The sequence below is a fragment of the Coturnix japonica genome, chromosome 9 (genome assembly GCF_001577835.2).
Source record: "Coturnix japonica isolate 7356 chromosome 9, Coturnix japonica 2.1, whole genome shotgun sequence".
Classification (NCBI taxonomy): Eukaryota; Metazoa; Chordata; class Aves; order Galliformes; family Phasianidae; genus Coturnix; species Coturnix japonica.
Window position 1 is genome coordinate 4,254,383 of NC_029524.1, and position 288,358 is coordinate 4,542,740.

General features: G+C 41.6%; 4 protein-coding genes and 1 long non-coding RNA gene across 17 annotated transcripts; 1 reads left to right on the plus strand and 4 right to left on the minus strand.

The window, feature by feature from the left end:
- Positions 1-1,918: 1,918 nt before the first annotated feature.
- PER2 (period circadian regulator 2) lies at positions 1,919-41,686 on the minus strand. Of its 9 annotated transcripts, XM_015871192.2 has the most exons (28): positions 41,242-41,340; positions 34,794-34,845; positions 34,185-34,238; positions 31,997-32,158; positions 28,693-28,794; positions 27,043-27,310; positions 26,515-26,583; positions 23,872-23,905; positions 23,289-23,443; positions 22,665-22,786; positions 21,088-21,289; positions 19,545-19,596; positions 18,164-18,306; positions 17,765-17,843; positions 16,249-16,355; positions 15,636-15,789; positions 15,124-15,232; positions 14,625-14,756; positions 13,570-13,663; positions 12,791-12,947; positions 12,591-12,709; positions 11,630-11,803; positions 11,118-11,378; positions 8,824-9,674; positions 6,707-6,893; positions 6,165-6,357; positions 5,442-5,592; positions 1,919-4,380 (listed from the first exon to the last, which is right to left on the minus strand). In XM_015871192.2, exons 8-28 carry the CDS (start codon positions 23,892-23,894, stop codon positions 4,231-4,233), a joined length of 3,615 nt encoding a protein of 1,204 aa, XP_015726678.1. In that variant the 5' UTR covers positions 23,895-23,905; positions 26,515-26,583; positions 27,043-27,310; positions 28,693-28,794; positions 31,997-32,158; positions 34,185-34,238; positions 34,794-34,845; positions 41,242-41,340; the 3' UTR covers positions 1,919-4,230.
- An 11,943-nt stretch (positions 41,687-53,629) lies between these two features.
- On the minus strand, positions 53,630-95,656 carry LOC107317966 (vesicle-associated membrane protein 2-like). The gene is made up of 5 exons (XM_015871228.2): positions 95,422-95,656; positions 68,414-68,528; positions 64,668-64,826; positions 62,697-62,748; positions 53,630-60,677 (listed from the first exon to the last, which is right to left on the minus strand). Coding segments are annotated over exons 1-5 (345 nt in total). The 5' UTR covers positions 95,424-95,656; the 3' UTR covers positions 53,630-60,660.
- LOC107317967 lies at positions 65,192-102,458 on the plus strand. Of its 2 annotated transcripts, XR_001557093.2 has the most exons (6): positions 65,192-65,505; positions 77,146-77,246; positions 97,778-97,872; positions 98,320-98,380; positions 99,610-99,772; positions 101,764-102,458. It is a non-coding gene; the product is annotated as an uncharacterized LOC107317967 (long non-coding RNA). The 2 variants fall into 2 exon arrangements; XR_001557095.2 differs by lacking the exons at positions 65,192-65,505; positions 77,146-77,246 and adding an exon at positions 96,696-96,992.
- A 2,257-nt stretch (positions 102,459-104,715) lies between these two features.
- PIK3CB (phosphatidylinositol-4,5-bisphosphate 3-kinase catalytic subunit beta) lies at positions 104,716-185,187 on the minus strand. Of its 4 annotated transcripts, XM_015871195.2 has the most exons (27): positions 185,042-185,187; positions 181,911-182,071; positions 179,982-180,090; positions 159,414-159,558; positions 145,158-145,277; positions 136,637-136,822; positions 133,211-133,436; positions 131,476-131,699; positions 129,267-129,449; positions 128,837-129,007; positions 127,860-127,937; positions 126,336-126,587; positions 125,741-125,837; positions 124,786-124,916; positions 124,149-124,202; positions 123,141-123,329; positions 121,030-121,151; positions 119,030-119,173; positions 118,055-118,154; positions 115,560-115,738; positions 114,816-114,925; positions 114,428-114,506; positions 109,367-109,534; positions 108,733-108,856; positions 108,002-108,147; positions 106,712-106,844; positions 106,066-106,203 (listed from the first exon to the last, which is right to left on the minus strand). In XM_015871195.2, the coding sequence occupies exons 6-27, from the start codon at positions 136,787-136,789 to the stop codon at positions 106,066-106,068; spliced, it is 3,201 nt and encodes a 1,066-aa protein (XP_015726681.1). In that variant the 5' UTR covers positions 136,790-136,822; positions 145,158-145,277; positions 159,414-159,558; positions 179,982-180,090; positions 181,911-182,071; positions 185,042-185,187. The 4 variants fall into 4 exon arrangements, with proteins under 4 accessions (XP_015726679.1, XP_015726681.1, XP_015726683.1 ...); XM_015871193.2 differs by lacking the exons at positions 179,982-180,090; positions 181,911-182,071; positions 185,042-185,187 and adding an exon at positions 176,860-176,978 and having other exon boundaries at positions 104,716-106,203; XM_015871197.2 differs by lacking the exons at positions 159,414-159,558; positions 179,982-180,090; positions 181,911-182,071; positions 185,042-185,187 and adding an exon at positions 158,938-159,043.
- A 13,998-nt stretch (positions 185,188-199,185) lies between these two features.
- On the minus strand, positions 199,186-201,203 carry FOXL2 (forkhead box L2). The gene has a single exon (XM_015871200.2). The coding sequence runs from the start codon at positions 200,999-201,001 to the stop codon at positions 200,084-200,086; it is 918 nt and encodes a 305-aa protein (XP_015726686.1). The 5' UTR covers positions 201,002-201,203; the 3' UTR covers positions 199,186-200,083.
- Positions 201,204-288,358: the final 87,155 nt, after the last annotated feature.

Below are 288,358 nucleotides of genomic sequence, written 5' to 3' on the forward strand. Positions count from 1 at the left end.
AGAAGTTAGCACCATAAACATCATAAGCCTATGGGCACCAAATTAGGAGACAGAGACAGTTCTGTATCACTTCAAACTAATTCTATCCGTAAGTGAAGTCTGTAAAACCGATTGCAGTTATGTAGTCTGGTCATTCAGCTGTGAAATTGAAGGCTATAAACATTTTACACAGACACCTTCATTTCGCTATTCTGTTAGCTAAAACCTACCAAACGGCCCCTTTCACCACTCCAACACGTTTTCCCTGAAAATCCAAGCCACAATTCCTGGAAATTCTGTTCTTTAAATGTAAGATTTAAGCACCAACCCCTACCAGAAAAGTACATACGTCAGGGAATGCACAAGCATTTTCATCATCAGGTCTCTGAACTGATTTCAGTTAATCTCACTGCTGACAACTGACTACTAGCAGTTTTAATACGTGACCTGTCTACACCCAAAGCTTTAAGAACTTCTATTCAATGCAGTTAGGTAATCATCTTACCATTTATGCACAACTAAAGACAAGGGAAGAAAAATTACTCTATTCTTTACATTATGAGGGAATCTTTCCTTGTTGCCATGTGATTAGGGCATAAGCCTTTTTCTTAAGTAAAGACATACCAGTAAAGCAAACTGACAAGGTTGTTATAAATCTTCCATACCAGCCCTAAAAACACTGCCCTCTTTCACTGCCACTAAGGAAAAAGAGCTGGTGAGCTGCTCACTACCTTGTTCACCAGATCAAACCTTTGTCAAGTTACTTGCTCATAAGGGTTTATGAAATACTGGAATATTTGGAACCTACACTTACAAAATTTACTTTCCTCCTAGGCTGTCAGTTTGTCACTTTGCCAGAAGCACCGCTTTGAGTCAGAGGCTTATCAATACATTAGTTTCTTTCCATCGTCCCTAGGAAGAAAAGCAAATAATAATCAAGGACATTGTTGCTCAACAAGGGGAACAAATGTTCTCCAAATTCATGACAGCGGAATACAATAGGATGCTTTTCAGTACCTCGTTCCTCTTTTCCAAGAAGATATTTTATATCTGTGATCACTATCATTGGGCCAACAGCACTTCATTAGGAACTTTCTAAGCATCTTATCTGAAATTAAAGTTACAAATCTTCCCTTTTACATCAAAGAATGTAATAAGCTCAGGAACACAGGAAGCTGAGCAGAGAAAGAACGGGGGTAGCAGAAGTGCCAGACTTCATCACAGGACACCAGTGACGCCTAGGGGCTACAGAGGTGGGAGAAGCTGCCAGACAAAGCCTGCTCCCTGCAGTGCTAAACAAGCAATTATCTGAGTGCACATTGCCAATGTGGCAAATGCCTAAAGTCACATTTGGCTTGTAGTCTTCTTACTTTCACCACTAGGGGAAAACAAATAAATAAACAAATCATCAGGAGCAGAAATATTTGAAACATACCTAGCAGTTTTTCAGCAACAGTTTGGTTCTCATCACTTTGGTTCAGCCATCTTCAGTCTTACACCATAGAGAAAGATGACTAAACGCCATACAGCTCACATTCATTGGGCTTAACCAAAACTCTCTGCCCATAAGTGATTGGTATAAAGCTACAGAGGACAGTAGTATTTAAAGATGACATTAAACAAAGTAAAAAAGGACAACATGAACTTCTGCTGCTTCCAAACACCACACAGAACTCAGCCACATACTCTCTTGCAGGCATTAGCGTGCACACATTTTCGGAAGAGCTGGTCAGTCTAAAGATTCTGCCTTACTTTTCATCACTAAGCTTTCAAGCTGGACAAACTGGCAGCAATTCAGCATAGTAAGCCACAACCAACTTGTGGCCACTAATACATCGTGCAAGTTCTTGTTTGACGTACCAGCTCAGAACAGAGCTGCAATACGTGTATTTTTTGCTTCTTACGTGGAGTAGAAGGGCTCAAGAAACAGAAAGACAACTAAAAATATATCTGTTTTATTTACCAGTTTTCTAAAAAGCAAAGTCATAAAAATTAGTCACGAGTGGCAAAACCAAAATATATTGCACAGTGTACAGAAACCATTGTTGACATGTTGACAAAGTGTCATCACAAATAAATCATCTTACAACAGCTTGGAAAAATTACAGCTTCAGAATCTTATCTATAAATGGAGGCATGTAGATTTAAAGTTACAGGAAAATATTTAATACCACCCTGTAAATGCAAACACTTTAAGGATGCAAGAATAAGACCGTAATTAAGCACATCCACAAAATGCTCTAAATATACTTTTCTCTTCCTCTCACTAAGTTATGCTTACAAGATGGTCATTGAAAAAAAGAAAGAAAAAAAGAAATGAGAACAAAAAGAAAGGAAAAAGAAAAACACAACAACAAAAAAGCATGCTAAAGTTCACAAAGTGGTTGAGAAGTCCCTGAAAATAATTTGTTTAATAATGATGCGCTCCTTTATATATAAAGCTTTTGTTTTTCCCAAACCCTGGTCCAATTAAAACTATTTGTGTTTACATGTAATAAAAAACAAAAAAGGAATAGGTAATATGCTGGTATAGCTGCACTGTTCCATTTATGATAGAAACATTTAATATATTGGACTGGAATACCAACATTTTAATGTTTCTCATTCGGTTTATATACATCTACTCAAGTTTGATCTTGCAGAAGTGTTAAAGACAGGAATCAGATCACGCTGATGAGCGTTTCACACTATGTTTAAGATACTCACTTCTGAAGTAGTGATTCTACTTGTTCTGTAACTTCACACATTCTAACTGAAGAACCTGTCTCCATTGCAAATTTCCTTATGATGCTGTCCAATTAATTCATTCATTCACACATTTCATCCACTAAGCAAATACCAGTCACTTCAACATGTTTTTGGCGGTGCCAGATCTACCTTCATGTCCTCTTTGGATGCAAAGAGAAACATTTCCATATAATGAAAATAACTTTCAGTGAATAGAAACGTTATCTTAATATTAAAACAAACAAACAAAAAAGAACCAGAAGAAAAAAAAGCTTTCATGAAAAATATTTTAAGACAAACATAGCAAAGTTAATTGAGTTTCTCCACGATTTTGACCCCCCGAGACCTACAAGCTGACATCTAGCAATGCTGCAACTAGATTTCTTCTAACTAATCAATATTGATAGTTACTCTCTTTTGTTCTCTTCCCACATCCAACATGTACAAACAACGCAAGGACAAAGTACACATATTGAAGTTGATACAATCGCTGAGGCATTGAAATTAAATCCTTGACAGGTAAGGACTCCAGCCACACTAAGTGTTAAGTTATGTAATCTGTGAAAGTCAATGGTATTCTCAAAATCTCTTTTTATAAGAAATATCTTCCAATTACGAGAAATGTCTGATCCTCTCTTGCCACATGCAAGTTTGATGTTTGTTTAGCCAAACAGAAAAACGGACGGCCAACATCCTAACAGAACAGACCAAAAATAAAGGTTAAATGACACCACATTTTGTCTCAGTCACTGGAGCACACACAGTCATCCTGTGTGTTTGCAAATTTGTTTAGAAGAGATTTTGTGTGTAAATTCTCAGAAATCATGCTTCGAGATAATACACAGTTCATAGAATTGCAGTGTCCGTTGAAACAAAAGGCTACAGAGTTGTCAGCACTCACCTATGCTTTCTTAAGTATCCACGTAAGTATTTTAACCCAAGATCACCTTACAGAATTAGTTCAGCATTTCTTTTAGGCAAAAGGTTCCTATAGTCAACGCTATAGGAAACAAAGAGGATGGCTCAGACTGGTACAAAAAGGGCAAGTGCGAACTGATTTTCTTGAAGGTTGTTTCTTCTATTATGTTGGACCACTTCAAATATTAAAAGCAATGCTAAAGAGCTTCTAAGCAAGATTCCTAGAACAATTTATAATGCTGAACCGTTACTCAAAGATTTTAAGAGCTATACGTTCACAAGGGGATTTTCAGTACTCACAGTACTCACTGACCCACTCAGTAGGCATCAATGAAAGCTTTTATAGTTTACAAAGAAATACTTGAGGCATATAAGTGCAAAATATGAGTTTTTTTTCTTTAAATAAAAGCTATACCATCTTCAACAATGTCCTTACTGGGAAGAGATTGCCACCATTTAAAAAGAGATTCTTTCACAAATGACTCTTTTAGAGTGAGAAAAACATTTGCTTTATGAACCAGATTCATCTTGCTGGAAACAAGATTAAAACCTTAATGGATCATCACTGTAATTTTGAAGCAGCTTTAAAAGCAACAGGCTCAAAGGCTATGTTTGTTCTTCACTGACTTGACTCAGAGAAACCAGATTGTTCTCCCCACTGTCTTCAATCATTTCATTAAGGTCCATTTCATGGATTTCTTCATCATATGACGTATAAAAATTGCTCTGTATATTGTCCTCACAAAAAATACATTCCTAAAATAAGACAAAACAACATTAAGTCAAAGGAAAAAAAATAATAAAAAAACATTTTCCAAACATCAGTTTATTTGCATGTGATCCCTGATTCCAAAGGAACTTGTAAATCTGTGCCACACTCAGGTTCCATCCTCCAGCTGCTCCTACACAATCAATTTATAACATAGTAAATCAGCACAAGGTACTCGACAACTCTACTATGAACAGCTACATCACAGAATATTTACAATTCTGACTTCTCATAAGCACTATAAGAACATCTTTTCCTACATTTGATTGCTAACACTGGTACATTAATACATTCAGGTCAGCTGCACTGCTTAAGAGACTGAAGTGACTGTAGTTTCACACCTGTTGGATGCCCTCACATCAATGCTGCAGTAACATTAATAACAGAAGGATCTATTCAAATTCTATCGCATTGACTTTTGAAACATCCATGAATAAAGAGAGCCTCTGCATTTGATAGCTTATCTGAAAAGAAGCTACAAATGATGGGGAACTTAGGGAATTGGAAAGCAATCATTTATTCGTAAGTAAAATTCACATATAACCAATAAAACTGCGAGGATTCCTTCCCCCTTCCCCGCCCTTTGTTTCCTGAGCTACTAATCTACTTATACAATCTAGACAAGGAAGGATTCTGCAGGAAAAACTTAATACAGAGAAGGAAGACTGTATTCCCATCCATCACACACTTTCAAGGAAGAAATAGGCCTAAGTTTCTATGCTCAAAACATGTTTTTGCATGAAAATCTCGTATGACATGAATGAAATTGCTAGTTGCATTGATACATAATTTCTAAGAGATTCAACAAAACTAGAAATGACAGACAAGGCCATTCCTCATACTGGATTCACTACCTCAACTTTTCTACTGGAAAGAAGATTACCAGTAAGTTGAATCAAGCCAGAAGCCATGGCAAGCAAGTTTGATTTTAACTATTTCTCAGTATAACTGACCAAGCTTTCTTCCAAACAGGAAAGGAAAACTAACACAGGCAGCTAATAACAAGCACTGTTATACATGCGAAAATAACAAACTGATTTAAACTTACAGAATTAGCAACAGTCTTTGGCAGTCCACCTTGCTGGATCCACGGATGAACTTCAATAAGCTCTCTTTTTTGGTCTTCGGTAAATTTTGGTTGTAGTTTCTGCATTTGCTTTAGTTTCAGCTTATCTTCTTTTAAAACTGTTTCCAAATCTCTAAAATGAAACATATTCAGAAATTGAGCTTCAGTTCTTTCAGGGCTTTACACCTACATAATGTCACACAATCAAATACAAGCTTTTTTCTTTTATTAAAAAAAACAGTTTTTGTTCTGGATTGTTCAGTTTACAGATCTGACACTGGAAAAAAAAAAATGAAGTGTGATTATTTCAGCAGCATTCTACATTTGCAGAAAACTTTAGCACATCTCTGCTGGCTCATTGTCCTTCCAAATCCCACTGAGAACTGCTTGCTTAGTGCTACCACTGAAACAAAGAAGTTCAGTACCCCTCTGCAGATGCTGCAGTGAGATCCAAGTTCTCCTTCAGCAGGACAACCTGAATCAGACACTAGATACACACATATGAGATATGCATCAGCCTCCAGAAAAATACGCCTGACCAAGTCATTCTCCAGAACTTCTGAAGATAGTATGCAAAAGATATAAAGGAAGCAACAGTTCTTGACACTGACCTAAACAAGGTGTCTTCTATTAAGACAGAGATTCAGTTTACCCTGCTCCCCCAATGTGCATGCAGTTTATGAAGGACTGAGGTGCTGGAATTACCTAGAGGGTATCTGGTAAGTCATCATAACTGTATCATCTGTGTTTGCCATCAAAAGCCATATGGGATCCTGAAGAACGTATTTAATGAAGTGCTCACTTTCTTCTATTTCTGCCTTCATTTTTGTTTTATGATGGTTTTCTGAGGAATCGATGCTCCCAAAGTATTTGCTGGTATGACTAGTTTCACTACTGCCTTTAAAAGAGAAATTAAAGCTTCATTAGAAATTGTCAAATACATAGACCAGTCCTGTATTTTTGAAGATAGAAATGGGTAAAAAGAAATGAAAAAACAAAACATCATGACCATTTAATTTCATTTCTAAACAGAAGGTACTCCCACTACAGTAACCATTTAAACATTTTAAAAACCTAATCATTAAAGCTAAAACTCTATTAAACTGCAATAGAATAATTAACTAAAAGGAAATAAATTTGAAACACAAAGGATTATGGTCCTCTCCATTACTCAATTCATGTGAGGTCTGTAGGATATCACAATCCAACGCTTCTAAAATGCTGGGAGTATTCACTGCCTGTATTACCTGTTCTGCTTCCTGACATGTCACAGCCGTTAGATCCAGACCCGAGAGATTCAGCAGCTGCAGATACTCCGCTCCCTGAGGAAGCTGAGCCAGTGCCTGAGCATGCATCTTCTTGAAGTAAAATGTCAAGCAGGACACTGGACATAGAGAGCGCATCGCTATTTTGAGCATCCATTGGAGACTCAGCCTGGTAAGAGGAAGAGGAGGGAAACAAACAACAACAGAAAATTAAGGTCATCTCATCTCCAGTTTCTTACATTTACTATTAATCCACTTGACTTGGTATTCTGTTAAGTTTACACTGCTTGTTATTTGTCAACATGAACAGTTACAAAACTGCTAAACTTCATTAGAAGTTGGCTTGAAGAATTTCAGGAATTAACGTTGATGAAGAAATTAACAGAATACATTGTAATACATGAACAAGCTTCAGATATATCCTCAGTGCTTTCCTGAACAAATGCCTGCTTTGCCTTCATGTTCAAACAAGTGATGATGAAATTACAGAAAGTAATATTTTGCAGGTTTCCGAACAATGGGAAATAGCCTCCTGAGAGAATTCCAAAGGATTTCCCGTCAAAATTGTTGGTATTTTTTGTTATCAAGCTTACTTTAATCCAGTAGCAACATTTCAGAGCACGCAGTAAGTCTCAGACCATCACAGATGCACTTCTTTACCATGCACAAATCTAAGGTGCTTTATTTATGTACATATATACATTAAATATAATGTGTGTATATTATATACACATACACTTGTTCTCAAGATCATGAGACACCAAGCGTGCCACAACAGAATACAGTAAGCTTTTGCATAATGTCAATAAAGTTTGGAAGTTTCACTAGAAAGGCAGATATATTATATTCCTTTCTGCTCCCCCTCTGATCATCCCCCTTAAGAATCAATATCAAGATTATTAGGTAAAATAAATCATCTGGAAACTGAGCAACTAAGTTTGTCAGAGTGAGGAGCAAGCATGTTTGTACGTTTTACCTTCCACCTCCACAGTTTCTAATGTCGGCACATGCCCACGACAAACTATATAACAAAGTCATTTAATCAGCTGTTGGCATCAGCACTAATTGCGCTCTATGACTGATTACTTGGAGCATGTTTGATCTCACATGCCAGTAAGAGCCACACCTTCCAATGTCTGCTTTCCTTTGAACAGCATGGAACTCAAATTGTACTCTGTATACGCTGTCAGTTATAGTGAACAGTTACAGCCCACATAAGAAGAAAAGCAGGAGGTAGGAGGACATTCTAGAAGACTTAGGTTGCATCCCATCAGTGACTCAGCATTCGGAAAGACACTATGCAGAATCCTTATGCAACAGTAATGTAACAGTCTATACCATCATCATAGAAATCCTTAGACACAGCACTCCACCTGAGGTTTGTCAGATTATTAGTTTAATTGATCCAACAAATCTAAATGAGCCAGGAAAAGAAGCTGACATTATCACATAGCTCTGTACGGAGCTTTAGGGCACAGTGCACCAAGAAAAATAAACAGTGTCCGCAGGCAATACCTCATACTTTGTTTGCAAACAAGTAGTCAAAATAAAAAGATAATTTCCTTTATATCAGCTTCTTTCAAGACCTCAGTTACAGGTTGCATCTCCCTCACTCCCTTCTCAGAAATTTACTACCCAAAAAGTTTTTGCTAAACATTAAAAAAAAGTGAACAAATGATTTACAATCTATTTCAGTGCTTCTCAATGAATGCATTAGCACTCACATTAAAAGCTGCATAACAAAACTAATTCGGGATTCATTTTCAAGTTTCCTGGGGTAACTTCAGGAGAACAATAAGGCTGCCTTCAACTTTAAAAGTTAGCATTATTCAAACAATTTGATTCCACATTTATACAGTCTACCAAAACCTGAGTTTACTAACTGCAATAGTGACTCCGTCTCTAGAGACTGCAGACCAGATATTAAAATTTAAGGTCCACAAGAGAGTTTTGAAAATGATAAAGTAGAGACAAGAAAACAGAAGAGGGAAAAAGACCCACTATGGGTATCTCTACATTTTAACACCTTAAATATTCTTAGAGTGCCAAGATTTTAAATGGAAAACACACATACCCAAGAAGAACACAAACATACTTACTGGTAGGGATCCCTTTCCACTACCATCATCAGTTGTCATGATTTTGTTTATGGCTCCTTCCTCATTTAAAGCTCCGTGCAAACCCGCAGGAGCTCCACTTTCCACAGTTTTTGTGTTTTCTTCTAACTGTAGAAGATTCAGAGGAGAACTACACCTTGACTGGAATAAAGGCGGCGAAGCCTGGTCTTGAGGACCCACTGACTGTGGAGTGCAGGAACGGGATGGCTCATTTCGTGTCTCTGTGACAGGAATCTTTTCAATTTCTGCTGGTGGATTATAATGGAATGGTTGCGTTGGAAAAAACGCCTGTTGTGGGAAAGGGCTGGGGGTAGTGAAAGGAGGCTGCGCTGGAAATACTGTCTGTGAAGGGAAAGCAGGATGGGTAGGAAAATTGGCTTGGCTGTGGTAAAGTGTTTGAGGTAAGCTATTGTTCATTTCTGGGTAGACATAGTTGGGGAGCACAAGAGCTACAACAGGCGTCATGAGGGGGGCAGAAAACTGGGACGGTTGCATAGGGCAAGTATTTCCCGAGTCTGGCAGCTGATTAAATCCAGAGACTGAAGTCTCAGGAGCTGGTGGCACAGTCCCTGCTGCTGCTGGAAAAACAGGAAGTGGATATGCAGGCATAACAGTTGGAAAAGACATCGCTGAATAGCTTGCTTGTGAAGTGTCTGATGGTGACCAAGCAGTAGTATTTAAACCCTGAAGAGGAAAGCGATGGGGGAATTTAGTTCCAGAAGTTGTACTGTCTGAAGACTCCTGTGGTTTAATGCGCTTTGATTTCCTGTTTTTCCCACTTTTCTTCCAAGGTTGATCCATCCCAGAAGTTCCATTTCGTTGTCCACGGCCACCTGCAAAAACAGAATCAATGACCAAATAATAAAAAAAACCAAGAACAAAGAAGAAAACACGCACCAGGAAGGAGCCTACTGGCAATGTGATGGATCCCCTACACTCTGGCACTCCTAGAAGTTGCTCAAAACAGTGGTTCTGGACTTTAGTCTGTCCACTCAAATGGAAGGATGGGGAAAGAGATCAGATTCACTTTTACCTCTAGCAAAATAGCTGAGCAGAGTAGGCAAGGTAAACCATGCTGACATGACTTAGGGGAAGAAAAATAAACAATAAAAAAAAGAAGTGGATAGATAAAGGCTCAGTGTGTCACCCAGTCAGTACAATGGTACAAAATAGTGGCTTCCAGAGGAGCTGCTCTAACCACTACAGCAATTACAATGAAAGCAGTAGAAGACACAACTGAAAGCACTTCTGGAGAGTTAGGGCCGTACAGGTCTGTAAATGAAAAGGTAAAGAAATAAAAGCAGCAAAGAAGAGAAAGTACACAAAAGAATTTTCTTTTGGAAGTGGAAAGAGCATTGAAACTTCATAAATTCTGCAAGAAAAGCATGTAACCTTAGTTTAGAAGTGAGCACCAACCAGCTCTTCTTTAGGTGAAGGCTATCAGTTCATCTCATTTACAGACATGAATAAATCCATCCGTCATCTTTCATATTTAAGTACTTAAATATTTCAAAGCTGTCCCAACTTTGAGTTTGCGTAAGGCTTATTTAGTCTGGAAAGTTTATCAAGGATAGAGAACACAGAGCACTTTAGTGTTCCAGAACATGTTTCCTAAACCAAGGACCTGCATATCTCTAAATATATCAAAAATGAAAGATAAAAGAATTGGCAAGAAAATGCTTCTCAGTATCTGAATTTTCTTCCAAACAGAACCAAAATGGAAACAAAGTCAGGTCAGTACCAAGAACATCTGAAACGTCAACTTGAGTTCCTATCCCTAACAAAACAAAACAACTCACTGCTACAGATAGCCTAATTTGCTTCCATCCCCCACTGACATTAACTTAATGGCAACCAAATAATCAGATTGTTTCACCAACAAGATAATAGTGAAATGGTAGTAACTGGCTGTAAATGAAAGAAGCTGGAAAAAAGCACTGAAAGATGGAAAGGCAGAAGGAACAGAAAAGCAAGAGAATACAAGAACATACAGGAGAGAAAACATTCTAAAGTGGTATTTGTGTCTTGAAAGTAGATGCATAACAATAATACTATTATGAACCAGTAACTAGAACATTAGTAGCTATTGAAACATGATTATATTTAAAGTATATTCCACTTAATCTTCAAGGCAAGGCTGTCACCAGAACTCTTCTATGGACTTAAACATAGCATGTGACTGTCACTGTTCACAGTGGCTCCCCAACACTGTTAAAAATGCACGTGTTCTCTCAACAGGATTCACTTCATATACAAAGACAAAACTATTGCCATACCACGTTCACCAGGCCTTCCTTTAGGTTTATCTTGTAAGTAGTAATTGCAGTGGGACTGGAAAATATTGAACCTCTTTATTTCTTTGAACTTATTCAAAAAGCTTTGCTCTTCTTTTTGTGTATGCACTGCAAGGACTTCCTTTGTAAGTCCCAGTTTTTTAAATGACTCCTTTTCCTGATTTACATGCGTAGAGCTGGATGGAGGGGCAGGAAGTTGATTATCTAAGACTTCTGCTCCACTTGGACCATCTTCTATCATTTCTACAAAAACAGAAGGGATAAAAATCGTCAAGAGAAGTGTACATATGCAATTTAAGCTGCTACAAACTTTGGTAACTTCTCTCTAAAAGGTTAATACAATAAATTTTGTCCTTATTTATTCAAATTTTCCCATGAGAACTCTTCAGCTATAAACAAGGCAAATTAACCAAGTAGGTACCAGGTGTTCTCATTTTTGAGGTTATACTTGCTGAAAATCAATATTTTGGCAAGGACATGAGCAGAAATCATACCTAATTCAGGCTGTGGTTTTTTGTCTCCAACATGAACAATGGTACTACTGTAGCTGCACTGACTTGTGAGTGATACAACACTTTCAGGTTTGCCAGGTAAGGCCAAAGAAGTTAAGTGAGCACCAACTACTGGGGGACCACTTGATTTACCAGATGCCTTCAACACAGTAGAGTCTACTCAAAAAACAAAACAAAACAAACAAAAAAACCACAGAAAAATAAAGGAAATTACATATGTAAATAAGCAATATGTTGCTAAGGTGCAGAACAGCAAAGCCTTACTTGTGCTTAGCAAGATAAAAAATGAACATTTCAATTGGTTTCACACATTTTACCAAGAGTGTTTGAGGAACAGAATGACTTCTATGCAAACAAATCCAATCCTCTACTCTCAAATACAGTCAAGACAAGTTTTTCCAGTGAAGGACTTCTTCATCTTTCCTGGGCGTTACTCTTCTTTGATGGTACAACTTTGGAAGCTTCTAGTCTTTACCAGCCTAAGATGAAGTCCCTCCCAGCTCCCATCTTGTTTTATGTAAGTCACTCACATAGCTGGTTATTAGCTGTCAGATGTTAAGTTTTGCTCTAAACATCTACCTATTTAAGATCTTTCATTTGAAAGCTGTACACAATAATCCAGTAGAGGTCATACCAATGCCTTGTAAAACATCCTCAAAACATTCCTGCTTCAGTATAAACACTCAGCAAAACACTCAGTGCAAGACTTGAAGTTAGCCTTCTCCTGACTAGCATATGCTGGTTAGCTGGTCATTCACAGTTATCTGTGCATCAAGAAGCTAGCAAATCCCCCTTCTATAGCCTATCAATTAGAACCACAGACTACAGATGACAGCAGAAACTGCATGCCTAAGCTACACTGGTCATTATTCTGACAAAAAGTAACAGCCAACTGGCTGCTGGCAAAATCAACAAATAAATAAATAAACTAATGTAAAAATACCTCCTAAGGGTTGTATAGCATTAACAGATGCTTTTTGCTCATGAACACCAGAATTCACACTTGACGAAGGTTCACATTTTCTTTTTGCTGTACCAGGCACATTACAACTCTCCAAGTATCTAAAAAAAGGAATTTAACAATATCAGATGTGTAAGTCTGAAGTCTAGAGCTCAAAGGTAATTTACACACTGTTTGCTTACCTGATGACACTATCCAAGCAGCTAATCTGTTGATAAGAATATACAGGTTGTTCTTTCCATGCCAGCTCTTCAGTAGCCACATTTTTAGGAGCAGCTGTAGCTGTTGTATCCTTTCCTACCACATCTTTCACCTGACCACCAGGACCATTTTGTTTTTCTGTGAAGAGATTATTTTGCAATTACAGCATTAATTCTTTGAACTTCCCCTACAAGTTTCAGTAAAACAGCAGAAGTTTCCTTTTGTGCATATTTCTTAACAGAGTAGAAGTTTCCTAACAGTGTAGAGCAAGTAAGAAGTTTGTGTCTTCATGTATAAATGTTGCGTAAATAGCCCTCTGTTCTTAGGGATTCTTTAGGAAAAAGGTTCAGTTTAGTGTATGAAAGTTATAAAATAAGCTTTTACTCATGACTACAAAATTTAAATTGCACCGAGAAGGTTTTCATTTATTGACTTAAAATTTCCTGAAGTTTTGTGAAAACAGGAATAACAACATTCTCCGTCTAACGGGAAAATAGGGTATTTGACTTATGAGCCACAACTAAGGTACTTCAAAGCAACAGCTCTAGGACATCTTCACTGCATGTTACATCATTACCAATTCAGACAGTTGGGTCACATGTTTTCCTGAACACAGCAGAGGGATTAAGGACAATATAAAGAATAACAGCACTTATTTGTTAAAATTGATTAGAATGAAACTGAAAAATCCATTACTTGTGTTACATCATGCAGCACTGCAATAAAGTGGTACTTAGTTAACTCACTAGTAGCACCTTACCTGCAGAAGGCTCTCTCTTATGTTCCAGTTTTCCTTTATTCTCAGTGAAAATATGCTGTCCTTTAGTTTTGACCTTACGGGCATCTTGACTTATCTGGAAGGAGGCCATTAAAAACACTTATGAAATTCTCACATAAGAAATTATGTACAGTTCTTCCTAATTTTCTACATAGCTCAAAAGTAATTTATCTGCAAAACAAAAATTTCAGAAGCTTAGTTTGCTTAAGGCAATAGTGTTTAAGGACTGAAAGGCAGCAAGTGACCATGTTGGCAAGCACAGCAGTTTGCTACGCCTGATCACAAAAGCATAAATCAAGTTCAGAAGGTTTTGCCTGAGTGATGTAAACTAAGGAAAAACTGAGCATTAAGAAACCAATTGCAATTCAGGAAGGCTGAACAGGAATGCCAAAATGACTTCAGATCTTAGAAAATGGTACAGTTCCTTTGACTGCAGCCATGCTCAGTACACTACTGCCCAATTCACATCACCTCTATGGCATAGTTCTGATAAGCAGAAGCACAAACTTAGCTCTGCTGGTTTTGTTTGTTTGTTTAGTTTTTAATGCCATTAGTTTGAAGAAAAATTCTCACTACCAACTGGATACAACAATGCCCTTTAAAGGTAAGTTTTAAGCAAAAAACTTTCACTCTGTATTATACAGTGCATTTTCTGCAGCATAAAAAGGTCACAGGTTATCATTTTTGTATGCAGTTATTACTGCATTTTATTACAGAAAGCAGGAGGTACAGACTTTCCCCTCAGAAGAAACTGCTTTCAGACATCCATTTTTTTTTGCCCAGAAGCAAGCATATAATGGGCATCAGAATGTGCTAAGTGTCTACTTGCAAACCTGCAATTGTGCTTCAGTACCCCTAGACTTCACCTACACTGTAAATATTTATTCCTCCTGACAGAAAGCTTTTTTCCACATTAAACAAATGACAACACTTTCCTTATACTTCTTCCCATCCCAAATTAGAAAGAATTATGCTATAAGTTAAAACTTACTCAGATTTGTATCTCATACTTGAATTTATAAAAATAGAAAACTTACTGTTTTATCCTTTTGTGTGTCATCATTATTATTTCCTGTGCTGTCACTGGAGGATGCCACACTCATTAAGTGCTCATGTGAGCCATTGCTACCTAGGCTTCCATAGCCACTGGATCCACTGTTGTGTACAGGCTGTTAAAAACAACAAAATATACAGTCTCTGCATGCCAGCCTTCAACAAAAACTGAATTGTTACTAATAGTTCCACATGAAGTAAAAGAGGTTTTTTTTGTGCAGTTTTGTGTTTGTTTGTTTAGATTTTTTTAAGTTGTCTGTATGAAGATGCCATAGCTGTACTAAATCCTTAAATACCAACCGGAGCTTTAACACACTTAAGTGAGTCATTCTTGGCAGTTGAACACAAATAGTTTCCAGGACTGTAGCCAGAAATCCCAATACAGTGGAACAGTGGAAGATAGTTAAACAAAACATCACATTAAGATAAACACCCTTTCTTCAGTGGGAATTTAAAATGGTGGCACAAAAGCACATGCTTTACCTGTAGTAATAGCCGATATATTTGCTCTGTGATCTCCTGAACACTGGGGTGAAGGATTCTGTCCTCCGTATAGTTGGGAGCAGCAAAAACATCTTCATTTAAGGGACCCCTGCATAAACCAAACATATTCCATTCCATTACAAGTGCAAGTACTTAAGTTGTAGAGAGACTGCATCCTCAATTTGCCGTCTATATATAGCAAACAGGATCTGATCATTATTCTATTAGATCTAAGGCCACTGAATCTGACTAAATGCACATCCTCACTCACTTTGAGCATAGCTTCTCTTCTAAAGCAACTCTCGACAGTACTAAACTGTTTCATATTTTGTCAAACTTCCTTTATTTAAAGCAACTACTACATCATTAACCCAAATATGAGGAGGAAACAACTCACATTGAGGGGAAATTTTTTCCCTCTCTAAAACCTCTAAGGATTTTGTTGTTTTTTTTTTTTTAAAGAAACACTAAATAAGTTGGAGGGGAAAAAAATATCATGACTATTGACTTACGTCCTAACTTTGTGTCTTCCAATGATAAATGAAACCTTTCGACTCCAAGGATTCACAAAACTGGACCAGCTAGTGTCCATGGTTATATAATCTCCATTCCTAGTGCAAAACCTGATGGGTGAATAGTCAAAAGGCTGTCCTCCATATTGAAGTACTGTTAAGAATGATTCAAAAAACATCAGTTTAATATTTGCACTTCTAATTAACAATTCAGAATTTAAGATGATTGAAGAGACAACTTCACATTGCCATAGTTAGATGCTGCAAGAATGGCTCACTGTTTTCTCATGGACTGTTCATGAAGTGAGGAAGACTATACTATAAAGCATGAAATCTTTTATCATTGCACTCTCCGGACAATTTTCTTTATGTATGAAATATACACATACAAATTTGCTTACAGCAGACATGCTTCACCTCAAAAGTGACCATATGAAAATAGTCAATTTCCTCATTTTGCATTAAGAATCAAGTTGTAGAGTACAGAAATTCTTCAACATCTAATTACTTGAAGGTAAAAACGTAATCTCCAATTTGCTTAGGCCTTTTCAGATGTCACTTTTAACATTCAGGATAAAAAAGGTATTTCTTCCACAGCAAACAGACTACATACTTTTTTTGTGAATTGCTAGCATTAAAGGTCTGTCATTTGGGTGAAGATGCACCAAAACCGGTGTTCCTATTAAGTCCTGAGGTAGGTATCCCAACAGAGGTACAGCTCTGGGGAAAGAAAAACAAAGAAAAACACTTATTTAGATAAATCAAGCGAAACAAACGCTTACTTAACCTTTAAATTTTTTCCATTTAAGTTTTATTTACTCTTTTTCCTCTATTTTTAAGTATAACTTTTGGGAAACAGTAGTGCCAGCTTAGTAGTAACACGCTTTGAACAGGGTTGTTTTATTGGTCTGTTTTGTTTGTTTGTTTTTTATTTTTATTTTGCTTCTAACATTATAAAACAGTGCTCAGACCAAAGTCAAGGAGTCTGCTACAGTAGTTCTGTCTTTTCTGTGCTGCCTAGCTCTACAGGCAGAGTACTTACCCTAATTTTAAAAGAGCATTAATAAAATTTAATCTTATAAAACTCTCATGAAAATAAATAGTACCCCCAGTCTATGGGCTGCTTGCCAAGGCTAAGGATCACACAGGATTACTGTAGCTGAACCAAGCAGGGCAGCTGACTAGGGTACAAGAAAACTTTTTCACATGCAGGTTATGAGTTTAACTCTGCAAGGAAACAAGCTAATTAATTGGAATAAATGACTAAAATTAATGTTCTTGCATTCCTGCACAGTAACTTCTTCTGATGACAAGATGAAATCACTTATTGAATTTATTGAGCTTTCAGGAACGAGGAATCAATCCACATTCTGAGATGCTTTTATGGTAGCCAACTCAGTTCTCACTAAGAAAAGAAAATAGAATGAAACCCCACACTGTCGCAAAGGAAGTCCCATGTAAAACAAGGGAAAGAAAAAGCCAAAGGAAGGGAAAAGAAAGCCTGTGTTTTCAACTTAGGAACAAGCAAATTTGCCCTTACATTCTTATAAGATGCGATATTTTAAAGCACATCCCTTTCCTTAAAAGCTTTAGAATACTGACAACACTTCAGCCTCCTATGCCTTCAACTCTTTTTCAAAGTAGTATCTTCCATTCTTCATAGACTTCCAATTTCTGTCATCCGCACCCTCCAAAAGGTACTAGACAAAACTGTCCAGAAAACTAAAGGAAAGTTTGCTTTATATCTCAGTTCCTGAGCCTCTGTGAACGACTAATTCACATGCATCACATCTGGCTATATTGACAGTTTCACATGAACTATCATCAGCTTCCATGACTGTCAAAAGCAACACAAAAGCATTTTCAACCAGTAGAACCTGAGTAGTTTAATCGTGAACATAGAATTATCATTACATCATTTTGAACGAACAAAAACAACGAAGAAAAACATCAAGCATTCTATAAATAAATTAAATAAATAGAAGGCTCATTCAGGTAGTGCTTGCTGACACAGGAATTTCCCTGTCCTTGTATCCCATTCTTTGAATTTACTTCCCAGGAAAAAAACAGTTCCACTTCAAGGCCACCGTGTGAAGTGCTTTCTTTATTTCTTTACTTAACTAACTTACCTCTCATCTACATCCTGGAACAAACAGGTTGGTGTGTGTGTTGTTGTAAAAATTCTTTTGTCAGGAGGAATTCTGGGTGCTGAAAGAAAAATAAAAGCAGATTAACGAATATATTGTGCATACACACATTACTTAAAACTGTATGTTTCAATCAAATGCTGAGTAAAATCAAAAAGTCTGCTTAAGAGCACATAGGAAAGCAAGTTATCTCACAGCCTCCAAGCAAGGGAACAGAACCAATTATCGTGTACTTTTATGAGATCACTGATGGTATTCAAACACAAATTTCTTGGGCTGAAATTCTCTTGTGCTAAACTGCATAGAAGTTCCTGTAGCAAAATACTAAACGGTTCTAGATTTCACAAAACAAAACAACTGTCTGACCATTGAAATGATTACCTTCATAACCAGAATGCACTTTTTCTGCAAGCAGCACACAACAAAGTTGGTCCTCTGCTACTTCTGGATCTTGTACTTTGATAAGGTAAGGAGTCATCCGAAATGGGTGATAGCAAATCTCATTTTCACGCTCCTTCCCTGCACTAATAATTAAACAGAGATTATTATTTACACAGACTCATCTCACACTGAACAAAATTTTATCTACAGTAATATCCTTAGTTACAAAAGAACCTTATAATAGATCCTGAAGCAGCACCCAAGAATTTTGCTTCCTGAATCTTCAGTAGAACAGAACCTAACTCAAATGACACTCTGTGCATATTGACTGCAATAAAGCATACATTGTCATCTTTACTGCTTAAAATAAGACCCATAGGTGCTTTAAATGGAAACTGCATGGAAATAGGAAAGTCTACTTCTTATGATAGATTTTATTGATCCAATAATCTCAATCTGATATTAATCATCACTTTAACCTTCAGAGAGATTAATATAGTTTTATTTTATGAAGATTTGTAACCCTTCATTTAATAAATACATTATTTTACTTAGTATTTATCCTGATTTTAAAAAGAACAAAGTCTCAGAAGTTTTGCCTATAATAGAAGTTTCTGACTTAAAAAGAAACCAAAAAATAAGAACAAAAACAATACCCAGTGATAAAATAAGTAAGTAAGTATATACACATACATATGTATACACATACATGTTAGTAACAGAGGTTATAGCAGTATGGATTTATAAAGTAAAAGCTGCTGGTATCAGTGTTATTTGGAAGCAAAGGCATCTACAAAAACACCCACTCCAACTATTTGGAGTTTGTTTAAAATATACTAATACCTTAATTATCAGGTATTTATTTAATCCAGAAGTAATTAAGTAATTAGTAGCATTTCTGGAAAATGTGAGACCTGAGAGGCAACAGATAGCAAAAAGAAAACCAAAAGAACTGTAGCATCTATTGACTACAAGAAAGAAAGTTACCCTCATCTATCTTTACTGGGCATTTGAGATAAATATAATTCGCCATTACTCTTACAGAATGAAAGAATCTGTAGCAGGTGCTGAGCACAACAGTTCAACTAACATGAAATGAAGGCTTTCTCCACAGCTGTGAAAGATACCGTATCAGCACTATTTAGGGTACAAAGGTCAATATTCACACTGATTAACTTCTAAGGTGTAACTTCCTGAAACCACTTAGCAGTAGCTTCAGCTTCTGCATAGCTTCAGCAACAGCTAGATGACAAGCATGTGCTTGGCCTTACGTTCACATTATGGAATAATAAGAAACTTTAAACTATGTGATTCTCATAAAGGTCAGATACTTTGTAATGCATGGTTTCATAACACTGAGTCTGTTACAACTTTGTCTTACCTGATGCGACAGAAAAAAGATTTCTCTTCCATGCAATCCTGGGTGGAAGACTCTAGAATTATTAAACATTTTATAAAAAGTTACAAATTACTACAACATTATGATGTTTAATGCAATAACTATAAAACAGATGTAGCCTGTATCCCTCCAAATGTTTTAGGTTCCCAAAAGTCTTTGATTTTATGCTTTTCTGAGACTGGCATGTGAATCACAGCTGCTTGTTTAGTAAACCTTATGGCACAAACATATCTAAACAGTTCTTTGGTCTGAACTGTTCACTTATCAACTTTTTCACTAACTTACAGCATTGACCAAAAAAGTGAGTTTCCATGACCACCCCCAGGCTGGACTTCTTTCCTAGAAAGGACAGTCAGAGCATCAAATACATTTGCCAACCTCCACCTGCCCAGCAAACACAGGCATCTCTCACAGCTTTCCTCCCTTCTCCTTTGAAGTCTCCTTCCCTCCTTTTGAAAAAGTGGCCACAGACTGATTTGCAAGGCACACCCCAGTCTTTCAAAGACCTCACTGTGCAATATTTCCATTAATAAAATAAGATGCGGATGTTGGTACATAAGGTACATAGTTCTATTTAAACAGCATTTCTGATACACGAAACTATACATGAACATTAAAAAAACTACAGAAAGAAAAAAAAAATCAGTAAGTTATGTAGGTGAGGAACATGAACAATCAGGATCAAATGGGTAAAACTGAACCTTTTTTGGGCCACCGGTTGGGCCAGAGACTTCAAAAGGTCCTTTCTGATCTATTTAGTGTACAAATTACTTTGTTCTTAATTGTTTCCTCAAATTTAATACGGTTTGCATTCTGACTTAACTTTGTAGACTTAGTCTACAGGGATTGGAATTTCAAACATTTAGAGCAGAACCTGAAATACAAGTGTTTGCTTAAAATAGTTGGCAGCTATCTTTCAGTTCCTAACAGCTGTCACTGCACAAGTAAAACAACCCTCTTACAAATACTAAGTGACTTAAGAGATCTAACCCTTCAATATTAACATGTCTGACATCATTTTCCTATGGCTAAAAGAACAGATACACAAATTATATTTGCTAAGTGCTTAATGATATTAGCTGCAATACATCTTTCTATATAGTAATTAAGGTGGCCAGTATACAAATCATAACCATTTTAGAAATAAGAAGGCAGAATATTATCTTTGTTTTATCTAAATAAATAAATAAATACAATTAAAAAACCCCAAACCTCTGGTCATTTGATTGCAAGAAAATTGTGGAAGACAAATCCACTTTCAGCATGAATGCCCATTTTAATTCCAATCATCAGTTGGATGAGAGCAGCCCAGGAACCAATGAATAATAGCTATCAGAAGACTTTTAGGTAACAAACAGGCTTTTCTGATATATAAAGGCATGTTATACATGCTGTATTGTTCAGAGAAGTTCTAGTAATGCATGTGTGCTATACCCTCATGAAGTGATAGGAAAGGATAAAAGGATATTTCAAAAAAAGAGCATGACTGAAGAACAGAGAAATATCTGCTCTTGGGACCACTCACCAGCTCTGCTGCAAATATTCCAAGATGGCAGTCTGTATGGGGTGGTAGAAGTATAGAAAACACTGACATCCTGTGGTGCCAATAACTCCACAAATTTGGCATTTTTAAAGTAACTCCTCTTGCAGCGCAGAATAGAAGCAGCTTGATCAGAGATGTAGACAATTTTCCCAGTAATTAAAGAAACAGCAACAGCAAACATATCCTAAGAAGAAAAACCTCAATATTAGGCAGTTTAAAATACATTCTTCGATGTATTTATTGTTTAAACAATAAGATAAAACAAGACACCAAGATAAAAGTATTAAGTTTGAAATAAAAAGGAAATAGAAAAGACAGTTAAACCACATCTATTTATGGAACAGCTTAAAACTACGTGAATTGCTTTCACAATAATATGTGCGTTACAGCCATATTTGACATTTATGAGACACAGCTGCTTTGTGAAGAGTTGTTTATGTTAGTTTGTTCATCCACTACATAATGAAAAAAGTGCTCTAAACCAATTGGTAAAAATAACGAGTAGACAGGTGGGGAAAAAGCCCCAAACATATACAAACTTCACTTGTATTATTTCTTGTTGTATTTGTGCTCAACACAGAAGAGTTCTCTGCGTCATAAACTTTAGTGCCCTATCCACTGTTACCACACACAAGCCTAAGAACTGTCGTCAGAACACTGTATTTATAAACTTGTGCTTTGGATCAATTGATACCTTGTTCAAGTTGCACTCTAGAGTACTCTATTTGTTTCACATTCTGGGCAACTTTGTTATTCATAGGTTCAACAGAAAAATAAGACCTCAAACTAGGGAACATCCTCTACCTACCCATTATTTTATTAATTTTGGGACTACGTAAGATTCAGAAGGAGGCTTTGGGAAAAAGATAGTGGAAAGCACTCTAAGTTTGGGTGTACTTATTGTTGACTTCCCATTTCTAGTGTTCTAGGATTATTATGGGAAAATAAAATAATCATTCTGACCATTTCTAAAAACCTACATTGATCACCATAGCTGCTCTTATCTAAAGGAGAAGACAGTACCACTGGATCACAGAGTAAGCTTGTGCCAGCTGCAGAGACCACAGATACCACAGCAGAGGACTCAGCATCACACAAATTCAAAGAGTTTGGTCACTTTTTAGTCACATAAACACAAATAACAGTTAAAGCATCTCAGATCCTACACAACTGGCAGCTCAAATGATTCACTATGTCTCTATACTAAGCTTTGTAATGAGATATACTCTAAGTGCATCCCTTAAGCATCCTAAGAAAACTAATTATTTTACACATTTCACAGTGCATTACATCACATGGATATTCAGATATATCACACCATTGCCCCTAAACATGAGGCACAATTCATATGACCAAGTGTTGAAGCTATTTATTTCCCTCTTAACTCACAGAGGAAAAAAAAAAAGTTTCTCCTTCACACTCACTGGAAGGCAACAGCCAGCTTCAGATTATTTGGCCTAGTCATCAGCTTCTACCTTATGTAAAGGAGGCATGCTTGAGAATTCCTCCTCCAAAAAACGTTTTACATACACACTGTGTAATTGTCTCAGCATACTCACTGCATTTTTCATGATGTATTCTGAGGTTATAGTCTCAACTTCTTCCACTGTATAAGATGACACATTGAGTCCAGAAGGCTGGGATTCATTAATCATCAACAATTGGTAATATTCCTCATTGGCTACATTAAGAACATTAAACAATTTATATTCAGAAGTAAAAATCACATTAGCATGTAGACAGCCTGGAATAAATTGATTTTTTCTAGCACAAACACAGAATGGGCAGTTGGAAAGTCCAGGTACTCTTCCAAATGAGTTCTTCCACAGTGGAATTTCCTCATCAGTAATCCATGCACTTTTATCCATTTTGGCATATTCATATACACATCGTATTATATTTTGGTTTTGTTTGACAGTTTCAGAAATTTGAAGATAAATCACAACTTTGCAAACAAATTTACAACAAATACCAGTAAAATGCCAAGCATCTGGCAAAGCTGCTTTAACTCCCAAGCAAACCTGTGTTAAAGGTCAATAAATGAGAAGACCATGCAAATTCTTGCTTACTGAGGTTCTGAAACATAATAAGCCTTGCTTTATAGAGACAATCATTTAAATTCCTATTTAAATATTTAATTTTACCCAGATCAGTTTTATTTAAGCAGTATCATACTTGATTACCTTTAACTTGTTTAATGCTTTTAAGGGCATATTTCAATGTTGTTAGGACACTAGATTTGCCTTTAATTCTCTTTTCAGCAGGAAGGTGAGCTTTCAGCTCTTGTAATGTCTTCAACAATTCCTTTTGTGTTTTGGCTTTAGTAGACTGCTCACTGCTGTAAGATTAAAGACAAATAATAAAAAGTTACTTGGATGCTCGGAGTAATGCATCATCCTCACAGAAACTCAATACACTGACAATCATCACACACTCAAATTTGCACACGTTAAACTTTTCTATTACTTAGCATCAACATTCAAAACTTATAGTAATTCTTAAATTAGATACAATGGCCTCAAATGGAAAATTTACCACAACCAGAAATCTTATTGTAAAATATAGACTGCCTGTATGTGAAACAGTCTATCTATATACATATATACACCCAAGCACCAGTGAACTTTTTTTTGCACCAGTCTCCCTTCCCCTTTTTATATGTATATATTTTTTGTGGTATATCCCTTAGTTCCTTTAAAATTCAAACTCTCAGAAATGTTCATGGACTTCAAAGTAGAGAAGCAGGAGGTCCACTCAAGTCTTCACCTCCTGTTCGAGCAGGTTCTCATAGGAAAGGTCCCTGAAAAGGGAATGGCAGTGGGAGAGCATCAAGTTAACAAAACAAATGGAGAAATGCTTGGAACAATGTATTCCAGTTAAGCATGGCAATACATTAAGTAACATAAGGAAGGCTTTGTAAATATGAAGGGTGAAGAATCAGAGGAGGCAGCTGGAGACAGATATTAACATTTCTCAGGAGCATGCTCAAAAGTGTTGTCTCAATGCAGAAGGTCAAGCTACAGCAATAATCAGTGCTAACGCTAGAAAATTGCCTTCCTTTGCAATCCCTGTTATCATTATTTAAGAGTGATGATAAAAATCAAAAAGGAAAAGAAGGGAAGAGAAGGGATGGAGAGGATGACAAAGATGGGTGACAAGTGGGCAGGAAACAGTTTAAAAAAAAATCACCTCATCTTTGTCATTGAAAGAAATTTTAAAAATTAATTAATCGCAACAATTTAGAGGATTTCAGACCTTTTCTTAAGTCTCCCCAAAAATCAGTCTGTTCTTATGAAAAGGAAGGTCTTCTACTACCAAACAACTGCCATGGCTGGCACACTCTATAGAGTTACCCTAAGGATGGCTGTAGAAACAGCTTTATTGGCAACTGCACTACCCTTACTGAAGTATTCAGTAAGTGTCCTCAACTTCCAGGAAACTTTCAAGAGGATTTCAGATTTTCCTTTTTTCCCTGAGAAATTTAAGAAGTTCTTCAGGTAGATCAACTCATCTGACAGGTTTCGGGTATACTTCACCCTCAATGCTTAAAAGGTAAAAAAAAAAAAAAGCTGCTGGCACTAGAATATATGACCATAGTACTCACTGCACCATAACACTATGATAAGCATATAGTACAGTTACTCACTGGCTATTTTATACTGAGAAATAAAGGCAAAGGATAAGAGAATATCGTACGCCCTTGGGAAACTTAATATTCACCTATACACTAAAATCACATGTACAGTATGGCTTGACAGTATTAGATTGATGCAGTCTACCAGGGCCTTTGCAATAGAAGAACAGTCTATGCTAACAGCAAGGAGGAAGAGAAAGGGAGAGAATGTGAAATAACAAAGCATACTGCTGTTTTTGTACTCTCTGGGCCTGCTTCATAGAGGTGGTCAAGAACACTTCTGCCAGAAAAACTTTTCCAAATTAGCCTCTAGCAGTAACAAAAGCAGAAGGCTGACCTCCTCGGGAAATCAGTTATGAAATTCAAAAACGTTTTTCTGAAGAGCTGCAGCATCAGTAGCCAGCCACAGGGAAGGTTTGACTAGCAGAATACAGAATCAGCAAATTCTACAAAAATAAGAACTTTCCATTTGCTTTATGCGCACAGTCCAAAAGGTACATGGTACAAACACTGAATCCAAAGCCCACTAGACTCTGAATCAAAAGCTAAACCTACAGCTTATCAGCCTATTGTAGGCATCTCTTTCAAGGCCATCTCTAGGCATGCTCAGTCAACTGAGGTCATCATTTTCCCATTCCAAAAAGACCAAAGATGATCAGAATATGCTCTGAATGCAACTGTGACTGGCAGTGGGGGAAATACTGTACCATCTGGATTACTGAGCAAAGAGTTACTAATGAAGATTGCTGCTTTTGTTTAAAGAACAAGAAAATTGAGTCAACAGGAAAGGAAAATTAAGAAATGCTTTTGGTTCACTCTGTTCTTGATGTTGAGCTAAAAAGTGAACTCCAGAACACGATTTCCACACAAAGATAAAGCAAGGAACATGATTTCCTTGTGTCCACAAGTCAGGCACTATGTTCAGCACACACCAAATGATGCAAAGGAATATTTTTCATTTTCGTCTTCAGGATCTGTAGCAGGCAGAAAACTTTCAGGTAGGTAGATACGTATGGGGATCTTAACATCAGTATGCTAAAGCTGCCCAGCTTCATCTGCCAAAGATCAGGTTTTGGTCTCCTGATCAAAGGCTGACTTAAAACAAACAAGCAACAAAAAATCTTCAATTGCAGCAGGGCACTCTGAAGTGTCTAAATTGGAGCCTTCAATGACACCAGGTTTCTCAAGGCTATCAAGATCAGAAGCAAAGTTCATACTGCATTCCTGCAGCTGATGTTAGTCTGTCTTTATAGACTTAAGGCTTGAATCCTGGTGAATGGAAAACAGGACAGGCAGAACTGTATGCCTGCTGGACACCAAAACATATCCAACTCAATGGGTGAACTCCAATTTTAAAATATTACTGGGCCGTTTCCAGGCAAGGGCTTCAGACTAAAATCTGAAGAGCAGAAAAATCCAAGAAAAGTCTCAAAAAATAAAATAAAATAAAAAATCCACACTTGAAGTGAACCACAAAAATAAAACAGAGGCTAAACTACCAAGTCAAAATAAAGGCTAAGAAACTTTGCAAGTCATCACACAACTTGTGCGGAACAGCTACAAAAATCTCTAGTTTGATCAGGTGGTTAGGAGGACATGCTGCTGATTGCAGAAAGGAAGAGAATCAAAGACAGGACATCATCTCCTATGTGTACTTCAATTTTAGCCAAAGCAACATCAACACACAAAACAACATCAACAACCACCCAACTTATTTAGTTTTCAGCATCTGTTATCACATACAAGCAAATTACTGAAAATATATGTACATTTACCTGCATCCACTGCTAGACTGATTGTGTTCAGAGTTTGCAATCATCAGACTAAATGCATTTGAGCTTGAACTAAAACAAGGAAAGGCAAAGAGATTAAGATTAGCAAACTTAAAAGTTATTTCATTTTAGTTTTACAGTTGCTTAGTTATGATTGTCTAGAACAAAAGTCAAACTTTAAGAGTCTACTTAGTACAACAAGTATGGACACTATACCTGCTACACATTTAAGAAAGTACCTCTTTCTCTGTATTTCCTCTGTGCCCTGTGCTTTTACTTCAAAGATGGAAAATAGCACAGATCCACTCTATTAAGAACAGACTGACACTTTTTACTATGCAATTACAGGAGTTGGTTTACCAAAAGAATACATACATAAAGCCAAAGAAGCAATGATGAGGAAAAAAGCAAACACATAGATTAAGTTTGCCCTATGAAGCACTGCATTTGATAAAGTAATTCAAATTAGATTCAAATGGTAGAAGCCTTCTGTGAGAAAAAAAGTGAACTTAATTCAATACTAACTACTACCTTTTGTGACAGTCTGAAGATTCCATAAGCATCGCTGAATCTTTCCCATTTTCATCAGACTCATGGCCATGAGAATCATGTCCACTGGAGTAGTTTTCATTTGTCTCATTTCCACTGAAGTCATTTCCACTGGATCCACTGCTCATCTCAATATCTTCCTGAAGAACTTCAGGAGAGTGTTCAGGTTTTGGCTGAATTTCAGAATCTTCAGCAATCATCTGGCTATGGTTACTTGCAAGTCCAGAAAACTCACTCATTTTCTGTTGCTCTTTTAAAGAGAACAATGAAGAAATGTTTTCACTGATATCAGCTTGCTGCTCAGGGTTCTGCTCCTCAGTGCTAGAGTAGAACCCCCTGACCTCGATACAGTCCACGGGACACTCATTAGAAACACTGCCAAGATCAAGTCAAGCCATATTCAGAATTTTCTGTCTGTAAAGATTCTGTCTGGAAGTACAGACCCACAAATCTGAGGAAGAAGGGAAGGAAGAACAAAAGCAAAACTATTTTCTTGTCTACCTTTGCTGACAAACTGTAATTAAAAGTTATATTTAAAGTTAATGTACTCAGCATTTCAGTAGTGAACAGTTTAAGTTAAATATAATTGCAATCCTAACAACATTTTTATTAAAGAAGTATTTACCTTCTAGTAAAAACTCAGAAAAAGAGGAAGTGGAATAAACATGAACTCTTTAGAAGTTTAAATATTCCGTTGTTTGTAGTTGTCACAATTTTTGATAGATTTACTGCCTGGATTTGGACAGTAGCTGGTAAAGAATATTTTATGTTCAATGAAACTATTTTTCTGGCTTTTAGTTTACCTTGGAAAACAGAAAGATTCAATTGATGCATCAGGTGATACCTAGCTATGTATGGACTTTAATTATTATTAACTATGCAGTCTTGCTTTTAAGATCAATTCTCTATCAGCAGAATTCTCTCTCTACCTGCTCTGTACAGAAGTCACATAGGTAAGCAGGATGAGGGAAGGAGAGAAACAAAGCATAAAACAATTTATTTATCAACAAAAAAAATATTATGATACAAAAAAGCCTGAAGATAATTTTAGCCATTGATTACTACCAATTCAGGGGATAAAAGGCCCAGCACTGTTTAGAAAGGTAAACTTAAAGCAAAACAAAAAACCCTGCTTTTAAAGCAAATTATAATACAGAGAATATAGGGAATTTAATGAATAACAGACTACCTAAAGGAGAAATGCTTTGTATAGTTCAACTTTATGTACAAAATAAAGAAGCTTAATCTGAACCACCTCTCCATCTAGTTTAACAACCGACAGATAACAATACTGCAGGTTATAAGCTAAGATTCCCTGACCATGCAATGGAACAGGAAGAAAACAAGTTGTCTTAAGAATCATGTTTGTTCCCTCCTCTTCTTCCTTTAGAATATTCAAGATTACAATTCTTGACTAATAAGCCCCTCTGGAATAACAAAGGCAATAAAAGAAGGCTGCAAGAAAGTTTTGTTGTGACCTCTGTTAGTATTAATTGCAACAATTTGCTTTTGAACATGTTTTTAATATTTTTTGTGTAGCCTTTAACAGAAAGCTTTCACTTAATAAACATTTAAAACACACCATGATTCCACTTCCCTCCCACAGAAAAAGCATTGAAACTATTTTCTTACCCTTTTAATTGCTGTTTTTCCAGACATTCTACATTTATTTCAAATTTTTCAGAAGAAAAAACTGCACTTCTCCTCCTTTGGCCACAGAAATATGCAAGATATCTGTTTTCATTTGAAAGATGAAGTACAATTTAGGGACATATATTTAAGCTTTCAGCAATGGTGATGTATTTTCTCTTTCTATATGTTTCTATAAAAAGTGAATAAAAAACATTTTTTCCCCAAAAAGATTACTTAGCTTTTTCTCATCTAATCTCAGGTCTGCTCAGTCAGACTGCATGGACATCCTGTTACGGTGCTGCACTGAATAGCAGCATACAGGCAACAAGTTACACTTCAGTAGCTCTAACAGCTGTTTTCTGGACTAAGAAAACAACTTTAGCCTTATAAATTACAGAACTGAAACATGCAAGAAAAGAGTATTGACTCTTAGATGAATTGTTTCACACAGAGAAACTTAAGAAGAGTTAAAGGATATTGCTGTCTTACAGTTACAAGTGTACCTGCTAGTAACTTGTGTCACTTGTGGAGCGGGATATGAATAGGCTGCTGCATCTAGCTAGACCTCACTCTCAGACAGTGGAAAATCTTAAGGGGAACATCTGCATGCATACACAGGCAGCAAGCAAACACTTCAGGAATACAGAGGGTCACCCAGCCCAGAGAGATTAATTAATGTTGAAACTAATCTCAAAGGGCCATAATAAATTGCACACATCCATTCCAATTAAAGGCTTGAATAAATATCCAGTAAATAACCAAACCAAAATGAAAAGGGAAGAGCAAGCATGCTTTCCTAGTCTGAAATCCTCCCCAGATAGGCCAGCTTGAAGAAGTTAACTGCATATCACATCCAGTACAGTAACCATGTACAGACTGACATTGGGAAATAAAGGAAGAGCCCTGATAGGTCTGATCTTGAGATAGATTAGCGCTGTTCATTTTCTTAACTTTCTGCTACATCTCTCTAAATTTCTGAAGCAAGGTTACGTTTGGATTCTGAGAATAAAAACTCAGTCTTAAATTGGCACCAGTTAGATTTGATTTTAAGGTAATTGGCTCACAAAAGCTCTTCTCTTCTAGAGCAGAAAAAGCACCCTATGGTCAGTCTGCTGGAAACTAGCAGTCTGAATGAAGAAGGCAACGCATTTTCACTGAGCAGAAAGGTTATGGTGGATGTGCAGAAAATGTCTTCCAGCTACTTATTAGCCAGAGAAGCTCTTATCACACACACTAACATAATGGAAAGAGTCTGAATTTCAGTGGTCCCAGAAGAACATGCAAACTATTATGGGTAAATCTTGAAGAAGCAACAATTCAACAAAAGAACTAGGATCAGGACTATAGAACAGAAAGAAAGAAAGCTTCTTCTGAAACCACGACACAAACTAAACCTTATTTCAGCAAAGACCTGGTCATGTTTGAAGAATAATTTATTCCAGATTGGTTTTCCCCCAAAAAAAGTTAAGGCTAGTGCAGACATTTAAGGATAAGATGAATTAATTCAAGAACTGAGTAAGAGGAGAGCATCCAAAGACTGACAGTTTGCTTGAGACTAAATTTGCAATTAATATGAACTTATCAATATTAAAAAAATGAGGCAAGAAGCACACCACAGTTTATGAATATATTTAGGCATTAGTGCTCAGGGACTGTAACTGTATTAGCATCAATAGGCAGCATTCCTCATGGTGAGGATTTTAGCTTACTGGAGGTATAATCAATGTTTTCTGCATATCTTCTGTAGGATTACCTTATAAAATGATAATGTTTTCTCATCTGTATGATAAATAACTATCAGAGATTTAATCCTATCACGCAATTTAAGGGAAAAAAGAAGAAAATTAATGCCTACAATGGATGCACCCTCCCTGTGCAATTAGACCATAATTGAGTGCTTGGTAGTAGCAAAGAGTCAGGGAAAAAAAAAAAAAAAAAGCTTGTATCTCAGTATATTAATGCTTGTTTACATCTTGTCCAGCTGTACAACTTCACCAGCAATAAGACCACAAACTCCTCATTTTGCAGCAATAGAACAATTGGGTACATTCTAGGAATGGGGAAAAAAATTCCTATTCTAACTGCTCTATGAAGAAAATAATAGAATAACCATTCCCAGAAAGACTGCTTGAAAATACAGGATTCTTGTTTTTTGAAGACTCCTCATTTCTGTGCAAACTAGCATTTAAATTTTTTGGTTTTTTTTTTTCCATAGAAATAAATGAGGTGTAAACCAGAATTTTCTATTTAAATCAAAGTTAGCATTAACATGTAGAACATCACAAGTAATTCATAGAACTGGATTTCATAGCATTCAGAGCATACAGTTTACAATTTGTTGATAAAGATTCACCTTCAAGCTCAAGAATACCCTAAATGCAGAACTCTTTATTTATATGGCAAGACATAGCCTCTATCCAGAGCCAGACAAGTGCCAGTAACACCTATGCAGGAAGAAATGAGCCTATGTATCAGGCCAGGCCCTTGCATCCAAAGCAAAGATACTTGCATCTGCATTGTTTCCTTTGTGAAAAAAATTCAAGCCTCAATTTAAGAGCAAGTATACTTTTAGGCTGAAAATCTCTTGCTTTGAAATAATGCAATTCACAGTTCATATTGAAAATATGAGTGAGCATGCATATGACTGAAACCAGTTTTAAAATAAAAGGGCTGCACCAAAAGTAACGCCTACTATTTTATTATGTTGGCCCATGGCATCAGAGGCACATGTTGGCAGTATGGCAGGGGAGGCTGAACCTTCCCACCAATATTCATTTACATTTTGTCGCCATGTGACAGATGGCAGCAGAGGGTCAGTCCGACAAAATGATGTCTGACGTGGAAGCGCGTATGAATCAAAGGGTTGTCACTGAATTCCTTGATTCAGAAAAGATAACACCCACTGACATTCATCAACTTTTCCTGATCATTTCTAGAAACCAAATAGTGGATATGAGCACAGTGAGGTGTTGGGTGGTGCATTTCAGCAGTGGTGACAGCAACAATGGCTCACCTCCACTGGTACAAGTTGTTACAAGCATAGCATGTAGGCTTTGTTCATTGCTGGCAGAAATGCACAGCTAACGGTGATGTCTATGTTCAAAAATACTGTTTTGTAGCTGAGAATTTTCTCTATCAAACAGCATTATTGTGTTCTTCATATGTGTTGCAGTCTCCATAGAAATAAATAGGAGGCATTACTCTCAGAGCAACCGATGTAAAACAGAACAAGTTTTCTGCATAAGCCCTACATGAAAAAAAATAATAAATAATAATAGTTGTAACAGTTATGTATGTTCCTTACCTGTTTTTTCCTATGAAAAGTTTGCGAAAATGTTTATCAAGCTCCCTCCCAGCTAGCATCAAAAGCATGAAGTGCCTAGGTCCAGAGTCTCCCACATGGATTCAGCTCTTGTCTCATCCTCTTCTACTGGAAATCTCTGACCATTACAGAGTCCGGACACCTCTACAACTATAAAATATAAAAGAAATACCTGGGCCCCCCAACAGTGTCCTCTTCAAACAGATACCAGAGAGATGCTCAGTTATGCCATTCCTACGCAGATAAATATTGGTTAAACATGAAACTGTCATCCAGCAGAGGAATTAAGATATAAATATGCATTTATAACATTTTTATCCTGGTGTAAGGCTTCACAAAGCTAGAAAATAACAGAACTTTCACACTGAATAACCTCTCATCTCTGCATTGACTTCTGATTCACTACCAATATAGTGTTACACTATGTATGTTAAGGCCTACACAGGCTGATGCAACCACAAAGGACTAAATTCTCCTGTAGAAGACAGAGGAAAATGCCCAATCTTTTTAACAGAACCTCAGTGTGCTAAGAAGTTTATTTGGAATACCCAGTTTTAAGATCTGATCTAATAAACCTAGTTTTATCTCTGTAGCTTGCTACAAGCATTTGTTCTAGGCAGCATGCAAACTGCAAGTTACAGAATGGCTAGGGTTGGAAGGGGTCCCTATTGGTAATCTGGTCCAATCCCCTGCTTAAGCAGGGTCACCTAAAGCCAGTTACACAGGACCATATCCAGATGGCTTTAGAGCATTTCCAAGGATGGACTACACAACCTCCCTGGGCAACCTGTACCAGGGTTCAATGGCCCCCATAGCAGACAAGTGTTTCTTTATGTTCACACACAAGCCTGTACTAGCAAAGTTCAAAACTATTATTCTTCTTAAGAAAATCGCTTTCCCCAGAAAGATCCTAGGAATTTTGTAGAAAGAAGAAAATATGAAGGCTGTTCTATTAGATGCAATAAACTAAGTACTTTGGTACAGGCGACCACCATGTAACACCAAGTAGAATAAAAATGAGAAGTTCCAAAAAGCAACATTTGTGCTTTAAACAATTACATCACCAAGTATTTCATTTGAATATGCAGAAGGAATGTTTGGAATGGTGTTCAATTCCCAAACTAACTGTTTTGGCATGCGGCCACATTAATAATGCCTTCATTTAAAACATTACACATCTACCAACAGTTAGAAGTGTGTTTGTGTTGGCCAGGCTTAAGGAAGAATTTATTCACAATATTCCATTCTGCATAATGCCACAAAGCTGATAAGTGTCTTGCAAGTCTCAGATTACAGTACAAATCTGTGTGTGTTAGTTCTTTAAAGGCTGTGCCTCTATCGTTATTATATATTGATAAAACAGGATTTAAACAATAAGCTCAGTATCTCCGACCAAGCGTGAGAAATAGCTTTAACTAGAGCTACTTTGAGATACTGTCACTTTAGCATCAATACTGAAAATGTGGAATGTCCTCCAACACCAGTTAAATCCTGGTTTAAAAGTCAGTTCATCCACTTTCCTCACAACTTACTTGCCTCCCTGAACTGCATATTTCCTTGAAGTTTCTACCTTCACTAATCAAGATCTACAAGAAATTCACAAGAATTTGCCTATTTATGAAAGGACATAGCTACTCTCGAGTTTGAAAAGCTTCATGATATTTTCACAAAGGGGAAAAAAAGGATTTAAAAGTATAGGTTTGAAGGGGGTGTTCAGAATAGGTGCACAAACCATTTTGATTGCTTATGTCAGTTAAATCTGCTTATGCACTTCAGAAGATAATAAGAAAAATACTACTTAAAATTCTCATCATGAGCCTTCCTACAGTTTAACTGAGAGCTAACACAGACCTCTATCAGAAGGAGTTTCATCTTAAACTATATAGAAATCATTCAAAACAAGATTTTCAGAGAGATAGTTAAATCTAATAATAAAACACACAGAGATTAATCAGAGGAAATATGCAATTGACTGAATAAACCCAAATCCCAAAGAACTAACATAGTTCATCTACCTAAGCTCTTTTCTACAGAAAGTCTGCACTGACAGTATACAAAGAATACAGAGCTTATGGCAACATTTCCTTTGATACTGAGATCAGCCTATTGCAAGCACAGACAACTTCAGGATTAGGAAAAAAAAACAAACCACCTGTTTTAGGGAACACACCTGTATTACACGATCCCAACCAAGCAGACTTTCTGAAGAGAAATGAAGTCACACCTGCAGTATGGAAACCAAAGAAACATTATCAGCTTTAAGAACTTATGTCAAGTTTTGCAACTGTTTTTAATTATTGGAAAAATCAAGCAGTGTAGTGTTAACAGCAAAATACATGGTTTTATTTTCACCTCTCTTAGAATACTACGTTATTATCAAGAACTCTTGTCCCTTCCCCTCTTTCTTTGGAATAGGATTCCATTATCAGACCACACCTACAGTAGAATCACTGTTACATTTTCTTTGCAACATAGACAACCTGCTGCCCTCATTCTCCTTTGAACTCTTTTCCCCCTCATGTTTAATTACTTGAATAGGGATTAGAATAGTATCAGTTTGTTACAAATACTGGGTACTAGACTAAATTTCAGTTTCCTAACAATTCAGAGAAGAGACATTTCTGTGCGCTCAGTGATACTTCATACACTTTTTATAATCTTTGAAAATTGAACACCCTGAATATCTTCATAATTTGCAGCATTCTGATAGATACAGCTCAAAGGAAGCATGCGACACAGCAAAAACAAAAATCAATTTCTTAGGGAGACCATGAGATACCTTAATGAACACGCTCAGTCTTTCCAAATATGAAAGGGTGATCAATATATTCCTAGAAAACAAACAAGAAAAAAAAAATAAGCTTTATTTGAAAAATAAAAAATTATTTACAAAATATAAATCAAGACCATTTAACGATGCAATACAAGCCCAACCACAAAGACATAAACTCCACTGATGAAGAGTAGTTACAAAGACTGTAGAACAAAAATCCATCTGCCCTCGACAAACAGATCTTAAATGGACATAAGCTCATATAAACAATCAACTCTATTCCTGAAGCACCCATACCAACTCTACTCTTTCATTTCCTACCTGTTCTACAATTAGTTTTGATATTTTTAGAGCTCCCTATTTTCTCCATGGTGTAGCTAATAGGAAAGAGTTAGCCTCAGGTAACTGGACAAAGTCAACTCAGTCTTACTATGAATAGCCCAGTAATAGGGCATTGTTGACCTTAGCCACTTTACCTCATGGAAGGTCAAACAATCTCACCTGTGCTGTGATCACTGAACAGGGCCAGCTCCTGATTCATCATTTGCTTTCTTGAAACCATAAGCCAGTCAACAAATGTAACCCCCAAAAGCAGTCAGGGCAACCACGCAGTCACCTGGAAGGAATTATTTTCTTTTCTTACAGGTAAGCATTCCTTATGCTGTGAACCTCATCACTAGTGTTCAAATACCCTCAGTGGATCTGGACTTACCACTTTCCCCCCCAGAGCAAATTGTCGTTCTCAAGTTTACTTCTTAAAACTTGAACAAGAAGCCATGGCATAGAGCTAAGTTTAACTGCCAACAGGGTGGGCATTTTCCATGAGGGTAAAAATATATATATTTATATATATATCTCCAGTGTACAGGATTGTTGCAGTGTGTTCCAAGACTTCTTGAGAAGAGGCTAAGTGTGGTCTGCTGTACCTGATCCCTTGTACTTTCTAGACTTCCTCCCAGTGTTACAGCAGGCTTTACCTGCTTTTCAAAGATGAACAAAAATGCTTTGTATGAAATGTAAATTTAAGGCATTTGGTTTTCTAAATAGAAAACCATTTCTGCAGAAGACCGGAGAACATCCTAAACCAGACAACAGTCAGAACTCCTTTAAGTTTGCACAAGTCAACTCTTGACCTTTTGGGGCAAAATAAGAGATACAATACATTTAAGAAAGTGCTGTCAGTAAAAGGATGATCAAGCTTTGCCATGCAGTTATATATATATTTCACCTTTGTTACACATGGAAGTAAATATAAAAGCATCTCCAACACTGTATTTCAATTTCATCACATTTACCCAAATTTACCTAAGTTTCAGATGAATGCTGCTCTTCAGATACCATTACGGTTCATGTCTAATTGCAGACTTCAGTCAGAAAGTCTCATTCTGGGAAACTGTGCAGCAAACAGTTAATAAATCCCACAAAGCACGGCCACCTAACAAACATCATGTACTCGTCCTATAAGCTGGATGTGTTAGTACTGAGAAATCAGAGATCAAGTCACCCAGGAACCCATAGTAGAGTTGTAATTGAGAGCAAAGAAGTGCGTTATGTACCTAAGATCTTCGTATAATTAAACAATGTAGTAGAAATGTAAAAGTACATGAAATAAGGTCAAGCACAGAAATCATACCAAGATACAAAAGAGGGAAGGAATAAGGAGTATAAAAAGTGAGATCAACAGAAAATAGAAGTACTACTAGAAGTACATCCTAGACACCTCATCCCATCTTCTAGAGCTTCATTTAGAGCAAACACGTACGTTATTCACACAAGCTAAGGACTGGATCTTGGAAATACAGCATAGCATGTGTTCAACATTTTAAACAACAGTCTGAAACACCCATACAACGAAATCCCCAGTGATTCTGCCTACAAGAAAAGCATTAAAAACTACCACCTAGAAATAAAACATCAGACCTCCCCATTAATCTCAGCATGTAAACACACTTTTCCCCACTATTGTATCTTTTCAGGATGAACATCAGTCAGCTCATATAACCTGCAAAGCAACCTTGTACTCCAAACTTGTACGCCAAACAAGAGTGCTGCTCCCTGTTTCTCTGTTTATTCACCTGCATAGAGCATGGCAAGCCTTTATAGGGATAAAGGCTTCACCACCACAAGTAAAGCTTTGCTTTCTGTTAGGAGAAGATGAAGGAAAAGGGAGACCATAGTCCATGACTACATAGCTCAAGAGAGGTAAATTTAGCCTCATTTCTTACTGTGTTCTAAAAGTGAATTGTTTAAATCAGACTTCCAAAACAAGCCAAAGGAATCAGGGTTCCTCCAAGACTGTAACATACTATTTCAGCAGCAGCTGAAAACATCTGTACTAAGTTTTTCTTTACCTAATGGTAGCTTTCACACACACATAAATTAGTCTCATAGCTTCACTTGTGTCCATGGACAGGGATGAAGAACATGCACTTCAGAACTACTGCCTGTGCAGCTTACAACAAACTTGATGCACTACTGCTGTCCCTCAGGAATGCAGTGAGATAGAGAGGACCGAGTGGAAGGCTGGACTGGATTGGTACAGCCTAACACAGGCAGTTAGAAATCCTATCTATACTTGAAAGATAACCTTTGAAACACCAAGCAGAGGCACAGATGCCTGCACTGCTGGCAGGTAGAGCACAAGCATGCCCGGTGATCTACTAAGCCACTTACTGGAGTAGCAGCCACTACATATGCTCAGGCATGTGGATTCCCATGTGTTTGTGTGCTTCCCTACCACAGCAAGTTGTCAGTTCACTGTCAGCATGAACAAAACTTGCTCCACAGAGTAGCAGGGACTGGAGACATACACAAACCATCCGATACTCCTTTGGCCTCCTGCCATTCTGTGTTCCATAGAAGTAGCCTTGGGTCACAAGATCTCCCAGCAACAGACCCCAAAATCACTCGCCTACAAGGGGAGTGTCTGACTGCCACCTTCCTTTCACCCATGCCATTTAATCAAGCTTCACAAAAGGAAGTATTTAACCTGCAGCTTAAAAGAAAATGTCTCTGCATGTCAGAAGGAGGAGTCAGTCATTCCTCAGCAGGCAACAAGCAGCAAACAGAAGGTTTGCCTCCCTTCCAACAGCACAGGTGGGAAGAATATCCTGGCCCCCATCATAGCGGTGTTGGGGGGATCATATAACCAAGGCAACAGTTGTTAAGCAGGAGAGGAGTCAGGCACCTTTACACACTACACAAAGCATAGAATGGCCTGGGTTGAAAAGGACCACAATGATCATTTAGTTTCAATCCCCCTGCTATGTGCAGGGTTGCCAACCACCAGACCAGGCTGCCCAGAGCCACATCCAGCCTGCCATCTGTGGCACTACTTTAAAATCTACTGTTTCCTGCATCCAAACTTACCTGCACCAAAAATACAAGTCAAAGCAGTTTAGAGTAATATAATTAACATGACATATTTTTATGATACAGAGCTTGACAAGATAAGTTAACGTAATAAATATTTCAGCAGTTTAGAACTTGCACAAAAGGGATAGGATATAACAGGGCGGACAGCATGAATGCAGCAAGATAACACAGCTAAAAATGTCTGTAATACACATCCTCAGAGGAATCATAGGCCACGCAACCAAGACTGGACAGAGAAATTCCTTTTCAGAAACACTGGATAACCCAGTGATTACGATGTGGTAACATCATGAGTATAACACAGTGGCTACAGCACATCCATGCCAAGTATTACGCAATTCCTTCGTAAGAACATGACGTTCCCTTTTAACATAGGCCAATGATAGCAGGCCCATATAAAATACTACAGTCAATCTAAACTAGTCAGAATTTACTGTTCTTTTGATTAGTGATAATCTGCGTGTCTTTATACACCAAATCTGCCTCATCCCACACTAACTTGCCCACGTGCCAAGCCCAAACTTTTCTACAGTAAAGCACATTTGAATATTATATAAGTGTTAGAGAAATAGGGGTGTGGCAAGAACCCAGGAAGAAAGAAGAAAATTGGTTTATCAGTCTGTATCTAAAGCAAACACTTCCCGGTCAGAATAAAGTCTGAGGGAGAAGAAAAGTCTAGAATCCAATTCAAACCATTTTGCTTCCTTCTCATACTGCAGCTCAGCTCCACCAAAAATCTCATTTAACCAAAAAGTGATTTTTCACAAGGGAAATTTATTAGCATAAAACTATATTGTTCAGAGAGAAGCTCAAATAAGTCTATTTGAAAAGCTGAGGCTGTTATGAGCTTAAATCTTCATGATTGAAGATGTCTGGAAAAGGTATTAGACTGAGAGCTACCACAGTGTGCTGTCTCTTTATGACTCTCTGTAGAGACATAAAAGGAATATGAGTAAGCTGTAAGAATGAAGATTACTTGGATTTTCAGACTGCATTAGTGTGTTAAAATAAATATAGGAAGCCTACAACAAACCTTAGCAACTGACAAATAAAGAAGTTGGCAAAACCACAGTCTTTGGATCACAAATGGATCTAGAAAACTTGCTGAACTTGAAAAAAGTACACAAAAGGCACAATCCTACTGTTTGAACCTTCACATTCCATGTTAGACCAAGGCCAACTACAGCACAGACTGTGTTCTCTTACTGGGCAGAGTGTCCAACCTCGTGCAGACTACCAGCCACTCTAACAAACCATTCTCCCTTCTACCTTAATCACCCCAAACTACAACAGAACTGAAGGATATGACTGTTTTCTTCCATTCCAGGCCAAAGGCCCTCTCTGAGAACACCCCCTCAGACCAGGGATGAGGCCTCCACACCTCAGGACCACATCCAACTCACAGCACTGATGGCAAGGCTTGGATCAAGAGAAGCCACTGTCCCATTTCTCCAGTGAAACTTCATCACTTTGCAGAAATAAAGTAAGAAACAAGAAATCAGAAGAGCATGCCAACGTGCACGAGTGTAAGAAGGGGCCTGGTATTACAGCACAGTGACAGGGGCTCTCTCACTGACATGAGCTGAGTTATAGGCCCTGCTCTTGAGTTCTGTATGTGAGATCCTCTGTACAGTGTGCATGAGCAGCACTGTGCTCCAGGCCAGGATCATGGACTAACAGACACTGGGACACCCAGAAGGCAGGAAAAGTTTGAGTTTCACCAAGTTCAATGGCCCCAAACAGTCCAAAGAACACTGAGACATTTAAAGAATAAGACCACACATTTAGCTGACAGCTTGACATATTTTGGTTTTATCAAATATACATTACCAAAACTAAAAAAATAAGTAGATATTACTTGCTGCTACAACAGCGATGCACGTGGATTTAACCTTAACAACAAGCAATAGCGAGCTCCAGAAGTTCACTGCAGTTCTGAGAAGTGACAGCTTGCGTTAGCTGCCACCTGTAAGCACTCCATGGTTACGGCAATGCTGGCAACTTGAAGCACTTCTTCATTGCACTAAGACACTTGGCCACAACCCTCTGGCTGGAACAGTTACATAATTTCCACCTTTCCACCTTCATTTGTGCAGATGTAAGGGGAGGCTACTCCGTGTCACAAGTACAAGGCTTCAGTTATTACGTGCGAAGAAGAAATTGAAAGAAACTTCGTGGCTGACGGCCAAGAGGCAACTAACTTATCACAGCTCCCTACCAGGGTACGCTCGAGCCACGTTGCCGTGTCTGCCCAGACCACGATGTCAGCAGTTCACTTCGCAAGTCCCACAGAACTGCTATAGACACCCCGTGTGGTTCTATGAGCTCTCACAGCACACAGAGCAGACCTCATCCTACCCAACCCACCGGGAGAAGCCGGCTGTGAACCGTCAGCCTGGCAGTTACCGTGCGGCTCGTTATTTGCGCGAAACTCTCCTTACATAAACGGTTTTGTAATCACACATGTAATAGCGAGCACCCCATGTCAACAGGCGTTCCGCCGCCGTCTCAGTGCACGGCGCTCCCCCGCTGCCGGACCTGTTGCCCGCTCCACCTGCGGCTCCACGCGGCACCGGGGTAGAACCGGGAGGGCAACGAGTGGGAGCGGGGGGGGCGCCGAGCCTCACTCCCGCACCCACCCACCCGGTCCCGCAGCACCGAGCTCTCACAGCGGCTTTATGCTACGCAGCCACCGGAACGGAGCCCGGGGTAACGCACTACGATCGTTCGCACCGAACGGGCCTCAGCGCCCCTCGGCTGCCGGGCCGGGAGCCGCCCCCCCCACGACCGCTCCGCACTCCGGGCCGCCGCCCCCTCCGTCGCTCCCTGTTCCAGACCCGCGGATCGGGCACAGAGCCACCGCCCGGTGCCGGCTGTGGGGCAGCACCCGGCAGGCCCCACACACAGCCCCACACACGGTCCCACAGCGGGAGAGCCTCGGCCGCGGGGTTACGTAACCTCGGCCCGGCGGACTGAGGGGAGCGGGGCAGCCCACCGGCCCCGCACGGCCCCGGGTCACCCCCCCACGTTCTCCCGTCCCCGCCGTGTCTCAGTGATCGCCCCCCAGCCCCCAACTCACCGCACACCCCGCATCCACCCGGCGCGGCGCAGCCCGGCACCGACTTCATACAGGCAGAAACGTGACCGAGCGGCCTGAGCCCGCCCCTCCCGCTCTGCCATTGGCTGGATCTATATGACGCAACCTTAGGAGCGGGGCGGGGGCGGGGCGCGCCGCTCTCCCATTGGCTGCTCGGCACGCCGCTCACTTTACATAAGCCTCACGTGTGACACCATGTTTCCACAGCCGGCCGCCACCGCCGCCGACTCTGCCCCGCCGGCCTCCCCTCCCCCCCCCCCCCCTCCCATGGCCGCTTCCCGCCGCCGCCTCCCCCTACCTCCTCTTCCTTCTCCCCTCACGGCTCCCCGCTGCCCGGTCACCTCCTTCAGACCGCGGCGGCCGAGGAGGGCAGAGGTTACATCACGCCTCGGGGGAATGGGGGGGAGCGGCTCCGCCCCTCGGAGCCGACGGCGACGTCAGCGGCCGACCATGGCCGGACCGAGCGGGGACATGGCGGGGCGGGATGAGGAGAGGAGCGAGGGACGGGGCGGGACGCGTTACCAGGGAGCGGCCGTACACAGAGCGCAAACAGCGGCTGCACGGAGCTCCTTACATAATGCGGGAGTGCCCGCGGCCCGCTCCTTGTGCACGAAACTGACGTGCCGGGTCACAGAGCTCGGAGCTGCCTTCCTCCTGCGCTTAGTGACCGCTGGAATCGCCACGGGAAGGTTTAAACACAAAGAGGTGTTCAAGGTACGTCCTGTTCTCGTGGAAAACCAGTTACACCAATTACAGTGCGATTATTTGCATTCCAAGTGTAAGAATGAACTTTTCGTGTTTATTCCCCTACACTCAGTACTGACGTTTCCCATCTCACAGTGAAAAATCCACGTATTCCTCGAGCTGCTGACGCTGAGTTGTGCCCAGGCCCTACACTAGGCTGCACTGTGGTGCGGGAGGACCCGAGATGTGGCTGGTGCAGCAGCATTGCCCTCTTTCTTTCCATATCGCTCCATGTGCATCAACAACACTAAAGGCATATTTTGAATCAGTCCATATGTTTATCTTTTTCCCTTTTGCCAATTCTAGGGCCCTTGTGAGGGCTATTATTTCAGCTTTCTGTGCTGAGGTGTTTGGAGGCAAGGCCTTAGCCTCTATTACCTTATCAATGGTTGTTACCGCATACCCTGCTTTACGAATCCCATGTCGAACAAAGCTGCTCCCGTCTGTGTACCAGTCTGTGTCCTTTCGGTATCTGAGACATTAACGAGTTTATTCACATTCTGAGCCTTCTTCATCGTCACACGTGGTGATGAAAAGAAGGCACAGAGATGTCAAAGCTCTGCCAGCCTTCATGTGAATGCAGCAATAGGGTGTAAGCGGTTCTGTATGCGCTGCATGCAGTGAAGTTGCTCCATAGGAAGTAAAGCAACAGAGAGCCATCAGGGCTTCCACTGTTTATCTACAAAATGAGGTTAATGCTGCTTCCCTCCCTCACTGTGCTTGGTGTTAAGGATAAGTCCATTAGGTCCATAGATATTTAAGCAGCAGCTATAGCAGAAACAGCTTGTGAGTAAAGTACCCTGCAGTATTTAACTCCTAGAGAGGAGAGGGGGCAGGGAGCGGAAGCATTAGGACCAGATCCCACAACTGGATTTGTTGTGAAGCACAAGTCAGCTTATCAAGATCCCTATTTTAGTTTGCACTCCTCTGAAGTTTCTAATTTAAAGGCTAATCCTAATTAGATACTCTGTATAGTTTGGTCAACTTAATGGTGTTAGTACTTCACGTCCAGCACTTCATCATTCTGTTTAAATGATCTTTGTTAGGGATGGATGGATGTACAATGACATTCTTTGGGTTCCATGGGATGCTGTGATTTTTTTACATCATATGCCCAAACTACTCATCTTGTCCGTGTGCTGAGGGCTGCACCTCTAACCACATGTTGTAAGTCAGGCTCTTCAATCAAGCAAAAACACTGAGGGCCCTGCCTGTCCCAGCTTTCTAGAGTGCAAACACAAGGAGCTGGAGGCAAACTGTGGCACTGTGCTACAGCTGCATGGGTTCCCAGAACAACCAGTACAGATGCACATCCATCACTGTAATGCAACATACCAGTTCTAGCAGGAGAACAGTGATTACCATCACCAGAAAAAGCCAGTGCCTTCTATGCGCTAGTATCGACTGGATGCATTCTTTGAGTTCTGCTTATTTTGAAAGGATACAAAACAATTGTTTCAGTCTAGGCGTACACTCACAGAGAATCAGTTTAAAGTTCTACTCTTGCCACTTTTTGATATTTGTACAATAAAATATATTTAAAAAACAATGCCATGCACAGAATGGAAAAGTAGTTACTCAAAAAATGATCGTGCAACTGGAATAAATTCAGTCCATAGTTTTCTGATGTACCTATTTTCTGAAAGCTGGAATCATGGATGTAGGGTTGAGTTATTGCAGGCACCACCAGTACAACATAAGTCAGGCACGTCTCTGCTGGAGCAATGGATGTTACTAGAGATACAATGGCTCATCTGTTAAGAAAACAACAGGGGATGGTTGTGAGTGGCAACAGGACAAAATTCAAAGTGAAACAGTTTGTTTTAATTTTAAGCTTCCCTTCTTACTAAGTAGCTATAACACAAGGGCACTAGTAGCAGAATCAATAAAATACATTTCCTTGTGTGTACACAGAAAAAAAATAAATTAGACAAAGAATAGATAATTACAGAAAACCTTAAAATAGTTGTGGGCTTTTGTTCAGGCTGCTTTTTCTTTTCTATTGAGTTGTAACTGTTGGAGTGCAGTGACAACAAATCGTTCACATAGAAATTCCTTTATGTAAGTCAATTTCAACATACAACACAGCACATCTCTCACTAGCATCACGTGGGGCACTGTCCTGCTTTAAATTCCACCTGGCTCCTCCATCTAGTTTTGCAAGGTAATTACCTACCTGTGTGAAACAGGAGGAGGGTAGCAGGCCTTCCTAGTAGGATCCAGCCAAAGCAGCCAGCTTCGGGCTCTGCAGTTTTCTTTCAATTGCAGAACTAGCATTACCCAAACTGTACTACTGATACTTTGTTTGCTACTGCATCTCTTCCTTGATTAGCATCTTTGTTGTTGTTGTTCCAGCACAGTATCTTTCTGAATTCCCAAAAGATTAATTACTAGAGCTCAACTTTTTTTTTTTTCTTTTTTTTTTTCTTTTTTTTTCTTCTTTTCTTAAAAGATTTCACATTAATAAAATGTAATTTAGGAAAACTTTTTGTAAGTGAAACCATTACCTCTGACACTGCTTAATATTATCAGTACTCCACCCCCACACACACCCCTACCCCCAAATACTGGATCTCTTCCCCAAGTCTGTTACACAAATTCAGAAGCAAATACAGCTTTGAGAACTCCCAGGCCTAGGGTCATGCTGTAGTATCAGCAACTCATTTTGTATCAGCAACTCATTTTCAGCAGTCACCCTCACAGAAGTCTGAAGAAATCCTGAGTTCCAATCCGTAGGGCTTGCTGTGTCATTTGGAGCTTTAGTGTATGGTTTCACAATATAGGGGATCTAAGGCCTTATAGAAGCACCACAAGGAATGGTAACACTGCCTCTACTGAGTTAAAAAGTAGAGATTAAGCAGCTGTGCTGTCAGCTGGATTAGAAAATTGATTTGACTGAAAAATCCAAGGACAGTGGTTTTTGGTTGGTTCATATCACAGCTGCAGGACCACTTAAGCCAAAAGGAAACAGGATGGAAGGCCAGAGTTTGGGTCAGAGCAGAGATTCCAGAGCCTACTGATATTAGCCAGCAGTGCATGGAATTATGGAGTCGGGCATTCAAAATGAAATTTGCATGTCATTAAACTAACATAAAAACACTGGTAAGGGATTACAAACAGAAAATGCATCTTCATTATGTTGGATTTTTATGCCCTTTTCTGCACTGAAAAGAAGTTCCTCCATCAAAATTATCCATTTAGATGCTTAAAGACAGCTTTCATGTGGTCTCTGAGCTGGTCTAACACCCTGCTTTCATCAGCAGGGCACCTGAACAGCAGGGCTGTGACCTGGTGCTGTGCCTGCAGAACAGAGTGTAACCCAGTCCTGAGCTCCCCACAATGACTTGATTCCTCACGTGCTCCTTCTATTGGTTTAAAAGTACACAGAGTTACTGACTTCCATCACACTCATAATCTCTTTTTGAACTCAGTAGAGTGAAATATTATCATTCTTAGCAAAATGGAGCAAGAGATACACCCTCTTTTAATAATAGAATAAGGCCAAAGAGACAAGATCTAGGTACTGCCTTCCCCTCTGGTGAGCATTTATGCAGTTTTTATTAAATTGTCATTACGTAAAACACTGGACTGTGACTTGGCACAGGATTGGAACTGGGCTCTTTCTTGTTCACAGATAAGCTTCTAATAGTTGTGCATGGGGTCATGCTGCTGCCCTTACTGCCAAGAACCTGCAGGTACAATTCTTCCATAATTTGTTCTCATTTCTAAGAAACAGATTGTAACATTAACTGATTATAACAGAAACCTTTGTAAGAAATTGGATGCTAAGTAGCAGACTGTTCGAATCTCTTCCAAAACATGTACAGCTCTCTTCATCACGGTCATAACTCAACCCAGACAATCAGGTATTCATTCCTTCTATTATGGCTACTAATCACAGCTCAGTGATTTATAGCCAGCGAGGAAGGAATTTAAAAGATTTTTAAATTATAAGGAGCCTATTTCCTCATATTTCTGAAGTGTCTCTTAATTAAAAACACTTCATTTTTAGATTGGGTTTCTCATTACCATTCAACCTCAATTAGTTTTCCAGTGTTAGTTCACACGAGACACTTTGAACTAAATACAGCTGCTACTGAAGTGAATGGAATCTTGGTTTTGTTTTCAGTAGAGTGTGCATACTAACTGGTTGTGTTTACTTCAGAAAGAGAATCTAAATGAGAAAGTTCTGACAAGCCACAAATTAAAAGGGAAATGACAGCTCACTTTGCATTCTTTCACTGATCCATAGCACCAAGGACTGAGGGACTGACACAAATTCTATTATTCTAGTAACTTCTTTTGATTTAAATAGTTTTGAGAACGTGCTCAAAAGAAGACAGTAACTGAAACATGAAAAGTGCAGAATTTTTCCCATTGTTGTGGATCATTTGATGCTTAACTGGTCTGAGCTTTACTACCAGCCTTTCCTCAGTGCAGCCCTAGGGAGATTTTCCTCATCTACCTGATTTCCCAGCTATGTGTTTTCTCAGAAAATTATATAGTTGTAATATCTTTGTCACGTTTGTAGACAGTGGCCAATACATCCACAATTATTAGATGAATGGGGAGAGACAACCAAGCAGGGAGAAGCAAAGAAAGTAGTCATCTAAGCCTTATTTATATAGAAAATATATATGTATATATACACATAAAACTTATTGCCATAATGAAACATTCAATCTGTTTCTAACATGTGATGCTCTATTAGCTGTAGCAGAACTTTGGAATTCAATGCTTCTGTTGTGTAACCACGCATTAAAAGAGCATAAAGAAGCAGTCTAATTCAACCAAAAGGGAAAAAAGACAAACCAGCAAACCCAAACTCTTTCATTTCTTAAAGGATAAAGGTCAAAGGGTATAAAAGGAAAGCAGGAATTAGTAATCCTAAGTAACACTAGCTAATGTTGTTCAGTAGAGGAAAAGCTGTTTTCATAATGAAACACTGTGCTGCAGGAAAGTGAGGAAATATAGTTGAGAAAAAGGAGGTAGGTAGAACAACAACAAAAGAGTGAACATAATTTTACCTTTATAAAAGCAAAGCGATGACACATTCCTCCTGTAGGCAATTATAAAAATGGTGTAGGGCTCATCATTTCTTTGGTGTCTGGGTAGAAATCTGGGAAAGCTTTGGGATTTTTTTTTTCTAGTGGGTCTGAGAATATATATCCAGTTGCCTTGCTGCCTTTTATCCACCTGGGTAAATTACAATGATTATTCTGTGTCCCCGGTCCTGCTCTTTCATGATCATTACTAGCTGGCTATTGTTGCTAATAACATTGGTAGCATTTGCTGGCCTCATTAGACACTGCAGAAAGCAGTGCTAGTTAGGGAGGCGGATGCCTCTTTTGTAGTAATAGCTTCTTGGTGTTTTTTAAATGAATAATGTGCAGTGAAAACTGACTTGGGCAGACTTACAGTAAGTCTGCATTATAGTGTCAGCCTATGAAGGCACATCCAGTCCAGCTTTAAAATACTGGAAACTATCTGGGTTGCTACAAAGTCCAGCGTGCATACAAGGCCCACACAAGAAGCACAGTCAGTGCTCAGACATTGAGCCCACTGTGCTAAAGCTGCTGGGAGAGCCTTCCTTCAGCTGCTTAGCTCAAGGCAGGTGTGGGAAGGCCAGCCTGTACTGCAGTCTTTGCAGGTGGTGGTGTCCAGACTGGTGGTGCCTAGTGAGCTGGCTGAAGTGTCTCCTTGTATGTTCCCATACCTCTAGTTGCAAAATGGTAATTTTCCCCTGCAGAATTTTTTTTTTTAATCTTCACTTTGTTATGTTTCACTGGGATTCACTAGCCTGAGTTACCTAGATGAGGGAAAGAAGAGCAAAAAAAGCAACATGTTTAAACTGAACTAAAGAACTTGTATTTAAATGCTAGGTTGTCATCTACTTCAGCTGTTAATCAGATTTAGCTGCTAAGTGTTGTCATTTGTACTCATCCAACCTGAATTATTCCAAGGCATGTGCACCCCTCTTCTTGTTGCGTGGATGGCAAATCTTCATTTTGCCAGACCTTTTTTTTCCTTCCCCCATGAATCCTACCTAGTAAGTTACCTATTACTGAATTAATTGAAAAACAATGTCATCAGTTCCTTCTTACCTGCAAGTTGAAATTTACAATTCAGCCAGGCCAATTGAAGCCTGCTGACAGTGGAATTAAGAAGATGGGTCTCAGTACCAGCAGAACTTGAGGTGTTCTGGTTAGACACGCATTCTACTCTTCAAGGCACTCAGAAAGCAAACCAAAACATGGTAAGGTTTTGAAATGGCAGATTTGATACTTCACTGTAGCCTACCGGCCAATGAATCGACTTCTTTTTTCTTCATACACTAACTCCATCCACTGACACAATACCTCTTTTCAAGTTCTAAAATGCAATTAAAGGACCTTATGCCACCATCTAAAAGACTTTTCCTCTTTTCAAACTTGATCATTAGAGCACAGATCAGTGCTCAAGGCCAGAGATATGGCACTCCACACAACACCATGAAGTTACAAGTAACTGTGACTCAAACCTTCAGATTCACATTGAGTTAAAGTGAATGTCAATTACAGAATGCAAATGTATGTACACAGTGTTTTGGTGGATAACAGTAAAATAAATTGGATAGGGAGACCAGTAATGCAATCCATTTGAAAACTGCACTACACCCACCCATAGCATGAACATGTTAGTATCTGCTGCTAGAGGTGGTTCCGTTGTGGGGGCTGGGACACCAGTGGGGAGGTAAATATGGAAGGGCAGTTGGCTCTATTAACATGTCAGACATATTCCTGCAGCAGGGCAGGTGGCGTGCGAGAACACTGTGGAGCTGCCTGCAGAACTCTTTGTTCTCCCTTCAGTTCTAGTTTACTGACTGTGGTGAAACCACTCATTAGAAGGGAAGGTAGGGAACGTTCTTAAATGAGTCATGTTTGTTCTATGATTGTCAGACTACATCCGTAACTGGCTCAGTAGCTCTATTCAACTGGTGAGCTCGTTCCCATTACAGCACACGACACAGGGAGCCTTTATATAGACAGCTGTGGGCAACATGTTTCACATTGACTCTACGTAGGGATTAACAGGTACTTCTCCACACTGATGTGCTTGCAAGAGAGCACAGGAAAGACCTAGTATACATGAGAAATTCAGTGCTTTCCCTTCTAAGGTGTATTTAAGTTACATACTTTAAATAAGAATTAAGAAAAAGAAAGAAAGAAAAAAAGGAATTGAGAATTTATCGAGGACAAATGAGGCAACATAATCAGTCATCCTGAGCAATACTGAACTTAAAAATATCAGAGGCAAACCTGGAAGCATCAAGAGAATACAAAGACTGATGGTCAACAAGCACCATCATTATGGCCAGGCCCCACATCTTATCAGTGATTTTTTTTTTAAATAGAGAAAGTGGGGAACTTAAGTGAAATGACTTGTGGCATAACAGCCCGGGCAAGAGGGAGAGAGGAATTTCACACAGCATCACAAACAGAGAACAGGTCACTGCGGGGTGGTGCAGAGAGAACAGATGAGACAACGCCAAAAATCATACTCCCCAAAACACTAAGTTTGAGAGCACCTGAGAAATCCGAAAGGAGTCTGAATTAACTGACGTACTGGAGAAGAACAACCTGAAAAGTGTTACAATCAATACCAATAACAGCACAATGCTTAACCTGAGGGGCAGACCGTGCAGGTTAATTCCGTGCAGGCAAATTGAGACTGCATTTGTTTCGAACGTGGCTCCTACCGCCGGGCATCCCCCGCGACGCGCAGCAGGGGGAGCCCAGCTCAGGCTCACTGCGGGCCGCTGTTTTAAAGAAATTAAATTGTTAAAATGTTAAATTGTTTTAAAGAAAACGAATTTTAAAAGACAGTCTTCATTCTGACACTGCATTACGATGTGTCTGGTTTTGCCAGCACATTAAGGGGAGAGTTCTGGAAGCTCCCACAGATTCTCTAAGGTCTCACAGGGAAAACAATCAGGAATAGAAACTGCCAATTAAAGATATTCTGAGGCTCGACTTCTCCCTTTTGCCTGGGTCAAACGAGAGCAAGCAGGTTTTGTGTTTGAAAGGCTCGCTTTATGATCACGTACCTTTTTGCTCTCCTAGTTTTAGGTACACGTGGTGTAATTTTGATGTGTTATACAGTCATACTAGGCTGAACAAGAAGAGTTCACACTGCTCTTGATTGTGTATTAATGTTCTAACTGTCAAAAGATTATTTTGTGGTAAAATCCAGACACTGGAATGTCTGTAAAACAATGTCATCAGAAAACACTTCAGTATCCTCCTGCACAAGAGCTGATAAATTCATATACAGCCAAGGGCAGCTCCTAATGGACACAGCACCACAGAAATACAGCAACGCTACTTAAACAGAACCAGCTTGGGTTCTTACTCCATAGGGCTTTAAATTCTAGGCTGAGCTGAAGATCAATACGTGGGTTAGTTCATCATCTAGATTATAGACAGGCCTTGAGCATCCTGTTTTTACCTCTATCTCCCCAGAAACACCATTTCTAATCCTCAGCAAAGGCTGCTACTGTATTTCTTCCATCTACCTGACAAACCTGGGCATCTCATTTGCAACTGGCATTAGTGTTCAAAGTGATTATAGCTTGAGTGGTCAAGAAATGCCTATGCAGGAAGAAAGATTTGCTTTTTGTATATGAATACTGGGGGGAGTTGATGTAGTGTGGGGGGAATTAATTCCTCGGGCCTTGTACTCTTGAGTGAAACAGAAAACACTAAAACTTCTGCTGATAGAAGCAGGAGGATTTAGATGGAATTCATCCTTAAAGATATTGTTTTCAGTAGTTTCACTAATTATATTTTTTTTAATTGCCCCAAACTGTAGAAGTAAGAGATTAAATGAAACAATGAGTATAATATCAAGATGACTGCCATGGAGGCAGAGGTGGCACTGACAATGTTAAATACTGTAAGTAATTGTAATAATTACAGTTGTAAGTAGTACTAATATGCCTGTAAGATGTTTCAGTTTACCTTAAAAGTCAATGAAAACATAAAGCATTTAGTGGTCATAAGTGGTGGAACTGGCAGGTGTGCAGAAACAGACTGCTAGGATGAAAAAGGAATCACAGAACTATAGAATCATAGGATAATTAAGGTTGGAAAAGACTTACAAGATCATCAAGTCAATGCATGCTCACCATACCTACTAAGGCATATCCCTAAGTGCCACATCAACACATTTCTTGAAAATCTCCACCCTGCCATGCTGGCTGTCTCGGCTCATCTCCTGCTTTCACATGTGCCTTAACACCTCCTCCAGGAAGATCCATTCCATGATCCTCCAGGCACAGGTGTGAGGCTCAGTAACCTGTACTTCCCCAAGCCTTCTCTCCTCCCTTTCTTGAATATGGGAGTGATATTTCCCTTTTTCCAGTCACCAGAGACTTCACCTGTTTTTCATATCCCTTGCCAAGTTCAGTTCCATCTGTGCCTTGGCTTTCCTGACTCCATCATTGCTCATCCAGGCATCCTTTCCAGGCTCCTGGTGAAGCTGGGCTATGGAGCAGGTGTTTTTTTGAGGCTAACTCAGAGTATGTAAGTAGCAGTATGTATTGTACATTGTCTAGTAGGAAGGAACAACCTAGATAAGCACTAGAAATTTAATTCCCAAATCCACTGACTACATTCAACACAATAAAGAGGTAATATGGCCAATGGAAAGTAGAAAAGCCAGGCTTACCTGCATTATTAAGTAGTTCAGCTAATGGCTGTTAAATTATAATTAGACTGTTTGGTGCTGAGGGAGAAAGAAAGGGTGTTTTTTCTGCAGAGTCATTCAAGTTGTCTTAAAACAGTTTTAACTGAGTGCCATTGATACCAGGAAATTCCCACAGTAATATGTGTTAATATTTGTAGGTGTAAGAGCTTCTCATAATAGCTGCCATTACAAGGTTACATTCTCTAGATTTGAAAGGTCTCAGAAAGCAAATATACATATATATATATATATATATATATATATATATATATACACACATATATATATATTTTAGTCATCATTACTACCTGGCTTATGCTTCATATAGAGCTCTAGTAGTCATAAGATCAAAGGTTTTTTATCTTCACATTGCAGTTCTAACCTTTTTTACATTTTTCCTAAATTGTGAGATTTTTTTTTGAAATTTTAAGTACATCATGAGCACTTAAAAGCATTGTGTTCATTCACTTACCTCCAGGTGGTTCAGCTCAGAAAGCTAAGTGTATGTGGTCACTTCAAGGTTTGTTTTGTCTTCTAACTATATTCTGAAGCACAAGCACATCCCAGAGCTGTTTACCCTGTTAACTTAATAAATCCCCCAAACAGCCCTTTTTTCTCCCCAAACTTCTGTGAATTATGCAAAACTGCTATCCAGACAGCATACAAAAATACACTCAATTTTTCATATACACTTACTAGTCCTACTATTTTCTCCACAATCTCTCCACTACTTATAATTTCATTTTTACTTGATTTCATCACTTATTAGAATTCCATGTAAGCTGGAAAATTGGAAATAGAACCATTGTCTTTCAACAAAACTGAGCTAACTTACCTAACCTGACTGTAAGAGAGCTAACAGGATTTCTTAGCATAAACCTTATTTTGGCTTTGATCAGTTTCCTGTGTTCTTCAATATCACATTTACATGCACCACACAGCTTAATTCACTCTCAGACCTTATATGCTATTTCACATAGATGAGAATATGCATTGTATGAAAAAAAATCAACAATTACTTCTTCCTAGCAATCATCTTGCTTCCAGTTTTTTGCCAGGCACACTAAAAGTTACCAAGGAAAAAGCTGTTGTTTTACTAAAAGAGCACTGACACATTTTGGTATTACCTGTTCTGGTGTGTCTAGGTGGGGAGATGACACCACGCCTTCATACGCATTGAGATGATTTGCAGGAGATTTAAAATTACTGAATGATATCCCATATGCACCAAGATGTAGAGCAATCTAAAACTATCCAGCTACCTGTGATGCTTATATCTTTTAAAGTGTAGATGTAGTCACCAGGAGGGAACAAAAACAGCTTTCAACTCTTCTCCCTTCTAAGAGCTCAATCACTCATTAGTGATAAGGATGGTAATGGCTGCTGTGCCCCATTAAGCCATCACACTAGTTGCAAGCATCAGCTGTTTCAAGTTAGAGTGGAAGATGATCCTGAAAGTATGTATTGCTCTCACAAAAAAAATCCTTCTTTTTCCATTTAAAAATGCATCTAAAATACACAAAATTCCTGAACTAGCAAAACTCTGTGGCAATGAGTTCCCTTAGTTAACTGTGCTTTATTAACAAGAAATATATTTCTCCATAGGGAAAAGTAAGAACAGGGTCAAATGTAATAAATACCTTTTCTCACATGCTTCTCTTTAATGGCAATTCTTTAATGATTATACTACTGTTTCCATTGCCTACCTTCTCCTTTTTTGTACATGGATTTCATTGTTGTCTTACAAATGAAGTTTTTTACTTTTCTGTTAGACTGAATATATAACAATTCAGGGTGAATTAGAAAATCTTAATGCATACAACACAGAGAGGGAATGAAAGCTGAAACTGCTTAACTTTGCTTAAGTGTGTGCATTCAGAATAGAAACAAAACAAAAACATCTATTTAAAACAAGATTTATTGGCACAAACATACGTGTTACAAATGTATACAGTATTCTTGGAAAATATGTTCACCACTTCAGAAAAAAAAATCACCACCCACAGAAAAATACAGTAATATCAAACATCGTCACAATTTAAGCATCAAAATGTATGTGGAATTTCATCATTTATAAACTAACTTCCACTGACCTCCAGGTAGAGCACTTTAACAAATTTCCTGGTCTCCACAACACTTCTTTCCTTCCCAGATAGCTTTAATAACATTAACATTTAATAACATGTATAGAATGTTTTCTATAGAGGCACAGATCACAATTTCTTGCCCAGTACGGTTGAGCCTATGAGGTCAGAGATGCTTTTCTCAGCAAAGGCTTCCAGATCCTTTTTGAACTCAGTGCTACATAGCTTAGCACTACTGTATGGCCTTTAAAAGGATGCGATTAAAGGTTTGGACTGGAGTTTAGTTTTTTAAAATGACAATTGAAAACAAATAACTGGTTATTCCTATTAGAGGAAAGAAAGCTTGAAGAATTAAAAGGAAGGAGATAGGACATTATTTGGTCTTGCTCTAAATAAATCTTAAACTCTTTTTTTTCCAAAAGCTCAAACCACCACCACCACATGTCCACAGTGTCAAAAAATGTATTGGATTCAGCACAGAGTTTTTCTGTCCTTTCCATTGACCATTTAATAGTGGAAAAGAATAGATATTAGAGTGGAATGAGGATAAGCAAAATGATTATGCTGTGTCAAAAAGATGCCATTACTGGCAAACTGAAGTTGTGTACAGCAAAAGAGATGTATATTTAATGCACCAATCACTCTGGAGCCCTTATTTGACTCAAGTCCTTGAGCACTTCTGCAGCACATGAGCAGCATGCCTTGGGGTGGTACATCTCCTTGCAACAATAACACCTAAATCATTACTGTGTATGTCTCCTGTATTTCCAAGAAAAAAGTGAAAGGAAGTAAATTCAACTACCTCATTTGAAGTACTAGTATATATATACTTACAGACTAGACCAGCTTAGTTTTAACATAAAGTGGTGCTCTTAAATACAGGCTCTCCAAGGAGGTTACGGAATGTTGACTACATTTCACTTAAACCATTTCCCAATTTACTACTTTGTCATTATCACACCATCCTTAAATTGCCATTTCCTCTGTCTTCCAACAAAACTGGCAGAATTACTGTTACAAGGAATACTAAAAAATTAATTAAAACTACACTGTTACAATCAAAGTAGTTTATCAGAAATGCTGTTGTCTAGCAGCCAGGAGCATTCTGCACCTTCACATCATTTTGAACTGAATTAAGACCCAAGAGCCATACTCTGCCTTCAGTGTTCTTGTCCCATCAGTAGGGACTAGTTTGAGGACAACAGGGTGTTATGGGAAGGAGGCTGTTCTCCACTCAGGCCTAACTCAGCTATGATTGAGGTCAACAATAACTACAGGACAGAAGGCAGGGAGTCAATTCATGGGGCAGCAGAACAACCCTAGCCCCAATATGCTATGCTCCAAATACATTACGCTCCAAAAACACAAAGGCTTTAAAAGAGAACAAAGACTTGAAGAATAATGGTGAAGCCAGCTACTGGGAGAATAGCTAAAGAATGGACAGCCTTTCATAATTATATTTGTTGTTCTCTATGGTATTTTCTCTTTGAAAATAAATTATTTGCCCTTTTAAACTTACAGCACATGGCTTCTTTGCTTGAATAGAGTGTTACATATGAACCATGAGGCTGTATTCATGTTTTAAACCAGTACAGGTTATGATTTTTGCTCTGGAGAGCTAGCAGATGTGATACAGTCATGACAGAATGAGGTTACTGCAGAAATGACTCATTGTTAAATAATCAAGTGTTTACCAAAACCTGCTTGTAATCAGACTGCCACAGTTTTGCTTTATTGTAAGATGTAGCTTTTAAATGTCAGTGCATTGGGAAAAAAGGTAAATTACTTGGGTGGCTCAGATCTCTTTTTATGCATGTGACGGTCTTCATCTGATTTTGAGAATCTGACGTGATTCTCAATGGAGAAAAAAAAGCCACAGAGAACATCAATGCAAACATAAATTAATGAAATAAAGGAAGGGAAGCTAATTGAAGAAGAAAATCTTGAAGTGGAATAGAGAATAATTTCTGAAAGAGAAAAGATGGAAAAAAATGTGAGGTTCTGGTTTGACTGTTTTAGACATCTCAATCTAGTATTGCTACTGAAATAACAGCCACCATCTAAGACGTCTTCATTCAGCCAATTATTTCTCACAATACAGTTGCTTTTTTCGAACAGTCTTCAACTTTTTGGTTCTAGCTTTTAAAGAAAGGTCTTTGAGGTTGCTTGTACTTCAGCTAGCATGGAGAAACACAAACTCAAATAAATTCCATCTAACAAAAGAGCCCTAAATCAGCTGGGGAGAATAACTGCCAAGAAGAGCATCTCAACTCCTCCGTCTACACAGGGAACCCAAAGGTTAAATCTGTTACTGTCCTAAGGTTCAGGTCAGGTCAGATTCAGGTCTGAATCCAGACCTAAGAGACTTTGTCCTCTGTGAGACCTTTCTCCAATACTCTCTATGTACATTGGGAGTGAGCCCATTGCCTAATATGGTTACTGCTTAAAAGGCAGGAGAGGTGGGGTCAAGATGTAAGCCCTCGGTCACACTCAGTTGCCCTCTAATCTGTTTTGTGAAGACCTGGCAGATCTAGCACCAACATGAGCACTGCCATGAAATAATAATAAATTATACATACACCCACTGGGTCCACAACCTCCCGTAGGACAGAGAAAAAAAAAACTTCACGCAAGTAGAAAGACTTCAGTTAACACCCGAGCTTCCAAAAATTCCTTCCAAAAAAAAAGTTCAGTCTGCCGTGACAGGTGCACTTCAGAGAAACAGACATCACCGTTTTACATGCATGCTCTTAAAAGATGTGTCAGAATCATGAACTTGCTTATAAGAGCTAAAACCCATTTAGACAAAAAGTAGCTTGATTGTTGAGAAGGTTATGGGAAGGACTGTTGGAGAATCAGGAACAGGAATAAGACGCAGCAAATGAAGAATTTCAAAAGGTCTTGCTAACCAAGAAAAAAACTCACAGCAAACAGTAGCTGTTCAAAGTAGTTCCTTAAACAGTTACAATTGTCATATCCTTCCGTCAATGCTGATGTTTAAATCACTTATTGTAGATAACTCTTTAAAAAGAAAATTGTATTTTACTCGCCTGAACTGTTCCAGGCCTTACTTCATACAGCTTTCAATGGAACTGAAGTACCAGCTTTAAAAGTCAAACTTTGAAATCATTTCTTGTCTACAGATGCTAGGTTACATTCAGTATCTTTATCAGGTTCTCCCTCCTCCATTTAATAATATTGGATTATGTTGAACTATGTTGGACTGACTGTGCTGTTACATAATGTGGCCAGGTGAAAAGCAGGTCAAGTGTCTGTTTGGGCTTCCACACTACTTACTCCCACAAGTTCTGCATTCCAGATATTTAGGTTTAGAGACATGTTATATGTTATTTCATATGTTATTTCAAGGTGAGCTAAATTAGAAGGAAGAAGGTATAATGACCAGGCAGGACTTTACTACTCTGTGAAGAGTGGCTGTGAATAACACTACTTAAGCTTCACATATTGATGTGCAAACTAAAAAGCAGTTATGACACAAACACAGACTAGCTCCTAACTACCCATTTCAGCAATGCCGTTTCTGAATGCCATTATCTTGCCAGCAGTGCAGCTGTAGCACAAAAATCGGGGGAAGAGTAAATACTTCTTATAAATACTGAGCATGCAAGTCTCTTGTGTTGTCTAACTCTAGCTAAAGCTACCAAAATAAAACTAAAGCTATGAAAACTCTAGCTAAAGCTTCCAGCCAGAGAAGTCTTCAATTTGGTCCCCAGGATGGCAATCATAAGTTAATCAGCCTTGCAGTCTCCTGAGGGCTTGCCGTGAAGTAGATAAAAGGGAGTTCCTTTGTGCCTTTTTACCAGCCTGAGCCTGGGCAGTAATTAGTCATGAAGAGTCATAGTTTAAATTCCACTCAGTAACTGAAATTCTAGCCAGTGCTGACTAAAGAAGAATGAGTTAACCTTTATATGGGAAATTTGCTATTACATATAGGGAGTTGTAATTATGAAGGGACGTTTTAAATGTAAAGGAGGTGACTGAAAAACAAATCAATCCTGGCTTAAACACAAATAAGATCTCCAACTGTGTTTATATAGATTGTCCTCTGTATTACTCTATGTGTATGTGCTGGTGTTTCACAATCCATGACCTTAAACTGTTCTCTATTACCATATTCTCACTGTGAGATAATTAACAATCTGAAGGAGCAGTAAGACTCCAAGCCTATACAATGCAGAAGGACATACTTGTTCATGTTTCCTGGGCTAAATTAGAAACGTTACATGGCTTACCAACTGCAACCAAACAGTACAGCTAGCAAATACTGTAGCGTAACCAATTTAAAAACATTAATTTAGCAAATCTATTAGAACACATGAGGAAACTGCCTCTTGATGAACATTTTACAGCCCACTAGAGGCTAGGTTTCATGACTATACTCTTGCAAATTCTTACCAACAGCTAGTAGTCAACCCCATCAGTTGCTACTTTGAGGGGGAACGAATACAAATTCAGCAGTTCATCTTTTCCGGTGTCCCCTAAAGCTCCCATTCTGATTACTTGAGATTAATTAGCTCGGAGGACCAAGTTCTTCATCCTTACAGATTCATTATAGTTTCCTTTGTTAACTTTGTGTCTTCATAGCTTCTTCATGTGTACCTGTTGCTTACATCAGATAAATAGTCACTTTAGACTGATGAGAGATTGCACTGTCTACATTAGGGATCTGTATCATATAACCTTACTGACTGTAGTATCTCCAGTGAAAGCTATTTGTGTCTCATGAGATGTTTCAGTATTCTTGTAGAGAAGCCCTGGGAGGATCATGTCATGCTCAGCATGAGCATGGGTGGCATCAGGAGATAATTCTTTCTAGCTGTTAGTTATCCAGGTATCTTAATTGTCTAAAACGCATCCTGAAGTTGGATAGCTTATTCTTTTTCCTAAAAAGGCTCAATTACACACAACCATAGCATTTCACAAAGTCAGGCCCTTTAACAACAGAATTATTTTCTGTCTGTCTGAACCATGAGGATTTTAGAATAGTTCATATACTTAGATGATGAACTAAAGCAAACAAGGCATACCAGAAGTACATTAGAAACTTCGAAAGTTACTAATGTTTGAAAGTTACTTTTATTACGACCATGGCCACTTGCTAGTTAACAATAAGAAACAATACATATGAAAATGAAGTAATAAGTAGATAGAAAAACAATGCAGCTGGAACCATTCAACTCATCATTGCTTATTCCCTCCACAAAATTCTACTTAAGATCTACTGCAATAAACTTGTCCAGTTCTCTCTTTTTTTCAGTCTTAGATCGTGTCAAGAGAGATGCTCTTCAATGCTAACATAACTATTTATGTGCCTTAACAGAGTTGCAGGGAAAAAAAATAATAGGCAACACTCTTTAAAATAAATAAATAAATAAATAAATATCCAGCAATTCTTAGAAATTCTGAAGATCTTCTCTTCAAAAGGCTCTGTCAGGATCACCCAGCTCAAAGTCTGAAAATTCATTTCTAGTTTAAGTAGATACATTTAAAATTGGTATAATTCTCTCGGGATATTATTCGCATCCTCCTCAAAACAAACTGTGTGGTATTTTCAAAAGAAGTTGAAATTGAACACTTGGGCGTAACCTTACAACAATAGCATACGACTTTCCTCCAAAATGCAACATATATTTTCCTTAAATTATATCAAATGTTGGCTTATGTATGAAAGATATCTGAGCTGAGTACTCTATTAAGCTGATGTTATAGGTTATAAACTATACAAACACAAAAATTAAATAGTAAGCAAGCCTACTAACACCTCCAGTTTAGAACAGTGTTTCTCTGCCTTCCTCTGCTGAAGGAAAGCTTTGCTAGGCACCCTCCAATTTCCATTCCCTGGCCTCTGTCTCTACAGTTCCTTCTGTTTACTGCATCTTCTTTCTGATTTTTAACTGAGCCTCACAAGGGAACCATTTCTGAAAAATGGTGCAGAAGCAGCTTCCTACAATTGTGATGGGAAGCCAAAGTCATTTGTATTCTTCAAGTTAGGGCTATTGGGGTTTGTCATTCAGGAGAGTTCAATGAATTCTGACAAACACTGCCTTGAGTTCTTAGCAAGAATCTGCATCTTGGTTATTTATGGTGCTTGTATTACCATTTTTGCATTTCACTGAGCTTTTTCAAGATTGTGCAAACTAACATTTCTTGGTTATCATACAGTCATTCTGTCTTTCACACTGAGGCCATCTTAGTTGCTCAGAACTAAGAGAAATTTTAAATCCATAAAATGCAGACTTACGTGCTTTCTGCAGGCAATGTTTTAAACGGATATCACATTTAATTTCAAAACCACATGTGATTGGTTGGCTAGGTAGAGATGTCTCACTCATTCTATGAATATTTGCAAGTACCACTCTCCAGTGTAGCAAGGACTTGCTACCTCAAAAAGCTGCATCTGATAGTGGATTTTGCCACACAACTTTAGGTACTCAGACTAAGAATTTTGGCTCTCATTTCTGCTGAAACCGTAATTTTGGATCCAGCTCACCTGACAGTGTCCCCTTACACCAGAACTCTATAGCTGCATTCTCCAATTCTAAGATATTTAGGATGCTTTTCATATACTACAGCTTCTGAAGGTCAGTGCGTGCACATTTTAAGACACAGTGATAAGACAGTGTATGGAACTACTTGGCAGTATTTAGCTGGTACAGTTTCTTGTGGAAACAACAGAATTCCAAAACACACCACACTGAATGCCTATACGTTATTACAAGCAAAAATCCCAAGACACCAGGAATTAAAAAGCGGAGTTCAACAAAGGAACACTGATATTGTTGGTTGATATGAACAAAGTTGTGCCAAGTCTTCCTTCTTCATTTTTTCAAGTGGAGAAATAAACTGAGAAAAGAAGCAGAAGGGGAAAAATAAGACATACAACATCAGTTAGCATGGAGTTACCATTGTGCTTTATCTCAGAGAAGCTTGTTCTATCAGGATGGCAAACACCTGTAGCACATATTTTGCTGAAAGAGCACAGTGTTTAACAAACAGTGTGCCTTCCTGCTTGGAACAGAGCTGTGACTCCCATGCCAAAATGCATTCAGAGGGAGAACTGGAGTGGAAAGCAAGGAAACTGGCTCCAGAAATAGAAAGGACAAGGACTGATGCTGATGTGAGCAACCACCGCCATCAATACTTGTAGTCCCCCATGGAGTAAATCTTCCTTCACTGGGCAGCCAGCCTATTTTTCTAGAGCCTCACTACCAAGATGAAAGGCAGCCCAGCTTGGATCACGTTACCAATTGTAGTTTGTTCCTTTTTACTGTGAGGAACTACTCCATTTATCTGTGTCCATAACCAGCCCTGTACTGTAGATATCATGTTCACATTCACATCAATCACAGGCCTTGTCTATGGCAGCCACTTGGACACTTATGATAGCTGAATTTACATACATACTTGAGAACTGCTGTACATGAAGATACCACTGAGTTCAATACACAGAGTCACGACTCTGCTTTGATGATGTGACGGCCAAGTTTGTGATTAAATACTCTGAACCCAACCTAAGCACCTCAAATTTGCTACTTCTGTTTCCAGACTTACCAAGACAGGCATTCAGCATTTAAAACCAGAAGAAAAACAATGTTATTACTTATATATAATTTCAGAGTTAACTTTTAAGGAGAAATCATTAGTTATCTTGTATTTTACTTTCTTGTTAAGATACAAAGTGCTCAATTATATATATATATATATATATATATATACGCACAGCAAGCAATTTAATGGCTGCACATCTGTCTTCTCAGGTTGCTGCACTAAGCTTCAGAACAAAGGCCTGTCTTTCTCTTGAAGCCACTCACCTCGAGTACCTGGTTAATATAGTTAATTAATATCTAGCCAGTTCTCATTCTTGCTGTATTAGAGTTACGAAACCCTACAATCACTCTGGGTCACTCTGGTGCCAGCATTCATAAGATTAATAAACTTCCACATGTATCTCAATCCATTTAGTTATGTTTACAGGTGATTCTGTAAGCCATCTCTACAGAAGTAATGGGAAAAAGGAAACACGCCAAAGATGAAGCATGTAATTTGAGAGCTGGGAATTAATTCCCATCCATAGCACAGCCTCCCGGTGAATCACTTCTGGGTTACCATCTGTATCACCTAACTCAAGAAATCTCCCTTTTTGGAGTTAATGCCATATTACTGTTATGTCATGTAACGGCTGTTGCTAACCCAGAGGTTACATAAATAAAATGTTCAGTTCCTGTCATTACGAGATCCCTGGCTCCCAACCAGCATGACTGCCATTATTCATTTACACACTATCTTTCCTACAATAAATATGTAAAATGAGGTGATCTTTAAAGACATTAAAGCAGCGTGTCTTTGCATCATCTTTTACCAATATTTAAGTATGTATGAGGCAAAGGGATTTTCAGAAGCAGCAACATCTCAAATTTCAACTGATTTGGTGGGAATTAGGGGATTCATTAAATGCCCATTTGCCATGCAGTCCTTCACCCTCCTAGTGATAGGTATGAGCTAATTCAACAATTACTGTTCTCACTAGAAACAACTATGACTGTAGCCCTGATTCTAATTAAGATATCTGAGTCTGCATTAGAAAGATATACAAACATGAAAAGGGCAAGTCTTTAATCCTGGGGTAGTTACATAACAAGCTAATGTAAAATACATTAAATATCAACAAATTCTACCTATATGAGTCCGATGAGCTTGCAGTAATTCTCATATAACAGCGTGACACTCGAAGGGGAATTTCACAAATTAATCTATTTAAATATTTTATATACTTCTAAATTTTGTTTTGTTTTCTAATACATCAGCACTTACAAGTAAAAGAGCTATTCAGATCACAAATGAAAGAGAAAATTAATTACTCACTTATAATTATAATGAGAATGATTGTGCATACTACACCAAGGATGATCATCATCTATAAAAAGAAAGTTATGAGAAAAAAAAGAGAAAGTCAGGTTTTCAGATGAAATACAATGGTAGAATTTTTTGCTTTTATTTAGCAGCCCTTTCTGAGTGCCCCTTCCTCTTGCAAAGACTCAGTGTAGAAGATTTCTTAAGGCCCCAGACTTGGTGTCAATTTTAGGAAGAGCTGACCTCCAGCAATGGACTTCTCCTCTTAAAGCTGTCAAGCTCTTGCTCATCAGCTAAGATGCAATGACCATATTTGTCCATTTCCAGCAGTAAAGTAAAAATACATTTCTAAAGTAATACAACTCCAGATATGACTTAAGTAAATGTGTTCCCTCTGGCTGGATTCACACATGGTTCAGACTGGGTGTTAGGAGAAGGTTCTTTGAAGCCAAGGAGATGGTTTGGCACTGGAACTGGCTTCCAGGACAGCAGTCAAAGCCACACACTGAAGGTGTTCAAGATGTGTTTGGACAATGCTCTCAGAAATATAGTTGGAATTCTGGGAGGTCCTGTGTGGAGCTAGGAATTAAATTCAATGATTCTTGTGGATCCCTTCTAACTTGGGAGATTCTCTCATCCTAGGTATCACTTTATACCGGAGTACCCTGACCACTTTTTACCATGTTTCCATAGTCAGGAAAGAGGCAGTTGGAGATGTCTGATGTCTAGCAGTTATTTTTGCTGGTTTTGTTGAGAGGTAGCCCACACTAGCCAGCGTGGTTTCCAGCACATTAGCCTAGAAATATCTCACTGGATAGGAAGGAGCAGATTCATCAGGGCCAGCTGTGCACAGGCATGTACCAGCACTGAGTTAGAGGCCCCTATATTAGATTTGCTGGATGCTTGTGAGGACACTGGAGATGCTGCAGTCCAATTCACATCATTAGCCCAGTGAGAATGGAAAGAATAATAATAACTTTAAAAAGCATATGGACATTTTGAATGAAGATCTTAATTCCTCCCAACATGTGTCTAGAGGACAGAGAAATCTGTTGATTTTCAGAAAATCTATTTATTACTCCCCCTACTTAACCAAGACTGGAAATAATAGGAAAGAAAGAAGGGTTCTGTTTGTCAGCATAAAGGGAAAGGGCCAATGAAGAAAGGAGAATGAGAGTTGGTTTGAAGGTCTAGTGTGGTATAGATTGTTATAGTGACTGAATTCAGTGTAGGTGAACCTAGCTCAGAATCGGAGTCTGTAGGTCCAGAATGCCCTGCTTCCTGCACAGCTGGGCAGAACAACTGGGTAACAGTTTAGAACAGGCCCAGAGGAACTGTTTAGTTGAGTTCCTAACCTAGATCTGTTTCATTCTGGAGTGCTTGTGTATGTAATTTAAACAGAATATTCTGCCTTGCTTTACACATCATAGCACTGTGGACCGAAGAGATAAAGCAGGCAACAACATATTAGGAAATGTATTTTTGATTCTTCTTTGGGAACAGGCGTTATTATTTGAGTAGACATCAGTGGTCAGTATCAAAGATAGTGCTGAAGAGAAATAGGAAGTAAGGTGAACTTTTGGTTAGTTTACCATCCTAAAGAAATATCAAGAGGCTAATCATCTCCCACGAGGAAGAAGCTTCTTTTCTCCAGCTTCTGGTATTCACTATGCCCTGTAGGGCTTTGTGGTTGACAAAGAACCCTCACCTGAATGTATACGAAATACTCTCACATCCCTGTTTGCAGACACCAACTAAAGAATCAGTATTTGGATCTAGACATTATATACTGCAGAAATGATCTAAAGAATAGATCTGGTAGAGATCAAAACTATTTGGCATATTGTCATGCAACACAGAGAGCAAGGTACCTACTTCTCCCCTTGAAAAGAAGAGACCACTTAAAGATCCCATCTTACAAGCAAAGTCCCAGTATGTGCAAAACAAGGTAATGTCTTAACAAGAGATCCTTATACTCCTTACCTTGCAATTTTTCCACCAATATTTTCTCTTCAGTTTGGCTGCACTGGTTTCAAACTGCGAGGCACCTGCTTGCAATGCATCTGCCCGGTTGTCAAGCTCTGACAGCTTCTGGTCTCTTTCTAGCACCTTGTCCACATTCATTCTCATGATGTCTACCACCTGCAAAGGCATATCCCCACATTAGATTCAACACATAGTAAAGCCAGAGGTCACCCATATGTTCGCACTCTAACAAACATACCATACTATAATGAAACCAGCTCTTTGCCATTACGATACGTGATGACAAGTACTTAGACAGAGAATCAAAAACTATGTCTATAAAAACAGACACAGTGAAAACATGATGAACATAGCACAGCTGTCCCTAAAAGTAAAGGGACATTATGAAATACAGTAATTAGATTCATTATAACTTTTGATTCCCTTTAGCCTACTAGGTGCTTCACTATAGATGCAAAAAAACTGATTCAGATCTGTACCTGTACTACAGTTTGGTTGGCAATTGTCCAGCTATCAGTAAACCCAAGCTATTATTTTCCTTATACATTTAATATAATTAATACAGTTAATATAATTTCCTTGTCTGAACTAGAGAAATTGACTAGATAAAGCCATTCTAAGAGAAAAGACACGCATTTTCAGACCGAAGAATCTGTTTGCTCTACAGGTTTTTCCCAGATGAGATGCCTTCTCAGCCAAAATTTGAAGTCCTGCCAGAAAGCGGAGGAGGAAGAAATACCTTACCTGCTAAAATTCTTTCTGAAGGGTAGAAGGAAGCTCACATCCTCTCAGTGCACATCTTCAGCAAAAAGTGTGCACAACCAGTACATTGTAGGTAAGGCTACTTATCATGCATGCATTTTATAATTTGAGCTAGAGAAAAATCCACTTCCAGAAAGCCAATAATCCTCAATAGAAATCCTGGATAAATTCATCACTAGTATAACATTTAGATGGCACAAAAATCTCAGTAAAGTTGTGTCTGCTTATTCTAGTAGTGAAAATAGTTGCTGGTATGCTAACTTCCCCTAGTCGGTAATAAGGACATCAATGTTACTTGTATATAATGCAATTTAAGTATTACCTGGGAAAAAAAAAATCCAAGGAATAAACAAAAAACAAACAAAAAAAACCCAGAATCATAAATATATTTGATTTAAATACTGTGAGTAGAGATCAATAGTGAAAGAATATTTAAATGGATGGACACTGGTCTAAGTGTTACTCCAAAACTCAAGAGACTTTTTTCATTTGTCCAGACTTAAAATTTCTTACTCATTTCTCCAAACCAAAACATTCCAAACATTTGATTTTATATCAAACTTAAAATGAAAATAAAATTGTTTATCAGCTGGTGTTTCATTAAAATTTGTCTTAGTACAGACAAATTGGTTCTGTTTCATAGGTACAATTTTAAACTCTCTGGGAAATGCTGAAACCTGATACCCTAAAATTCCTATTTCTTCTCTACTTTATTATTATTATTATTATTATTATTATTATTATTATTAATACTACTTTTTTTTTAATTATTTGTACTTTTATTTTATTTTATTTTTTCCCAGAACTATTTACTGAATTTAACCTGAGTATCCAGCCAAGATGGTGTTTTTATCAAATAAGTAAATGTTTGCCTAGCCTAAAAGCAAGATCTAAGTCTTGGAAAATAAGCTCTAGGATGCCTAGAGAAATTAGAAGAGAAAACCCAACATGGATATAGCTGAAATGCTGATTTCAGAGGACTGCCAATCATTTTAATAATGTCAAAAATGTGCTCTCAAGCAAAACTGTTACCACTGAGTTTAGGGTTTGCATCTGAAGAGCTGTGTGCAACAGCGCTTGGAGCAGAAAAATAGCCAGAGCACTGTCCGCTCTGCCGTGGTGTTTGCTGCCACCTACAGATTACTTTCCCACAAGACATAAAAGGAAAACGGCCAAGATCTAGCAAGGAAGATCATATCAATGCTTCACAAATCAGAACCTGAGGTGTTATAAAACCCAGTGAGTTCAGAGGACAGAAAGCCTAGTAGTGTTTTTCTCCTTAGCTATTCCTATATTTATATTCAATGATTAATCAATCATGTCGTAATGAACAGTAACTGCTCACCACATTCTAGCCACTCAAAAGCAGCTCATACCAATCTCTGCCTTCTTCTCCAATTTGAGATGAAAAAAATGTGGACCCTCACTATTATCTGTATAATCCTCCAATCCAAGAGCTCTGCTCTCCTCTCCTACTGGGTTTCTATCCAAACGACTCTTTAGTTAGCACAAGAAGTCAAACTTGCATTGGCTCGAGTGAAAAGTATCAAAATACAGATTATCTCAAACACAGAGTTGGTTTTCACTGCCTCACTGGAGCCTTATTCATTGATTTGTTTGAAGAGCCTGATGTGTCTAATCTGCATCACTCTTTTAAAATAATCACTAGCAATTATTTGTCATCCTCCAGGGACAGTTACTTTGGTTGTCACTCACATAAACATTTACCACACCATCATGACATAGAATGTTCAAGACATGAAGTTTATTCCAATTATTCTGACCTTAGACTGATGTTGAAATGTAATACTCCTTTCCGTACTGCAAGAGACACTTAACATCAAGGAAATTACAGTGACGTAAAAATCAGTAATAATGAGAGAACTGAACATAGGCATTTCTGCATACAGAGGATGTTCTTGTGATCAATTCCAAGCATCAGCAAAAGGGACGCCAGAAAGAGTCCAGTTCAGACCTTCAGCAAAAAACAGTTTCTCAGAGAAAAAGCTCAATTTGACAGCTGTATTTAATTCATCATCAGAAAGGCATCTGAATTCCAGTTGTGAGGTCTTTTATAGTTTATCTTGAGATTTTGAAACTAGAAGCATTTATGCATATAAATAGATATTTTCTAGCTTGTATTTTATTGACTTGGCATAAAAGAATCATATAGGTCCTGGTAATTTCCTCATGGTCTTTTCAGGGGTTCAGCAAAACTCAATGCTAAATATCCAGGACACAAATGTGCAGAGCAAGTGTGCAGGGATGCTACAGCTGGCTCTGTATGGCTGGTACACTCAGGGATGATACTCATAAGCAGTGGTATCCTCACTTATTCCTATGACCACAGTGATTAGGTGGACATTGGCATTATAGATAAGGAGGCAGGAATTTTCTGTACATTAAATAATTCAAGAAGCCATACTGGAATAGGCACATATTCCTCTAAAGTCAGCCACGAGGAGTGAGGACTTGTTGAAGATGTTGTGATGTCATGTGTGAGTGCACTTTGATGGGAGTGAATTTTAATGATTAATCATTACAGCTCTGACTTATGATCACAGCCCTCACCAGAACAATTTTCAAAGCCTGCATGTATGAACAAGAGGCCAATTGTTTGTTTGTATGAAACAGCCTGTGAGATTAGCATTCAAACTTTAGGAATACAGGAACACATTAAAAGAGCTGATTTACTACAGCATCTCCTCCTAACATGAGTACCTGGGACAAATCCCTGAAACAGTACTGATGTCCATACCTATTCTGCAGAAGTGTTACTGGTACGTTATTACAAGAGATGTTCTGAGCACAATCTGCCTCCTCATAAATGCTATTCTTTCGTAAATATAATTTCCTAGACTCAGTGTCTTCAGACAAGGAGTTGCCAGATCACCAGTGAGGCAAGCATCTTAAAGGAAGAAAAAATAAACAATCACCTGAGCAGCCTTGGGGTGAGCAACTTAACATGTGAAGCCACTTACCTCATCCACCTGGGCTTGTGTCTGCTGCAGCCGTTTGTTACTTGACACATTGGTAGCAGGAGGTGGCCCTGCAGCCCCAGCACCAGTGGGTCCTTGAGTAGGAGCTGGAGCAGACCTAGATCAAAAACAGAGAATATAAAAAGTGTCTGAAAATATTTTTATTCACTACTCCTTCTTTTAGGATAAGTCAAAAGGAGCCGTCCATCATCTGACCACACCCCTTCTGCATTCCTGAGTCACAACACTGATGTCCCATTCCCTCCTGTTCTGCAATTCATTTTCACACTATATTTTGTTTGATCCATCTCAAACTGTTTGCATCCCTTGCTGGTATAGGAGCCAGAGCTGCAACCCATCTTCTTCCTCAGCACACTGTCAGGCTGGAAGATAATCAGAAAAACAAAAGGAGAGGAGAAAGTAATGGAGGAGGAAGTTGGTCAAAATTGCATACAGCATGGGGTTAGTCAACGAAGGCTCTTGCAATGCTTAACCAGCACACTGGTGGTCACCAACTGCCCCACCAGAACCCCTAGCCTGGCTTGAATGCATGCCTTGACCACTGGATTAATATTTGCAGCAAGCCTTCATCTTATAAGCATTATCTCATTTTTAAGTATCAATATGGTTTCCCCCAAGGTTGCTTTAAAACAACTTTGGACAGAACACAAGTTCCCTAGAATGGAAAAGATCAGGTCTGTCTCTGTACATGAGCTTGTGCAGCCATGACACCCTGCCAGCCAGAGCAGGGTCCATCAGCCTTAGCCAGTTGTTATTCACACCCACACTTCTATGTGTGAAACCTCACCTTTCCTTTCAAGGGATTCTGTCACTGCTTCCTGCAGGGAAATAAAACCTTTCCTGAAGCTGCAGAGGAAATCCCTAAGCATGTGAACTGAAGAATATCACAAATCCCACTCATGCATTATCAATGCTTTCCCACAGCGATGGGCTGAGAGAACACAGTGTTTCTCTATGAATCATTCCCTATTACATCCTGGGGTCTGATTAATGCTGCTAGAATTATGGCCCCATTAAGACACTGTCAAAGTGCCTAGAGGCACCTAAAGTTAGTTCTCAAAAGGTACCTTGAGCTGCAAAATTCAGTTTGACAGCATTGCCTCTGGGTTGAGATCCCTACAGATAATTCTGACCCTCACACAGACTCCCAGTGATGGAGCTGCTGTTTGCAGACCTGGAGCACTGCTGCACTTTATACTTTCTTTTTCCTACTGTATGTGAGAATGTCATCATCAAGCTTTGGTTGAAAGAAAATAATTTGAGCTGTACACAAATTGCTCACGCTTTGAGGATCTCATAGCCACTATTAAAAACACAAAAGACTAGATGCTGCTGCCACCTGCAACAGGATTTATTCTGAGTTTACACCATTGTCACAAAGGATCAAAATCTGACCATAACATACACAAGACCAAATAATGCAAAGCAAGATCACCTCGGAGCATTTTGAACTTCAACGAGTACTAGTACAACAACTGAGTAAAAGTTCAAATTGTTAATATTTTGTTCAGTCAAGGAAGTAGACTGGCTTTTTTGCAGTCAACACAAACAGATATTTTCTTCTAGAGAAACGTGTCAGGCTGTTCACTACTAATAACACTAACAAAGATCCCCTTTGTGCTATGGACTGCTAGCATTCTGGACACCAGGGAAGTGAAATATATGAGAAGAAGTGTTATTAGCCACATGTTTCCACTAATAAGCAGAGTTCATAAATGCAACAGTGTTTTTGGCCATATCTGTATGCTGCCATATACCTTCTCATATACCTTTTCTGCCAAATAATTTTCACTTTTTTTTTTTTTTAAATACTTAACAGGCAGGCCTTAAAATGATTTGGCATAAAGTAGATACTTCCTACTTTGTTCTCTTCCAGCTCCTTGCTATCATATAATTTTGTTTCAGTTGTATTTCTTGGAGCTCCTCTTCTTCCTGAATAACAGGAATGTGTATTTTCACATCTGCCTTTACTATCCAGCAGGAGCTACGGTAACTACCAAAGAGAATCTTTATACGAAGGTACAGCAAGCTTGTAATTAACGGCCACATCTTAATTAATTATGTAAAATCTAACACAAGATCAAGCAGAACTGGGTGCTGCCTTAAGTGCAGATCTACTCTTACCAAACCTTTCTCCCAGAGGCTCTGCAGGTAGGTCATTCATTTATGTAACATCAGTGATGTCCTTGATCCCCAGCATGCCAGTTAGCACATGAGCAGTCTCACTGATTGAAAGCAGGTGCTGGATCTGAGGATGTACACAGCCACCTATGAAGAAATGTTTGGGACTGTCCTAGTGATTCAGTAAAGTGATCTCAGCTGACTCAGACTTTCTCAGTTCTTCTAGTTACTTGCTGGGCCTGAAGCTGGTAGGTCAAATTCATTACTAACGAATTTCTCATCTCACCTGCACATTTTGGAAGCAATTTCCTACTCAGCTCTAACAGCTGAAGTGAGCTGAAGCTCTAATGAAGAGAGAATTTGAGGGATCTAGCATTACTAGATCCTAGCACCAGTTGAAAGAACATTAAGGATGACCATGTATCTAATGTTTGAGAACATCTGCTGGATATACACTTTTATTTTTATTCATCTCTGTGAACGATATAGGAGAAATTTTTGTGTTAGTCAGATTAGAGAAGGGAGACGCGTGATACAGAGCCATCACCACACATGAGAGAGGCTTTGGTATGGTTTACATCACGACCTTGGAAGCTGTTTTCAGCAACATGTTTCACACATCCAAAATGTTTATAAAGTATCAACTGTGGGGCCTTTGGAGTCATTATCCTAAAATCACTGCAAGAAGCGAAGGAAAAGCTATTATCCTTGCATACACCTGCAAAACTGAGATACAAGCAGATTAGATTACTTGCTCGGTGACATAGGAAGGCAGAGCAAGGCAGCCTCGGCCCCTTCCTTGCCATCCTCTTGCTCCCCTCTTCTTCAGCTACTGAATCCAGACCGAAGTTCACAAACTACTTCAAAGAGCAGGAATCATTTTTGACCTCTCAGACATAAAGAGTGACAAACACACACAGTTAAAGGTTACAGCAAGAAGAAAGCATGAATTACATCAGACACCTTAAGCTGCTATCAGCTGGCAAAGCTCAGCAGAGGGGGCAATGAAAGTGAATCAGTGCAGCAGCAGATTTGACTAATGATTGCTATAACAAGTCGAATGAAGAAAGCAGTTTTCTATAAACCACAGTCTGATTCCTCTTTCCTCAAGCCCTTCTCCCTGTCATTCTAGTAAGATAGGAAATTGCTTTTCTTCCCCTTTTTTGTTAGTTCTAACTGTCCAGGTACTGTATTTTTGTAGTATGTATTTGCTGTTGTAACCAAACTTATGTATATTTAAGATGCTGATCTTGCATTTTTACTCCATCAAAAGGCATCTCGCCATTTGGGCTAGCCTGCCTAAGTGTGGTGACTTTTCTAAATGGGATCTTATTTCCACAGTATGTCAGTTTATCCAAAACCAGAGCAAGATTTTCTATCAGTTTAACTATGTGCAGTTTGACACAGTTCCAACAAAACCCAGTCTAACCTAACTAAAATTCCATGCTAACCTATTTACACACCATCTTTAACTCCTTGAAGTTATGGGCTTTTCACAGCTTACATTTATGTGTACAAACTTAACAGTAATAGATGGCTGGTACAGTTTTGGATGGGCTGCTATGTTTCTCTCTGGAAAAGTGCGTGTTCTTGTGTGTATCTAGAAATCTGGACACATTAGCTATCTACCCCAACACCTCCTGCTGAAATTTTTGCTATTCCTTTAGCAAAATAAGAGTGTCAGATGGCAGGTACTGCAGCTCTTTCAGAATCACACACTAATTATGCCAGCACAGGTTCAGAGAAAAAAGGTCAGTTTACTTCCAACAACAAAAAATACCAAATAAGCATCCTTCAGAATTAGGATCTCAGCCTCTTACAAGTAGTTGGTCAGGCTCTCTGCCTGTAAGATGACTGGTCTCTTCAAAAGAAAGCCCTGGTTAGATAACACTGATTAGAGACCTACTTAGTTCGAAGATGCACGCACTTGATAAAGGACTTCAGTTTCAGACTTGTTGCCCAATAACTGTATTTCTTTCAGATTTCTAGCTGCTCTTCTTCCCTCCGGTCACTATTCCTCACCTCCAGGTTAATTTTTCCTTGGTCTCATTCTGCTAATCCCACTTTCACAGGGAAACAAAGCTGCTCTATGGAAGTAAAGAAGGTCATGATACCATAGAACTGGTTAGAGTGAAAAGCTAATCAGGCCATTGACAGAGAGGTGTCTCTACTGAGTTAACAGACATTTGCATACCTGGAGATGCAAATGTTATCGAAAGGTGTTTTCAGTTCTCTAAAATCTCAGACAGAATAGAATCAACTCCTGACAAGACCAAATAGGCTTCCCTTACTGCCAGGGAACAGTCACTGTTTTTACAAAGATGTTGCTCTTAATTGTGCTTCTCAGTGTTCCACCTGAGACCTTCCCTATTCAGTAAAACCTGATCATTGCCAATTAAATGACTACAGACTAACTTAGACTCATCGCATTCTACAGCTATCAATTTTAAAATGTTTTCTCATGCTATTTGTAACAATAGCATAATAGTAAAGTGTAATAGTGAATTAGTGGTAAGAAAATACCACCTATAAAAGGAATTTGCATTTTGAAATGTGTTAATTTTATGAAGAAAGTTCTGCTTTGAACACATTTCTGTTCCCAAAAGTGATTTTCATGTATTACTGGCAATATTCTACAAGGGCTCTCCCTTATTACTAAATATTTATGCTGCTCATCAGCCAAAAATAATACCCTACATTTAAAGTCCTGGGAACACATTTAATTCAATATTCCCACCAGTTTATTATGACTGTGTTGACCATATGGTGTGCTAAATACGCACATGGAAAAAAACAGAGGAACCTTAAGACATCATCTTTAATATGATCATCAATTGTTACGCTAGTAATAACTGATTTATTTTCTCCAGTATCTTCTATTCAAGCCAAATGAGTATTACCTACAAGGCCCAAAGCACCTGAGTTCTAAATTAAGCCAATTAGTTCAGCCAAGTGACTTCTGTTACAAAGAATTTTCCAGAAAGAGCTGCATTATTTCCATAATTTTCGTAAATTGCAATCTTCACAACAGCCAGTTGTGGTGACTCAGGTGAGGACTCTGTTTGTCAGAAAAGTAACACACGGCAGATTCCTTCTCTGAAATGTCAACACTCCAGATTTTTTAGATTGCTGTTATCTTTTGCAAAGGCCATGGCTTAAGATGAGGCCAGCATAACACAGAGATATTGATTCATGAGTTAACCACTGACCAAGCTTTGCAGAGTAGTCAGACAGATTTGCCTGAAGATGAGGCAGGGTGTTGGCATACACATTTTAGGTTCACGAATTAAAACTGAGGATAACACTTGAAAGCCAACTGTGTAATATAATATTAATGTTAACTGATGAGTTATTCCGAAGTTTCACAGCTACAAGGCCTACAATATTTATGTATTTTAAATACAGAGTACTGAAGTAACTGAACAACTCTAAAGGAAACAATCTCCTTTTTAGGTAACTCCCCTGTACCAATTGTCGTTCCACACTGTTTAGGTTTTTTCTCAGAAAGGGATTAATTCTCAGAATTTGATGATTTGAAACTATCTCCAATCTTTATCCTAAAAAAGATTGATTTTTAATTAGGGAATTAAAGCAAGTACAGGTATAAAATTATGCTACAATTTTTTTAACTTAGTATTACACTGACATTAACATTATAGCTTAAAAACAAATATATCATTTATTGCTTCCTAAATTTGGTTTAAATTCTTAATTTGCATCAAACTACTTCTGGATTGAAATTAACAGATCAGTAAAAAAAAAATGCAGAAAACTCATCATATGAAATACTAATTATAGTTAATAACTAATAATACATTCAGTACAATGTCTATACACAAAAATATCAAAAGGCTGTATTGCACTAAAAGACCAGTTTTAAAAGGAAGTATTCTCTTTGTTTCTAGATAGGACTGACATCTGTCAACTATTTCTATTAATTTCAGAATTACCAGGCCTCAGGTGCTTAAAAAATTTCCTCTTCCCAAATAAAACTGGTGTGAAAAATCAGCTCTTTGATCTGCTTTTGTCACGAAATGGTTACTATTCCAAGCAGGTTAAAGAAAAACAATTTAGCACTCAGCTGAACTTCAAATGAATTTAAAGGTGTACATAAACTAACTGTTCTTACAGAAAGTACCAGATTCTAGTTAAAGGTCCTTATGCTCCATCAGCCCCTTGTGTTTGCTTCTTAATCCATTCCTTTTGAGAGCCTTCAGCTTTGCCCCTGGGAGCTCCTGACCTTGCAAGGTGTAGTAGCAGCCTTTCTCCAGTTACCACAGCTCTGTCTTGCACACTGACGCTTCCTAATATGCTTGGAAAAATCACTAAGAGTGACCATCACAGAAAGAGTTGCATTTTTCTTCCTAGGAGTTTTGGCTTATAAATAGAAGAGTGCTTTTATTGGGTATTAAAAAACAACAATCTAAAAACAACCAAAATCCAAACACAAAGAAAAGTTTCTACAGAGAAATCAAATCCCGGATAACTGAAACAACACTGGATTAAAGCAAATCCCCAAAGCATACAGAGCTGTGGGAAGGAGGAAACATAACAAAACAAAGCTTTGCTCAGTGCCCAGGTGACTGAAACAACTCAAGAATGAAGCAATAAATACTCTGAAAATGCAGTCAGGATCATTACTGTGGTTTTATCCTCCACATTAGAAGAAGGAAACAGTTTGCCTTGGAAGCTACAGAGGCAACATGTAAATATCTAACAAATGTTTCAAAAATTCAGGAGTTCATAGCCAGTGTACATCTGAACCAGACAGACAATAACGCTTAACATCCTGATCTGCCAGATAATCCAGATTCAAAAAACTCAATTTTCAGCCCCTAGATCCATTAAGCAGATATCCAAGTCCTATCTCTGAATAGAACTCATGAACTTGAAGCTCACACTGACATGGTGCACTCCACCTATGTTCTCAGGCAGAGGAGTAAGAGCATCCACTATTTCTAACTTTCTGTGTAGGCTGCCAGGATCATGGGCTAAACCCAAAGGAGTAAACAGGCAGCAGCTGGGTAGGGAGTGGGAGGGGAGGATTTAGGCTGAGTTTGACTCAGTCACCCCCTACTCACTGACTCACATACTAGCGCAATAGAAACTGCTGTAATTTGTGCTGATTGCAGTCAGGTATAAATTAGCTCTGATACAGAGGTGCAAAGAGTGGTAAGACGAACATGCTTTTCCTGCTTTTAAGGAATGATTTTTTGGAATGGAGAATGCTTCCTATGCTTGTCTTTTGAAAGATCCAAGTTAAAGCCTAGGATTCCTTAGGACCCTCTAGTTACCTGTAAATTACTGCATAGCATTCTCACTGGGCTTTAGAAACAAATTAACTATTATCTTTTCCTACTCACAAAGCCACTTTTAAGCTCTCAAAGTCTTTCCATTCACTGGAGGGCAAGGTATTACCCTTCTACAATTGTGACTGGGACACTGATGCAAAAATTTAGATGCAAGTATTATTTTTGGAGTTCCTTTTTGCTGAAAAAGCTATACAGCTACAACTATCCCAACTAAATACTGGGAATTAAATCCACCTGGCTGGGAATTAAATCCACCTGGCTACCTCAAATTCAGCCTATTTGCAGCATGATTAAATGCATTGGTAGAGCTATTATTATTATTATAGTATTCTCTGGCTCCTGCATGTGCTGGTGCCAGTACTGTAATGTAGGCCTGGCACAAAAGGTTTCAGATGTACAGTACTTTAGGCACTCTACTACCTGGAACCTTGTGTGTCGCATCACAAAGTACCAAAGAGGAAAGAAAGCACATGGTAGTAACCAGTTCCCTAGGTAACAAAGACATACTATTAAAAGAGAAAAAGGAATCACAGAAGTAAATAAAGAAATGCATGCAGTAACTGGCCACAAGCAGAACTAACGCTACTGGATACTGCAGAGAACCGAATGGAGCAGAGCATGTAAATTCATGTACCTTGTATCAGGGAGGAAAAAGGAAAAATTATTCCCCTAATTAGATGAAATGATGCGTTTTTATGCAGCCAGGTTCACCCTCCCTCCCAGCCCACTTCCTCTTCACCTCCTAACTACTTTTGCAACATTTTCACATTACAAACAGCTACTAAGCAACAGGAGGTTCACAGAAGGTGAGTCACTCTCATGATAGGCTGGTGTGCAGGAGGGAGATTAGTGACCTGACAACGCACAGCCCCAAATATGTTGTACTGTCAGACAACCAACATGGCCACTGAATGCAGCAAAACTCAATAAACTGTAAGTGCTTTAGAAGGACATAATTATAGTCACAGTTTATAATTATCACAGATAACAGGCTAAAAAGAGTGGTATATGTTAGATGCACAGCAGACATGGCATTAGGCATTCCATATAAATAAGGTATTCCCTTAGTTAACTAGACAATAACTAAATTAGATTTTATATCACAATATGAAATTGTTGGGCTTTGGATTGATAGTAAAAATTTTGCATACTAAGAAAAAGGGAAGTGGGGCAATGTCACACAAGGTTAGTTAATTACCAGTGTGAGCAGAACAAGGAGTATTTGTGGCAAGATACATTCTTTTGACTGATGTTTTACTACTTGTTTTATTATTTTAACAGAATAATGGAAGATAGATCTATCTGAAAAAGGCCTCAGGAGGTCATCTTAGCCATTACCTCATCTCCAGGCAGGACTGACCTCTACTTCAGATTTGAAACAGGTTTGTCTGTCTCAGTCTTGTCTGTTGCGTTTGTTTGCCTTTCCCGAAACAGATTTGCATCAGATTTTTTGATGGTTTGTTTTTTCTTACTCAAACAAAACTTATAGCAACAGACATTGCCATCAATCTTTACAAGTACATTTTGTAATACTTAGTTTCAGGGCCCATAAGTGAGGGCCAACCAAAGCACATTTGTAGCACAGACTGAATCAACTGTAGAATAAACACAGACTATATAGAATAAAAACAGTGGTGAGTATGAAAAATTTTAGTGCTTGCATATATTAGACAAATGCTATGAAATTTAGAGCTGTTCTCTCCATTTCTAAATTGTTACACTCTGGGATACTTGGTTATTGGTAGATATTCTGAGAATGCCTTCATTTCAGAAGTTTGTTGTATTATTTTGTACTTCCAATTTGGTTTTTTTGTTTGTTTTTTTAAAGAACTTCAGCTCAGCCTTCAATCTTCAAACATGCCATTTTATGTCTGGAACTAACTACAGATATTATTTACCTACCCACTTGAATGTATGTGCAGACAGTTCAGAGACTTTTCCTGAACACAGTAAGATTACTTTCCACCTACCTTTGTAAATAAACGTGGCTAATTTGGCACAGGCATTTTACTTGGGGAAAAACGCCTTGACGAACTGCATAATCTGAAGAGCTGTCTAATCATGCAAATCCAGAGCATTCTGTCAAATGAATATGCCTGAATCACACACACTGAGTTTAACTCATACTGAAAAAATGATAGCAATTGCAGTGGTCTGTCATCATCTTAAGAAAGTAATTATAGTAAAATATTACTGTCACAAGTCTACATGGTATCAGGCCATGTCCAAAGGGCTTCTAATAGTAGGGTATAACTCCTCCTTAGTGTTTTAGATGTCTTCTGGTGCAATTGACGATGTTCAAGAATAATGAATGCTTTTGCTTGATTCATTAAGGAAAAAAAAGGAACAAATAAAGAAGTGATTAAACTATTCTATCTGCCTTGTATGAACAAATGCACTGAGTTAAACAAAAGAAAGCAGACGCAGACCTGTGTATTCTAATTGTTACTTTCATCAACTTGTCAGTTATTACCTTGAAGAGATGAATTGGATTCATTTAGTCATTTCTGTTTTACACATCATGGAATGAAGCACAAGATTCAGTAACAGGTGCCAATTAAAAAAAACCAGTCTATTAGTAATGGTTTGCTTTATTTTTATCCTTTATATATCAGCTTGCTATATATTATGATAATTCTCAATTTTGTGTATCCATTCCTGTGCTGAGTGTCCCCAGGAAGGGTTTTTTTTTTCATTGGTACCAAGACCGAATCTTATCCCTTCCACTTGTCTAAAACATCAGCAATATTGAGAATTATTCCATTTATTTCCTAGCTTACAATTGCATTAATTTAAAAAAAATAAAATAAAATCTTTTGCAGACTATATTATGAACTGCTCCATGAGGATTTAGGAATTCATATCTATGAGGTCCTTAACAGTCCTCCACATTTAGCAGACTACTGAAGATGCTGTCACATAAGTTGAACTTCCTTGAGAGCACAGGCTCCATTTAAAAGACTTGCATCTAGACACTTATTTTCCAGCCTCTAGTTTTGCTATTGTTATTCTAACACATCATAGTTCTCTGGCAGAGAAAGAGACTTCATTTTCAGTAAAAGTGGTACAACAAATGAGCAGGCAATCATTCAGCTCTCAAAGGACACAGCTGCTTCTGTTCTTTGCTTCTGCACCGTCACTCTTCTGTCCCGAATGAAATAAGAACATGAAAAACATGGAGTATTTTGAAAGTACAACTAAAAGCATCCGACACAAATGTTTGTGTTGATTTAACTTTAGAATAAAATTCCAAATATTTTTGCCTGAAAATCTATATGTGTGTCCAGTGAATAACAATAACCAGTCCAAACGCATTAGGAAAAACCCTCCTGGAGGAGTGTGGTGAAACTGTTCAAAGCTCAATAATCAGAGTACTTTAAATTTTCTTAAAAACTTCAGTTCCAATGGGCAAAACAAACTGCGGAACAAACTCTTACTATAAAATATCAGTTGAAGAATGTTTAACTTCAAGCTGAAATAAAATGGATGACTGAATATGAATGAACTTTCTATGTGCCTACACTACTGACTAACCATTCTCATATGATCAATTAGATGATATATTTTAAGGGGCATTTGGGATTTATTTTATAACATCCCTTTCAAAAGAGCATGGCAGCACACATGTACAGTACAGCAGTTAACATGATATGCAACTTAGCATTTAAGAAACATCAGTAATTTACCATTTGCCCACTTTATGCATACTATTTTGTTTCACTTATGTTCTTAATTTTTTTCCAAGTATTTTAATAACCCTAGGAAAAAAAAATGATAGTTTGTATATAAAATTCCAATCTTCAGCTGAAAAAAATGCTTGTGGCTTCATAGTTATTTCAATTTAGAGCTGCTCAAGATCTGCTTCAGAATTTATACAGCAAACATACCAATCCTCAAGCACCATTACAAAAAGGTTTGTTTTTTCTTAGGTCAGGATAATTGATGTGAGGGAAAAAAAGATGCTGATAGAACATAAACTAGGGGAGAGAAAAAGAATTCTAAACAAAAAATTGCTTGAAACATCATTTCTCTAGTTTCATTCCCCACAAACTTGCCAGTGGAAAACAAAGAGGGAGAACTAGTGATGCTTCACTTCATTACTGTTTACAGATAGCACCTCAAAATAAAAATGTCATTTCTTTAGGACAGTAGTTCTAAGTTAATCAAGCAGGAGGTTCACACTGATCAACTGCACAACAGACTTCCCAGCAAGGAAAACTTTGAAGCTACAAATAGACAGTCTGAGTACCTGGTATGTGCTGTGCAGTGAAATAAAGGCTTCTAATCTGTACACAACTAAAACAAACAACCTCCAAAGATAGATGTGAACAAAAAGAGAAGAGAAGAGAAGAGAAGAGAAGAGAAGAGAAGAGAAGAGAAGAGAAGAGAAGAGAAGAGAAGAGAAGAGAAGAGAAGAGAAGAGNAAGAGAAGAGAAGAGAAGAGAAGAGAAGAGAAGAGAAGAGAAGAGAAGAGAAGAGAAGAGAAGAGAAGAGAAGAGAAGAGAAGAGAAGAGAAAAAGAATATACCTGTAGCAGAAAAACTTACATGGATACTTAAGAGTTTCTAAAGTTTCTAATTGGGTGAATGAATCCTCATAGGTAACACATGCCTTTTGCAATAAGTTATGAGGTTTATAGGACAGTAGTTTAAAAAGACATTTGTTTCCAGATTTTCTATAAAATTTATCTGTTACTACCTGCACTCCTGCAACAGCTACTGCAGGAGAAGAGTTGTTTTATAGTGAGATTCCCATTGTTGCTTCTATCTGTAATCATCTTTGCAACTATTTAACTCCCATCCAATTAAGTACAAATTGTGAATAATGAGACACCTCAACTCACAGTGTCTGTAATGCAGATGAATCTCTATCACTGCTTTTTTTCCAGCTGTTTGCTTACAGGGACAGAGAGCATCTCTTGCAATATTTGTACATGATCAAGAAGAGTAGCGCCTCTGAACTCTGTTTTATAGCGGGTCTGTTGTTCCTTTCAACCAAATCTGAAAAAATGATGGAATGCCTAAAACTCTGTCTCAGCCACACTAATCCTGTGAAAGCAATGACTCACCTTGTAATGGCTTTCCATAAATTAGACAGCTAAAAATGGGTAGAAAGCGTGAAACCATTAACACTTCCTGTAGTGTAAATTCTCTCACCCCATGTGAAGAAATACATGGCAGTAAAAATAAGAGACAAAGGTGTCAGCACCCGTCACATTTAGATATGTTGTTAATAATTCAAATCTTCCTCCTTTGGAGCGTACAGTTTTAGAATGAATCATTCTTTATTTCCTTTTTCAAATGAAAATTGAAGTTGTTTTGTTAAGAGATTCTACATGTTTTTTCCTCAGCTATTAAAAGAGATTAAAATGGCTAATTACATGTGATGCCAGCATCACCCCATAGTAGCACTGTGCTGTAGCAGTGTTTGGTATGTTATCATCTTCCATGCATCAGCACAGAAATGAAAATGACTGGTGGTAAAACTCTGAAAATCAGAAGGAGATGGAAGAAGAGGGAATAGTGCACTTTTGTATCTGTGAACAGTCTTTGGGAGCAGCACTCCCTCTTACTACACAGAGCAGGTCAGTCACCCAAGCCTGGCTCCACTGTGGTTACTGCTTTGTAGAAGTAATTAATAAAATGAAAGCTGAAAACTGTTGTTTCAGATCCAGTATCTAAACTTGCTAGCTACACTAAGATAGGTGGTTAAATAAATAAATGAAGCCTTTATTCAACATCCCATTTTATATCAGGGTTATATCTCTGTAAGTCCCAGAATCTAACTGACAGTCATCAATTGCTGAAGAACTTGGTTAAGCTCCAGAACCCTTAATATCTATTTCAGATGCTAAAAGCAAAAGATACAACCAGATGCCAGGTATAAAGTGCATAATCTCATGAATGGCATGATGCAAAATAAGACTATAGCAATGCCATTCTCCTTGAAAGCGTTAGAGAAGCACGGGCCTCATAACCAGAGTTGGCAAAAGCCTCAATACCATGACAATTCTTTACATACTGTTTAAATCAGCTATTTTCAATTACTGCTTCTATATTTCTTTGTATACTGCTATCAGGAACTCTGAATATCAATCAGCACAAGAAGTTTTTCCAGTGTTCATCAATCTAAATCATGAGGAGGGTTTCTCTTTTCCCCTTTCATAAACTCGAGGTATTTTGTACTCTAGCAGAACCTTATCAGGCTGTTGAAGCGACTCTAAGAATTATTACACACAGTCAGCCTAACAGGGTGTGGCTGCATTACAGGATGCTTTAGTCTGTAGCCCACCAGCACAGAACACTGCTGCTGAAGAGGATTACAACTCACTGGCTACATTGGCACCACATAAGTGATGATTGGTCAAGGCATAAGGAAAGAAATCACTATTCCCACTCAGAGAGCTTTAGGTACAAAAGGCTACAACATATAATCTCAAGTATTTAGCTAACCATCTAACTGGATCTCCAGCAAAAAAACACTGGTCTATTTTCCTCTCTTATGTTGAAACCTATTATTTTCTTCAGTTTTTCTTTTTTTAACATTAATCCATTTACTTTATGTGCTTTGATCTTTCCATAGGGAATTTATTTTCTCTCCTCAAAGACAGAAAGAGAAGATATTCTCCCGAACCCATAGCTTATATTCTCTTCACATGTCACAGCATGACTGCTTTCTTCTTCTTCTTCTCCTTTTTCTTTTCTTTTTAATTTATTAACATTTAAGAAACCAAATTTCAATTTAGAAGTGAGCCTGACAAGTTTATTCCCAATGACATAAGGTGAATGTGGTCTCTGATGAAAAATCTGAAAGACATTATGCACACACCGCTGGAGCAAACACTCAACAAAAGGTTTGTTGAGGCAGAGCAGCTGCAGGAGAGCAAAGACAGTCAAAGGTAGTCACAGACCAAAGGTGAAGAAAGCGACAAAAAAGAGAAAGAACAAGGCAGAGATGATTGTGTTTTACCCAGTAACCCACTTTCCCCATATACGAGCCTCACTGGATGAGAATATCTCCTCCTACCAGCATCACGCTATTACAACCTACTGCTCCTCTATTATTAACCAGTGTTTATTAACAGATGCATCACCAAGCACCAGGCATGCTTGTAGGAGTTAAGGAAAATCATGAGTAACAGAAGCCATCACCCTGAAGCCATCTTCCAAGACAAACAGGGAGCAAAAGTTGCTGCAGGCTGCTTTATTTCCTGGTACCTTGAGAGAAAAAAAAAACTCAGAAAGAAGGTAAATGTCTTAAAAAATGTGTCAATTTCTGGAACACTGTGATGGAGAAACAGTCCCACACCAACTCAGTTCTGTGAGACAAATTTGGAGGACATCATCAGCAAAGGATATATATTCATTAAAGCTCTGGGACAAATATAAACTGTACTCTCACTGATGCTATAGACAAATGACAAAATATTTGTTAGTGTTTTCTTATCAAACAAGCTACAAGGATGCTTACAAGCTTGCCACAAATGATACCTACAAACTTGCTCTAAAGAGCAGATAAAAAGATAAGCACCAATAACACATCTGATGTAGAGCAAAGCAGTACTGGGAAGAAACCTAGATTGCCCGAACTGGGACAAACACCACCTCAATGAACTGGAGATGAGGTTCCCAAAAGGGGAAGCTCAATTCTATTACCATCCAACAGCTAACTTTTCCATTTCAGATAGTCTGAAAAACAAACAAATAAAACAAATTGCCTATCACAAAACAGCCCATTAATTCACACACATGCAAAAACACCAGCCTCTCAGGATTTTATTTCCAAACAGAACAAAACAGTGAGCTATCAAGAAAAGCATGCTTTGCATCATAACATCCATATGCAGAGGATAGTTCTTGCATAGCATCATAGAAACATCTAAATTGAGTCTCCACTACACTCATTTGCACAAAACAGCTGCCACTTAAAAAACATGAGCAATCTGAAAAAAAAACAAAACAACTTCATGCTCCTTGGCAGAAGTGTTTGTTTCAGTTCTGAATATCTTCTCACCTACAAATCTCACACTTCTCTCAGAGTATTAAGAACTTCTCTCTTAATTCTTGAAAGGCCAACTTATTTGCTTTTAATCTCTGAGCTAAACATCCTGTGTGTTCATCTGAAGAGCAGTTCTATATAAAATCTATGTGGTACATGGAAATACAAAACGTTATTTTCTCTGGAAGGCTTTACTTTCCCAGAAGTAAGTTCTTCCTTAAGTGACAGTACGAGGCTGTTGCTCTTTTCACAATCACATGCCTTGTATTTCTGCAAACACTGAGGCATCCACAATGCTGCTGTTTGAGGTAGGAAATTAAAGAAATATCCTCCACCTTAATGATTCTCTCTCTTTTTTTTTTTTTTTTTCCTGAACTGCTCTTAAGACAAGAATTTATAAATTAGAGGTTGGCAGAGCAGAAAATATTAAGGTCTTTCTGGAATTCAGAAGTTCTGCTTGGCTTAAAAAAGAGAGTCAAGGCCCTCATCTTAATTGATCGAATACAAATTCACAAAGTGAATTTTCTTCTGACCTCAGTCTGCAATCAGCCTTGTCCCACATGAAAAAATGAAGCCAACTTTGCCTAGTTTATTCTCTCAATAAGAAAGTCCAGATCAATAAATGCAAACTAATCTACTTGGACCGAATTAGAGGAAATTGTAGCTCAGAGCAGAGGGATTCCCTTCGTTTATTTGACGGCACCAGGGAATTACAGCAGTCCTGGTTCCTACCACCACTGGCTGCCTGTTAGATATATATCTGCTGTTAGAGCCGAGAAACACGCTACTACTATCACAGCACAGACTCGGAGGAAGACGATATCCAGGGGCTAGGAGCTCTCCATCCCTTGGAGCTGTAGCTGATATTCAAAGGATGATGAAGCTAAATACTGTAATCAAGCAGCCTCAGGAAGGGGGTAGTCTCAAACATCAACAGACAAGTCACATTCACCAAAGAGAAGATTCAGGGAAGGCAGGTTTCAAGTTAGACCATCTGCAGGTTAAGAAGGAACCACAGTGAAACAACAGAGAACTGTATTCAGCCTATGAGTCACTGCCTAAGACACCTGGCTGCCACGGACTGTTATGTGACTGGTGCTGTCAAGAGACAGAATGTTTATTTGGTGCAGCAAGCTGCAAGTGTAAACACCTATATTTGTCTCCTCTTCCCCATATGCTTACTGAGTTGCTATCCCTGCCTAGTACTCACAATACTTCTCTGCTACCCTTCAAACGAGAGGCATTCCTCATTTACTGCACCTTTTTTCACCATAGGTCCCAGATGTCAATTTTTTTAAAGATATGAAGAAATATTTATCAAACATTCTCCTTTGCTATTTACAACCACCACAATTGGTTTCAAAGTAGAAGTTACAGAAATAAACATAAGCCTTTCAGAAAGTCTTTTCAACTCAACATTTTGCAAGTGGTCGCATGTATCCAGGCACCAAAGCACACCTACTCCAATCGGGTTGGATGGGGAACAGCTTCCTTTACTATCAACCAGATTCACTCGTATAAACAAACAGTGATAGAACAAAACCAGAAACAAGCTGTGTCACCACGCTTAATATAACAAATGAAATGCAGTTTTAAACTAACATTTGGCTAGTTAACTTGTCAAATGTTTTTACAGTATTTGGAGACTTTTCAAGGTTCACTCAGCAGAGTATATAATGCTTAATTCATGGGGAGCAACCTCCTGAACTACATTTTTTTCTACATTTTTAAATGTTTTCAGTTAAATCTGAAATCCTTGGATTTATTCCTATGCAGATCTGATCTCTGGGACTCCTTTTGCCTCTTCTGGCTAGCACTTCATTTTCTAAAGAGCTTTAGTACTAGCAACCATTCAGTGCCATCAAGCTTATAGTTTCTGGAGTTCTTGTTACAAGAACTACCAATTTATCCAAGACTACTGCAAGTCCCTCCAAAATCTTGATACCTCTTGTACTCTCTCAGTACTTATAGGTGCGAAGCTCTGCTCTTCTCCCTGAGAACAGTATTTCCTTTCCCAAAGTGCAGGCCACCTCTTGATTCATCCATGCTCCTCATCAGACACATTAAACTAATACATTTCCTTCACTTAATGTCTGATTCTGAAATTGTTGTTTTATTCTAAGTCAAAGTCCCTTTGTTCTTCATGACGTATGTCACTACCCAGACTCCTCATGAGATAGAACAGTGGGGAGAACGGGCTCAGGATTAAGAGGAGGCTTTACTTCTAAAACTATGTCAAAGAAGATCCTCAGCAACCAGCTTTCTGGTAGTCAGCAGTGAAAACAGTACCAGCTTGCATAGTTCATAACTGGCTTTGCCAGGTGGGAGTTGAACAAGAAAGCATCTGTCAGTTATGGTTACAGTTAGGAGCTCATTCTACTGCTAAAACATTTCAGCCTCTGCACAGAACTTACAATCAAATCCACTCCACTCTCTCTAGAGTTAACTGGATAAAACTGATTGTCAGAACAAGGTCAGAACAAGGGCAATGAATCGGCTTCTGCAGGGGTCTCAGCTTTAGCTTGGCTGCTCTAGGCACACATGCATTATTTAAAGATGAAATAAAATAGATCATATTGCTTAATGTACACTACGCGATTGGGAAATGACATGCAAAATGTGTGGTGTAGTGTCAAGATGCCATGACACATGATACGTTCTGCCTTTTCCTTCCCTTCTCCTAGTATCCCTAGGAGAATTTGTTCAGCGCAAAGAAAATATTAAGTGACTTGAAATATTTCTGTATGTATATCATCTAGTAAACAAAGTTGCTGAAAAAAACATCACTTTGTGATCTTCATGGATGTGTGGGAGAAGGTACCACAGCTGTCAGGGAATGACTGTACCACTCCTTGCTGGAAAGAAGTCAAACGTTTCAGAAGCAGACATTTATATCCTGGTGGGATTTCTGCTAAACACATGGGATGTACAGACTGTCAGTAACTTCCAGGAAGATAACTGCTGATTCATTCTGGCAGTACCCACTCTCAGGCTGAGCTCTCCCCAGATCCCAATCAGCAGAAAGGCTCCCAACTACAACACTGACACCAGCTCAGAGGATTCTGCCTTAAAATTCTCACATAAGCTGATGGTCTACAAGCTGAATCCACAATCACTGAATCTCAGGCTGCTTTAGAAGTGTGGGAAACAACTAGAAACTCAAAGCCTTCCAGAAGGATTCTTCTGCCATTTGGCGCATCTGTGACAGAAAACAAAAACAGCCATATTTATACACAATTCTGTTGTCTGCAAATATCAGTACTTGGCCAAAAACAATCCTAGGAAATCAAGCCTGCAGTATCCACCACTCCCACCCTTTATAAGGGATGCAGAGTCATCTTGCCAGAGTTTTGCATATTGATGCTCAATTCAAAGCCTATTTAGGAATCTTTGCATTTTTACAAATAGAGAGGTCTAAATATCTTGTGTCAACAGTCTCGAAAGATTTGATCCCACTGAGGATGTTTCAGGTACACAAAGTGCTGCTCAGTAATAGCACAAAGCACTCTACACCTTTCCAGGACTGGGTCACAACCTCCCTTTTGCTGTTATTGATTAAAGCTCTTTGTTTCCTTGCTTCCCTCCCCCTTTCCCTTTCCAAGTTCTCACCATGGGTGACAGCTGTCAGGTGCAGCTATCCTCTGTGCACACACTGGAAATGGATGCTACTGGAGACACATGAAGAAAAGGGGAACATTCAGCAGCTATCAGCAAATCTAACTGGAATTCAAAAAGCTTTTCTACCTAAATGAGAGGTTTTTGGTTTTCTTTTTCTTTATAAGTATTGTTGAAGATCAGAGCAGTAAGAAACATCTAGTATTAGAACTCCTTTCTAAACTCCAAAAATTATGCACAAAACACCCTTACATGTTATAGGAAACTTTCCATGCAATACTCTGTGCCAACAGCTGAAGGATGACAGCAGATAAGTTTGTGTTTTCAAGCAGCAGTGCCCTTTGCCTTACTGAAGCTCACCATAATTAAGGCCCTGAGTAGGGCCAGATTCACCAGCATGCTAAAGAGAAGCTATTTTTATACGTGAATTCAAATGAACAAATGTAATTTCTAACCATTAACCTCCCAAAGAAGACAGCAGTGAGCTCAAGGATGATTAACGACTTTCATAGTTTCTAGGAAAACTTAACCAGGACCCAAATGTATATAGAAAGTTGGCACATTGCCTGACTCATGTCTAAAATGGCAACTAGCCCATTACAGAAATTCTGCCTCCTCAAAGCTGGTATCCTGGGTGTGGAGGAGATGCTCATTCCTCAGTCCTTTCCTCCTCAGATTCCCACTTAGACAGCAGAGCTCTGTACTTTGGGCACACTGCTCTCGGATGGTTCAGAGATGAATTCCAGCAAGAACTTCAGTACACAAGGCTCACTGGGAAGACCCGCTCCTTATCCCTTCTTCAGAAATACATGAATTCTGGACTGAAGGAGGAGGTTTGAGGAGACAGGGAAGATAATAGGCTAAAGATCTATCCTGCTTCTGACAGTCCAAAAACAACTACCAGCATGGATGTAAGGAGTGCTATCCGCTGAGCATGCCCATGAAGTTTCTGTGTGACTTTCCAGTGACAAGACGCGAGGGAATGGCACGGAGCTGCATCAGTAGACAGTTGGGTTGGTGCTAGGAAGAGGTTCTTTGCTGATAGGGCTGCTGGGCACGGCACAGGCTCCCCAGGCAGTGGTCATGGCCCTGAGCTGCTGGAGGACAAGGAGCATTTGGCCACTACACTCAGACATAGGGTTTGGATTTTGAGTGGTCCTGAGTGGAGCCAGGGACTGGCCTTGATGATCCTTGTGGGTCCCTTCCAACTGGGGATTCTGTGATTTTATGATAGGCAAAGTATCCACCTCCACAGCCATTCCCTGAAGCAAGACTACCAGCACACACAGTGTTTGTACCAGCTCAACAGCAAACGCAGTGCTAAATAAACCAGCGAGTAAAAAAACATAGGATGGGATTGTTATAACCTGAATTGCAAAAGCCATACCTTGTGGGTCATAACTCCTGTCTTGGTAACCTTACCTAATACCGGCCTGCTGCATGTGACAGTGAGTTTTGCTTTTCCCCTGTTATGGATTTAGACCCCCTACCTGTATATGAGCACAATGGTTTTACTAAACATGCGGTTTACTGAGACAGAACTTAGAAAGGAACAGAATGAAAAGTTTTCCCCATCTACCAAATTCTACCAAGCTTTTGCAAGAGGTGGTTTAGAGAGATAGAGGCAGACAGACATCAAGTTAGAGAAGACTGGATTGAATATGAAGAATGAGGAAGCTTGCTTGCAGGAAATCTGGATTTCGTACTCTGTGGGAGGAATATGAGCACTTGCATTCGAGCCAAATTTAATAATGCATTCCAGTGATCTGCTTTCTTTTATTTATTATTTATTAAAAAAAAATCTCCATCACTTCCTCTCTTCCTGAACATCATACATAAGGGTAACAGTAAAAAAGATGAAAGACCTACTGAGTTGTAACGCGTAACCTTTGGTCAGATTCCTTTGTACTTGTCTGTGCTGTCCCATTTAGGTACAGCCTTGTTTCTGTATTATTGCTGGGACAACTTATCCATTCTACAGAAATGTAAAACTTTGTGAAACACAACAAAATCCACCTTCTAAACCTCCAACTGAAATTGCCACCCACACTGAATGAAAATGTTGAAAACCTGAACACTTGGGCAACAGTCAAATGTCATTTTAATTACCTTCAACACATTCATTTGTGAGTGATCTTTTCAAACAGAATCACAGAAGGGCTGAGGTTGAAGGGGAGGTCATCCTGCCCAACCTCCTGCTGAAGAAAAAATGGGTCCACAAGACCGGGTTGCTCAGGACATCTGCTGGCCAGACTTTCTTAATATCTCCAAAACAGTTCTCCAGACAACACTCCCAGACATACACGTAGCAGCGCTTTAAAAGGTTATTTAAAAAACAAAACTTGCAACTTCATTTCAAACAATGCAAAGAAGTCCTTCATAATTTTGTAAAATATTTCCCCACATGTAGGAATGTGAAATAAAAAAAACCCCTTTCCCTGCAGTGACTGCATTTTTAATGCTGTTCAAATTTTCAATTTCATTCTCCAATTAAAATTTTAAAGTTTAATTGTATAAATACCTGCCTTGATCAGACAGGAACATCTTACAGGAAAATCAGCATATCCGGTGCTAGGCATTTACAGCTCAGAACAACACTCATCACTGTGTACTGCCAGGAAATACTCTCTTCAATTCTTTCATTGATCACGTAAGGAGCTTTGTAAACTGCGCATACTTCCTCTCCTTCTTAGCTCCAGAATAAGGACACATCACAGCCTCTGGTGGATTCCCACTGCCAATCAATTCTGTTTCTCTGACTCCTGTCTTAATTCCACACACTGCCATATTTCATAATAATAATAATAATAATAATAATAATAATAATAATAATAATAATAATAATAATAATAATAATAATAATAATAGTAATAATGTAATAGAAACTAGAGAAGTTCACAGCACCGAATCCTCACAAATACAAATGGTCAGCTACTTGGTGCTTCTGAAACACAAGCAAACTCCGTCTCCGATGTATAAATACGTGGTGACAATGCTTGATTTCAACACCATTACTGATACCACTGGAAAGCAAACCCACAAAAAGTACTGAAATCAAAATAATATAGCTTTGATTTTCTGACAAGCCATCCTTTCAGGTGACCTCGCGATACCGAGTCCAGCAGATGAGAGTTGCCACTACAGAAATTTACGTCTCATTTACTCTGAAATAGAAGACTTACTTTTTTTTTTTTTTCCCTGTATACTTCTCATCATATTTTGTATCTGAAGAGAAGAAGGACCCTGATTAGGTATTTTAGATCATTTGGTCAGGAACTTCCATTCTAATTATTTCACCTACAATGTAACTCAAACTGACAAAACACTTGCAGAAATATAGGCAGATCTATTTCAATGAGTTGCTACTTTTCAAGAAAACATAAGGTTTTCCATAACTGAACAATAAAAAACCCACCTTGCAATAATTTGATGATTACTCAGTGGATAAAGGAAATGAGTTCAGAGGGGTCAAGTCCAGACAGAGAAAAAGCAATTGCATCATTAAAAAACGCCATCATAGTTAATTCCTGGTAACGGCTATGTGTAATGACGGTAGACAGCACTGAATGACGCAGGTGAGAGGATATTCTCTCTGTAAGTCGTAATTGCCTAAGATGAGCTGTTCAGCCATTTGTACTTATTTGGGACAGACTGTACTGCCCCTTCCAGGGCACCATAAACATTTTGCTAAAGCTGTCAGTGAGAATCTACTGTGCATCCTGCATCCTGGCTGAAGGGCAGTGAAAGGAAGGGGAAAAGGACACTTAATACCCAGCTCTTTTCTTGAACTATGCCCGTTCCCCTTGGGAGCAGTACATACCTGTGTACACAAACACGGATTTACCTGGTGAGCTGCAGCCTAAATATCCATTTTTCAGCAAGATCTTAATTGAGTAAATAGCATTTAAAAAGGAAAAATGCTCCTTTGGCAGACTAGTTCAGATTTTAAGTATCCTATAAATTATTCTGCTGCTGGAACTGTCTATACAAACCACCTACAGGTCAGCTCAAACACATTCCAAGGAAAGGAATCACTGAATTAAATATCTTTGAGTTTTACCTACCTCATATTAGCCTATTTAGCCTATTTTCAAGAATGTTTGTTGTGAAACATATTCACTTTGCCTGTACTTGCCACAGATAATTTTCGGTTGTCTCCATTCTGGTATTTATTTCTTCACAGAGGCCCGTTCAATTTGATTTCCACACTTTAAAGCACTCATCATCCAAATATCCAAAAGATCTGGGATCTGTTTGGGACACCCTTAATTCAAAGTGCAAGTGCATGCAACAGGAACAATGTCTAACATGAGCTGGAAGCATTTACTTATACTGCTGCACACGAAGAACCCTGCATGAATCAGTACTACAGGACCCTCAAACCATTAGTCCCTTTGACTAACTGTACCAATGTACAATGTGAAGATACCAAATCAATCTAGCTTCTGTGATCCTGAGGCACCTGACCATAAGATGTAAAAGCCCAAGAGTACCAGGGGAGCAAAGTCTTCCTGCCACTATGGATTTCCAGAGCTCTTTTGGGAAGTATTTCTAGGGGAACACAGATACTTACCAGCATGAAAGAGCTGCAGCACTTACAAAATTCATCCTGTCTATAATTTCTCAGGGCAAACACTGGGCACACTCACCCACTGAACTCCCCTGCAGTGGACTGGGATCACAAAGAGACCGGCACTAAATTGGTTTGGCTCTGCTGCTGGAATGGCACGGTAGAGAGATTTTGCTGAGTTCCATAAAATTACGTCCACAAGAGGAGGGCTAAATACAACTCTCCTAACAGCTTGAGATAAGTCATGCCACTCCTTTCACAAAAACTAAATGGAAATTCTACCTGAACATATTCATTACAATTGGTAGAAGCATTTCAATCCCAGCTGCCTCCTTTAGGACCTTCTCCTTGCTGCTTCCAAGCAGGCGTGATTTTATTCATTTATTTATTTTAGAAAGCCCTAACTGCTGCCCTAGGAATGAAATCTAGTGATGCAATTCAGCCCTGGGGAGAGCCAGGTGCTTTGTTTGCTGCTTGTCTCACAAAAGTAGTACCCTGAAATAGAGCACATTTATGTTGCATTAATGCAATCAAAAGCACCCTGCTGTCTGGTCACTGACCTATCTGTAAACAGCAGATGACATGATGCCATAAGCTTCTATTAGATATAATTACCTATTGAGATGTGACCACTGTAAAAGAAACAAAACCATGTACCTCACCTGCTGCTGTTAGTTTATTTTCCAGAGCTAAACAATGCCTGTAAGCACCTCAGATCTGCACACCATTTGTGACTACTCATCTCCCTTCTCTGCTCTTCGTATCTCTTCCAAGCAGATTTTTGTCTTCTCCCTTACATCTGGAACAACCCCCCAGCTGCACTAGGCAAGGTCCAATTCTTCTTTATTTTCACTGTAGATCCCTTTTATATCCCTCCTCTTTCATTCAACCTTTCTACGCCACAAGTTCCTCTCTGCCTTCACCAAAGAGAAGAATGCCTGTTAGCTGAATATGTATCACCTGCCCTGGATTCTGCTCACTGCTACAAGAGACCACAGGGACAGATTCTCACCTGATGTAAAGCACTGCAGGTCTGCTGGAGTGCACAATCAATCATGAGCCACAGAGAAAGTGGTGAACACCGTTCACTACCTTCCACTGTCAGAGCAGATCAGAGCAAAACTTACATCTGCTGGCTCAAACCCAACAGGAAGCAGCTTTCACAGCCTGCACAGCTCAGCTGCGCAGCTCCTTCCTACTGGACACCTCCATGAAAGAATAACAGCAAAATCCACTGAGAATCATGAAATACAGAGAAGCTCCCTCTGGTTCAGGAACTCACTGAGCTTCAAGTCCCTGAAAACTGGGTAAGTACTCTGACTGTATACCTACAACGCAGTGAAAGAGTTCTGCATTGAATCATAGAATCGTTTGAGTTAGAAGGGACCCTTAAAGGCCATCTAGTCCAAATTGCCTGCAATGAGCAGGGATACCTACAGCTAGATCTGAATGCTCAGAGCTTGGTCCAGCCTGACTTCAAAAGTCTCCAGGAACAGAGCACCATCCCAGGCAACCTGCACCAGTGCCTCACTGCCCTCACTGTGAAAGACCACGATGTGACTTCACACCTGCTGAAGACCTAAGACAGCACCCTATCTCAAGTGCATGTCCATATACACATGCAGGAAACATGTCCATGTTTGCAACATTCTGAAGGAGCAACAGCAGAGATAACACCTGCTAACTGCCACTAGCTGTTAGCTGTTACGGAGCTGTGAACTACGACAGTAGCTGCTGCTATAAGTCTGGAGCTAAACAGACATTTATCTCTCTTGTTCATCACTAACTCAAAAGCTGCTGGGACATGATACTCAATCAGATGTTAAAAAAAAAAAAAAAAAGGCTTCATTACAACACCTGGTAATGAAACAGAAGCAACTTCTTTGTTTTGGATTTGACTCAGTTATCAAACTGAAAGGCTATACTGTCAAAACAGACAAAAACTGCTTTCTCTTTTCCATCTCATTCCTGTCAGAAGTCTGACGCAAGTCCCCTACAGAAGGACAACCAGGTTCTACCAGCATCACCTCACTTTTTCTGCTTTTATTTTCAAATACTCATGAGCACCACACTAAAGACCCCAAGACTGAACTATACATAGGTTAAGACAAACGTTATCCAAGTTATTACTTCATGTTGGAACAGTTTCAGTTGTGTAACACCACAACAGCAAGCACTTGTATTAATCATTGAAGAACAGCTCACATACAAACAAAAGTATTTGACGTCATCATCTGCCTCTTGATATAAACACAACTAGGCAACAGAAACTTACAATGAACCAGCTTTTTGCATGATCATGTTCGGTGTTTACATAAAGGATTTTCTTTAGATAGCTGTTCCCTGTCTTCCAAACAGCCCCTGCCTTGAAAACATTTTAGGCAACACGGATAAAAGCTTATTGTCTAAGACAGCGTTAAGAAAAAAGCCACCATTCCAAAATGCTACTTGCAGACTCAAGGCTGTTTCCACTTCTGCCTTCTATGAATCAGCTGAGCCCAAGTTCTCCCACCACCACCCAAGTCCACAGCTTATGGCTCCCATACACACTCTGCTTCCTGCTGTGCAGCACTGCCTGACACTGCTTCAGACATCTTCTCCAGCTGTCCCTGAGGAGTGGCTGCGAACGAGCAATGAATTGAGATGATAGTAAAATCGGGCATTTAGGCACCAGACTTTTTTTTTGTGAATGAACGCAGTTCAGATCAATTTCCACTTAACTAAGCACGCTTCTGATTTAAGAATTGACTTCGGAGGTTTCATCGCTGTTTAGCACAGAGCAGTGCTTCTGTTAATGCTGAACTGAAAGATATGGAAGAGATTTAAAGGGATACAAACAAGAAGCAACAGATTATCACCAAGCCCTGCTGACAGGGGCCCCTGCTCGTGGGTGCGGCGCAGCGGAGCGGCTCAGCCAGCGACTATTTGATAGAGCGTTTCGTCAAACGGCGAGAATAAACAGGACTCGGCAGCAGCGGCTCAGCAGCGCTGAGTGACTCAGACTGTTCAACAACCCCACACCTGTTGAGGATCCTGGCCCAGCATTTCGACTCTCTATCCCATCATCTCCCCGCTGCCGGCCGGCTGCACGTACAGCGCTGACAGCCCCAGCCGGCGCCGCTAATCGCCCTCGGTACCCGCCGGGGCTCCGCCACCCGACTTGCGTCCGCCCAGCCCCACACCCCAGAGCCGGCAGCCGTGCGGGTGCCACCCACAAGGGCTGCAGCGGCTCCAGACACCGTCTCGCTCCGGCCCCGGCTCCGGCCCCGGCTCCGGCCCCGGCTCCGGCCCCCGCCCGCCCCGCAGGCACCGAGCCCACCGACGGCCGCAGGAACGCCCCGGCTGCGCTCGCTGCTGGCGGCCGCGGGGACTCACATGGCTCCCGACCGCCGCTGCCTCCGCTCCCACAAAGATGGCTTTCCGGCCCCGCTCCGGCTGCCAGCGGTCTCTCAGTGTTGTAGGCACTGTTGCCGAGAGAGGAGGGGTAGGCACCAGCTACTGAGCATGCCTGTGCCTCACATCACGGAGTAGGACGTCGGCACGGAGATACCCCCTCCCCACCTCACAGCAGGCAGCACAAAGTCCTGGAGTGACTCATGGAAACGCAGCCGCCGCTCCGCCCGCATCGCCTCCCCGCGGGGAGCAGCAGCAGCCTGGGGTGCGGCTGCAGGGCTGGGCTCGCTCCGATGGCAGGTGTGGGGATATTGCCTTTGTCTGTGTCACCTTCTTCCTTCCTTCCCTTTCTAGAAACAAAACAAAGCAAAACAGCAGAGGGGAATTGCAGTTCGGTCTGTGCTGTCATGAGCGAGTACTTGTGAACAAAAAGCAGCTGTCGGGGTTGTAATTGCTACCCATAGCATACAGCAAAACCAGAATCAGTCGAGCTACTGGATGGACCATTATTTTCTAACCGCAATCTCTGAAATGAAATATATCAGCAGCCAAGCCCATGTGCTTCTGGCTTGGAATTCTTGCCACCTTTGCCTCCCACTCAACCTAGGTCGGGGCAACCACTCTCCACTTCGAATCTCCTTCATTGAAATCAGCATTTCTTTAGCTCCCTAGCACAACCAAACTTCTTTTGAAGCAGAATGACCTCCTGTGCACTTGAACCGAGGCCATACCCGACATAAAGGCCAAAGAGGATGAAAAATAACACAGCTTTTAAAAGAAATGGGAACTTAACCTTGCTGCCCCCACTGGTGGCTTGTTCCACTCCGCTTGTGGAAGCACCACACCAGACACCACCACGACACTTCACAACCTTTCCATGGATGTCAACGAGAGCTGCTGTGAGCCTTTAGAAATGGGCATCTACCCAAGTAAGGTAAGGGCTCACCTAGAGAGCACTGAGGAGCTTTTGTATGGATCTAGACCCCAGATTTTGGGGTGCCTGCTGGGGATGAAGTACAATTAAAGCATCATCAAATTAAGTCTGTGTCCTCTGCGTGTTTGAAGCCAAGGACAAGATGACCCATTCCTCTAAGCAACAGGCAAAGGCTGATGTGGAGGGCAAAGCACCAATCTCAGTTCCTAAGCTCTCTATCAACAAGTTGAAGGTTTTCATGGGAAGAAGGAAAATACCCTTGAATCCCTTCCCTTCCCTTCCCTTCCCTTCCCTTCCCTTCCCTTCCCTTCCCTTCCTTCTTTCAAGAAAACCCTCATTTGGACTATTCCTGGGTTGTGGTCAGGGCAGAGATTACCAATTAAGATCACTTCCAAGACAAATACTATTTGAGTAATGTATCAGAAGTGGTTGGAGAGGTAAAGTCTAAAGAGCAACACTCGCATCTTCTAGGGCACAAGGATGTTATGCTCCTGTTATGATGATCACTGATGGACAATCATCACCTCCATAACTATGCTAGTGATGACCTCATTCTCAGATTGCATTTGCTTATGGCCAGGAAAAGAGAATGGGGCCTTGGGAAGAGATACACAATTAGGTAAGCAAAATGTAATCAGCCTCTGTTTTGTGAACTGCTAGTAGCTGAGCTAGTGTATTTCAAGTGTTTTACATTTTTTGCTATTGTTCTGCCCTAAATGATGTTAAAATTAACTTGATCCACATCTGGTACAAGCACACAACTTTATTTCTGTCTAATTATCCAGAACACATGAGCACAAAGGTAAAATGGCACAGAGAGATTGTCTGCTTTAGCAGAAAGTGTGTCAGTACATGGAGAGTGCCTCAAACCTGCACCAGCAGAGTGAGCTTGATCTAGGTCAGTGTGCCACATCACATGCCACAGCTTGTTTCAGTCCTGTAGGGGAGAGCCCCTAAAATCAAATGAGGTACATCACTGTACTGTGGCCTTATTTTCAAATGAAGAAATTCCCACTAACAAAGGCATCGCCATTCCAGCCCAAGCAGCCTTGTGATCCTGAAGACAATCTGCAGCCAAGATGGGGATTGTTTCCCTTTAGCCTTATGCCCCCATGAAAGAGACCACAGCCTGGTGCTGGAGGCTGCCAAAGCCTTCAGTGTATGAGGAGATGCAGAGACACCCCGTGGTGGCATAAAGAATATGGTCAGAATTCAAACAAATTTTACTTTACACAGAACTGGATCAGAAAAGCTGCATCCTGGGGACACAGAAATCTTTCCCAAGTTGCTGTCGCGTCATTTCCCCTCTCCTGACCTCCCTTCCTGTTTGGCACCCTTTGCCCTGCACGTTTGCCTTACAGTCCCTTCCACAAAGCTTAGCTCTTGTTCTGTTCTGTATCTCAGGATCTATGTGGCTGCTGTGTGCTGCTGCGATTGGAGGGGTGACTGGGGAGATGCTCCATTCCTGGAAAACGTTTCCTACTTCCTGCCAGACCTGGGTAGGGAAAATTGCTACTATCATTTGTAATTTGCTTTTCTTTACCCCTACCGTAATTCATAGTTGGTCCTGAAATCATAGAAACATGACAGCAGTTATAGAGACACCAATCTGCTGCTCAAGTAGTCCAGGAATGAGTTTTGACATCTATAGTCTAGCAGGTACCAGAGCTTGCTTTTCAGACACAGCACACAGAGGTAACACAGAGGCTCCTGAAGTGTTACATGCTGTCAGGACCTTCTGTTGTTTAAAGGAAACTTATTGTCAGACAGACAGCCAATAATTGCATGTTTAAAGGAGTGAAATTAAAATTATTCAATATATTATTATTATTGGCTAAAAGGCTTTAGAAAAGATCCCTTCTGTGTATCTTCTATTCTTTGTCACCAATTTCCATACACTTACACCTGTACATTCAACATTACATTTCCTCCTCTTGATCTTTCAGACAAGATGAATTAGTACTGAAAGATCCCGCAGCAAAAAGCCTTTGAAGCTCACTTCTTAAGGTAAGACAGATTCCTGCCTCCCCTGATGCTGCTTTTTATTTGCCAAAGATTGCTCTGTTCTGCAAGGCTTCACCTCAGCACCACTGTACTAGAATAAAGATTGTGAACTTGCAGATTATTTTGATACAAATTAAAAAGTGAATTCCTTTCATTATGAAGGGGATAGTTTTCTTTCATTCACAACTTTTATTCACTCATATTGAGTGAATAAAACAATTACTGCCAGTTTCCTTTACAGGTCAATGAGCTGATTTTAATTTATTTCATGAAAATATTTTCTGCCATTTCTGAAGAAGGAACAGTCCCAACTCACCTGAGCAGTTCTGGAGCCTTGCATCTAAAAATCTGGTTTCAGTGGGTGGTTGGGAGCAAGGAATGAAAGGGAGAAAGGATAAAATCAGAAAAGTTTGTAGTGCAGAATGGTTGGGTTTGATTTTGATCCTACAAAGTTTGTATGCCTTGTTTTAGAGGAAGATCCATGGAAGATTCATGGAAAACATTTTAAACAACAGGTAGAAACAGACAAGCAGTTCCAGTCATTAGGAGGGGGTTGGACAGTACCCTCCAAGCTGAGCAACCAAAAGTTAATGCAATTACTAAGTATCAAATGTAGAGCAGGGAGACTAATTCGATCAGTGAGGCTAAAGGGATAATTCTTGGAGACAAAGCAATGCAATGCGGAAATGCAGCCTAATCAACTGCTTCATCAAAAGAAAGAGGAAACAATTTCCAAGCCTGAACTAAAATCCCCAGTTGGTTCTTCATCTTTCCAGGGTTCTGGTTTTTGCATTGCAGTGTTTGTTCCATCTCCCAACATTTGTTTGTCTGCTTCTGTTCTCTGTGCAAAACTGTTCTGTTGGCTCCTGGCTCCTTTATCAAATGAGCCTCCTCCTCCTTTCTTGCTCTTCACCAATGAACCCAAGCATGAAAGAGTGCACAGAAAAGGAGGTATTTATTGTATTTGCTGCCCAAGCCTCCTTTCCATAATTATGTGGAACAGCGGTTGAAGAAGAATATCTAGATTTGCCTCGAGGCTGCAGGATTTTTTCAAAGCACACACTTGTTCCATCTGATGTAAAGCAGCTGCTGGCTGATCTCTGCTCAGCCATCCACATAGCCAGGAACCTCACAGGTCTGTAGAGAAACAGAGCGGGAATTTGCCAGGTGCAGCACAGTAAGGGAGAGACTATTTCCAAAAGCCATTCAGACTTCTGCTTTCATCTGAGCAGGTGCCGCTGTGACAACAGATAAAATGAGCTGGCAGAAAGGAAAGAAGGAACTTACAGAAGAAAGCACAGGAGATGGGAAACACAGCCGGAAAAAGAGGGAGCGAATATTTAAGAAACGATTATCTGGACTGAGCCTCTTCTCTGGGTCTCCCAGGAATAAACTGTAAGTACAGCTGAGATTCTACTTCGTAAACTTACTTAAATGAGAAGTTTATTTATAAACACTTCCAGTGCACCTCAAAGAGCCAGAAATACCTTTGTGTGTTCTGCTGTATTGACAGTTTCATGAACAAGGAAATTGTTATAGGCTAATTAAACAACCACATCTGAACTCACAGACATACGTATGAATTTAAGGTCTCCAAGTTTCATGTATCTGCATGTTCTTCTTTTAATCATTTCTTATGACTCCTCTCCCCACCCAGTCAAGAAAGGCTGGTACCTGTTTGTCCACAGACATCCCAGTGCTGCCCAGGGCTGTCTCCAGGAAGGAATTTTGTTGCACCAGTGAAGCATCTCTAGCTGCAGGGTGCCACAAACAGCGGTGGTTCAGCAGCACCCAAAATCAGTGTTCAAAAGCTACAGCTACCAAGTCCTCCTGCATCTCATCCCTACAGCAGCACCTTTGTGCCTGCTGCATTTGGAACAGGGATTTAAAAAAAAATAAAGACAACAAATGGAAAACTATTCCTTTTATCACAAAGCAAAAGCAAGGAGTCAAAGATGTACTGGAGCTCACTGCTCTGTGGTCTGTCAGGTCTGAGATAGTTCCATCACTCATGGGATTTGAAATTCTCTTCTCGAGTACTTGTGTTTGATGTTACTTTTCCTCAACAGGAGGTAAATGTACTGTACGTGTCGTGATAAAATCTAAAAGTGACTTTCTTCATCCATTACAAAAGCTATTTTCTATGCAGACCTCCTAAAAAGAGTCTGTCTTTGCTAATGATCATGAAATTACCGTCTTAGCAGGAAGTACATGCAAGTCGCAGCAATTACTCAGCTAACTACATTAAGTTTGACAGTCACAGCAACTGGTTACAAGCTTGATATAAGATTAAAATACACAGGCCAGGGATGGTTCTGAGAGCCAGATTCTCCTTTCAATCAGTCCAACTGCCAAACAATTGAGAACAAGGGCTCTGCTTTGGGACTTACCTTGTTACATTCATGGGGAACGGCACTGGAAGGTGTCAAAGAAAATCCAAGAAGTTAGTGAATTAGTCGTGAATTGGCTTTATTATCCATGATTTTACTGCAGCATGCATTGTAGAGGCAGCAAAACCACGCTGCGCAGGCCTTGATGGTAATTGGAAAGTGACAGTTAGAGGATTTCCCAGTTTTATCAAAAAAAAGCAGCAACACAGCATAGCATCCTCCTCCCATGGAAATCACATTAATGGAAAGAGCCTTCAGGTTTTACTGGGTGTTTTCTGCAGACATATTGCATGGCAGTGTTTGTAAGGATTCAGGCCATCAGGGCCTACAGAGCTTTCACAGTGCTGCAGCTAAATCAGATCTCTGCTGTTCAGCACTGGTTTGTGAGTTCCTGTTGGTGAATATATATAAACCATGGCCCTAACCTGCAACCTCTTTCATATAAAATGTAGTATATCAAAGCTGCTTTTCTTCTACCCCTTCAACCTCTACCCAAAGACAGTATGAGACAGGGCTTGTCTATGAGCCCTATGCAGGCAAGGAGAAAGAGAACCCACCCTTACAATAGCATTGATGAATTTTATTATATCAGGAGCCTTCAATTTAGATGCACATCTGTATGAAAATTGTTTTCATGCATGAGGGTGTGTCATGATTACAGAAAAAGCGAATAGTGAAGAACCACAGAGCCCATCTAACTGGCCAACTTCATTTCTTTTTATTTCACATTTGTGTTTAAATAATGACGGACAGCCCTTGTAATAACTCTGTGCCTAAAAAACAATGGCTTATCACTGCCGCTGTAACACCAGAGCCAGATTTCTCCATTTTCTGTCCACTCCTGTTTTCTGCAGATCACACACTGCTCCTGCTCATAGAGTGTCACAGAACCTCAGTAAGGACTCATAAATCAACAGTAACTGCTCCTGCTGATGTCATTCATTTAGGAAATACACAGGTTAAATTTGTCACCTTTCTTTCCTCTGACTGTTCCAGCCCTCAGGGAAGGAGTCAGAGTTTTGAAGACAAGAAGAGATGCTTACACAGGAAAGGCTCCAAAAAGCTGAAGCCGGCACGGGAGGAAATCTGTTCTTTAAGGCAACCACACTCTGGAAAAATGTGCCCGAAATGTGAAATCCTTGTCTGCCGAAAATGTGAGACGCTGCATTCAGAAAGCAGCTTCATTGCTCACAGCCTGCTGGATCACTACGACAGAGGAGGATGTGGCAGCTCTACTACATTGATTACAAAAAGCCAGAAAGTGTGCAGATGCGATTAAAGAAATACAGCAGGTGCCTTGTTGATCCCTGACTACATCCAAAATGCCGAAGCTTGGATCCATTTAGGCTGAACCCTCAGTCTGTACAATCTGTATCGCAGCATCAGCAACTGCAGCTCTACTGCTGTTCGTACTTACCATAAGTAGCAGATACGCATCCACTCATTTAACCAGTATAAAGTCTGTAAGTAGGAACTGTAAGTGTCTCAGCTGTTAAGAAAAGGAAATGATTTCAAACAGCTTCAAAGAGTTTTATTTTTCCCTGCAAGGAATGAAGATTATCACACTGAGCTGCGAAAGAGAAAGCAAGTATTAAATGCCAAACCAGCGGGTACATTACAATTGTTTGTAATGTGTAGGTATGTTTCAGTGTTACTTGTGGTCTGGAATATTAAACTTATTTTTAAATTAACTGGTACGGGTATGTAATTTGATGGGGGAAAGAGCTTCTAAAGACTATCTGGGCCACAAAAATTGCATTCAAATTCCATTCACACATTCAATGCCCAACTTATGACCCAGCCCCTCCTTAAGAAAAGGAATAACTCACAAATAAGTATTTAAGCCTGTGTATTGCAGCACAAGCATTCAAAGTTTAAGCTTATTAGTGGAACCCACACCTCAAGCTATGTCCATTCCCTTCACAGTGATGACCAGAAAGCTGACTAGTCAATATACAATGCTGGGCGGTGGGTGGCCATACACAGAACTGTCTCTATGGAACTCAGGAGTGCAGGTTCAGGGTACAAGTAATCTCCTGAGCCGAGCAAAGGGCCTCTTTTCCTCCCATGCCAACTGCCCCAACTCTACATGCAGGATATATTCTTTGCTCTCTGGCAGGGAATTAACTAAACAAACTTTATCTCAGCAAGACTAAACATTAAGGGTCGTTTTATTCAGTCAAGCAAAAGGACCGTGGCATAAAAAGTTTGGACCTCTGCTTAATCACTCCTCTTCCCAAATTAACAAGTCACTGGCCCATAGGAGAAAGGAGTCTCTTTCTGTCTTCCCCACTTCCCCTTTAGGAGTTGTTCCATTTTGATTTCAATGTTGTGTGCAGGGACTGGAATCCACATTGTTTTTCTTTACTTAAGGAGCACTGTAACCGTGCTGTCATCCATTCTAATATTGTTGGCTACTCACCCTGCTGCCCCGAGGAAAACTGCTTCTACAGGAGAAATTCATAGCCATGGAAACATCTTTCCCACACTCCTGAGCAATACTGCTCAGCACCCTTTGAGATAAGCTGGGTGAAGATTCAATATTCTTTATGCAGAGGAAGTAAAGAAACAGTCTCACGAATTAGAATGAGCTGCTCTGAATGTGTTGTACAACAGTCACATCACAACGTGCATCCAGCGGTTGCTCACTGAGCAAAGCTTGGAAAATAAATAGGAGCAAACCTCAGGCAGGATTCACAAACAGGAACAATCCAGTCAGGTCCTCACTTCTCCCTGGATTTCAGGGGATAGAGGCACTCCCAGAAGAAACAGATGTAAAACTCCAAGGCAAAAAATTAGATCTTACATATATCTTTGCACTACAGAGAGTTGTAATCCCTCAGAAACTGTGTTTCCATGGTGCTGGATTGTTGCTTTCACTCATTTGCTTCATAAAAGCCAGATGCTGTCCAGCAAATCACAATTAACCTCTTACACTTCTCTGTGATCGCTATTCTTAAATTGTTAAGGTGTGATCCTTCACAGACTTACCAAGAGTGAGCCATGCAACTACTTAAGGAACATAAATTAATCCCCATCCCATTTCATCAAGCAAAGCCGGGGAAGACTTCAGCATAATCACCTGAGGAAAAGCAAAGTGACAGGCTGAAAGGATGAAGGGCTGACTCATTGCAACAGCACCATTTAAAATCTGATCCAATACAGGAAAACCTGTTAAAACAAGTAATGCAGTTGAGCTTTTAGACAGATGTTCTGGAAATGACACAGCAGATAAGGTTATATCAACATCTGGCTGGCAAAATCTTCCCTTGCAGTTTACCAGACAGTGGTGGTGCAGTTCCCCATGTAGGCTAATCTGGCTGGAAGGGCATCCATTATGGTAGCAGGCAAATTCACCTCATTAAAGAAAAAACATTGTCTTGTCTTCTCACTTGGTCAGCAGTAAATGCTATTTTGCCACAGCATTTGAGGAACAGCTGCTAATACGAGCTGGGTGTCTGAATTCCCTGGGAAGCACTGGAGAAGCTCTTCATCCAAGGAGCCAATGTTGGCCAACTGTATCAAAGCCCTGGGAAAAGTTACGTGTCCCTCAACACGACACACCAGAGATGTGTGAGTACCTCATCTCACAGACAAATATAACATGTCTAAGAATGATTGCTTATACAAATGTACACGCTGTGAATTAGCTGAGGATGAAATCACTTCTTTTAGGTTTGTCAGCTGCAGAGTAGTTTCTTTCTAACACTTCCATCTGCTTCTACAACATAAATAAACGAATAGTGACAATGCATTTGTTACTTTTACAATGTTCTGGAAGCTGAGGTCTTGTTAGATCAGCCCCAAGAGTTAGAGCAAGAGAATAAAATCAGGACCTAAAATGTTATCCTGCCCCCCCCTCCCCCTCACCTCCCAACCTTTAAAAGGTCCACACCAAAAAAAAACAGAAAAATAAAACAAAAAAAAAAAAAACAAAAAAACCCAATCTCAACAAAGTAAAACCACCTTTAATTAAGTTCCTACATAAAACATTTCTATGTAAAACAACAATTTAGCCAAAAATTAAATACGTTTTAATTCTCTTTCAAATGTCAACAAGAACTGAGAGCTACCAGTGTTCTTTGGAGAACAAGCAGTAGTTAAAGTCTATCTTGCTGATGTTCAGAAACAGTATGTTACATCTTTTAACCAGCAGTTCCTATTGCACGTCACAGATTTGCTCTCCATTTAAGCACCTAAAAGGCTGGTACCTCACTAAATAAATTAAAACAAATCCAGTTTCTTCAGCAAACATCTTCAACACAGGTATCGTGGTAAAGCGACATTACTGCAAGCTTTTAATACACACAGAAGAGAAAAATGACTTCTCATTGGTGTTCCACGGAATGGTCTTTTCCCATAAATACTCACTTTCAAAATATTTTGGTTTCAGTTGGTATTTATGCTCTAAAAAACACTGTGTATGATACGTATGAAAATCTTCCATCCATAAGACACAATTGCTGCACATTTGCAGGGCACAAGAAATCTGACACAAGAGTTTCAATGAAGGGCTGTAAGGAGCTTCTTGTTGAAGCTGAACTAAACGCATCTCCTAGGGAGCAGAAAAGCCCCAGGAGCTGAATGGGAGACTGTTATCAAGGGGTGGTTCAGACATATTTGCAATTAGCCTTTCCTCTTTCTGAAAGGACAAAACTGCAACCACGGCTATCTGGATGCTGCAACATTTCACAGGCTCTGCCTCCCTCCCTCATCGCTCTGCAAGAAACCTTACAAATACCTGGTACTCGTCCTTTGGCAGCAGTATAAGACATTAAGCAGCTCCCTGTAGTACAGTGATACTGTGGTTGCTATTTACAGTAGAATTAATGCATCTGTGCCAGTATGGCAAAATTCATATGAAAAATATACACACGGTCATTTTTAGCTAGATTAGAATAAAGAAAATTTTACTCTTCAAGTCCCGATTTTAAAACAGAAAACAGTTCTTTCAGAGGCCTTCAAACCTCCTGAGCGTGTTAGAGTACATTACCCTAACCATAAAACAAACATTTACACCTCCATAAAGTACCAAAGGATATTTAAAAATGCCTAGTAGCTCTCAGCGTGCAAAGTCAGCAGGAACTGATTATCCAGGTTGGTCACCATTTGTGGAGACAGTCTTGGGATCAGGCATTCAGAAGCAGAGTGCAAAAGAATCAGGAATTATTTCAGCCCGTTTCTTTTTGTTGTTGCCTTCTTTTCTTATTTAAATAAGTTTTATTGGTCCATACTACAGGTCCCGTTCAAAAACACTTCTCAAGGTAACATTCAGCTTAGTGCAAATCCAAAACTCCTCTAGGATCTGTAATCCTTGCGAACAGTGTGAGCCATCCAGTTCACTTTAGTAGTCCAACTTTCCCGGAGTGCTTCATCAAACTTTTGCTTAAATTGTTTTAGTGCTTCTTCCTCACTCTTCCCCAAGGCCAGAGAATCCTGGGGCAGGGAAACACAACAGAGCAGAACATCAGCACAACTGCAGATTTAAAAACCCACAGTCAGGTTCTTCTCTGCACACAACCCCCATTCTGCACTTGCCTATTTTGACACTTTTTCACCTATTATTCATTGTGCAACACAGCCGTGATATTTTCTGAGTTTAAAGTCTTCAAAAAAAAAAGAATTAAGCGAATAAATTTCACCTTTACAGGTCTATGCTCATGTACTGAGCCAAGAAGCAAACACCGCTAAGTGGCTACATGTGAGATGTAAAATGACCAAACTCACATCAAAGAATGGTAGAGAGGAACAAATACTCATCGTTTCCTTTTAGCCCCCAGAAGGAATAGGTACTTTATTCTACACAGATGAAAAGGAGTGCGTTGAGAACTTCATGGGAGTCTTGAGGTAAATTGAAATAAATTAAGAATTGTTCATCTTAGAACCAAAATTCACATGCTAGAATAACGCTACGATCACACTGAGCTGCAAGTCTTATTCTTACCTTGAGATACTGGATGTCCTTGACAGAGGTGAGCTCTGGAAGCCCTGCAGTTAACATCAGTGCAAAAAGTGTAATAAATAGATTTCCATGTTTTCTCAGAATCAGGTATGCTTCTTCACAATACTGCCGGAACCTTCATATTCAACCAAAAAACACGTGAATGAACACAACACATCCCATACCTCTCTAACCGCTCCTTCAAGCATTGTTAGAAAAGACCAAAAGCTTTACAACAGGCACAGAACAGTAAGGTCACCATCCCATCTCTCTGATAATTTATGTTAAATGCCCAGATGATGACACACAGTGGATCCATGGGTGAAAACAAAATCACTAAAGTACTCTCTGCCAATCCTACCTATCCCTGTAAAGTGAAGTAATTTCTTCCTGCTAACCTGGTCATAACTGAACTGGCTGCTAAAGCTGGCATCAGGACCTCTCATGCAGACACTTCAGAACTCACTCAGTATCCCTCAGTGTGTCACTGCATTATGCCTACTGTCCAACCTGGAGATTTCCATGAGAGGAAGACCCCTCCAGACTAAACAGTTACACTTGGAAGGAAAACAGAAACAGAAAACTGCTGTGTAAATTACTTCGTATTCTACAGCTGTTCTTGCAACAGCACAGTCACCTTCATGCTTTTTAAAACAGAGCTACAGGTTCATCTGATTACTGTCCAGGAGAGAAATGGCAGTTATTTGCCATTTCTCCTAATACACATACACCCTCTTCTCCCAGGAATAGCCATAGAATTTGTTAAGCCATATTTAAATGCCTCATTTTATATCTCTGCCAATAAACTCTTCCTGTGAAACATCCAGAATGACCATCCTGTCACTTGGTGGGACTGACACAGAAAGGGAAAAGAAAAACCTTCCTCAGTAAGCAGGAGCTAAGAGGGAGCTTTCCCTTATCACACACCTTTGTCTTCCACTGCAGCTCTCTAACCCAAGATGGGAAGAGAATGCAAAAACATTGAATTGTCAGCACAATCATATATGCCCAAGCACCTAAATAAGACTTAGCACACCGAATGTGCACCGAATGTCATCTCCTGCATCATCTGCTGGAGAAGACAAAAAGGAGTCTTTCCACTGCAGTTTCTAATGCACAAAGTAATCTGTATATGAATTGTAGCTCAAGCAGAGAAGCAGACTATAACAAATGCATTAGCACAGATCCACACATGAGAAGGAGCAAAGGGAACTGGACAGGATCCTGCTGCATCGCAAAGTGTCACCAGAGATCAGCTCAGTTACAAAAGGATCAGATTTAAACAACACTCACCGACCAAATTTTTCAGTGTTCCCTGTTTTTCCTTGTTGAATAACATGAATGAAATCATAGGTGAGTATGAAAGGTACCCTCTCCCTTTTAATTCCAAACTTAGACTTGAAGTTGCCAAGAATATGCCCAAAATCTATATGAAAGAGCTAAAATAAAGAAATAAGTATTAATTTCTCCAATGAAATAATCCATTTATCTAATACCTCAACAGGGTGCTGATACCAACAACAGTTAAGTCACAATGTTACTCCTCATAGTAACTGCTTCAACCCTCCTGGAGTACCTGGTTTTACAGTGTGTCAAGATTTAATTACAGATAGACACGGATACAAACAAACAGACAACCTCTAGTTTGTTTTCAAGTTCCTGATCTGCAGACACTGCATTCAGGAAAACCACACTGCTCAGAACTACATTCCGTGCATTTCTAAAAGATGCTATTTTGCACTTTTGGAGCTTTTGCTCTGTGACTCTGCACCATTAAGGGGCCTTTCAGATGCTCTGAGAATCATCCACAGAATAACTCGGAAAACAGCTGCTTACAAAGCAAGCAGTGGCTGTTCCTTCCACTCCTCTTCCATTTCAACCTGTCTTTAAAGCCCTCTGCAATTCTCAGTAAACAAAAGAAACCTCACAACTTTCGGATCTAATTCTACTGATGCTCAAAAGAAACTGGAAGTCCAAGGAGATTCCCGTACAGCCGCTGCAGTTCTAACAGAACACATTTTTACCTGACCATTCTTTCTGACCATGATATTGTCACTGTGTCTGTCACCGATCCCCAGCACGTAAGTAGCTACACAGTAGCCAGCGCAGGACAGAGTGAATTCTTCAATGGCTCGGTCCAAGTCATCTCTAGAAACACAAAAATAACTGATATCAGCACACTCTACTGGCATTTCAAGTCATGACTCAACACGAACAAGGACTTTGGGTTGGGTAAAGAAAAAACTCCTTAGAATACTGCAAAATTAGACGTAATTGAGAGAAAGTACTGTAAAAAACAGCTATGGAGAGCAGGAGAAATCTAACTACGAAGGCAACGGCATCCAGATTTCAGACCTACTATGCACTATGCTGTTTTTTTAATGGCTTGTGGGTTTCTTTTTGTCCTGTTTGTTTGGCCTGATTTAGTACATCCTCAACAATAGGAAATCAAAGTGCTGCAAATGCCAGAAGTTCTGCTGGAGCTCTGCTTGAATTCCAAGGGCAATTTGAAGCCAGAATCTGAAGCCAGATTCTGACACATTGAAAAAAGGAAGCGACACAGCTGCCAGACAGACACATGATCCTGAACTCTGACAGACAGACCGGCAGAAATCCAATGTTTTACACTACAGATGAGAAAACAGGTGCAGAAATTACCCTAAATTGTATTCCTTCAGCCAGTTTAAGAGAGCATCTTTGTTGAAGGCAGCAGCGGCGGCAACATTGCTACTATTTAACTGAATGTCAGCGATGGTTTCTGAGCTGGAAACAGCCTCAATAAGGCCGGAATGATCTCCAGTTGCTAAACAGCCATACGGCAATATCCTGAAACAAAACATAGATTAATGATAAAGCCAAATATAACAAGCACGCCTCTTTACCCTGTGAATATCTTCAGAGGGCTGAATACTCATTGAACTTGAACATTACACTCTTGGAAGCAAAGATATGAATTTGGTTTGCAAATTTCAAATAACAGCAATTCATTTAAAACATTCATTTTTCCTACTGCATGCACATATACAGAGGAAATTAACCACAACCCGTATTTTGCCATTATACCTGAGAAAGCTATTACCTGTAATTTTGTAGGAGAAACGATAGAGGGAGCCCTTTATTTGCATTTGTTAATTTCCTGGCTAAATGGCCAGTAACAGATTTACCTTTGAGTTTCTTCTATACTGTGGGCTACTTGTGTAAGTAGAAACAACATTTTCCCCTATTTTTCCTATTTCAACTTAAAACACTCAAAAGCCCCTTTTCAAGTATACGAATGAAATAATGTATTTCATCTCTCATTAATTTTAAGCCTAGAAAAATAATGGAAAACAGGAGGTACATCTTTCAGTTCACCTGATACGTGAGAATATTGACACACTGTTGAGTAGAAGAATCTACAGCATCGCTGCATTAAAGTAAGACAGAGATAAACATCTGAATTAAGGGGAGTTATCTCGACACAGGTAAACGTGCTTTTCCAAAGCATTTCTTTTCTCTTAGAGGAGAGAAGCCATCACAGCTGCTTTCTACAAAGGCACTGCATCACACATAGAGACACCTACACTCATTTCAGCCATCTCAGATCACAAATGTGCTCTCAATTCTGGTCATGGATCCTTGTATTAAAAAACAGACACTCATGGAAATCTAATTGCAGTGCACAGTTATTGAGGAGTGCTCACTGACTTACACAGCTGTATAGAAATGTGCAGGACATAAAGTTTGTGTGGGTGTACAGATAGAAGGAGAAAGCTTTGCTGGTGGAGGCGTCATCATTTACATTTACAAACAAAACAGATATGAATCCTGATTTCTACAAGGCAGAACTGTACCTCTCCTGTGAGACAAACTATTATCTAAAGCCACAGAAGAAAAACAAAAACCCAGGCAAAATTAATTGGAGCTTCTTGGCATAAGAGCTATTAGATGGAACAGTTTCTCTACTACAGTGATAATGTACCGTCGAAGGGGTGTAAGTGCTAAGAACCATATAGTTGGGTACTCTTCCATTGGCAACAAAACAGAAGATGAGATTCAGAAGGTTATTTAGAGAACATCCAACTTCAAACCAAAAAAAGAAATGCAGATTTGGAACCTTCATTCCATTACTATTAAATTATTTTATATTATTGATTTATTAATAATAAATTAATTATTAGTAAATTGGTAAATAAATTAGTATTAAATTAAAAACCCCAACTCTAGGCCAAAGGGTTTTCACAATGCACAGAAGCATATCTGTAATTACTGAAAGCCAGCATGCATGACACAAGGAAGCACTGCCCATCCTTATCATGACATGACAAACGTAAGCCGAGTATTGCCAGGTTAAAGTGCACGCTGGCCCCTTTCCATGGTATTTCAACCCACCACACTTGCAGCTTAACTGGGCACATGTCCAACAACTTCCCCTTCAAAAGCAAGCAATGATGAAAAGCCTTCAGCCCCTTGAGGACTCTGTGCTTACAACTGGAGGAAAAAACATCCTTGTCAGAGAGACACTTTGACAGGAGTCAAGTTAGGGACAAATCTGCTCAGCCCTTTCCATCTCATCCCAGTCTTTATGACTTCACCATCTGTCAGCAGGATACGTGCCATGTGAAGCCCACTGACAGCTCAGCACAGCATTTCTGGGCAGGAGAGATATCTTCACTCTTTGCTACATTTTCTCAAACATCAACACAAATGAAGGGGGAAAACTGTTAATACTGTTCTGTATTTCAATAATCTGTAATTCTTCCTAATAAATAAAACCCCAAATTCTGGTACTTTATGAACACATCCTCTGTAACCTCAGGTCCAATTTCAAAACAATGGTAAGTTTTAAACTTGTCAAACAGAACTTTTTCAGTGGTTTGATGAACTCTGGTTTCATTCAAACAAAGTCACTTAATGTGAGATTTCACACAACCTCTTTGCAACTCCCTGCACCACTCCAAAAAGTAACTATGTACTGAATACTTCTGTGATAGTTTACTGCAGTAAAGATGAATCAACAAAGATCAAAGTCCTCAAATTTAGGATTTTCTGCTGTTCTGTGCCCTCACAGGTTTCTCCCCCAGCACAACAGCAGTGCTGCAGCACAGGTAAAGCACTAGAAATACTTCTCACTGAATCTTGCTCTCATTAGAGCTGCATCACTGCAGACCCACAGCACGCTCGGGAAGACACACTGTGTTTGTCTGCTGCGACACGTATTTGTAACATTTAAATGCTTCTCACAGAAATAATTTCTGTCATCTGCTCTGATTACGTCCATATGTGTGACTTCAGACTCAGAATTTTTTGGAGCAAAATTAACCACCATCGTTATAACTTTTGCTCTGGGCGAGATATTTCCAACTCAGAGTTCTGGTAATAATTTGTTTCAGAAGTGAATAAGAAGGACTTGGTTCATTTCTTTAAAGCAGACAGATTAATTAAAGAATATGCTTTTTTGTTTTTTAATTGCTCTCTGCGCTGGACTGAGCGATGTCTAAGGAGAACTGAACTCCGAGTCAGACTTCTCTAAATAACAGGGTAACCTTCACCTTTGCTGCTGGTCTTTGTTGTCTAATGGTTGGATCTGAACTGAAAAGCAGAAGCAGTTTGCACCTGAAGCTTCATTCAGTTGGGCACTCTACCATGCACACAGTGACAGCCCAGGATGAAGGAACTAACGGAGACCACTGTTGCATCCTGCTGCACACACACACTTCCTTCTCTGACACAAACCCTGGTCTGGTTCCAACATCCAGTCAGAATGCACACACAGGAACCTAAACAACAGAACGTGCCATGTGTGCAAGAGGCCGGTTTACCCAGGAGACAAAACAGTTGACAGTGAAAAACAGAAAAAAAAAACGCCCAAAAAGTTCCTGTTCCCCTTTGCAGGTCTCAAAACCCACACGCTGCCCCTCTGCAGAGCAGAGCAATCTCATGGCCATATTGTGTTTGCTTCATACTTCCAGTAAAAGACACGGGCAGAGCCAAGGTTTCATTTTATATTACTAATGAGTAATTGATCAGGGACTGCAATGCATGTATATGGAAAGTGATGCTGCCCCCAGCACCTCAGTGGCAGCAAAGTTTTTGCCCTTTGATCCACACCACACATTGTGATGTGGCAAGATATTCTTGATTGGGAGTTACCTCCCCAGGAAGATAAGCAACCAGCAAGTGTTAGTGCACTTATGTTGGTGAAACAAGATGGAAGTCTTGCTTTCACTTGAATTATCAAACATTCTGTAGTGGAGAATGTTGAAAGTGCAAAATTGATGATGCATCCACCATAGGAAAAAGGGAAGATACAGCTGGAGGGAAACTTAAACCTCAAAGGATGATAAAGATCAAGAAAAAAAAGACTGCACTTATCGGCAGTGATGTATGAACTGTATTTTTCAGATCAGAAATATATGACACTGCGTTTTCTCCTGTTACAGATGTCTCCTAACCCAAGCAGTGAGAGACGAGCCAATAAACAAGCCCTGACTCACTAACAGGGCAACAGAACCTCTTACTGCGGCTACTCATGAAGCTTGGAATTGCCTCTTCTCAGGAGGCACGCAGACGGCAAACAAAGATTAGTTAAGAGGACGACTCTGTGATCCCCACATCCTCATCCTCTCGGAGTTTAGAGAGAGCTGTTTTAGCCACTCCTTTGCCAGCTGAGGTCACTTCAGAGCCCTTCCTTGGCAGACACCAGGTTAATACCTCTCTGATAGCAACAGAACTATAACCCTGCCTCAATCCCAGAGTTTTATTTCCCGATCAGAACTAAAAAAAGGATGAATGGAAGGAAGATGCTCTCAGTTATGTAAATAAATGGAAGAGGCCAATTATAGAACTTCGGTTCCTCCTGGAATTTCCCTTTTCTACATTTTTTTTTTCCTGAGATTTTTAAGACAAACCTTTGCACATCAGAGCCACGTTTTGGTTTTCCTTTTTGAGGTTAAAAAAAATATGCATTAGTCAGGAATGACTCCTAATGATGATTCCTGTTTGTTAGTCACAGTGTGTGGCCCTGCCTGGAACCTCAAAAGAAGCTTCTGGGAAGGCAGCGAGTGAAGTGTGCCTCATATGGGATCCCACAGCTGCCAGAGGTTGTCCTTGCCCCTAAGTGCTGTCTCCTCACAGTATATTTATTACACTGATTATCTGAAGTTTCACTGTTCAATTTAACCCACACTCAGCAATCCCACAGCAAACACAACGCTTCCAGAAACAATTTATTATTCACTTTCCCATTTTATCGCATACTTCACTCCAAGGAATCTTTCCATAAGTAGCACATTTTCCTGACTGCTAAGAAGTTCATAATGTTCCTGATTTGTATGAGCAGATGTTATGCACCTTACGAAACTCACATTTATGCCTGAACCACAAAATGTGAAAAGCTGAGCATAACAAATTAAGTAATCCAAATAATATTTAAGTACTTTTCTACTTTAGAAATCCTCTAATATCCTTATAAAGCAGCCGTGCTTATCCTACCAATTATATGAAGGTGAGAACATTGCGGGAGACTTTAGGATGCAGGAGACTTTAGGAAGATAATTCTGTTCAGTTTTGATGCCTAAATAACATTCTCCTCTTGCTAAAACGCAAAGCAAAACTCCAGAATGCACATTAAAGGTATCCACAATACAAGCAAGCAGAAATAGATGCTTTAGCATAAAATGTTGCTTATTCTCCACTGGACTCCCCATCCATATAAGCCAGCCCACAAGAGTTCCTTACCGGAGATCCAGGCCAGCTTCTTTCCAAAGCACATCCATCAAACGTAAAATCTGGAGTGTCAACATGTCCTGTCGGAGATCTGTAACAGAAGGTTGGAATTGCTGCCTCAGCTTCTCAGTGCCTTGGAGACAACCTACCCAATATTCATAAGACTTTCAGAAAAAGCTGTCTAAAAATCCTCATCAATGCCAAATGTGAAAGAGGGATTGGTCAGGATTGTATCGTCATGATTGGCAAGTCTGTAATTGCAAAACCAGTCAGAAGAAGATGTTTAATTTGTTTATTGATGCTACAGTAAACCTTGTTAAATTCTGGTAAATACAGAGCAACACAGTGCAAGTGTGGAATAATGAAGAAAGAAACATTCCAAGTGCTCAGCGCTGCTTACCATCACCATTTTTAAAGATGATCCCTACGAGATCTCCTCCAAACATCTTATTGTTGTACACTATCCATAGAGGCTTCATTTTAGAATCCATGTACTTACACTTCTCAACACTAGAAGAAAATATAACAAATGTTATAGGGCACTAAAAATAATTCAGCTGAACAGAACTGAACATTGTTTGAAACAGTAGAAAATGTGGACTTCCAATTAGGAAGTGCTACCTCAGCCTTCACTCTACCACTATGCTGTGTGTGCTCACCAAGTTCTGGATGTATCTGTTACACACTGACCACACTGAACGCCATGACTGGCAGACACACATCTAAATTAAGACTTACATTTACATAGAAAATATACAATCTTCTCTGTATCTTCCTACTAATTTCTAGGCTTCCAATTTAAGTGCTGTCAAATATTTTAATCACACTTTTGTGCTTATTGCCATAAGCCGAAGTCAGGAACATAGTCTAATTCACACTTAGGCTTATAGTTTAAAATGTTTAGCTATGTAATGCATTGACTAAGAGAGTATTAAGTTACGTGGTGGGCCACAAAACATCTCCAGGCTTAACTGCTATTTGACCTCAGGAAGATTGCCAACAGACCTTCTCTCACTATAGAAAGTGCTCCCCGTGACAGCATTTCTGCTAACAACACAAAGGAAGTTCAAGCAATAGGCGTTCCTGCTTTGGCATTTCCAATCAAAATCTACAGTGAAAAACTATTCACTCATCCTTTACTTACTGCAGCTCTGAAAGTATAACAGAAGGATTCAGAGGAGATTGGAGGTCAGAGAGTGCTTCTCTGTAAGCATTTTGTTTCAAACACGTGTGCATTGCATCTTTTCCTTTTGCTTTGCTTTGTTTCATGGCATTCAGCTTAATTAGGCTGTTTAAAGTCTTCATTTTATTAAGAGCTTCCACCTGAAAGAAATAGTTTATCATCAAGTTACTGCTTTGACTTTGCGCATCATACAATACGTAACTGAGATGAGCTATTAGTATTAAGTATTAATTTAGTATTAAGTAATTCTACAACATCTTTTTCAATGGAAACTATAATCAGCAAAAATAAAAAGCTGGAGAATAGCTTGTTGTCAATTACCCACTTCCCAGAAGCTTTATAAATAACAAATGGGATGAAATCTCAAATTTCCAGGCACTTTTTGAAGCAGGACTTAATATCTGCAGTGAAATTAACAGGACATTTTCCTGTGTGGCAGATACATTCAGAGTCCTACAAAACTCAGTTCTCACCAGCAGACACAACACAGCACAGCACAGATGCTTCAGTCCGCGTTGAAGCCAACAGAAACCGAGTGCTTCGTGCTTCTACAAACATTACTTCAACTGACGGATGCAGGTACTGCACTGTGCACATGCAGGTAGGGCACACAACTCCAAATGCCCACACAACCGATTGCAGACAATTTGCACATACACAACTACACAAGCTTAAAACACTTAAGCCTGTTCTGCAAAAGTTTGCACATTAAAACTGCAAAATTTAGGCTTAAGTGAAGCACTCTACTCAATTAGGATGCTTTAAATCCCAAGGTATCATCTAAGCAATATATTTTTACTTTTACAGTGTATAAAGGAAGGGTTAAGCCCTTTATTTTTCCCCCTTTCCTCTGTTTAAAAAGTTTTCTATGGGTAGAGTTTGTAAGAAAACAGTTAACAGAGCAAATGTACACAATGTAACAGAGAAAAGCCCTTTGGTAACAAACCCAGACCACACATACAAAGATTGTAACTTCAGTGCTGCACCTACACCTATGCAGATGGCTGAACATACAGTGTACCCATCAACTGTATTTACAGTAGCTGTAGTTAACATGCTCAGCAATGTGTATATTCTCTAGCAAACAGTATCCATTGAAATAACTGGAAAAGCTGATTTCTATACAAGGAAGCTTCAGTCCAACTCATAAGGTGCTGAGTCAAGACTTAGCACTTTTACAGACAGACTGAACCCTGTCAGGCAGGATGCTGTGGAAACTGTATGCAGTTTGATTATAAAACTGAGGCAGTGGAGACCTGCCAGGTCAGCCATCTGTCAAAACCAAAAGCGCTCTGCCTTTCCACTATTCTTGGAGCTGTACAAACATCAGTGACAAGGGAACAAAATGGAACCTGCGTTGTACAAACAGGAACTTTTTGAAGTATTTCTACTTTGAATTTCTTCCGTGTTTGCACAGTTGGGAATTTTTTTGCCCCTTCTTTGATTGTACTGACATTTGTTTCCTGTGAAACGCACAAAAACTGCACTGACCTCAGGGATATTGCTGCAAGCATCTCATCACCTGCCCTCCTCGTGATTTTGGCAATACTAACAAGCACTCGTGTAAGATGTGGCCTTTTCTGTGTTCTGTGAATGCCAGTAATAAAATGCACAGCAGTCCTGCTTTCAATACATTTTCAATACTGACAGTATCAAAACATTCACCATTTATCGAGCTGCTTTTTCTGTCCCCATTTTCCCTTATACAGCAAATGCAGTAATTCCAGGAGAGCTTTAATTCTCAAAGATCTCACATTAACAATCCATATTTACTTGCTCAAACCGCATCGGAGCCTTCATAACACAATGTGTGAGTCTCAACAGACCGCCAATATACTCACCAAGTGTATTTAAAAGCAAATGTCTTTTTGTTGTTAAAGAAAAAACATAACAAATCCATATTAACACTAAATGATTTAGTTTGTTTCAAAATCTTTCTTTCCAGAGAGAACTACAACACATATCCTACAGCTTCAGCATTTTTTGCATCACTTTTTAACAAAATAAAAGCTGCAGGAGGTTGTCCTGGGCTCATCTATGTAAAGTTTAGATAGAAATGTAATAGCTTCTATTGGGCAAGCTGCTCTGACAGGGAAAAATGTCCCAAGTTTTAACTGCACATAAACTCTTGTAATAATCCTGGCAGCCTACTGCTGGATCTAGAATGCACATTGCTGAAACTAGCTTGCACTTCTTGGAACACTGCAAAGCAGCCCCTGAGACCCCATAGCACCAGCTGCTTTCTGTACCCAGGAAGAGCAGCTCCTTCACTACAGCCATATAAACACATCTCCCCCTCTAATTCATGCTTTCTTCTCTCCATCTCCCCATACCCCTTCCTCTTTCCTAAACAGATGGATCTGTCAAGTTAACCTACATGCCCCATAGGAAAATGGAATAAGAATCTGAGTTACAAGCCAACATGTCAAGATTTAAAGGAGGAGGGGACTGTATACCTGTTTAGCAAGCACTTTCATGTGAGCAACACTTCCCCGGCAGTAAGCTTCAAGTATCAAACCAAACTGTACTGAAACAGCAGGTATGTGAACCTCTGACCTACAAGGGAACATCAAAACAGACCACATAATTTTATAGATTAACATTGAAAGCTGTTGAAACTGAGGAAAAGAATAAAAGCAAAACACTTTGCGGTCATTTAGATAAAAGCTGGATTTTGTAAGAAATAACAATACACACATGCTGAACACTCAGAAGGAAGAGCTGGTTTCAATGTACCACTTGTTTCTAGGTCTAGGATTGTTCTAGATGCAAAAATGTTAAGAGGTAGCAATTGGATATTCATTTTCAGGATCCACTAATAATAAAGCAAACAGTGTTAATAGATGGTACTGAGAGTTGGGGCTGACTCTCAAGTGTGTGCTTTCAAATCTCCATAAGGAAAAGCCAAAATTTCTCTGAGGAGAAACACTTTGAAAGAAACCACTGAACTTTTCTGCAGTGCCAACTGTCCTCCAAAACATTTTTAAGCAGGTCTTGCTCTTTTTACTTAGAAATATTAGAATAATTAAGTTGGAAGCAGAATCAACACGTAAGTCAATTCTGCAAGGTACCTGAATTCACAGAACTGATCATCACAAACAGCAACAGCACACAGAGCTGCTGCTCTGATATTTTCTGATCTCTTTTTTTCCTCACAGTTGTGAGGTATAAATATTGCAGTTTTACTACAAGCATAGTCAAAACAAGCTCTGAAATCATACACAAACCCGACTTACCAGCTACCTAGAGAGGAATTCTCTTCAAACAGTAGATTGCAAAGCACAGTAATAACCTTTTAATAATAGGCTGGCTTTGATCTATAAATGCCAAAGGTGTAAAAATATATCAATAAATAATATAATCTTGCTCTACATGCCACAAGTTCCATCTGGATCAACAATTTCAGAAAAACATAAGGGAAACATTCCTACCTTAGGTGCCAGAACAACATCTGTCCTATTCTTCTATTAGCAAGTGCTCTCTCTAGTAGAAATCTGGAGAGAGCACAATCAAGAAAAGGTTCGTATTTCAGGACTTGGACAAGCTGAAGAAGATACTGAGAAAGCTCTTCATCACTAGAATGGGGTACAAAAATCAGTTAGTGACAGAATAACCAGATTAATGACATTCCAGGAATTCAGCTGCACACGATAAACCCAATTAGGACAGATTTAGTTTCAAAAGTTTCGATGAGTTCATCCCAACTTTTCTATCATTTAGAGAATACGAACACACACACAATGTACTGCAATAGCCAGATTTGATCACTTAATCAGTACGTTATAATTCCAAAAGATTCTGGAAGCTATCAAACCGGTAAGTGAAACCTGGTATTTTACCATGATCCGTTACATGATCAACACCCCAGCCTGAGTGCCAGGTTAACCATCCAGGAGATTAATTGTTTTCAGGCTGAACATTCACTCCTCTCTTACCACTCAACTTCTGACTTAGAAATGGCACCTTTGGAAGTACCATAACCCACTAGATATCTAAATGCAACAGGCATGGGGAAAAAGGCCCTTGAAACATACCTAAGAATATGTGCAAACCTGTTTCAAAGCTTAAACACAGAAGGGAAGCAGTATCACCTCACTCATCCTGCTGACCACACACTCTGTAATACACCCCGTGGTTCCAATAGCCTTCATGGCCACAAGGGCACACTGCTGGCTCACGGCAAACCTGTTGTCCACCAGGACACCCAGATCCTCCTCTGCAGATCTCCTCTCCAGCAGGTCAGCCCCTAACCTGTACTGATGTATGTAGTTATTCCTCCCCAGGTGCAGGACTTTGCAACTTCTGCTGTTGACTCTCATAAGGTTCCTCTCCTCCCAACTCTCTGGCCTGTCCAAGTCTCACTGAATGTCCCCACTGCCTTCTCCTGTGTCAGCTACTCCTTTCAGCTTCATACCACCTTGCTGAGGGTGCACTCAAACCTTCCATCCAAGTTGATGATGTTAAACAAGATCATACCCAGTGCTGACCCATGGGAACACCATTCAGTAACTTGGTCAATACGTTCAGTCATGCTGCGTTATATTTATTTTGCCCTACTTTTCTTATTTCAGCTATTAGGATTCACAGCTTCTACCAGCTGTCTTCAGCAGGCGTTTTAAAGTTGGAAATTGATACCCAACCCAACCCAAGTTTGTTTCAGAGCCAGAACTGAGAATTCTAGAAATAATTCCAGATGTAACAATTCAATGTTATTTGGATGGCAGTTAAACTGCTTGTTTACACTTGAAAGAAGTCAAAATATTTTTTTCAAACACACAGCCTTGACCATTAAAAAATGAATCTTTCAACTATTCACCACAGAGACGTTAGAATTCAAGGACAGGAAATACAGTAGTCCTGCAAATGATAACATTAAATAAATCTTGCCTTAGGTTATGCTGGAGAGTAAAATGTACATGATAAGGGAAGAACTCAGATAGCAGGGGCTACTGGGAAAATCAATCAAGTCAGGAGTTGTCTTTTGTAGGCTATTACATACAGTAGCACATTTCTATTAAGGGATACAGCAAATATCTGACAAAAAGCATACAGTAGCAGGATGGACATTTTTGCATTATTTGACTACTGTGATATTTCATCTTTTCATCACTGAGAAGTTCTCACTACACTTTGTTCACCCTTTGTCCAAGGAAGGAGTGAACACACGTTTTGGAACAGAAGTGCACCACTTTTCTGTAGCATCGTAGAAAATAACAATCTTGGAATACAAGACATCAGAATAAGGAGATTTCATTTGGCTGCCAATTTGCTTATGGAGAAAGATTGCTTTACTTGGTCATTATTTACAGCTGGCTGTCCACTTAAATCTTTCCTCTTGAAGCTTTTTTTCCCCAGGGACAACCAGAATGCGATATTCCTCTGGGCACACACCACCAGAAATCCTTGCATGCAAACAACACAACAAACTCACCTCATTTGCTTTAAACAACCCACTGCATATTCTCTCACATACTGGTCTGGGTAATTGAAATCCAACAATTCTAAAGCTTCTCTAGGCAGCAGTTTGGGCCAAATCTGAAGGAGAGCTTGAAGCTGTTTTAAAAAGAAGACAATGAGGTTACAGTTAAAGTAACTGTTTAAGAAGACAATTTGGTGTAACAGACCATTAAAGCATTTGTTAAAGCATCTGAAGGTCTCATGAAATGGACCATTTTTATTGCATTTCAATGAAGATCTCCATAAAAGATATATTTTAAATAATACTTACATAGCAATAACACTGAAACAGATAGACAAACTAAACAGGCTTAGACGTGTAAATGCAGTATCAAGTATATGTATTAAAAATAAAGATGTTTTTAGAAGTAAACATTATCTTCCCACAGAAACTCAAAATCTCTTCAGTCGTCACCTCAGAAGCGTCAGCAGCACCAGACTTTACATCAAGAAACGCTGCAGCCATCAACACTTACTTATCATGAGCACTTGTACTGAACATTGCTTGTTGCAATGGGACAGAAGAAACCTGCATCATGAAATGTTCCCATCTGGTTAGACAGCAGGGAGGTCACTCTCGCTTACAGCGGTGCCAGTTGAGTGACAGCGGTTGGTTATTATTTTATTGTTTAACAATGACTGATTTCTATTCTGAGAATAAATACTGCTTGCGAATCCTGCCAACAAGTTCTGCCATCACACTGCACTGCAGGGCGGGAAGTCATGGTGACACTAAGGACAAACACATTCGGAATTCATTCACTGCCAAATCCTCTACTAAAATACTACAACACAACCAGAGTTTGGATGTAATCTATGTGGAAAATAATAGAAGAAAGCTTTCATCCATTGTACATAACACCATGAATTAATAGATCAAAGATGGTTTAAAATCAAATATAATATTCCACTTCATTTTTCTTGTCAACAGCTGGTTTTTGCTGTAGTTTTTTTCTTAAGCTTTTACTTTTTGCTCCAGGTGTCAGACTCTCACTGCAATGCTGACATTAACAGCATTTCCGATACTGAAGCACACGTTCTGCTGCAGCACACAGCAAGTACTGTGGGAGCTCAATAAGAGGCAATGTGTGAGTGCTGCTAGTTTTGGAATTCTTACATTTCCATGCGATCAGCTGGGGTGATGCCAGTTGGAATACTTACATGTCGAAGTACTACAGAAACATTCAGCATGCTTGGGGTAACATCTCATGTTACAGATAGACCAGTCTCGCTGCCAACAACAGCTTTCAAATATAAACCACAATACCATCTATGCATAAGCAAACAAGCACTGCATTCCTTGTCCAAAATAACACAATAACCAGGATTATTGTGCATTTTCAACCACTAGCTTAAATAAGATGCCTTATGCCTTCTTTTTTATATACTCAAATTTAAGGTACTTTTGAGCTGTCAAAAATATCCAACAACTTCTCCAATATTTAGGCTGTACTCTAAAGTCCCTCAGCATGTAATCACAATGCCTTTGTTTCCCACATATTTTAATGACTAAACAACATCCATTTCTGCAATTCCTATTTCCAGACAACTTTTAAAAGTGAACAATTAATTCAGAAGCACATAATGGAATTAATAGAGAACAAGAGAGAGACTGGATGTGAAAGAAAACAAGGGAGCGATGACTGTCTGGGTGCTGTGCTTTGTTGCTGCAGTGTTTGTGGCACAGACAAAATAATGCTGTATTCCTCCCTGACAAAAATGTATCCAGGACACACACATCTGACCGGCAGGTGGGAACAGCTCCTTGCTTTCTGCATTACTGTCAGTGCTCACACCAGATGGATTTCTTTTAGTTTCTCCTAACCTGCTGTGTATGCCATCAGATGAGGTAGTTCCCATACATACACAGGGATATGTTATGTTACCATTAAGCCATCCTGTGAAGCAGGCATGCTATCACTACAAATACATTATTTTATCAAACCATCAATACTAAGAGGTGTCTTCTAACGTGAGTGCCTGTTCTCTCTCTCAAATAAATGAACAATGTTTGCTTCAGCGAGGTTTAATTACCTACCCCAGGACACGGCCATTTTTCCACACCAGCTCTGCCTTTTGTCTTACCTGAGCAACATCTTCAAGTTTGTTCCATTTTAAGGAGAGCAGCAGCTTTGGCAGCGATTGTGGGAAATTTTCACGGCAGTCGTATCGCAAAGTCCAGATGAGATCCATTTCATTTTCACAGAGCTGAGATAAAGGATCTCTTTCCATTATTTCTTTCAGCACGACATAAAATTTTTTACCACCTCGACCCTAGAAAATGAGAGAAGAATGTTTTGATATATTCAATAGGCAGGTACCAGAAATGCTATACGAAGGAGAACATGAGGTAGAAGGGGATGACACCTCAGCCTTTCCTTCAGATAGCTGAACTGGTTCTAAGAGCCGCACATAGCAGCTATTCAAAATTCAGGCTGCAAAGTCCATGAAAAATAACTTTAGAGCTAAGGACGCTAGGTGGCAATATTGCTGTTCTCCAGCTCCAACGTCGAAAACTTTTGCTGGGATGCGTGTAGTTTTCCTTTTGGTTTTCAAACCAGTAAATGTCATACATCTATAAGTAACTTTTTTTCTTTTTTAATTAAAAGCCAAAAGACACTTTTCCAGCAATAATCCAAAAAGTATATTTGCTAAGTGTGCAAAGAAGCAGTTTTGCCTTCTCTTCCAGACAACATGCTGCTTTGTCTCTCTGAAATACTGACGCAAGCACTGATTCTGTACATCAGTTTGCATGAAAGCACCTTTGCAAGTTAACTCTTCCTTTCCTGAGACATATTTGAGACTGAAAGGGTGGAAATTAAAACAATGATACCAGCAACAACAGAATTGCAGTTATTTGACAAAGAATAGCCAAGGTGTTCTTTCAGAAGTCCAAAATACATTGAAAAAGAATGAACGAGAGTGCGTTTAAGGCAGTTCAACAAAGTGGATTATGTAAGAAAATAAAGCCCATAGAATCACAGCTATTCAAGTAGTTGAATTATTCTATCTCAGATTGATGCAGAAGATAAAAAATAAAACAAAACACTCCTCAGAAGTAATTTTCAAGTGCTGCCTTGAGCAGACACTCACCGCCATCGCAGCATTGTCACTGCTTCGTGCAATCTCAGCTGCCTTTTCAAGTATCTGCAAAAAGACATGTTAAAACAGAGCAGATTTAAATAGAAATCTGATGCTGACATTTACAACCATAGGTAAGTAAATGTTGCTACCTTTTAAGTAATTACAACACTATCATATTGTATATACGGGCTATTATGTGCATTTCTATGGAACGAATAACCACAGTTCAGTGCTCTGCTTTTCCCAGTATCATTTTCATATGGTACGAAGAGTCTTGAAAAAATAAGTGTTCCAAAAAGCAGTTCACACATCTGTACAGAGCAGTAACAGATCTCCACAGGACACAGGCAGGCAAAATTGAAGGTATCCAGTGTTGTACTTAAGTTTAGCTTTTTAAAAGATCATTGGTATTGGAACGTGATTGTGCTGTAGCAGCACAATCCTCAAGAGACAACACACAGTATTTTAAAACACTTATGTCTTCAAAGATTACCTGAAGACTCTAAAGGCAGAGCACTGACATTATTATGTACTGCAAGTACAAACAACTCCAGAAAGTGGGGAATTCGGTGACAAAAGCAGCTGGAAGTAAAGAAAAAATAGCTCTTTGCATATAAGCATTGTTGACCACTCTGTCACATCTTACCTTGTCAAAGGGAGGGTAATTAATAGGCTGTTTTGAATATTCTTGAAATCTAATGTGCAAAGCTGTTGCATTTTCAGTGTAAGGGTTTGTCTGGACAGTTCCCATTGGGTTTAACATTTCTTCAAGCTCATCTAAAATGTTAGCAAGAACAATTAACATTAAATTAAAAGATAATAATAACTTGTGTCACTGTCTTTCAGTCCAAATGACTGACAGTTGTCTGCACAGCACCTCTCCAGTGCACACCTCTCTGGCATAAACATTTCATACATTCTACATTAACAGATGCAAGACTTTCTCCTTCCAGAAGAAACATAACACCAAAGGAACCCTGGATGCTGCTACCCTGAGCCAAATCCTGCAATGCAGCTTCAGCCCCAATAATATCAGGCTCTGTAAGCCCACATGTACACTGCCTCTGGATCAAATAGCATGAAAAAGAGTAAAAAGTGTCAAGCCTTTCTTTTCCCCTTAACACTAAAGCCAGATTAATACTGCAGTTCTCATGATTAAATGAAGAGTGACATGTAGATTTCAGACTGCTGTATGAATCAATCTGAATTTCAGGGAAGGAAGTCTCAAAACCAAACTTCTAACTCCAGTATTGTCACATACAATGTAGCTCACCTGCTGAGTTTAAAACACATAGCACAGGTAAACAAATGAAGCCTGAGGTGCACTAAAAAACAACCACCAGATAACACTAGATTTAAATATGCATCTCGAGTTTCAAGTGACCTTCTTTCTGCATCGTAACACTTTCAGAACACTGTTTTCAAGCAAGCTCTCAGTTGTCCTCCTGTCAGATAAACAGTACTTTCATGAAAGACATAAAAAATACACGTAGCAAAGAAATCATGACAGGAAAATTGCACATGCATGTAGCCAATATTCTATTCGATACTGCCCCTGAATCTCAAATGTTTCAAATACAAGTACAGAAATTAAACTTTACCTGGAAATGATGACCAGCTGTGCAGGATGAATTCTCCATTCTTCAGCTGTCCTTTGTAATCAAACACCATGGTATTTACCCAGGCTACGGGGTAGTGCTGTTAACAGAAAGAATTTCTATGTAGAAACTAAGATAGCAGGGGTTTGAGTGTGGGACTTGTTTTCCTTCATGCTCTGGGCCCTTTGAGACAATAGGACTTAATTCTAAGGAGCCACTCTGCCAATCTAAGAACGCACATTTCTCTCAACATGAGCCCAGATGCTCGTACTTTTCCCCATCAAAACTCACCTTGAGTTCTAGAGATGAGAACGCAAGTAACATCTTAAAGTACAATTTGTTAAGGAGTCATTTGCCAACCTGCCTCAAATCAAAACGTTCATGTCTTTATCAGTGTCTGAGAAGCAGGAAAATGTTGTGGATTTTTTTTTTTTGTACCAGGATGTGCAATTCTTCACATAGATACTTTTTCAATACCTTTCTTATTCATTTTGTATTCTTGAAAACTGAAGTGAGGGCAACAAAGTATTTCTGAATACCAAACATGTTATATAGAGTTCAGGGGTACAAAAGAGATAAAAGAAAAAGAAATAATTACCACTTTTCCTGCTTTCCTAATGGTTTGGTATTTGGAGGGATTCATTGACTTAGTTGACTTCTTAGTTTTAGTCTTATCCATCACAGCATAAACAGCAAAGCAGAGTCTTGCCATTCTTGGTAGATCACAGACATTTATTTCAAACTCCAGTACTTCATTCCATGCATGGTCACTTCTCCCAGATATTTCTGTGCTTACAATAGTTTTACAAAGGAGCTCCGTACCATGGAAAATACCAGCCCTAACGTGAACCTGCATTAAGGAAAATTAGACAAGAAATATTAAGACCTGCCTCAGAAGCCACAGAATTCTGCACAGAATACAACACAGAACATACGCATGTTTATTTCTAACTTGATAACAAACAATTTTGGTATTTACTACAGGTTAAATGAAGCCACGCTAAAGAAAATCTGCCATCAGCCCAGAATAATCCCTAGACAAAGTCTCAGTAGCACCAACAGCCGATGCTCAAATAATGCCCTGTCTGATCATTCCATGCAAAAACCTCCTACTTCAGGTGAAGAGGCTGAACTCATAACACAGGCACAAGTATCAGGACTGGGAGAACGCTCTGTGGCGAGTTATGCTCCTTGATACAGCTGCCATAGGAACATCCATTGTTAAACTGACTCAGTTAACTTGCATATGATCACAATTTTTTTCCAAACATAATCAATCACTGAAAGGAAACAGTCAATTTAAAGACATTTACTTGAGCCCCAGTGAGATACAGAAATTTCATTTTCACCTATTGATGTCACACTTCATCACTATGAGCCAATGTGAGGTGAGAACAGCTACATGAACACCAATGAAACACAGAGCATGCTGGAAAGAACTCTTACATCAGGAAATGTAACCGTGCATTTATGTGTACATACACATACGTAACAATTTCTGTATATATTCACAAACACAGTCAAAATTCCACACAAGCAAGTGTCCAGTAAGGCCTTAAAGTGTAAAAACTCCTCACATGTTAACAGCTTGTGGTCTGTAACACAGGCAGCAGCCCGCTCATGTGCACTGTACAGGAAGTGATACTACAGCTTCTCCTGTGTGTGCAGCATGGTCAGAAAATAAAAGGCAGATTGTATAGAAGCACACAATCCATGCTTAGAAACACACAGAGTTTATTGTGGACTATAAAAAAATACCCTCAGTTCCAATTAAAAATGTATAATATTTAATCTACTTTTGCTTGTCAGATATTTAGGGAAGTTTGGTCTGAATAAAGTTATCTTGTATTGGTACTCACAGCTGCCTGAAAAAAAGATCAAGTCAGACCAACATGCAAGTCCTGCCATCTGTAGTTACTAATAATGCTCTAGTGCACCTATCCAACTTCAGTCCATAAAGCAACAGTTTTAGCTATGAATTAAGATTTTAAGCAATACTAACGATACAATTAAACAACGAGTGCACTTTTGCTCACCTGAAACCTGTTCAATTCTGAGTTCACTAAATGTAGAAAAGCATTAAAATTAAGAGTGTCTTCTGAAACAGTGGAAAATTACTTACTTTGGCATTTTCTTCTGTATTTAGCTTATTACCCTTTAACAGAACAATCTTGAAGGGGCTGCAAATGTCCCATACACTCTGAAAAGGGAAACAAAGATGCAAGATTTCTCTTAATCAACAGAATTACTACATAAGCTAAATATTTTCAGCAGAAGCCATAAATACAAACTAAAAGAGACATCTGTTAAAACATGAATTTGAAATCTTAAAAAACAAGTTGGTTATCACGACAAGAGCATCTTGGATGCTCCAAAAGGAAAGGAGGACAGAAAAAACGCCAAGTTGAAGATATCGGAGAGGGAGGGCGAGAAGAAAATGCATTGCATATACTTGCTGTCAAATAATAATAATTCTTCAAATGTATTCGTTGCTCTGAATATATAGCTTCAAATTAAAAGAACAAAACCTGTCCCTATTTCCTTAGAATAACAACACACAAATTACAACTGTGCGATATGGCCATGGTAAGTTTAACAATGAAGGAAGCGCTACATTACAAGTTAGACTTCTCTGATGGCAAAAGTTGCCATCATTGAAGTGAAAACATTATGCAAGATATGAGGGAATACAAGAGACCACAGGTCACTACTGTCCAAGCCAGTGGAGCCTTCATATGCTGGAGCTGGAGAATACAGCTCTCTGCAGTAATCTCTCCAGATGCAGGTAACAGATTATTATCTGCTTTTTCTGGCCTGTGGTTAGAAGTAGAATCAACAGCAATGACAGTGTGACAGTGGGCATTCCTGGGGCACTGGGGAAGAGAGCAAGAGGGAGGGAGGTGAGGACAGGGAAGCATCCAAAAAAGCTGCAAGGCCTGCTGTTTCTGGTGTAAAACTAGCAAGCAGCAGAAGGATCTGAGGAGACACAGGAGACCTATTCTGGAAAACAAAACTAAGAGCAGAAATCCAGACATTGTGATTTACACTGCACAATTCATTCTTCCTTTTGGATATCTGACACTCTCCGTATTAACTTACAGTCGTTGCTCTCGTTTTTTTTGGTGGCAGAGGAAGAGGAAGGTTGGATGATTTTCGGTTTATGGCAACTTCTATGGCAATCATTTCCTGCTCACACATTTTCTTTATGGTGCAACACTCAACGAGAGTCAGTTGAGGAAGGGTCCTGTTCATCACGCAGTTGTGTATATACTAAAAGCCCATGGAAAAGAATTGGAAATTAACAGAATATTTCGGCAACAACTTTCAAATCGAAGCAATTAGAATACATTGCAAAGCTACAGAGGAAATGATGCACATTCATTTTACAATTGGAGAGCAGAGCAGGCATGAGGAAGAAGCACTGTTGTTCATCTTTGTTCACTATGCAATGGCATATGATACAAAGTGAAACTGTGGCCAAAGCTCCAGAGAGCACTGATTACAAGGAGTTCCAGAGAGCTTTACATACCTGAAACTGAATTAAGGGATGATCACCAAAAACATATTCTAGCCTCCCGCTAACTTGCAGCACGTAGTCAGCAGGATCAATTTCCTCATCTTCTTTTCCATGGATAGTCAAACGTTTTCGGATTGCAAGTTCATTCAGCTTGATGGGATTCATGTTAGGAGACACTTGAAAACTAAATACATCCTAACAAAACACAAAGAGAAACACCAAATATCAGCTTCCATAGTCAGACTGTGACTGAGCGGATGTGAGGGGAGTGAAGAAAAGAGGGGTAGCAGTCAATACCCACAGCATACAACGTGGAAAGTCTCCATTTCCAAACAAAGTTTCATCAAATCTTTTCATAGTATCTGCAGCTTTTATTTCCATCTTAAGAAGTTAAAGAAGTTAGAATAGTTTTATAATTAGGGGGGAAAAGGTTTAGATGCACTGAACGTCATCATTCCTAAAGTAAAAGAAGATATTTTGTGAAGTCTTTCGTCTCCCTTCATCTACCAGGATTTGGAAAGGTTGATCCAGCAAGTTCTGTTTGCTCTTTTGTTTGTTGTGGTGGATTTCTGGGTGGGCTTTCTATGTTGTTGTCGGGTTTTGTTCCTTGCACACATCGTCACTCACAAACACATGAGCACACTGAGCAGTTATTTACAAACCAAGTGTTGCCTGACTTGCATTCCCTTGACTGAGCAAGAAGTTAAGTAAGAAAATCTAAAACTGCGCAAAGTCAGGCAAAAAGAGTTCTGTATTTCCAGCTTCTCCTGCTCAGAACTTTGCCAAGCAGCAAAGGCTTCTTCCTTGTCCCGACCATAACTGACAGCAGGCAAACAAGAATGAGCCCTTTCCTTCCCAGGAGTCTGGTGCCCTACAATGGCTGGTCTAATTCAAAACAGCAGGTTTTTTACATGTGTGCACATCACAGCAATAGCAATTAGTTTTCCTGTCTTGCTCCAAAGCCAATTAGGTAGGCTTATAATTTCCTACTTCATTCCAAGTTGTCTTACAGTACTCAATGCAAGTAGTCCAGAACAGTTTAGTGCTCCAAAAACCAGCTCCAATTTGAACTGTTAATAGCTTAGAAGGTCAGAACTGGTAACAGAAGCATCTGAAATATTTAGAATGTTGGGAGCCCAAGCTGTTACAGTGACAGGCAAATGCATTTTGAACCACCAGTAACTTTTGCATTCCTTTTATATCAAATGCACACTTATATACAATACCTTCCTTGAGATCTGACTAACACAGATATTCTCATTGTTCCTGAAAAACGACAAGTCCTCTGCTAAGCTGTAAACAACTGGAAAAGTTGTGAGGTTTCTTTTTGTACAAACTCCAACGTATCCCACATGAGATAGTGTTACTGGTTACCAAACACAATATTCATCTCTGCATTCAGTGTTTCCAGAGCCACATATGATTTTACAACTTCATATTATTATTTTTTCTTAATGTTAATAAAGATGGTATAGAAATGACACAGCTTTGCAAATAAAATTAGCTTAATCATTAGATCAATATCTAACAACTAGGTCAAAGTGGGCAGCAAATACAGCCTATTATTATGTGCTTCTGAGATTCTAAGGCTTCCCATGCTGACCACTAAGAAGTGCACAGTGTAAAAATGAGGAATCGAGCAGAAAAATAGCAACTTTACCATCAAAAAAAGCTGCGGGGGTTGCTAGCTTGGTTACAAGAAACAAGAAGGTAATTTTAAGTCTCAGCTAGTGTTTCAATTCTCTCTGTGCATGTGTAGTTGAGAGAAAGCTAACTCTTATTTTGTATGCTTATTTTGCAACCTAATTAACAGCTCGCCCCTAAAGATGTTCAAAAATGAACCACTAGCAGAAAGAAGCCTGTTAAAGTTGGTTCTTCCCCATTCAGCATCTTTCAGGCCCAAACTCAATCCCTAGCAAAGTCACGCAAATAATAGTTTACCAAAAAGGTCTTGAGAATTTTGAAGTGCGTTTTAGGTTTAAATGAAGATAAAATAACACAAAATGTAAGAGCTATACATTTCAATTTTAAAAGCAGGAAAGAGTAGAACTGTAATTTGACTTCACATCACAACTGTCCATTGGCTTCCATACTTTCTTTCAAAAGTCAAGGACCCTGGTAACATTATTATTCTATTTCACTTCCATGTTTGATCGACCTCACGCTAACTCAGATCGGAATCAAGAACCGTACGTTAAATACAGTGAACATCCATTCCTACCTGGCAGTTATCAAAATGAATAGCCACTACAAGATTTCCACTATAGAGCTTATCTTGGAAGTTCTCTGGGACAACGGGTTCCTGTTCTGGTGGGTACGTGTGCTTTAACCAGTCCATCCAGGAAAGACCCACAAGCGACTGGATCTTCTCCTCACTGATTCTCCGCATTTTAGCTCGAAAGTCGTTCACTTCAGGATCTTGTAAGGCATCGAACTCATGGAGACCTACAAGAGTTCAATCAAACAAAAGAATACCTCAATTGTTTAAGGTAAGGTTCTATAAGTGATTTTATTCAGATCCTCCAGCCAAAATGTCTGCTGAAAAGTGAGCCCCTGTATGTCAGTGGAGTGTCAAAGTTATTTGCACAATTCCCATGCAACCTGTCTTAAGTGTCAGAACAGCAAGAAACAATTCCTTGCTTAACATTAAATGGAAAATCCAACCACACTGCTTTCAAATTAGATTGGGAAGTTTTAAGTCTCCCCTCGCAAAAGCAAATGCAAACACAGCACCGTAAGTGCACCATAAAAACCAGACATTAGAGTGTTTTTAAATCATTGTCTTCCCCACTCTGCCCCCTTAAAGATGACATCTTTTTGATTTGTTTAAAAGGCAAAAAAAGAATAGTTGACCTGCAAACAGATCTACTTGTTCTTGACATTTCCTTGTGATTAAAATAAACCTTCTACTCAAATAAAACTGATAGGACTAAAAGTTCAACCAATCCAAGTCCAAGAAAATTCCTTTTCCAAAACATATATAGAAAGAATACACAGTGAGAGTCCCCAAAGAATGTGAATTCTTCAGCCCATAAGGAAGTCCAGGAAGCACAGAATCTGCAAGTGTGGGTGTTTTTTCATTTCTCCCAAACTGATGGATGCTGCCCAGATTACACAAAGCACCAGATACTGTTTGAGAACAAAACACTAAGTTTAAAAGCACAGAAAGAGAAATACTGCACCAAAGAACGTGAATCTCTCTGAAGCTGTCAGAGTACGTCTGAGCAGCTGAACTGCCAGCTTCCATTGTTGGCTTTAAGAAACGGGCAGACAGCACACTGCTGAAATCTAAACAAAACCTGCCGTCTTTATAAAGGAGCTCACAATGGTTCATTGTTTCAATACAAGAGGTATGACCTCACACGACCCCGTCAATCTTTATTGTATAACCACAGTAGATTTAAAAGATGAAAATTCTGAAATAACACCAAGAGCGAGTTACTGTGAAACCCTTAAAAATAGCTTCCCATTGTTTGCTGAAAACCAGTGTCACAATGGAGAGCAAAGCCAAGGATCACACTGCGAACTGACTCAGAAATCACGTATACCAAACTCATAACAATTTCTAGTTCCCTCTGCCCATGCAACTTCTGATTAGGCTACTTGTGGTAGCACATTCAGGGATTAAGCATTCCATCACCTAGCAATAATATTATAGATTTTTTTTTCCCCAGTCTAATCCCCCCATCTAATGTGATAAGACTTTTGCTCTTGACTGATGTAGTTATAAAACACAGTGCTGAACTACAACACGGAGAGTAGCATCTATCAACTTCCAGATGTTTCATCTCTAGTATTTAAAGTTGTTTTAAATTTCATCAGTTCTAGACCAAGGAAGAGAAATGCTGTCAGAGACAAGAAGAGAAGTGTGTTTGTTCCCATTACCTGCCCAACTACAGCCCTCTTCCATAAAACAAAGTTTTCAAAAAAATACAGAGAAAAGTAGATGTAATTACCTTTGCCTATAAGAACACCTATTTTGGAGTCCAACTTCTCTCCCGGATCACAGTTCCTTGTCACTAGTTTCAGGACAGGAAGAAAGGGCCTGACATCACAAAGTCTCCGTGTTTCATCTTCTAGTTCTTCATGTACGGCCGTCTGATTCACACATGAGAACATGTAAGAGTCGATCTCCATGAGGAGATGGAAGAGGGGGTAGCTGTGTGCCTGCTTCCATAACAGCTGGAAAAAAACAGTCATAAGAAGAGTGATTTGTTTTTAGTATCTGTCTCGTGGTTATTTTTAAGCAGCAACTAATGTGCACAAAGGTTAAAAAACACACAGTAACACAAATCACGTCAAATTGCCCGCTGTCAGTAGAACCTTCACGTAAGTGTATTTGTAAGTTATTTGCAGGCCACCAAGATGTGCAAGTCACCCATGCAGCACTCAACAATGCTTCACTGAACTGAGTGTCTACACAGTAGATCACCACTCACCTAACACCAATATAAGCTATATCACATTCTTAGCAGAAATCACAATTGTAGGTGAAAAGAACTGTCATTGTATAAATACATATATAAAGGTGAGAATAACTTCGTCTAAATTTTAGAAGTTTACACTTTATGGACTTGTTTCTTAAACTCCATTTGAAACAGGAGCTGTAGGATCAATAATGCAGCGTCAAAAATCTTGCATGAAAAGCACCCTGCCCAAAAATAAGAAGTTGAACTGAACTACTACAACCAAACTGAAAACATCTGCATGTGTCCATGGGATCTGTACAACTGAGGCTGCCTTCCCATAAACGTACCCCAGTCTAATTGGCCTGGTTGGGCAAAAGCCTTTGTTCTTTTTTAGAATAGAATAAGACTTCCAACTTCAAAGATATGAGAAGACACAAAAACTATGGGGTTCTTTTCTGTGTTATTCTCTAATTGCTAATTATATCGGTTAAAAATCTGGTGGGTTTGTTGTCCTTTATAAGAGCTAACTTCAATTTCTGAATATTAGTACTTATCATAACCTTAAACACCATAGGATTTACAAAGATGAAGTTCCCAAAACTGAGTGCCACTAAAATCAGCCTCTTGCTGTCACACACAGTACAATTACAGCCAGTGGTAGAATTTCAGTGCTTGCAGAAAATGAGCTCTTAAAAATTCTCCAGCTCTCAAATAAACGGCCATTTTTCCTTTTTTCATGTTTTCATCTTTACAGTTTCGCATGAAGCATAAGGAGTCTATCTTGTTTCTCAGGTCTTCTATTTATAAATGCAATGTTCTCCAAATTAAGACTTGTCACAGCAAAGTGCTGGGAGCAAAGCTGCTAACACAGCATGCTGTCTATACTGTGGTTACTGTTTAGTTTTCAAACCCATTATTTCTATGAAAGAGCTCTGTAATATAGACACAATTAACATTCCTTCTCTCTGAAGAACAACTGGGCAGCAAAAAAAGTAAAGTTCCACTGTGTTGGAACCCAGTGCCTAATTCCACCTTAACATTCACCAAGTCATTGGCAGTAATAGGTCCCTAAGCGTGCATTTATTCCTTTACATGCCCCACTCCCTCGCCTCTGCTCGGACTTATATTTTAGAGGCAGCTTTGGAGGTAACCCACAACAAGAGCAGCTTTATGAGAAGATGAATTCAGAGGAAATTCCTCGAGCAGTTTATCTGCCACTTCAGCTACTAGCTTCAGTTTTAAAGAAGTATAATTCAAGCCAAACTGAGTTATTTTAAGTAGGACTGTTAATTACTGCAGGCAAGACAACAAAGCTTGATAAAGAATTCATTCTTGGTGTTGCTGGGGCTGGGAAGCAAACAGAGATGGATACTTCCATCCCATTTTCAGTGATGTCCTCTGCTGTCCAGTGATGTTCCATTAACATTCACTTTCAATATTGAGGTCTGTGGATTAGCAAACACGAGCACATTTTCCTTTGAAAGCATCCTTGATTCTTGTCACCAGCCACATTGAATCTGGACTTTGAATCTTCCATTTCCATGCTTAAATTTACCTTTACTTTTAAAAGTTACCCTTTCAAGTAATTTTATTACCCAAATTCCATCATTCACACTGCCCAGAAAGGAAATATGGGCTGAAGGCACCACAGTGGTCCCTCCAAAGGTCCATCTCCATGTCCAGCACTGCCATTTATTCTCTTTGTTATTCAGGGATATACCCAGCTTAGACACCCCCTTACCACACTTCTCTTTTTTTACTACAGAAGTGAATTATTCTACAAAATGTAACTGTGACAAAATGGGAGAAGTCTTTCTTCAAATAAAATTAGGGGTCAATGGAAAAAGGTCATCAAGCAGCAATGCTTTATGCTATGTCCCTCTGCTGTGACACGTCCAGATAAGAATGCACGTCAATTTTTCCCTCAGTCCTGACAGTAAGTTTGATAAGTTCCTTGTTTATCAATTTTATCTCAAACATTTTCACAGTCAAAACAGAACAGCAAATTCACAGAATTCATGTAGCTTCAGATCTATGTTGCATCACATCAGTAAGGAGACCAGCACAGAAGCATAACACTCATCAGCATTATGAACACAAGCTTGGAGAACGCACAAGATTTTATTGTAAATGGGTGTTACCCCCTGACGAGTATTTGAAACACTCCATAAACAAGAACAGATCGAATCCACTGCTCGAATCTGAATTCAAAATCCCTTGGAATTTTAGAAACCAGATTTTATTAATTCCATCCCTTTAGAGTGACACAAAATACTCCCTGGATGAACTGTTTGTAACACTGTCTTTCAAAATAGAAAATCCACAGTATCACATCCCAAAAGAATTAAAAGCATCTGAAACAAAACAAAAGGGTCACAGCCCTTCTTTGGTAAAGAAAATTGTTTCCTCTGAACAAATAGACAAGGATTTTTCACACCCATTTTTCCAAAGGACCCCTCACACAGCAAATCAATCACAGACCTCACTCTTTTTAAGTGATGTCCCAACAAGGCACTTCTTCACTAACTCAAGCAGTGGCTTTATAAGGCCACCATTGGTGTCAAACAAAAGGAGCAGGAATACAACATATCACTTCTGTATTAACCATCAGATCAGACACAGCATCTCCTGTATCTGCACTAACCAGAAAAACGTTAAATAAATGCACAACGTACAAATGAGACGTTAACAAAAGGTTTAGATATAATGACCCAGTATTAACACAGAGCAATCACGTTAATCTCTGCTGAAGTGTAACCATCAGTGAGAAATTATTTCTCCATACCTCGACGTCTGCTCAGAAACATCCAAAGCCCGCAGACATGTACATCTTTACCAGTCACTCTGCTACGAATGCACCTCTAATTAATTTTTTATGCTTACCCAGATTCACTGCGTGATTTGCCAGAAGGCACATGAAAATCAGAACCAGAGCTCATTTCAAATAAAAGTTAATTGACCACTTGGTATTACCTGTTTAATATGAGATATAGTGGCATCTCGAGGGACATCCAAGTTGATGTAGATTCCAGTGGGCAATAGGAAGTCCACGGATATTGAGCCATCAGCACCAATCTGTGAATCCACTGCCCAGATGTCAAGGCTGTCTGTCACGGCAGGAGGCATTATGGAATCTCAACAATATCATAACCACATGGCCTTCGGAAAAAAAAATTACATTCACTATACTTAACCTTCTATAATTAGACACACATTTTGAAGCTTTTGCAAAGTTTACTTAAGTCTGCTTGTGCAGTTCAGCTCGCAAGTCTGGGGTTTCAAATGCCAATACTGCAAACACGTCTACATAGTCCTACTCATTAATTCATTTAGTATAGGAAGAACACTTACCTGGTAAAGCACTCATGTGGTGTTTACATCATTAAGACTTAATTTTTAAAATACATTAAAAATGACAAAGCAGAAGCGAGCTAAAACTAGGTCTGAAATTCATCTTGAATTTTCTCTAAAGCTACCTGCATGAAACACTATGGAAACAAACTTACTGGAGACAATATAGCAATATTTAGTATGAAAGCACATCATTTTGTAGTTCTGAACTAGCCAATTTATGATGGTTGTTCACAAACATGGAAAGAGTGTCTAATTCAACTTCAAAGCCTATGCTATGAGTAGGAAAATCTTCAATATTTTGTTAGACAGAGGCAGTAAAAGACTGCTGTAAATCACTTCTAAGGACAGAGCAGACTAATGCTCTACCTGACTTTTGCTGGACAACAACAGACTAGAGAAACAGTCATTCTTAGCCCAGCGTGCCTGCAGTAACACCATACACCACCAGCACCAACCAGCTGCAGCAGTGTAACTCCTCATTGGCTGTTAATATCCTGTACCCATCAGTAAGTGGTAACTTCTACTGATCATTTTTAAACAACCAGTACAATTTAAATCACCACACGTTCACTTTGAAACCATTCATTTTACATTTGACAAATGTCAGGTGAGGAAATTCTGCAGTACCAAAAGAGGGTTGGCTAGGAGGAACCCAAACCTCTATCTGCCACCTAAATACCCTGGGTAATAAGACTCATTTCAAAGTTTTCCCCCCCTCAGCCTTACTGCCGCTTGAGGGCTTACAGGAGCACAACTAATGCCAACACATCTTATTACTACAGCTCTCTTCATATTCTGCTTGTACTGGATAAAAGTACTGGATTGAGTGATGAAAACAAGTCAGGCATGAAAATACCTGATCTTAATTACCACATTAATTACAAATCCATCCCTTCACTCTTCCATGGCTGTGGAACGCTTACCATGGTGAGAGACCTCTTAAACTGTCTATAGGAGAGAAACAAAATTCCATTCCATCATGCAACACACAGAGCTATTAGAATAGCGCAGCATCCACCCCCAGAGCATGGAGCACAGTTCTTTATCAATTAGCACATCTTTAACAAGAGGGTCTTTAAATGGGAGGTCATCATTCAGCTGCTTCTACTACAGCAACTCTGCCAGAGCTCTTACAATTGCAATCACAGGAAAATTCATTGGCATGATCTAAAACTGAAGCACTTTCATACACGTGTGCATGTATCTCTGTGCTCAATCTACTTTTCGTAGCATTCTGTGGTCATTGTGGTATAAGAAACTGGTATCACCTCTATAGGGAGCTAACTTAACAGGCACAGAAAGAGGAAATGATATTAATGTGTAATAAGTTATTTCATCTGTAATTTCTATTTAAATTCAGCGTAAGATTGTGTCTATTGCCATCCTGTTCCAGATGTGTTCCACAGGATTTGCAGTTGTTCAAACCGTGTTAATGCACCAATGGAAGCTTAAAATGTTCTAAGCAGCCAGACTCCAACATGCCATTAGTATCTTCTAATGCAGACAGCATGAAGGCTGAGGTTCCACAGGATCTGCTTACAGTCACTGACTTTCAATACAGGAGTTAGAAACTTGTAAAATTCCATTTAGAGGAAGAGCAGTTGTTACACCAACTTGGCAACAAGTATCTAACCAATGACTACTTGAATTTACTATGGCAAAGCCCAGTACCAAATGGTACTGCTGGTTTCTGTTTGTGTTTTTCAGTTAGTTTGCTTTAAGCCACAGATATGTGACAGCACGCAAAACTTCCCACACAAACTGTAAGCTTGTTCTGAACTTTGAGTTGCACATAAATTATGTCCTTATACAGAGATGGAGCACAAAACTACTTTGCATTTTACTATACCATTAGAAAGAGCTGCTTAGACTAATGGAAAGAAACAGAACACAGCTTAGTAGGACACCACCAGAACAAGAAGAGAAACAAAACACAAGACTAATCTTTGTATGTATGTATTTAATATCCCAAAACTAGAAGACCTACAATCAGATTTGTGAACCAACACAACAGCCTGCAGTTTTCCCATCTATAGGTATTGCCCTGGTGCATGTATCCAGCATTAAAACTGAAGTGGAACAACTGCCTTACAGGCTTCTAGCATCCAGATCTGTCTGCTCAGTGCCATACAACAGGTGTGTGTCAGGTAACTAAGGCCTCACAACACAGTTTTATCAATGGCTCTAACTGATTAAAATAAAAGTCACACTGCCCTCAGCAAGATGTGAGAGCTGATCCAGCTGAGATTTTAGGTAGTTTTTTTCTTTCAAGCTTGGAGCCAGCAGAGCCTGCAGGCTGCACACTGCTCCCCACAGCCAGCTGTAGTGATGCAGAGCTGTGCATGGGGCAGGGAGACCTCCTGGCACAGCCGCGTGTCATGGAGCAACGCCTCCTGCTGCCTTCAGTGCGAGAAAGGATTCCCTGCCAAAAGCAATTAAAATATTAAACGCCTGCACAAGATGAATACTTCTCAATAGCTCGAATAAGGACTCCTGCAGAGCGTGAGAATTTCTCCTGTGAAATCAATGTGAAAGTTACAGAATTGTCTTTTCTCTGTACTGTGACCTCGATCACAAGATAACCAGACAGTTCAAGGCCAACAGACCACAGGCTCTAAGAGCTAACCAGAACAGCTGTGCGTTCGCAGGCACAGGGTTTGTTGCCGTTGTTCTCATCTTATTGCGGTTTCTGTTTCCAGATGACTGACCACATCCAGGCAGACAGAAGACTACTAGAAGGCTCTAGTAGTGCTGAGACTTATTCCAGAAGCCAACAGCTCTTGGAGGCTTTGTAGCTGCACCCCCAGGCTCGCCAGCAGAAGCACTTCTCAACATCTCATGACCAGAGAAATGAACACCAGCAGGCTGCTGCTTCGCTGATCGCTAAGAGGCTGCAGGAAAGGTAATGCTCAAAGCAAGGTAAGCACAGCAGATCTGTGAGTTGCCAGCCACTTCTTTTCTTCCCTAAAAATGTGGCACTGGGGGGGTGAGTGCCTCGGCACACAGACTTTGTAAATAGAACATGGACAACACTGTCAGCCAGACAAGCATCAGCAGAACTGCTGAACATTACATAGTATTGAGGAACAAAACCCAGATATTCAGAACATCCTCAGGTAATGAAAGACATCATTTAGACCAATAGATCGTAAGATTTGAGAAGGTAGGGGTAGAGACTTCATTTGGCTGTCCTGAATTTGGCTCTTGCCAAACAAGAGTTCTAGCATGCTCAGAGAGCAAACCTGCCACAAGGCCCTATAGAAGACCAGACACAGACTAACAATGCAATGAATTCACAAAATGTGCATAGAGAATTTCTAAAATGCCATTGCTGGTTTGTTTGTTTGCTTTTAAATGAGAGGCAGCAAATGGTAAAGCAGGCAGACTGGAGAGGCTGTGTGTCTCCATCCTGGGACATGTTCACTAGACAAGAGCAGGCAGGACCAGAATGAGTGTCAAAGCTCAAATTCAACCTACAGATCGAATGGCAATCCATACAGAATTTTGGCAAATGCAGTAGAGAATGGTGCATTATGCAGGAAAATCATTGCTCCTTGTTTAATTGATTGAAGAGATTTCAAATTGTCTCCAACCCAGAAAAACAAGCTAAAATCTGTGTTGGCTTATAGATATGGAAAAGGTTTAGAGGATACCATAGGGCTTTGTTTCAAAGAATTGCCCACAAATTCAGGTGGTTCATAAGCAACAATCAACATTAACCTGCATTGAGTAACTTCTTCTAAATCCAACATGATTTAAAAAAAAAAAGGCCGAGTTGTGGAATATCAGAGAACAACATTAATTAGAAGCTTCCCTTACATTTGCCATATGACTGTGAATCCCCTAACATTTACTTTTAAGGCATATTTTTCCATTCCAAACTAAAAGAATGACAAAGTAAAATCCAGTGCAACATTTGATCTGTTGTCCTGGAGTGTAATAAAAAAGAACAACAGAAGCTGCAAGAAAGCTGGTGGATATAAACACCCCCATATCAGCATAGGAGATACATTCTGCCACCTTCAGCACGACCTCACAGCAGTCAGCCCCTGGGGCTGCCCCTCAGCACCAAGCCCAGGGAAGTGCAGGGGCAGAAGCCACTTGTGCACCAGAGGTTGGTCTCCATATGAAATGAGTTTCATCTACTCATCACTTCATTTACTATTCCAAACAAAGGCATGTTTTAAGGGCACCAATATCTACAGCTCCTCGGGTTAAAAGTAATTAGGTCACAAAATAAACTCTTGAACACAAAGCTTGATTTATTTTTGTTTTCACTAACGAGTATTTGCAGGGACGGAGGATAAATTCAAGTGCTCAAGTGCTCAGCAAAAAGTCACTTATTTTGATTACACGGAAGCTGAGAGCGCTCAGCTCAACCAGCTTTCACAGCTATTACAACTGTTAGGAACCACACTCCAAGCTGACCACGGCTGTGATCAATACACCCTTTTATCTACTGCCTCTCTATCACATGGCAGCCAAAGGGCTTTAAAAAAAGCCTTGCAGCAGTGAAAGCAGCTGAAAAAGGGCCACCCCATCCAGACACACACAAACAGCGTTTAAACAGTATCTTACTGTCCCAAATGGACCAGAAAACAATCTGACCACAGAAATTTTCTAGGAAACAGTAGCAGCATATCACATAGTCTAAGCAGAGGAAACACTGAGCGCTCACACAACGTAACCTTTGTAATCATTTTTCTAACTAGGTAAACACTGATTACTACAAAAAGATGAGCACACATTGAAGGAAACATTTCAGAGCAAATAAGGGAGAAGAATCTAGCAGCAGTGATGGGTAGGAATAGGAATATGCAGGAGGGTTTTTGTCCTATGAAATTTTGGAGGTGATTTAAAATAAATAAATAAATAGAAGGAAAAACTACTCCTGATGGAATCCAAGTTTCTTCCGAAGCCCGGCACACAGCAGCTCAGTGTGCATGTTGGTGGCTCTGGAGAACTGACATCCTCTACTGCTGAGATAGTCACCATGTCACAGCTGCTGCCGCAGCCTCTGAGCTGGCAGGATCTGGTGGGCTCACAGCTGGAGTCATCACAGAGTCATCACAGACTCACAGGATGATTTGGGTTGGAAGGGACCCGAATGCCCATCCAGCTCCAGCCCTGCTGCACCACTGAAGAGGCGGCTTTCAGCCCAAACCGCTTACAAATTGAAAAAAGAAATGCAAACAGCTTCATTACAATTTCCTAAATTAGCAAAGCTAAGAATTTCCACCCCGGGAATGTCACAGTTATTATCTATGATAAGAAAGATTTGAAGAATTCAAGACATCTCCTTTGCAGCCTGGGAAGTTATTTTTAAAGATCATGTGTTACTATAAATGTTTCCCAGCGGTTCACTTCAACTGCAACACAAGCTGGCCCTATGGAGTGGAAAATTAAGTGCCCATTAAGTCAGGATTCCTCCAGAAATCAGAACAAAAATACCATCTTTTGGTTTTCTAAAAATATCTACATAAAAAGCACAAAGGGCCTTATTTAAATGCCATTCCCTTGAGGTGCTCAGAGTGGTACCAAGAGCAGTTTTCTAAGCTTAGATTCTCTCATTCTCCTCACAAAGTACAGATAACTTTCCACAAATAAGAAAAAAAGAGAATTATTGGGGCCTTTTGCCACAGCCCTGATAACTTTATCTGTTCACCTACCGGAGCTTTATTTACTGCCGTTCCTCTGCTCATCTCATGGCACGCTGCACTAAGCTTTAGGAACTGAAGTTGGGATTTTAAAACCACTGTGGATGGAGTTTCTGCTTTGAACCTGATTCCTCTAAATACAAAGTAAAATACTGAGCACTTGAATTAGCAATTGACTTCAACATGAGCTAGAGACAGGGAAAACTGCAAATGTTAACCAGCTTCAAATTAAAACTGAATTTAATTTTAAGCAAGCTGATTACCCCTTCTCAAGGAAATTATTCTATCATTCAATTAAAGAATAATTATAAAAGTGGCATGTAAATGAAATTGTTATCTTCAGATTTTTTTCCTGCAAAACAGGTGTACAGGTGGAGAACAACATTACTGAATGCTATTCCAGATGCAGAGATTCCCAGAATGGGTGTGAATGAGGACAGCAGGAAATGACGCCTCGTTACTTTATGTTCAGGTAGGTAAAGTGAGCCACTGCTCCCTCCAATGGCTGTTCATGATGAACCAAAGAAATGAACAGAACTTAAGTCTCATGTTTCTGATGGACTTCATACAACTCACAGGCCGTATGTTACGCACAGCGAGTACAAAATACCAAAGCAATGTAGTTGTTTCTCACAGCCAGTTCATACACAGAGATATGCAAAACACTCTGGCTGCAGGGGAGTTACTTCCAGGAGCCTGGCAGACAAAATCAAGCGTAGCAAAGAGGTGAGCAGAGCTGGCACATGGGAAGTAGTGCTGGGCAGATAGATGGGACAGGAGGAGAAAGAGCTGAAACTTAACCTGGAAGAGTTGTAACGCTTACAGTTAACTGTAACAACAGTTGTCATTGTAAAACAGCAGGTTGGAAAGCAGTTTCTCAGGTCGCATACCTGAACATAAACAACTGTGGGGTTTATTTTATTATATGAAAAGACAATACAATGCACCTGCAATTAACCTAAGAAGATGCATTAAAATCTGTGATTTTATCGATTTATTCTACAACGTGTATCCTCCTGATACATGAAATACATGAAATGATTCTCCTCACACATTCTATTCCTATGCAGGAATTGTACAAATGATTCTTCGTAGTCAAATGAAGAAGTAGGAAATACTAATTACGCTCCCTAGTTTTTTCTTGGCTGTTCTCTCATTCAGAATAATTATCCGTTCACTGTAAATAAGGATGAAAGGAAATGGAAATATTTAACTTCTAAGGCATCTAAATGTGGATATGGTTAGTTATTAATTTCATTTCAAATTGTAAAAACGGACCTACTCCATCAGTATCCAACCCCGGTATCCTCAAGGTCTCGGCGCCGCATCTCTCAACGCCGGCCGCCACCAGGGAGCGCTGCAGCAACGCGGCGGGCGGGGCCCGCATCGCCTGCCCGGTATTAAATCACACTGTATCAGTATCTAAACACTTGGGAAGCTGGTACCAAAGCTCACAGCTCACAGCCAGGCAGCTCAGCTTCTTCATACCATAAATGAGATACAAATGTCTCAGCCTGTAATTCGCCACAGCCAGAAGTTAAAAAGACATGGTAAAGAAAAAGACACATCTGAGATCCAACCATTGAAGACTTCTTCTAGTTTGGTGGATGATGGAACTGCAATATGTAACAACATTGCCACCAACAGCCAAACACATCATCCCTTCTCCCATCCCCAGCTATTGCCACAGTGATACCACAGCCTGGCTGAGCAACAGATAAGGCAAACAACACCCTGTTGCCACTTCAGTTATAGCTCTGATCAGATTCACAAATGGGGGAAGGACAGCCTCCTTCATACGCTGTCTGTAACACTTTACAAATCAGAATCCAAGTCTCCTTGCCCTAAAGAGTCAGCAGACAAAACGCAGAGACTCAGGGCTAATGGAGAAAGGGTATATTTGACACTTGGCACATTGTAAGCACAGCTGCCTATCACATCTGAAGTGTAAACACTGTGAACCTAGTAAACGTTCTTGTGGCTCTTCTCATTAAGAAAAAACATACGGCTTCACAAAAGAGAGAGCGTGTTTACTCCCACGGAACAATTTAATCTGTCAAAAAGGAAACAATAATTACTTTGTATTTAAAACGCTGATAAATAAAAGATCAAAGGCATACGCAGATGGTCAGACGTAGAAAGCTACAGAGAAATCAGATGTCAGATTCCACTGCAGATGCAGACAGGGCCTTCGTATTTGCCAGCAACATGAGGGCTCCATGTACTGATGGCTGCAGTACAACACGTCCTGCTCAAAGCCACACCCAGAACACACAGAGACCAAAAAACAAAGTGAAGACTACCCAGATTTCCTGAGATACAACTGCAACCAAGGCTGCAGGTGCTGCAGAGACCAAAGGAATGCCCATTGCCAGCGGACTGACTGGGATGAGGATGGAGTTTCTGACTTCCTTAATGTTAACAGCCGAATATCTGGGCTACTGGATTCACAAGCAGAAAAGAAATATAACTGTAATACTTACTCTGGACAATCTGTTCCTGTTTCAGTCCCACTGAATACTGAAGTCACTTCTTTTAACCATTGTTTTCTTACTATTAATCCTGTTGTCTCAGAAGGTTCTGCAACATGACCCAAATGCGACCTAAGAAAGAAAAGCAAACAATGTAATTCACAAAATGAGAGTTCAAGCAATTCAGTTTGTTTAGTGCCATAAACTGCCTGTGCAGCAATATCTAATCACACGTTTTGTCTCTTTTCAAATACAATGATATCACATTCACATCACAGCATCTAATTATTACATGAACGCCAAATCCTCAAAGAAGAAAAGGAAAAAATGAAGACGGTGCCATTTCTAACAGTGTAGGTATAATCACAACCAAATGCTCCTACACAGCCAAAGGTGAACGAATCTGTCGGCTCCCGCAAATATTTTTACATCTTTGAACACCCCGTTTGGATCAGACCAACCCACAGCCCTGCAATCAAAGACAACAGAAGGGGAAATGCAAAGAGACCCTCATGCTCTTAGAAGTATTCTCTCATTTATTCATGGCTGTAAGCTTTCATTTTGCTTTATTGTTAAAAGTGTTATGTCATCTGCGGTTCTCTTGTGGAGAACTGGACTCCACACACAAGTCATCCCATCTCCCTATTCATTTTTCAACCTTGAAACAGCAGAAGAATGTTTCGATAGGTCTCCTCTCACCAACATCCTGCAGGTGCACAGGACAAAAGCCCTCTGTAGAGCCATTACCTCCATTAGCTCAACATTGCAAACAAGGCTCTCACAGCAAAGTTAAACAAGCAAACAGAAACATTTAAACCTACACTGAAAACAAAGTAGTGCTATCATGTTTTCTTCACCTGTAAGCCAAGCCACAAAACACAGGGCAGGTAACTACTTTTCTCCTCTCACAAGCAACAGCACACCCTGTGCTTGTAGGCACCCAGCACAGTACAAGGATCAGGAACAAGGGCTGTCATTCCTCCGGCCCATGCAGAGCACGAATAGCACTGTGAGGCAACTGAGTCTTCTTCAGGGGTTTTAGAGCAAAGTAGTTGCTGCCCCTATCTGCTTACACATGAAAAAGAAATGAAACTGCAGCTCCATGTACAGCTTTTTGGAAACAAGCTTTTGGTGCACAAAGGTATGAACTAATCCAAAAACCAAGTAAGCCTGGCACTAAAAAATTAACTCAGCATTTCTCAGTGGTCAGACCAGCACAACAGAGGGTTCAAAAGACTGGTGTAAATGCAGCTCACATCCAGTCAACCTTTCAGACACTGGTACACGTTCAAATGCAGTTATACACTGGGGATGTAGGCTACTCAAAAACAAATCCAAACCTCTCTCCCCCCACTAAAAACTTATCAGAAGCAACATCAGATCAACACAAATTACTTGGCTAAGCTGCTGGCCCTGCAATCCTCTCCAATGTAACAGCTCCAAGGCCCATCTGACAGGCTGCCTGCAAGCTCAGCCAGGACATACACAGAAACCATTTGCAGCGTGTGTTGGGTTACAGAGCCTGCAGTGGGCTGAGTGACAGAGACAGCCACTGCCTGGCCATCTTCCTCTCTGCAATAGATCCACATGGGAAGAAAGCACTGAGGAGGCACCAGGAGCACTGCTGAAAGTGTGAGCAGACGTTTCAGACAGCTGTACACACAGAAACAAACAGGTAGGGTCTAACCACTTCTGTTTCACATCGTCAGCCACATCAAAGCTGTCTCATGCATTTCATGCTCTTGATAGCATCGAGGACTGGACAAGAGGTTGTCAGGCTCAGTTAGTTCCCATAGCATCCATTCAGCAATGATGAAACTCAGTATTTTACCAAGTCTCAGATACGACAAGGATTAACCATCAGAGAACACAGTAGACACCTTTCAGTGAAGAAAGTACTGAGAAAAATAATGTATTTTTTTCTTCCATCCCAGTCCTCCATTTCAGCAGCAACTGGCAGAAGATCCTTCAAGAACTTTCACTCGCAGTAATTACGCCATGGCTCAAGGTCAGGAATTAACATGGAGCAGGAAGAGCTTGTGGCAGTACACATTTGGTTACATCCCAGCCATCTCCAGCTTCCACACACTGCACAGCTCAGCCCAAATGTAAAATCCAATTGAAAGCCTGAATCTGAAAAAAAAATCTCCTAGATATGCAAAGCAAGAGAACCACACAGAGGGATCAGCCTATGCCTTTCATCACTTCAACAGGCGAGAACATTTTTGCATCACTTAAAGGTGACAATTATTTACACACTAATATAAAACATTTTAATTGATAATGAACAGCACACTGTTTTACACACAGCAGTGTTTTGCCTTATATGTTCCATTTGAATCATTGTTTATAGCTGGTCAAAAACAATACCAAAACCAAAAAAGCCTCAGCCTGCTCTGAACTACCTCACTTCATAGTCCAGAACAACTGATTGTTCTATGAAGCCCACTTATCTCACACAAAATCTCCATAAGCAAACCAAAATAGTCACATAGCTGCAAGCTCTCATCACATAAAAATAGCCACAGAAAATAATAATACGAAACAAAACAAGCAGAGACAGAAACTCCAGGATGCCAAGCTCTAAGCCAAATGAGTTGCATAAGAGATCTGTGTCAGAACTACAGGTCAATTACAGCCCTGATCTATTTTTCCTTTCTTAATATGGGCAAAACAAAGACCACAAAGCATTTTCATGAGTAACTTTAAAAAATGCAGGCCAGTGTTCCCCTTTAAGTTAAAGGCATAACACCAGCAATGTGATCTGAAGCTCAATTCAGTTACCTGTCTTCATTAAGCAGAACCAGCTATCACAGTTATGTTTCCCCAGGGGGTGGCTCAGATCAGGAGCTCTGTACCCAGCAGCTGTGACTCACCCTTAGAAGCAGCCCCACGTTCACTTTACTCACAGCCTCAGCACGCTATGGCTCACCACTGTGAAATTCCCTTTGGTATCCAAACTGTGCGAGGTGATCCATCCCTATGGCACTTAGGGCTATGGAACCCAGTAACCCCACTATGCATTCTGGTTTAGAACTAGACAAGATGGAAAGACAGTCTTTAGCCCTTACAACAAAGACAATAAAACAATCAAAAGACTCAGAGTTCTTACCAGCATTGAGCAATGAAAGGCGCTCAGCTGAAGGAGAAAAGGACAGCAACTTTCAAATGGCAATTCAGGATCAACAAACAAGAGTCTAAGCAAACAAACAAAACAAAACCCAACCACTTGAAAAAAAAAAATCCAAGAATGATTCAAGTGTTTCTCTTCTGCTCTGCCACCTTGAAAGGAAACGCCTCTGGGCAAAGCAGAAGTGGAACACCTCACTGTCAATGAAGCTTAACAGAAAAAGACTGTGGCAGATAGAGAGTTTTTCCCTCTGTTAGCCAATCTACCATCCCCTGAACCTGAGAGCAGCACACTGGAATCAAGATTAGTACAGTCTCTGTATGAGGGGGATACCCTGCAGATACACTCCATGTTAGAGCTGGATGGCAGTCTGTGTTGATAACAGCAATTGCAGAATACACAGCATCCTTGGAGAGATTCTGGGCATGAGAATGTGTCAGACGTGAGGGTGCTTGGCAGCTCAAATCACAATGTTCTCGGCTGCACATGACCATTAAATAAAAACAGCAGTGTTCTTTTGATTTCTGATGACTCACAAACAAGTGCTTAGATTTGCTTTATATTGATTCATAAACACAGAGTCAATTGAGTTACATTTTCCAGCTCATTTCCACTTCCAGTCCAGCTTAGGGCACAAGTGATTACTCAGCTGGCTGTTTCTGTAGTTGCAAAGTTGGTGACAAAGAACAAGTAATTTGGATTGAACAGACCCATCTGTACATATATGTAAGTTCTCCTGCCTCCTGTCAGAGCCACCACTCACTAACATCCCCAAGTGAAGCTGCATTTCACTCCAGTTCTCTGTATCTGCTGTATGGAAGGAAAGAGTTGGAAGCTGTAGTCTCTGCAATCACACCAGCAGAGCCCCTCTTTCAACAAATCCATACCTGCACACGCTGCAGTGAAGCTTTAAGGCTGAGCTGCTGGGGAGCAATGCAGGCAGAGGCAAAAGGATCCATCATCCTGTGCGATTCCCCAGCACATACACAGAGGTGTCTGCAACAGCTAATGAGCTGCCAACCACCAGTCTGCAATCACTGCACACCCTCAGCGCTCACACTGCAAAACTCTGTATTCCAGTACATGTAAACAGATTGAATGCCAGAAAAAAAAAGTTGATCTCATGTGGATTTTCATTACTCTAAAGCAGTAATAGAGAATTAAAGTAATTGAGAATAGAAAAATCAGTTTATACACAGAAACCTCTGGGAGGGAGTATGCAGCACAGCAATTCCTGTATGTGTGAGACCTGAGTGAGGTACTGGTTCTTTTGGTCTTGTACCATAGCACAGTTATGACCCACACTTTGTTCTAAAACCTACTTCTGAAGTTAGTTGTTTGGTGTAGCACAGAACACCAGGTCAACTGGAGTTGTTAAAGAACAACATTATCTCCCCATCACTGATTTTTGATAAAGAAATCTTATATTCACTTAATGAACTGAAGGCCATTCTAAATTCAGACAATCCCTCTGTCTTAAACTCCTTGAAACATCTTCAAGATGCCTTGACAAAGCATTATGTCACAATTTTGGATATGTCCTTTCTACATAATGTATTTTCTTCTCACCGCTGCCTCAAAGATGCAGAAGCACTCCAAAATAAATCCCAGTGCTCCCATCCAAAAGTTACCAAATCAATAAAGATGTATTTATATTTAACACAGAGAAACTAAAGATGGAGCCCTCACCTCAGTTCTGCAAAGAAAAGTGTCTTGGTTGCTGTTTCCTGTGATCTTCTCCATGCAGCCTGTTTTCTTCAGTACTTTCAGATGCCAGAGTTTCATTTCCCAATTCCTCTGGTAAATGCCTAATATGGGGAACCCGTGCAAATTTACTGCTGTTTACTTCCCAAATTCTGCTTTTTTTAAGTGTGCATACTTGATTTTATATAAATGTGAGCCCGTTAGCAGAGTTAAATAGTGAGGCTAAACAATACATGTTTCAGTAGCTGGTTATTACAAACCATTCTGTGAAGCTACTTCCCACTTGACTCCCAATGACAGCTTTAAGGGCTTTATTCTTTATGACTAAAACAAACTCCAAAGAGTGGATTGCAGCAGATTCTGAACTAACACAGTGCAGTCAAATTAAATGTACTTCAAAGACAACCTGCAGCAGCCCAACTTGCTGCTTAATTCCATATATTACTACATGATAAATATCAACGGTGATTATTCCATCACTAACACATGCAGTGGGTATTACCCATTATAAAGAGACTTTACTGCCTCGTACCCTGGTGCTGCAAACTCAGAGCACCAAAGGAGTTGCACATTTCATGCCAGAATACATAAACTTGGCTCTCAGTGTGTGTGTACAGAAACCATCCAAGAACCTCAGCTGTGCTACAGAACTGAAAGGGGAACTCAGGAGCAGGATGAGCAGGGGCTGAGGAAAGCAAGGACAGCCATGTTCCTGTTCATCGCTGCTCACCAGCAAACCCTCAGACACTAAAATAAGAGTGGGAGCACAGGTAGAACTGAACAGAAACCTACAGCATAAAAGTTTCAGTTTCTGCCTTAATTCTTCCATTTTCTCTGAGGCTTGGAAATGATGGCAGCTTTATGATCCCCCTTTGCCTTTTCGTCCTTATGAGTTAATTTATGTCCACACAGTGGCACTCAGTGAACAATCTACAATACAAAATGAATCTGTGAGTGACCCTCAGATCCAATTTTCTAAAGACAAATTAAGACAATCACTTTTGCAGTCTCTAATACAAACCTCTGCATTGATACTTTTGTTTACATCAGATTCTTTCATCCCTTCCGTTAGCTGTGCTTTTGCAATGAAGGATACACTCACAGACTGCTTCCCATAACCTATTTCCATAAAAGATCTAATCTCAATCAACTGCTGCATCCAATCTCTAACACTAAATGTGTGTGACTACCAAAGACCTCCATGTCTTAGAGCTGACAAATAGCATCACCAACCTAGTTTAAAAAAATAACAACAGGACAGTAAATCTGCCCCTCCCCTAATATTAATTAATGGATCAGGTTTGTTTCTGAAAGTTATGAAGTACCAAACACAGGAAGAACACCACCACAAGCACGCTGATACCTGGCCCTGCTCACGAGAGGCTTGTTTGTTTCCTATTTTATTTCAGAAAAAAACATATATCTACCAACTTGAACATGAGGTTACACAGCATGATATTATCAAAGGGCCCCAAATGCGAGAAGTCTAGAAGCAAGCAAAGACCAAAACAACCCTTCTCTTATCAAGTCAACAGCTCAAACCTAGACTGGGTACAGAAAGTCAGTTTTGAAAACAGAGATAACACTTTCCACTGCTTGTAGCTACGTTACCAAGAATTACAAAACATTTGGTACAAAAAGAAAGCAAAAACCCTTCATTTCTCTCAATTGCAAGGCTCAGCACAGTAACATACACTACACAGCATTTTTCAGATTCCTTCATTAATGAAGCTTCAGTAGGTCAAAGAATGACCTCTTCCTACAGTCCTGCTTCTCAGCAAAGTAAAAACACACCCTTCAGTGCACGGCCTGTATGCCAGCACAAAGAGCTGAGCAGCTCCAGCCCTGTGTGATGGAAACAGCGGCACAGAGCAGAAGCACTCAGGGAATCCTTTGCAAAGAGAGCGACCTGCTTGGCAGGGCTCCAGCACAGGTGAATGACTGTAGATACTGTTGGATAAACAGCACTAGTCAGATAAAGAATAATTCCATATTCAATACAATCCAATTGCAAAGTAATTCCTGATGCTGAGATGAACCAGAAAGAGCAAGTTGGAAAGAATAAAAGACAGCATTCTTAAATTTCTGTATAACAGCTCCAAAACCACGAGGTTGAAGAGGAGCCCGAGGAGGGCTGGACTGAAAGCAAATGCTGGGAGCTGCTCCCACAGGCAAGGTGTGCAGGAGTATAATGGCTCCACTGTCATGAAAATGGCAACACTACACTTGGTAACAAAAACTTCCTCTTGGTACATGTCTTAAAGAAGACCTGATCAATATTTCTCTTCACTGCCTTCCCTTCAAGTTCTCTCCCATGACAAATCAGAAAGCAAACATGTTAGTCCCCCCATAAGCCAGTCCTATTTCTCACAAGCACATCACAGAACGCAAAGCACTTCACAGAAAACAGAAAATCAAACACTTGGACCATTTCATTTGCTGCTGCATCCCAAGAAATCTTCCCTGGGGTAAACCAAACCCATTCATCATTACAACACAGAGGCTCAAAGCATCAGGAACACTCTTATTTCTGAAGATCACCCAATTTCCAGGAAGACCATAATTATATATGTACTTCAGCACTCCACAGACAGAGCTAAAACAGAGCAGATGTATCAAGTGTCATTCCAGGTCAACAATGTCCATTAAATTAATGAAGCAGCATCATAATCATTGGTGATATTAGGTCTGGCTCTGAGACCCTCATTTTATTTCATTTTTACCACTCCACAGAGTATTGGCCTTAAAGAAAAAAAAAGCCTCACCTTAAGAAGAACACAACAAAGGGACGCTACAGTGACGTGCTGCAGTGAGAAAGAAAGTGCCTTTCCTTCCCATACCTCTACCTAGAAGTTCACTGGAAAAGGAATAATAGGGGAAATGGATATATGCAGAGGGGGGTTCATCAGTTGCATTTCTTTTCCCTTTACAAGGGTATAATAAATATTCTATCTTTTAATATCATGCTTTAGAAAAGCTCCAGCTGCTGTACTACAGCCTGCATATACTGCTTTTTACAAATAATTCCTCCTGCAAGAAAACATGTTCTTAATACAAGAAGGGAGATTTCTCATGGAGAGCAGGCAAAGTCAGGCTGTGCATCAGCTGGCACAGTTCATCAGATGGGGTGACGTCCATGTGGTTGTTTTTTTACTGAGGCCACATCAAAATACATCTACAGCTTTTCCAATGTCATTCAAAGCGCATATTGTTTCTCCACTATACATTTCAACTGCCTTAGCAGCAGCAAAGTAATTTTCAATTAGCTATTTGCATTCATCTTACTGTAGGATCTCATGTGCTTCAAGGGCCATGACTGCAGATAATGTCTATCTTCAAGGACATAAATGCAATAAAATTTTATTAGGCAAAGACACCAAAGAAAGGGAAAAAACAGCCCCACCCCCAAAGCCCTGATGAGAACACACAGCAATAACTGAACTTCTCCAAGCTCCAGCAGCAGCCGTGTGACACACTTAGAAACAGAACCTAATTACAGCAGGTCCCCAGCCAGTGCTTTACCCACAGCATTTCTCACCCAGGAGAATTAACATGGAAGCTTCAACATTAAACAAAATGGAGTAAGGGAAAAATTACAGAGACTGAAGTTCTTTATTTAAAAAGTAGAAGGAGATTTCTGTCATTATATGGCAAAGAGCTACTTTGCCATTTTATGGTGGATATGACTTGGAATCTAGTGATTTTGCAGTAACAGAAAGTGTGGAAGCACCCATACGTGGGTTTCGAAAGCTATACAGCTGATGCAGATCTGTACAAAATTACTACAAATTCAGATGAAAATGATAAAGGAACAACTCAGTTGTGGTCTTAGTACTACATCTAGTTTTGTTTTCACATTCCTGTAAATGTTGGTTGTCATTCCTGTCAAATGATGGAATCACAGGGGTTGGAGTCCAACCCTCCTGTTGCAGCAGGTACCTTGAAGGGAGGCTAAAGTTGGCCATGCAGCTCTGCGTCCAGCTGGGTCCTGAACATCCCCAGAGAAGGAGACTCCACATCCCTTACAGGTAACCTGTTCTAGTGCTCCATCACCCTTACTATAAATAAGTCCTTAGGTGTGTCAGACACTCCTCCCAGCCTTATATCATCAGCAAACTCGATGAGGGCTGTCTCTACCCCTCTATCCAAGTCACTGACAAAGATGTTGTATGAGACCAGACCCAGTATCAACCCCTGAGGAACAGATAGTTACAAATAACCTTTTATTGTGCAGTACCTGCCTGCTACATTTGGTGCTTTGCCTCTTCATACACCAGCCTGATTTATAGCACCCAAAGAAGCTACCTCCACACATTTTTTATAACCTATTAAGAAGTGGTATCCCCTTGTCTTCAAACATAATTTAAAATCTGGTGAGATTACAAAGTTTCATTTGAAACTGCATAAGCATAATAAAAGTACATGAAGAAATGTTAGTTACACAGATGGAGGCACCCTGTCACTACAACAGAAAGTTGTGGGGGGTTTTAGTTGTCATTTGGAATAAAATACAAAAGGATTTTTGTCAAAGCCACTCTGTGCCTCTGACAGGGACATCTCAAAGAAGCTGAACAATATCAGCTGCAAAGGACTGATAATCTCTTCTCCCCTTTGTTGTTATAAACCAGAAAATAAAGCTTTTTTTTTTCTCTCCTAGCAAGAGCTTTATGCCAAAGATGAATGTATCACTTGCTGCTGACAGTCTGCCAAACTAAGGATGCTTTTCCTCACTTAAGAGGGTTCACAATTACCGCTCACCACCTTCCAGTCAGCACTTATCACACCAATTCCCAAATACGCTCCTCAATACCAGACAGCTCTCCTCCACACACAGACACGTGCCCTTCACTCTGAAATCACTAAGAACAAACAGTTTTGAGCAGCTCTGCAGATGCTTTACCCCCTTAAACACCGGCTCGGTTACAACATCAGGATGGTGCACACAAGATTTGTGAAGCTTCTATATTCAAACCTGTATGTGTCCGTCTATCACACTAAGTACTTCCCTGCCCAAGGACCCCCTTGCTTCTGACTCAGCCAGCACTCCCTGCAACCTTCCAGAGCATCCTGATGAGAAACTGGCCCAAGTTGGGCAGGTAAATTAAACGTGTCATAAAACCATCTGAGAACAGTGCTGTGAGCCTCTGAAAACATCAAGTCCATCGTACAGAAAGCAGCTATTGCACTTTCAACACAAAAGCTTTGCTGAGCAGCTGACAGATCCCTACCTTCATTTCTGAAATACGCCATTTCTCCGTTAACACACTTTCTATGTATTCTAACAGACCAATGAAGGACCTCCAAAACCACTGAAAAATGGCAAATGCTTCATAACAATACCATGTAATAAAACCAAAGAGATGCTAATATTCTTATTAATTCCTATTAATGGACAACATTCCTAAAAGCAGATGCTCTCACATCTTCCATAGATGTGTTTCTCCACCTCTACCACCCAGCTCAGCTCCCACAACTGTGCCAAACCTCAAGACCTGCATCACTGAACCCATCTTAGCATCTCCACACGCTTCTAACTCCAGTCACTGCAGTGTCTGGAGATAAGGGGAGTACAGCAATGACCCAAAGAAGGGCAAACACCGAGGTCCCAGTGGGCCCCTCATCAATTAATTTAGAACTGATGAACATTGCTAAGACATGGGCAAAAATCTCTGTTTCCTCCATTGGACACAAGAAGAAAGGGAACAAAAACCTCAGAAGAACATCAGGAAAAGAAGTTCAGGATATTCACTCTGGTATATCCCAAAACTGCATTTCCAAAAGACTGCACCATAAATGCACTTATTACCTGCAAGACAAATAAAAAGAAAGCAGAAATCACAGGCTTCTCACCTCCTCCTCTTACAAGTAAACTCACGCAACATACCATCACATACAGACACAAAAATTCAATCCACAACACAAATTCTTTTCCCATTATAGGACATATCTGTACCATTCAGTCACAGTTTCTGCAGCCATGTGTATTTATACAGCTATTTTACCAGCAGTATTCACAGTTCATCAAGACCTCTTGGGAAGCCGTTTGCAGAGGCAGATCTACCTCACCAGGTCAGCTCACTCCACCCCGCCCCAAGGCACCAAACCTCGCTTGCTCAGAAGCTTCTGTTAACAATAAAAACATAAATAAACGTGAAGAAGGTAAAAACCTGGGATCATTCAGCAACTGAACCTTGGAAGTAAAACAGTTCAGCGTTACAGCAACACATAGACTAAACTGCACAAGCATAAAACTGGATGCTGCTGTCTGATGGAATTTCTCTTAGGATAGATTGATGCAGAAATCCAAAAATCAGAGTAACTACTGCAAATTACACCAAGATACACGGAAGCGGAAGAAAATTTCCTCCAGTTCAGTTTCATATGCAACATTAAAAACAACACTGCTTATCAAAAGCACACGTGTTTAGTAGTTCTGAAAGAAACTAAGTGGTGTAGCTTATGTAGGGTAGGTTTTGCATCAAGACAGTAATTATGGTACTCATCTTGATGCTCTTTTTAGAGTAGACAGAGAAAAATATTTCCATATATGCAGACTTTGCCTCAAAGTCAAAATAGCAATTTTGATTAATTCCAACTTAAACGGGAAACAAACAAACAAACCAACAACAAAGTTATCACATCTGGCCCTAAACCTTTAAAGAAATAAATAAGCAAAGCAACCGAAAAGCATTTGGGGCATTTAGCCTCAGCCAAAGCCACAGTGCAGAGGTAGCAGACACCTCACCAAGGACAGCCCCCTGCCTGCGTGCAGTCTCTGAGGCCACATCCTGCAGCACGCTGGCAATGAACCTGTGGCCACCTAGAGCTGCCAAAGCAATAAACCCAGCAAACAAATCCAGGGGAGGTGGCGCAGCTCCTCCTATCACACTCCTTGTCAAAGGAAGCTTTTTTGACATTGTCAGTTCCATTATTGTTTCTTTTATCTCTGAAGCCAGCAGGTAAATCTGATTATTCTGCTCACAACACATTCACAGCCTGTTTACTCACTGGGGCCTCACCCTGCAACTGCAGCTCATGTAAATGGAAGCCCATTCTTGCATGTACTTCCACCAAATATTCAGATATGAAGATTTACTCACGTAAAATCAACAGCGTGTAAAACAGTTGGGTCAGTGCTGCACACAACGCAGCGGACACCTCCAGCACTGCACAAACACAGAGCCTCAGCCTCAAGAACTGCAGCCTGTGGCTGCTGGCAGCCCCACCACACTGTTAGCCTAGACTGCAGGCACAGACCTTGTGTCACCAGCAGTTCTGTGCAGTTACAGGTTTTTATTGTGCTGCTTCTAACCTAAGTCGGTGTTTGCCACAAGAGCTGGCGTAGTTATCCCAGCAAAACACACTGCAGCTTCCATGCGGTGAGCAGCCCTGTGAGGGCCATGAGCTCCATCACAAAACAAAGCTCAGTCTGCTCCAGACTAATGCTGATGATTCTCTTCCCTCAGGATTCCAGGTCCTCACATCTGAGGCAAACAAGGTGACATTTGAGAGTTCACTGAATAACTTGCACTCTGCTGCTACCAAGCACAATAGGTCAGAAAACCAACCGAAAGCCTAAACATGGACTCTACGTAGAATGAAATAACAAATGACAGCAGCCCACCAGCATGGGGCCACATCCAGGTAAGTTAATGGTGACAAGAGTGACAGAGCCCAGGGCAGCTTCCACGTGTATCCCTGCATCTCTGTAAAGGCAGCGAGCTGCCTGAGCTCTGCCTTTGGAACACACGGCAGCTGTCAGGCTGAGCAGCCAGGCACCAGCACGCACTTCTTCCATCATCAACTGAAGGTAAAGCAGCTCATGTTTTTCCTGCCCCCACCCAGCGCATGGAGCATTCCACCAGCTCATATTTTGATATTTTGATTTGGTTTTTAAAGATGTTTAATTTGCCAAGCAGAGCACATTGCAGACACGGGCAGCACTGCAGAAAGCGTGCAACACTTTACACACACATTAAGTGCGAGCACAGCTTTCCAGAAAGCTAAAGGCATTAAAGCAGCGAGAAGAGGCGCGATACCTTCCTCCCTTGCTACATCACAGGAGTCAAAGAGATCCTTTTTATTGTTTTTTTTGTTCAGGAGCCATTCCTACACCAGCATGTGGAGTTCTGCCAAAGCTCCACAGACAATTGGGGAACCAGCAAACCTATGACATCAGACGTTCCGGGGAAGTGAAACTGACTTAACGGAAGTGATTTTTGTTACAGAAAAAACAGATATAGAAACAGGCACTAACAGAAGTATTTTAAGACCATATGCGGGGGCGGTTCTTTTTTAATAACTTCATATAAATCTATAATTGTAGGCAGGAATCCCAGCTGAGCGTGTTCCTGAGTCAACCCACAGGACAGCGCCCTCGATACCCCTAAGATCTGTGATGCAGACACACACTGAGGCCAAGCAAGGAGCCGCCTGGGTTCTGCCCTGAGCTCACAGCTGACATTGCAGGACTCACACTCCCCAGCGGCCTGCTCACCGATTCCATCCTAGTGCGGGGCAATGCAATATCTACCGCCTTGTCACAAGTGTTGAAACACATCATTTCTTCGTGAGCGGCTCTTCCTAACGGCCTCACGAAGTTGCTCTCACCTGGTTTGCAGCACTCGGATCCCACTACTGGACAGCGCGAACCGCTCCGGGGAGCATCAGCCCATCCGGGACAAAAGGAGCCCGCGGTGCAGACAGTTCTGCCGAACCCCAAAGCCTTCCACGCGCGGGGCTGCCACTTGTTGTGGTTCCACTTGTTGTGGTTCCACTTGTTGCCGGTCCCGCCGCCCCACGCTCCGGAGCGCTGGCAGAGCCGGGTTGAGCAACAGCCGTGTCGCAACGCGCCGCATCCCGGAGGTGCCCCTTCCTGCGGGGCGGGGACGGACCGAAACGGCCGAGGGAACGAACGCCCCGCCGGCACGACCCGCTCCGAACTCCCCCGGCACCCACCTGCCCGAGCAGCGGCCGGTCCCAACCCCAGCCCCGGTCCCGTCCAGCGCGGCGGCTCCGGCTCCTCCGCTCGCTCACGTTACCAAGGCGATCGCTTCGCCCTCGGATCCCGCCCCGTCCCCGGCGTGAGCGGCCAACCGGGGCCCGGGTTTCAATATCGACTGCCAATCTGCAGCCGCGTCCCGCCCGGCCCGTGCTCCCGTGAGGCCGGAGCCGAGCCGTGCTGTGCTGCAGGGCCGGGCCGCGCTGCGCATCGGGATCAGTCGCTGCGTTACGGACCGTGCCGGGGTCTAAGCTGGGTCGGGAATCAGCAGAGAGAGGCTGGGTCAAACAAACAGACCGACCACAACACGTGGAGCGGAATTCGTCACCCAGTAACTTGGGAACACTAATTTGGTGCGTGAGAGGTGAGCGTGCAATACCACATCTAGGCAAACCTCGACGGGAGGCAGAAATCATTGAGGAGCATTTCATACCGTGTGCTGCTGCCTGTGCCGTCTGACTGCAGGCTGTCTCAGTTTGGTTCCCCTTCGTGCCCTTGCTGGTTCAGTCACAGCTGCCCGGCGCTACCTGTGCTGTGTTGCAGTGCCATGATGCTGCTTCGTCTGACTTCCTTTCTTCCTGGAATGAAGAAAAAGCCATCAGATTGAAAATGGATGTGACTGTTTGATCGGGTCAGAGCACAGAGCACATGGAGACATCTCACCCCTGTGGATCAATTCCGATATAAATGAGCAGAGTTCAGCTCAATGAACTGCTTATCCCCTTTGTGTAAAGCTTACATCGATACTGAAACACAGGTCTGAAAAACAAGGTGCAAATGAAATCCAGTGGTGCAGGAAGCCCAGCCGTGTCCCTTTACAAACCAGTCTAATACTTGCGGGTTTGACTCTAAGCATTCCGATAGTCTTGGCCTGGATACACAGCCCTTGGCTTTACTGATGATAAATGGTTCCATGTCTGACTATTCTTGGAAAGATTAGGGAAACAATTTTTCTTTTTTTTTTTTTCTTTTCTTTTTTTTTTTTTTTAAGAGCTATTTATGCAAGATTTTGCAACATTCCAGGATCTGGTGCAGTCTTTGTAGAACAACACTGCAAAGTGCAAACCAAGCTTGACGAGAGTGATTTAGTGGAAGCAGCAGAGGGCTGCAATCCAGAAACTTCATAATGTTTGCTGCACTGCCATTTTTTCAGTGTAATAATGGTACCTTGAACTGCCTGTTGTGTATAAAGCTACAAGCACTTAGACATGGTCTTATATTACATACACCTTCGGCTGTATCTGCAAATAGAATTCAGGGAAATCCACTCACGGTGAGATTGCCGTAGGTTTGTACTCCAGACTTCACATTTCTTTTTCATTCTGTGCTTTATTATCTCCATACTTAGTGCTGGGAGTGATCTCAATCAGCACTTACCAGCGTATTTCAGATTACAGTCAACCATCTAGCGCTCTGCTCATGTTAGTGTCTGACAGGCAGCAGTGCATGCTAGATGGATGAAGAACTCGCCTGTAGCACCTTAAGTAAACACCGTTATACCCTACATGGAACTGAAGGAAACAGAAGTTTTAAATAGAATTTAAATGTTCAATTTCCTTATTTTTAGATTCTCTTCCCACCCCCCTTTGCAGAACAACAAGTGCTCTATTATTCTGCCCCCCCAGGCTATTGTTACATGTGTTCTCAGTATAACAAAAGGTTTTTGTCTAAAAAGGCTGCATCTGAGTCATGTCTTTGCATGCAGAACAGCTGTACACCTAGGGCACATTCTTGGTCACTTGAAAATGTGTCATTTTCAGCATTGTGGTATACATTATTTTAGCCCTGTGTAACATGGCTGTTACACAGAAAAAGGAACCAGTGCACACACTGTATCTGCAGACAGCACGCAACAGCAGCAGCAGAGCCAGGCAGAGGAGACAACAATGTGAGTGGAAACATTGTGCAAAAGATTTTTGGCCTAGAGCAGAAAAAAACTTCTCTGGAAAAAAAGAAAAATTACAAAGGAAAAAAAAAATAAAGCATCTTAGTAAATCTAAAGGAGAGCAATCCAAAACGCAGCTGAGTACTGGCCAGGAGATGCTTAGAAATCATTTACTGCTACTTTAATGCTGGTACCAGTGGCAACATGCTGATGTACCCCCACCCCCGTGACACAACACAACATCCACAAACCTATCAGCCTTGATCAGTTAATGCACAGAACTTCTTGTGGTGAAAAGATTTAGGTCAGATGTTAGGAGAAAATTCTTCACTGTGAGGGCAGAGAGGTCTTGGCACAGGCTGCCCAGAGAAGCTGCAGATGCCCATCTATAGTGGTGTCCAAAGCCAGGTTGGATGGGGCCCTGGGAGCCTGACCAGGTGGGTGGTATCGTATCCCTGTCCTGGCAGGGCTTTAAGGTCCTTTCCAACCCAAGCCATTCTGTGCTTGTATGATAATGGCTGTGGTGAAGAACTCTGCCTGGCTCAGTTCTGTAAGCAGTGCGCTCTCTCAGAAGCTGTTCTGTGCAACGCCTCGGTCTCTTTTCCAGGGCTGTACCCACGTGTGCTTCTACAATAAGCTGCTCTTTGTTTCTCACATTGACTCTGCTGGAGAGGGAGGCAACAGCAAATAACGGACTGAGTGACATTCGGTACCAGACTGCAAAGGCAGATGTCAGACAAAACGGATGCTGAATTTGGCTGATGAAGCTACAGCCTGCAGTAACACCAAGCAGCTTTAAACAACGTTTTGCTAAACAGTTATTTAATATGTATAAACTTCACTGGAAAGTTCTCTGAGAACCTACAGCAGGCATACAGGAGCCAGAGAGGCAAGCTGTTATCTGAAGCAGGGCCCCACACAGCCAGCGGCACCGGTACCCAGACACTCATCCTTGCACTTCCTTGTTCTGTGCCTTTACTGAATGCAGCGCTTGAGGCCTTTCATTTTAAATCTGTAAGCCTAACTTAAATGACCCAAAGCCACTAGAAACAGAGGGCCTCTTCCTTGTCCTCCTGACCTTTCCTGACCGCTGTAACACATCAGCAGTACAAGCAGTCAGCTGATGTACCCTTAAGGGAGACAGAGCCCTGCTGTCACTGAGTGGGCTGAGCTCCTTCCCTTTTTCCCCTCTGACAAGTGCCCAGCGAGCTGTCACACAGAAGTGGCTGCAACCAGAGAGCAGCCTGAGCCCCTGGAGCTGCCCACTGCCTGCCCACCAGCACAGCCTGGGCATGGGCACTGCTGCTTCTATGGGGCTCCCTGAGTCTGGGCTGTAGCCTGGGGGACCAGAGTCCCTCTGACTGAGGCTGCGAGTGCACCAGTGTGAGCTGGGAGCCATACATCATCCCTTTACCCCATCCTGTACACCCACAGAAATAGGCACATTACCATATTGCTTCAAATCACAAACACCACAATTAGAAGTTTTGGGGTAGACGCTCTTAAATGGTGGCATTTTTTATCATTTTATGCCAATTCTACGCTAACCTTGTCACAATAAAGCAATATTTTTCATTTGATTTATCTGTACAGAAACTGGTTGAAAGCGCACAGTTGACACTGACTACAACATTTGTGCGTAGTTGCTTATTTTCTGCACCTGCTCATGACAAATGGGTTTCTGGGTATGGGCACACTGCACAAGACAGCTTGTTCATCAAGAATGTGGACATCCGTGTTGTAACAGCATCCTGACACAGCAGTCTAACTTTGCTGCTATGTTCTCTTTTTATGTAGATATATTTCTATGTACTTCTTTAGTTTTACTGATTTCCTAACACAGATTTTGCAAAAGCAGTTCGACTCACCCGTACAACACGCCATCTTTCATTAAAGCATCTTGAATAAGCAAAGCCTAATAGAGCCAAGGCTCCACGTAACCTCATACATCGCACAGACCAGCGTCTCCCTGGCTGCTTCTCACCTGCCCACTGTATAGGTCTGACCTTGTACCCAATATTAGCATTTTTCGTCATGGAAAAGAGCACTGAGTTGCTAGAACTGCAACTTTTTAAATGAGACATTGAGTTCCCTTGTGTTATTTCTACTGACTTTTCTAATCAAATATAAAGATCCCATGGCACATTTTGACTAAAAGTAGGGCACAGACAGCTTATTTATTCTCTTACTAAAAATAGGCCTCACTGTCCAGCAGGTTGTAATGTGTTAGATAGCACTTTAAGTGTAATAGCTGCCACACCTGTCCTGATACAGATATATCACCAGTTACGTTCATCTTTGCAACACGTTAATCACAAAAATCAACCATCAGGTTTCACAATTACCTTAGAAGATCCATTTTGCTGAAATGCATACTAGGATCAGACGGTCCAACAACTGAAAAGGCAACAAAATAGCTTCTTACCCTTGCAGGAGGAGCTTCTGACACCCTTCCAAGCACTGCACAGCATGTTTCACATCTCTCGGGTTAATGGTATATTATTGTTCCCAGCCAGAGGCAAAAACTAAGGAAGAAATTAATTATGGGAACTGGAACAGAAATGGTTTAAAGAAACTTATCTTCCTCCTCCCTTCACTTATTTATTTTCTGGCTGGCCTTTTTGTTAAGGCTGTTCTGATAACAGAACAGATGTTACGACTGTGAAAAGAAATAGAGTTGTAGCGACCAGGAGTACTACTGAGTGTATCACACTTTTTAATGACTGGGGATGGCAATGGAACGTACGAAGGTGGACCTATTTCTCAATTCAGCCTTGCAGAAGTCTTTGAACTGCTGTTCTGTCAAGCCTGCTTAGAGAAGCCCATTGTCCAGTCATTTACGTCAGTGCTGTAAGTCAGGGTTAACAAAACTTCACTCTGTGTATAACTGTCATAAGAGAGGATGGTCTTTAACCCTGACATGACACCAACATGGTTTCCCTTTGAGTCAATCCCATTCGCTGACCTGCAGTCAACAGTGAACATCACTTCTGAATTTAGTCATGTGCCATTTGCAAATCATGAAGAACTTGCTCAGAAACAAACCTTCCTTTATCTCCCACAAGTTACATGCCATGCATAAATCAAAGAAATGAACACAAATGCATTATATTACTGCTCCCAGAGAACACAGGTACTGCATTAACAGTTGGATAACCCACAGAAAAACAGGACCACTTCTATCCCACTGATGACTGCACGCTACTAGAAATGTAGAACAGCTGTATGACAAGTATTATATGCAACAACATTCCTCTAAGTATAGACTTATTTTAAGCCTCTATTTAAAATCTCAGATGTGTGCTTCTTCCCACTTGTGAATATGCTACCATTTTAAAAATAGAAGCTCATAAGTGGTATTAAAAGTGCTATCAAAACACATGTAACTACCGGCCAGGCATTCAAATAGTATTTATGGATTCCTTATTAATGCTGTCTCAAATGTCCATGAGGCTCTCTAACACTAATTCACAAGCATCTACTCATATCAGTGTTTCTTTTGTTGTGAAACTGCTCTTCAACAGCAGGATCAGCACAAAGAGTTACAAAGACATCCAGAAATCAGTGAGAACCAGGCACATGCAACACCACTGGCACAAACACACACTTTCATCTCACGGTTCTGTTCATATAGCTTCTTATGATCACAAGCCACGAGCCCTGCCCTCAGTAAAAACCGCATCTGATGCATTTCAGAACAGTGCCCACACAGCATGATTAACGTGCACTGCACAAACAATGCCAAAGAGATTCTGGGAATACTCCTCAGTTCCAGTACGTAGTTTGCAGCAACACTCCATGCAAACTTTGGTTTCTGGACAGTCCGGGCAACCTGAGTCAGGAAGACTTCTGCTATTTCTTGGAATGACATTTCAGACAGTTTCTTCGAGCTACATAAGCCCTGAACAGCTAAATGTTACTAAATCTGGCTAGATGCCATCAGAAAGAAAAATAGTTGCAGCATAAGTATATTATTGTAACTTCTTAAACTTACAAATTAAGGCTGTCTCAACGTTCCTAGACTTCAAGCCTGTGTTAAATCTCTTTTCAACCATATTTCCAGGTGCTGGTGAACCAAATCCAAGTACGCGCCTCTTTCACCCACTCTGTCTGGCAATCTATCACAACAAGCCTGAAAGCTTCACTGCTATGAATCATACCCTGTCAAATTAAATAACTATGCAAATGATGACAATTCTCTATTTACCATAGCTTTGTCAGTGAAACAAATCAGACAGCAGGTGAATCATGAAACTTCTGTCTTGTTTGGATGCCAAGTAAACACAGAAGCAAGCAGAGAGGTGCTGGCCTAACTTTGTGCTTCCCAATTATTCCTCTTCCCTGCCCCATTCTCCTGTATCACGGTGACATTGCTAACATGAGCAGTGAACCATCCTGGCCTGTTTGTCAGCACAGCCCACTTGGCTGCGGTTCAGGAAGTCCTTTAGACACATCAGGAGATGGAAGCACGAGCTGAAGCATCTTTCTCAGGAGGGCACTTGCTGCATAAGCCTCTGATTGGGAAGGTGGGGTTTCATTTCCAAGAAGAAAACCACATGCATTTAAGTAGCTCCACCATTTACTGTGCAGCTCTTCTGCTTGGAATGGGACCGCTGAGGGCTTTGTTTGGAAATTCTGCTTTACAATGAGGCCACACCAATGGGCTGTCACTGCCTGGAGATGGGCTATAGCCTTCTGGATAAGGTTAGGTCACCTTTGCAAGGGAGCACATTCCAGCAGTTCATAAAAATGTGTCAGGAGAACTTTATATTTTTATTCCTGGAATGCATCTCTTTGCCAAAAAAAAAGGTAGTTATGCTGGAGAAAATATTCCACGGGGAGCAAACATTCTTCTGCAAAGCCATTCCTCCCTGCTCCACCCTGGCTGATATTGCACAAGCTGAATAATGCATGTCAAGGCATTAAGTAACATGTAAACATTTCCAGTAAGTGTTCCTGCTGCAGGCCTTGGCTTAACTGGTATTGCTTCCCTCTATGATAGTGGAAAAAACAACTTGCTCTGTCCTTCTGCACCCAAAGTTTAACATTAATGGAGCATTTCTTACCAATCACTGACTACTAGCATTCTCCTTCCCATCTCCCATTAGATTTTAAAAGCCTTATCTAATGAAGCCTTACTCAGAGAGGGATATCTCTGGTGGCCCCACAGCCTAGGGAATGAAGTGATGCAGTGTCCCACTATACTGCAGTTCTGGTAATAAGCTTAAGGACAAGTTCTGGTGACAAGTATGTTGTGCTCTTCCCATGCTGCTGAAGATGTTTTACATGAACCTCTGGCTTTCCATCACAAACTGTCTGCTCATTAACCCCTCCCCCCAGTTTCAAGTCCATGCATTTTCATATATTTTCTTTCCCAGGGAGTGAGAGCACACTGTTGGGAAGCCACAGCCCTTTTTCAGACTGGTGGAGGAAATCCCCTTGGAATTTAGTACTGCTTCAGGCATGCATGCTGTTTGCACAGCATACACCAGTAATTCCTCCCCCTTACTATCCCTGACACTCCTCAACAGTGGCAGATGTAGTTCTGCACAAACTAACCCAAAGGGGACGTGCTTCCAAATGAAGAACATATAGAAGCTAGGACATCACTTGGATGAAGACAGACTTTTGAATCACCTTAAGGAGACTGAAAACCACTATTCCCAATGGAAAACTGCCCAAAGAAATGTCTGGGATTTTCCATTGGAATTTGTGCTTTCCCAAAGGGTTTACTGTAGGGGAGACTGCCCTAGGGTCAAGTGTTTGAGGAACTTCCAGTAAACAACACTAAATTCCACTCTGAAAAGTGCTTGAGCAAAAACTTCACTTTCATACCCAACAGCTCTGTTGAAAATCATGCCTTTCCTATAACATTTTCTAGGTATAAATTATTTATTTTAATGTCTCTTAGCTACACAAGGCTGAGAGCAGTTGCAGGTGAGCTGGCTTGTTCTCCTCTGCATTAGTGAATCATTTCCCTGGAAGCCAACCTCGTGGACCAGCTGAGGCCATGGCACCAGCAGTGTTGAATATTACTTGGAGCCAAGGGTCTCTGCTGATCTGCAAAACGTCTCATTGCACACAAAACTGCTTGAAAAGGAAAAAGCTCAACTGATCTTCTAACCTGAAAGTACAGCAAACTCATACTGCTTTTTAATGAGTTTTTGATGGGCTTTCATGAACAACAGCACACATGCAGTCTTGTGGTGCAGCAAGTCACAGAAGCATCTAAAGACGGGATATTAATAACTTGGTTTGATGTTTACTGATATGTGGCTCCAACTGAATTTGTTGGAAGACTGTCTTAAAGCACAGTGAGCTCCCCTAGCCTTCATTATGGAGTTGCAACAAAAGTAATCCCAGAAACAAACTGCACAAAGCGTACTCCTGTTTGGGCAACACATGGAAAGCAGAAGCACCAGCACACAACCTCCTTCAAGCCCCGGCCTTTCCCCATGCTTACAGCCACAGTCCTTTTTGCCCAATCTCTGCTCTGCAATGACACTGAATGTCACAGCTCCAGACCCCAAGGCCAGCTGCTCTCAGCAGGATTCCTACCTCCATTCAAGACAAAAACACAGTGATACAAAACTTGTGGCCATCAGAGCAAAAGCAGATAGCAAATGCATGAAAACTATTGTGCACATCTCAGTACCTGGTATGGGCTACCCTGACACACAGGATGATTAGCACCGGCACAAAGCCAAACTCATGCCAGAAGGAGTCCGTCCTGCTCAGAAAGCTGTTCCCAGCAACATGAGTTGCTAGAAACATGAGTTAATGATTGCTATCATGGATATCACAGGAATGTGCCGTGCTCGTTAAGAAATGTTTGGAAGAAAGGTTTCTGCACATTACTTCCTCCCCACTATTAGCTCCCCCACAGAAGAGGAACCACTGGAAAGAACAAAGCAGCTGCAAACACCTCTGGAAATAGCTCTGGCTCACCACTGCCACTTTCCTAACAATCAGCAGCTTTCTGCCCTCATAATTCTTCTTAATACTGTGAAATAACGCCTTTGGAGAAAGAATAACAGAACTTCTGACTTCTAGGATTCAAAGAACGCAACTGCCTGGGCTAAGCAGACTCCCAGAAAGATCAGAGGCTTCCAGGCTTTTCATGAAATCACATTCAATTGAAAGGCGTCCATTTTTCAGTCAAGGTACTGAAGGCACCAAAGTCTATGAGTAAGCTTTACATGCAGGGAAAACCACACTGACAGCAGAAGAAATGCGTTCTCACTCACTTTTCCCCTGCAGCCACCCACCAGGAACGCAGCCTCGTGTCAGTTGGCACAAGGAAGGAGATGCCAACCTAACACCTGCCCCCACCCCATACTGCACACACACAGATCACAGAATCACCCGGGTTGGAAGGGACCTCAAGGATCATGTAGTTCCAACCCCCCTGCCTAGCAGGGCCACCATACATACACAGCAGCGCTTGGCAGGACCACGGCACAGGGTGGGTGTACCTATCCCAACAGGAGCTGGTGGAGTCATATCTCAAACTACCATTTTTTCACTGGGATGAGTGAACTGAAAAAGAAATACATGTATTCATTGAAAAAGGAGGCTGCGCTGGTGGATGCTAAGTTCCCTGTTAAAAAACACACCATTACACTCCACGGTTTAATCATCTTACACACATCTAGGAATTGCTGATGCTCAGCTAAACTGTCATGTAACATACACTTTCCTTGCAAAGCTGAGCTTGGTTTTCTTCTGTTGTTTTCTCTGCTTCTCCCACGAGGACAGCTCAGGGAATTGGCATGCGGCTCTGCAGCAGGTTGGCCATATGAACTCTATTAAAAAACTGATTACTTCAAGTTGTTACAGATCAGGTGATAACCTCCCTCAAAAGAAAATGAAAAAAAATAAAATGAAGAGACTCTAATTAGAATCTAATAAGGAAGTGGGGCTGTTCCACTGCGTAAACACTGACTTAGAATAATAACAGAGGAGACTCAACAAACAATGCTTTGTGTTTCTCCTTACAGCCCGCCCCTCCTGGTGCTGGGAGCATGCAGAATATTGCAACAGCGTGATACAGCTTTTCCATACCCTGCTATAACATACGAAAAGCACATATTTGGAGCACAGTTTAAAAGGAGAAGCTGATGTCCCACTCTGCACACCTGGCCCGAAACAAAACGTTTTGAAATAAGCCCTTCAGGGCAGACAACACACAGCCCCAGTGAGACAACGCTCAGTGTAACCTCCGCACATAAGTAACCAGGCAGTTTATGCAGGTATCACTGCACATGGCCGCACCTGTGACATTACCAGCAGGAAGCTCAGCTGGCATAAGGGTTTTTCCTCTCACTCTTTACACTAAAAGCACGTTCTCTTCCACCTGTACATTGTATTGATGGAACCAAATGCTGCTGCAGTTGATACACGACTGGTTCACTCAGTAGCAAACAAGTAATTTGGATGTTAGCAAAGTGCTTTGCACTTAGCAACTGATAGCAAACAAATACACTAGGATTAGAATTAAGGCTACTGAAGTCAGGCACTAGGAATGAACACTTGCATAACACATTTAATGCTCGTTCTGCATTACTGTGGTTGCTTAATTCAGGTTCTTTGACAGATACGGAGACACTGGGAGCCCTAATTATCAATCTGCCTTTACAATGCACAGGAGAAATAATCTGCTTCCCACTCTGGGTCTACATTGATCAATTCCACACCCTCTCACACAGCCTTACCAATGTGAATGATCTGGCAGAGCTGAACCATCTTTCCACACCAATACGTGCTCAGCACATGCCAGGTTCTATACTTCTCGCTCACTCCAATTCATCCCATCTGCTTATGTCCTTTCCATCTGACTGTGCTTTTCCACAGTTTCAGATTTACTCTTTTCCTTTCAGGTTTTTCCTATCTGATGCATATTGTAATGATATTATGGGGACTTCTATTAAAGGACTAGCTTAACTCCATTTCTTTCCATAGCGCTAGTCCAAAGCAGCTGGCTGAATGTGACCTTTTCTAAGGTATTTGTCAAAAGCCTCTCAATTGTCAAGCTATTTTCCAGTTTTGGTCAGTGTTACTTTTAAATCCTGGTATCAAACGACTTCTGTTACATCTGATCAAAAATACTCTCTGGCTGAGCTGCCATCCTTTAATCTAACCCCATAACACTGCAGGAGACAAAGTACATGGTGGAAAAAACACACAAAAGTCTGGTTTGTGTCCAAAATTCCACCTAGACGTACTGAAATAAGCAGACAAAAATTAGATCTCCTTAGCGGTATTGCCCAAATCTTTGTTAGGAATGATTTCCTCTAGTGATAAGAATGCAGATTCAAAGCAATAATGCTCTGTCTGGGCTTGATGTAATCTGCTATAAATGCAAAGGGACACCATCTCATCCTGCTGTCCTGACACCTCCCGTGGCCTCAGCACAAGCAGAGCAAGTTGCTCATGTCTTGCAGCTTTCATTAATCATCAGTTGATGTGTTGGTTATGGGTGCTGGGCTGAGATCAGGAGACCAGCTCAAATGTCCTCTTATTGTCACTGCTAAACCCTTGCTATTTTATAGTACGAAGTATGACAGGTCAGAGAAAGAAACAAAGACTTTTATTCATGGAAAACCTTGCTAGCCTTCAAAACAAGTCATATGAGAGATATATGAACACATATCTTTGTACCGTGCACTTAAACTAGAAACAAGTTTAAAAACCTCGGTGTGCCTCACAAATTCCCTTCTATTCATTTTAGATGACACACTGTGTCCCTTTAATCCCATTCATCTTTAAGTGATGTATGGTATCTATTATTTTCCCTTCTGTCTCTTACCTCTCTGTACTCTTCCCATCCCAAGACTTCTAGGCTCCACATTCACTTACCACCACACAGGTTCTGGGACCCTGACTATTTCCAGCTAGGAAGAGGCCTTCCCTTTCTTGCACCCCTGTAAGTAACAAGCTGCCCCAGAACAGAGGAAGTAGCAGTACATTCACATGTGGCACCTATATTTGCTTGTATTTTGGAGGTGATGAAAATATGACTACCCCACGCATGCTGTATGTTACTGCAGCAGGGTAGACCACAGCCTAAGAGACCAAGCCCTGCTGCACAGCTTGCACTCACACCACATGGGACATCTCCTTTCTAGTTCATGGGTCATAGTGATGCGCATCAGAGAACAAGCTTATCGTACACAGCCCCCCACCCCACTTCAGTTGCAGGTGTCTGCCTGTTTTGGAGCCAAAGGCTTCAACCCTCACTGAAGGCCCCCAGCACAGCCGCAGTCAGGCCGCCTGCTCCAGCTCCTGAGCACAGGCAGCACACAAGGGCCCAAATACCAACATTCAGCCCTAGCAGAACCATGCAGAAGAGGCAGGTAACCTGAAAGGAGTCCCAATAAAAAGAGCATGAGTGCAGGCAACAACTCCCTGAGAAAGCCACGTTCAAATGTCCTCTACTGCAAGGTAATAAATGCCTGTTTAATGCAGGACACAAATGAAAAGATTTCTCAGAAGCAAAATTCAGGAAAGGCCATTTCCCCCCTGGTGTTTGGAACCAAACCAGAGCAGACTAACTGTGAGAGGGAGAAGTGCTGGCTATTCAATGGGCTGAATGGGGCTGGGGGAGAAAATGAGTAAAAACTGCATGAGTGCTCCGGGCCATCAATACCAGGCAGCTGTGTTAGAAACCACATTTGCTCACTTGCAGAATGTAAGTACTGAAGTCACCCAGAGCAGCTGTTTGATAAAGCAGAGAGCAGGTTCTGTGACTTGGAAAGAAATAATGAGAACAAGAAGCAAACTTGTCACTGGATGGATCACTGGATTCAAGGACAACAGCCTCTAAAAGAGGTAATAGAAGTCACAGCAGACACTCAAATTAACATCCATGCAAAAGAACTAAATCTCGAGCATACAGCTAGGTACCTTTGAATGCTTTACTGTTAGACATAAACAAGTTTATAGCCCCAGAAGATTGCAATCTCTCTTGCCATACAGGAAAGGAAAATTGTTTCTTTTAGAGGAACTCGGAGTTACTCAACAAAATTAATCTTCTAAAACAGGAAAACCCTGCCAGCACAGGTGGAACTGTAATACTGCCCCTGCAGCTGGGAGCATGAAAAATGGGATTTCCGTGCTCTCGTCTCCTTCACCAAAGACAAAGCACATGCAGCGTGTAGGTAACAACGTGTGACTGAAAAAAACTGCAAAAAGAAACAAAACGAGGCACGTGAAGAACTTGAAAGGACTACAGAAGTCTTTTAGGTCATTCATAAGAAAGGTCACTACTGTATTAATTTCTTTGCCATCAAAATGTCACTTAGATTAGAAGACAAGAAATAGACACTCCTTTTCACTGTTCACTCATCTGCAGCAGTTTAATTGCAGGCACATGTGGACAGAAAGGGACATAGGCAGCTATTCACATGGCTTTCCTTTTCTGTGTTTCTAAATGGAAGCAAAAAGGCTGAGGGACATGTGAGGATGATGTATTCCATCGCTGCTCATAAGGTATACCCTGTGCTCCGTTCTGAGCTGCAAGTTTGGCTCAGGAGAAACAGTATTTGTCATGGCAGTTTATTTCAAGCTCCACAAACCCACCTGCACTGTAAGAAGGGTAGAAGGTTGATTTTAGGGGAACTAAAAGAGAAAAATTAAGCCAACTGACAGCAGCATGGCTTTGTTTAGACCAGGGAAAGTTCAGTAAGGCAGTGATAAGAGCTGTTCAGAGGGCAACACCAAAAGGTACATCTTCATGAGAAGAGCAGTGCTCCCACTGTTAAACAAGGTGAGTATTTCTAACTGCATGAAGCGATGCTCTCACATCTCCTGCCCACACACCAGTAACTCAACCAAGGACTGATTTCCTTTAGCTCCAGCTACACAGCCACCACACCCAGCCATTGAGGGAAAAGGCAGTTATTGTTAATGAAACATCACTGGCTACTGGTAAGGGTGCTAGAGGAAGGCAAAGTGGAAGAGAAGATGAGTGTTCTTAAGCAGCTGTAGAGCACCAAACCCACAAAGCCGGGAACCTTGGGGACAAGAGACTTCTTTCTTCTTCCTTCCCTAAAGATAGATGAGTAAGTCCCTGTTCAGACTATTAGAAGGCTAACTTTTCTCACACATACTGTTCACTCAGTAGGTGGGCATTTCCATTATTATGCTGCTTTCTCATGTATTTGTTTTACTGCTCATTTTCACAAGCTGCTAAGCCCACAGGCCACTTCAGTAGTCAATATTGCTACACAGCAAACCCTGCTTGGAAACGACCTGGAAATGCATAATTGCTACAGTAAAAGGAACAAGACTACACAGCCTTGCATTTCAACAAGCACAAAAGTAATAGACAATCCCAACAACAAGAACAGAGCCCTTCAAAGCCTCAAAAGCCATTTAATGCTCACATATGTTGATAATATCATGTCAGAGCCATGAGTAACCCCACAAAGGAAGCTGTAGGTAGATCAGAAGTGCAGGTTGGTCTGAAAAATACATATCCTTTTCACCAGAATTAATTGCATTCTCAGACTAGCCTCTGTGATTCAGGCTGCTACCTCAACACCGACAGTAAATACATAGGAACAATGGCAAACAACCTTTCTCCTGGCCATGTCGCTGGGGGAAGGCATTTAACTGAAGCAGACGACCAAAATTACCCTGTGATTTCACAGACACATTCTAACTCATAAGACAGACTGGTAAGACATTGAACCTGTTGTACAGTAATTCTGTGGTGTCATAATGTTGTTTTCTATAAGATGAAACGAAAGCGCTGCTTTTTGTTGCTGTGTTAAAAGGAGGCAGACCTTTTATTTTAGGTAAAAAGTCATTCTAAACTGCTGATGATGCAGAAGGCTTGGGTCAGTTCTGCAAAGAATTTCTGTCAGCTGGGAGAGGGCTTCTATGTGAAAGATTAGTAATAACCAAAACCATCTTCTACAGGCAGAAGTAATGCTTGTTGAATTTACCATCACCTGCAAGACTGGTTATGTTAATAGTCTTCCCTATTATGCCAAGTAGACTGAAAATAATTAATAGTTCACAAACAATCCTCCCACTGAAGTTTCAGTGCCAATGTTGTTTTCAGTGATTAGAATAAATTAAAAATTCAACCCCAAATACTCAGGATTTAAATGCAACTTCCTTATATCTGAGAAACTTCCATGAAAAAATAATAATTAACCTCTCTCACAGCACTAACCTGTCAAGGGTAATGGAGCTCCTGGATGACAGCAACACTGGGGAATTTCAGTCTCAACATTTCTTAATTAAAGTCCATTCTATTCACAAAATGGAGAAGTGAATGCAATGCATGCACGTAGAGGTTCCAGCACTGAGCTTTGCTGGGCTTTCACAAGTGCTCAGGATTTACAAGGTAGGAACCAGGATTATGCGATGCCTTCGGAAATTAAGAAAAAAGAAATAAGAGCTTAGCTGACGTGATATTTAGGGGTTATTCATTAGATCCTGAAGGCCATCCGTCTCCCTAGGCAAGCTCTTTCCTCCTCCTGTCTGAATTAGCTGTGAAACAATGGTCAATTGGTAACGTCTCAAGCCAGCAATAAGGAATGTCTGCAAGGACGCAGGATTGTGAGAGAGGATGAAGAGGAAGAGAAGGAAATTGCAATAAAGCAAAAGATGGAAGTGAGGAAGGTCAGAAGGTTGTTTATGCATTTACAACATCTCTAAAATAGAGTCGCACCCTAGAGAGATGCAGGTGGCAAACAGATTTCATTAGAAAAACCACAATGGTTCAGAGCCAAGATCCATTTTTGCCAAGCATCCTGTTTCCAGCACTGCTCACACCCAGGTGTTGCAGAGGAAGGCTCCCAGCCACCCTGCTTGACTGTCTTAAATGGGACCACCATGGGACAGGCCTGAAAGGTTTTGCTAAAATTCACTACCAAATTAAAGAAATATTATGCAAGGCAGAAAATCAGGTCTTCTGTTTGAAGCCAGCCTGACAAGGTCATAAAGTTTAGAACCAGATCTGGAAAGTTTTCTCTGAAAATGGCACCGAGTACAACACAGTGTGCCAACACAACTCCCTGGTCCTAAAAACACATATCTTCCTCAACAGCATGGAAAACAAACCTGGGCACTCACTGCTGTTTGCATTGAAACCTGGCACCTGACATACTAAAGGTACAGGAGCATGCCAGCAGTGGTGTTACCATACACACCACGTGGGCTTCTGCAGCAAAGCATCAGGATTTGTGCAGCCCCCCCTGCATGGGGAAGGAAGCACCATGGGAGGGTGACATAGCAATCACAAATGCTCTGAGGCAAGGAATGAGTAAGAAGATCAACTGCATTTGATTTTCACCCCTCCATTAACTGTGGAGCTTGCTAGCTGCTGCTTGATGCTGATCAAAAGAAGTCAGAATGCTTTTCTCCTCAAAATGGTGGCATTAACAGAGCACCTGCTTCACCACAGCTGGGGCTCGGCATCCTTGGACCAACCTCCCCTGTACAGTGTGAGGTCAGCAGGGAGACTGTGACACAGCTGGGAGACAGCCCAGGGAGGCCAGCAGGCCACTGAGTCAAAGCTGCCAACCACAATCACTCTCAAAGATGTATGTACACACTATATGTGTTGACAAAAAGTTACATGCTTTATTTTCAAGTTTTCAGCAAAGTGATGTGGTGATCAGATCTATTTCTCACCATTTCTGGGATCCCTTGAGATCGCCAGTGCCAAGGAGGAAACACCTTACACAAGGACACTGGAGACTGAACAACAGGAGCCAGACCCCAGAGCTGCCAGACTCCTTCCATGTTTGGGAACTGCACACATGTAGCTGCTCCTTCTCCATATCTTCTTTCCAGCATCTCAGCTCTGGTACACACAAGGCCACGTTTCATATGGCCTTGACATAAAACGTCAGCTTACTGATATTTGCATTGCATGTATGAAAACATTTACAGGAACATCACATACAAACATTCAGTGTAGTTTCTGACCTGTGGGCAACATATAGCCCAGAGCACCTCAGCAACTTTCTGAGCACTCTTGCAGGCCAATGTCTGCAAGAAGTAAACACGGCCACGTATGCACACACAGACATGGCTCCACTCCTATCAGGCCCCTCCCGGCCCGCTCGTGCCTTCAGCAGGTCACTGCCTCCCATAACCTCCAGCACACCGCACTTGCCAGTAAAACACAATGGCCTGAAACTGAAAATACTTTTGTTCCAGCATTGACCCAGCCAGCAGCCCGTCCCTCCAACGCTGAGGGCAACCCATAATATGAGCCACCCATCACCTCAGTGCTCCACGGAGCAGCTCGGTGGGAGGGGAAGAACGCGGTGATTAATTGCAGCAGGGGAAAACACCTCGCTACAGAAGATAACAGTCATACTTTGTATTATTAAAAAAGAGAGAGAGGGGGGTTAGAGCTCAGGACGGAACACGTGGAAAGTATTGAAGGGGAAAAAAAAGCTGCAATGTTGTTTGACTGGTGAACTGCCACCAACACCACGGAGCCGTGAGCCTCGCCCGCTGCCAGCCCGGGGAGCTGCCCTGCCGGAATCCTCTCCCCCCTACAGCGGCCGCATCCCCTCGGTGCTCCCGACTCCGAGCGCCTCCCGAGGCGCAGCTCCCCGGGCACGGGACCCGCGAGGCCGCCCAGTCTGCGCCATGGGGTAGGGCAGAGCTTTAGGGAAACTGGGGAGAAGCCCGGGACAGCCCCGGGGAGGTGGGAAGGGAAGGAGAAGCCCCGCGCAACAGCCGCAGCGGAGGGGCGGCAGTCGCAGGGTGGGCACCGCTGGGCTTCGTAGGAAACAAGGGAGAAAGTAACGCCACCCTCGTGCCGCAGCCAACGCGCACCTCCGAGAAAAAGACATCACTACCAGGAGCCCTTCTTTCCCGGGGGAAGCCCCAGCCCTACAGCCCTGAGTGCCGCCGACCCGCGCACCTCCTCCCGTTGCCCCCGAGCATGACCGGGCCGGCTCTGAGCGCACGTGGGGAGCGGCCAAGTGAAACAGAAAAGAAAAGATCGCAGTTCTCCTACCTGGCTCAGCTGACGGAGCCGCCGGCTCCCGCACCGACAGCGCGTCCCTACCGCAGGCTGCCCGGCGCCCAGCACACCCCGCCCGGGGCGGCCCCCCTCGGCCGCCTCCTTCCCTTCCTCCTCCCCTTCCTCCTCCCCCTCCCCAGCCCCGCCCCGCCCGGTGTCTCCGGCTGCCCGGCCCCGAGGACTTTGTCCCCAGCGCAGGCAGCACCTCCGTCCCGGCCTGTCCCAGACGGGTTTCATGGACGTGCCCCGCAGCCGTTGCCCGCTTCGGCCGCCCCTCGGGCTCACCCTCCCGCCCCCCCCCCGACCCGCTCCCAGGTCCCGGCGGTGGGGGAACGAGAGCTCACAGCCTCGCGTACATTGTAGAACGTGCAGAAAGGTTTAATGACAACTTTCGGACATATAAAGCCGAAAGAAAAACGCTAAAAATGTGCCGACAGAGTTTTTAAAACCTGGCCTTCCTTTAAAGCTTGCTAAGGGTAATAGCTTGCAATGCAGAGCAGCCCATCTCGCAGATGCGCTGGTCTCACAGGGGCTGAGCAGGAGCTGCGTTGGTGCCATCGGGCATCATCTCACACCGCGAGGAGAAGCCCCTTGCCCTTGGCTGCTCCCCCCATCGCCTCTGCCTTGCTCCTGTTCGGAGTTCCGTTCCTGCAGAACAGACGCGATGGATGCATTAACCCAGGCTGAAAAAGAGCTTTTCACAGCTTTTCCTCTCCTTAACAACTGCGTTCTTAAAGGAAAAGACCGTGTCATGCCGGCTTCTTTCAGCAGTGAAGGGACAAGGATCAATTCGGGGTGTGGAAGCGGTGGTTCAGTAACCTCAATAGAGACACCCACCCAACAGCAATGTAACTCCAGAGCAGCTGCAGTGACACACAACAGCAGCTGAGGAGGAACAGCTCTATTGCAGACTTTATGATGTACCCTGAACCAGTCAGTCCCAGAGATGTGCAGTCCCATTGCATCTATGTCCACATTGAAAGTCATGGACTTTGAGAGAGGCAGCTCACCCTGACTGACTTCTGGCAGCATTTCTGCAGCAGTTTTATGGTACCTGTAGGATAAGCCATGCTTTGTAAGGAGGCTGCTTCCTTTTGACACTGATATAAAGCAAAGCGATTAACCTGCACCAAGGGAGCTCGTGTGCCACATCACAGCCAGGGAACGTCCAGCACTGAAGGTTCTGATGGCTCCAGTCCTCAAAGCAATGTTCCCATGACAGCCCCCGACTATTACCCCCAGGACACGGCCAAGACTTCCCTGCTCACACCCTCCCGTAGAAGCCCTCTCTGCAGGGCTGTTTCCGAAGCACAGATCCCAGCCGTGGCCGCAAAGCCCAGAGCAGCAGAAATAGGCGCTGACTGCTGGGCAGACGGATCCAACCCACTCAGCTTTTTTACCGTCGCTGTAAAGAAATCCTGGAACATCCCCTGGCCCAGCCGGGTATCCCGGGCTGCAGGCAGCCTCCTGCCCTGCCCACCGCAGCTTCCTCTTGCCTCACCATCACTTATCAGCGCGTTTAGCATTCCTCAGATCCTGACAGCCCTGTGCCTCTCCCTCCCCACCTCCACGCATCCCTTGTGTTCCCATCACTATTAGCGCTGCCTTTATTCCCTTTGCTCTTTATTTTTTACTCTCATCAGACACCTCGAGGGGAGCAATTTTCCTGGAACACGGCTTACTGAAATAGGAAGTCTTGCTTCATTATCTGAGCAAGCGAAGGAGCCGGGAGCCATTTACACACTTTCTGTTAAGAAGTGAGAATGTCGCGATGTTCCTGCAAAGCCCACAACATGTTGCCTCGGTGGAGTTCCGCATTTTGGGCTTGTCCACGCTTGCCCAATTGTAATTGTGTAACGCCATTAAACACACTGTTACCATATTGTTATTGGATGAAGGAAAAGGCAGCCCAGCGCTCCCGAACCCAGTTGTGGAGGAGATAATGTCAATACACGGCACCAACATTAAAGGAAAAGAAAAAACAACCACCCCCTCCTGCAAACACATCAGCTGCACCATCCTGACCCAGACGAGGCCCTAATGCAGCACCCCAAAGGCTGCAAAGCACAGGACTCCACAGTTCCTCCTGTAGCCGGACCAAATCTCAGTCCTCACATGTGAAAATCATTCTTAAATTGGGTTTTGACTGATTATACACATTCATATCCTGGCAAGATGCTGATGGAAATGGTACAAGTTCCGTGCAGTTCTACATGCAAAGATTTATTCAGATGAACATTAAATAGTTGTTTCTTCATTGGCTATTTCTGACTTTAGCGGCACTAGGAAGGGAATATACAGCTGCACAGAACAGGGCATGGGCAGCTGAGAAAGTGGAGAGGCATCCACTGTTACAGATACAGATACAACAAATCAAAGAGAAAGAAGTGCTAACAGAGGGCCCTTGGGTGTGGGCAAGTTTGACAGAAGCATTTCTGGTGCTGGCACTGCTGGAGGGTGGGAGCTCACTTGCTGTGCTTGTGCGAGGGAAGGGCTGGCTTAAGGAAGCCCTAGAAGCTGGCCTCAGTCCCCAGTATCGGTCACTCCAGCTGCTCTCTCGGAGCAGAATCTGGGGTGAGAGTCCCAAGGCCAGGGTAGCCCAGCTGCCCACTCAGGGACCTTGGAAGTCAAGCAGCAGAGCTGACAGATGCACGAGGGGCACATGAACTCTTTGTCTCCTGCGCAAGTTGTAAGTGCTGAGGCAAATAACATTTCATAGCACTAGGTACTGCACAAGCAAGTCATAAATAACCATCCTTGTACTATGGACCTTGCAGGCTGAGAGGAAGCCTTGCACTCACAGCCCCATCCATTAACAACATTGACCTTGAAGTAGTCCTGACAGCAAGGCAGCAGAGGAACCAAGCAGCAGAACATTTGCAAGCAGCTGCATTCAAGTGGAACGACAACCCTCAGCACGTCTGACCCAGGATCGCCTACCGCTGCACAACCGTGCCGTGCCGCACAGCCAAGCATGGTACCTCTGGGAGGGCAGCTCACATGGGGCTGGTGAGTGCAGCCACTCACCTCTTCTCGACCCCACAGCTCAGCCAAGCAGCACCGTGAACTTGAAAACACTGCACTCACAATACCAAAGAGCCAGCTGGGTTACTCACCTGTGAGCTTTCCCCGTGCAGCACATGGCCAGGCTGCTTCATCGTCAGCAGTTTCTTGCTGTAAAATGGCACTCGTCCTGACAGATGCTAACAAGGTGTTTTCTTCCTCCTACACAAGAGGGAGGACAGCTGTGGGCTTTAACAGTCACCATCTGTAAAGTCACTGCAAAGGCTTTCTGTCATCTCCAAAACATTTTTCTACTGGTTCGTTATAAGGTCTACCAACTGCTACAGAATAGCAAGGGCTGTAATAGCAGCACTGCACATTAAGGATAGCTTTAATTATGTGCACAGTATCTATGTAAATCTCAGATAGCATCTTCCGCATAAAAGGCAGGGTTGGTTGGTTTGCTTCTTATCCTCACAGTCTGGAATTTGATTGCTTTTTGTGATGTAATATTCACTCGGCTGGGCTTCAGTTAATTACTTAGTGTGGTAATTAAATTAACCTTGCTTAAGTTTGTTTGGTTTTGTTTTAAAGAGGGTTCTTCAGCAGCCCCAGCCTGTGACAGTGCTCCCATGTAACCTACATCACTGAGAAGTGAGGTGGCTTAGCCAAGGTCTCAGCTAACTCTGTGGTTTACTTTTAACTGTTCTGCTGTCATAACTGTGCTAAGCAGTTATTAGACTCAGCACAGGTAAACAGACCAGGCCCTTGCTGAGTCAATGGCACAGTCAGGAGAACTCCAACATCTTGCTACAGACAGCGATGCTTAAGGCACAGTACAAAGGGAAATGAAAGTCTTCAACTTTTCTGCAGTAGCAACTTCCCCTGATGTGGTTGGCCAATGAGTTCTGACTGTGGCTTGACTGAAAAAAACAAATGTTACCTCCAGATGAACACAGCAGTCATGGAACAAAACCATTAGCATGACTATGACTATTTCAGAATACTGTACACACAGTGTGGTAGGTGCACTGAGAAGACAGAACCAGTCTCACAGACTGCCAAGACAAAAGTCTACCAGCAGCTTTGGCTCAGTTCCCCACTGTACACACACCACGAGACAGTCTTCGTTTCTCATTTCTCCTCCACAAATTCATCAGCAAAGAGTGAGTCCAAACTCCCCCTCATCACTCCAGAAATATGTTTCTTGCAGACACTCACTGCCAGCTGAACAACAAGGGGAACAGTCAGTGTGGGCCAGGAGAACACATACATGGCAGTGAGTTACACAAGTATTTGCTGAGACAGCACTGGAATGTCAGCAAACAGGACCTTTGGGTCTAACCCCAGCTTTGGAGGCGATGAGCAGCCTAAGTCATCACAAACAAGAGACCCAACCACACCAGCATGGAGGTTTGTTTTGAGCAGATGATGAAGCTCCCTGCTTGAAAAGCTCTCATTTTATTCTCTGCTCTGCATGCAGCTCACTTGCTAGCAGATTATCTGCAGAACAGGTGAATGACCTTGGCCTCCCTACAGGAAGGATAACTGGCTTTTAAGAGTACAGACGCCAGCAGAAGCATTGGAGCATGAGGGACTAGACATCATGGACTTCTGGGCACTGGTAAACACTATTACATTTCTCCCCCTGTACTGTTTCCTCTTGACATTCTGTGGGCAGAAGAGCTGTGAAATGGGTCAGAGCCACATGCAGCGCATGACACTTATGAGCCCTGATCTTGTGGCCCATAGAATGATAGTCAAGTGTAACACACAGACCGACCCTGGAAGCAGTGAAGACCCTACCCAGGCTGCAAAGGACTACAGGACAAGTCCCAGTTATTTGTTTATTCTGCCTTTTTTTGTTGTTTTTACATTGAAAAAGCAAACTAATAACAATCAAAGCTTTTGAATTCTCTGCCATGTATAGTCATTCTCTTATATCTGTGCGCTGCATGTGCTTGTTGATGCCAATGCCCCCTAACCGAGAGCCGCTGCCGTCTGTCACACACAAGTCCTCATTATGTTGCATAACAAATTACCTTTGTTGCCTAAGAGAATGGCACAGTGGATTTTGTTGTTGCCTCACATAAACTTTGGTCCTGAGAATTCCACTCCGCACTGATGCATCGCTTCTGTCAGACAAGTGCTTTATTTCTGCCGTTAAGCAGCAAGCTTCATGATACGCAGGCAGCCACTGATCCTGAAAAACAAGTTTAGAGACACATAAATACAGCACTATTATGTCTGCAGAACAATTGGCCATGTGGATTCTGACTGCTGCCGTAACGCCGGGCTCAGAGGCTGCAGCTACATCCTGGGAGACAGCTCCTCTGTGCGCTCATGGCTGGCGGTCACCTGATGTTTTGGTTTGCAAGCAAAAAAACCCACTATCCTAAAGAAACAAAAAAAGTGGCAGAACAGCAAAGTGGTTTTAAATCAACAAAGAATTCGCTGTGTTCGCATTTTCCTGTTATACTACAGCTTTTTAAATGTATTTATCCAACCACATTATCTTTCTTTTTAGTGTTAAATTATTGCTCAACTGAACAGTATTGAATTGCTAATTTATTATAGAACAAAGTGTTAAAAACCTTAACAAATCCATCCATGTGATAACAAGATGTTAAACCCCACTAGATTCTTCTGAGTCTTCTTTATTTGTGTTCGGCACATATTCCAGGGGAAGAAAAACACTTATTGCCAGGCTTTAACAGTGTTCCCTTTTAAGAAAACGTTTTGCTTGGCAGCTTTTTCTGCTGGCTTCTGACCAGCGCTCTGTGTAAGTGGAAAAATAGTGGTGATATCTACAAGCCAGATTTTGCCACTTCTTATAAGGAGTAATGCTATCTTACTTTCACAGGTACTGGCCGAACATTCAACTCAGGGCAACACTGGGAGCCCACTGATGGCTGCTCCCTTCTTTCTCTGGACAAGATCCATAAACAGAGAAAAAAATCCCCAGCCATTTCCTAAGTGAACATCAGTGGAGTCTGAATTGGCCTGTTGGGATAATCTTATATGAGGGTCACAGAATCTGGATGCCAGCTGGTTTGAAGCTACATATTGTGGCATACTTTCCTAATCCTTAAAGAAACATACATTCCGGTCTCCAGTATACAGTTGTCTTTTACACATTCTTCAAATCATTCACAACAGTTGTGTTTGCTTTCTCATCAGCTCTCCTATCTGTCCTAACGAGCATCATTTCCACTGCTCACCCCATGTTGTATGTGGCCAAGTAACAGTCATCAAATAAATCATTTGAGACACTGCTGGACAATGGGTGAATAAGTTATTGCTGAGGAATCGGGTTTTGTCTCCATTTACTGGCCGTAGTTAGAAACACTTCAAGCCAAACTTCAATTAGAGAGGCTAAAATAAAGGCTAGTTCACTCTGGGCTTTTTAAAAGGGAACTCAACAATGTAATAGGGCATGGTCATTTTCAGACACTGCTGCTCACAGTTAATGGTGCTAATACAGAACCCACCTGGGTATTACTGCAAACAGCTTAGGAAAGCCTTCATGGCAACGTGCAGCTCTGATCAAAGCTGTCAACAAGATATCTGGATGTCTGAGGGCTTTTTGTCCCCACTGTCCCATTCCTTTCTTTCAAGAACCTGAGATATGTGAACACTGCACAGCTGAGATCATGGACAGGTACTTCTATGGCTTGTGCAAAAAAACACCAGCCATGATAAGCAGCTCTGGGAAGGAAGGAAGGAAGATGACAGACCAGTCTGCCCCAGTGTTAAACAGCAGCCCACAAGCTGCTGGCTCCTTCAGCTTTCAAGGATACTGCTGATATGGGGCCTGGAATCTTCAAAGAAGGACTGAAAGGCCAGGACTTATGAAGTTCTGAAAAAGAGGCAAATAAGAAAAGGCTCGGTGCAAATATGCCCCAGAATAAATAGTCAGTGTAGTACATAGGAACTTGGCTCTTCCCTGTCCTTGTGTTTGAATATGAGGCTATTCAAGGGAATGGAGAGGATGGAAAACTCAGTTCTGAGGAAAGGAAATGCATTTTCATGCAGGAATCTAACATGAGTCTAGACAGAGTCTGGACATTAAACATGGGTGGATAACAACCCAGGTCCTGTTAATGCTCAGTGTATTTTGAAACCAAAACTGGACTTTCTGTGCAAGTGACTGCTGCCAGCTCCAGGCAGTGAAGGCAGCACATCACACAGTGCTGCTTCCCTGCATGGCTCAGCAGGCACAGCCCTCCCTTGCCATGTCTGGTTTCCTAAACAGAACGCCGAAGTCCTGAGGTTCTGACCGCAATAAAACCGCTGCTGATTTTAAATCCATCACTTGGACACAGACCTCCCAGCAAATAAAACCTCATAGGAATGTTATCCTCAAAGCCACGGCTGGGCAAACAAGTCCACCACCTTCCATTTCCTTTATTGGATGGCATCAGAACTGCTGCTTTTGCTAGAAGGACTTTAGGAGCCGTCAAGGAAGACAAATATTGTCCTTCCCCCTAGAAATCACCGCGTGCCATGGCGCCACCTGGCGGCCAGAAGCGGTACACCTCGTTCCGACACCACCGCCTGAATAAAGCCCTGCCACCATCAGCACAGCGTTCAGTTAAAAGAGATCTAATAGCTGTTGGTTTCAGGGGAAATGTCCCAAAGTTCGCCTGACACAACCATAATTCTATAAACAGAGGAAGAACAAACAGGAGGGGGATACGTGGGGCAGGACAGCCCAGGAAGCGGCCGTGAGCTGCAATGGAAAGCCCTTGAGAGCTGTGTGCTTGTGCAAGGAGTTCGGGTCAGCTCCCCTCAGCAAAGGGAAAAGTGCAAGAGAAAGCAGAGCGTACTTGCACTGCCTCGGAACAGTGTTAGCTGTAAGAGCGGCTGCAGCATCCCCTGCCGGAAACAAAAAGCACTACAGCAAAGCGCAGGTGGCTGAAGGAGCAAAGGAGACTAGGAAGTTGAAGCTGCTCTTAGAAAATAAATTAATAAGATAAAAAATAAGAGACAAAGTGGAAACTAGGAGAAGAGATTGGAGGCTAGAATGGGGGGGGGGGGCAGACAGGAGAGTTCTGCCTCTTTTCTCTGCAGTTCATTTGCATCTTCTAGGACACACGGACCTTCTCAGCCAAACCCACCAGCAATAGGTTTCCACACATCCCACAGGCAGTTCTTTACCTCCACACCTTACTTGCTTCCTCCTGATGAGGCAGATTAGACGTTAGGCCATATCAAAAGACAGATGGTTCCTCACTCGTCCACTTGAAGGCCTCCAAGGCAGATGCAGAGTGACAAGACAGGCCTGAGCTCAGACTGAGACATCAGCCAATGTGATGCAGTCCAGACCTACAGAATCAATGAACAGACATGGATGGGACTGAACTGAAGCCCAGCACCCATAACACCTGAGCACAGGTGCAGCTGAACTGCTCTATATGCAGAGTTGTGGGGTTGAGACTCCAGGTGAAGCTCATCCAGCTAATTAGAGTCTATTAGTGGCCTCAGGGTCCTGACACTTAGAACAAGAGTAGTGTTGCTGACTGTAGGGTTATGGTGCTTCTAGAGACCTTGCTGTTAGTCAAGAAGAGGTCTAACAGAAAATAGTTGAGATCAAAGCATGAGCAGAGACAAGGCTAATGTGAAGTAATGTGGCTGTAGCAAACACGTGCTGCATCTCAGCAATTAAAGCTTGACTCCCCTAGAAGTGGCACTTACAATCAGAGCAGCTTCCTCCTAAAATGATGGAAGAGAGAACCCGACTTTGTTACTGACAGCTTAGGAGACAAAACCGAGGAACAAAGCATTTTGAAAGTAACTGGGGAAAACAAAACAAAACACAACGCAACACAGCATGTTATTTTAGTGTTTCACCACTGTATCTGTGATTCTGAAGTTAAAAGCAGGGTTTGGGGAAGCAAATATGATTCAAAAAATGGATGGGTGCCCTGCCTCCCTGCACTCACAATCTGCACTTTCAAGACAACTCAAGCTTCATTTGTTTTGGATTTCCTCAGCTCCAGCCCCTCTGTAAAAATACCTCCTGTACACATCACATCTCTCCAGATTTTATTCTCATTCCAACTCTGTGAGTACAAATATAGCAACACTGCGCTCTCCCCATGCACGGTTACAAGATGTGCTGAAATGTCAGATGCTGAGCAGCACAAAGAAAAAGCACTTTACCACATTCTTGTTGATGTGAAATGTAATGGAGAAGGCAGAAACTGCTTTAACCTCAGCTGATTTATTAGATCCAAACACTCTCCTCCTTTCATGTGGCAGCAGTAGAGCTATTAATGCTGCGTTAGAGCTTGCAGCGCTGCGCTGGTAGAAGCATAACTCAAGAACAATCTCACTTCTGCGGGGCTCTGACCACAGCTGCCTTACCACAGGCAGAGCACTGCAGGAAGGCAAACCCAGCAGAGAGGAGCAGGTAATACCCCTGTGTGGGGAGGAAGCCGGGGTGAGGCTGGGAAGTTTCCTACCTTGCAGCTATTGTCTGTCTGCTCCCTCTGCTCCACAGCCAGGGAAGCCATCGGTGGCACAGCTGCTGTGACTGAGTGAATGCAGCAGTGGTTGCAGGGCTCCACAACCTGCCCAGAGTTGGTTCTTGACAATTAGCAGTGCTGAGTCACTCAAATTAAAGCAATGCAGGGGCATTCCCTGTGGTTGGGTTTGTTTCTCATCTTGCCAGAAGCTGCTGGTTGGCTGTATTCCTTCTGCATGTTTGTATTATCCACAAAATGCAACTCAACTTGAATTTCTGAGGTGTCAACACTTTCTCTCCTCCTGGATGAGAAATAGAGTCGTTTGTCAGACCAGAAGTCTTCAATGTGAAAAAAAAAAAAAAAATCAAGTTTTTGTTCTGATAAACTTGCATGTGCTCAGGAAGTGAAGGCCAGGATATCACTTTGTTCAAGCTTCCCAGTCAGCTCAAATAATAAGGATACAGCCTCAAAGAAGTCAGCTGTGACGTGAATATTTTCTCATAAGATGAGGTGCAAACACTGCCTTACTGTGGACCTTAACCAATGGGACTGATATGCTGAACTCTGTCCAAAGGAGAAAGTCTGCCCAAATGGCAGCACCTTCTCCAAACCCACAGCCCAGTGTAAAAGAAACTCATGTGGGAACTCACCTGTCCCCACACTGCCCCCAAATGCAAGGTATGTGTGAAGACAGCTCGAGCTTTCTGCCCACAGAGGGTGTTGCCTACCTGTTCTTACAGGAGATTTAAGGAGGGGAATAGCTGCTATGTGTAGCTGGGCTGTTATCACAGTTTGTTGATGTGTCAGCTTTTGCCTGTACAGTCCTCCAGAGAAGCACGTTGCTCCCTTCCCCTCTAAGGGCATGGCACAAATCTGCCCTGACCATCAATTGGTTGGCCACAACAGCTGTAAAAATCCTCAGGCTAAGAAAAGTGCAAGGACAAATTTGTTTGGAATCAAATTTGAACTTCGCAGTGGGATAAGCACCAGGTTAAGCTGAAGCACCTCAGGAGCATCTCTTAAACAAGCAGTCTTCAGTTCCTCCTCTCCGCTGGCAGGAAGCCTCTTGACTTCAGCATATCACTTTACTCAAATACTTTCACATTTTCCTAATGCTGAAATTCTAAACTGTCAGAGCAGCTAAATACAGGAACAAAGCAAACCGAGTATATGAGAAAGAAAAGACTATTTCATGTCTTTTCTGATTTTATTAGTAATATTTTTTTCCTTTTTCTAGAGTTTCTTGCTGAGCTGGAAAAGAAATTCTTGTTGCCAAATCTGTACTTAATCTGATGTTTCTATTATTTGTTATATATTCTTTTTTTTTTTTTTTTTTTTTTTTCTGGCCAAGGTTTCTCTGTGAATCCAAGTTCCCCACTCTGCTCTAGCCACAATATAACCCACATAACTCATGGGAACGGTCCACCTTGGTGCTGGAGGAGTGAGCCTTCCCTGGGGGGGAGTCAGTGTAAAGTCTCTGATACCACAAACACCAACAAGTCCTGCAGTTTGGGTCTCTCATATTCCGAGTACAAAACATAAAGTTCTCATGGCTCTGTTTCTGGTCTCTGTGGAGGTGTCACTAACAACTACCCCCTCCAAAGGGAAATGTGTGACCTGTCCTGGGACCCACAGGTGCCAGTGGAGCAGAGCAGCCCTTCATGCTGCCTGACATGTGCACCTAGGCACACTGAGGGAGACTGCAGGTACCCTCAAGAAGGCTCCTGCTGTGATGATGGTGTTGTGCACACTCCTCTCACTTGTTTGAGGCTCTAACACTGAGGATGTGACTCACTTCTGCATTATGCAGCAATGACCATAACTCTGTACTTTATTTAGCTGGTTGCTGTTTATTTGCTATTCTCAAAAACATCTCTAGGCTTGCAGATATTTTTTTAACCACTTCAGTCTCCATTTTCCAATGGTGTTTTGCTCAGTGTCTGACTCCAGAAACAGCTTCTACCGGGTTGTCCTGTCTTGTTCTGTCTCTATTCCTCCCTCCTGTCATTAAAACACTGGCAATCTTTCAATGCCATCCTTTTAATTTCCTCATAAGCTTCAACTTACATTTTTTACTATATTTAGTGATAACAACCCTGATCTCCAGCAGCTTGATGATGCCTATGACCAAACAGGTGTCATCATAGTGCCTAGAGGCAGGTGCAGTGCAGGAACAGCAAGGAATGGATGAGAGGGGTGAGGGTGCTCTGAAGGGGACAAAAACAGCCGGGGAGGAACTCATGGACTTGGGCAGACACTAAAAGTGATGCCTCTGAAAAAGAAGGATATAGTATTTCTTTGTCAAGCCCAAATGTGCATTGCTGAATTCAACATGAACTTCACCACTGACTTAGTCCTTGTAGGTTATAACTCATTTTCATCACTATCTTCATCAGAAATACCGAGGTACACAAAGAATGCAGAGGGAAGACTTGGGGTTTCCCATCAAGACTTTCAGCACTGCAGCCCGATGGGAAGAACTGCTCAAAGTGGAGCAGTGGTGTATTTTCCCTCGACTGAAATAAACCTCTCCTTCATGGGAGAGCTGCGCTTTCCCGTGGACAGTGAACTCACTTCCTCCTGCTTTGTTTATAGCTGCATGGGAGGTTTTTCCTCTTCCATTCCCTTTTCCAAAAGCAATGAGACAATAAGACATTGTTAAATGTTAAACACACAGGTTTCTGTTTCTTGCCTAACAGAATAATAGAATTTTTAGAATTACGAGAAATGAACCAAAGGATGGGGGGAAATGGTCGAATTTCACTCAGATTTTTATCCAGAACAGCAGAAACAAAATTAAGAAAAGGTATATAATTGGTTGGAAGCTTTGTTTTTCCTTCTTTCCCCAGAAAAAAAAAAAAAAAGTAAAATACAAATTAACTGTATAATCTTTAATGAACTTGTGATCTATGCTTGTACTTGCAAACTTTACCACAGTACAAGTGATACAAGTCATCTGTAACAGGGCATATAAACAAAGCATGCAGCTCACTACAAAAATGCAGAGATGCCATTTCGGACAGCACCAAGAAACTGTTCATCACCAGACTAGAAACATGCCTGGAGGGCATCCCTGGAGGGACAAGGGACCTGCGCAATCAGAGAAGGAACTGAAGATAACTTTGGAGAAGTGGAAGCTCTCCAGAATGTATGGAAGAAAACCGAAGGAGTCTGACCCCCCTCACACCCTGGGGACGACCTCTAAAGCAAGACCAAATGGAGCTGGAATGGCTCAGGGAAAACTGGAAACCAGTACAAGCCCAGCAGCCAGCTGGATGGGAACACTCAGCCAAGGCTGACAAGATGAAGAAATTCTCCACTCTCCACAATATACTGGCTGTGGAGAAATGACTGATGCCAAATATTTTTATGTTATTTGTGTTAGCAGCATTCTGGCAAATAGCCTTAAAAACCACAGCTCCTGTCTGTGCACATACCTGTTCCCTCAGACTGCTACTGCAGTGAGGTAGCTCACCAGAAACACAACCAAATGTTAATGACACTGAGGTCAGGGGGTGTGATAGTTTCACCTGAAGCAAGAGAAGATCCTGTTCAGCATAAGCAGCTCCTCTGCAGCAGGAGCAACTTGGGATGCTCAGTGCTACAGAGAAACAATATCACACTGATCTGCCCACTCCAGAAGCCCCATCTCTTGTTCCCCTCCTGAAGACAGGGTGATGATCGTGTTTGCATCCACTTTTGCATACACCAACAGCCCACACCTTACCTTTAGTGCTGCTAAACTGACTGCATTGCCTTAGATTAAAAGTTTGCTTGGTGACTTTTTAATAAAAAAAAAAACCACACACACAAAAAGACAACCTTTGAAAACTGATGCCAATGTTAATTAACATCAGATTGCAGGTAGAAAGATGGACAAAGCAAAACAATTAAAAAAAAACAACAACAACAGCTGATTCAACAATAAAGCATTTGACATGATTGGAATAAGCCAGTGTGTAATGAAAATGTTGCCATGGATATCAGCATTGAGAAAGCAATTGTATCTCAGCAGCCAGCCCTGAGGTCATGCGGGGTTGTCAGCTCACCAGGAGCCACAGGGAGGCACTGAGCAGCTCCCAAATGTGAGACCAACAGCAAACTGAAGCAAAGAGCTCTGGCTGCCAGTGACATGCAGGAAGGGTATTAGTGCTGCTGGGCGTGCTGCAGCATGGGGGGAGCTGCTTTCAGGGGACAGTGCAGGATCTGCAGAGATACTGCGATTAACATGTACTTTTCTTTATAAAACTGCATGTGTTTAAACATGTGACCATCATAGGAAAGCCCCCCCACATGTTTTTAATAGGTAAGTAGTAGCCTCTAGGTTTGCTCCATCCCTTCATAATCCTGAAGTGAAAGCTGCCAGATTACACAACAGAATGCCATTATTCTTCTTGCTACTCCCTCTATTTCCTACTATATGTATCCTTCCCTATTCTTTGTCTCTTTTTCTTCCTTCCTTCCTTCCTTTCTTTCTTTCTTTCTCTTTCTTTCTTTCTTTCTTTCTTTCTTTCTTTCTTTCTTTCTTTCTTTCTTTCTTTCTTTCTTTCTTCTTCTTCTCTTCTTTCTTTCTTTCTTTCTTTCTTTCTTTCTTTCTTTCTTTCTTTCTTTCTTTCTTTCTTTCTTTCCTTTATTCCCTTCTCTTTCTGCCTCTCCCTACCCCCATTTAGTAGCATTTAATCTCCCCACTCATTCCTGGTCCTTTCCTGCTGCTCTTTCTCCTCTGCCTCATGCCCAGTCCCTCCTTTCTTTCATACTGCATTAACTCTAACCCTGCTCTATGCATACTGACAATCTATCTGTTTTTAATTGTTGCACTAAACATAGCTGGACATTTCAGAGACCTTTTCAAAGTCTTAGTAATTCAACTTGATTCCATGTTCTTGATACAAGAGCCATATGGTTTTGTGGATCACGTATTGTTTCGCACATGTGAATACTTACAGAGCAGACGACTGTTTGGGTATCAGTTGCTCACGCTTTCTGAGCTGTGAATTAATTTTGTGCTATGTAATGGCACTGATGCTTTGAAATGTGAAGAGATTTTCTCCATGCACCTAAGAATGCCTTATAAACATCATGTCTGAGAGCTCCTGAGGCTTGGTGAGCACTGCCTGCTGGCCAGCCACAGGTGGGAAAGAACTCGGGGGTGTGACGATGAACAGGACCGGAGCAGCACCAGGAAAGCACTGCACTCCCTGTCCACTGCCACCAGCTCTGCCCACAGCTCCTCAAGCTGCTGCCAGTCTTTGTGAGATGTATTGATTCACCCCACCGAATTCACTAGAACTGATTGGTAACCCTATCACCTCAGTGCAGAGATGATAGTCTTTACTCAGACGAATTCCTTCCTGCATCACACTCTGGCTTAAAGTCTTTAAAGAAGGGAGGAGAAGAGGGTGAACATGGTAATTGATTCTGTCAAAGGCATGTAAGAGCTGACATTTCCTTTTCAGCAGTTAAAGAACAAACCACATGTTAAAACCCTACCCTAGGTGTGGGTGTCCCCTGCACATCTTTGTATCAAATGTGTGCATCCCTGGAGAGAGGAGGACAGAGACAAGCACTAAATGGAGTGGAAAAGTTCTCACACTGATTCAATTAGGGCAGTATATGTTGTAATATAGCTTCAAGGGATAACTGAAACTTTTGGAGGGTGCTTCTCTTTTTTTTTTCCTCTCTCTCCCTTCTTCTTTTCTTTGGCTGCTGCCACATGGAGCTCATTTCACATTTCAGCTGCAGTGTAAGTGATACAGAAACTGGTATCACACTGTGGCTGATCCATTGCTGCCGAATACTTGGTGCCCTCCTCCAAGTGGGCTGAGGACACAGCCACGTACAGCTCCATCTTTGCACCCCCCTCCTGTCCCGCTGCCTTACACACAGAGCAGCCCCGTGTCCTCGTTCCCAGCCAGCAAACAGCAAGTGGCCACTATTAAAGACCCGTTTTATCTGGCCCTCGGGTAAAGCACGGAATTTGGATAAGGGCAGTTCTGCACTATCATGACATGGAGCACAGGATGACAAAGAAGTACTATTCAACAAATATATCAACAGAAGTAGAGATCCACACCTAATGCAATGACACTGCCCTGACCTTGTTATTTCCATTCTGATTTGTGCCACAAAAGGTGCAGTGGCTGCAGTCCAAGCAGATTCTTCGTGAGTGTGGCTGCCTTTCATTCAAGGCAGGTAACAGCTCAAACGTACAGAAAGATTTATCTGGGGTATCCCAGGGGCTGTGGCCGCTTTGTGTTATTGTAGCAATGCCCCGGTCTCATTCAAGAAGCAAACAAATACAACGACAGCAATAAAGATAAGCACAGCAGGTTTCCCCCTCCCGATGTAGGACCCCTGGAACTCCCTGCACACCGTGAGAGCCTTCACACAGGCACAGCCTGCAGTCCTTCGCACCTTAAGTCTCGCTTCTCCAAAACTGAGTCCTGCTCTAGTCTTTGCCACTCAGAAAGTGAAAGAGATCATTGAAAAGCAATGGAACATCTCTGCACAAGCGGCTGTTTACCACGGCACATCCCCTGGCCGAGGCCCTTCAGTCACACACCAGCACGCTACAGGGCGAGCTGCGATGCTCAGGCAGCAGCACGGAAGGGAGGCACGGCCGTCTCCGCACGGCGGAGCTGCCCGGCTCTGGGCAACGCGGGGCTCGGGTGGTTCGGCGCTGCCGTTGACAACGGGATGGCACCGAGAGGGGGAGCGGTCGGCGCCTCCGCTGCAGTCCATCACTGACAGCCCCGCGCAGGGTGTAAGGCAGCAAATCCGCGCTGAGGCCGCTCCCCGCCGACAGCCCCCGGCACAGCCGGCAGTGTGGAGCGGGACCCCGGCAGCCCCAACGCAGAGCTGAGCCGGGGCCGGGATCGCCCCAGGGGGAGCAGCGCGGCGCAGCTGAAGCCGCCCATCCCTCACACCTGGTGCGAACGCTCAACCCCAGCACGGAGTTTCACTGGGATTCACTGCAGCAAACTACTTCTTTAAGCACTTTACTGATATTCAGCTCCTTTTCAAATAAGTGACAGCAGCTGATCTAAAAAATAGTCTGAGAATTAGTGCAGGAGCTAAGGCAGAGTGAGCACCTCCAGCCCTGCTACAGCGGGAACTTTTCGCTGCACCAATTGCGTACCGCTGCCGGCATTCGGCCCGTGTATTAGGAACGTGAGCAATGCATGAAAACGAGCCATTTCCCAGAGCCGTGCCCCTTTCTTCCCTTTCTCTTCGTATTTTGCAATTGCAAGCTCGTTTGCTCAAGCCCGATGGACCACACGGGGCCGGGGCTCCGCCAGGGGGCAGCGCCGGGCCGGGTCGGCTCAGGGGGTGCCCGAGGCCACCTCCATCCCCTCCAGCCCCTCCATCCCCTCCCGGCCCCCGGGCTCCTCTCCCAGCCCCGCTCTGCTCCGCCGCCCGCAGCGCGTCGTGCCCGGCAGCCCGGCGGCCCCGAGGCTGCGGCTCGTTAGGCCGTGTGCGGCTTTAAAGTCCCGAACGGGTAATGGGGAACATCAGAAAGACACTCGGGTGAACTCTCAGCCTCTAATGGGAAACAGTTGAGAGCTCCACCAAATCTGTCACTTTTTAAATGGAAACATGAAAAAGGGCTGAGATAAAACAAAACAAAGAAAAGCAGTTGGAATAACGCACTTTGATTCAGATACTGAAAAACTTTCCTCAAGGAATGGAAAGACTGATGGAGGAGGAAAAAAAGAAGCAAAAAAATAGTAATAATAAGAAAAAAAAAAAAAAAAAAAAAAAAAAAAAAAAAAAAAAAAAAAAAAAAAAAAAAAGCAAAGAAAAAACACGAGCCCACCGCGATGTGCCGGTGCCCGCAGCGCTGTGAGGAGCAGACATTCCTGCCTGTAATCCCCTCTCCCTCTTCCCACTCTGGGGAGGGAAAAATCCGTTCCGCGATGGCTCGCAAAGATGTGCGGACCTCGAACACTGAACTGAAGGCTCCCGCTGCTATCTCGGGCAGCGCCGGCCATGCTGGGCTCCGCCACTCGCTGCAACGAGGCCGAGCCCACCGTCGGGAGAGGAGCGGGGCTGCATCGCGGGGCGCAGCCGGGGCTCCTGTACAGGCGCTGGGATCGGCGGAGCGCAGCTAAAGGGGTGCTACAAATTTTTCCGCGAAGTTCAGAGCTCTCCGCCGTGCCCCGGAGGCGCAGAGGGGAGCAGGGAGGCGGCCCGCAGAGGGGACACGCCGAGAAAGCGGCCCTTCAGCCGGTACCCCCGACGGGGCGGCAGCGTCCCGCTGCCCTTCCCCTGGCGATCCCGGCCCCGCAGCACCGCGGCCCCTGGCTGAGGACGGATCGGGGCTGATCTGGGGCTGCCAAACCCTCGAACTCCTGAAAGCTGGCAGCCCCTAAAGGCCTCCTCTGCCTCGGCCCGGTGACGGCGGGCTATGTTACGTGGTCAGGCCGGGGCCCGGCAGCCCCCCCGCGTCCTCCGCACCTCGCTGTCGAGGCTGAGGTGTTCTGTTCCCATCGACACTGTTTGTACCCGAGGGCACCGATAAGCTCCCGCGGGGCCCCTCCCTCGGAGGGGAGCGGAGGAAGCTCGGCACATCGGAGACACGGCCCGCCTCCTCCCGCTTCGTTGTTTTCTGAACGTTGCTAAAAGCAACACCTAGGAAAAAATGTATATATAAAAGGACGACAACGGGGAGACTCCTTTTTGTTCTTCCCCGCTTTTGATAATTCCGGACATTATCCCACGCGTCGCGCTCGACTTTCTCCTCTTTATTCATTGCTTGTTTGGGTTTTCGTGGAGCACAACGATAGGGCGAGAAAGGGACGGCAACGCGCGGCCACCGCGGCTCGGGGCGGCCTGGGGCGACTTCCCGGCCCCGCTCCGCTCCCGGCCCGCAGCCCCCACGGCCCCCGCCGCTCGGCACCAAGCACTCAGCCGTCGGAGCCCAGGAGGGACGCGCCGTCCCGCGGGCAGGAGCGCAGAGTGCGGGGCTGTGCCGCTCTCCTGACGGCGTTAGAGCCGGGCCGCCTCATTTCATCGAAAATCGAGTAAAGGAGAAATAAAGCGTGCTGCCCCGTTACTCCGTAATCGAGCCTAACGGAATGGGCTCGCTGTGTGTGAAAAATCCCCGTAAAGAGGGAGAGAAGTGAATGAAACGAAGCTCGGTGACACGGCCGTCCGCACGCGGAGCTGCCGGGATTACGTGGTTCTGCCCCGGCACCCGGAGCCGCCCGTACTGCCGGGGGGTGTGCGGGCCGTGCCCGGGCTCTACCCGGGCTGCACACAGTCTGTGTGCTGGCTGCGTGCGGGCACCGGCCGGTCCTCACAAAGCCGAGCAGGCAGAGGCGGTGTTGTGCCGTAAGGTGCCACGTGCCGGGGTGTCCCTGGGGGAGCCCCACGGCCGCCGCGCCCCCCAGCAGCAGCCCCGCTGCCCCCGAGCTGCGCTCCGTGCTCCGGGGCCTCGACCAACGCGATGCTCCTCTGAAAGGAGGATTCCACTTCGGGCGACTCGGCGTTCATTCGGAACGGATTGCCAGCAGCCCAGCGAGCCCCGCAGCTGCTGGTTTGGCTCAGAGAGCCCCGTGTGGTTTATAAACTTGTAGAGGGAAAAGGAAAAAGATGTCCATCCAAGTAAACTCTAAGTGAAAACTCATTGATTACCTCCGCCTCCCTGTCTCTGATCTGATTAACCGTTTGCCATCACGCTTTCCGAGTCACTTCTGTGCTGGTTTCCCTCTGCCTGAGCTCTGCGAGACTCTTCCAGAAGGATGCTGTGATGTCGGGACCAACAGACTGTAAACAACCACAAGAAACACAGCGAATGTTTTCAATCCACCTCGGGGACTAAAATAAACTGCCCGCATCAGCCCGGCCCGTTTTGACCGTGGGGCTGCCTGGGGCGGGTGGAAGAATCGCCCCGGAACCCCCGGCGCGGGCAGCTCGTGTGGGGCTCGGAGGGTGGAGGAGTCATGGGGGGACCCAACGGGCGCGCCCTACTTCTATCCCAGCGGCCGAGGACTCCCGACTGCACTTATCCTGGCCAACGCCCGCGGTACCGTCGGGTTTTTCCGTCGTGCCGGCTGCCTGAGCCCACCCGCCCCAGACTCGCTGCCCGTGGACTCTCCTGCGGGCGGGAGGGCAGCCCCAGAGTCCGCATTGAGGCCGGGAAGAGGACCCCGATGCCCGCTGTCCCACTTCCTCCCCCCCTTCCCCTGTCGTAGGGCCGCCCCGAGGCTGCATCGGCACCGGGCGGGGCCGGACCCCGGGGCGGGTGGGAGCGGGGATCCCACGGCGGCCCCGAGTGGCAGCGGGGGGCGGCGGTGGGGAGAGGGGCGGCAGAGCCGGGCCGGGCCGCGACCGCCACAGGCGGAACGGCGATTTTTTAAATAACAAACGTATTTTTTTATTTCTGAAACAAAAATATCGTTTTCGGCTTAACAATAGCCGGATCTCTCTGAATGAAGCTTCTGCATATTTTCCTGTTTTAATTGGTTGTATAATAAACAGTCCTGACCCCACACTCTCTTTTCAATGAGTTCAGGGTGAAACGCGGACCATGGGACTGGAAATGACTTTTTCACCACTTAAAACACGGACAAGAATACCAGGAATCAGGCGGCATCGATCGGCCGGGCGGGAGGGGCCGCAAGGTGAGAGCGGCTGTGTGGCTCTCCTTGCTCGACTCGCAGCCTCGGGCATCCCGGCCCCGGACACTGCAGCCGAGCCGAGCTGAGCCGAGCTGTGCCCCGCCGAGCCGGCCGGGAGCCCTCTCTACTCAAGGCTGTGCACCCTGCGAGCACTGCCAAGGCCCGACGGCTGCGCGAAGGGCGGCAGAAGAAGATAAACCGGCGTGCACAGAAGAGCGCTCCGGGCCCAGCACTGCTGTGGGGCAGCCGGGGGGCGGTGGGCGCCCACCCAACTCCAGGCCGCCGAGCCCTCCCCTCCTTCCCCTGGGGCCCGTCGCAGCGCGCTGCCCTTCCGGCGGCGGCTCGGGGAGGCTGCTAACACGCCCGCTCCGTGCTCGGAGAACTCAGTCGTCGCTCTTCTGCTTTCATCTCTCGCCAGCGTTGCATAAAGCTCGTAAAGACGGGGCCGCTCGGGAAGGGCAGGCGGTAACTCGGTCGAGACCGCAGCCCCGAGTCCCCCTGCCCTGTGCTCCCCCAGCTCCGGCCACAGTGGGGATGCGCGGTGCCCTCCGGTAGTCGTTAAGTACCGAGCACAGGTCTCGCACGGAGCGCGATGCCGTGAGACTGCCGCTCCGTGTAGGGTCAGCGAAACCGAGGACGGCGCTGCCCGGGGCACATCAGAGCCCAACCCTGGCAGAGCCCCGGCAAGAAACCCGGTCCGGCCCATTTGGGGCCACTCTCGTGGCCCGGAGCCCGACCCCGCGGGGCAGGGAGTCTGTCGGGCGGCCCAAGCTGTGGGATAGAGCACGTGCAAGTCAGTCCCCATCGCCACGGGCAGCAACGAGCCGACAGGGAACCACCGAACCCTGCCCGGGTCACCGGGGCCTGAACGGGAGCCACAGACACTCCCGAAGCGAGAGGACAAGCCTGGCTCGGCCGAGCGCTTCGCACTGGGCTGCCCGGGCGATGCGAGACGAGGGCTGCAGCCGTGCCCCGAACACGGCGGCTGTTACTTAACCACACGAGTTTACATTCGGTGCCGCCTCTGTTTATAAAATACAGAAAACGATCGCGAAAACATCCTACGGGCGCGACGGCGGCGCGGCTCTGCTGGGGCAACGCGGGTGCCGAGAGCTCGGAGGGCACAGCCCGGCCCCGCACATGAACAGCCGCTGTACCCCCGCCCGCCCGCAGACGGGGGCCAGAACCCATTGGGAACGGGCAACCCGAGAGCCCCGAGGCACCTTATTCCCGACGCCTGTCGTCCAGGGGGGCCTCGGTAAAGAGCCCTGCGGCCCACATCGCACGGTACCGAGGGACGGGAACCGCTCCCCTCCCGACGCTGGATGCTGGCGCTGCCGGGGCCGCTCCCTGAGGGTCACCGCCCGCAGATGACGAGGGAAGCGCAGAGGCCCCGCGGTCCCGTGGCGGCAGGGAGGGGGTCCCTTCCGAGTTCACAACGACCTCGAAGGATCTCGGAGGAAACGAGCAAGGACGGGCAGCCCTGAACGAACAAGGAACGGTCACGTCAGCGCCGTGAAGCGCCGACCCAGGCGACGAACCGGAGCTGGGCCGATGTGCGGCAGCACCCCCGCCGTGCTCGGCCCCGTTCCGTCCTTTCCCCTCGCGTGGCACCGGTGCTGAGTTGGAGCCGGCCTCGCTCCCTCCCCACTGTGCCCGGGCAGAGCCGGGCCTGCAGCCCCCGTGCCCCGCACCGCCGCCCCCGGCCGGCACAGAGCAGCGCGCCGCGCTCCCTCCCGGCGCCGTCCCACGGAGCCCGCAGAGCCGCGCAGCTCCCCGGCCCCGCTCTGTAACGCCGCGCCCTTTTCCGTGCCGAGGCCGTAAGACGCCTGCGAGGCACGGAGCCTGCAGCGGGGCTGGGAGCCGGTCACGGTCCCGGGGATCGCCGTTGCTCGGGCCTCGGCCCCGGGGCGAAAGCGACAGGCGGCAGCAGCGCCGGCACCAGCACGGGGCCCGGACGGGCCGCCGGTTCCGTAGCAGCACGGCCGGGCCGGGAGGGCGCAGCGCTGCGCCGCATCGCCCCGATCCGCGGCCCCGAGTGAGCGGGGAGAAGCAAAAGGGAACCGGGCTGCGGCGGGCAGAAGCCGGGACGGGCCCAGGGGGACCCGCGGGTCTGTCTGCACCGGGCCGGGAAGCGGCGTTCCCGCAGCAGAGCGACACACGGCGGCCCCGGCGCTGCCGCTTCTCGGTCCCAGCACGGAGAAGCAGAGAGAAACAAAGCAATATTAAGAGAAAGGAATTTATTGGAGACCTTACAAGGCTAGAAAGTACATTAACAGTGCTAGGCCACTCTAGAGAAGTTGGTCCCAAAACGGTACTACGCCACAGCATCTATCAGCTTACAGAAACGCTTACACAATCGCTAAGAACTGGCCCCTGTGTTATACACGCTATTTCTTTTCACATTCATCTATGTAAAACCGAAGGATCAAAACGTTTTAAGAAAAAGGGCGAGCACTCAAAGCAGAACCTACCGAAATCCATTTCGGGCCAGGTTTGGGGGCAAAAAATATGGAGCTAGTTTAAACTTTCATTATCAATTATACTATGAGCACGGAGAAATATTCAATTTTCATAGGAAACCGTCTTTTTTTTTTTTTTTAATATATATATAACATCAAAATATATTTTTTTAGACCTACATAAAATTTCTTGTAAGACCTCAAAGGACACCGTCTCCTTTAAAAACCTTCTCGAGCGGTCCCGGCCTCCCCGGCTCCCACCGCTCAGTCCCACCCGGCGCCGCCCGGGTAAAGGCAGCAGCGCCGCGCTTTGCAGCCGAAGAGGAAGAGGAGCGGGAGGAAGGGGCCGAGCTCGGCCGGCAGCAGCCGGGCCCTGCGGGAAGGCCGTGCTGTTCGCACGCCGAACCCGAGAGTTTGAAGGCCGAGTCACAAGGGAGCAGAGTTCGGAGAGGCAGCGGCCCGTTGTCACCGCGTCCCCCGCGCCCCCAGAAATAAAGCGACGAGGAGCCGATCCCGAGGCCTCCCCGAATACAGACAGACACACACACACAGACGGACTGGCGGACAGACCGCGCCAGCCGGGAGCTAAGGACGTCCGCAGCCGGAGGAGGACAGCGCGGCCGGAGCGGGCGTTGCGTGGCGGCGGCGGGGACCCCGCTCCCTAGATGTCAATGCGGGAGTGCAGGGCGCCGTGTTTGCTGTCGTGTTCCCAGTAGGAACAGTGCATGACGGACAGCTCGGCCGGCTGGCGGGCGCAGGCGAACTGGAGGCCGGCTCCGTTCGCGGCCGGGGCGGCGGGCGGCGCGGGGCTGGCCGGGCCCAGCTGCTGCGGGTGGTGGGCGTGCGGGTGGTGCGGGTGGGCCACGCCGTTGTAGGAGTTCACCATGCCGGGCAGCGCCACGCTCTGCACCCGCGAGTACGGGCCGTAGGAGGCAGGGCCCGAGAGTCCTTTCACGTTGACGGGGCTGACGCTGCCGCCGGACATCTGGCAGGACGCGTAGGGCACGGGCGCGGGGGGCTGCGGCAGCGGCCACGAGTTGTTCATGAAGGTGGACTGCAGGTACTTGGGCGGGGAGAGGTAGCCGTAGCCGTCGGGGCCGAAGAGGCTCTTGCCGGGCTGGAAGTGAGTCGGGGGCGGCCGGAAGGGCCGCTTCATCCTCCGCCGGCGGCGATAGTTGCCCTTCTCGAACATGTCCTCGCAGGCCGGGTCCAGCGTCCAGTAGTTGCCCTTGCGCTCGCCGCCGCCCTCGCGGGGCACCTTGATGAAGCACTCGTTGAGGCTGAGGTTGTGACGGATGCTGTTCTGCCAGCCCTTCTTGTTCTTCTCGTAGAAAGGGAACTTGCTGATGATGTACTGGTAGATCCCGGACAGCGTGAGCCTCTTCTCGGCGCTCTCCCGTATGGCCATGGCGATCAGGGCCACGTAGGAATAGGGGGGCTTTTGCGACGGGTCCGGCTTCTCGGGGCCCTTCTCGGCGCTCAGTTCCTCCTTGACCCGCTCCGGTTCCTTGCTGCCGCCGCCGTCATGGGCCAGCATCGCCACCGCGTCCTCCTCGCCGTCCGCGTAGCCGCTCATCATGGTGCCCGCGGCCGCGCGCGGCGATGCCGGCGCGGAGCTGTGCCGGTGCGGAGCGGTGCGGAGATCCGCTGCTGGCGGCCGTCCCTCCCGGAGCTCGCCGGGGCCGGGACCGGGACCGGACGGAGCTCGCTCGGCGCCTCTCGCGGCGCCGCGGATCCGTGCAGCGCGGCGGCGGCGGCGGCGTCCCTGCCCCAGCGGGCTCCGCTCCCCTCTGCCGCGGCGGCCGGGCTCTTTTCTGATTTGTATGGGCCCGGCCGAGTTCCGCTTTCGTCAGGAGCCCGCTCCCCTATCGCCGCCGAGCCGCTGGGCACGGCCGGGTTCAGCCCGCAGTCACGGCGCTCGGCCCCGCGCACACGCGGCCCGACGTGGCCCCGCGGAGCGGCGCGGCGTGGAACCGCCCCGGTGCGGCCGCGCCGCCGGGGGGGTGTGGGGGGGCGGGGGGCTCCGAACGAGCCGCCCCTGCCGCCGCCGCCCTCCCGCCCTCCCCGGACCCGCGGCTCGGAGCTGTCCCGCGGACGGCAGCCGCCGCGCTCGGCCCTGCCCGGTGGCCGTCACAGTGCAGCCGCAACACGCGGCCGCGTTTATATGTCTTGGCTCCGGGCCGCGCTCGGGGAGCAAAGGGAGCGCTCCTGCCGCTCGGTTCTGCCGTCCGTGCGGCGTGGCACGGGACTGGGCTGTCGGGTCGCTCCTTCTCCCTCCTTCAACAGCCGCCGGGCAGCCAGAAGCCCCGGGAAAGGGACGGGGCAGGGACGGAGCGGAGCAGGGCAGGGCCCGTGGTGCCCCTGCGCTCCTCCCCGCCGGGCTCCCACTTATTTCACACGTATCCCCAAGGATCGCATCTTCTCCCTCCCCCGTTCTGCCTTCAGGTGAAGCCACCGCGAGCGGCGGTGTAGAAGGCTGAACCGAATAAAGTGCCGAGCAACAATGAATCGTTAACGGCGCCGTTCTACCCGCAGGCACAGAAGCAGGCGGACAGCACGGAGGATGCTTCAAACGATTTTCTGAGGCTGCCCTCACCCCGGCACAGGGTCGGCCCGGCCCTGTTCCCCCGGCTGCCGGCAGCCACAGAGCCGAACTCCGGGCCAACCTGAGCGGACCTCGGGGTGCGGCGGGGTCGGGGCCGCGGACACAGCCCGGCACGGGGGAGCGAGGCCGTACCTGAGCACAGCTCTGCGCATCCTCTCATGACAAGGGCTGCCGAGCAGAGCGGCTACAGAGTTCCACGCGCATCCCGGTGGCTGCGGTCCGCACCCGGCCCAGCCCCACTTTCACCTTTCTGGGACGAGAATCGTTGCCAAACGCTATTCCCCGCCCCGCGCACTTTGCGTGCCACATTTTTCGTAACCGAGCCCAAACCCCGAGCGCGGAGGGACGGCAGCTCTGCCGGTGCGAGCGGCGGAGCTCGGCCGCTCCCGGTGCCCGGGGGTCCCGCTTCCCTCTCCGGGAGAGGCATTTGGAACGAACTGCAAGGGAGAAAACGAGTAACCCTTCGGGAGCTGTTGTATTTATCATTTGAAATACATTTTTGCACCTTCACCTACAGCCGTTCAGGCTGATTACTTAACTCCGTCCGCCGAGAAGCTCACGTTCTAAAACACGATGTCTATAAATGCGGTCACACCAACGACACACCTTGCTTTTCGGCGCACAGACCTCGGCGCCCAGCAACACCCCCAGGCCCAGCCCGACCCCCGCCACCTCGCACCCGCAGCCTCCCGCTCCCGCAGCCGGCCCCAGCTGTGTGTTGCCGCCGGGCCGGGGCCGCGGGGCTCCCCAGGGCCGGGCGAGCCTCTCGCTGCGGCCACCCATGCAGCTCCCGGCGCTCCCCTCGCAGGCATTTCCGCGGCGAGAGCCGGGGCAGGTGGAACAGCACTGCTGCGTGTGTCATCACCTCCTCCAAATGGCTCATTCCTCCCTTTTCACTCTAAAACTGAGAGCGCAGCTCCTCTCCAGGGCCCGCTCGCTCATAGAAGACATTTGACATCCAAGGGGCTCAGGAGTTGATTTTTTCTTTTCTTTTTCTTTTCTTTCTTTTTCTTTTTATTTTCTCCTTTATTCTTCCCTTCTGCAGCCCCGCGCAGGGGCATTTCGGACGGCGCAAGGAGCGGCGGGGCCGAATAGCTCCGAGGTGAGCGCGCAGCCCCACGCGGGGCTCGGGCAGTCCCCGCAGTGCTCCGCAGGGATCCTCGGCCTCACCCGGGGCAGCGGCACCGCCGGGTCGCTGGGCTGGAGGCTGAGGATGTGCACGGGGCTGAGGGCACACGGGAACACCGCGAGCAGCAGGGGCGGGCAGCGGGCAGGGACGGCGGGTTCGTACGTGGGGAAAGGGCGCTCTCGGGGACCGACACAGGACGAAACCGGGTGCGGCGAGAGCGGGAGGCGGAGGAACCGCGTCCGCATCGGGCAGCAGCCCCCGGCTCGCGGGAAGCATTAAGGAGGAAGGCGGCGGCTGCGGTGCCCGGCCCCGTCCCGCCGCGGGGAGGGCAGGCAGCAGCGCGGGACGCGACGGGGCGGCGGGGAAGGTGCACCCGCCGCCCGCATGCGGGCAAAGCACCGCTGCCCCCGGGCAGCCTCGGGACGGCGGGGCAGGAGGCGGACGGAGCGGTGCTTAGCGCTGGCCGTGCAACCCCACTGAGGAGCCCCCTAAGAGGGGCTGCAAACCGGGGTCTCGCCGTGATCGATTACCCCGGCACGGCGCCGGGTGGGTCCCCCTCCCCGATCAGAGGGCGGCATCCTCCACTGTGCCCCCAAAGCCAGTAGAGCTGCGCCCGGCGGCCCCAAGCTGTGATGCTCGATGTTCGGAGCCGCGCTACCCACCGCCCTGCACTAGGCACCGCTCAGCCTGTAGTACCCGAGCGATTGTTTTTTACTACTCACCCCGTGCAGGCAGCGGAGCCGATCGCTACCTGGAAGGTTTCAAGTTGGTTAGTTTGAAAATGTGGCAGACTTTCTTTCCTTAACGATTTTTTTTTCCTTTCTCCTTTTTTTTTTTTTTCCCTTCCTTTTCTTTTTCTTTCTTTTTTTTTTATTCTTTCCTTTTTTTTCCTTTTTTTTTTTTCCCCTTCTTCTTCATTTTTGTTATTATTTTTTTCTCTCTCGGAGCGCTCCTCGCCATAGCCGCTGGCTGCAGATCCCTCTCGTCCGGCGCAGCCGAGCCGCCTCCCGCGGACACCGGGCCGCTGTTCGGTCTCGGTACCGGGCGGTCCCGAAGGCGCTCGCTGCCTGCAGCCCCGCGCCGGCCGCCAACCGGAGCCCGCCGGGAGAGGCACAACGGCGGGGAGCGGAGCGGAGCCCGGATTCCCCGGGACCGGCTGCGGGGCTGCGGGAGTCTTTCCCGTCCTCGGCCCGGCCAGTAGAGCATCCGGGAAAGGGGAGTTCCCGTGCAGCAAGGACTGCAGGCTTCTTCCCTTTCCCTTTTTTTTTTTCTTTTTCTTTTTTTTTCCCCTTTTTGTTTTGTTTCCCCCTTGTTCTTCCCGATACTATCAGTCTTTAAGATCGTGGATTGTTTACTCCCGTAACAAACGCGCGAAATAAGGCTGTACGTAGACACGGCCCGTTACGGTCCGTCCCGCACCCCGGAGCTTACGGGAACCGACACAAAGCCCCGGGAGAAGCCACGGTCGGGCCGCAGCCCACGGGCCGGGACCCGCCGGGGATAACGCGACACCCCGGCCGCATCGGCACCCGGCCCCGGGGCTCGGCGCTGTGCGGCACGGAGCCGCAGAACCGATCTGTGCGGCTTCGGCGGAGCCCTTCCGTGAGAAAAACTTGTGTGCGCGTCCGTTCCTTTACACATGGAGCTGCTCGCAAAGTTTTCGTCTTTAGAACCCGGCCCCAGCCCGGCTCGTCCCGAGGCACCGCAGAGCCGAGCCGCTCCCGGTGCGGGACCCCCAACAGCTCCCAGGCGCCCTTCGCTCGCGGTACTGGCGCATGGCGCTGGAACAAGGACATATTCACCTGGCAAGTGTCTTCTTCTGCATGAATGAGACTCATTGTCAAAAACTTGACCGTATGTAGGTGCATGTAAGTTCTGCAGTAGAGAATTTAGTTTTTCGTTTATACTGCAAAGCTAAAAATTCGGGTAGCTTCAGGCTTGTTTGTACAAGCTCCCCGCCGTACAAGGATTTCTGTTTTTACAGGAAAAACTAAGCAGGCCGTAGACTGTGATGGCTGTACATCCATAATGTGAGCTTCATGAGGAACAGAATCACTCCATTATGATCTGGGCTGAAGTCACATTGAATAAAGGCCGATCTAACGGGGCCTGAGGGAACAGTCCCAAACGGGCTCAGTTCTATACAGATTCCAATGCTGATTTCATAGGGAAGGGGTAGGGGATAGGGAGAGGGGATTTCACCCTTCAGCAGGCACCGTGGAGATACCTTGTCCCATTCCATTTGGAATCTCTTCCTACTGCCTTGGTATCAAAGAAATCTGCCTCATTGGAAAGGTCAGCCTCAGCCTCATCCCCGTTATATTCCTCCTGTGCCCAGCTTACCGCGCAGCCGAGCTGCAGCCCTCAGTACAGTGTATTTGTTTATGCTCAGAGGACAGGCCTACAGGAAAACAAACGATACATTTCACTCTACCGCTCGGTAGTTTCTTCCTTTAATCTGAAAACACAGCCTGATCCGGGGAAGGTTCCTGAATTCACACAACCGGTTACATGATGAAATGCAAACAGTTTCTGGCGGTATTAAATGGCAGCCCGCAGCAGAGTTCAGGTTGGCTGTTATGGGTTCAGCAGTTACGGCTCGGCAGGATAATCCTGTGTTACTGCCGTCCTGCAGCTAGTGGCCTACAGCACTGCTGCCGAATGCTGCAAATAAAAACAAACAAGGCGGCCTCTGCTTCTCAGACAAAGTAGAAATTATGTCTCTTTAGGAAGCTCGAAGCAAAGATCGGTTGTGTCAGTCTGGCAACTTCCAAAGCAAGCTGCTCCTTCTAGCACTTAGAAATTGATGCTTATTTTTCTACAAAGCTCGGGTGGGAAAAAAAAAAAAAGAAAAAGAATGATACAAGTCCAGGGATGTCCGGATCACCCTGAAGTTGCAAATTAATGGTATTGTACAACAAAATGAGAGCCAAGTCAGCCTTCTCCCACTGCTACTAGAGATCCACTGTTAGAACAGAGCGCTGCTTTTAGGTGATCAAAAAGCTGCTCACCTGTTCAGACTGTTTAAGAAACTGCAGTGCTTTATAAAGAACCAACTAGTGAAAATGGTGCAGATTTTTGATTATTTGGAAAAGAAGTCTTCAGGAAAAAGGCTTCCAATGGACATCAAAGAGAATTTGTGTCTTCCCCTCCTTCTCTGAGCACACAGGTCCCAAACCTAAGCTGTGACTCCTCTCTGAGATCACGTAACCTACTGCGGGCTGTTTTCATCCGGATCCCAGGGTGTCACTGCTTTGAAGAAACAGCATTTGAAAAGGTTATTCGGGTTACAAGGAGAAGCTCCTAAATGTAGGAGGCAGAGGTCTGCCCCGTATTATAGCAAGAGAACTGCAGAGTTAGTGTCTGGGGGCAGAGCAGCTCCTCACCTGAAGAACTTCTGCTGACAAAAGCCCTCTTAAAGAGACAAACTTAGCAGCAAGGCTGTTCGCATCTGGGGAGCTTGTAAACTCTGAGGCTGAAAGATGCAGCTGTTGGCCGTGTCCTCACTGGGAGCACTTTGCTCTGCAGCACGGCGGTACCCATTCTGATCTCATGTCGGGGGCTTCCCGCTCCTGCAGCAGAGCTGGCCAGATGGGACATGCTTTCACATGCTTGCAGCTACACTAATTTTAGCATAAGAGAGTTGCACACAATGACTCATTAGGGCCACTGAATTTGGACACTATACCTGCATACTGTCTTCTTCTTAGCAGCCTTTTGTGAATTTGTATGGGGCACACTCTGTGCTCTCTGCCCACTATCTGAAGGCTCTGCAAGGGAGATGCTGCCCTGAGAGCAAAGCTATGCAGAGATGTCCATGTGTAGTCACATTAACTTCTGTACTCCCATTTGGCTGTCTGCATTATGACCAGACCATTTATGCTTCTTTTCCATCTCTAAGCCACTAGCAGCAGTTGGGTTCAGTTAGGAGCAAGTAGAGATGCCCCAAGTTCTTCCAGAGTTTGCAGAATGAGCTAGGTTAGCCTGGAGCAGGGTGCCTTGGTTTTAAAATGAGTCTGACCATGTCTCAAATTTCTGTACATGTTACTTATATGAGCAATTTGTGAACAGTTCCATATATATGCAGGCTTCTCACGTGCTTATTGATCAGCAGCCCTGGCTGAAACACTCAGGAAAATACGATGAAAGAGTGCTACCATGCCCCTCCACTGACTGCATTCACATCCCCTTCAGAACTAGAATGGATGCACCTAGTCCACATTTAGGAGGGATATGCAGCATTATCACAGTGCTGTGCTGGCACCTGGATGGTGATGCCATCTCCTCACTCCCCATCTTCAGTTGGTGCACTGGATTTAGCTGCCCCAAAACATGGGCTGGGCATCTGTTGAATGCATGCTACACTTTAAAACAACTTGAAGCACAGGTTTGTTTCCTTTAAAATGTAACTACCATGTTTCTAAAAAGATTGTAAGGTTTCAAACTACGTAACTAGGTTTGAGCTGAGAACAAATCTGCTTTGTTGGATCAAACCATATACAACCTCTAGAGAATCAGTTTAGGAATGATGTGGTGGGAGTGATTTTCTTCCTTCTGGAGGAAAAGAGCTCAGCTCTGGCTAAAGCCATCTTGAGGTTATATACAGTTCACCCCAAACTTGGAAATGCGGGTCCTGGTATCAGTGAAAGGCAGATCTGATCCTTGGACATCTGTTAAGCCCCTGTATTGTCCCCCCAAAAAAGTGGCCTCGGAAGCACGATCCTGCACTGAAACACTGAAATTCCATTCAGAGCAAGAACAGAAGCCTTGCAGATGTGGAATATTTCGGTTTAAGCTCAGCCATCTCAGTTCTGGAAGTTAAGTTTTGTCTGCATAATCACCCTGAGGTCTTTTTGTTTGTCTCAGACTTATTCCAACCTTTTAAGTAAGAAAACCTGAACTAGAAATCTACTAGACAGGAGAGCACATATTTTCCAGCCCATTCTCCCTTTGACCTGGCCAGAAACATCAGCTTTCCAGCATTTCTATTCACAGCTTTCCAGCATTGCTACTCTCGGTAGCAATGAGAGCAAGGAAATGCAGAGCAGACCAACCAACAACAAAATAACCAGACTTTCCTAGATTCTCAGAAGGGGTTTGGTTCAAACCCATTTTGAGATGTAGACAAAAGTCCAGCCTCTTTGTTTTACTACAGTTTGTTTTCTTACATATAATGTCATTTTAACTTATTTTCCCTTTTTCATCCACTTTGTATCTATCCCTTGCAACAAATAAAGGAGATAAAGCCATTATAGGAATAGTGATCACAGGCAACTTAGTCCCACCGGCGAGTCCAGCCCAAACCAAGCACAAGCAAGTCTACTCTGCGTCCCAAGGGTTCAAGTGAGAGGTCCAAGCCAGCAGCACAGCTTGGGCAGACAGCAGCATTCCCACGAGCAGGGCAGGACACAGGCCCACGACCCCAGCTTGATGCTGTGATGCCTGCATCACCTGTGGCTGGTGCAGCCCCCAGAGGCGATGCTTACTGGAAAGGGGAAGGGTGAATACTGCCTCAAGTTCCAAAGATTCAGCCCAGTCTCGGAGAGCTTTGTCAGAACAACTTGTGCCAAACCTGCCCAGGTGCACGGGTTTTCCAGGGCATGAGTCCTCAGTGTTTATAGGAATTGCTGCAATGCCCAGAGCAGCAGGATTCAGAATATAAATGTCACTTAATGTTATTTAAAAAACATAACACAACTTCTTCCTCATCCTGTTTGCTACCTGCTTAGCTCCATAGCTTCCATCTCCACCCTTCTGGTGCTGCAGGGAACACATATTAAGCATTAAATAACATGATTTGCATAAGAAATCTACTAGCCAGTGTGCCACAAATCTGAATATTGAGCCTGTTCTGCTCAATGGCTTCACAATGTCCACTTCAAAAGCACACACTGCACTGAATGTGCTGAAATATTCAGCAGATATTTGGATACTTTTCAAGTTCCCAAAAATTAAACCTTTTTCTTTTGCTGTGGTTCCCTTTCAATGGGCAGGGCAAAAGGCTGGATGTTTTTAGCCTTGATTTTATCTGACTTAAAGAAACAGCAGAGGAAATGAAGGGGTTTGGCCGCTTTTTTTAAAATTATTTTTTTGTTCCTTTCTGTTTCCTTGAATGACTTGTTAGCTTTTAGTGCTTTGTGTATCCTAACATCCTCAGAGAGAGCAGCTCTGAATATGTGCTGGGCATACCAAGGAACAAATGCAGCCTTAACCCTAACCCTTATACATGACTCCGAGGAGGAAAAATAGGCTCACCATGACCTGATAAGTTAATTCATTGATGACTAGAATCCTGCACTCTGTTTAAAGCATGTCTAGTAGGTGATGCTATGAGTTGGAATAACACATGGCTTTTAAGCAGTGTGTCACCTTTCGGGCACTTCAAGTGTTTTACAAATAGCATAATTCCTGCAAGGCATGGAGCAGAGTTTTACCCGCAGTTAGATCTTCATTTAATCATTTAATCTCATTTAATCTCACTTTTTTTCCACACGTGGTTTCTCAGAATTAGGTAATTCACAGCATCTCAGTACCTGTGCATTTGTGTGTCTGAATATCGATTGCTAATGTCAGATAATCCTACTTTGGAAATATTTAGAGCTTGTCTTTATGAGACACTGAAAATCATGAGTGAAGGGCAGGCTGGCACAGACCTTCAAGGCAGACAACACTCACGGTGAAATAATAGAAGTAAGTCAGCCATTCTTTAATGCATTGTGCCCTCAACAAAATGTTTTTGACTACTGCTCAGGACCAAACCCTGTACAATTGCTGTAAAGATGTAAAGAGATGCATCTTTATATGAGAGTTGCATCTCTTTTCTCTGCTTGTGGGAAGATTGCAAAGTGACAGAAACTCCAGAGCTTTTTAATGGGCTTTCAGAATAATAGGAAGTTATATTTTGTTTTTTTTTAAAACTAAAAAGGAATTTCCCTGTTGATCTCAAGGGGAGGAGGATTTCCCCTACTGTTTAAGACTCTTCATAACGAGAAGGTACTTTTCTGTTTCAGTTCTTTTTGTTGGTGAGGTGCTAATGCAGCGCTGTTGTGGCCTTACAGCCACCATGCACATTTGCTAGGAAATATCAAAAGGAGAAACTACATTTTATGGCAGATTTGAAACCTGCTTTTTTAGTGAACTGTATCATTTACAAAAAGTTTTTACATCCAGTTTTGGAGTTAAGGGAAAAAAAAGAAAAAAAAAAAAAAAGGAAAACACATTTTGATCTTGCTTGAATTCTATGCACAGAGTCTAGTGGACATCAGAGGCACATCAGCTTCATGTTACCTGTCCAGGACCTGTGTGAGGGACACTCAGGTCTGAGGTCTGTGATTCCTGGAGCTATTTTGAGAAGTCATTTCTTAGGAGGCTCCTCTCTTTCCAGAAAAACTGTGAGATTTTGAATCTTTGCTGTAGAAGAGATTCTTTACTGAAGCTATTAAAACACATTTGTTGTAAAAAGAAGTGTTTGGTTTTTTTGTTTTTTTCCTTTTTCTTTTTTTAATAAACAATTCTTTTCACCAGCAACACAACCAAAAATCCTGGCTTAGCTTCAGATTCCCATTAGAAATACTACCACCTTTTGATAAAAAACCCCAAACTGCCCAACTATTCGTTTGGAGAAAGATCAGTTTCTCCTTTAAAACCGTTTCAATAAAAGATTTCTGATTAGTACAGCCCTGGGTCTCTGAAATGTCCAGCTGAAATGTACTGTGGGCAGGAGCACGGGCTGTGGTCTGGGTCTGGGCCACGCATGGACTGTCTCTGGTTCACCTTCAGCTGTCTCCCTGCACCACTGCCAGAAATCAATCATCTAAAAACAGGTTTTATACATCAACAGCAATTTTTGGTGCTATCTACCTGTGAGTTTCTTTACCCAGTTTGGTCTAGTATTTTAACCACGATGTTACTGAGCAGCAGCTCCTGCTCTCACACCTACAAGAACGCACTGATCTCATCCCATGCAGGCAGTGGGGCTACTCACTAAGTTTCCCTTCCTCTGAATTTTGCTTTCAGTACTTCTGAAAACTGGCAGAAAAGCTATTTATCAGGATCATATGTCCATCGTGTAAGGGCCATTGCATCACCATGTTCCTGATTAGATCAAAAGAAGAGAAAATGGGCAAATGTAGATTGCAGCAATTATAGTCAATAGAACTTCCATTTGCATGACTGAAATCGATGTAGTTCTGTGCCCCTTCTTCCAGCAGGACAATTTTAAGAGACAGAGCAGGGTGGCTGTTCCTTCTCCACCCGTCCTACCCCCCAATTCTTAGGTTTTATTTCTAGAGTCCTGTTCCGTGCAGGCAGTGAGGCTGATTTCAGTGCTTTAGTGGCTGCATTAGTCAAACACACAGCAGATGTCAGTGCATTACAAAACTTGGTTTGTGAATAATAAAGGAAGTTATAAATGACAAACAAGAGAGCAAAACCACAGGGAACTGCAAAGCTCTGAAACTGCTGAGGGGGTCACCCCTTCGTGTTCGGCACTACCTTGCCAGGCACCAACTGAGAGCATTACTGTGATTTTTACACCTTCTCCTGCTGAAATTTTCTTAGGCTTTTACACACCTGGGCTTTTGCGCACAGTAGCACACATCTCCCAGCTGGTACAGGAAAGCAATGCCTGGATATTTCTTCCCCTTCTGCACAACTCAGAGAGCAGCAGTGCCATAGAGTGTGGAACAAATGGAAAGGCACCGCTGCTGCTGGCTTTGCTCTGTAACCAGAGATTCCCTCCCTACTTTAGCAAAGCCAGCCTAAGCAAAATATTTCCCTGGCCTGGGTGTCACGGCTCAAACAGAGGCGGGTCATTTAGAGTCAAGCTACGCATACCCTAAGCCAGACCTCGGTCCTGCTCCTCCTGACCGAGTTGAAGTAGCAGCAACCCAGGGACAAAGTGAGATCCGACCAAAGCCTGCCTCGTTTCCCCCAGCGCAGGGAGCGCCCTGGAAAAACAAACAGCCGCTGTCCCCGGCACTGCTGGGCTGGAGCGGAGCGCAGGGACCGCAGGCGATAAGCTGCCGCAGGAAGCCGGGCGCACACACCTCGGTGCGGGGGCTTCCTCGCTTTGTGCACCCCGCTTCCCCACACGGCACCAATCATTGTCTGGAAGCAAAAAGCTTCGGCCACAGAAACCATCGCCCATCCAAACGCCTCTCAGGAAACCGCAGAGGAGGTTTTTTTTTTTCTTCTTGGAGAAGCAAAGCAGAATGTTTATCTTTCTTATCTCAGAAAGGAAACCTATGGGAAACGCTATGCCATATTCTCCACTGTTCTCCTGTCATATAATGATAATGCATTACACAAAGCGAAATCTGTTAGAAAATCAGTCGATCTAACGACAAGACAATCCCTACCAGAAGGTACTTTCATTTTCTTTCCAAACTCTGCACGTCTCCATGAGCTGAATGTTTGTGTTAGGAAAACACGGCGCACCCCCAAGCGTCCCGTGGCATTAGCAGAATCTTTGTTACACAAGGCAAAGCTCTTTTCCCAACGTAGCAAACCTAAAGCCAGATTTTTTGTGGACTTCAAAGGAAGAACACAGTAGAGTCTTTCCCCTGCCAAATTGCTAAACGGAATAAAAATTTGTGATTTTGCCACTAAATACTTGGTATAAATTCAAGACTTTTTAAGAAAAAAAAACCAAAAAACATAACAACCAAGCAAACAATAAAAATCCCCAGCAATGCTATGACATTTTATATTGGAAAAAGATAAGGGCGAGTTTCAAAGGCTGTAAGTTGTTGGTGGATGTGAACGTGTGTGTGCACCAACACTGCAGTGCAGTGTGTGGCTTTCAGCATGGCACTAAAGGCCGCTGAGCTGTGCTCTGTATGTGACTGGGGTCAGCACAGGCTGCCCCAAGGAAGCACCTGCCAGGGATGGTCAGTGTGTGCCATGTGTGCTGCCCACACAACAATCCTTTAAAGACTGAATGCAAAGCTCAGAATTTTTCTTTAAATTCCACTGCATTGGGTTAAAAAAAAGAAGAGAGAGGGACCAAGATAAATAGTTGGGAAAGCTGACATGGACAGCATCTTTAACGACCTTATTTTCTTAGTTAATTACTTAATGAAAATCTGATGAAGAGGATACTTGAGACTATATAAGAAGCCAACACTAATCCCAACTGTTCAGCAAAGCAGAAACTAAAGGGCTCAGAGCAAGATTTTGAAGAGCTGAGCAGATAGGAGCAAATGTACGAGTGCTCAGCACTCAATAGCACTGTGAGTCTGAGCAAGAAATCTTTCTCAGAGAAAGTGGAGGAGTAACCTCTACAAGCAAGATCTGCACACACACTGTGAGGACAACAGCAAGAAATTCACTCCATCAGAACACCATCCTTGGCTATTTGGCCCCAGAGTAGCCCATACAAGAGCCCTGTAGCATCCACTCCTGACACAATATCCATGTTCCTTGGTAGCTTAAATAAGGCTGAAAGCTGGCACCCAAAGAACCAGATAAAAGCAACGAGGCTGAAGCAACCCAGCAGAGGCTGGCTGGGAGGGTGAAGGCAGTGTGCTGAATGGGATCCCAGACCTTGCAGCAGTGGGGTGGAGTGGGGCAGCTCAGCCATGGCATGGGGCCTCTGTCACCTCACGATGAACACAGTCTGGTCCCTGCTGCCTGCCCCATGCCTGCCTGAGTGTCAGGTCCATGCCTACTACCAGGCCTGACCCTGAGCCTCAGCCCAGTGTAGAGATAGAGATTAATCAGGGTCACCAAAGCAATCTCTGATGCTCGGGAAGTTTCAGTCAGAGCTTGCAGGAGGTGCTGGGAAATCTCTCATTGGCTTAAATGGGTCCTGGGGTGGTCCTATGTGAGCAAGTGCTCCTGCTGTTAGCCTCCAGGTAGGAGCCAGCAACCCTGTACCAGCTGGGCTCATACTGCAACCTCTGCAGTGTGAGTTTCCTGGTTTTCAGCCCAAAGCAGCTGCAAAATGGTACGTTTCACATGGCAATATGTCTGGGCCCTGCTCTGCAGGAGAACCTGTATCTCCCGGGATCCTTCAGCAGGTGCTGAGGTGTACTGAATTCACCACTCACTTGTAGTTTTATGCTGGATTTTGTATTTACTATAAAGACATGCCTCTCACTGCTTCTCTCTTCTCACCCAATCCTTAAAAAAAAGTGGTTTGTGTTGATTAGGGTCTGCTACCTGTGGGCTGGAATCAAGTTTGGGTTCTTTCTACCACCTCAAGCAAACAGGAAATCCCTCAACACTTACTGTGAAATATTGCAAACCTGAAAGTGTAAGCGAGGTGCATGCAGGCAAATTACCTATCCAGCCCTCAGTACAACATACCTGATTGTATTACCAATCATAATGTGCCCAAGCCCACAGCGCAGCACCAAGCAGCCAGCAGTGAGCTGCTCTGCAACCTGATCACAGAGCGGCCATGCACTCCCACAGCCCCCTGGGGATTAAAGCACTGTCAACATAAACAGGGATCGTGCCTTTGGAGGAAGCCTCAAAAGCAGCTGATTTGAACTGCGTCTTTGTTTACGTGGAACTGTTACCTGAAGCTGAAGTATGCAGAATGACACCTAGAGACCAGCACAACTCAGGTGTTCCCCAAACCAGCACATTTCCCACTTCCCATTTGGAGAATGAAGCTGGGGTGCAACATTCCACCGCTGCTGCCCTCATTGCAGTGGGACCACCTCCTATTCCAGCAGTCCTGTCTGTAATGCTGCCAGTAGCAAGAGCAGCCCTCTGCTCGCACATCACAGCTCCAGAACAGGACAGTGCTTTGTGCTAATAGCAATAACAAAATTCCAGACTTACATACCCTTTAGAAACGACCACAGAAAATACAGCAGATTTGTTACTGATCTGATATTCTGTTGCCACTATATTCCTCTGGATACACAACTTAATTACTTAAAGCTCATTTACTGTGTAATTCAGTGAACTGAAAAAGAACCACCTCCATCCTACTATCAGATGTCATCTCTGTATTAGATTTCATCGCCTATTCCTCATCTGAGAGCAGTGCTCCATAAGACACCACAACTCTGCAATAAGTAACTGCAGTAGAAAATGTTTGTTCTAGAGCCTGCAGTTCTCAGTTAGATACTGGTTAATACACAGTTCAGTTTAATATATGAAGGAAAGACTTGTTACATAAAAAGACACCATCTAACCAGCCACAGTTTCTAGCATGACGAGTTAATATTATTTTTAAATAACACAGAATTGGAAGTGAGTAGAGAAGACATTCTGCATTGTGTGGATATTCAGTGGTCTACAGAAAGATTTTGCTGCAGCCTGACATACCTCATTTGGTAACTCTGACTTTTGTACAAGGCTGAAACAGCCAGGAAAGGGAACTCTCAGTGTCACTAAAGCAAATGGAAATTTATCATTGACTTTACAAGGTTAACAGCACATTTCCAGGTTAACACAGGTCTGAAAAGCAACTAAAATCACAAGAAGTTTTTACAACAGAAATTACAGCTCAGAATAGTTCACCGAAGCACAGAATTTCCATATAGTTAAGAACCTATTTGAGTGCTTACAAGCATTTAATCCAGGGGGGTGGGAAAAGGATGTACCATTAAAAAAAAAAGATCACCATCACAAAAATGTTTCCCTCTGAAAAGAACTTTTTAGAGATCCACATGTCATTCTGGAGCACAAATACTACTTGAAATCAAAGCAGTTTGTTTGGAGTGTTCCAGTAAGACATTTAAAAACACAGCTCTCCAATGTTTCCCATTGAAATATATGATATACAACACTGGATAATCAAGTATCCAGTGCTCATATGCATACAACAAAAGAATGCAGTGTCAGTTTCCCCGGGCGTATTATTGTCAGAGGGAGAGACACGTCACTCTGTTTTCCACTTTTTAAGTAAAAAATTCGTCCTCTATGAAGCTTTTAAAAAGCCACACAAAAGAGGCTGTCAAAACAAACAGAAAGGGATTGCTGGTTGGTAAGACTCATTGAAATGAAGGGAAGTGGAGCTTCAGAACATTGTAGATCTGAGCACGGTGTTGGATTTCCTCACACAGGCTCCAGCTGCCTTCTCCTGCTCTGGTGTTTCCTCCAGCAGCCCAATTATCATCACCCAATTAGTGCTGGAGGAAAGAAGGAGCTTCTTTATGTCAGACAGAACTCCTTAAACAATCTGGTGCAGGTCCATAACGACATGAATCAGTTTATGAGCTACTGTACACATTCATGCATCAAATGCATTCAAATCTGTGAGACGAGAGAGGTGGAAAATGCATTAAAATTATTTACCACTGAATATAGCAAGGTTTGTGAAATATTGGCAGCAGAAGCATATAGAAGAGATCCTTATCACAGCAGTTCAATTGCAGGTGCTTCCCCATATTACTACATTATTCTTATCCAGAATAAATATTTAATGTTAGTATTAACAAAGAAAATCTGTGGCTCTAACAACAGTCTCTGTGTATTTAGAGCTCAGCGATGATTATCCATTTTAAATCAATTGAGAAGTACGTGTTAAACAATTTCACACAAAGCAGTTTTTCAAAATCATGAAGAAAAAAGCCTCCAGGCACCAGAAGCTCCTGCTCACAGGGAAAGCCCAACCCCAGCTCTCCCCACTGCCAAGCAAGCTTGGAGCAGTGCTCTTTATTTGCCTTCACTGATCTTTCCTCTTTCCACAGCTGTCCTCCCGGCACAGAGCCATGGCTGAACGCTCCTGTCCCCTCCAGCTGAGGGCAGGATTCCTGATGGGCAGCCCCTGCTCACACCTGCCCAGAGGTCGCATTTCAGCCCTCAGATTTTTCTCCTTCCCATGTCCCTCACTGAATCCTCCCTGACATCGGCTTTGCACAGATTTTATCTTCATTGGAAGTCACAGTGGTGCACAACAGCACGATGCTCCACAGAAGCAGCTGGAAAGCTCACAACGTGGCCCTCAAGCCAGCAGCCAAAAGAGTTTGTGGCTGCCTTGCTGCCAGTGCCAGTGCTTTGGTTTTGGGAGAGGTGCCCACGAGAAGCTGCGTGGCAGCGTTACAACTCCTCAGAGTATCAGAAAGGCACAGCAGACAGACAGCATGGTGCTCCCACAGAGGGAAGCCCAAAGGCCACACTTAGGATGCAGAAAATACTGGGAAAGAACATGGGGACAACTTGGGTATGGATAGAATGAGAAAATGGCTTCTTGCTATAAACTTATCTGAGCTGGTATGTGGATGCAAACTGGATTTGGTTGTCGTGGGGACTGTTTATTATTACTTTTTTCACCAGCTTCTCAATGATCGCTGTCAATACGCACCTAAACACAAATCCAGCTCACACATTTTTTTTTCTAATTTGCAACATATAGAGAAAGGGATGCAGAGGCACAGCATTCTACTGCCCACCTCTTCACTGTTCTTCATTCTATGACTTTTGCGGCACATCACAGCCTCCTCAGTTCCAAAGTTGCCATCAGTTCCTTCTGACTGGTCTTTCACTACCAGCCCTTTTAGGCCTGACTCTACACTTCATCTCACGCTGTGCTCACACCCCACCTCTGTGAATGCCTTTCCCCGCATCACAGAGTGTTACAGACATGCAGCTCTCCTTTCCAGAGTCATTTTATCCTTCCCTCAACTTCTATTGCCTCCTCACTAATTACTCAGTGAGTCCCACAGACCTCTTCTCCTTTATTCATTCTCCTTTATGCCTTTCCCCCCCTCTATTTTAGGAGTATTTCAGGCCAGAAGAAATCTTCCCCATTGGAATAATGTTCTCAAGGGAGCTGAGGAAGGAGGAAGGAGGAGAAAGACCATCCATGCATAAACCACATCTCCTACCCCAGGCTGTCCCTGTCTCCTCCCTCCAAATAGTCAGTTTCTCTAAACAGATGACAAGCTGATTTATTTTTGACTTTCCTTTCTAAAAGAAAAAGTGGACCTGTCTGCATTCATTTATTTCTTACAGCATCTTCTTCACTTCTTTTTTTTCTGTTTTTGGAGAAAAAGTATGAGCATTTCTGATGTCTCTCACATTATTTTGAAATGAATTTAAACCAAGGGAAAAATAAAGATTCTAAAGAAAATAAATGCAGCATTTTTAACAGAACACCGTTCTTTGATCTGAGCAAAACTTTCTTGGCATTTTCTTTTCAGTGCTCTGTATTCACTGCCGGGCAAGAAGGAGGGGAAGGAGGGTGCAGACAGAAGGGTGTCAAACCTCTGTGAGCACAGCAGAGATCTGGAGCCACAAGGATAAGCAGCAACGTAAGGCATGAATCAAGACCAAAATACCGCATCAGACCCTCCCTTTATAGGTTCTTTCAGTAGCAACAGTCTATGTGAATATAATCACTTTATCTTGTGGTTTTAAATCCAGGCCTGCCTCCAAATAGCAAAATTCTTTATCAAATGCAATTGCTTTTGGCTAGAAGCAATTGCTAAAATGACTGATAGTGCTTGCGCACTTACCGTTTACATGACTACTTCTAATTAACACACAACACACCCTTCATATCATTGATCACCCTTTCCATAACACTGCATGTGGATGCACAGAAGGTGCAGCTTGCCCGCTGCCATGCTGGAACTGTTGCAGAGGAGGCAGAGTCTGTGGGAGCCTTGTGCCTCCTCTGCACACACAGTGCTGCGATGGGGCTCAGCTGCTGCCCAGGTCACTCCAGCTGCTGCTTCTGCTCTTCTCCTCACACCTCTGTGCCCACCTTGCAGTCTAAGCTCAGCGCCTTGGAACTACCTTCCTCTTGGGTTTGCGGCACTGCAGACTCCTGCCATGAGTTTGTCTCAGTGTCACAACACAACCAGGGCTGGAAGCTACTTGCAGCACAGAGCTCACTGCTCCCTGCCTAGGACTCCTGAGACAAGTAGAAATGGCCATCTGTGCCATCCGTGCCCTGTTGGAAGGACACCCAGCATCGAGGGTACCAGGGAACCACCTCACAGCCCTGCAGGGGCCTCAGGGACCGGCTCGCACGGCCCGTGTTCGGCTGCACTGGCTGAGAGCAGATGGAGCCAGGAGAATTGCTTCCATACGCAGCCCAGGCATCCTCAGCTGGCCAAATCTGCTATTCTTAATTGGGATTATTTACAAATGCATTGGATTTCTTTTTCTCCTGTTTTAGTTAGTTCCAGGAGCTATGGCCTAGATTCAAAAAATGAGAAGCTGGGAGCTTTTTGGTTGGAGATTTTTCTTTGGATAAGACAAACAGAGAGATTAAAAGCATCTCCAAGCTTTCTATATACTTATGGGAAGAGTAATCCCTATTAACACAATCAATGAAACTGCCTGATGGAATCAGAACTGTTTATACAAGGAATAGTTAAAGGAATGGAACTATAGCACATAAGAGGAAATAAATGTTTCTGAATCCAGCCTCCTTTTCAGTAATCACAGCAGCATGGGGGCAGTCGTTTTCTTACCTAAGCTCAAAAGTCCACGTGTGGCATAGTTATATCAAAAAACAAAACAAACAAACAAAAAAAGGTATAAAGGGAAACACTTGTCACTGCTGCCTCACTATACCTATGTCACAGGGTACAACAGGAATCTCGTTTCAAAGTCTTGCACAAATAACGATGTAAAGCTGTGCTTTATTTGTGCTAAGGAATGCAGCATTAAAACCAGGCTTCTCTGCAGGACATCTCTGGGGGACCTGGAGGAAGCCTTGTGCAAAGTGCTTCCTGCATTTGGCTGCTTCTCCCATGAGGGGATTAAGATTTGGGACCTAATTCCACTGAACATCCTCAGTTTTCTTAGCTGTCCACAGAACTGGCTTCCTGCAAAGAACCTCATCTAATTAACTTAAACTCATGACTGACTTACTCCTGCTATGTTATGAAATACAGATATGATGCATGTTTTCATACTGCATAGCTGAACTGTCCTTCCCCACAGTGCCATCAGGATGGCACTGTGAGCAATATGTTTAAAACAGGCACGCTGCCAGCAAATATAGCTGTTTCCTGTCTCTTCATAGTCCCTCACACTGTCTTGCCTGAAAGACTGAGCGTATTCTATGGTTCTAATAACAAACATTGTAACCTTGCAAATAGCAACACTTGGAGTTTCCTTTAATATTTATATTTTTCGACCCCAAAAGGGAAAAGAATTTACCATACATAGACTGGAAAAACAGCGTGCTAATTTCACTTATCAAAGGCGCTCAAACCAAGGAGTCTGACACTAATAATAGCGTGTTAAAAATATTCCTGAACACAAGAGACATTCTCGTATTTTAGCACACATCAGTACCTAGCTCAGAGTCTGTATTTCCACACGATAATTCATCTCAGCTCCCAGCTCCCAGCTATGGTGACATCAGAGGATGAGTTCAAAGTGAGGCAGTTTTCTGCTTCATAAAAACAGTTTAAGGATTAAAGCCAATTTCAACTAAAAAACCAAGGCACTACCTTAGCCAACCAATTCCGTGAAAGGAAAATGCCAATCAAGAAGAGACAGCAGTATTTTGCAGTGAAACCATACGAATGCACGTGGCCAGCTACTCTTCCTTAATGCCTTCAACAATGCTCAGTGCCTTTCCTTCTAACTTGTGCAGCTGAGGAAATGGCAAAAATCAATCAACTGCTGAGCAGGGGAGATTGAAATAGCAGAGCTATACTTTCCAGCTCAGGATGATGTTTAATATGTGTAATGAATCCACTACAAACGTAACAATTCTTCTATTCAGCTGAGAATGCAGAAAAGAGAAAGTGACGGAGTATTTTCTATATTTATAATTAAAATAAATAAATATCAATCACATGGCTGTAAGCATTTAGTTTTCTGTAGATCTTTCAAAACTTTTTCGATTCGGCACTTGGTGCTCTGGAGCTTATCAATGACACCAGGGGTCAAAAGTGTTAGTGCGACTAAAATTACTTGGACAAAGCCAGAACCAGGTCAGATCGCCATGGGATAGTCCCACAAGGCCTCCTGTAGGCTGCTGCCACCAAGGAGTTCTAAGGGAAAGAAAGGAAAGACTATGAATCAAACATCCCGGAAAATTCACAAGCAAATGTGTTATTAATCAAGGAAAATAAAAACAAAGTTTATTAAAATGCCTTGTAATAGTACATTTCAAAACAACACAAAGACATCTTATGTGATGACCATTTTATCACTGAGGCTCATTCCAATTGAGTTACATTCTTCAAACTCAAAGAGCCACAAGTGTGCCAGAAAGGAAAATAAACACTGGAACGATGTGTGCAGTCACACATCTAATTTGACGATTGATCTCACAATTTAAATAGACACTTTCCACCCCAAATAAATGCAGAAGTACATATCAGCGACACTTCTGCAAGCCAAAGCTAATGGCAGGTCTGGTACAATTTACATATTTCTTTCCATGTCTAACTAAAAAAGTTCAAACTGGGACCCAAGCAAAGTCAGAGGATAAGAAAATAAGGTGAAAGGAGTCTGTGTTCTGCGAGATTTGGAACACTGTGTTAAAATACTCCTTCAATTACCGCAGTGTTTCTCATCTATTCCACAGATATTTATGAAGGGAACAAATCTCTGCACACTGTAAACTGCTTTACACCTATTGTTTTCTCAGTGAGTCAAACAAAGCCAAGGAAGTTGCAACAATTGACATCACCATGAATTTGTCCCAGCATGTTTACGCAGGGATTTTGAATCAAATTCTCTTCTCCTCTGACTCTGGGGAATGGATGGAACGGTGACAGGGAATGATTTAGTCTCTTACGCTCTACACTGACATAAAAAGATGGATCCTGTTTCTCCCCTCCCACAAGCTCTTGTTTATGTGAATATTGTCCATGAAGTGACTCATGGGAGTGTGGATTGAACGACTGGGCTTGGTTTTGCCCTAACAAGGCTAATAGTGATATTCAAACTGTATCAAGTTTTCAAGCTAAAGATGGAGGTCAAAGTTACAGCTTTATCAGTTACATTTTGGAGCCCTTCACTTGATCATGACAATACCACGTTCATAATACAATTATTATAATCATATTGCCAGCATTGCTTGCCTTCAGTGGAAACAGATTGCATTGAACTCAAAAGCTGCCTGAAATGGTATGCACATTTCAAAATCAAATAAAGGTTATAGAGAGGACCCCTGAATTCATGTGCAGTTTACAACTGGCACTTCATCACTAGAGGCATTTTGAGACTTTTGTGAACTCGGCAATTTGTGAAAAAACAGGTATTACATAAGATGAGACAACAGTTAGCAGGCAATAAGCAGCTCATGGATTGTGTGGATGTTAGCAAGGTTCAGGGCAGCGCTCAGGACTCTGTGCAATACCTGGCTGTAATGATTTGTTCCTATATGCAAATCCTTCACTTGAAACCTATGCTGGAGCAGATTATGTCCCTTGTGTTTCAGTACAGACACCTGGAAATGCCCACAGCTGGCCACATGCTGTATATCAGCACACCTCCACTGCAGCCAGCCTCTGCTCTTGTCTGAATTGTGCTTACTTTACCTTGGAGCTCCTCTTCACACCTCTATTCTTTTCATATCTATTAATGAAAGGAATTGAAAAAAAAAAAAAGCTGTATTCTCTTCCTTGGTTCACAAGGAACTTTGTGTGTTACCCTGTGCAACTAACAATTATCTGCAGTTGCTAACAAATAATTGCATTAGAGTTCATTACCTCTACTCTTATGAATCCTGAAATAGCACAGCTAAAAATGAATCTCCCGTATTACCAGGAAATAGAGTATACTGCAAATAATTGTATCATCTGAACAGACGCTGGATGAAGATTAATCACCCCACTAGTTCCAGAGCCTGGTGACTGGAACTGAAGAAATTTTATTCACTAAACCTAACAAAAAAAAAAAAAAAAAAAAAAAAGAGCTCTCATAGAAATGAATTTCTGGTTTTGTGTGTGTGAAATAAATTCTTTGATTCCTGACCCAAAATGAGGCATCAATTTTGTAGCTTTTGATACTCTATACAATTTTGGATATTAAAAAAAAGAAGTCTTTTCCAACAAGAAATTTAAACTTTACCTCAATATTGCAAGAGATGTTTTTTGAAAACCTATGCACTTATTCTAACAAATTCATTCAGTAACTGGGAACTCGCTTTTTTGGTGAAGAACAATAGTGAATCAAAGTGAATCACCCAACAGGAGTTTACAACACTACCCGTAGTTACAGAAGAGATCACAAATGTTACTCGTAGAAGGGTTCTAAAGATGAAGCAAGATGGGCCACTGAGTTTATATGGGAATGATATTGTTTGTTACATGTTATTTTTGTTCTGATGAGTGATTGCAGGGGCAGCTCAGGCTCTGAAGACAAAGGCCATCCCCTCTTCCCTCTGGCTGCTGGCAGGGGCTCTCCTTCACTCCTTGTTGACCCCACCATCCCTCCCACACTCGCACACGGCAGCGATCCAGGCAGTCCCCAGCCAGCAGCTCCCAGCGCTTACACAAAGCTGAACTTGGCACTCCCAGGCTGCTCCAGAGAAGCTCTTCAGGCTCTATGCATATCATTACTGGGGAGTATGGGAACATTAGAGTCAGAGGCATGGTAAAGTGGGAAGCCTGAGCATCAGGAAGCAGCATCTGTGTATTCAAGCTGGTTATATGTTCACTGTTGCAGTCCAGCATCTACGTGGTAGAGTAAGACCCAGCACTTTATTTGATTTTCATAGGCTGTAAGGTGATCATGTAACATGAAGTCTGACTTCCTAAAAACCACAGGCCAAAATAACCTCTCCCGATATTTCCCTCTCTCTTAGTACAGGTTGTCTTCACCTTGGAACGTATCACCATTGCGAATCCTCAGAAGAATGAGCAGAATGCTGTTTCCAGCATGGTATCTTTGCCAGAGCGTGCTGGCTCCTGCTGAAGCCACTGCAGCCATTGTGTGCAGAGGGCAGATCACAGCTCTAACTGGCTGAAAGGAGACACTGCAGAGTATAGCATTACTTTTGATTCAAGAGCACAGGGTTCATTTTCAGAAACCTCTGGCCAGGAGTGATGTGTAGCTTTCTCAGCCTGTTGCATCTAGCACCAAATACCTTGAGACATCCTGCCCCGGGCTCTGTGCTCCCAGACTCACACAAGAGAGTGTGCTCAGAGCTCTTTGAATGCCAGGGCACTCAGCAGCAGCCTGGTCACAGGACTGGGGCCCTGGGGTGCAGCTGCCTCAGGGCAAGAATCACAGATTGATTTGCTTGCAAAATATATAGCTCTGCAGCTCTCGATTCCTTGCAGCATGAAAACACCAGACAAGCTATTCAGAAGCTGGTCTAGCTGGTTAGAAGGAATACCTGTGCTTGTTCTATGTCTCCCATATAGAAAGCTCACACTATCAAGTCCTACTCCAGCAGGTAGAGTTGAACAGAAGGAAAACACCGGAGACCTCCAGGAACCAAGTCCTGGGACAGCAGGGCTCATCTTCCATACTCCCTGAGGCATCCTGCTGTGAGCAGTCCCACTGCAGGTTTCCCCTCGAGAGCAGTGCTGAGATCTGGGCACCCCGCAGTGCTGGCTGTCTGCAGGCCCACATTGCAGGTAGTGCTGCTGCATGCCAGCCGTGCCGGGAAGCCAGCAATGCACTGGGAATTTTCCCCACCCACAGATATTGTGTCCAATCTATCTGTCAAAATAGAAAGTTATGATTTTCTAGGTATTCTGAAATGCTAATATTAACACAGTTTTGTTTTATATCTGATGCAAATAGAAATTTCTTTTCAAGTTTGCTTTTTTTATTACTGGTTTTAAGATGACAGACTTAAAAGAAAGAGATTAAATAGTGTCTAAACTTCCTAAATGTTTTCCACAAGTGCAAAGATTAAAGCAGTAATGAGTGGTGGTCTGTACTGCAACCTGAACCCCACTAAATACACCAAAATATTCACTTACTCGAACATTTAATGAAGGTTAAATATAACCCTTAAAGCATGAAAACAATGATTTCAAAAGTTTCCAAGAGCCTCTTAACCTCCCTACTCCCCTTCAATTTTGGAGCAGTGATGAGTGATGCTTCTTAGCTGCTTCAGCTATTGCAGAGTCTCGTTGGAGATCTGGGAGGGATGTTTTCTGTGGCTCTGCTGCTTCACTAATGACTCTCACGCTGGGGTTTCTAGCACGGACTGAGAGAGAAGCGTTCTCCCTGGAGCTTATACAGGTGCTATTTGTATGCGCCTTTGTTGGTTTTACACATGCGATCGCTCCAGGATCCATAACATAACAAGGCAAATGGTCTCCTTCATTCCATATATGATTTAAGCAATAACATCTCTCTAGCTTCAGGCTTGCAGTGCAGTAATTGCAACCAAACTAGCATTTATGCACAGAGACACAGATGATAAATGGCAGTGTATATGAGTTAATTCTAATTCAGAAAATAATTGACAGAAGTATCTGAGAAAAAACATTAAAGAGATGTTAAGGACTTGTATCCTCATTAAGACTAATCATGCTAAGTTGGTTAGCATGGATTGTGGCTAATAACATAGGAGATACAATGGTAGAGGAAGAGCTGCTCACATTAATGACAGCAAAGCTCACGGTTATAAAAGATAACAGAATAGCAATACTTTAAAAGACAGTTATTGAAATAAACTATCTGGATAAACCTGGCTACCCCACAGCAGAAAAAGCATTTGATTACTATAGGCAAAAGGCACAGCTTAGTTTAGCACTCAGATCTACCCCGCGGCACTTCTCTCCCTTTGCAGCTGCCCAGTTTTCCCTCATCACTTACAAAGTTTAGCAAGATAAAGTTTCCATTGGAAATTAAATGACATACCTGCTCACTTGAAAAGTTTGGTAATGAAACAATATCAAATAAAATAACTATGGTTCAGGAAACACCAGCAGTGAAGTCCCACTTTGCATTCAGCTTTACCCTCAGGCCACAGTGCTGGCCAGCCCACAGCACCTGGCCCCGGGGAGCAGTGCAGCCAGGTACCTGGTGAGCGGCACTGCCAGCTGGCCATGGGAAGTTGGGGCTATGGCAGCATTCAGGAAGGAATTTCCTACCCTCTGTGTGCTCTACAGGGTGAATAGCAGTAAAGAATTAGGTTTAGAGAAGCAGAACTTGCTCAAAATTACAAGTCCTATTTTTCTATTTGCTCTCTTTATGCAGTGCTTATTGGATGAAATAAGGTTATCTTGATGAGCATGTGTGGAAGGTAAATTGTTACCGGCCTCATGATGGGAAACAAGCTGATACAGGATGCCTGCAGACACTGTCAAGCACTTTCTGGCTGAGCCACATGACAATGATTCCTGATTCTAGGGCTGCAGTCTCACCAAAGCCAGCAGCTGCTTTAATCTCCTTCAGTTATTCAGACTTAACAAAACCCCTTAATAAAACAGCAACTGATGTGTGTTAAGCTCAAGTCATTTGGCACGCTTCAGTGAGACATCTGAACCATCTTTTTCCAAGATCTGCTCTTCGAGCTCTGATCACAGCAATCTCTTGAGCCTGACGGGGGATAGTGGGCACCAAATACAAACAATAAGCATTAGAAGTGTTTCCAGTTAGAAAGAGGCTTCTGCAGCCAGATTGCATTGCTAATTAGAAGCAGGGAGTTGCCTTCCCCAGGCGCACACAAATAAGGTACTCGGGGCTGGTTTAGGAAGAACATTCCCGAGAAAAGCAACAAGCAGCAGTTGCAAAAATATATGAAGTTACAGGGAAAATAGGCGCTCAAGAAAGAAAGGAAAACAGTAAGTAGTCAGTAGAAACGATGCTGGTCAGGAGCACTGGGGAGGACTTTGTGTTCTGCAGGAGATACTTCAGAAAAGCAGTTCTCTCCCTCTCTGCCCTGAGGGCATTAGCACAGGCTACATAGGAACCAGTTCTCAAACGCAGTTTGCCTGCTGCATCCACTTCAGCAAAACCAGCCATAGCTATGCTGAAGCCTGGAAGTCTGCCCAGTGCTCCCCTGGCCCTGGTACAGCTGCAACCAGAGAGAACCACAGGGAAAATCCTTCAGGTAAGAACTAAATGGCAAAGTGCACCACGTCCCATCAATGCCGGAGGGGAGAGCTTTGCTGCAGTGGGGCTGGTCTAAAGCAACGCCCATGCTGCACACATCACATCACTCCTATTGCCTGTGGATATTCATCTTTGTTTCCCCCTGCAGAAATATCTGTCTTCCCCACCCCCAACACATCCCTATCTCAACTTTCTCATTGTGAAACTGGAATTTAAAGGCAGATTAAAGGGAAAAAATATACATATACTAATGTGCAAATCACTGTTTTATTGGCATGGACAGACTTTGTAATTTTTATATGGTTCTATTTGCCACATAGCAAAGGTAATTTGTTAAGGCCTTATTTTATTCTTACCTCTCAGAACAAAGACAGCCAATAATGCGTGTGGGGTCCTTCTTCAGTTTGTTTTTGATGGCCAACCTTTTTACTTCAGGAAGGTTAGAGAAATAATAATTGAACCCTCTTTGGGTAACAGCCAGAGGTTGCTTTCCTTAAGCTGCTCCAGATTGTTACAAGGCAAGGTTGAAACTATAGGCTTTCACATGGCATTTGGAAAGTAGGTGGTGAGTCAGAAAGGCAGCAAGACACAGGAAGGCTGCTCCAGGTGGCAGAAGCAACAGGGTCAGAGAGAAGGCCAGGTTAGCTGAGCAGAGCAGGGCAACGAGGGGAGGTTATTTAGTGAGGCTGAGTTAGCCCAAGGAATCCTGGGGAGAGGCCTTACAAACAAGAAGGGCAGTTTTGAATTGCAACAGGGAACAGTGGAGTTATTTGAAGTTGGGAGCTTTGAGTCTGTGCTTCCTGATCTGGGAGGCTCTGGGTGGGAAAGTCACATTTCCTCTGGGACTGTAAAGGAAGCAGCAGCAAGGAGCTGAAACCTGGAACAAGCCATCAGCAAACAGCAGAGTGGAGCACTGGAACGGACCAACAGGCTTTAGGCGTGTGACGCTGAATAGCGGGCACCCAGCTCTGCCAGAGAGCAGTTTGCAGCCCAGTGGAAGCTAAATCTCAACTCCAGATGCATGGGACTGTGCCACTGAGCACAGTGCAATGGTTGGGAAGAGGCCAGAGAGCAATAAGGGAAATGGAAGACATTTTCACTTGTTCATGAAAATCACTCAGATTTCAGATACTTCTGTTAAAACCCCCATGCTGACACCACAGGTTCATTTCCCTAGGAGCAGAGGGTTTTCAATCAGTATCACAGTTACATTATTGTCTAGAGGACTAACCCAAAACAGAGAATCCAGCATTTGTGGCATCATAAAAGCAGTGAGCCAGGCAATCGTACAGGCATGGGTACAGCTCAGAACAGACATGGATGGAGACTGAAAACCTGCATTGGGATGAGGGACAGTGGGGGGGAGCCATGGAGAAAAGGAAACGGCAGGAGGAGGATGGGATCCCTATCCAAAGGCAGAGTGATGTGGTTATACAGATGCCAAACTCTGTGCAAACTGTGCCCAGCTTTCTGAAAGCGTTGGCTTGTGGAATGGCCACACCTGCACTCAGTGCTGTGAATTATGCATTTCTGCAAGGTGATGTGCTTTCCCAGTCTCAAAAATCTGACAATATGAGAAAAGAACAGAAGGTTTTGGAGATCTTTTTAAAAGTACCCGTTAAAGTCCACACAACAATATTAATAAACCTGAATGTTTTTATCAATATGCAAAAAAGAAAAGCTTTCTGTTGGTTTGTTTGCTTGAGTACCATGCCTGGGACACTGAGTCTGTTTTATTGGACGTTACCAGATATATCATCTGAAGCAAATATGTATCAGGGGAAGTTCTGATATTCCACTGATCTAAATATTTGGCACTTTAAGTTAATTTAGACATTTATCAAAAATCAGATCTTCCTTCTTTGGAAGGATCCACTGAATTGGTGAGCATCTTTCCTGGTCTATGACGAGGGAGGTGAATGCACTATTTTTGTTATTCAACAGGATTAGCAGCCTAGATTCAGGTTTAAGTGATACAGAAGGGCATTTACTAGTTCTAAATGACTTAATTCCTTGAAAACAGTATTTTTTAATGTGCTGCTAATTAAAATATTTAAGAACTCACTGTAACAACATTTTGAAAATAAACCAGAAGAACCAATGTAAACAAAATATCATTTTACAAGCCAAACGGAATCACTTAAAATCCACTGTAATTCTATGTTCCAATAAAAATAAATATATATACAGGTGTCAAGTTAAGATTGTCAAGCCTTTTCCCAAGATACCACCTAAGAACGAACCAAAAGCTCATATTAACCCCTCATACTTGCTCCTACTTTTTGGAATAGGCAATATAGTTTCCTGTGTAGAATCCACACATGATGCTACTCCAGAGTGCTATTAATGGAGAAGCAGGAAAGTCTCCAAGAAAGGCCCTGGTGGAAATTCACCAGAAGAATTTCTGTAGGACTGCAGGGCACTGCTCTCAAATGTTACGTTTTCAGGTTCCTATTCATCACTCCTAAAAGCCAAGAGCTCTTCTTTGCAATTTGCTTTCTTACACACTGACAGAAATCTAAGGAACGTGTTCTGTGTGACATAACAGTGTTCAACAGCCCTAGTCCCCTAAATCACTTTTTTTGGCTAACAATTATTTTTCCTCATCTCCAGTAACTGTGGTGGCACAATATTACATAAAGATTATGTTTTAGAAGCTCCTTAAGTTCAAACTTCTTTTTCACATTCATTAGTTTCTTAATCCTGGGAATATTTTTAGCACTGCTTAACTGTGGTGTGGGCAGAATAAAAGCAAAACACTGAGAAATAATCATTCAAGGTCAGGTGCATGAAAGAAACCTTGTGCCTCTGAGCAGACTGATCCCTCCACCTGGAAATAGTTGCTTTATAGAAGCTGGTATTTGCACATTTCCAATATCTGTCTCTTCTTGCATTAAGCTCCTCCAACACACCTAACTAGTCCGGGCAGTTCAGGTGGAAGAAATGAGTGAACAGCTCATTTCCTCTTCTTTCACTGCTATTTCCATATAGTTTTTGAGTCTTCAGTTTTCAGTTTGGGAGATATGTCCTTGGCTGCAGATCTGTGGAGCATACTGTTGAGGAAATACTTTCATCTATATTAAAAAGTGTAGTAGCATTGCATGGCTTCATCTGCCTCATAAGATAACGTAACCAGACAGTGAAAAGAGATACTCTGCATCTAGACAATAAACAGGTGGGGAGCATCAGACCGTAGGTGCAGAGCTTCTTTCTGTTTCAGAAAGCCATTGTTTGCTGTGCACAAGCCAACACTGCACTATTTGAAATGTAGTTAAGAAAGTTCTTCCTTCAGGATTTATTTTGGTTTTAAATGAAAATAAATAAATGGGATAGGTGATATTTCACCATTAAAAAGTTCTTTATCAGAAGTTAATTTTCTCCATGAATGGAATACAGGTAGTATCCTCAGGACAGGGAAAAAAAGAAGTTGTATTTCCCAAATAATCTAGGTCAGTAGGTTCCCCACCTTCAGCATGTTGGCAGAGATCAACACCAGTACAGAAGACAGGACTGTGATCTGATAAAGCTGGAAAAGCCTCTTATTGATCAGCAGAATAGAGTTACATTTTTGCCATAAGGTCTGAATCTTCATGAATGTGTCTCATCTTTCAGCAGCCTGTTCCCTTGTTGGTTCTAAAAACTCAAAGATCTTGGCTGTGTCATCCATAATACAATAAAACTCAGCACTATATTTTGAGATGTCTTAAATTCAGCAAATTTAGGTGGCATTTTCAGCTACTTGCCTCTTCACCTTTATAACAAAGATCATCTTTGTTGACAGGAAGGTTCTGGCAGCTGTTAAACCTTTAAAATTCTTTTTGTGAAGACATCATCCCAGCTTGTAATAAGCATCTCCCAGAGAACTGTAAGGGAGGGTGTCAAGAGGAACCACTTCCTCTCCTGTTTTTCAAACAGACCAAGGTGGAAGAGTAAGAAGGCACAGCCTGCATTCTTTTTCTCTTACTCTACTTGCAAGTGGATATAAAACTCAGAGATGACAGCAATGCTGTGGGAGCAAGATTGTGCAGTCATCTTGACTGTGATGCTGTTGTAGAGAAAGGACAAAATTGTCTGCTCCAGCAGTTTCCCCATCAAACCTAAGTCCTCACAACTTCTGAGGCAGGAAAGTTGCTGCAAGTTTCTTTGCAGTATTGACAGTCATAAACACTTCTCATGTAGGTTCAAGATGCTTCACAGACTGAACAAGATCAAACAGGGGTCAGTGCAAAGAAATAACGTATTGCCTTCATGAAAGGGTCTTGAAGAGCTCCTCAAAAACCAAATTAAACTCAAATATTATTTTATGTTCCTACAATGCAAGTCAAGTGAATGCCAGCTCTTACCCAGCTGGGCAGAAAGCCAGAGGGGCAAGAGGGTGTCAGATGGAATTTAGGCCAGGCAGGCAGGAAACACCAAGAGGAAACACCAGCAGCAGCTGTAGAAGCAAAAGAATGGACAGAAGCTCTAAGACAAATAACAGGCAGAGTGGCAGCAGTGGCAGATGTCAGAGTAATGCTTTCTGGAGGGGGAAGGGATGGCACTTGTAAAGAGAATGCATTATTATTATGTTTTCAAATGCTTTGTACTAATTGCCTGAAAATGGATGATTCCCCCAAAGACCTATTGAAACATTGTTTTGGATCAGCTTGGGTGGAAAGAGGCTGAATCAAGCAGCCATCCAACATGCGCAGTGCCCAGGACAGGCACTGCTGCTGACGCTAGTTTCATGCATGGGTTTGAATTCTCCCAGTGGTTTGTGGAGAAAATGTTAAAACTAATTCTGGAAATGTTTAGTAGATTGATCCCTTATTTCACTAGTGGTTTTACTGGTCTTCCTTTAGGGTTCTATAGAGTATAACTACCAGGGATAAGAAGGAAATTCTGCTCTTCCAAAAGATGCTGCAATACTGCGTTTGTCAGACCATAGTTTATAAGCTGGTTCATGTATTTTAAGCATGGTGATCAGTTCCATCAGTTGGTTAACTTCTAAGCGAGATACAGCACTAGCATTGGCAACCGACTTACTGAGGTCTGTTATTCCCAAGAAACTTGCCCTCTTCGATATTACATATGAGGCATTTTGCAGAGGGTATTACATTACCTCAGAGGGTATTACATTACCTCAACCACGCTTATCTAATGCTATATTCAGAGGGGTTGCAGAATAAAGAAGAGTTGACCAGTCATTCTCTCTCAAACAGCATTAAAAGAGGAAGAGCCATGACTTCAAACAGAGCACCAGTTCAATCAGGACATGGAGTTTCCAGAAATAAAAAAACGTAGAGAGAAAAATCCAAGTACAAATGACATACAGTCATCATCTTTGTTTTTCTCAGAGGAAGCAGCATCATTGTACAAATAAAAGAAACAAATACACTCAAAGAGCATAATGAACTTAAAGCAGGGGAACTGCCTTTGGAATAAAAGCTTCCACAAATGGGCAGTACTGACTCATCAGCTACTCACTCAGTTACTCGCTGAATAACCTGTGGCTGGATCTTCATACCCAGATGATGCCAAGGTGAAGCCCCTGCCCAGCAGCTCTCAAGGAAGCCCTGCAGCCAGGAGCCCAGCTTTGCAAAGCCCTCAGTGTAGCACGCTTGCAGGGAGCCAGCAGCCACTTCCCCCTCCTCCCATGTGAGGACTGTTGGCTGCATGGCAGCCCTTTGGGGGCACCTGGCATTTAGGTGAGGCAGTTAGCCAACTTAGTATCCAGAAACAGCCAAAATAGTAAGCAGAATATTTTGAATGCTTAGGAAAACAGCGAGGAGCATAACAGAAAACATCATGTCATTATACAAAGCCATAGTTCACCCATCTATTGACTACTGACTATTGCTTAGCCCCATCTCAGAAAAATCATAAAGTAGAGCAGGCACAAACAAGGGTAGAAGGAATCATCAAAAGTATAGAATATATTTCACAAATGAAATCACAAAATAGACCCAAAAGACCAGAACCTTTCAGGCATGAAAAAGATGCCACTGAAAAGGACACAACCCGAGCAGCACAGAGAAGACAAAGTCTTACCTTCTTGTGCCAATATCACTCTTCCCCAGCCCCTTGCCATTGTGTTTGGCCAGCAGATCCAGGTTCTAAACCAAGATTGTTAAGATCATAGTAGTTTCTAAATTCATTTAGTCCCCTTCTCCAGCACTTTTCTGAGCTTTGTCTTTCAGTAAAATGTGTTGGTAGCATAGCACTGTCTACAAAACTAGCCTGAGTCACCTCCTCAGTACTCTCTAATCTCCTTGTTCATCTGAATGTTTGCTTTTCCCAGGAATCATGCAGTAATGGATGACTTACCTTCAAGCTCAGCTCACAATTTTTCGGAGTTTAATTACTACAAACTATTTTACTGTACAGCCTGTCTGCTAGAAAAGACTCTTCTCCACTCCTGAAGTTTCTACAATAGAATGTATGTGTGTAGGGCTGCAAGTGTTCCGAAAGGCTGGATTTAGTGCTGTACCTATGTCTCTAGAAAAAATGTGTACAGAATAACCCTTCTTCTCCCAGGAAGATGCAGAAACTTTGCCAGGTGAAGACACTGAAACCTAGTGATGTTCACCTCAGCTTGGCACCATCAGATCCTGTTTGTCGCACCTCAGTATATTCTGGCTGAGCAGAGGAAATGCTCATGCTCTCCCTCCAGAAAGCACCACACAGGGATGAGGACTTCCTGTGGGGCACTGCTTGTTCATTGCTCTTCCTCTGCTTGCGACACTGTCTTGTAAATCATCTGTCAGCAAGAACATCCTGCATGAATGTGAGGGATGGGGGAATACTGGAGGGCCATGATCTAAGGGTCATGGTCTACAGAGCCTGTGATCTTCCGCTGGCTTTGGAGGCAGAAAAGGACTCCTCCTCACACAGCTTGGGCCTCTTCCAGGTCCATTTCTCAGAACAACCCATAGGCTCACATTAGCCTTTCCAAAAGGGTGAGCAGCCTGTGATGGAAGAGATAGTGAGCAGACCACTACAGGCAGCATTTTCACTGATGTCAACTATTTCCGCTCCTCTGTGCATGCCAAACTCACATGCTCAGCCTAAACAGACAGGGCCAACAAACATCTGGATGACACAGAATCAGGAGGTCCCAGCCCACAAACAATGCTTTGTGGTTTTATTTCTTGTGTGCTTTTAAATACACTGAAGATAGCAGAGCAACAACTGAACAGAATACATCCCTCCTGAACCTTGTTGCTCTCCCTATCAGGTGTGATTCATTAAAGTGATGCAAAGATCTGTCTCCCTTGTTGAATTTCTGTCAGCTATGTGACTGCATGGTCTGTCCCACAAGTCTGCTATGAGTTAATTTCAACTTAATATCATATAAGCCTTTTGCAGGACTCAAAGAGGACAGAAGGGCCAGGGTGAAGTCCTGTGGTATTTGGCTATTGGCTGCATGTCAAAGGAGCATAAGAGCTCCAAGTACTTAAATGAGGCAGTTTATGGTCACTGACAGAAAGCCTTCACTAAAGGCATGACACAGATGTAATGCTCCTTTAATAGTTATTGAATACTTACACCTAAGATAGCAGCAAGGAAAGAATGAACAGGGAAACAGAGTAAGCAGGCTACATTTAAGATATTTACCTATAAATTAAAACTGAGTTTACTAAACGCATAGGGGAAAATATAATGCACATATGTATGCCATACAAAGGATTTCCTTATGCATCTTGCTTCCAATGTTAAGATAGAAATGCACAACAGTTACCTTCTTGTAGCACAAAACTGCAGGGTTTTTTTTGGTATCACCATTTGTATAACTATTATTTTACCACCTTTCACCATCTCTTCAAATTCAACAATATAAATCAAGTCAACCTAGTGCCTTTCAAACACTTTCTCTCCTCCAGTGTGCATGAATTTGCATTTATCAGCACTGAATCTGTTTATTTCTATATTGCCCATTTATCTAGTTTAGACAGGAATGCAAGATTGTTATCTGTTGTATTTCCCATTTGACATGTTTCATCATGCAACTGACCTCCAAGTGTCATTTCTGACAAAAACTTTAAGTTAATGAATACAGTTGAATAGTTGCTGACTACTTGTAATACCACCTATATAGGATCAAAGTCTTTCATGTTAAGTCAGTGGTACTACTTGAAACTTATAGATACATTTTCAGAAGGAAAGGAGTTGAGTAAGTGCTGTGAATTATTCACGTAACTATTGATGCATGTTTGTGACGCTGTTAAATCAGACATTCATGTCAACCTAAGGACATTCTAGAACGTTAATCCAAAATCAATGTTACTAATTACACACTTGAGTCACCCTTACTCCTGCATGAATTAAGTGGTCCTAAGCATCTTAGCAGACACCCATCCCACAGGAGTTAACTAGCAGCACTTTGTACAATGTAATCCCATCAGTACTCTACGCTGCTTTGTTTATGTATTACACGTTGATCGGTTTTCATAAGACAATCACGGACCAGTTTTGCTGGTGCACCAGAAAGGGAAAACTACAGAAAATATTTCATACAGCATGTTGACCTGCGCTGTAACTAATTTACTGTTCTAATGGAACTTCACAAGGAAGTACAATTAAGTCACGATTTACAGCTTTCCACCCCACCCAAGGATTTTTATGTTTGTAATAATTCAAACCCAAATATGGATGTTTTAATGGAGCATCTTTAGTCCTGTGGTTATTCTGTAAAGTAGACCAAATAAAATACATGGCCATCCATAAAGTTTATTTCACTGACAGATTGTGAATTACTTAACAAACAAAATCTTGTCATCCTGGCTATGTAAAGAGCTCAATTTTAATTTAACCCAGTGTGCAAAACCTGTATATCAGACCTTGGAAAGACTCTTTTCCATGTATCTGTACAGGTTAAGTTGAACCCGCGCTTAAGATACCTCTTCGAGGAGGTATGTAACCTCCTTTAGTGCATGTGATTCTAGGAACAAATTTGAGGTAGATGATAGGAAGTTAGAAGGAAAGAGAACACAGTACTACGCCTTCTGATCTGTAGCCTTATTCCTGCTAATGATTCACTGACACTGTAGAGAAAGCCAAGCCATTCTGCTTACCAGATAATTCTCTTTTCCCACTCAAGAGGGGAAAATGAGCATTCTAGTATTAGTGTAGATGAAACACTTTCATTACTTTCAGGTTTTTGGGAATACCTCCCAAAGCATAAACAGTATATAAAGCATCCCTTTTACAGCAACTGTCATGACCTGCAACTGCCACAACAACCTTACTCTCAAGAGCTAACAATATTTGCTTACCTTTGAGATTATTTATTTCTTTGTTTTTAAACTTTAAGTAATTGCTGGAGATGGAGGGGCAGGAAAAAGGCTGCTCTCCCTTTAAGTTCCAGTCTGGGTCCAGGTGGCTGGGCTGAGGCATCGAGCACAGCTGTACTCCCAGAGCGAGAAAGATTTGGTATGTCCAAGAGCAGCCCGAATCTCTGGTTTCAGGCGAGTGCTGAGTTTTTATCTTACATCACTCTAGTGAGATGAAAGCAGCACATTTATAATGTTCTTGTCTGTTTGTATGAAGGATTAACAATATGAAATACATTCAATCCTACTTTGTAGGAATAGTGAATATTGCACTTTTCAAAAGATGGATCTATGGGGGGAAAACAGTTATGATAAGAGAAGAAAGCAATACATCTGTGAAAGAATTTGAGCAGTTGGAGGCCTAGAGAGTTTAGCTTGAACTACAGGCATGTGCTGCCCAAGCGTTCATAGGGTAAGGAGACTCAGAGAGACAGCAATGGAGATCGGAACCAGCCACCTTCCCCCACTCCAGTTTAATGACAAAGACCAAGAACTGCCAGAAGGCTTCCTTGATTCTCTTGTTTCAGAGGATTTTTAAGATGAGAACTTATTTCAAGGCGATGACCCTATTAGAAGATACCCTGACTTTTTTAAATTTTTTTTTTTTTAACCTCCATTTCCTGTACAGTATGCAATTACTAGAAGGGGGGAAACTTCTGAACTCCCTAGGAGAGTCTGCTATGTCTGCCATTTCAGCTTAATAAAATATAATCTGAATTGCAGCCTCTGTAAGACAAGCTTGTCCCATATCCAGCTGTTCCAATTCAGGTTATTCAGAGGATGAGGAAGAAGGGATGCTGAATTAGCCTGCTAGATCTTCAGTGCTTTCAGATATTTCCCCTTCTCAAAGCAATCCAATTAGAAGGAATTACTGCTACTGTACTGACTGAATTCCCTTTTTCATTGATACATTTGCTGTGTTCACTATTTCTCTAAACTACCTTAGGACTTTTGTGACATCAAATTAATCTCTTCATCTGAAAAGCAGGTCTGTCAGAATACAGGTGCAGTGTGGGGTTCCTCTGGCAAGTCTGCTCTGACATATCAGCCTTTGCACCTGAGATTAGTGTGTTGTGAAGAGCTGATGCTGAATCAGAGGTTTTTATGGGAAGTTATGACTCTATCAGATAGTTTAGTACAGAGTGGAAAAGACATTTTAAAAAGTGAAATGACAGCTTCCTTTTTGGTCAACAGCTCAAACTAAATGGAAGTGAAACCTTCTTCACTCAACGTGGAACTTACAGTGCAATTTCTATTACTGCTTGCCTATAAAATAAACTCATGTAAGATACTTAAAAGAAAAAAACAAAAACATTAGGCAGCCAAATCCATCATCACCCTCTTCCACAGAGATGTGACTGATCAGATGAGATTCTCACAGGAGTTACTCCAAATATGTGCATTGGAAACACCAACTCTTTTCCAGAGAGTAATCAAAACTTTCTTCTGTTCATTGTCTGTTGATTGCTCCTTCTGTTCAACTGTTACTTTTCAATTGCTCTTTAGTAAACTGTACAGATTTACATGATTAAAATAAATGAGAGGGGTCACTAGCAAACATTCTGTGTTCAGGAAAAAAATTACATGGATGGAGAGAAGGGAGCATCTGTATATATGGCATAGCATGAAAATCAGTTAGTAGGAAAAAAACTTTTTCTCCATTACTGATCATTCCTTTCTGTCCTATCATGGAACAACGCACATATGAAATATCTGCCAAGTATTCATACATTTTATTCATACATTTAGTGGCACTAGCTGCACTAGCAGCTCCCTGAGTTTCACTGCTCTAGGTACAACCTGTACATTAGATAAGCTCTTGCAGCATGGCACAGTGAGGTCTATTTCCCTGCCATTACAGAAGGGCACAAGTGCATTAGTTTGAAAGCAGCATTTGCACTCAGGAAACATCTCTCTACTGCATGGGGTAAAAGAAAGGTCCTCAGGAACCAAAGAAATGGCTATAGATTACAAGACAGGGACTCCTTTATTTTCTGCTATACACTTCCTAAAGGCATTTGCTGACAAGGAATTTGCAAATCTCGTCTTGTTAACAACTTCAATGCTCCTTGGAATTACTCAGATATAATCATCTGTGTACCTGTCCAAATATAGCCTGAGAACTGCCTGCCTGCAGAGCTTCCTCCCTGTCCCTTCAGCAGTGCTGTGGCCTCAAGCTGATGGCCCTTACCTTCTCCCTAGTTTCCCTGCAGAAGCTGCCCACCCCCTCCTCTCTAAGGTTAGTGTGGAAGGAACATGTAGTCCAGGGGTGACTCATAGAACACAATATCCCTTACTCATTCAGTAAGTTTCTTTAAGGTGCTGGACTACAGTGGATAATTGCTCGTTTCAGTGTGAGCCTGCTGCCATATGAACACTCCAGAGAAAAGAATAACGATGGAGACTAAGGGCATGAGGTTATCTCCAGGGATAAAGGCAGAACTCAGCTGGGACCCTTCTGAGGGTAGGAGAGCATCTATGTGATCATGGCAGCCCTAATTTCAAGAACTTCCAAAAGCACTTGTTAATTTCTGCACTAGTGCAAATAATTAACTCTTTTCCCAGCAATGTTGACATTTGTTATTTTGCTTTCCTAACTCAATTATTGAAGGAAAAGATGAAGCAGAGTATACCTTCTCCAACACACTGCTTTCTCTGAGGGAGCAGTACATGCTCTCAATGCCATAAGCTCTCCTGCTGTGTGTGACCCTGAAGGCCTTACAGCACGGGATTTATCATCAAAATGATACCCCAGACTTTAACTCTTTGAATTATTTAAAATTACGGGCATGCTTCTGTTACCTGAAATGTGTTATACAGAGCTCCTTATCAGAAAATAAACCGCAAAGCCACAGACTTAAAGGCCTCTGTATAAAGTCAAACTTTAGAGGATATGCAACCACTGAGCATCCTGTTGGGCAAAAGCTGGTTAAGAAAAATCATAGAGAGAGAGCAAAGAAAGAGGAAGAAGACAGCAAGAAAGCACTGAGATGGCAAAGCTACTCTCAATGGCTCCATGGCTGTACTGGGCAGAGAATCCCACTGTCACACTGGGAGGATAGGGACAGAATCTGCACTGCAAAGGATCTCACCCACAAAACTAACTGATTTTCAGTGCTGGACCTGTGCAACAGTACATTTAAAATACATCCATGCTTTTGTTGTTGTCAATTCTCCATCAAAATGAGCTAGAAAACACGAGTACATTTAAATCAAAGATAAGAATGCACCTGAATTTTCAGTTCATGGAAAAAGAAGCTCTTTGCTTTAGGGTTCCTATAAGAATCGCACTGATTTAGTCTGGAGACAGGCACGCAGGATGCCCAGCCTTGCAAGCAGGCAGCTCTTAGAACGGCCTTCTTGTACAAACCATAATAGAACCATTAATATTTTTTGAAATTATGAGATAAGCCAGAAGCAAAGCAGAAAAGTGCATGAGAAAGGTGATTTTACCAAGAATTTTGCATTTGCCAACATCCAGAGTTCTACAAGATCCAGAGATGCCACTAAAATGACAGACCTAAAATTAAACCTGCTGCAGAACTGCTGATGGTGCAGGACCTTATCGTCTCACCTTCGTATTTACAGCCAAAGCTGCAACAGCTGTGTTTTGATTCGAATGTTTGTATTCAGACAGCCTGGCGTGATGTTTGTAGTCACACGAAAACTAAAGTAGCAGGACAATTGCATTCTAACCATGTAAGTGTTAATTTCTTAATAAGCCTGTTTGATTAACCAAGAAAACCAAGGAAATAAAGGATATGCTGACTTTGTCTCACTTCCCCTCCCCCAAAATGCATTTTACAAAACTCCAGTAGAGCCTTAACCAAAACAATGTGCTGATATGAGAAGCTGTCTGCATTCCTCTTTTGCAATTCACCTTACACTCTACATGTTACTAGAAGATAAGCTCATCTCGATGCCAAAAAACTCCAGCAAGAGGTGAAGGCTTCTTTGCAATGGGCAGAGTGCTGCACAATTTTGTCAATGCATTCCTGTGAGTGTGTCCCCACCCTTCATGCAGTCCCTGCAGCAACTCCTCTTCCAAGTGACCCCAGCACAACAGGGGTGGAAACAACCCATCTCAACCTTGGCTACTAGATACAAATTTAACTTCTCAATTTTCACACTCATCCGTCTTTATGCAGAAGAGCAGTCCTTTAATGAGGACCTTGTCCCAGGTCTGCTCCTCTTCCCTCTCCAGAGGCAATGTTCAGGGTATTTCTTTCAGTGCAGGAAAGCATCCTGGTTTTCTCCATCCCCTGAGTGGAGAGGGGACGGGGGAGCTGCTTGCATATTCTATTTGTATTATATTCTGCAATACGCTAAAGGGAGGTACTTTCTACAAATAGCAAATTAAAAACATTTTAAGAGTAGTAGAAGACAAAAGCTTTCCCCTGAATGCATTTATATGCATGCACACACAACAAATGGAACAACTGCAAAAGAAGTAGCAAGACACATTGAAACTGCCCTACCACATCAGCAGAAGGAACAGCAAAGACTGTAAAAACCTACGATATGTGTGCAGAAGCTGACAATGCACGGAATGGGTCTCTCACACACTTCAGTCTTCCCTTCTAACATGCACATTACAGCCGTTCTCACAGAAAGCAGATTCCCGTTATCCCAGTAATCTCACAGCTAGTGGGATAGCAAAACTGAATTCAACTTCCAGAAGAGGGGTCAGCTAAACTCCTTAAAACTCAGGATTAGCAAAACTGAAGAAGAAATCCATGAACAACAGAAGAAAATCTGAGGATTAGTGTAGGAGTTACATTTACTCCTAAAGCAACTTTTTGCTATCTGCAATAGAAGGTCCAGCAGAGCTTCTGTGAGGACAGAAAATGCAACCCCAAGTTAAAAACAGTAGAGTTGGATGGTTCTGATGGAACAGTGAGTTCTTAACTGAGCTGATACTTGTAAAAAGAGATGTAGAACTGAATTATCAAAGTTGCAGGTACAACTGAGGGAACAGTGCCATGTCCTTTCTCTTGGCACCCTACAGCCAAATCACTTGGCCCCCTTTTGATATACCCAGCTATTGTCAGTTTCTCAGGGGAAGGGTGGCAATGTGTACATACAGCAGGATCCTGACCCCATTCTGGGGCTTACTGCAGCAATACTAACAAATATCTCTAGTAGAATTAACCATTCATATCTGTCAGGTGTTCCTCTAACTGAAAAGCAGAGGTCGTTCAAGCTCCTCATTCAGAAATAGCAATTAGAAAAACCACTTTAAGAAAGAATGTAAAAGTGGGGTGAAAACCAATAGACAAAAATCAAGTGACATAAATAACAAGTGCTTCAAATGCTAAAATAAAATGGAATAGAATTCCATGGCTTCTACCTTCTTCCCAGTGAATCCATGTTACTGATGTGTCACACAGGCAACACTTCCAAAGGAGCCCCTTGATTGTTTATTACCAATTGGTGTGCTTATTAATGTTATCTGAGAAAGATCAGAGCCATTAACTAATAAGTTACACACATTTTCAAACATACAGAAATGAAAGAGATGTTCTAAAACTTAATGTAGTGAACTGCCCATGCTCTAAGTCTGCAGTGATATTTCATCTCCAAATAAACTAATCAATAAAACCTGAGCCAAGGTAAGGCTGCAAACAGTCCTGTCACCAGAACACATCCAGTTCTGCAGTGGAATCCAGAAGGTGCTAAGAAAACAAAGGAACGCCGTAAACTTTTTGTTTAAAATAAAAACCAAAACACTAATTAACTCATTTTTTAATAGTTCCATTTTTTTATCAGATACTTCTGATCCAGTTATTCAAGTTGTGAGTTTTTTTGTTTGTTTTTTTTCCCCTAGGAAAATATGAAAATTTATCCAAACTACTTGGGGAAGCAACTGTATGTCAAATGATTTCTTTTAGGCCAGTTCAAGGGCTGTACCGGGAGAGCTGGGTGGCAGAGTCTGAAACTGAATTTTTGCACATTTCCTCCTTTATTAACTCATGAAGTCAGTCTAGAAATATTAATAGTTCTGAGTCTGCATAGTTTAAACTCCCCCTCCCTTTGAAGTGTGCATGTTCTGTATGTGTATAGAGCTTCTTAATATTTTAAAGCACACACTATAGAAGATAAATCTGTATGTTGTAAAGTGCTGGACAAGCTAATATTTTCCCCTCTATTACTTGAGAAAGTAGAGCTGTTGAAAGCTCTATAATGAAAATCACAAGGATGAAAAAAAAAAAAGAGCAAACATTTACCAGATAAAGAGCCTGAATGTCACAGTTCTTCATGCAAGAAGCATTATGACATTGCTCGTTTAATCTGGGCTCTGCTAATCAGTCTATTGCACAAGGAAAAATCTTCGGGAGTCCTTCTGGGAATGTCTCACATCATTCCCTATCAGCTGTTGACATACAAATACTCTGGTAATGAAAATATTTTCATTCCTTCATAACAGCATTCCCTGTCCTGTTTAATCTTATTTTCTCTCTTTCTAAAAACAAGCTTCTGTGTGGGGTTTCTGAACTAACGAACCTGATGCCATATATCAAAAATGCCCTGTGCTCCTGTCACACTTGCCAGGACCCCACCCAAAAGAGACTGAGTGGGGAAAAAGCCCAAGGATTTATAGCAACAACATGGGATTTACAGCAACATTTGAAATTCGTTTCTGGTCCGAGTCATTTTGAAGGACTTTAAGTGCAGCTAGACTACAGCTCGGCAGCACCTGTGCTGCCTCCAGCCTCCTTTGTTAGTAATAAAGAAGCTAATTGAGGATCCAGCTACATGCTGCAAAGGGGCAGGTTTGCAAGCTCCCAGAAACACTGCAAAGTATATTAGCCAACTCTATCACCTTACCGAAAAAGAATGTTAGGGAACAAACAGCTGGAAATCCTGGGTGTCCTTCCAGACCCCATCAGACTTTAATGTATGGGCTCAGGACAGCTAACTGTATGGACGAGGTTGCAAAGGCTTCTGAGAAGTTCCTTCCACGCACACTGCTCTGCCTCTGAGAGGCGTTGGCAGTTCACACAGACCCTGCAGAGGCTGTGCTGTCCTCTCTCCTCTAACAGCACATCCTACTTGGGACAATTTTCAATGTACTACACTTTTAAGCATTTACAACCCCCTCCTTTGTACACAAGCTGTCATCTCCGAAGATAAGATCACATTCTGCTGCGCATGAAATCCATGCAGCAGTCACTGCTACTGCATCAAACAGTGCCTTTTGGAAATTATTTCAAAAGCTGATACTTCCACATTGTGCTAGATCCTGTGCAGGTAAATTCCCCTGAGTAAACCATATCTAAATACTGCTCTTAAATTATTTGACTTTTTTTTTTTTTTTTTTTTTTTTTTTTTAATTTCAGTCCCTTCAATACTTCAGCTCTTCCAAATTCAAGGTCTGCAATACGATGCAATCTTCTCCAGCCCACTCTCCCCTGGGGACCTCTGCCTCCATCCACATCCTGCTGCCCAGGTTGCAACATTCCTTTCTGCACCCTATCACTGTCACACTCCCCTCCTGGAAACAGGTGCAAGAAGATTAAAAACCCACTCATTCAGCTGGGATTTTCATCTGTTTGCACCTTCCTCTTTGCCACTCCTATGTGTCAACATCTCTTGAGCAGAAGGTGGTGGGAAGGCGCACTCATGTTCACGTTGCTGGCTGTTTATAGCATGAAACAGGAGTTACATTCTGAGGGACAGCAGAAGGCAGGAGAATGTTTAAAACATAAGTTTTACTTCCATTTGGTTGTACTTCTTTTGTTTTTGAAACTAAAATTTCATTTGAAACGTCAGCATTAACAGATTCTTAAATTAAGGGTTCATTTTATTTCCTCTTTGACAAAAATGTTGATGTTATTTGTGCTTTTTGACTTCTACAGTTCATTTTTGAAAACATCAACCCACCGTGATAAGAGGACTGAAACATGTTACCATTTTTGCTGTTAGCCCATAAGTTGCTTTATGTCAAACTGTCATTGCAAAACAAACAAGTGTATTACGTTCCTCATTCAATGTTATATGCCTGGAAAAAAAGAAGTTTAAAATTCTATTCACAGGAAATGATTTCAACATTTAGGCTTTCAGAAGTAATTCAAGAAATTTGGAGAGTGTAAAATATTGTTCTTAACAGGTATCTATAAGTAGTTGTGGCTCTGATAGGCAGGAGAGAATGAGAAAACATAATAAATGATTTTCCAATTATATATTCATGTATTAAAAATACCATTACTTTCATGAACAGTCCTGTGGTGTTTTCCAATGAGTGCAAGAATGTCACCAAAGCCCCACAAAGGCTCTTAAAAGTAGTTGAGGAAATATTAGGTTGAGGACAATCTGCAATACCGCAGCATCTGCAGTTCTTGGTATGCACCACAGCAGGACAATACAAACATTTGTGAATATTTGCTGCTTCAGGTACTGCTGAACATCATGACCAGCCACAAAATGCTGAGCACTTACTCTCTGCCCATGCTCCTCTCTAGTTCTCTGCAAAATTTCTGCTTTCCAGTTTCTGAGGCTATGAAGCCAAAGCTGATGGAAATATTCTGCTTTGCCATTTGCCCTCTTTTTGTCCCTGTGCTTCAGATGTTTGCTCCTAATCCCTTCTGCAACAGTGAGAGCTGAGCAAGGTGACTGAGTAGGCCACTCAGTTTCCTACTGTCTCCTTGCTGGGAGGCAGTATGCCACAGTATGCTGCTGCTTCTGGAAAGGAAGCAAGTCATGGAGCTATTACGTAGCTCCCTCTCAATTTTGTCTGATTCCTGACCAAACCTTCTCTCTTTTTCACTTTTTGTCTTGTATCTCCTTCTTCAAGCTTCTCCACACTGAGAACTTATATGGTAGCCACAGCCAGTTGCCAGGTTTTTCCTGGAGCCTGCTCTAAAGACATTTTCCATCTGCAGCCTCATGTTGCTTCTCTTCACCTCCCCCAGCTTTAACGTGATCTAGTGAGCAAATTACATCCCTCATCTGACTCCCGGGATCCAGCATGGGTACACACATCTCTCTCAGACAAAGTCAGAAAGAAGGGAAGATTTCTATCCTTAGCTCCACTCATATGCAGGACCCTATAATATTTCATCTATAATGTAACTTGGTATTACAGAAGATCTGCATATATATTTAGAGGCAAATCTTTTGAGAAATTGGGTAGTTCTATAGGATATGTAATTGTACTAATTTTAATAAGGGGTGTGTGTCACCAAAGATTCCACAGTCTGAAAGTCTGCAGCTTGAAAAGTCACATTTTCCCTTTAAAGGGAAGAGGAAAAAAAAAATCTTTGTCCTTCAGAATCCTTAGATGTTTTTACTGATCTTTTGTTGACCATCTTGTGAACTCAGAAGTCTGATGTCAGCTACTCTATAGAAAGGATACAGGCTGTTCTACCATAACTGGAATTATTTTTAAACACTTCCCCCTCACAGGCTAAATCCTTGGAGGCTAAGGGGGAAGACAGACCAAGTGGGTTTATATCAAGAACAGAACGGCCTATGAGGATATAGTTCAGGAAAAAATAAGGAAAGTATGGAAAAAAAACAAGCTATACTAATTCACAGTGAAGGTATTTTGACAGCAGAGACAACTGACAACTTATTTCTGGATATAAAAGCTCAGGTCAGATACATCAATTAATGTGCATGAATGCATACTTTCACCCCAGTCCAATTACTTGCAGACTGATACATTTAATGATTATTATTAGCAGTTATGTATTTGCTAAAATATTCACAGCTATTTGAAAGAGTCTCTCTGACCTCTGCTACCTGAAACTGAAACTTCTCTCCTTTGCACTTTTATATAAGTTTTCCTTCAATTTAAAATTCCAGGAAGAGCTTCAAAGAAGCAAAGTAAAATAAAACCAAATGAACAATCTTTCCATGCTTACGTAGCTCAGCCATGACAAAGAATGGGAAGAAAATTCACTAGGATGAGTTCAGACAAATCACAAAGGACTTTGGAAAAGAATATTCACGTCAGGATATAACAGTAAGCTAACAGGAACAAGCTCAGTAAGATTTTACTTGAATGGATATATGTTAACATATGAGCTTCTTTTCCCTTCAATTTGCAGATTCAGGTTGAGACGAGAGGTGACCATAAGCCTACAGGGGTTACGCAAAGAAAATGAAATGATGCAGAAATTATGATCAGTGATAAAAGTATCAGAAGCAAAAGAACAATGCTCTCCTTTAACTCACTTTCAAAACCATTATAAACAAAACAGAATAACAAACAATACTGTCCAGCATTTGTAACCAGCTGTATTCTCAATGTCAGGTTGCTGATATTTGCTTTTAAAAGCTACTCTCACTCATTTCTCCTGCAGTTCTTGTGAGGACAGTCATAACACTGAAACTGGAAGTGGCTTTTAGTGTAATGACCAGTTAGCATTCTTGTTCTGTCACACACATCCGTACCCTATACACTCTTTTCATACTGAATTCTCCCACAGCCAGCTTAACAACACTGCATGGACTGCCTAATAGTTCCAAGTCTTACAAAAGAATGCCAGTCTGATCTTTACTAAACTCAATTTTTCTTTGTTTTAGCAACTTCTAGTACGTTTGAGAAAGTCTCATCTTCTACAAACACTGAAGACCGCACTGCAAACCCCCATCCATTTCACTTAAAAGGTGAGGGCTTTGTTCTTGGGGCAGCGGATAAAAATTAAAAGTAAAAATAAATTACAGTAGAATACATTGCATTGAAATAAACTTCAGGTTAATACCATGATTCTGGGGACTTCTTTAACTTGTGGCTAATTCTGAAGAATAGATGCGTAGGTGTGTAAAACCATGACAACAAGTTTACAGCTGATTTTAGATTTACAGCTAAACAACAGAGCAGAGAGAGAACAGTGCAAATATATAAACTACATCCCTGGAATAAAAACTTCTCTTTCAGGTTTTGAGCATAAATATGCAATCCTTCAACACTGCCAAGTGACAATTACAAAATGAAGCCAAACCTAAAGTTCTCTGTGCTGTCCATTACAACACAGAAGAGGTAACTCCCACAAGGGACAAAGGCACCAACCCAATATTTTAATCTCTTCATCTGAAATTAGCGGAAGACCTTAATAAAACTGAACTCATCACTGTACCTTGAGAGGGTCCCTGGGTCACTGGAAGCAGGCAGTCTATCAGATTTCACATCTTGCAGAACGTTGTCATAGCCCTTCTCAGGGTCCTTCCAAAATGATGTGTTTTCTGAGATGTTTCTCAGCAGAACTGAGGATGTCTGTTCAAGAAACAAATACACACTCCTTTCAGAAAACAAATGCCACATTTTTAGTAAATAATTAGTCTTCAGATGTTGAATAACACCCACTTACACACTTGGAAGCTCAGCTAAGCTTAGATTTTTTTACACTAATAGCACAGATGTAGTCAATGCTTCTTTTAATATAGAAGCCACCTAGAAAGTATTCTTTACTGAATCTGACACATTACAGAAGGGTTGTAGTTTTCAACTTCTTTTTTTCTTCAATATGGCACTCTTTAAGTGCATCTCTTCAGTAGGATTGTTGAAGTATGGAATATCCAAACTTGCTTTGGGCTTTCTTACAGAACTTCTGAGTCTATCATTCATACACTCAAAGGATTATAATAATATTTTTAGAGAACTTTAAACAAGTACATACATTCTTTAGCAAATGCGTAAGTGTATTTCAAATTGACTGGGATGGAAAATAATACAAGAAAACACATCAGAAATGTAAGTAGGGTTTAGGTAACTGCCTTGTGCATTTTAGCTCTCTGACAGTGGCAGACATTTAAAGCAGAATCTCAGCTGTCTGCATTTGCTGCCCAAAACCCCAGTGACTGGATGCACAAACTTCACTGCAAGTTTCCAGTGCAGAAATGAAGTACAGGGCTGGCACGAGAAGATTGCCATGGGCAAGAAGAGGTGATGGAGATTTTCATTGCTTTTAGCTCAGCTCATGCCTGTGCTATTTAGTCACTGCTACTCACACAAACTGAACTTGGCTTTTGTCTTCATGGCTTTTGGATTAAAAGTAATAAAGTTCTTTTACTTGTGGATCATAGTAGTAAAGTGTGGAATAAGACAAAATGAATACATAGTCAACCCCAGTTACTCATTTTACATGTGTGGCAAAATAGGCTTCACTTAGAAGATTGATTCATCACTAAACATTTGTAAGATTCCAGCAAGGGACACAAGGCTGAAGTCCAGCCCACCTGCACAGACCAAGTCACACAGCTGAGGCATTGAAAGCATGTCCTTTTTATTTTTTATTATTTTTATTATTTTTTACAGCATATTTAAAATGTTTGGGGGTCCCTACTGGGGCAAAGGCCAAATCAGTGGGGATACAATCAACTTGGGTAGCCCTCAGTTGTTGAGGACCACAGATAATGGTACTTGGGGTGGCAGTGTGGTCTGCTCAACTGTCTGAACTGTCTTCTCTCTTAGCTTAGCAATTATTTAGCGAGTAACTAGGACAGGAAACTTCTCCCTACCCCCAGTTTATAAATGATTTCCTGTCAGTCCATAGAAAAAGCAACTCAAAGTCTAAAGAAAAAGCCGTGTGTGGCTCACATCTGAGCAGGGAACAACAGGAAGGAAGGACAAGCAGAGAGCTAATTGGCCTTTTTACACTTTGTCAGGGCAGCTAGAATGTCGTAGAAAAGTTTTCCTCACTGGTAATACCCTGTCAGCCACTTCCTCTCCTATAGAGAGGAAGCCTGATCTATAAGCACAACTGTGTCAGATTTGACTCCTGCCTGACACCAATGGGTGACAGAATGACATTCTTCATGTCCCAGCTCTGGGAAGCTACATTTAAATCTGGTTGCTCTACCATTTCCTAAGCATGACAGAAATAAGCAATTTTTCTAGTGGCCTTATTTACATAATTAAAACTGTCTCACAATCAGTACTACTAAGATCACCTTATAAGTCAATTTCATTTATTCACTTTCACAGTCAATAAATCGTCAGTTTCACTGACAATTTCAAGCCATCATTTATCAAATGACAGTTCTCAATGTTCTTCCTAAAGCTTTATCAAAAGTTATTGCCTTTATTTTTTTTTCTGAAAAAAGCAGATTTCAGACAACAGCTGGTGAGACAATCACAGTTCAGCATCTAGATAACCAAACTGTTAGAAAATATGACATTTTAGTAGTCTTAGTCCCAATACATCATCACGCTACGTCCACATGGACATAACACATAGGTACTTTTCCCAGAAACAGATCCTATATGGTCCAGTAGTTTAGATACTGAGTGTAGAATGTGTTTCTGTTATATTTCCTCTTAGACGTTTTGGCTAGAGGAGTAGCATTCACACGTTTGTAATTACCCATCAAAACAGAACATCACATTGATTTTTACCTTTAACATATCACTCTTCAGGTTACTTTAAAAGTGTGTATTTTGTTAGCTGTCACAAAGTTTGGCCATTTTGAATAAACCAGTTTTGCAATGTGTAGAAACTGAAAGGAAGATGAGAAGGAAAAAGCACACTACAGAAAATTCACACTTCTCTACTGATCATCAGAAATTTCAAGTGAATTGTTACAATGGCTTCACTTCATCCAGCAGTTAAAGATGTGTCATTCTGCACAGAAGACAGACTTTTTTTTTGTCTCCTAAAATATGTTTCTAGTTTAAGTTTAGAAAAATATTTCCATTGTGCCATATACGCGGTAACTCAAAACCAAAATGAAAGGATTAAAATCAGGGCTGCATAGAATGGTTTAAATTAAATTCAGGTAGTGGGGAAGACTGTCGTATCTGGCAAGCTCCCACTTACTGAGCTTTCTGGCCAAGAGGCAAGATGAAGCATAACAATCCTTACCTGCCAAGTCTAAAGCAATTTTAAGGCTTTTATTCATCTCTTAAAATAAAATGTTAATGCTCTTGGAAACTTGCCTACCAACACAGTAGATCTCACCTGTCTTTTCTTTATCCCCACACTAACGTACTATAGCATGCTTCAGAGTACTAAATGAAACTATTTTAATATATTTTTTTTAAAATACATGTTATTTAAACTTATTATCCATTACACTCCAATGGAAGGCATGACTAAATCATATTGGTATTTTGAAAATCTCAGTTAATAGGTTACAAATTACTGCTAGCAACATGCTGCATAAAGAGCTGAAATTTGGACTGTGGAATACCCTTTTTCTGTCACCCTTCCCACACCTATAAACACTCTGTTGCCTCCACAAAGATTTCTTAATTAAATCTACATCCCTCTTGAGTGGTTCTGTTTAAGATACTGCAAACAGACTTACTTATGATTCATATTGATACTACAGCCAACATGAAATCAGTTTCCCTAAACACATAGTTTTGTCCCTGAATGGATTGCTCTTGGCTAAGGAGGGAAAGGATGACCAGAGCTCTGATCTATGCACACCAAACTCAATCCTTCAGAAAATGCAGTAGTGTTGAAGAATTAAAGATTTAACGAGCTTATTAAATTCCTCAAAACAGTAATATTAAATTACTTTTTAACAACTATTTGAGATGAAATAAAATATTTAAATAATACACAGATTTGTTCCAGTCTTTCAAGAAGTTGAAAGATTTTCAGTTGGCACCAGTAAAAACACAGTGCAGTAACAGCTTGGCCTAATAAGGTCACAGTTAATCTGTACAGACCATCTACCTTTAGGGAGGTATTTTTCCCAAGCCAAGGAGTTCCCGAAGTTTTTCTACCCTGTATACAACCATCAGAAACAGCAAATATATTCACTGACAGAATCAGTTCCCATTCTGAAGTGGTTTTCACTGCTCCTAGTAGTACTCATCACATTATCTAAGCTGTTGCATTCTGCAGCAATCTAGAAATCATTATTTTTGTGGAAGCTGAACCACCTGCAGCAACAAAACACCAAGTCACAAGCAGAACTGTTGTGAAAAATCGCTGCCAGTTCTTGTCTTTTAACACTATTTTCCACCTCCCTTGAAGTCAGGTTTTTTTTAGGATGTATTGACTAAGAAAGTTTGACAGCTTTGTTAAAAAGTTTCAGATCATTCTGGCTGGGTCTAGGAACATTTTAATAGGTCAAAGTAGATTTAGTTTTGCTTTCATTGTTATAGATCATGGCTGAAGAAATCCTGTGAGTTCTGAGCACTTTGGGGTGGACTGGCAGTAAGTCTTGGGACTATTAGTACTATGTATTCTGCAAGGCAATAGTTTAGGAAAAAAACCAGTTAGCTTTGTTCATAGTTTGTCAGGAAAAAAAAAAATGGAAGGAGTGACTAAGCAAGACTGTGATAAAAGCTGCTTTGGTTAAGAACATTTTCTTTCTTGGATCACATTTCGTGAAATGGGATAATTCTTGGAGACTAATTCTCAGCACTTGGCCATGGTAGGGAAAGTAAGTAAAGGTGCCTGATGGCAAGGAGGTGACGCAGACTCACCATTCTCCAAACTGCTCTCAGATGGACGCAGACTCCAAAATATTCAAAGTTTCACACTGACAGCTCTGCCAGGAGGAATCTGCCTGACACAAAGACTGCAGAACTGGGGACTGGGTATGGATCATGGCAACTCTAGGCAGAGCTAACAGACTACAGAAAGAAAACTGCACTGTCAAACGGAGAGTAAGTTTTCCTTTTTATTATTATTATTTCATAAAACTTATATCCCAAGTGACTTATTTCATGATGATTTCAACTGCCACACCAGTGACCTTTGTGTTCAGAATGTGTTTCCAGTACTGGCGCATGCAGAAAGCTTTCTTCTTAAATTACAGAGTTCAAATAAGTATAATCCTAAGTGGGATCTCAGCTTCAGAACAGAATCAGAGTCACTTGTGCCATTATCAGATCATCTTCTCAGACAACCCGAGGTCAGGCCAACCTAGGCAATTATTTATAGTCATTTGTGTGGAACTCATGGCATTTGAAAGCCTTGTGAAAGCTCATCAAGCTGCACAGAACTCCAGAGGTCATTTCTGTTCCCTGTCACTATACCAGCTCCTCACAGTGGGGAGATTAGAAACACTCCTTTTAGATGGCGATATTTGGCTTATTAAGGAAAACGGATGTACCTCAGCCCACACTGAAGAAGAGATTCAGACTAATGCACGTGGCAAGGTTGCTCTGTAACATTAGACATTACAGTGAGTACAACCTTTCTATATGACCATAGGAAAATCCGTGAAATTACTCTGCATAAACACAGGTTATACTGGAAACATGGTGACCTAGGTGGGAACCATACAGAAAAAACAAGGTTTATTGAGTTTGCACCCAGTTGTTCTTTTCAAGGTCTTAAAAATGATGGACTTTAAATGTCATGAGCAGAACAGGCAGGGTGCTGTTTGGACACCACCATACAGCACTGCGTTCCTGCACACACTGCCTTCTAATGGCTCAAAGTGGACAGATCTGACTGGATATGGCATTGTGAGATCTGATGAAGAGTTCGGACTCTTCTCATCTCCAAGCAATTGCCTGGTTTATTTGCCCAGACTTTGCTTTGGTTTGTAATTAAACTCACAGAAATCAGATAAAGAATCATAATGCATTTGGAAAGTAGATATCCCAACTCCCAGTTACCAAAACACCACCAACTATTCTGGTACAAAGATACTAAAGGGCAGGTACGGAAGTAGAAAAGATTAAATATTGTTAAATGCTTTCTAAAGTGAAGGCAAAAGGCAAAAATATTAGGTACTATAGGCAAAAGTACTGCTCTACTATGATCAAAAAATCCAAATTTATGAAATGTAAGCAATATCCTCTATAGTAGGTACCACAGGGTGGGTACTGGGGTCTTTCTCTACTACAAAGTGAGGAAAACAATCAGCTGTGTTACTGTGTTACAGCAGGCACCCAGCACCTTCGTATGTAAATACAACATCTTACCTGAAAGCATCTTCTGAACATTCTCAGTACAGTACCAGAACTGTTTGGAGACACATGCCTAGGCAGCACACATTAATGGGCTAAAGCACAATTCAGAAAGAAAGAGGTATTGGCAGTACACAGTTAATGAAAATCCTGCAGGAGCTCAAGGACCAGATCCCTCCATGTCTAATTTCCACATTTGTCTTGAGCTGTCACAGGAAATGTAAGTTTCATACACACATCTACTTCTGACATCCCCTTGCTTTTACATCTATCTATCTATTATAGATATATATATATAAGAGTTTAATTCTATTAAGCAGCAAGCTTTCTAGACCCCATAACCACTTGTTGGCAGCCAAGTTCTACAGCATCACTGACTTCATTACTCATTTCTTTTGTCACCTCCCTGAATATCAGCCCCTTTATTCATATGCTCAATATATGTATGCATATTATATGCTATTTATGCATATTATATCCTCACTTATTCATTCTTTAGGCAACTGCTTTTAACTATTACACTGGTCCTGTGTTAAAAAAAAAGAAAAAGAAAGAAGAAAAATCATTATCATCACTCCATTCTTTCCCCACAGAATTTTAGTGGTGGATCCAATATTGACTTCTGCTTAAACACACTGATAAAGCCTGTGGCAATGGATTGTCTTCTTTATTATCTTCTTTTTGGGACAAAGATTACAGTATACTCATCTACTTTTTAGAAATGTGAAAAAAGATCCTCAGTTATTCCAAACATCCATCTATCTCTCTTCAAGTATTTTAATGCAGCTAGAGAAATCTCTTTATTCCCTGGGAGCCTCTTCTACGCCATATCACCCATGCCCTGGTTTCAACATTATATTCCCTCCTTATGACAAAGCACATTATCTGCAACCCTTACTCAAATTTTACCATTATACTTACAAGTTCCCTTTGTATCCTAAGCTTTGAGGCAGTGGTATAAAGAATAATCTCTTACAATCCTTTATTATGCAACTGTTTAGACAGGAGACTCATTTAGCTTACAATAACAAACAATCTGTTTTCTTCAAGGGCTTTGTTCTGTTTCTGGAGAAGCATCTAGCTGGGTTTTCCCTTACTCAGAAAGGAGGTCTGTATATACTGCCTTCTCCATACTCTCCAGAACATAGAATCATAGAATTACTCAGGTTGGAAAAGACCTCAAAGATCATCAAGTCCAACTGCAGTCTAACCATAGTACTCTAACAGTCCTCTGCTAAAGGTTGAGGACCTCATTTAGCAGTTACAAATAGCCAAAGTTGGTCCATACCTTTCTGGGAAGTCAGCCTGTTGTTGGAAATGCTAATTCTCCAAAGTGAAGTTTTTATTTTTTTTTAATAAAAATTTTACTTTTCATTAACTTTTAAAATAAGATACAGCATTTCAGTTCCACTGTCTGTATGAGCTGGTGGCTTTCTCATTCCAGAAAATCTCAGTGTTCCAGAAACCAGAAAGCCCAAGTGGAGTCCAGGCTTCCTTTCACTGGAATGTCCAAAATCTAGCTTCCCTTCTGTTTGTCCAGGTCTATCAAATGCAAAGCTCAACAAACTGGCTAACAGGACATTGCACTCATGGATTTCAAGAAGATTCACAAGGCATTTTTCTTTTTTACCATAGAAGACTCTTGCTGAACTAGAGAACTTTCTTACAGTTCCCCACTCTAAGAAACAGGAATCAGTATGCCTGCAGTGAGGTAGAACATGGACTTCTCCATACACAACATGGGTTTAAAGTCAACTGGAGAGGTCAAAGCCACATGGAAATGACCCAATTATAAATAAATAAATAAACATGCATCAGGGAATGGTGTTCCCAGGGCTGGAGCCTGGGAAAATAGAGGATCTGTGAGGGCGCTGAAGGTAAGGGATAATTAGAAATCCATGACGCACTTCAGCAGAGGCAGACATTTGGCTCTGGCTCAGCTGAGCAGTTGAGAGAAACCAAGAGAGATGTGTATATGCTATTCTTCTTCTGACACATGCAGAACATGCAGAGCCTACACGGCTGCCAGGGCACCCCTTCTCTTCTGCTGTTTGCATGGGTCAGGCATGAGTCCAGAATGCTCGCCCTTGTATGAGAAGAGTTTCTTCTCTGCAAAAATTTTAGAGCCACTGAGCATGTGCCTTTAAAGCCAGCTGTCTGCTATTAGAATTTCATTACTGCACACTGCTCATGATTTTGGCAAGACTGTGTGACAATTAACATGAATTCTTCTGGGAGGGATGCAGCACATGACATCATGTAGTAAATCTTCTGATATTAGAACCTTTCATTCATGCCCTACTGTACTTGTTAGGGTAGCAAAATCAAAATGAAAAATGTGATTACAAAACAGAGCTTTCAGTTGTATCATATATTAACTTCTAATACTCTAAGTGTTCATTCTCAAATCCAAATCTGGCACAAAACACCCCGGAAGATAAAACTTGACAAATCTAATCAGGTATGAACATCATTCTTTGACAGACACTAAATTAAAAGCATTTTATAACTGGAAAGATAATAGCAACAGTTAAGGAACAATTCCCTTTGTCTGCCTTTGCGCTGCACTCTGAAAACTCACATGCTAACAAAGAATAAGCAAAGTTATGGACCAACGAAACTCCCAGAACAAGCAGAATTTTGCAGCTAAACCCTCCTGAGAACAGCTTTATAAAAAATACTGGTAATATAGGAAACCAGTTGTTTACAAACCTTAATTTATCCTCAGAAACCCCAATATTAGAAAGACTAATAACATATTTTTCAAGAGTATTCATCAAACAGATAAAGAAAAAGAAAGTGCCAGATTTGATGTAGGCTGCAATGTAAGCAATGAAATTCAAGTTAATACCTTCTAGGATTCTAATAGAGCATCAGAACAACTCTACCTTATTCCTGACTCTCTGCTCACTATTGGCGTAGTGAGTTACTTGACTGGAAAAGGAGACTGTTATTGTGTAGTAAATTTATGCTGTTACCAGCAGAAGACCTTCAAAAGCAGACTTAAAAAAATAACTGCAGGCCAGATCTACCCCCCGCTGGTTTTAATCACCTTGGCATTTACCCTTTTTGCGTGGTCTTAAGCTTTTAGTTAATTGAATAAACAAGACTGCTCACATCCCTTCTGTATTTCTTACTTAGTCTTTATATTAATTACTGTAGCTAGAAAAGATCAAGGAGCTGACTTCTGCATTGCAGTTCACTAACACAAGCAAAATACAGTATTCATTTTGAAAGCACTGACACTATCCCATTACACGTTACCTTGTTGCTTTCTTTCGGGATGCACTTCCCAACATTATCATGCAATAACAACTTCAGCAGCATTCCAATACTTTATTTTTTCTTGGTAATTCCAGGAGAATTCTTAAAACTTCAAAAGAAAATCTGAGGCTCTACTACCACAAAATTGTCCTGGCTTCACTGATTGCAGTAGCATGAAGACAGCATATGTTCACAGAGAACCTGGCACAAATCTCTCAGAATTCTGATTTTACACTAGGCTTTCTTTCTTAATGATAAAAACTTTCAAAGCAAATTTGAGTTACAATCTTTTAATGCTTTAGACTATTTCCTTCATGTTCTTTCTCTGAAAATATATTCTACTTCATTTATATGCAATAGAACATTGTCCTAGAATTAACAGCAATAAGAAAAAATGAAAGAATGCTTACATTTTTGTTTATTCGTTCAACAGAAAGTGATGATACTTTAAAGACATTTAAAATGTGATGGCGATGTGTGATGGTTTTGTGTGATGTGTGATGGTTTTGGAGATTCCACCGCTAGTTTTCAGCAAAAGCAGAAAATAATTGGAATTTCCACAGTGTCTGAGAGCACCCCCTGTACAACCTGCATGCATTCTACCAGTGTTACCTTTACCATCACTGGAGGATAAAAGCAGAGATCCAAAAAACAATACAGTATATTGGTACGATGACTCCAAGGGCTCTCAACCACAGAAAAGAATATTCAGCATATGGTGCAGAATTACAATGAAGGAGCCTTCCAAACGCTCAGAGCTTTGTCTTTGCAGCATTACACCAGAAACACAAGTTTTGGTTAAGTGATTTTCTACAACTACTTAATTTTCCTTAACAACCTCCTATTTTTCCTTCCACTCTTTTCTTCCACTTCCCTTTGTTTGCTATCCCTAGAGCACCTGCCTCTTACAGCTCCAAGGCAAGTTTAAACAAGCTCTACATCAGCTTTTGTCTTCAGTTATCTTCTGATCCTTGCCTCCAAACACTCATCTTAAAGCTAAGAAGATGGCTCGTTACTTGTGATAACTTCTCACAAACTAAAATAGCAAGCAGCAATCCTGGTCTATGACTTGGTTCACCTCTGTTGCATATCTTTCGATGGAACTTTTTTTTTCCTAAATAGCAAACTCCATCTTTAAAAACCCCCTTTATTTACATCTGCTCCAGGTAGCTGATCTGCCTGTACACATCTAATATTTTAAACATTGAGTTCCAATTAGAAAGTTTTGAGAAAAATCTCATTCTTAGCATTTTACCTTATCATCGCAATCAAGTCTACCAGTGTGGTTTGATAAACAGAGAGTAGACCATGACTGTTTTCCCAGCTCTGTCCTCCATCTACTGTGGGATCCTATTACCTCTTTGTAGCCCACACTTGTAGCATTGCATGTGACATTACTCAGATGGCACACATCTTTCTTCCCAGGTGACAGACTACAGAGGTACATGTAGACATAGGTAGTACTAAGGGTATGCTAATTTTGTGAAGAAATGGAGAATTCTGAAATACACAGAAATACTACCAAATAGGTGCCAACTATCCTGCTCCTGAAATTAGGATTTGCTTGTGCAATATCATGCATAAATTTGCAGACACTGAGTGCTTCTGCACAGATGACCTGCATCCTTCAAGTAGCTCTTCCACTAAAGAGCTGTGTGGGATAGATCGTACATGAGGCAAAAGACTGAGTCAGGGAAAGCAACAATACCAACAATATCCCTAAGACACTGTACTGAGAATAATTTGTGTTGCAACAAGACACTCATGAAATGACATACAAGCACATTTTGTAGCTCTGTTTATAACACTCAACATGCAGATTTCCAGGACTGGATTCTTTTTTTCCTCCCTCCAGGTAGAAACTGATGTCAGGTTTCTGAAATTAGCTCCCTGCTCATGCTTCCTTAATGACTTAGATATTAACCACAAGCAGAAGGCCAATTATGTTGAGTTTAAATAAAAAGTTTCTATTATAATATGTAGGAATTAGCAGCTGCACCTACTGATTTCCTCCCTCTAGCTAAGGAAAGGTTGCAGAGAATTTCCAGAACAGGCTACTGCAAGCTTATGCTTTTCACATGCCAGTAGAGCTGTCTCTGCAGCAAAACTGTAGATTGAACTTTATTAATTTAGATTTCTGAGACAGTTATTGACAAAGATGTCAGGAATGAAATACAACATTTTGTGGGGTAACCCAAACAACTCTCAGCCTAGGAACATCAACCATCATGCTGCTGCTGCTGCTATATCATGTGACATGAGCTCACACCAGTGTCTTGGAAAATAATTACCTACCTACCAACTCCCTCAGCCTTTCCAGCTCCATTCGAGAATCTCGTCTTCTCTGTCCACTACTATCTGCCATATATATGCAACAAGTAATTGCCTTATGGGCACTTCTAGTTTACATTTTACACCAGAAAAGTGCAGGTATCTGTTAAAAGATTCAACCTCTGGAGTTTCATTCTATGAGCAGCTGACAGAAGTCACACAATTGCTTGCTCCTCTGAAACAGGTAATGAATTAATGAATTACCATCTTCTACACCACAAAAGAAGCCAGCTCAATGCACGAGGTGAAGAATCATGCAGACCAACTCAACATGCAAGTAGGATGCTGAAGACCAACATAAGTAAACATAGGGGCTAGAGTTAAAACTACATGTACTGTTTTGAATATAAACACCACACGATAATGGCCTGGTGTTTCCTGTCACCCTTAAATTGTGTCCACATTTACAAGTAGTGCTGTACAACAGCAGCAGAGTTGAGGAACTGATGCAAATGAACCAATATCAGCGCTGTACTCAACCTGAGAGTGTTACTTGAGACTAATAAAGTTCCCACACTAATCTGTGAGCTACAAAACTGGTGATCTGAATTAACACTGCAGACTTACCTGCAAGGACCTCTAGCCACGTGCAGAACAAATCTAGGGGAAGGTGCTACTCAGCGCTTGTGAAGATGCCAGAATATGGCTTATCATTAGGACTACTTCCTTAAAATACACTCAATAGAAACTGAACAGCAGTGCTTGAGCTGGTCAATGGCATGGCTATAGGAGGAGTTTTATGACATGCAAGCAGAACATATCTATGTCTTATAGATGATTATGTTAATGCATGCTTTATTTTGCTTCCCCCCCCCTTCCCTTTTGTATATTTTAAAAGAAGTCTTAAGTTAAATCAGACTTAACTTCAAATTAATTTTATGTAGGCTCATGACTTCTGAAATTTTTATTTTAAATGTAATCCACCTAAGATAAGGCTGAGTTTATGTCTTCTCACAGTGGTTGCTCTCTGGGATTATTGTACTACAAACCAATTGTTATTTATGTTACCAGTGGATACAAGGATTTTGTTAGTGGAATTCAGCTTCCTGATTCATTTCATAATCCCTATGCCTATTACTTAGAGAATAAAAAAAAAAAGCACAAATCAAGATGACATTTAAAAAAGGAGCCTAGACTGCTCATGTAGGAACATCTAAATCCTTTTCCTTATTAATACCTTATCTCAACAGCAGTGCACCAGCCATTTAGGAAAATTAAAGTGAGAGATAGCAAAAAGAGACAGCAGATGATAAAGTACAGCAGTTTCTAGTCACGTAGATAATGAAGGGACTCCGCACATGGCCTTTTCAGTTTATCCCTGCTTCAGCTTATCCTTCATCTGCTTAAATTCAAATGGATCAGTCATTAAAATGATTTTGAAATGAGCTACTCCAGTTTCATGTGACTTTATTTTTTACTTATATCCTATAAAACTTGGTAAGTCTTTGGGAAGACAGGTGCTGCATATTTTTTCCATTTTAATTCAATTTGAGATTATATTTCTAAGCAGCAACTGATGGTTAACAATTAAGATTGATTTTTACTCATTAATACACATACCAATTTGTGGGCCTTTTATCCCAATGATTTGTCACCTGTAAAAACATGGGCTCTCTTGATGAAAAATATTGAACATTTTGTGCAAGATGTTGAAAGTTTAGAGTTCTAAAAGATACTTGATATGGAATACTTATTTTAGACAAGATTTTTATATTTTAGTATCAGATAAATATTCTTCTTTCATACATTTAACTCGATACTTCTAAGAAATGAGGTGTAAGTAGGGGTGAAGCAACGATTGGCCACTCCAGCATTTCAAAACTACCTCAGGTACTGCTCTGTTTTGTATAGTTCTTGTATATTCATCATATTTATCTCCTTACATATAGAAGCAAGCATTATGGAGGCTTTTGTGCTGAAGCCATAAATGATACTTTATAGAAACGTGCCTTCTATTTGGAACAGGAGGTAGTGATAGGAAAGGATAACTCCACTCCTTTCTGAAGTATTCAGTACTGAAAAGACGAGATGGCATTCTCATGGAAGCTTTTAGGAGTAAATATTTAAGTAGTGACCACTTCACGCTAAGTAGTATGTACAGAATGACTCTTCACATTTACCTGATTGTTCTATATTTTTTTGTGCTTCCTAAAGCATTTTGCTATCCAAAATCTCCTTAATCATACATCTCTTCTTACCCAATTTGAAATCTTGCATTAGGGACCACTTAAGAGATTTCTGCAAATCTGAAGAACTTTGGGAAATTAATTCTGTATTCCTCAAGAACACTGCACTGCTGTCCCTCTCCTTTTGTGCCTCCAGGACTATTAACAGTCACATTCAGCATCAATGCACTGCAACTGTTTTGCAGTGAACTTCATTGCCAAGTTGTCTCCTTGGTACTACTCACTCTATGTTCCATTACCACAGTTAGCAAAGCATTTCCTTCTCCCCTGGTGAAAAAAACTAGGAAATTTTAAGAATCAACCTTCTTGAACATTACTAGGTTTTGAAGCTCCAGCCATTGAAATCAATGGCAAACAGCCGAGTATAAATAGTTTTAAAAATAAAACTGTGTGATATAAGGTAAAAAAAAGCTTAGAGGTACCACAGAACGTACATAGAGTTAAGGACAGCAAGAGTCTGAAAACCCTTGTCTTTGGTTTCAGTTTTTAAGAACAAATGAATTAACACATCTCCAGCATTCAGATTGTAAAAATAGTTGCAAAAGTTAACTTTCTAGCAGAGTTAAGTCAAGTGCAGTTTTACCTTTCATCAGTCAGACCTCCTCTTTGTTATTCTTTGCACCAAGATGAAATGGATAGCTTAAACATCAAAACAACACAGCCCTACATTCTGCTTACATGCCTCTAACAATACTTCTTCCCACCTGTAGGTCACCAGTTCAGAGGTGAACAGGTCAATTCTGTCAGTTCTTCAAACCTAAGACTGGAAATCTGTAGTGCTTAAAGGTTTTTAGATCAGCTTCCTTGAGCCAAAGTTCCTCACCACAGGTGCATGCCTCTATTGTCACTAATTGCTCTGAAGACTGCTGATTTTTTCTGCAAGTGACAATCTTTTGAAGATAGCTTGTGAACTTTCCTGCTACCTTCCTGGCAAGCATAGACTGCGGATTAAACACTGACAACGGTACTCCTACAAAATCTGTATCACTTGGTCTGGGAGATGGAAAGAAAAAAGCAAAGGTACTGTGAGTGATCACTGCCTAAAGCTCTGAGTAAAAAAAGTGAAATTTCAGGAATTCTGTTTGTGAAGGGATAAAGCATGAAGGAGATTAGTCTATTGCTAATTAGAAATAGGTGCACTTCAGAATTTTCAATTTTTACATGTCCACGGGCTGAAAAAAATTCTTGTAAAATACTTGATTAAAAAAATGGAAGATTTATATTAATGAAGATTATAAAGTGTCAAAGCTATAGCTCTTCCATCATAGTGTGAGACTGAGCATTTTTGGCTCAGCCTTGTCTAATAGGTGGTACATGACTGCTCTGCTCTAGGAGGAGTCCTTAGAAAGAACTGGAAAGAGCTGTGACTGAAATAACACCTTCCTTATTTCCAGGGAAATAAAGACAAAGCAGCCAAGAAAACACTGGGTATTACAGCCATTTAGAAGTCACTGTGCACTGATGCAACAGGAAAATGATAATGCCAAGCCCTGTCACAAGTATTTTAAATCAGGATTGCCCAAGAGCAGCTGTTACAAAACTACTAATTTAAACAGGAAAGTACTTTATTTTCTTACTGTCTTCTCTCGAATTGTGAGTATAAGTGAATACATTCTAACTCCACGAAGAGTTAAGAATCATTGTTTACACTTCTGTCTGTCAGCTGAATTAACCCTCATCACCAGCTAAAAAGTGCTGCTTCCACATTTCCCAGTGACTTGTCTGGACCTGACAGATCTTGAGACATATTTAGTAACATCAACATCCCGCTCCTCCCTGCGCTCTTTTCCATCTTCTTTTCCACCCACTGCACTAGGAAGCTTAGTGCCCTCAACATACTGCAAATGACTTCATATGCATCATTTAAAATGAATGAAAATGTATTATATTACATTCCACAGATAAAGTGATATCAAAAATTAGTTTTACCTTTTGAACTGCATTTCAAACTTAGTAAGTGTAGGCCAGATTCTGCCATCTTTGAGTTGTATATTTCTCTAGGGCATTCCAAGTAATTTAAAAGGATTCTCCCAGGAGTGAGGTCTTTATAAAAGAAAGTCATTATTTATGTAACAGCTATACCTTTACTATTGAATCATAAGGGAGATTTACCACATGTCTAGACATAAATCAGTGGACTCCAGCTCTGATGTGCTTTAGACCATCCTTCTTCATAATGGCTTCTGAAATCATCAGCATTCAACTATGGCAACTCCATTGATGTTGGCTTACAATGGTGGAGGATGTGTTCCCACCTCTTTAAATCATTAAGTCGTATTAATGCTATTCTTCCTCTGACACTTTCAAGTTTGAAATGCTATCAGCTCCCACAAGTGTTGCAATGAACTCCTTAAGTTGTATGCTTATGGGTTCTGATGTACTGACAAAATCTTCAGTGCCACATATCGCAATGCTATTGGAATCCTTGCTAGATCAAGCATTCTCTCACTCTTAAAGATGGAGAGAAACAGGTTAAAAATATACCTACCTTTCAACAGCAATATAATCAGAATTCATATCTTTTCATTGCACAAGGATGTTGACTCCTCTGTAATCCTTTGATTCACTGTAAGTAAGGAACTTGTGTACCAGTTCTTTTACAAATAATGTTTTAGTCAGTACAGGGGAAAAACAAAAGCCATAATCAAAATCAGGATGAATTATTAAGGAAATGAATGTCCTTAACTTAGAAGTACTAGAGAGAGAAAAAACAGCAAGGAGTATTCATCTCATTACTTGACAAGGATCTTCTAGAGATCACTGGTTCTGATCTGTCTTCTGGGAGATGAAGGCTCAAGTCCAATCACCAGAAGCATTTTAAAATTCTAATTGCAAATTGGAACAATACAACAAGAATAACCCATGGTGCTGTTGCACATCACGTACTTCATAAGCAGCAAACTAAGATTGTTTCCAACACAGCTGAAGTCAGTGGAAGTCAGCACCGTTGGGAACTCTCTCAGTAAGGCAAGAGGCAAGAGCAAAGTGTTGTTGATAGCATCTTACCTAAACTAAGTAAATACTAATACACCTACTGACTCTAATGAATCAAAGCATTGCTTAGTCCATCACCTCATTAAAAGTGACCATTTCTATAAATACTATTGCAAGACACCAACTCTGCAACAAAAATGTTTCCTCACAGTTCATTATAATGGCCCCATGCCTTGAAATAAAAAGGACCCTTTTCTTTTAACAAAGGCCATCTCAAATTTTAATCACTTCAACACACCTGCATTTGAAGCAGTGCAAAGATATTTTCACTAACATTAAAGTCCTCTGACTGTAAAAGTCATGATATGTAACTGTCTTTACCAAGTCTTGAGGTTTTATATTGCATCAGATAGGAAATTACAAACAATCATGTTTGCAAAGAGCCTAAATATTTTCAATTTCAAATTTGAAAAACAAAGCAAAAACCTTGAAATTATACCAAAAGAATCCTTCTCAATTCATAATAGAATAGGTTGACCCCATGATTCCCAAATCACAATCAACATTTCTAATACCTATGCAGTAGAGGAAAAAGCCCACTTAATTCTCCCATTCCTCTCATACATACGCTGATCAGATGACAGCTCCTGGTACAGAAAAACCCAGAGTGAATAAAATACCAGTTCTCTATAAAATGAGCACTCAGGTTCCAATAGAGGATTAAAAATGAAGAAAATTCATTGCAAAATCTAAGTGTTTGAGCATCACAGAAAAGAAATCCAAACACTTGATTGTAAATCTGTAGTGCATTCAGACTATGTCTCAGAAAGGTTCCTCATACTACATCTTGTATGACTCAGCTGGACACTGCCATACCTCTCAGGATACATGAAACCATTAATTGCCCTATCTGGTGTTTTGGAGTCCTGCAAATGACTTATCAATTATCACAAAGCTTATCTTTTGATTTTGTATGAATCAAAGGTGTGCTGGAGCAAACTATCCATGGAACTGTTTAACATCAGGAGACCAGATTAAAGCGAAAAAACAACCAACCAAACAAAAAAGCACTTTCTGTACCGTAGCACTAACATTCCAGAAAAGGAGATTAAGTGGTCATTTTCTAGCTGCATGAAAATCACTTTCTACTGAAATCCCCCAAACTTCTCCACTTTTGAGGTAAACATTATAAGTCTGATTGTATAGAGTAAAAGGACTGGATGATTTCTTATGAAAGCTCAACCAACATCATTTTAACAAATTGTTACACTTGGCAAAATGCTTTTTCTTCTTCAGGAAGAGCTTCAAACTAATGCTAATACTTGTTTGTGGAGCTGAGCAATGGCAGGTGCTTTGAAACACCCCAAATTTGCCCCTGGCAGATTAGCTTGATTAGCACACCAGCGAAGAGAGAACCATCAGATTATTTGGTTTCACATAAAAGAAGGTACAGAAAGATAGCACTAAAGAAGGCAATAAATAAACAGACACTTTGTCCGTTTAGTGTGTAAAAGTACTTGAGAATGTTTCCTAAAACAAGCTTGTTAGAATTGTGAAGTTAAAGCTTTATTAAAAATAGAAGTTTACTAAAGCATTTGGGATGAACATTTTACCAAAAAGTAAGGTAAAGTCATTAATCTCTGACTCAAAGATGAAAAGCATCACAATGGAAACCCTAAAAACAAACAAACAATAGGAGCCAAATCCTCTCCCTATTTTAGTATTTTATTAGGAGCAAAACAATAGTCCTCACTGCAACAGCGAGATCAGATCAATACTTGGCCTAGCTACTTCTGATCAGGATGGCCAAGAGTCTTGGTATCCAGGCCAAGAGACTTTGGTCTATATTTTACCCGATAGATAACAAATTCAGATTTAGCTAGGCTAACAATACATATTGATAAGATTAGTTTCTAATAACATGCTAGCAAAACTGGCATCTGGATGTTTGTGTAAAATAAATAGGGAAAGTGTTATCACTACTGGTGCAATTGAGTTTTGTGTGTACATTTCAATGAACTTGAGTACTATGGTATTTTGCTTGCTGTACTTGTTACACTGCATATCCTGGAAGCCATTCTACCTACAGAATTTGTCTAACATGTTAGAATTCTAGAATGTTAAATTCTAGAATGTTAGAATGTTAGAAGGAATTTAAAACTCCTTTTAACTGTGAAATTGAATTTCCCCCACACTGATAAAATCATTGCTTGGTTTGTCAGGTGTCCTCTCTTATTGTTTCATGGGATGCTTTATAAAAATTAATTAATAACTATTATCCTTTGTCATTTAGATGGAAAAAACAAGCACTACATATATATATATGTGCAAATTTGGTAGTGACTAAATAAATGGTCTTCTGGATTATTTTTGTTGGCAACTTTTTTTTTTAAACTAAGAAATTTTAAAATTTGCTGCAGTTCAAAGCAATTTTTGATGTTGTTGTTATTTACACAATTAAACATTCTTTGAGGTAAGATGGAGATAAAATGTAACTTGAGGAGGAAGCTCAGATGTTAAATCCTGTATATGTTGTACAAAAAGCCAGTGAATTAGACACCAAAGAAAATATGTGCCCTCTCAGGAAAATTACCTGGCTGTTAGAGCAGAGGACTGGCAACTGAGACATCTGAAATCCATGCCTTAGCCTACATCAGTATGAAACTTATGTCTGTATGAACAGCGACTTTATCTCTTTAGGCTACTCAATGCACAGGCAAGATTATCAATATAATAGCAAAGTTTCATTGGACTACTGAAAGTTAAGCTATTACAAAGTCAGTCACTTCGTGAACTACTGAGGAGAAAATCCAGACATCTTTCTTACTTGGAGCTTATGATTAGAAAGGATTTTGAGAAATTCAAAAACTTCTGTCTGATCTGGGTTGTCCACATCAACTCCAGTTTCTCCAAGGTCCATTCTCTTTACCTAAAAAACTCTAGAATTCCATGCCTTAAAATTCCAGACCAGTTGGAATTGAGACCACAACTCCAATCTTTCAGATAACCATTATCAGCTAAGTAAAAATTCAAAAAACCTCTCTAAAACTCCTCACACCATTGCAAACTGCTAATCATGTGACATTTAATCTAAACCAAAGACAAACTGTTAGCTATGAATACTTTTCCTAGTCAGAGCTCTAAATGTAATAATGGTTTTCAGAATGTGTGGGTCTGGCTCACTTCAAGCGGTTTTGCTCCTTCCTCGACTCCAGCTGCAAACTACTAAACACATACTTTTTTAGGTCATTATGGCCTAATGTCTGTGGCATTACATTATTTCAGTGACATATCTTTGAACATACCGTAATTCCAAAAACTGCAGGTCATCCTTCAGCTAACTGAAGAGCAGGATTTTATATTAACTCCATCCTTTGCCTCTGCCTTCCTTTTAAAAAGGAAAACAAAAATTGCAGTGAAACTTCCTTTCCCATTTTTTCCCTTCTTGGTAATGAGCCTTAGAGACTTGCCCTATTAGGAAAAATCACTGCTAGTGGCAAAAAGAGCATCACCTCTGAGAACATCCTCCATCCTGATAAATCCTGGCACAGAAGCCAAGACAAAGGATAGCTAAGGCACAACATTCATAATCAGAGATTCTTAGAAAAGGAAACTTTGCCAAGGACGACTTCTACTCCTCCCTTTAAAAAACAAACAAAAAAACACACACGCACCCAGGCCAATAAAAGATGATAGCTGCTTCAGAACAATACTTTTTATGGTCCTTTTCAAAAAGGAAAGAAGAATATAGTTCTGCCCTTAATTTTCTCTGGCTAACTCTTGGTCTTATGAGTTAAATATATAATTACCTGCTTATAATTTCTTTGTGCTTAGCTATTATGTAAAATTAATGTGGGCATTTCTGTTATAGAAAGGAATATTCAGAAGAGTACAAGTTCTATAAGCCAGGATTGGACTACTGTTACAGAACTCCATGACAAATTCCTTAAATGTCAAACACATTTCAGCTCTTTAAACGACAAGTTTAGTAAAGAGCACACAAACTGAAGCAATTTCAGACACAATTTATGAGTTAAGGTTGCTCCATTTGGTCGGTTTTATCTCAGTGAAAATAGTTCAGACATCTCATCAACAGAATGTTTGTGAGGTATCATTTCCATGAGACCTCCTTGGAAGAGAAAGCATTGATATTTTGTACGAATACAATGCTTAAGATATATGTGGTACATCATTGACAGAAAATAAAGTATAATTTGGACTGTTCCAGTGCAGTGTGTAGAAAGAAAGAGTCCTTATCAAGGCGTTCCTTGAAATCAGTAGTAAAGAGTATCAGAGTACAAATTAATGTATTTCCAGTAAGGAGCATGGAAATTTTTGTCAATGTTTCAATTTCATATTTCCTGGGTTTCACCATGCCCTACATCCCAGCCAGACAGAATCTCCTGGATGCACAATGGAAACTTCTCAGCTGTAGATTGGGGAAGGATACCAGCAGCTTAAATACACAATAGGGAGAGCGAACTGAGTTCTATGAAGCCACCACTAAGGCAGACCCTAATCTGGACTGGATTGGGAAAACCCAGATAACTCCACATTTCTTTCCCTCCCACTCCCTTCTGTGCCTCCATGCACACACACAGATCCGAAATGGAGGAAACTGGAGAAAGATTTTCATGTTTTCCAAAAAGGAAATGTTAGCGTTGCTACCAAAGCGCAAAGACCTACAGGGCACAAGGGAGCCACGCCTGCTAGGGAATACAGAGGGCAACATCTTGGAGCTGGGTTATGTCAGCCAGCCCTCCTACAAGCAAGCAGACAGATGTGTGCTGAACTATTATCTTTACACAAGCTCTTCAGAAAACAGAAATGTTTTTTAAAAGCACTTACATGTTCCCAAAAGCCTCTGTCCCTCATTCTTTTTGCCAGCAGCCTGGCTGCTCTGGCACCGCAGAAGCCTAGTAAGACCGCTCATTTTTCAAGAAAACCTTGCTGCAGACTGAAGAGCTTTAGCTAAGCATGCACATTTTGGATGTGTATCCAAACCAAACCCAAACATCTTGAGATTCTTCCTTCACTAACTCCAAACACATTTGATATGCTTAAACATGCATTGTATTCTATCAGAAACCAAATGACTATTTGCTGTTCCAAATAATCAGATATACTTTGCTGGATGATTAACAGGAGTATTGTTCACCCAAAGCAATCAAACTTTCATTTACATGTTTAAGAGCCTGGATCTACAGTCCTTGAAGTCCATGGGACTACTTCCAGTCACTTTGACAGACCTTGGATCTAGCTCTAAGCAATTCCTTTTCCCCTGGACATATTCATCCATTGAAGATTGAGCTCAGTACTGATTTTTTCACACTGCAGCTTAAAGAATGAATATACTCAAAGCTTCTTGTAAGGCCGGATATCACTAGGTAAATTGAATACAGAGGCTTGTTTTCCTTACATTTGGTTTTGATGTTCTGTTCACTGAGCCTATGACTGCAAAGGTTATAGATGATGCAATTTATTTTCCTTCTGCTTTTTACCAGTAGAATACTGCTCCTCTTCCTAGATTAAACACAGGCTTTATTGCACATTTATCTCAAAATACATTTCTTTGAAAGGTCCAAAATCTAACAGCATGTTTCACATTTGCTAGAAGTCTCTCATTTCTATCCTTGTCTTGCAAGGAGTCTGCTTCCAAACCAGCGTTTGTCCTCCTAATGTCAGCTGTAGGTTTGTCCAGACTATGACAGAAATAATACCATTCTTTAAGTCTTTGGAAGCATCCTGTTCCTACAGCGCTGTAGGCATTTATATTACCACCAGTTTTATTAGGAATATGAAACGGAAGAAAGCTACCTCTGTAAAGTTGTAAAAAGCTTTTTGCTTACTTTTGATTTTAGTTTGTTCCTAATCAAACTAAGCTTATGTACAGTGGTAGTTTCTAATATTTATTTTATATCTACATGCACGAATCTGATCATTTTTTTGAGTACTGAGAACTGCTGAACAGACTGCAAAACGCTAGTCACATTATTACATGCTATGCTTCATCACTTTTATGCATTATCTTGAAAATACAATCATGTTTCTCACTAAGTATGCTGTAATATGTAGCTATATTCAGTCTAGACATCTTCATACCACACTGTAATTTTTGATCTTTTTAATTTTCTATAAATATAAAACTGAAATCAGTCTCGCAACAAAAGTAACTGCAACAAAAAGCTTACAGATAGGTTTTGTAAAACAGACTTCTCTTCTTAGTTGTACCAAATAGCTTGTATTGAAAGACATGGTTAATCCTCATCTTACTTTCCCAGGATAACTGGAATCTTGCCAGCAGCAGGTAAGTTTCTGTAATTATCACAGTAAAAGGTGGAATATACCTAATAAAAACTAATTTACACTAATTTTGGCTCAAGAGTAATTTTTCAATTATATTTTCTACTCCAATTAACCTCTAGGACTGAAAATAGATTAATGATTTAGAAGTGTCAAGTTTTGAGTATTTTATAGTATTTTTCTGACACAACTATAAGGTCCAATTGAGGGCAAGCCATTCTGAAGCTGCTCTTATGTTATCCAACCTTTCAGTTGATTACAGAGGTCTGTTCTGGGTATGTGCCTGTATGGTACCTACTTAATATACTGGTTTTAATTTAAAAAAAATATATATTTTTTTAATTGGTCACAGTAAAATACTGTATCATGGATTACAGGCAAAATTGTAATCAGTAGATTTCAGAAGGTATTTATTAAATTTTCACATAAGTGAGCCCTAAAATAAGTTATAATTTTTCAAATTATCAGGTGCATAAACAAACAGATGTGGTACTTTTGTTGTATATAATGAATAGGATAGCAACAGCTAGTTCATGAAAAAAAAAAAAAGAACATAATGGAATTAAGATCAGTTGAGTCCTCAGTGAAGTCTCAGCAAGACTATATCAAGTAGACATGATCATCTGCTTTCCACTAGGGCTAATTAGCAAAGGTTCTACTCATTACAATCAGATTAAAAGATATCATTTGATCTCAGGGAGGAGCTGAAGGAGGCAATTTTCTAAGAGAAAGAAGCAACGCCAACACTGCTCTCTCCAAGACCACTGCCATCATGTGCTGACAATGGATGAATTCCAGAGTAACCAAACATTTTGTAGCTCTCTCCCCACTGCTTTCTTAGTAAATATTATCCTAAGTGCCCTTTTCACAAACACCATTCTAAACAGCCACCTGCTTATTGGAATGATATTGAAAACACTAAATACCAACTAATGTGCCGTAGTTATGTTTACACTGTCTTCATACAAGTAAAATTGGTTTGACCTGGTTTGCTTCAAGCAGCTAACTTTGCTAGAACATGGATTCTGACTGCAAACACCCTAATGTGTTTGTACCCAAATCCCTGTTGAAGAGTACTCCATTAAATGCCTTCATATATTGTACTGCCATATTTAAGAACATCTGGGTTTTTTTGTTGTTTGTTTTTAGGCAACATAAACCTAGGTATCTGTGTTCTGTACATTCCTTTCAGGTTTTTTTGTTTGTTTGTTTGTTTGTTTTTTTAACTTTTACATTCACTTTCTATGACAAAGAGCATGAAGTGCCTTCTATCCTACACAATTAATCTCAGTTAAGTAGAAGTAACAAGATGGTGACGCATATTGTACAAAACTGAGCTAATGCATTTCCTTGCGATAGATATCTCAAAGTTATTACAGACACCAGACTAACAAGACCATGCAGCCAGTAATTACATGTGCTATAAAGGAGAACACAGATTTTTGAGCAGGGTTCTCAGACACAATCCAGCAAACATCCCTTTTTAGGCAGAGCAGTTCAGTCACCCAAGCATCTCACCTTGCAATGCTAACGGTGTAATTTATTCACCAAACACCCTCAAGATACTGCTTGATAAAGAGACTACTGCTTTTCAGAGCAGCCTGAGCTGAATCCCCAGAGCAGCCATTACCCAAGGAACATCCAGGTGTTGCTGAGCCTGAACAGGAGAAGGGGCTGGGAATGAGAGGAATTCTACTTCCCTGCCCGCCCCAGCTGCTACTGCCTTTTGTTTCTCTAGTTTCTCTCAACTGCAGCCACATCCCATTTCTGAGCAAGTGACAGACAGCTCCCAAAACTCGACCACCTGGCCTTTATCAATGGGCATAGCCGTAAAGCCCTTAGGACCCGGGCCAGATGGAAAGTAAAATTCAGCAGCATTCAGGAACAAAAGCACTTACACGCTAAAAACTTGTTGTTTCTTGGTGAAGTTTATCACTGTTTACTGACAGGTCAGCACTAAGAGTAAATCATCTCCTCTAGGAATTGGTGTCAGCACTTCTCTAGCCGCTGCTAATTGTTACTCAATACTTATGTCACTTACAGGCATCAGCACAGTAGAGCACAGTCTGTAAATTACCTTCACACAGCAAACCAGCGCCTGAGGTAAACCAGTTTGCTCCCTCAGTCTTTTATTAATACTAGCAACACTCTGCTTGCAAGTACCTCCAATGACATTCAGGTAACAAGTACACTTACTTTATGTTCATACAGTAACAAAGTGAGTTTTTTTTTTTTTTTTTTTTTTTTTTTTTAACATCTTATTCAGGACAACTGCTGAGCCTCCAACAGATTCAGAAACATTAAAATATTCCACTTGAGTCTTTACCGTTCTTCATGTGCTTATCTCCTACATTGCAAAACTGTCCTTTCATTTAATTAAATGACGCATTGCCCAAAGAACAATATTTTGCACTTAAAATTAACCCAGCGTGTAACTAAGTCTTCTCCTAAATATTAGTGTAGAAGCAAGTACGAAACAGAAGTCATAAAAATTATAAATATACTTGTAGTACGCAGCAGAAATAGAATCCAGAAGTCTTCAATTGTGATAGCTATTATTTTGCACAGAATTCAAGACTCCAGACCATTTTTTTCAATAACAAAGGACCAATCAAAATATTATTTTGGGGTCCTGGGCAGGGATTTCAGAGGGCCAGATTATACCTACATTAAGAGACAGACACACCACATGGTTTCAGAAACACAAGTTTCTGAAATACTCCTTATAGACTGTTAATCTTCAAGATTGAAGTAACAAAATTAATCCTAATGAATGCAACTCTGAACAAATTTATGACACTTCTAAAAATTAATCAGATAGAATTTTCTTGAAGGAAAAGAAGTGTGTGTGTGTGGGGGGGAGAAACCAAAGGACTGAATTTATTTCTGAAGATGCAGTTTTCTACTGTTTGAAGCTTCTGCTTTCCACTGGGAAGGCTATTAAGTTGTTAACATTTTGCTTTTACTAGTACTAATTGCATTATATTACTGATATATTTATATTTGTGCCAGTAATCTCCAATCTCAAATAAATAAATAAATAAATATTGCAAACATCCCATGAGTTCAGCAGTCGATGCTGCGGTAGAACCCTGTGTTAAGCTGTTAGTGCGGGGGGTGAAAGGAACAAAGCCTGTACCCAACTGGCAGGGAGAACAGCCTAAACAACTTTTCTTCCCTTATTCTAATTACAATTTGTTTAGAAAATAGTGACTGCCAAACCTTTAAATACAACGTAGTGAAGTTGCTTTCTGTTACTGAGGGAAATCACAAACTTCAGGAACTTTAAGCCCCCATTTTGGGGTATGTGTTGATATTTATCCCTTTAGCACCTTCAGTGACAGGAATTCAGTGTTCTAAGAACAGCAGTAGCAGAAGAGAATTCTTTGAAGATTTATTCTTGTGAGCATGCACATTTCCTAGAAGTGGAAGATGACACTCGATCCTGATAATAGAACAGCTTCAGTGTTTCCACTTAAGTGCTGTAATTGTTGGGGCTCTAAGCAACCTCATCTAGCCATAGACATCCCCTCTTCATTGCAGGGGAGTTGGAACTGATGACCTCTAAAGACTCCTTCCAACTTGTATGATTCTATGACCACTAATGGGTAAAGAGCATATACAAAAATGTGCTTGTTTCATGAAGATAGAGCTCTTAAAACCTTGCAAACTACGTTAAAACATATAATCACATGCTAAGTTAAAGAATAACCCAGTCTGCTCTTTTAAAATGATTTTTAGGTTCTTTCTGCTGTTCTTCCTTGGACTGGGCTTCCAGTTAACAGTTCTCCCTTTTGTACATTATATGACAGAGAAGGAAACAAGAAACATGTTTTTTTTTTGCAGTTCTTGTAGCTATATTGAATCTTGCTGATGTAATGAAAGGCACAGATATAACTGTAAAATAACTGTATATCTGGAATCTTTCAATATCTTTTTCTACCCTATGAGAACAGAAATAACAAAAAGAAACTAGTAGCATGTACTAACATTTCTTCAGCTCAACAAATTCTGATATATGAACAAGACTAACTGCAAAAATTAAAACCTTTACTTTGACATTTACTAAATTCATGGTAAACTAAGCAATACCTGAGACTCTCCATATTTCCAACCAACCAGACCAAGGCCTTGAATTCATCATTTGGGCAGGGTGCTCGTATCTGTCAGAGCACGACTACATTAGTTGTCCTTAACTGCCCATACAGGCCTGCACCTGGTGCAAATTTAGGCACTGCCCTGCTATGTTTTAACAAAAGTACATTTTTCTCTGTGATGTGGGATGCTGAAGGTGCCGCATTCTCTCCTACTTCTGTGTTCCTGTGAGATGTAATAGAGCTCAATATTCTTGAGTTTACAAATCCTGCTTCTATTTTTCTTTTTATCCTTGTATCAAGTTAAATATGTTCCCCATTTAAAGATACTGATAACACAGAGTGTGCTCAGCTATTCTGCCCAACAAAGGTTTTGTCTCAAAATGAACCTTTTCCTCAGCAGGCAAAAGTTAAGGCCACTAACAGCAAATGAAAACATGTAGTTCTGTTTATTAAGGCTGTTGGTTTGAAAGCCAAGTTCTTAGTACGGGATTAAGTGCATTTGTATACAGCTGGAATATGTCATAGATACATTTAGGTCTTTGAATTTTAACATTCCCAGGTGATATATATATATATATATTAATAGCCGTTTGTGTAGAAAGCAATCTGGACTTCTAGAACTTGCAGATAAACAGAACTCTCATTATTTTCCCAATGAAGAACTGAGGCTTCTGACACTGAGGGTCTGAACTTTGAGCACCTTCAAAGGAGACCTATTCTTGTATTGATTTACAAAATGTCATAAAGAACAGGGCCTTGCTGACACCTCTGTATCTTTTAACTTCTGCAATTATGAAAAATAAAATGATTTTAATTACATTAATTATTATTTAAAACAACTTTCTTTTAAAATTGAATGTTCACAAACCAATGGCAGCAAAATAAATAATAAAACACCTGGATTTTATATACCTGCTTTGAATGAAAGTGTTTTAATTTTAATATCACTAGATATCTCTCACCAATATAATATTTGTTCCTGTGTCAATGTGCCCCTATATATACTAAGTTCCCCATCAGTAAAATTGGTAGACTACTCTGTGGATTTAAAGCTTTACAAATTCTCTAAACAAAGAAACAATATATTAGTTCCATGCAAAGAAAGCAAGGATCCTTGCCTGCTGTGAATAACTGAAATGATTTGTAAAATATGCTGCACATTTATGGTCTGATGTAAATCCTAGTGAATCATAAAAATATTCCCATTGATTTCTGGGGGTTCTGGATACATCCCTTTAGGCAAAACCTCCTTAGAATTTTCTTAAAATAGCCATTCGATGATCACATTGTCCCATGTGTTAACATCAAGGATTCTTTTATGCTTATTCTGATTAGGTTTGGTTTCAGCTTTGTTTATTAAATAACGTGAATAATGGTTATGTAGGAATTTATTTTGAGTGGTGGCATTAAGAGATGCACAGAAAACTTTTACGGGAATACAAACAAAGAACTGAAGAAATTAATTAGATTTTTCATATGTGTAAACAATTTCTATGGCCATTCCCTACCCTGCCACTAGTCAAATGCAACAAGCTTTTGCCAACTAGTTTTCTTGCAAGATAAATTAATTTGGGAAGTAGGTGAAGATACTTATTAGCATCTGATTATTACTTCTTTGAGCTAAGGCTGAGCTCACTTATTCAGAAGATCACCCAGCACACTCTATTTCTTTATAGACGTCCTTGTCCTAGGATTTTTAGGCAGGAATGGTGGCTTGCTCTGGCCCTGCTCAGTATGTTACTGGTCAAAAAAAAGGAGGCCTGTCTGCTGATAAGGACCTTACCAGAGTTACTTATGTCTTTGACACTTCTATGCTGTTTTACTGCACAGGCCAGTATTTGAAGTTAGCCTTGAAGACCACCCAGAAGTACCAGCTGGTGCAGAGCTCCGCTACTCACATTCTTAGTAGAAAGGAGCTGCTATCACTATAAAACAAATTGTGCTTAGCGTTTTGCTCTGCCTATCTTTTGCTTGGTGTTACAACAGTGTGCAAGTTGTATTTAAGAAGGCTGGATAGCCTGCCAGCCGATTACTTGAAGCTGCCTGTCCCCACTACTCCATCGTGCCTTGCTTCTCTCAAGTTCTTTGATAGAACCTTTAGGACTAGAGGCAAGCCATATTGAGTAAAAGATCAAACTCTTCCCCTCTGGCAGTTTGGCAACACAAGAACTTGGTAGGGCATAGTGCACATTTGTTATGGCAGGTTTTTAATTACATCTTTGATATGGCAGTGATGGGATTCCATATGTGAGAGTAATGCAGCATATGCACCAGTAAATCAGTTGAAACAAATTTTGGTCAGATCCTCACCTGATGTAAATTAGCCATTTTATCAACTGAAATGGAACTCTGCATATTTCTTACAACTGAGAAGCTAATGCCTTGCAATGTTTTATCTAAATGTCTAAGCTGTAAAAATTACAATAACAATAGCTATTTTACATAAGTGTGTTCTTTCTTCTAATTCCGGAGCACACCATTTTGCTAAACTGTTGGTGAACTTTTAGGAGAAGCAGACCATGTGTTGACCTGTGTAAAACACATGAAACCTTGAAAATATTAGAAGGTTACAGACTTTGGAACTGTGAACCTCAGCTGGAACTTCCTGCCGACTGCTTTCCTGGTTAGAAGGCATCAGGTCGAGTTTTGTGCTTTGTAGCTTACAGCATGTCTGATCACAACTGACAGACTGCTTTGAAAGCAGGCAGTAAGGATGAACGCTTAATCTGCTGCATAATAGGACTGTAAAAAACAGTTTGTAACTAAGGGCAGCTAATAAAATAAAGCCCACAGGGGTAAAATGAATTATTTATAATAAAATGTGCACGATTTATATTTCTGTGAGATTTTGTGTGATTGGTCAGCTTGATTTCACCGTGGTGAGAGCATCAATAAAATGACATATCCGTCAGGATTCTGTATCTATATTAATTATATAAATTATTTGCCGTTCATATTATGCACTTGTTTACATTCAGTAAACACCAATTTAGTTTCATCTAGATAAAATGTCTGTAATAAAGACATCCTACTAATGTCATATGGCAAATCTTGGAATCATAGCATAGCTATACTCAGATCATGCAAATCAGCCTTGATGCGCACATAACTTCTTTGATCTGCTGCTCGCCAGTTTAGGCTCTCATTGCTATTTTTATGCTACAGAATGCCTTTGGAGGGGAGATCTTAACTTTGAACCCATTAATGTATATTCTTTGTAGTTATCCTCTCACCTTTCTCACTCACTTTCTAATTATTTAGAAGTCGAATACTGAGGCTCTTTTTTCTAGTCATGCTGAATAAGATGATATTTTGCAAATTGCCCCCTGGAAGACAATGGAACTGTTTTCATTGTAAGCTACAAATCACTGCAGATGGAAGTGGCAAAAATGAAAGCAAGAGCTCAAGCTATTCTTCCCACTGGGGTTGGTAGGGCCCAGACTGGATTGTCTGAGAAGCTTATTGACCATCCCATATACATCAAAATACCCCTAAAAGAGTGGGTTCCATGAAAAAGTGCTTGTAAACTAGGTTCTCCTGGGAAAAGTAGAATAAAAGGTATGAATTTTAGGTAGTACCCTAAGTCTTGATCTGAAATAAAATTGCTACTGCAGACATGGTCCTTTCTTTAGCTGATTCTCCTGTAGGGGGAGGGGCTTAACATTATCACAAAAGGGAGCAGACATCCACAGTGCTGACCCACCCTTCACATTTGAAGACCGGTCTCCTTCTCAAAGTATTCTGCAGACAAAGATCTATAGGGAATAACATGAGTACAATAACTGACTTTATTTTCCACTTTCCTTCTCTGCATCTCCAAATCTGGGCAGGACCACTGCCAAAAGTTTTGAATGAGTATGAAAAAGAGGGAAGGTAGAGGGGTGGAGAATGGGATGAATACAGCCTGTGTTTGACTGCTTTTTCTTTCACAACATTATAAATTTAAGCATTAGGGTTTTAGCATGAACTTCAACAATTCTTGAAGGACTAGTCCTAGTCTTCCACAGGAGAAGGAAAAGAAAAACATCTGATGTGTGGTGTTCTTCTGCCAGGAGAACAACAATTTGGAAGTAGAAGACAGGTGAATAACAAGACAGGTAGTCAGCAAAACCAGAATGATCATATAGTCAAGCTCATTCTTCCTATGTGAGTTCAGGTCATCATTTGAATGCCAGACAACATGCTCAGATTTTAGCTTAAGGAAAGAAAACAGCAAGGCATTGACCCAAAAAGGCAACGTTCAAGTCCTCTGAATGCCTTAGTCCTGTTATTCAAACAGAATCCTCATCTTTTCCAGAAATAATCTTTTCATTTCATGCTCCCTTTTTCTATATCATACGCACAGAGAAAACAACTGAAAACATTCTAGAAGGACCAACAGTATGTTTAAAATAGAGAAACAATTCATTTTCCTCGCTCCTATTTGCACCAGTGTCCCTTGGGTTCGCAACTGATAGCCAGTATACCAGGCCTCATGATGCTGTTACCATGAGTATGAGAAATTAGCAACTGGTGCCAGATGTCTTTTTGATGGAATGTTATATATTATAGAAATCACTGTTTTCTTGCCTTTTCAAATATCAAAGAACTGAACACACCCACCTTTTAAAGAGACCCTTGTATCTGTCATTACAATAATCTCCAGGTCCTAATGCACCAAGCAAGGGAGATGGACAGAGGAATCAGAAGTAAAAACATACATTTCAGAAACTGTCTTCATATAATGGATCATCTGTGTTAGGGTGGGATGAGGATTTGGTTGAACAAAAATGTTATTGCAGGGATTTGTGGTTAACCAAAGCTATTGTGATATGATATACAGGAAACCACAACAGATTTATGCCTGTATTCAAAGAACTAATTTTACTGACCTTTTTCTAAAATTACCTTGTTCTGTGCATAAGTCTTAAAATCTCAGATGCCGATCTTGCAAAAACTTATGCATGTACTTAAATTAGTGCTAAGTATAACATCCCTGCTGAATTCAAATTGATTACCTGAATAGTGTCAAGCAGCTAATGATTTGAAATCTATCTGCTAAGCAGGACAAGGGGAAACAGATTTAAATTGAAGGAGGGAAGATTTAGGTTGGATGTCAGGGGGAATTTCTTTACTATGAGAGTGGGGAGGTGTTGGAACAGCTGCCCAGAGAGGCTGTGGATGCCCTATACCTGGAGATGTTCAAGGCCAGGCTGGATGGGGCTCTGGTCTGGTATTAAATGTGGAGGATGGTGGCCCTGCCTGTGGCAGGGGGTTGGAGATTCATGATCCTTGAGGTCCCTTCCAACCTGGGCCATTCTGTAATTGTGCTCAGGAAATATCCTCCTCTTCCATATTCTATTCTGGACAACAGAATATGAATGTGTAACAATGAACAATTCAGTGTCAGTCTGATGAAATTTAACAGGAGAATATCCACTTTATAATATTGTAATCTTAGTGTTATGCTTGTAAGTAAGAAAAAAGGGTAGACATATTTGCTCAATATTTTTCATAACTTCTCTTGTAAGTGGTTATCTTTAACTGAACAGGCCCTTCAGGGACTTTCAAAATAGAGATTTGGCTGTATAGCACCTATTTCACAATGAAAAGATGTTTGTTTGTTGTTGTTTTTTGTTTGTTTGTTTTTTGTTTTGGGTTGTTTTGTTGTTGTTGTTGTTGTTGTTGTTGTTTTCTTTCTACTTAGTATGATGACTGAGTGAAAAATGCCAATAGAAAGGTTTCTCCACCAACTTCCCATGAATAATATTGCTTCTTTGATATACTGCATTACTCTTCCACTAGAGCTTCTCAGGCAACTTTTTCTGCCTGATTAAAGGGTGTTCCCATGATTAGCCACAGGTAAGTTATAGAAGAGAGGAGAAAGCAGCTGAGAAGAAAGCAACTGAAAAACATTCAAAAGACAGTCTGAGCATCAGAAATGCCTGTAATTTTAGAAAGCGATGCTAACTGTTGCAGTCAGCATCAACAAGCAGGTGAATCCAACCAGAAGCAACTGCTCAAACAGAAACATTTACACAGTTTTTACTTTAAGTTGAGACTGAGGGGGGAGGTGAGCATATTTCATAAAACAATAAGCAAAGAGAAACAACACTGCTGCTTTTTAGCACTTAAGAAGCTGACAGATTTTTGTGACCTGAACTTCAGAACCAAACTTTCATAAGCAGCAATACAGCGAAATGTCTGTTTTCATAAACCAAGACAGAGCAATGTAAAAAAAGTAATCTGGGGATATGTAGAAATACTACTAATTCTGGAGCAGCCCAATATATCTACTTGTGGTTATACGCAGGCAAACTGTACTTGTCTGCTTTTATTCAGGTGCATTAAAAGCAGCTAGCCTCTTCTTCCATTCAGTTGCTTCTACCTTGTTCACCTGTCAAAACATCTATTTACAAGGCACTGGTCATTCATCTCCTGCAAATGAAGAACCTAATCCAAATGCTGTTGAAATCAGATGCAAATGTCCTACTGAATGGGATCTGGGTGAAGTCCTTAATGTGCATGAGCAGTTCCATAAGAGGGCGGAAGAGACAGTAAAATACACTTATCCAAAACATCTGTGTGTTTTTCTAAGTTTACAGGTGACGGAGCACAATTTATAAGAAGTATAAATAATGTACCAAGTAATTCCAAAATTGACAGGTATAATTTACATTGAACCTAACTCAGAAAAATAAACTCCCAGCATTCACAACTTTAAGACAAACAAACAAATCAGAAAAGAAACATGACAAGTCTCAAGGGAGGGGAAAACAGTGTTATAGGTGACTCAATGAACAACAGGTTATTCAGCGTGCAGGAGGAGAATAAACATCAGTCTAAATTACAATACTGTTTTATTCTCTCTTTTTCTTTAATTATGGACTATCAACCTTATTTTTTGGCCAATAGATGATGGTGATGATCAGACTATATAACCTCTCACAAGCAAATCATCCTGTTAGAGAACAGCTTACTTCACAGCTGCTTAACACAAAGCGTATGGTCACTAAAAGCTTAGCTCAATGTCCTCTCAAATATTAGATATTTTTTCCTCTAGATGCAGTAATCACTGGAATGATTTTTTTTTCAAGTCGAATACTTATCTAGTGATTTATGCTTTGAAATCCACATCGACTGAATTATAGCATTATTATTACTATGAGTAGAAGTAATATTAGGAATAATATAATCATACAGTAATAATAAATAAAATCATATTTAATTTGATCCTGAATATCTAAAGACGGGCAATGAAACACTTTCATTTAAGAAGGAACATGCTGTAATTCAGCGGGGCTGAATAAATGTAGTCATTGCAGAAGTAATGTTAATTTATTGGCTAATGGTTACACATCCATGGTGGCATGATGATATACAAGCAGAAGCAAGGATAAAAAAGGGTGCAATTTACCTATGGCATATTAAAAGTGAAGGAAGTGTCTGGAAAGGTTCAGATGAGTTAAAAAACTGTTACCTGCAAGCAGCAGTGTTAGCCACTGTAAAAGCAGTGAGGGCTACAAACTGGATGTACGTTTTCTCCAGATTAAAGGCTGTGTATTTGAAAGCACCTCCTTTCAGTCTGTAGGAAGGAAACAGGAGGAGAAAGAGTCAGTCTTCATCTTAAATATTATCTCAGACAGGAAATTTAGCCCTTGCAGAAGAGTTAAGGCACCTCTCATCAAAGCTGACCTGAAGACATTAAATAAATAAATAAAAAGTCATGCCTGCACTAGGAACTTTGTGAAAGGGCACTGAGCTCTTGCAGCAAGGGCTCTGCTTTCTTTGTTCTTCAAAGGGCTAAAACTGTCCTGGCCAGTCCCTAGGGAACAGACTGGACACATTCTCATGTAGTTTCAAAGTGTTAAAATGGCAGTTGATTCCTACAAGCAGATCCCAGATTGCCATATGTGGACCTCTTGCGCTTCTGCGCCCTCATCTAACGATCTGTGCTACCTGAGTGGGAGTTCTGCTTATCCTCCTCAGATAAAGATGTACAGATCTTTGCCCTTAGAGTTAAAAGGAGCAACTCTCTCCAGCTTTGTGTCCTGCTACAGTTCCCCTGCTGGCCCACACACAAGAGCACGACTTGAAAAGAAAGGCATTTGCACCCTTAAGCATGTAATACCATTATTAAAAACCCTTTAACTTCTCTAACGATACAAATAAAATGCTGTTTGTATCAACAACCTATTTTTTCCTCTTTGTGTCAGCACTTCACTGTGAAGCATAGGAACAATATTTACCTGGGATTACACATGCAAATAAAATCTCACCTCTTAGAGGTTTTAGCACTCTGCCATTGAGTGTTTCCTGCTGGCAGATTAGCTATCACATAAATATGTACCTTGGTATAAGGAAACATCACCTTAAATAGCATGGGTCCCAGCCAAACTCAAGCTCTGTAAGAACAGCCCTCAGGGAAAGGATCTAATACTATAAGCGGAGGTAACTCCCAAGAATTACTTCTGAACTATTCCAAATCCAACAAATAATCAGTGCCTGGTTCCGAAGACCAGCAATCGCCATTTTAGCAGAGAAATATTTACTTATATTTTGTGAATAATGAATAAATTACCGGCAGATTTCTCAGGCAGTTATTAAAATACACACAATTACCAAGTTTTCATTGATGGCATCAACTTAGGCAACAATTCTGCTCTAAAAAATGTCTTTATATTAATAATTACTACTACATAAAACAAGAACTCCAGTTCATGTTTTCTGCCTAACATATGTTGAACAGGTGAAAATATATTAGAGAAGATAATCTTCTGGGTTAAATACTTTAAAATAAGGAACTGAAATGTTCTCAAAACTCACTGAAAAATAAAGCATTTGTAACAGAGGCAATGCAAATGTCTGTAGTAACATAACAGAAAAGTTAAATAGATAAATCCCAAGCCAAATAGCTAAAAATCAAAGTTCCCTGGGGATGATGACCTTTGCCTCCAGTGATTTATCAAAATAACAAGTCTTAAATGGAATTATCACAGAAGACATTAATTTGCTCTACTGGTTCAGAGCACCACAGCATTAAACACAACAATTACACTGGCAAGCCCCAGGCCCAAGCAGTCTGCTCTTCTAAATGGCAGCAGTGATAAATCACGACATACTCAGAACCTGCTTATGCTTTGTATGAGAATGTTGAGAAACATGACCATATGTTTCTGGGAGCCAGTTAATAGTTTTCTTCTTAATATCGTCTTAATATCTTCAGAATTCTCCTCACAGTTCCCTCAGGCACTTTAATTCTCTAGCTGTCCATGTGCAAGTTGAAAATGTCTCTCAAGAGATTATAGACTCTTAGAATGCTTCAAAATGGGCTGGAATAGACCTTAAAGACCATCCAGTTCCAACTCCCTGCCCAGGCCTCCATCCAGCCTGGCCTTGATATGTGTCACTGAGCAGCTTTATAATTTTTTATAGAGAACACAGAGACAAGATTAGTTCTGCCACCGCAGTAAGATTCACATTTCCTCCTGTTCCTCTCAAGTGCATTATCTGAGAGTAGCCTCCATCCATGGCCTTTACTATGCTGCTTATTTGTTCTGCAGCAAAGCCTGTACATGATATGCACAGCTGTATGCTGTGCAGAAACTCTGTAATTGGAAGCCCAGTAAAATGGCTGAGAAACAGTCTGTTCTTGCTAGTTTGGTTAGACACAGACTAGCCAAGAATCCAGGCACACTTTATGTTGTGACCTTTTAATTGCCATTCTCTTATTTCCCCTTTCCAATCTTGTCTAATTTAACCCTGCAAAGCCACACAAAATAACATCACCTGTGCAAAATGAGGTGCATGTGATGCTTACTGCAAACAAACAAAACCCCAAACCTTTTGTTTTCTCACTAACAAGCTTAATTTAAAAGGTCAGTGGCTGAAAACAGTTTTTTTGTTTTTATTTTTTATTTTATTTTATTTTTTAAGACTCCAGATAAAATGACAGGATCCCACCAAAGAAACTGGCAGGACATAACGTAATTTCTGTGTCTGCAGACCTTAATTTTTTTTGTATAGCTATGAAAGGGTAAATCAGAAGGAACTGAGAAGGCCCATAAAATTAGTTGTTCTTTGAAGGAGGAGCTGAAAGAGGGGCAATTTTTTATGAATAAGCAGAAAGACAAATGTCTGAAACAGAAAAAAAAGTGATTTTATCTCTTCTACTCTTTAAAGAACAGAGTAAGAAAAAGAAGTTCTTGTGTTCTTGGGAGGTCTGGCAGATTTACATTGCTGGCCTAGATGAGATTTTAATGTCTCACTGATATTGGATAGGCTAAAACTACACAGAACTATTTTGCTTCCTACAATATAAAATGGTACATGAGAATAGGAAGCAATCATAATAGAAGATGTTAGCTGCCTAACATCTTCACACCATTCACATTTAAATGTGCTCCAGCATACTTTCCTTCATGTTTGGAGGGTCTATATATTGCAAAAGATTGAAACATGGTGCAATCAAATACAAGAATATTTTAATTTTGAAAAGTACGTATTCCTCATCATCCTCTGTGTTGATTCCCATTCATTTCTGTATTTCTAGACATACTATGTGATGACGGTAACACCTTGTGATAGCGTGGGAACATTTCTAGAATAAGAAAATAATTCAGTCTTTTACAATGAGTCTGGCCCATGTGAGCGAGCAAGGAAATAAATCAGAAGTAGATTAACATATATGTATTTTACAACATCTCAAAATGCTTGGAAAGAAAACGTAGGTGATATTTTGATCTATATGAAATGGGCTTTGTATGCTGTTTTTTTTTTCCTAACAACTGCTTGTTGTTGTTAATACAGAAGGAGTGCACATCTTCATCACAGCTTTCACCAAACAGTTCTCTGGTGTGAATTAGTATACACACAGAAGAGAACGTTTATCCTCTGGTTAAGAACTCGTGTTCATACTTGGACACCTAAAGAAATGGTAAACCTCTACAAACTTCCAGAGACAGTTTTAAAACTACCTTTAAATTTGGTTTGGCAATGACTCAGAAAAAAAGAATCAATGCAACCAAAAAAGTTGTTTCTGCTTATTTTATCTTTTATCTTACTCTTTTTCCACAACAGACTCCACACTGGTAGCCCTTTTTTGTATTAAGAATTATGATACCACATAAAACTTTTGACTTCATTTAAGTGTATCATAACACTACTGTATTTAATGTATTTTGATAATTTTGAAAATACACAAGATATGACAGACTTGTGAAACCATGACTTAAGTCCTGGAGATTATCACTGTAAATAACATAACACAATTTACGTGCTGTACAATACCACTGACAGAGTAATGAAGTCAAGGAATGGGTCTGGACTTGTTACATACATAAATTCTTAATATTCAATTAATATGTGACTAATTCCAGAAGTGAACTGGGCACATATACAGCAGTATCATCAAAACCTGCTCAAATCTGGGGAAAGAGATTGGAACAGCTACATACCCCTTGGTATTCCAAGCCTTTGACTAGAAATGTACATTGCAGAAGTATTACAAAATAGAAACATTCTGTTTTCATCCTTACTCCCAGAGCTCCTCTAGTGTATAAGCAAGAAATTTGGGCTAACTGGACTCTGGAGTCAACCAACCCATCACACTTGATATAATATGAGAGATTAAACTGGCAATCAGCACAAGTTAAAACAACCAAAGAACACTTCTAATGGGTTTCCTAAAATGTGAGTCTCGGAAAGTTTTTTTTCCCTTAATAAAGGTGTTCAATACTTAGATATTATGTGACTAAAATACAAATGAATAAAGACAGATGCAAAAACTGAACTTCATCTCCTCTTGTCAGCTCTGTCAGTCAATTCTGGAGTTGAGTGCAGACAACAAGTAAGTCATCTCATTTAACTCTCCCAAGAAACAACTACCATTATGTCTACTTGTCGCAGGGAGATTCTATCACTGTCTGCAGAGTCAGTTTGAGGGCTGCTTAGCTGTGGATGCAAAACATTTGAAGTTCTCCATGTAGAATTATGTTTAAGTACAATTAGCTATTGGATTAATGTAAGGACACATAGGGATAGGATGCTGGATTGTTCTGATCTTTTGCTTGAGACTTGTTTTTTCTTTGTCATTCCTCAGAAATGATGCTTTTTCAGATGACAACAAAACCATAATATACTAGAGTGTCACAGACCATACATGTAAAAAGAAAAAGAGGACTCTTTCCATAATAAAAGGAAAGACAATTAAATGAAATAGTTACTTTGCCTGGTAGGGAAAGAAAAATAGGAAAAAAAGATATGACTTCTATGATAGGCATGGGACAAAAAGAATTCCTGATAAGCTTCAATTTTAGATTTCTCATTATGTTGGCATGTAGAAAAGTCACTATAATTATTTATTAACTGGTGCTGGTGTAGAGGACTGATTGAGTTGTATAAAGCCTTTGCTTCAGTTTCTATATTCATAAAGGATGTAGAAAACCCATAATGGGATCATTTTGCCTTTTGTTGGACTAAACTCAAAAAGGTTTACTAGGCAAGGTGTGTCTTCTGAATGAGATTTTCTCTAGATAAAATTTCACTTTACAAGGCTCAATTCCAGTTCTGCAACCCTGGTAAGTCATGTGCAGAAGTGATACACAACTGGAAAGTCTTCACTGAATCCACTTCTACTTGACTCCATATTGTTGGGACAGAGGCAATTACATTGGTCACCTATTGTGTTTCAAGCACACATGCTAAAATGGCTCTGCATCTGTGCAACTATGCTGTTTCTCACAGCATGACCTCCCACCAAGAAACAGGGACTCGATTAATGCTATTTTATTGCTACGATAGTAATGCTGTATGCTGGTTTAAGAAATAAATTTCAACATCCTTCACTTAGTCCTTAATTTCATGTTGCAAGATTTCTATTATTGTGTTGAAATATTTGGATACTCAGCATGGTCAGGAAAAAATAAAAAAGGGAATTTTGGAGGAGGCTGTCTGTACCTGACAGCTCATCAGTCTAAAATGAACAAATCCTGAAACCCTTTGGAGCAGGTGCTTAATTCAGAAGATTTCTTTAGGCTAGGCAAGGAAGTTATTGGCTCCAGAAAATCTGAGTTATTGATGAGAATGATCAAGATATAGAATCATAAAAGTTGGAAAAGACCACTAAGGTCGTCTAGTCCAACCACTGACCTATTACCACTACAACCACTAAATGATGGGCATCCTAAAGCCAATTGTTAAAGGGCAAACTATTTGTTGTGAATGCCTCATTCATGGAAGCATTGAAGGTCAGGCTGGATGGGGCCCTGGTCAGCCCAATCTGGTGGGTGGTATTCCTATCCAGTTCCAACCCCTCTTGCCATGGATAATTGTAAAGGTCCCTTCCAACCTAAGCCATGATTCTCTGAAACTCTAAATCATGCGCACTGAATGCATTGAGTGAAGACTGCATAAATATTTAATCTAGTTAATTGTGTTTATGTTAAAAGTTACAGTGTTTGTTTAATGTCTTTGCAAAATCTGTAAACTTGGCTTCTGGATAAAGGCCTCCACAATGCTGTTTAGGGTTACGGGCACGTGTTCCTGTCACTCACTTGGAGCACTCCTGCAGAAAACCTGAGCCTGTTTTTTTCTCAGGTATCCAACAAAGTTGTACTGGCTATGCCTCAATAGTTACTGAAATGCTTCACACTTTGATACTGAAAATACAAACACAGGAACAGATTGCCTTCTCTGCAGGTGAGAGCAAGATTTGGATTTTCAACGTAAGGGTCTTCTATTCTGCCCTTATATCTTACCAAAGAACCTTTTTCCATTCAAAAGAAAGATATATTAAATAGAAATGCTGTCTTAACCAGATTCACAAGCTCTTTCCTTGTGTCCTCAACTCTTGCAAAAATATCTAGTTCTAATGCTCCTGCTGAAGTAAATATTAAGTTAGAACTAGGGAGATTTGAGCAAAGCTCTGCTGTTTGTACAATGAGAGGACTTAACCTTTAGAACACAAATAGTACAGAAACTACTAAGAAACCATTAAAGCCTATGCACTCTTTGGATTAACTTTCACTAAAATCATAGATCTAAAGAGAGATAGTTCAGACACATTCCC

What these genes read in the sequence shown, in the direction of transcription:
- PIK3CB (XM_015871193.2), bottom strand. Translation starts at nt 136,789, where the DNA reads ATGCCTCCTGCCGTGACAGACAGCCTTGACATCTGGGCAGTGGATTCA. An exon ending in AGGTGTTCTTATAGGCAAAG is followed by an intron (nt 131,700 to 133,210) that starts GTAATTACATCT and finishes GAACTCTTGTAG; the next exon opens with GTCTCCATGAGTTCGATGCC. An exon ending in GGTTGTTTAAAGCAAATGAG is followed by an intron (nt 119,174 to 121,029) that starts GTGAGTTTGTTG and finishes ACCCCATTCTAG; the next exon opens with TGATGAAGAGCTTTCTCAGT.
- PER2 (XM_015871187.2), bottom strand. Translation starts at nt 27,299, where the DNA reads ATGAGTGAGTTTTCTGGACTTGCAAGTAACCATAGCCAGATGATTGCT. An exon ending in CATGTCAGGAAGCAGAACAG is followed by an intron (nt 6,358 to 6,706) that starts GTAATACAGGCA and finishes TCTCTTTTAAAG; the next exon opens with GCAGTAGTGAAACTAGTCAT. An exon ending in ACTTACCAGATACCCTCTAG is followed by an intron (nt 5,593 to 6,164) that starts GTAATTCCAGCA and finishes GTTTCATTTTAG; the next exon opens with AGATTTGGAAACAGTTTTAA.
- LOC107317966 (XM_015871228.2), bottom strand. An exon ending in CACAAGCCCAGGTGGATGAG is followed by an intron (nt 64,827 to 68,413) that starts GTAAGTGGCTTC and finishes ATGCCTTTGCAG; the next exon opens with GTGGTAGACATCATGAGAAT. An exon ending in ATTGGTGGAAAAATTGCAAG is followed by an intron (nt 62,749 to 64,667) that starts GTAAGGAGTATA and finishes TTCTTTTTATAG; the next exon opens with ATGATGATCATCCTTGGTGT.
- FOXL2 (XM_015871200.2), bottom strand. Translation starts at nt 201,001, where the DNA reads ATGATGAGCGGCTACGCGGACGGCGAGGAGGACGCGGTGGCGATGCTG.